General features: G+C 38.4%; 7 protein-coding genes across 8 annotated transcripts in view; 4 read left to right on the plus strand and 3 right to left on the minus strand.

Moving 5' to 3' along the window:
* The window catches only part of gpr176 (G protein-coupled receptor 176), a 6874-nt gene extending 213 nt beyond the window's left edge, over positions 1-6661 (plus strand). The window contains 4 exon segments of the mRNA XM_056765088.1: positions 1-840; positions 3670-3925; positions 5225-5576; positions 5578-6661. The exon segment at positions 1-840 is cut by the window's left edge and continues 213 nt beyond it. Of these exon segments, the coding sequence (XP_056621066.1) occupies positions 609-840; positions 3670-3925; positions 5225-5576; positions 5578-6381 (1644 nt within the window). The 5' untranslated portion in view covers positions 1-608 and the 3' untranslated portion in view covers positions 6382-6661.
* A 36374-nt stretch (positions 6662-43035) lies between these two features.
* Positions 43036-53634, minus strand: thbs1b (thrombospondin 1b). Its single transcript, XM_056764252.1, has 23 exons — positions 53448-53634; positions 53246-53323; positions 52552-53111; positions 52379-52454; positions 52009-52101; positions 51792-51892; positions 51456-51581; positions 50900-50996; positions 49664-49837; positions 49398-49574; positions 49150-49323; positions 48930-49057; positions 48464-48616; positions 48167-48385; positions 47642-47749; positions 47043-47202; positions 46835-46953; positions 45835-46069; positions 45526-45753; positions 45174-45445; positions 44993-45090; positions 44756-44895; positions 43036-44675 (listed from the first exon to the last, which is right to left on the minus strand). The coding sequence occupies exons 2-23, from the start codon at positions 53307-53309 to the stop codon at positions 44668-44670; spliced, it is 3510 nt and encodes a 1169-aa protein (XP_056620230.1). The 5' UTR covers positions 53310-53323; positions 53448-53634; the 3' UTR covers positions 43036-44667.
* Positions 53635-126679: 73045 nt separating this feature from the next.
* katnbl1 (katanin p80 subunit B-like 1) lies at positions 126680-130603 on the plus strand. Of its 2 annotated transcripts, none has more exons than XM_056764566.1 (10): positions 126680-126818; positions 127682-127809; positions 127947-127984; positions 128103-128379; positions 129048-129163; positions 129353-129403; positions 129474-129563; positions 129647-129751; positions 129872-129968; positions 130060-130603. In XM_056764566.1, the coding sequence occupies exons 2-10, from the start codon at positions 127693-127695 to the stop codon at positions 130090-130092; spliced, it is 924 nt and encodes a 307-aa protein (XP_056620544.1). In that variant the 5' UTR covers positions 126680-126818; positions 127682-127692; the 3' UTR covers positions 130093-130603. The 2 variants fall into 2 exon arrangements, with proteins under 2 accessions (XP_056620544.1, XP_056620545.1); XM_056764567.1 differs by having other exon boundaries at positions 129875-129968.
* A 659-nt stretch (positions 130604-131262) lies between these two features.
* Positions 131263-134181, plus strand: emc7b (ER membrane protein complex subunit 7b). The gene is made up of 5 exons (XM_056764536.1): positions 131263-131606; positions 131866-131985; positions 132068-132206; positions 132566-132646; positions 132765-134181. Exons 1-5 carry the CDS (start codon positions 131380-131382, stop codon positions 132909-132911), a joined length of 714 nt encoding a protein of 237 aa, XP_056620514.1. The 5' UTR covers positions 131263-131379; the 3' UTR covers positions 132912-134181.
* A 182-nt stretch (positions 134182-134363) lies between these two features.
* Positions 134364-144493, minus strand: chrm5b (cholinergic receptor, muscarinic 5b). The gene is made up of 2 exons (XM_056764503.1): positions 142420-144493; positions 134364-136368 (listed from the first exon to the last, which is right to left on the minus strand). Exon 2 carries the CDS (start codon positions 136285-136287, stop codon positions 134785-134787), a length of 1503 nt encoding a protein of 500 aa, XP_056620481.1. The 5' UTR covers positions 136288-136368; positions 142420-144493; the 3' UTR covers positions 134364-134784.
* On the plus strand, positions 137076-154694 carry aven (apoptosis, caspase activation inhibitor). Its single transcript, XM_056764504.1, has 6 exons — positions 137076-137312; positions 137997-138177; positions 152791-152861; positions 152981-153076; positions 153189-153483; positions 154343-154694. The coding sequence occupies exons 1-6, from the start codon at positions 137133-137135 to the stop codon at positions 154480-154482; spliced, it is 963 nt and encodes a 320-aa protein (XP_056620482.1). The 5' UTR covers positions 137076-137132; the 3' UTR covers positions 154483-154694.
* A 55-nt stretch (positions 154695-154749) lies between these two features.
* ryr3 (ryanodine receptor 3) lies at positions 154750-239915 on the minus strand. The gene is made up of 103 exons (XM_056764505.1): positions 239782-239915; positions 226819-226938; positions 224929-225027; positions 219607-219621; positions 219233-219307; positions 218884-218962; positions 217819-217931; positions 216892-216991; positions 216673-216766; positions 216348-216422; positions 215808-215964; positions 215170-215334; positions 213279-213400; positions 212951-213131; positions 212371-212506; positions 210236-210331; positions 209841-209959; positions 209017-209150; positions 208681-208922; positions 208409-208601; positions 207829-208045; positions 207589-207693; positions 205010-205113; positions 204580-204663; positions 204280-204439; positions 203972-204116; positions 203171-203373; positions 202036-202210; positions 201714-201922; positions 201396-201611; positions 201147-201307; positions 200875-201034; positions 200628-200714; positions 200317-200543; positions 199369-200188; positions 199093-199293; positions 196908-197010; positions 196519-196650; positions 195492-195765; positions 195143-195257; positions 186079-186211; positions 184377-184480; positions 183839-183974; positions 183498-183681; positions 183227-183338; positions 182911-183031; positions 182193-182362; positions 181541-181761; positions 180721-180811; positions 179619-179759; positions 179317-179480; positions 179149-179227; positions 178935-179024; positions 178691-178837; positions 178539-178598; positions 178378-178453; positions 178164-178287; positions 177938-178053; positions 177553-177620; positions 177356-177477; positions 177206-177255; positions 177063-177123; positions 176744-176982; positions 175695-175776; positions 175472-175602; positions 174150-174467; positions 173820-174060; positions 173518-173605; positions 173337-173429; positions 172737-172907; positions 171863-171922; positions 171652-171786; positions 171391-171503; positions 169799-169895; positions 166161-166273; positions 166007-166058; positions 165868-165921; positions 165650-165749; positions 165488-165567; positions 165329-165405; positions 165165-165238; positions 163721-163738; positions 162958-163038; positions 161953-162041; positions 161713-161841; positions 161534-161638; positions 161370-161451; positions 160003-161300; positions 159870-159913; positions 159630-159795; positions 159421-159507; positions 158635-158835; positions 158421-158551; positions 158298-158340; positions 158100-158227; positions 157572-157632; positions 157341-157487; positions 157115-157249; positions 156804-156960; positions 156605-156669; positions 156241-156341; positions 155859-155910; positions 154750-155763 (listed from the first exon to the last, which is right to left on the minus strand). Exons 1-103 carry the CDS (start codon positions 239827-239829, stop codon positions 155668-155670), a joined length of 14565 nt encoding a protein of 4854 aa, XP_056620483.1. The 5' UTR covers positions 239830-239915; the 3' UTR covers positions 154750-155667.
* Between the last annotated feature and the right edge of the window lie 3878 nt (positions 239916-243793).

Consider the following 243793-nt stretch of genomic DNA (forward strand, 5'->3'; position numbering starts at 1 on the left):
TCTCGGGAAAACAATTTTGTCTCCGAATACAAGCAATTCTGACTAAAACTATTCAGGGAAAATGGTATCATACGGGTATGTTGGTCATTTCTCTGTAATATAGTCGCTTTGGTTTATCGAACAAGCTTGTCTGTGCGTTGTTTGGCATAGTTACGCGCCGATTCCTCTCAAAATGATGAATAGTGTTTCATGTCAAGAAGTTCATTTACGCGACATGTGAATGTTTCTCAATAACATAGAGCATAGCCGTCATTGTCATATCGCTCAGCATCAATGACATGCTCTAGTCTACACAACGCGATATGTGCTGTGTAAACCTTGTGTATTACGCAATTTTGAACAGCATTTAGTGACAAGACCAACAGCGCGATGCAGATTTCAAAGCAAATATGCAGCATTCACATTTGGGACATGCGATGCGCAGGAAAGATCTTCGCTCGGCGCGTTCTCTCGTGCTCAAATGCAAACGTTTCACGCTGTCGGTAATTACGGGTAAGTGGGAAAAACTCGGGAGACGCGTGTGTTAGAAATGATGATGGACGCAACATCTTAACGCTCTGTTCGCCACGCCGCGCAAGCACTGATCTGAAGAATCATAGAAATGAACGATGATGGAAGCGGACAACGCGGAGAGCTGGGGTTCTTTCTCGGAAAACGGAAGCATACGTTTTAACGTCTCGGATCTGGGTTTCCGAAACGCGTCGTCCCCGGTGGGTCTGTGGGGTGATGCTCAAGATAAAGAGGTGAAACGACTGGAGGAGATTCTCCACGCGCAGGAGAGAGCATACAGAGATTTCACCATCACCATTCAAGTTTTCATTCTGATCGGCTCCCTTTTAGGTAAGTATGCATAGGAAATAAAAACGAAGGGGATTGTGTTGATGTGCATGGTTTTTAAAATGTCAAAGAATGACGATTTAAACGACGATTGTGAATGCGAGATCAAAATCACACGTTTGCCCATTTTACCAGATGCCACAGGGTGTATGCTCAGATTAAGTGACAGATGAGAAATTGTAAACAAAGGCTGTTCATTATTGAGCATTCATTTACGCACAGGTGCTGTCATTAGTCATGGTACAGCAAATCTTTTCCCTTTTCAATTTATATGACATCTAAATGCATTTTTGGGACTCAACTGAAAAAAGATGGAGATGTATTTACAGATTGTTTAAAGAATGTGCTTTTTGACACTGTATAAACAAAAAAAGCCTAATTTCAAATATTGCATTGACATGCATCCCAAATAAAAAAATGTGTGAATAGTACTTATTCTTCCACATTGCACAGCCATGATTATCACATCCCGAACCAAATCACTGTGTGTCAAGACAGATCCATTAGAATGGGATGCTGCCAGGACATTCATGTTTACTGGTGATGATAACTGATCACAGAGTGCTCAATCCGTATGACATATCCTTAAAGAATGTCTTTAGGGGCTGACAGCCCATCACTCTAAACAGTGATACATGGGGTAAAACATTTTTCTTTCCCTTGGTATATAGCTAAAACTGTAGAAGACAACCCACTATTGTATCTCCTCAAACACAATGTATTCAAAGCAAACCAATCAATAAAAAGTGAATGAATAGAAATAGAATATCGGCTAGTTTAAAAGTGATAAATTCATTGTTGAGAAACAAATGAGGTTAAGATTTATGTATTGATTTTAGTAGATTCTAGTGATTTCTCCGTACTATTTCTGAAGTATGAGGCAAGTTCCTTAAGACTCAAACAAATGAGCCACCACATGACCGATTAGCCAACAGAAATCTTGGAATAATACCGGTAATCTGATGACTGGCCAAATCTTTGGATCAAGGCTCAGTAGACTATTGAAACACATTCAAATGCATGTATTGAGATATTAAATATGTTTGGGACGTGGACATATCCAGTGGTATAACATTCATCATGGAGAAATGTATAAACTACCCACATAAACATAACTTAAAAAAAAAATCAAATATAAAAACATAAGATATTTGCCACATTCTTCACTTATGATAATTAGAAGATTCATGAACAGCCGCTACAATACAGTTCAATACAAATCTCTTTAATACCTTTGAAGCAAACAGGTTCCATTGGCGTTTCCTCTTTTCAACATCCAAACAGGTTAAAAGACTTGGGCGATCCACTAATGGACCCCTTTAATGTCTAAACACTACTGTTAGCCACAAAAGTACTGGAGACCTATGTGAACAACTGGACAATCGTCTAACACTGTAAGCTTGCACTCCAATGTCACCGGGGTAATAACACAAAGCCAGCAACAGATGGATGTTTCTGTGGTTTGCTATTTCATGTGCATGGTAATGGAAAAGATGAAAGCCAGACGCACCTCCTGAAATTGTGTCAGGTATAATAACGTGCTGGGTGGAGAACACCGATCCCGTAAGTTCTCTGTTCACATCAACGTCTAGGAAGAGAAACGTCTCAAATTCCATTTCAGCTCAGGCCGTGTGAATTCCATGATATCCTTGCAAAGTAAATTCTTTAATGCAAATAATTTAGTAGATTTCCACTTGGAAATGTCATGAGTCCTTTATGGTTGGCAACATGCGAAATGGTTTTGCAAGGTCTTTAGCGATTTATCTATAACATGAGGAATGTCAGCTACCTGTGGTGATGCTTTTGAAACGCTATCAATGAAAGTGGTTATAGCCATCAGCAGTGGCGTACTGAACTGACATACACTTGGACAGCCTTCATAGGGCATAGATCATTATAAAACATAATGCCAAATGCTTAAGGATGTGACTGTGAAGTAGCCAAGAAGGGTTTCAGATTTAAGCGAAATTGATTTTTTTCAGTGACTGCGTCTCACTGTGCTCTCACACTGAGACAGATCATTCAGACAAACAGCTCAATCACAACTGAACCATCAGCTATAAGTGCTGCAAGCTTGGACATCTGCTTCTTAAATTGATCACAGAGCGAAATAAAAAGCCACACGGTCATATTAGAAACTATTTCAAACAAATGGATATGCATGACCATTTATGTGTGCTTATATAACAGGATATTTGATCTAGTCAGAGAACTACAGACAACATTTCTCCAAAGTTCCAAATGAAACAATCGTTTTTTTTAGTAGCACGTAAAATAATTCAAAAACTAAAATGGTCAAAATAACAAAAAAGATGCGATTTTTGCAGATCTTGAATACAAGAAAACAAGTTCATATTCATGTTAAAACAAATCAACATTCTTGTCATTTTCACACCAACACTTTTATCCGAAACAACAGAAAAACATCACAAAAATCAGGCCAAAAACACTCAATACAACTAGATAAGACATTGATTCTCTCTATTTTTTTCCAGAACTTAATTTCTCACAGTATATGTGTGTTCATGACTTCAGCTGTCTTTTGGAGGTTGTGATTTCTTAAGCAGATCATCAAGAGATGTAAATGCTTGTTTGTCTTTCAGAATAACATGAGATTGAGGCTTCTGTGCCATTGAGAAGTCAAAGAGATTATGACTTGTGTGTTTCCCCCCTCTCACTAGCTTGCTACCCTCAGGTATCCATTGCCATGGGAACTAAGATTGAGGCTATTCTTGGCTGTCCCATTCTTAAATGTATTCATTAGTGTCCCTTTTGTTGCTTGACCCATGCTGGCGAATCTTTAACCTAATCTCTTTCTCTCCTCACCTACAGGCAATGCTGCAGTGCTGTGGTGCACCTATTACACCAACGTATTCAAGTCCGTCACAAACCTCTTCATCAAAAACCTGGCCTGCTCTGGCATATGTGCGGGGTTGGTGTGCATCCCCTTTGACATAGCTGTGAGTGCCATGAGCCCCCTGTGCTGTCTGTGGGTCCACACGCTCCTATTCTGCAAAGCTGTAAAATTCCTACACAGGCTTTTATGCTCGGTCACTGTGCTGAACTTCGCTGTCATCGCCCTGGACAGGTAAGCAGATCTTTCTAAGGAATTCATCTTTTGCTCAATGCTAATAGGGCAACGTTTTAAATTGACCTCAATCAAACGATTAGTAGTCTCAGACAAACTTTAACAGAATAAGACAGTTACTGATCGCTTAAAAAAATGGGGAAAATCCTCTTAGCGTGGTGTTCAGAACCACAGTTCTACTCAACCCCTGGGCACCAGCTGTTTCGCAAGCTACTGCTTCCATAGCAACATACGCTGCAGAACCCTTTATCAACTCATTGAATAATTTATTGTGCTTTGCACAGAAGCCGTTCTTGCCGTCAAAAATCTTCACTTGACGAACACATGCAGGCACACACTACAGGCACACATTGCTTCACATGTACAAAGAATATTAACATGATGATATTCATGTCACATACAATGGAACATTACCATGCTCCATTAACATGATATCCATACCTCACACTTTTCATTCTTTCTTTTCTGAAGTTTTCTGTTTTAAAATTAAACATTTATATATTTGTTTGTTTGTTTTTATATACGGAGAAAGGAACCTTTTTTGCTATAAAAGATTTGCTTTTAAGAAGACATCAAGGTTATGTAATTGACCAAAACCCAGAGGAAAATTTGAAAGGTTGCGTTTTGTCATAGCTCAGGAGTTTTTATCGGAGTTCTCTGTTGCGTTTCATTTTAAGTCAACTTTGTCGGTTGTTTCTCTGTAAATTGCTCAGAAGAAATAAGAATAGGAATAAATAAAAGATATTTTTTAAATAAAAGAAGATAAAAAATGTATACAACAATTAAAAAAAAATTATACTATCAACTCCTTAGAAGAAATCAAATTCCTTAGAAGAAATAAAAAAACGAATACAATATTTTATTAATATAATTTTAACAAAATAAAATAATGAAAAACTATATAGTGAAATTATAAAAAGATTGAATTAAAATGATAATTAATTAATTTAAATATTTATGAATATATGAATAAAAATACATTTTTAATAATTTATAAAATAATTACGATCATGGGCCCATAAAATAAATGTAGTTTGTACTATAGTAAAATATCTGGATTTGGTAAGTGTTGATAAGAAATGCAAATCTGAGTTCAATGTGTATGACACTACTAAGATCTTATAATAGTCTGAGAGCCTTAGGCAAAGGTTTCAATTTGCTCTCAATTTAATATTTTTTAGGCATTTAATCAAGTTTCTACTAAAGAGTCCTCATCTGATTTTTCATCTTATGGAAATGTAAACATAGCTGCATCTAATTGTACATACTAACATTACTTTCCTTCTCATCAAATTTCAGGTACTACTCTGTTTTATATCCGCTGGAGAGAAAGATATCAAATGCCAAATCCATGAATTTGGTAATCTACATCTGGGCGCATGCAGTAGTTGCCAGTGTCCCTGTATTTGCCATCAGCAACGTGGCTGATATCTATGCCACCTCTTCTTGCTCCGACAGCCAGTCGCTGGGACATCTGATTTACATGGTTACTTACAACATCACAACACTTATTTTACCACTAGCAGTGGTGTTTATAGCCATGGTCTTAATCCGACGGGCACTAAGCACCAGCCAGAAGAAGAAAGTTATCATAGCTGCGTTGCGGACCCCTCAAAACAGCATTTCTATCCCGTATGTGTCTCAGCGCGAGGGCTGAACTCCACGTCACTCTGTTGTCCATCGTGCTTGTATTTGTACTCTGTAGCGCCCCCTATGCTGCCCTGGTGGTATATCGTGCAGTTCTCGGGGCCGCAAAAACCTCATCTTGGTTACAGTTAACCGCTCTATGGCTGCCAAAGGTCTCTCTCCTCACCAACCCACTGTTTCTCCTCACTGTAAACCGCTCAGTGCGCCGCTGTCTTCTCGACATGATGGCAAGCCTCCAGCGTCGCTACAGCCGAAGGAACATGGTCAGCTCCGGGGGGCTGGGAGAAGTCGGGGTGCTGGGGGGTGAGACCGTCGCTCGCTCAGGTAGTCAGCTACTGGAGATGTTCAACATCGGCCAACAGCAGATCTTCAGGCCGAATGAGGACGAAGAAGATGAGAATGAAATCTCATCAGTGGCCAACTTTCAGCCCAAAGATGAAGTACAGACCGCAACCGGCAGGGCAGGAGGGGCGCTGGGAGAGTTACGTAAACAGCAGTCCGTGGATGGGGTTCGAGAGGAGGGTTTGACGTTACCAAAACATTCCCCTGTTCAGTCTTGTGCCTACTCCTCTTCCCAAGTCGCTCCTGCGACGCCCACAGACCCGGACGATACAACCCAGTTTGGTTTTGGCCCGTTTGAGCTGCCGCCACAGTGGCTGCCTGAAACCAGGAACAGTAAGAAAAGATTACTGCCCCCGTTGGGGAATACACCGGAGGAGCTGATCCAGACCAAGCAGCCCAGAGTGAGACCTGAAAGACGCATTAGTAGAAACAATAAAGTTAGTACCTTTCCTAATGTAGACGCATGAAAAGTACATGATTAAACATTTTTTGGGACCAAATCGTGAAAAGCCGAGAAGAAACACAGCCTCTGTTTTATACTTGAAGAGAACATTTTTAGTATTTTTGGGTACAGAGAAACAGTAGGATTTTTTTCTTGCTTTCATCTGTTTGGGTTTATTAATAGACTGCCAAACAATTTAACTGACAGATTATCAGCCCTGCACAGGAAATGCTAGAAACAACCACACAGTAGGCATGAATTATAACATTTAATATTGCAATGGTGAATAAAATTAATCCCCAGGCCATGCTGTGTTGAATGTGTTTTTAGTGAAATCATTTTTTTTATATAAAGGTAGTATGTGGGTTGAATAAATGACGCACTGTATATATTCAATTTCCTGTCAGTAGCGTAATGGACAATATTTGCGCAGTGAAAGAACATAACGCTGTTTGAAAGAACTGTATGTGTCAGTTAGGATGAAGTCTTGATTTATTTGTTTGCACGGAAGTATAAAAGTCTTTAAACCATTACATTTTAAATGGAGAGTGAAAGAGGCCATGTTGTATTTGCAAGTTGCACAAAACAGCCAGAGCGTTCTTAAATGGCAACATTACCACAGATTCACAAGCAGTTATTACATTGCGTGCATCACATTATTAATCCGATCAATCTTTAGGACCCACAACACATTAACCCAGAGTTTACAAATATACATTGGGAAACTGACATGATTACCCTGGATTAATGGATTAAATCCAGGGTAAAGAATGAAGAGTGAACATGGGACAAGATTGTGTTTACACACTGTTAAGAGTGACCTAATGTTAGAAGTTTGTGAAAGACTGTTATTCTAATGGAAGTGTAATGAGTGAGCTTTGATCCCATTCTCACTAATCTGTGATGATTAGATCGTATCCCTATCAGAAACATCACAGCTGCTATATAAAGCCTAAGATTTGCAAATTTGGATCTGGTATGTTGGGAAACAGAGTGCATTTATTATTTAACGTCTGTTTGAAAGCCCTATTTCAGTTGAATCATTTGGTCAGTTGTCTTTGAGATACTGATGTTTGCAGAAGTCTATAGCTCTCTTTGTCAGGAAACATTGAGGTCATTTGAAGAGTAGGTGTTAAATGTACATGTTGTAGATAACAGGATTTTGATTTGTTTGGGTTTTATTGTTTTATTATTTCTTTATATTACTAAGTTTTCATTATGTACTTTCTTGAAAAAAAAATAGTACTTTCTCAGTTTATTTATACATATTTTACTGGTCTCTTATAGATTTACAAGTTATTTGGAAGATGAAATTATATCTGTCCAGTGCATTTACATAAGATTAAAATGGATTTAATTACATAATATTCATGAAAAACTATATTTATAACAAAATACCTTCCAAAAATAAGAATACTCAGTCTCCATAGTGCTTCGAAAGGGAGGGGTGGAGTTAGATGCCGCTAAAATTACACAAAGGTCCTATTATAAGTATTATCCTACTTTAAATGGAAGACAAGCAAACTTTGATTACACAAAATAATTAACAACTGCATTTTTCTATGAAGTACATACATTATGAGAAGAATAAAAGTAGACTGAAAGTATACTTTTTCATTTGTTAAAGATGTATATAGCACGTCTTGAATCAACACCTTTTTTTTGTAAGGGATTCCAAAACTATTTAGTGAAATTGGTTCAATAAATCTTGTGAGTGACGTATTTTCTAAATTGAGTATATAAGTATGTCTGCCCTCACTAAATGCTTACATGAAAAAACAATGTTTTTCTGTTGAGTGTAAAGCCAAAGATTAATCTCTTGCATGTGACTACAGCTGAAGAAGAAACGTTTGTTGTTCCTAACAAGTTTTTTTTCCATATACCGGTTTTAGTTTCATTCATATAAATGTCTTGGTGGATTTTGAAATACTTCCTATTTGTTTAATGTGTTTTCCAACCTCCCTCGTCCATCTGTTTTAACAGAAAAAATATGCTTTTAATTATAAAAACAAAATGTAAGTAATACCACAGTCAAGTAATGACATTTCCACATTGCCTCTTTAAATTTGCGGTATTAACATGTTTTGATGCCCCTTGTGTCACTTGTAACAAATGTAAATTCTTTGTTATGGTCAGTGAACTTCTCGATTAAACCGCTGGAATGGATCTCTATTTCTCTACACCACAGCCGGTTTGTGAAATTACGGCTTGACAGAGTGCTTTGTGCGTGAATATAGAAAAAGGTCAAGCAAAATTTGTTTTGAATGTTATGTGGAAAATGATTTTCCTGCATTTTATTGGCACTTTTAACATTTGTTTGCTCCTTTTTTTTAAAAACATTAGTTAGTTGTCTTATACAAGCAGGGGTTCACTCTCAAGTATTAGGTAAACAAAATCCCTCAAAACTGGAGGCACAGGTTTATTTGATACAAGGGGTTGCCTAGCAACAGATAACCCAGTTGATTTAAAGCCCCTGACATGCATAAAAGCCGACTTGATTGGAAGAGTTGTTTCTGGCTTTTTGTTGCATTCAGACAAAGGGTTTCATTAACCATCTTGAATAACATTGTCTCTGATATCAACCTGATGTAAAACCTGAGCATCTCCTCAGGAGGCTGGTCAACCTTTGGTATATTCTGAGATATAATTTGTGCTTCTATTTGTGCCTACAACAGTTTCATGTATACAAACACTCAAAATGTTATTCCAATGTATGTTCTAAAATGACATGGTTACAGCTTATACCTTTGAAACTGCTTTTGTATTTTAGTTGTTCATGTGCTGGTTACTAATACCCGATTATAGCAAACCAGTTTATGCAAAGTAGTTTATATTTATATGTTTAAATATGAAAATCCCTTCCATAATGCATGGCTGGTTGCTATAATCAAGCAGCCAGCTTATCAAGGTAAAAGCTCACTTCTGACAACCATACATTTTTTGTATTAGAATGACTTTTGCATCTGTCTAGAATGTGATGAATAAAACACTGACCGGCTGTGGTCCAGCCCTGAGGATATTAGCTCTTTTCAAGAGGACTCAGAAGCTAAATTTTCCACATAAGATGGAAACACTCGGCTGCAGAAACATGGACAATCGCTTCCCGTTGAGTCAGTGAAGCCCATCTGAATTCGGACAACCCACCATATCCTTCTACATTATGAAAATGCTCTCCCTGAAAGGTAACAGCAAGCAGTGTCATCACATCTCAAGTATCTTGATCCAAAGACACAACTGCACTGAGAGACAGGGAGCTCTTATCAAACAAGCATATAAAATGAAGATCCAGTATATGTAGAATGCTAAGGAATTGGTTTAGTATGCAGTACTATTGAAATATATACCTGTATCTGCACAAACTTAAGGCATGTAATTGATTTGCTCTCATCCTGTCTGCCATATGTGTCGTCTGAGCATGCTCAAAAACTGGTCCTCGTCCTCATAATACACTTCTGTGGTGAGAGACATATGAAGCCCATTTCCTCAGTGAAGAGCTGGTGGATGGTATATCATCTGCATATTTCCAATGAGTGAAAATGTAATTGTAAACTTCCAATTTTAAGATAGAAGCAGGAGAGAATGAAGACTTCACTATAGTGTAGTGTGTCTGTTGCCATAAATACAAGCACTATTATTCTTGTGATTATAGTGTTCTGAAAAATTACCATCTCCATATAATTGCTCTTCAACCAGTCATGAATGTTAGGTAAACACTATTATCCCAGGTAAATGGATGACCCTGGATTGTGTTGTATATTGTGATCCCTCTTTCGGGCATAAATCAACAAGGCGGTTGAAATGATACACATCATGAAGCTGAAATATATCAGGTATTCAACAGTAATGGCATAATTTCCAACCTTAATGCGGTACTAGTGCAAATAGCACACATTGCACATAGCATCTGCAAACTGTACATTGTAAGAAACAATAGGTTAAACCTGTAAATAACACATCTGTTCACTCTTTCAAAAATGTATATATGTTGTTTTTATTTTCTCACTTTTTGTATATAGTGCATTATTGTTTTTAATTTAATTTATCATTTTCTACCTTAATGCATATTTGCACCTTGTGATTTCCAGTATACACATGAAAAGTTCATTGAAACTCGGTTTAGAAAAAATATGGTGCATTTCAATTCATTTCAATCAAACTCCAGCTGAGTAATAACTAAACAAAAAATATAGCTAACTAACACACGTGATAACATTCTAAAAACGTGATCTGTTTTTGCAAATAAACACTTGAAATTGATAAAATATATAAATAAAATAATTTATTGCATATATTAAATGTTGTCTGGCATTAGGCATTTTTCAAACGAATAAATGTAAAATAATAATTATAATATTGGATGTTTCAAGGAGCTTACAGATCAAAATGAATAATTATTTTTTCAAGCAACACTTCGAGATCTAGTCCCCCTGCCACTTTTCTCTTGGGAAACAAATTAGGGAATGTAGCTTTTGCTACATTGTTTTAAACTGAATAACATTTAAATAAATTAACATTTAAAATGTATTTGAGCTCTCACAAAACGCTTACACTTACATGCATTAGAGGGCAGTGTAACTTTAAAAATTGAGTCATGATTTGTTTTGATTGACATCATGCAAAATGGATTAGGACAACAACATTCCTAAGTCAAGTATTCTTTAAAACACAAATGTCTCTCTTTAAAGTCGTAAAATGGATCAATGCACCTACATAAGACTTATGCCATTGTATCTTTTAACCCACAAAAAATAATAATATGGCTTTAAAACATAACAACTATAATCAACAAATAATGGAAGCTAAACAGTAAAAATTATACAAATTAGTCTATATGAATCTGAGATATCTAAATATTTTCAACAGACATATCACTTATGAAACAATCTTAATGCATAAACAAATAGATGGCTGATCTAAACATGGTTGATGTATTTTTATTTCCACCATATCCAGAAAGGCTATGCATATCTCTTTAATTATTTTAGAGCTGACAGTTTACTATCTGGCAAGATAATACATTAAATACTGTTTGACTACTTTATACATTTATACGGCAGACACGATTCAACTGAACTTGAAAAGTGAAAACTAGTAAAATCCGCATTAGGAATGTTACTATTATTGACCATAAAATATATTGCAAAGATTTTGTTGATCAAACTGAGAAGAGACAGCTTCCTTTCTGGCTGTCATTCAGCTAGAAATCAAGAGAAGTGTTTTGGCTTCAGCTGCAGATGATATATTACCGTGTCAAATTATGTAACTCTCAAAAGTCTTACAAAATCCTTTTTAAAGGGCTTAAACAGAACTAAATGTAGGCTAAATAGTTTGAATAGTAGCCCTATTGAGATAGTATAAGCCTTTGATCTTAACATACCAAGTGCAAGAGCAGTCATTTACAGAATATTAACCGCAGTTATGAAAAAATGAACCGCAGTTGTGTTGCAATCCACACTACACAAGGCCTGGCACGTTTTAAAGGGATCATGCAAAGGATGATTAATTTTTCAAGCTTAAAACATACTAAAATAGTGACGACCCATTCCATAGGTAAAAAACTAATAAAACATTCAACATTCTGGGTTTTTAATATCAAGAACTACCTAAAAGAGGAAAAGTACAAAACACACTAAACACACTAACAAAGTGTCTCTTTGGCCAGTTTTCTTCAGTCCTTTATTGTGGTCCTCCATTCAGCCAATCAGAAGCAAAACAACATCCAATAATGTTGCCAAGATGCTGACAGATCACTAATCAGAGACATACCAAGAAACCTTATTACTATTGTCTTTTTCATACAAAATAAAAGTGTCACTAGAGGACAATGTTATCACTCTTTGTTATTTTCGTTCACAGCTCGTGAAATGTGAAGTTCTCAGTTTGATCAGCAGACTCAGCCAGCCAGTCGTATTTTTTTTAATCATTTTTATTGTTATATTATCTTTAAAAATAAATATTACATTGCTTAATGAAATAGTTGATCCTGATTGGTCAATTTAGCTGACCGGCACATGGGCAGATATTTCCAAATTAAATAACATCCGGGTAAACGGTCTCTATTTTACCGGAGCTTTTCACATGTCGACATTGTTAAAAAAGCTTTTGTTTTGGCGATTTCAAACGTCTAAACTTAAACGTTTTATATGGTGGTAATATTGTCTCGGAGTTGTTGTGGTGGAGGAGGGATGTCGCATGTTGTAGGAGTCGTCGTCACTGGAGCAATTTATTTGAGGTTTGTGCGACTTTATGCGGTGCTGCGCTGACTGACTGCATGGCGTAAAAAACATCAAAGTCCCGCGAGATCTGTACGAAAGCATGGGGAGTAGTCTGCGTTCAAATCGATCTCGCGATACTTTGTCATATCGTGTAGGGCCACTCGACCTTTTAAATAGGTTGGTACCTTCCGTTGATAAATATCTATACATTAATATTGCAGTGTTTGTCTTGTGGCTACTGTTTAGTCAGTTAATCATTGAAGAATAAGTAATACAAATTAATGACATCAAAATTTCATTGAATTTCAAAGTGTCAGAATGTCAAACTAGTTATATTGCCATATTGCTGCAGTGTTTGTCCTGTGGCTACTGTATAGTCAGATAAAACATTGTACAAGTAAGAATGTATAAGATAATATCATAATAATGGCAAATTCAAATTGAAGAAGTGTTTATTGGGTGTAATTCGTGGAATAATAACTGCAAAACATTATTGTATATTATGTAAAAGCCTGCTGCGGAAACCTGCTTCTCTTTATTCTTCCAAGATTAGTTGAGTTCCAGATGAACTTGGATACACTTTTAAATGCTATATATGGAATTTTAAAGGGGGGATGCAACGGTGTTTCATGCATCCTGACATAATTAGAATGTTTAACGTGTTGTCTTCTCATGCTTGACATGGTCAACTTGTCAAAAATCGAGTTGGACGCATGAAGTAGTATTTCTGTGCTTGATACACTCCTCCAGCGTACAAATAGGTTTCGGAAAGTTTTTTTCGAACATGAAAATCTGTTTCGTAACAAGATTTCTTAGTCCCTTATTAGGCATTTCTCTCGGAAAGCAGGCCCTTTCGGCAAGGCGAAAGAAATTGCCCGCCCACGTGTCAATCGATGAGCGAGACCCGCTTGCCATCAAGATTGGCTCCGCTACGTCAAGATTGGCTGCTCTATGGGCCTGCAGCTTGTTGCTTTTACGACAGTGAGACGTTGATGTGTTTGTTTGTTCACGGCATTTCAGTGAGGGATGTTAATTAACAGGAGAAAACGCTTTGGAGAACGTTCGTAACTGATAGATGGTGCGGTCCCAGCGCTAAAAGATGCCGGACATGAACCACACTAGGAAAGTGAAACTGAGTCATATGTCTGTGTTTTGTTGAAAATATGCTTTAGTGCGGAAATAATCGCATCTGTATCTGTGATAAATGTGATCAAGCAAAAGACTACGGATGTTTGAAGGGTGCGATACTATTCTGTAAGTACTCAAGATTAACATGAGACATGCAGAAACTGATTTATGGCCACTTTCATAATAAAAAAAATCCTGAATCCATAATAGAGTTACATTGTCTTCCAAAGGTTATTGGATGGCTGGTCTGTCACTCACCTTCTGAATCAAATTGTAAGTGTGCTTAAGCTCCCCATTCTCATTGGTGCTTATCATGGTGCATTTCAGGTCGCACAGGCTGTCATCTCTGAAGACCCGGTCGTGGAGAGTTCTTTGACTGTCTGTACTTGAACCTCTCATAAAACCCGGCTCATTTTCCTCAAGAGCTCCCACATTCCCACTCGATTACTTTGTCCACAAAGGTGAGTCACACTTTCCCTTCAGCCAACCTAGCAGTCCAATCACAAAGCCACTTTCTCCATGTGAATCCCTATAAAAAGCTTCAGGCACCTCACCACAAGTAGTACATTGCATTTACACCATATTCACTGACTTTACACACAAAATGCTCCGCAAGACCCTTAACAACCCAAAGTAGTATCAAGCCCCAACCCTGGACAGACCCGACTGAATAAACTCAGGTGAAGCTACATAAAATATTCATATTCAGCTTCCATTAGTGATGCAATAAATGTAACTGTCTTTGGGTACGCTGTTGTAAGAAAATATGAGGTTATGGCCTTGTGAATCAGTAGAGGCCTTTAAAGATGGTTTATTTTTGCACTTTAAGACACACATTTTATTCTCCACTGTTACCTAGCATCAGACCTTTCTGTAGCTCAAAACAGTCTTTGTCTCTTTCATTTTGTTCCCTTGTAAAGCTGACAACTGAACAAAGGTTCGTGAGCTGACTTAACACTTCAACAGTTTTATGAGAGTGTGTCAATTATTGTTGACTTTTTTTAGGTCAAAATGTTCTTTAACTAAGCCCTGACCATGGCAAATTCAGGACTGCAGTTCTAAATTTTATGAATTCAAATGAAAAAGATGCTATTATGTATTTATCTGGCTAAAATCATCTATGGAATTGTCAACAAGGGACAGGGCAGTCTTTAGCACTGAAACATCAGACAACTATAGGATGTCTTGTTTAAGGTCTAGAGGACACAGCTAAACATTTTATTTCCTTCAACACTTATTTTGTCTGGCCTGAGATCAGTATCTCTGTTGAGTCTGTTTAAACTCAGGCACTGGCCACTGCCATTGAACAGTTAATGTTCCTGCAGTTTTGTTCATTCTACCATATTTCCATAAACACATTATGTTCAGAGGTGCTAATTCTTACACTGTATTGTGCACCACTGCCTCACGTTTGCCTTATGAGCAGCCGTACATTTCCAGAGTTTAGACGCATGAGCGCATGGGATTGCAAGTGTCATTTTACTTGAAATTAACACAAATGGAGCTACAAAGATAAATGTTTGGTAAGCTATTTACCCAGGTTTCAATACATCTAGTTTGTGCATTGTACAACCAAACAGCTTTCCACGCACAGATGAGTCTTTCATGGAGGGGCTGGAGTTTTCTTTTAATTAGTCGACATGACTAATGGAAAAACTGAGCTCAAATAATGGATGGTGAGAGGCATTTTGTTCACTCGTGCCATTGACCTGATGGCAAACCAATTTTTTATTGCTTGTCTCGATCATAGGCTACAGTCTTACGGACAACAAAGAATAGATTTAGTGATGTTTTGTAGAATGAAGTCATGCATATGCCATACACGGAGCTAATTACTATGTTTGCTGTGAAATTACAACCTCAACTATTATTGTCTTCTGATGTCAACTGTTTTAGTCTGGTTCTTAGATTAAAGTATGGCACAAACAGTCTGTAACCCATACCATTTGTAAGCCATCTAAAATCACCTGTACTCCCTGATTTAATAATCTAAAGCAGTTTTACTGTGCTCTGGTGGTTTTACTTAAACAGTAAAGTGACAGTTCACCCAAAAAAGAAAATTCTATCATCATTTACTCACCCTCTTGTCATTTCAAACCTTTATTACTTTCTTTCCTCTGCAGAACACAAAAGAAGATATTTAAAGAAAGTTGGACCCCATTCACTTCTGTTGTATGGACACAAAACCAATGCAAGTCAATGAGATCCAGTTAACATTTTCCGAAATATCTTCTTTTGTGTTCTGCGAAAGGAAGGAAGTCATTCAGGTTTGAAATATCACTTCAATACTATCACTTTAATAACTCATCCAAAAATGATAACCAAACAACATTGGCCCCCATTGACCTCCACTGTATTGACACAAAACCACTTGAAACCACATTTCTAAAAATTGCTTCTTTTGTGTCTTGCAGTAATATAATATGGGTAAGGGTGAAAGAACAAATTTTATTTTCGAGTGAGCTGTCCCTATTCAGAGTTAAATGGAAATACTGCCATTATTTTCGTACCCTTATTTTGTTCCCAACCCTATTAGTTTGTTTCTTTATCTCAACTGGCCCTAGTTTGATTTCCATTGAATGCACACACTCATAAAATGTATTGTTTGAATGCACTGTTTAGGTAACTTTAGAGAAAAGTGTCGACCAAGTGCATGAATGTAAATGGAACACAAAAGGAGCCTTTGTCCTGTTCACTTTTATTGTGGGAATAAAATGGCAACCTCTACATTTTTAAACATTTCTACTCTTGTGTTCCATGGAAAAAGGAAAGGCACGTGGGTTTGGAGCAACATGAGGGTGAGTAAATGACAACAGATTTTCCATCTTCGAGCAAAGCACTTCTTAAAAAACAAAATCACCGGCAATAGATGTTAAAATAATAACCAGGCATAGATCTGACTTCCAGTGAGTCAGATGCCCTGAACCTGAGATCAGACGGATGATTAAAAAGCCATCAGTTCTCACAGAACAACAGTTTCTTTTTACTTTAGAATGCATACATTAGGACTCTTTAAGCATCTACTGGAGAATATTGCCTGTGTTGTGAATAAATCAGCTTTGTCTCCTAAAGTTCCCTGTCACTTCTATTATTTAAATTCACAACTAGTTGTAAAAGGTAAAGTGTTTTATACATGGGGCTCTTTTAACTGAGATGCAGCTCATGCTAAACAAGAGCCATACACGGTAAAAGCCCTGGAAGTCATTCTTGATAAAATATGCCCAAATACTAAAGTTTGTAGTTGAGTGACGATTATAAGAATCCATTTTCCTTTGCAAATGAAATATTCAATAACATAAGTTATTCTTGCTCTCACATTTGACACTTTGCATGGGTTTCACAAACAGCGGTGATTGTATCAGTGTTTTGGCTTCATGCTTCACGTTGACACAAATAACAGTCTGTGGTGTTCTCTCTCATAGTTCATTTGCACATCCGTTTCGATATGACTGAGCTGCAGCCTCTTCTTCATTAAAAGAATACCTCACAATTTCCATTGGTTCCTGGAACATTGAATCTGACAGTTTTCCTAAACTTATGCACGTGCTACCATAACCTAAGTATTAAACGTGAAGAGGAAAATCTCTGTTCGGCTCAAGTAATGACACATTCCAACCTGCTCTTAACAGCAGGAAGAATACTTTGACCAAGACTGTTCAAAGCATTTTGTCCCAGTTGAATTGGACAAGATGTACCAATGCAATGACCTGGTTCTCCTCAAGCTTTGCCTGACCTGATATTTAGGGTGAAATAAGCAGAATGTGGTCACAGTGATCTGTGTATATATATATATATATATATATATATTAGTATTTGCATCCAAAATGTTTTTACAAGTGTTATTTTTGTGTGGGTACAGTGTCAGCAGTTACTGTAGTGTAAGAACACAATATGGTATGGGGCCTGTATACACTATAGTTGACAGATGACAGCTTGTTTTCATTAGTTTTGGGGAAAATGGATTTAAGTACACGCTTTGCACCTGACAAAACATGAAGGTTTCAATCTATTTAATTGGATGGTTTATTGTGGCTGTCTTTTTGTCCTTTATGGATGTGACGCTTGAGTACAATTGTAAATTTACAGTCATGCACCTATAAGCAAGTTATTTTGACCGTCGCTTTTTTCCCAACAACCAACTGAAAGGTCCAGCCCTCCATTTAGAAGCACAAGGGTGGCTGACACAAAACTAAGATGTTGTCAAATTTTGCTTCTTTGCCGAAGGAGATAACGTATTTACGAAATGCACTCTGTAGAGCAGTTTGTCTGTTTAGGGCTACAGTTGAAACAACATGGCAAACTCCATCCAAGGGGACCTGCGGTGTATGTAGATAGATATAGCTCATTCTAAGGTAAGAAAAATATAACACTTCATTATGTAAGGTTGTCCTACAGCTCTGAATACATAGAAATATATATTACATTTCTGTCAATAGATCCTCCAAAAATTACACATCGGACCTTTAACATGTGAAAGGACATTCTGTGGTTTCGATTTAAGCTAGAAAAGCCATTTCTTTTAGACCCTGCATTCCATTCCCATAAGATGTTCAGAAATAAAAGCAGTCTTCTTTGAAGTGCCCCCCTCTAAGATCAGGTCTTTGACATCACTAACTCATTTAACGTCTAAGCAAATAACCCTCACCTTCTTGAAGTTCCAGCTCTGATCAAGTTCTTATAAAATGGATTCATGTTGATCTGGTGTTCTGACTGCATAGACCCCGCTCGGTTTTCATCTGTCGATCGAAAAAACATCTGCTGTTTTTATGAAAGACCCTTTGGCCACACGTCAGTCGCTGACGATTGACGAACAAGTTAAAAAAGGTAAAAGCTAAATTGTGATTGTGGTGAAGAAAAATGTTTAGAGAGCTTAAGATGTTGTGATAATCTCAAGATGTAGGGCAAGCTGAGCTTAAACTTGTCTAAATTAAAATCATCAAAGCTCAAAGAAATTCCAAAGAAATTGCTTGAATCTTGAATGATCCATCACTTGAGTTTTTAGTGAACAGCCACACAAGTTGAACCTGGACCAGCTCTGTGGAGGCTGCATTGAGAAACATCTGTCACTGTGGTAAAGCACTCTCTAGATCGCTATTTGCGGGTGGTTTGTTGTGCTATTTTGGATTGGGCGCTGCAACTGAGGGCCGGTCTGGCAGAGGAAAGTTTGGGGTAAAGCCACAGTGGCGTCTGTCTACTACGGCCCTCAGTTGAAGCACCCGCTGAGGACCCAACCATTACATTCAAATGGCAACTGTAATGTTGCTAAAAATGACTTCATTTGGGGTGAACTTTGATTTATTATTATATTTTGCTCTTGTACACAAAAACGTTGAAGTGTACTTTTTTATTCTCGTTTATTAGTATTTATTCAATTGATGTTATTTAATTAGTTAACTATACGTTAAACACCATTAGATATACACAATACATTTACCTTGTTTAGTTTCAGTCCTGTGAAAGTTTGATTGGCTGTTCGCTCTTTCAGTTTGTGGTTAAAATGTATTCATCCACCAATGTGGAAAACCTAAGTGTGTACTTTGACCAGTTAAACCGACTTCGCCACAGATGGCAAACTTGTTAGAGCAAATAAGAGACATCAGCTGATTTCACCGATGAGTTTCATCAGTGTCATATAAATACACTAATACTTCTTGTTAAAATCCAAAGCTGGAGACATCATCACAACATGTGGCCACTAACGGTCGTGATCAAGAGAATTATTAATGTTTTATAATTGTTATGCATTAGTTTTTGGAGCTCTGACTGTTTGCCTCTGTGGCTTTAATCGGTTATATATAAAGTGTCCTCTGATGACCACCACTAGAATCTGTACAGGGTTTCTGAAATATTATCAGTTTGTCATTTGTTTGTGTTATACGTACTGCCAACATTCACTGACAAAAAAGCAACCTGAATGAGAAGTAAACGGGGTTAGATGTACTTCGTAATTAAGTCATTAAGAACCAATAGTCCATCATTCATGTGCTTTTTTGGAGCTTTGTTAACCATTAGAAAGCAACTTTTAATTATTGCGAGTGCCCATTATGACAAATTATGTTCTTCTAACATCAGTACTGAATTTAAACCTGTGATAAGAATTAAGTGAGATGAATTCTTTGTAAATAGGTTCTGTTGACCGAGTGCAAGGTACTGAGGCGTTAAGAGGGAGCGGGTAAAAATGGGAAGCTGTTTGAAATTATATTGATTTTGGCATTTGCAATGATTTAGAGAGTCTAATTATTCAAATTAAGGTTGCAAATGTCTCTCTGTGTGAAAGGCAAAATGCCGGTGAACACTTGCAGAAACAACATGGTGAGTGACTGAAAGTGTACGGCAAGAGCTGCTTTGTCTTTGAAATGACTTCAGGAGAATCAGCAAAAAAGTTCACATTGTGTTAGCCAAGGTTAAAATTAAATAATGTCTGTCATTCTGGTTTTAAACAGTTATTACATTTGTCATAATGATGAAATTCACATGTATGTTTCAAGTTTGTCTTGTAAAGGCAGATCTTTCTTGATGAATCTAAATGTGAAGTATAATCAGATTAAAGTGCTATACAAAATCAAGTGAATCATACATACAGGGTCCAGCGTGTAATTTCCTGTAGTCTATGGATGTCATGGAAATAACTATAGGTCTAGAGGTTTTTTACAGACCTTACACAATGAAGCGTTATGTTTTTATCGCCTAGAATGAGCTATTTCTATCTTCATACACCACAGGTCCCTTACATGAAATTCAGGGTGTCGTTTCTACCGTCTGCTCTATACAGAGTGTGTTTCCTAAACGTTATCTCCTTTGGCAAAGAAGAGACAACAGTTGACATCTTAGTTCTATGTCAGCCTCTGTAGTGCTTTGAAGGGGGGAGGATGGAGTGGAGTGAGCCATTGGTTGCAATACGCATCCTCACCACTAGATGCCAGAGGAAAAGTGTGTTTCAAGAATGGATGGAATCTTAAAGGGACTATTTTGACTGTGTAACCTTAATTGTTTCTTCAAAGGGTATTATAACAGTCAACTTAAACTCAACATTTTAACAAAAAAAGTAGATTAACAGCATAATAACATTATAATCAGTTGACAGTTAAATAATTAAAGCCTGTCTTCACGAGCGACAATACTCTGATTTAAAACAAATGTTCACATTAGAATTTCAAACAAATATGTGCTGTGACCTTTCTGCTGATTCCAAGTAATCTTAAAGTCTAAGCAGCTCTTGCATCTACCATTCATCTCTAATGTCAGCAGTTTTCTTGATCTTTATTTGCTGCCTAGTCAGTGACACATGTAAGTAGGAAAGCTGTCTAAAACACTTATTTTCCAACCCGACATTTGAAAGCCCCAATAATATTCGTTCACCTGATCCAAAGGCCCGGTCACAGGTTGGTGCTTGTTTCTCCCAAATCCACGTGACCTGTTGTTCTCGTATTTGAGCTCTGTCTCTCTCGCGCAGTTCCTGGAGCATCGTGTTACATCGGGACACTTGCCTTGGTCATAAAAGCATGCAGTCATTTAGTTTGACGCATTCTCCAGATCACTTCCAAATGCTTAAATGTCATTATGAGGCAGGTCTGGCCGCTCAGCTACCGTATCTTTATTACCGTCGGTTTAATGGCTTCTGTGGGAGTGAAGTCATCTTATATACTCCTCAGTACCGTGAATGACCCCATGTGTGGCCGAGTGATGAATGTTATGCAATGGTCCTTCGCTGTTCTCTGATCTCATTTCCTCTGTTGAAGACGGCAACTCGACCATAAACAGATGCAGTAAAACTGCAAAAATGTGAGTCTGCACATAAAATCCAGCGTGAAAAGGATTCAGGTGATCACACAACGGGTCGCTTTTGGTGATTTCTCTGAACTGCTTTCCGTACATCCGTTTTGGCAGCTGTGCTCAACATTGGCAACAGTGTTTGGGATGAGTAGAAGATCAGTGGAACCAGATATTTCTTTGGATGGCTTGTTTTTTTGGTGCGCTATTATTTATGTTATGCTGGATAAGTGAGATTCCTATTTGTTCTGAAACTAAATCAATTCTGTGATGTACCAAAAGTCTAGGAGGTAAATCATTGTTATGTCACATTAATGTCTTTTTGAATGGTTATGATATTTTATCTAAAGCCAGCGATTACTGCTACATTGGATGATTTTCTGAAGGAATTATGGATATCATATGCTATTCGCTCATATGCTATGAGTGTGTCAGCAACATTGTTTCTGAGAAAAACCTTTTGGATTGAAACGGGGAAAATGTTTTTTTAAAGGACAGACCCTCAAACATTTGGTGGCAGATTATTCCATGTATTTTCTTATTGGCCTTACATTAACAGACTGACAAAAAAACTGCTCTATGAGCCCTATCCATCAAGTCAATCAGGAATGCCAAAGAACGCTGCAATTTTAATGTTTCTTAGACGGTCCTGAGCACTGTGCTTTCAGATATTTTGTGCTTTAATTCTGAGTTGAGGCGGAGGTGTGCAAACCACAAGATTGGCCGAACACTTAAGAAGCTGTCAGGCATGGGCAGTGCAGTCTGGCTCGCTCTAAGATCCAACGTTCTTAAACTCGCTTTAATACACTGCAGGCAATCTTCCGCCACGTGGCAAGCCTCATAAAGAGCAGCTTTCTTTGGGGTGCGTAGGTGAGAGTCGGCTCAGGCGGAGACAGTTTCCCCTGCGTCAGCCTGAGGTGAACCTCGGTGCTAAGCACTTTACGAAGCAAACCAGGTAAGACCACCCGTGAGAATTAAAATTCATATCACGTTTTTTAGGCCTGTAAGGGTTAGGTTTCTGTTTTTGAAACTTCAGACCCCAACGGTCACAGAAGATAAATTACATGCTTGCTCCAAAATGCTTTGAATATCAGATGACTTTAGACGGCAGGGAATTTAATGCCTACAATTTACAAACATGGTCAACCTATGGTTGGTTTTTTTAGCCTACGAAAGTGACTTATGGTCTTAATTCAAAATAAAATATTTCAATTTTTTACAACCTAATACCCTGTCTTCTCCCGTTTTACTGGCTGTTACAAATATCAAACCCCAGAGAAGCACTTAAACACAACACATCTTTGCAAGTGACCTTTGGTATAGAAACCAATTTTTCTGTCATGCTTTCATGCCATTGTCTCGCATGCATAGTTCACACACCCTCCTGCGGTCCCTATTGACCAGGGCCCAGGCATCAAACTGTAAGAGGAGAGTACAGACCAGGTGCGAACAAAATGAGAAATACTTTTAGTGGGTGGAACCGTGGGTCAATGAGGAGAGAGTTTACCTTGCCTCTTTACATTTTTATAGGCAATGAGATTTACTGTTTCCCTCTAAGGGACTGAGATTCTCCCCCACAGCATGGGATTCCTCTTTTAAAGATCATAAACATGCTGCCAGAGATTATTTTTAGTGTTTGGTGTCGTGTCAGGGAAGGGAATTTAGATTTTAGTTTATAACCGTTTAAATCATAAAAGTTTAATATGTGATGCATATCTTTGTGTTTATATGTTGTGTACGTGCACTAGTTTGGTTGAATGAGTTTATAACACCGATGAAAGTATGCACAAATTTCTCTGTGCACTTGTACTTCATTAAAATGAATGCAATAACTTTAAGCCTCATTCATTCAATTACTTTTCTTCCATAATGGGTTGGTGTTATTTTAGTGCTTCTTTCAAAAGCAAGGGGGAATTTCCTAACCTCCATAAAACTTTGTAGAAAATTCACACTTCTTCATGGCTTTTTATTTTCGTAAAATGTAATTGCACAGGATTTAGGAAAGGGATGTTTATGAGAATGACCAGATTCCCATAGAGTTAAACAGAGCAATGTCTATGCATGTCCAATCCGTCACATGTTCCATTTAAAAACCATTCTTTCTGTTTTTCTTTCTTTCTTTCAATCAGTGTCATTCTACAAGATGCCCGTTGAAACTGTTGTTGGATTCATACACTGTGTTTAAAGCAATGTTCTTCACCAAGAAGACAGTACATGGTGTTCTCTAAATGTCTCATCAGGAAAATTGCACGCAGCTTTCTCTCCGTTTATCATGTGGTCCAGTAAAGAAGATCTCTCAAAGTCATCCCTGTGTGTGGCAATGTTTCTGATGGAGACCACACCAGTGGATATGCTATAAGTTTAAAGATTCCTCCATTCTTGACTAAAGCTATTGCAGGCCTGCCACATTAAAGCAAAAAAATAATTAAAATGTCAACCACCATTCAGAAATCTTACACATTTGACATTTTCAGTATTATATGAAGTATTATCTGGGTTGTATCACGATAACATGGATTCGGTATTAAAGGGAATTTATTAGACAACTCTAGGACATCCGTTCATCTTAAAAACGCAGATTAAGATAGTTTTGATGAGGTTTGGGAACTTTCTGACACCCAACCATAGACAGCACTGCAACTGACTTGCAAAGTGCAGAATGTCAGTAACGTTGCTGTCTATGGATGGGAGTCAGAAAGCTCCTGAACCTCATCAAAACTATCTTGTGCAAAGATAAACAGATGTTCGAGGGTTGAGTGTGATTAATTCATGGCAGAATTTTCATTTTCCGGCGGAGTTCCCCTTTAAAATAGTTTGTATATGCTGATCATAAGACAGGTAAGTGGGGTATAATAGGAATGTTTATGCTTTACAAAGTTGAATCATCTTGCAAAAAATGTTACCATCATACATGATCATATATCACCAAAAATGTTTCAGGAGAGATCCGAATAAGAAACCTCTTAATTGTGCCATGAAGACAGGGAACATTTTTAAAAGTCAGTGAGGCTTAAGAAAAATAAGCAGTAAAAGGACCCCCTATAACTTACAGCAGGCAGCACAGAAGCAAAGTGGCACTCGTCCAAAGTCAAGCAATTACTCCCATTTTCAATAATACAGTGTTTCACCGAGGCAGAATTTTAAAACCATGCTTTATTTCAACTTTTTGACATTGTAGTAACTAATAGATGCATTACAGTTTGTTATTGTGGTATAGTTACGACTTCAAGTGGTGCTTTTAAGCAGAATTTGGTTTGCATGAAAATATTACAGTACTTTCCTGGTTATAAACTTCAGTATTTTCTTTGCTCTGTTTTTATCTCATGCCCAAACAAACATGAGGACTGTATGCCGACGGGGCCAGGAATGTTGCCATGGTTTTAGTAAAACATTGTACAGTATTCGCATTTATGATGAACGGTCAGGCTGGCATGAATAAGGGTGGCGTTTGTTTATTTACATGTGGATCTAAACCTTTCCGTCTAAAGCTAGTTTTGCATTAGCATCGAATTCTGGCTCTAGAGAGAGAATGCCTTGTCTCGCTTATAAAATACTGCTGGTTAAAGCCTGAAACTATTAGGCGGTTACCGGAGTGAGAAACCTGGATGGTGTAAATCAGCAGGGAGGCGGTGAGCTCCAGGAAGGTGAAACCAAAGAAACCACATTAAAAGCGTCTGCAGCGCTACCACCTGCAAAGGAGCTATTTTCCACTGTATGCTACCAAACTCTCACTTTGAAGTACAACAGAAGTAAGCGGATAACACAACAGACTGTTTGCACATGTCACAATTCTCTTGTCTGCTGTGCCTTTGGTTTTTGCAGGAGCAAATTGAACATTATGTACATTTAAAGTCCAGTGTGCTGAAAGTAGCTCATGCCAAGCTACACACTCTTTTTCAGTGTGTTTAATACACGATTTAAACTGTCTGTTCAGCAAGGTCGCACGACGGGTCAGCAAGAATCATGACGGAAGTTTCACTAAATGGAGGGAAAATTTGTGGCGAGATCCTTTTGCTTGAATCAAGTATTTATATAGAATGGTAAAGTCTGTAATCGTGGTTACCTAAATATGCCCTCAGATTAAAGAAATGGAACTATTTAGCTTCATGGCAGACGGTAAAAATAGCAAGCTGAAGAACAAGATGAAATAACAGGTTGGCTAAAGCACACCATGTTTGACTTAAATATTTTGGTCGAAGTATTTCTTTTCTATAGTTACAACAGTGGTGCTAATCACTGGTTGAAAAACCAAACCACGTGAATATAGAATATGCTATTATTTCCAAAATACACCAGAAAAAAAAATGTAATGCATATAACTGCCTCAGATACACGTGATGTTTTGGATAAATGTCTTGACTCGTTTCTTTTAAGGATTACAAGGCAACCAGATCTACATAAACAAAATAAATTAGGGGTCATTGTAAGCATTTAGTCTTAGTGAGGCTCAACCTTGATCTGAGTCGATGTGCCTCAGAGGAATTTTCCTGCCTTAAGTGTAAAAGGTCACAGGTTGGAATCTTGTAAGTCACGATCTTGTATGCATAACCCTAACTCTTTAAAATAAACAAATTTGCTTCTGTTTGTCAGGGTATTGAAAATGCTGGCGCACTTGGTTGTGACAAGCACAACTGGAAGAGGAACAAGGATAATGCTTAATGTGACCAACATTTAACTCTTATAATGAATCTAAGTGGATAATACATGTTGTAATGACATCATATACTGGCAATTCCGTGAAAATGTCAACCTTACCGCGAAAAAAGTAAGTTTTTACCAGCGGTTTTTACTATGGTAACAGCACAGATTTGAACATTTCGTGGTTCAAATACCCATGTGAGATCTCTCTTCAAATTTATAAAGCATTGATTTTTCTTAGTGAGGTAAGTGCCATTTTCAGGATTGTCACATTCATAACGCTACATATTCCTCATAAATGGACACATGAAAAACAATATTAAGTAACTATTTTATGTTCTATAAAGAGGCCTTCTCCATTCATTGGGTATTATTGCTTCAGGATTGTGCATTTTGTTTTACAGAAATCCTACAAAGTTTATCGTCTCCCAAAAAACGCATCCTTTTTTCGTCACATCCGAATGTTTATTTCCCTTTTTTTTTTTTCATTGACTGACATTTGTTTTTGATGTTTAGACTCTATCAACTAAGGTTCAGTAAAATATAAACAGATGGTTCAATATAATCGTAACAAATTCATTCTCTGAGGATTTTTATGACACGTCCGTAACGCAAAATGTCACCTCCATAAAGCTGGAATTGCCCATACCATAACTTACTGTAGAACAGCTGCTGAACATTCTGTATGTAACTTATACAAATGTTCTCAATTTTTATTATATATATCGCTTTATATATATTTCTTATATATCGCTTCTCTCCTTTTGACCTTAAATCTTCATATATTTTTTTTCATAAATCATTAGTTTTAGTCACCCTTTATGTTTGTTACTGGGTTTTGCAAATATTTAACCAATAAAAGGATTAAAGTACAGTCTTTTTTCCATTTCCTGAAAAAGAGCGAATTTGGACATTCACGGTTTCGGGAGGACACCTACGAAATATTAATGCAGAGGTGACGTTTTGGCAGTGCCAATCAATAGGAATAAGCAGACATCATCATAAAATAATTGTAGTTGCTGTAATATATATATTTTTACTTTTTTTTAGATCAGTATATTGTCACACCTCTACAGAAGATGACGGATAACATAAAAACTAAATTTTCAGGGTCTGAGGAGAAAAAAAGAGCTTGATTTTCCAATAAGTCAAACACTATTCAAATTAAAAAATCTTCTCTTTAGGTTTTAAATGATTGTTTAAGGAGAAAACAACTAAAAACATTTTCCTTAATTAAAATGTTAAGATGTTAAATGTTAAAATGTCCTGTCCATTACTTTAGCCAGATAAAAACCTACACTTTCCTTTCCTCCATTCCTGTTTGTAAATGGTGGTAGATTTCCCATTATTTCCCCACATTAACACTCAGTAGCATTTCATGGCCTTTGTGGCCAAAAAGCCCTAATTGGATGACCCACAGGTTCATTAGTCACATTCATCTGCCGTCAAATCAGTTATTCTTGTATCCACACAATATTCAGCCGACTGGGGTCCCCTGGGAGAAGCACAACCCCACCTCGCTCAGGCTTCACTCTATGACATTGAGATTGGGCACAATTGATGGCGCTTCCAAAAGGCCTGGTTGCCAAGATTCGAAATGAAGAATGTTTATAGCACAATAAGCATCTAGGGCCTGATTGTTGTGCTTATACGGACAATGGTGATTTTATTCCATTGCATATGCAGGTGGATGATGTGGAGAGTTTAAGTGTTTTGTGACCCATTTCTTCCCAAGAGCAAAACAAAGCAGCTTTCCGTGTTTTTGAGAGTCATGTTATGGTCCGGATCTAGAAGTTTATTTTCAAGGTTCATTGCCCTGAAGTATTCTTCAACGTTCTCATTTCTCATGACCCTAATTCTGCAACAAAGAAGTTGGTTGGCTCTTGAGCATGATGTAATTGTTGTTAAGACACTTATGTTGTTTAATGCTTGTAAGATCTTATTTATATTATTTGTTGTGCAAGTCCGATATGTTAAGCTTTATATCCTGTAACATCTTTGAAAGGGAGTAGTTTGTAATTGTGGTAACATGTAAGGTTAATGTAAGGGCAATATATCGCTATGTTTTTTGTCAATGAATGCCTGTGACCTTTTGCAGAATTAGAACTCATATGATGTGTTCAGCCTCAATCCGATTTTATTGTTAACACTTTGCACAACTTGACCTTTGCAATAATCTTACATTCCCAGGAAGTGTTTCTAAATCTTAAGAAGACATGCAGAAATAACACTTTGTTAGGCTCCCTCCATTGGCATTGAGTTATACCAAAAATGCTCTTTTATTGCAACAACAATTAACTTTAAATAATGTTGCCGTCTTGTTTATATCTTTGTGTTTAGGCTATGGATTGACATAAAGAATTGTTGTATCTTGCATTTTAAGCTCTACTGTTTCGTGTGTTATGCTTATTGCCTCACTGGCTTTGTTGTTGAAGTCTGGTTTGGCAGTGTTGGTCTGGTGTCTAACCAGACTGTCATTACACCGAAAGTCCAGGGCAGTGAGGGTTTCCCTCGAAGGCTCGCACATGCATTTGAGTATAAATAAGTGTGAAGGCTAGAGGAAAAAACACAGAGGCTGGACTGTGTTTAGTGGAATGGGAGCTTTCCAGTATTCTGTCTGTTTTTGCCGTTTCCTTAAATTTGGAACCACATTGATGTTCCAGAGCTGATTTCATCTGCTTCGTTTTAGAAACACATGAAAATAATGTTATGGTAAAATAATAATAGGATTAGGTGTGAGGTGTCATTTTGCAAATGTGTTTTATATATTGTGCTGGTGACTTTGTTTAGCATATTTAACAAAGCTGTGCGCAAAAGTTATTAAACCACAAAGCAAACGTGACAAAATGTTTAGAAAATAGACCTTTGTTGCTTTTAATACACCTAAGAGAGACGTTTTTCTCTTACTGTATGTTAAAAGGATTCACGACTGCACTGCTGTAAACACAAGTGCTGCAGCCTGAAATGGGTGCGGGGCTTAAAGTCCCCATGAACCAGAAGTTGCGATCGTTTTTACTTCCGTATTTTGACACATTTGAATTTATTTTTTTTCAATGAGAAAATGGAGGGCATGGCTTTCGTCTTTCTATACAATTTAATTAGATGTATAAAAACAGCCGTTGCATTTTGAATTGAGCTGGCATCAGACTGACAGTTGAAGGGGAGGAGTTATCTGATGCGCCGCCCAAGGTGTCTAACATATGTCATTTAAGATTGACATCTTTCTAGATTTTAATTGAAGATTATGATGGCACACAATTTTTATAAGAGAATGACCCACATTGATCAACTATTTACGATAAACACTGCAATATTTCATGAAAAAATAGGCATTGTAAGTTCTAATTTCACTGGGACTTTAATGCCAGATGTTTAAAGTTTCCAGACCTTCTGTTCAGTGTTGATATGAACAGGAGAAACACTCTGTATGAACATTTTTATCTTCTGGCACATAGTGCCCTATTAAATAATCACATTTCTTGTGTAATGCACTATTGCACTAGAGACCGTTTCATCAGACGCGAGCATGCGTGACCCCCAGTTAACTTCCGGTTTGTGTTTGGCTAGTGTCTAATAATTTAACTATTTCTATTTTATTTAACTAATGTTAATATGAATTCATATTAATTTTTACTGTATAAAATTTGTATTAAATAAACGATTTGTCGAAGTTTGTTGTATGTTAATTTTATTAAATAAACAATTTGTTTAATGGGTCCTGTAGTTTTGACGCTTTTTAAGAAACCATATGGTACATTGACATGAAGCGCTTGAGCTTTGTATCCGAGTTTAAATTCAAAATATTGGAGAGACAAGTTTAGCCAAGTAATGTTTCTTCTCAGTTTCTTTGGATTGCTAACAGAAATATTCTACAGGCATTCTGTTGTTTGTGAATGTGTACCGGAAGTTAAGTTGGGGGTCAGAAAAGTGTGCATCTGCAGTAACGTTTGCTTTTGTTGTTATGAAACAATCTATATACAATACAATATTCCACAGAATTTTCGTTGACCTCATATTAGTCCCTCATTTTATTTTTTCTAAGGTTTAGACTAAAGATATGTTGAACATATAGACAGAATAAACGTTGTCGTCTGACTGCAGCTCTCAAAAGCATTGCATTAATAAGGGTTTATTATGCTGCTTTAAACCCTCAAGAGAATAATTGAGTGTGTTGTGGTTGGCATTTTTTATTTATTTTAAGATGCGTGTGCAGATTATTCTTCACAAGCTATGCTGCTCACTAAACAGTGTAATTAGGGGGTGTTTATGTCATTTATAGCACTGAACCCAAAAATAGAACACATGCAAGTGTATTTTTGTGTTGACTCAAATTGCTCTTATTTCTGTTTGCATGCAGCTGCAGCGCCTGTGATTCACAGTTTTCCTATCATACGTACTTTTTCCAACCCAATTCTTAACTTGAATTCCTAACCTGAACCGAACCCTGCAATATCATTGGTTGAAATCTTGTTGATTTAGAAAGATTAGAGAAATCTCAGTATTCTTGTTGTCACATCATATAGTTAGAGCATGGTGCCTTTCATTTAGGTTGTGTAATAATATATCTTGTTTTGTAAGGGATGTCCTGCTCTGCCATAAATTATATCAGATTTTATCACAATGCTACACCTACAAATCAATTAACTGAATATACTGGACTTTGAGACCCTAATGATACTTCCGGGTTAGCCTACAAAAATACGTCATCTTTGACTGGGTTGGCCTACAAAAATACATCATCTCGGAGCCAGAGATCACATATTATTTGAAGGCCAGGTTCCCTTGACCGAAAACCTATGCACTTTTCCCATAGACTTTTGGATGATCGCAAAAAATAAGCTCTGTTATTTACAAAAGTCAATGATGTTAACATGTTTTGTTAATCAAAATAATCTTTACAAATAAAACAACATTTTTTACTTTTTAAGCCGAAATACAATTGGCAGAAGAAAAAAACGTACACGATGCTATAAATAGACTACTCTTAAGGTCGCTGAATATCAACGTCACCGCCACCAAACCTCCGACAACTTTCACAATGTATTGAAAACATGTTCCCTGGTAAGTAATTACCCCGTGAATGATAATGCCAATGTTGCATTATTTGTGAGCTTTATATGTGCGATGACATCTAACATCCCCACCAAAGGAAGTTAGTCGCTTTAAGCAACTTGTTAGCAACTGCCGTTTTTAAGACACAATAAGGCTTTAAAAAATCACAAGCAGTTTATAATTGGTGTGTTTTATGTCATAGACTAAAATGTGAAAATATGAATTGGTTTTGTTTACCTCAGACCTTATTTGGGGCGATTTACCAAAAACCCATTAAAAAAACCCATGGACTTTGTAGCGATGGAACCGGAAGTCCTAAAATGATAACTCGCTTCCTGGTTTTGCATGCAAAAAAAATACGTCATCTCCTCAGCTCCCTATAATGTTAGGGTTTGTCTGTAAAAAACTATGCTTATTTACATGGGGTTTACCCAATTAGGCTCCATTTATATCATTTTTATCAATATAAATGATTCACAAAATGTCTTTTAAGGACGTGCCTTTTTCCTGATGGCCTTATGGTGGTTCAAAGCATTTCACTGTAAATTTGTTCAGAGGGTGCTCTGGATTCCTGAACTCTGTCAGTCTTGGCCGCCTTTCTGGTTCTCTCATGCCAACACACGTTTTAAATCAGACTCGCTGCTTTCCTGGTTTGGTCCTATAATGTCACGATTGTTTACCTTAATTGAAAATTTCCGTCGTTTCTGTGACATTTTCCATTTTCTGGATTGCTCACAACAATAACAATGTTGAGTTTTTCAAATAGATGCAAATACTTGTCCTGCAATTAGCATTTATTTATTTACGATTTCTTAACTGTCGATTTTTACATTCAGTTTGAACAAATAAATTGTTGCATTAAAGAGAAATTAATTTATTTCTCACATATTTCCCCCTGGAATTGATTTTCGTGGACATAAAAAATAAAATAATAGGTCTAAAGTATAGTATGAAATAAGTATAGTGAAGTACTGTAGGGTTGAGGAAAAGGAGTCTAGTGTTGTGTAGCTGCTGCAGTAGCCCACAAGGAATGCTGATAATTATTTGTGTAATCACAAGCTTTGGAAAATCATCAAGAACCACAGCCGATGTCTGTGCGAAAGTGTTTTATCTGTGGTTTGTGGTGTTATTGTAATGTGCGATCAACATCTGTCTTCTTTCTGTTCTCATTGCCATTGCTTGACTGCAAAATAAGACCAGATTTGGCAATGAATCCAGATCTGAGTAGAAAGATCTAAACACACAAATCTGATATATTTGGATAAAGATAACAGACATACTAGTTAGCTAACAAAAATATTTTACAGTGAAAATAATAGTTGTACATGTCATGCAGGTGATGATACATTTATTAGGTAAGTTGATCTAATTTAAACAAAAACTTCAGAAATATCCTATCCCTCATTTTGCCTTATCCCCCGCAGGTGTGTGATATGAGCCTGAGCGGATGAGATCTGTGGATTGTCTGTATTTGGATAATGGTTGGGTGATTCTGGTGTCGATTTGTTGGGACGATAAGAAAATTTTTGTGCATGGCCTATTTCCGCACTAAACAGGTGAAGGTACACCAGCAGTGGACTTAAGTGAAACATTCCAAACATTCAGATTCACAAGTTATGCAATGCTTGCAGCGCATATGGGCCTCTTGTTTTGATCAGTTCGGTCCTTTCAAACACTTCCATTTGGGAGAGCGAGCTGCAGGAATGTGCGCAGATGTCTTAGATCAAGGTGTGATATTGCTTATGTGGGACCATAAGAGCACAGGCAGGAGTGATGGAGACTACTTAAAAACTTTGGTTCGATTTCAAAAGATTAATTGTTTGAGTATAACCGGAGGACACGCAGATGGAATGCAACCCACAAGTGGATACGTGGCTTGACGTTTTATCCTCCTGCGTACGGGTTTTATGAGAATGTTGTGTAACACCCTAGTTTTACAACTTTGCCAAATGAGTGAAAGAAAGTAATTTTGTTTCTGGATTTCAAATGAGAAAAAGTGACACCCTTGAAATTGATCACACAACAGTGGTAGGTCCTCATTCACATGCAAGTTTGAATAAATCCTGAGGTCTTTACAAAAAGCGTTGAATTACAGCAATAAAATGTCTGCACTTTTTTTCAGGGCACGGAACTTGAGCATTCTTAAAGCAATAGTTCACCCAAAAATAAAAAGTATTTGATCATGCACCCTCATGTCATTCCAAAGCGGTATGATTTTCTTTTGCAGAATACAGCAGAAGATATTTTGAAGAATGTAAGTATCAAAACAACTGGGTTCCATTGACTTCAGCTGTATGTACACAAAACCATAGAAGCATTCCTCAAAATATCAGGTTTTAACGACAGGAGGATGAATAAATGATGACAGAATTTTCATTTTTGGGCGAAGAATCGACAATATAGCTTAACAAAATTGATTGAAAAAGTAAATGATCATAGTTATTACCTATTGCAAATAAAAAAAAAGTATTTGTGTTCTGTTAAAACTTGGCAATCTTGAAGTTTTTCATTGTGTAGGCCTGCACAAACCAGGTGTTTCTCGAACAAAGACTTTGTTGACAGTCTCTTTAGAGCTCTCACCAGGTAGGTACAGTTCCACGGTTTGGTGGAATCAGCAGGAATTTCCCACAAACAGGACAAAGGCTGTGCTATTCTCTTTCACCGACTTTCCCTGCTAAGTGTATATGAGAACCTGGATCAATAGATGGTGTTGATTTGAGCAGCGGCTACAACAGCAACAAGTATTTGTTTCAGCCCTAGTAAAGTAGCCGTTCGGACAAAGCTCTGGTTTCATATTAAAATAGGATATAGACTTCTCCATTGAGTGACCGAATCAGATGGGCACAGCCGTCGAGCAGCAAGTGTTGGCAGTGTTGTAGGTCTAATGTTCATTGTGTAAGCGAGAGCCTGAGGAGGATTATGCGCGTGCGAGTGTGTGCGCTCCTAATCGCATGAACCCATCTCTTTTAGCGCTATGTGTCGCTGTAAGGTGTTCGCTCCAGCCTCGCTGTGTAAAGAAGCTCATTTAGCCTTCTAAAGAGAAGAGACTGGCACTCTGCAGGCTCACATTTCTGTAGGTCTTTTGTCTGGCCCCGCAGAGAGCCCTCGAGAAATAGGGATGTGCGCAACCCAATATTAGCCTTCATGTTTGTTCGCTCGCTCCTGTGTTCTTCAATATCACACACTGAAAAGGGAGGAAATGGAACAGGTCTTTGCATGTAGTGCATTTGAAATTGATTTTCAACTAACAGAAATGTTCACAAGTACAGTGAAGATTCAGAAAAATATCGAATCATTAGCTCTGTATTTAATCTTATTGTTGTCTACAAGGCACAGCCGAGATATTAAGGAGATATTAAGTGTCAGATCTCCTGCTTCTCAGATCTTTCTCCTGAGAAAAGAGCCTATTCATCTCATACTTGTCTTCTCTAGGGTTTCAGAAGAGATCTCAACAATGTAACTTAGATTGTAACAATTTACCTTACACTGCCTAGATTTGCAATGATACCAATGTCTGCGATTTCTTATCAGATTCCCCTAAATCCAGTCATGCTATCCACTTTGTACGCATTTTTTTTGTGTGTATTTTTTGAGAGACTTTTAGGAGAAATGTGTGTTGTGATCAGCAACAAAGTTATTATTTAAAGGGGCCATTTCATGAAATCGGACCTTTTCCATGTTTAAGTGCTATTATTGGGTCTCTGGTGCATCTGCAAACCTTTGAGCCTATCTCTGCAAGCCTTTGAGAAAACAAGGCATTCAGATTTAGATCCCTTTCTGACGTAGGTAGACGTTTTTATTATAATATTACAGCCCCTTTTCCTCAACGTCTCCACCCATGGCGCTGCCGCCATTTTTGTTTTTTGGCAAGCGACATTCGTGAATTAGTTTCAACATCATGGCAAAAGTAAGCAAAGCAGAGCAAAGCATGTTAACTGTACTATTGTTGGCTGAACAGACCAACATAGAACACTGTTACCAGCCTAACAGGACAGAGCAATGGGTTTATTTTGTTTCCAATGCAAATCCGCTAGACTGAACAAGGCAAAGCTGCAGATAAAGACATTGTAAGTATGCCTACCGGTATTTTTTAAGCAAGACCTCAGGGACCTGCGGCAGCTTAAAAGTAGATAAAATGTCACTGTGACACGTTTGTCCGTTAACTCATAGAAAGCAATTCTCCAACTTCCTTTGGCTGATCAGTAAGACATTGTTATATCAAGAGGGACCTAGATTTTTGTGATAAATATTCCTTGGATTACGTGAAATCAGCGGATACTAGCCCACGACAGATTAAACTGACTCTGGTAAACACAAGATCCATTTACAATGAATGTTTTATCTTAAACGATTTTTTTACATCTCATGATCTGGACTTTATATATGTGACGGAAACTTGGCTCAAAGCTGGTGAGTTGGATTCATTAGCAGACACAACTCCAGTGGATTGTGACTTTTTTAATTAGCTGAGATTAGTGGAAGCCCTTCAATCAGTTTTAACAAACGTTTTAAATGTAGAATTGACTCTGGCATTCATCAGAAGTCTACTTGACATTTGAGCTTCCTTTGTTTAGAATGATAGTATCTAGCCCTGTGACGAGTGCCCTTATTTATAGGCCACCAAAATATAACAAAGACTTGTCTAATGTAGTCCCTACAGTGGATCAATTACTGATTCTGGGTGACCTTTATAAACATGTGTGTTGCCCATCACATCATATGGTGAAGGAAATTGTGTAACTTTGTGACAACATGTTAATGGTGCTACACACACACATGTGCATATTATTGATCTTGTTTTATCTTTTTGCCTCCCTCTATGTAATATCTGCATTAAGGAAAGCGGGTTGTCTGACCATATATTTGTCATGTTTAATGTATTGATCCCATGCAAACCTCCTAGTGCGCAGAAGGTGTATTACTCTAGTGCATTAACCCCTTCAACTGCTATGGAATTTGCCAATGCCTACCCCAGTTAGATCTGTTTTGGAAGTGCCAGCATATAACCACAAAACCAAAGGTTGCTAAACTGACACCACACCCTTGGTTAAAACATCATACTCGAGCGCTCTGGCGGGATAGCTGTTAAGCAAATGGAAATTAGATACGTTGCATGTCTCCTTGGAGATTTATAAGAACTGCCTGTCTGCCTATCAAAGTGCTGCTAAAGCAGCTAAAATTGAATACATAAATCCAGAAACTCACTTATTTAATACCTTTGATAGAGTGGTCAATCCTTAGAGCTCATTATTTCCTGATGTGCACAAAAATTCTTAGGTTTCTTTAGGACTAATATTGAGTTTTTTAGCATAATTGAGTATTTATGATGCTTTTGAATCTGCCAAATTGGTGGCTGATAATACTCAGCTATCAATTTTTTTTCTTATCGATCTTAAGAATCTGATAGAATTAATCCTTACAGTAAAGCCGTCGTCTTCACCAGCGGATCTTATGCCAACTTGTCTCTTTCGAGAAATATTAAGGGCTATTGGTCTAGCAGTTTTATATATTATCGATAGTTTGTTGACCACTGGTGTGTTTCCATCTTGCTTGAAGCACTCACTGAATAGACCCCTTTTGAAAAAGCCGAATCTCGATCCGTCTGATGTTGGGAATTTTCGTCCTATTGCTACACTTCTTCTTTTAACGAAAGTGTTGGAAAGGTTGTATCTCTCCAAATGTCTGCATTTTTATCAGAATGTAATGACCTTGTCAATGGGGTCAGGTCTGTTTGGTTATAAGCATTCTTCCAAATATATTTTTCTGTGTTCATCAGAACAAAGAAATTTACATACATTTTCATTTTTGCGTGAACTATCCCTATAACTGCATGTATTTAAGCATTTAGCTCTGCTTAAAATACATTTAATGAAGAGTCTCGTATCCAGTTACATGACATTGCTTTAATTCAATTGATTTTTTTGCCGGGGTGTTTTGTATAAACAAAAACATAGACATTTTATAAACAGCATTAAAGGTTATCATTCTAATTTATTGAACTAGTAAAGCTGTGTTTGTACAGAGCACCTGCTTATCTGTGTTGGGCAATACATAACCATGAGCACACTGTGTGTTTAGGAGCTGTGAAACCTGATGGAGTTTAAAGTGATCCAGTTCACTTTGAGAGAAACATGACTGCCATTAAGTCCAATTCGGTTTTCTCTATATATGTTACCCTTGGGGTCTATTTTTAGGAAATTTGAGATTGCATATCACTGCTATGCTGATGACACGCAATTGTATGTTCCATTACATCCAGTTGATAAGTCCTGTTCCACAATTGTCGAGTGTCAGAAGTAAAATCCTGGATGGCTAAGAACTTTCTCTACTTAAATGAGACTTAAACCGAAGTTGTCACTTTTGGTCCTCTGAGTTCTTATCCCCTTATTTTTTGTCATTTGGGGTCTCTATATAGGAAGATTCATCCATATGCAAAAAACTTGGGTGTATTTTTGGACTCGTGTAACGTGTTGTATTTAGGAATGTCTCAGTCATTGGTGCATAGATTATAGGTTATATTAAGCCACCATTTTTTTTAAATGGTCTCGCACCAGCGTATCTGTCAGATATAGGTACTCACGATGTGCTGATAAATAACTGCTCCAGGTTCTGTTGTCCCGACTAAAGCAAAAAAGTGATGTGGCCTTCTCAATAGCTGGGCCTCGATTATGGAATAACCTACCACCAGCCATACGATCTGTCCCCTCTTTGCAAACATTCTTCCAAATATCATTCTTTGTGTTCATCAGAACAAATAAATGTATACAGGTTTGGAACAACTTGAGAAGAGTATATGTTGATAGAATTTACACTTTGGGGTGTAAATTGTGTTAAATGAAACAGTCTTTCACGAAGATGGAGAATCTAACTTCAATCACACAGTTTGAAGAGTGTTCAGAATTTGAGAATAATGGGCGATTCATTATCAGTTGCAAATATGGAATAAAAATGTATAGGGCAAATATTGTGTACAGATTCCTTTCTGTATGTGGTTTTCTGTACTGGCTGCTTATAGATGGCCTGCCATCAGATTTCCAAGTGCGCACTGTAGACTGGCCGGATCTTATGCAACATGGCACCTGAGTTCATCCATCTTATACAGACAGCCCCCTCTCCCCACTGCTCAAACATTTGGCTTGAGGGCTTAGATAACAGTGTTAACTGTGAAGAATCTCATTTCTGAAGTTTGCACCCAGACAGGTACTGCTGGTCATTTTCAAGTTAAATAAATTGAATGCTATTTAAACATTAACTGTTGCTTAACATTCTGATGCATTTTAGGTTAAAATGAATATCTTTGTATTAAAGAGTTTCATTTTTTAAGCTGTTACCAGAGCTGTCTTTGAACTTAAAAAAAATTATAATTTTTTTTGTGTTGCCAGGGGTATACTATCTTTGTAAAGTAATTTCTTTATATGCAAGTTATCTGTTTGGTTATAACCATTCTTCTAAATATCTTTCTATGTGTTTATCAGAACAAAGAATTTGTTTGGGTGAACGATCCCTTTAACTACATACATTTAACTGCTTAAAATACATTTAATGAAGAGTATTTCATTCAGTTTTTTTCATGGGTGTTTTTGTATAAACAAAAATGTAGAGGAATGTAAAAGGGTAGTTATATCTATAAAACTTATTTATGTAGTCAACAAAAAATAAATAAATAAACTTAATTCGACCAATTTAAATGAGTTTAACATAATAAAATTGATATTGATTGACTTAATAATTTGTTCATTAAAATCACTCAAACAAAATCTTAACAACCAAAATTTGTATCTTTTATTCCCAAGATTGTTACGTTATTTTAATTAAAAAAAAATTTAATAAAAGGAACATAATTATATGAAGTATATTTGAATCACTTAAAGATGAACATAACTGTCATAACTGTGTTCTTCATGATGTGGAAAGCAGATATATAGAGAGGTCCTCTGTTCCTCTAGACCAGCATGAATATGTCCATTTAGGACTTGCGTTACCTCTCAGACAGCAGGAGGGTCTGAGAGCGCGAGTAACATACCTGTCAAGCCAAGCGGCTGCTTCCCAGCCGTCTGACAACCCAAAAACGTTCAATCTGAGCTTGTGATAGTTTCACAGAGCGAGCAAGCATGATGTCACAAGCTCCCAACGTTTCCGGGGCTTGAAACTAAAATGGAAAAACAAACACCCGTAGGTGTAATATCTTTCTCACGCGATGTCGAGTGGGCTGTAGAAGAGCACGGCCAGTGTTGGGTTGTCTGCATACTGCAGGCCAGCCTGATATTTCACACATCTGTGAGGGCAGCTTGTGGTTGTAAATGCCCTTTGCTGAAACATTAGGGGCGATTCACATTGGACATATTTTGCGTGCGCAATTTCGTTATTTTAAAAGTAGACATATCGAGATGGAAATAGCTCAACTTTTCAGAGTCCCGTGTGCGCACCGAGGGTCACGCCGCATCGAGATGGAATAGGTCAACTTTTCTGAGTGCCTTGTGTGCACCGCGGGTCATTTGACAAGAGAAAGCGGTGCGGCTCACATTTTCCGCATGGTTTTAGAATCACCCCTTACACTCCAAAAAAGAGGTGATATATAGCACTAAAAGTGATTCTTTGCTCTTAATCATAGGGGAGCCACTTTAAGTGGTATATAGCACCATATCTTTGTGCTTCAGTGGTACTCCAGAGGTTTTTCAGAGGTTCTTTGGGGTGCCCGAGATTCTATTGCACCTTTTCCTTATAAAGAACCTGTTAAGCCCCTGTATGGGTCTTCAACGGTTCTATGTAGCACCTCAGTCATCCCAAAGAACTGCTGAAGAACCAGTGTAGCACCAAAATATGGTTCTATATAGCACTAAAAGTGATTCCTCTATGATGACAAGCCAAGAACCACTTTTAGTGCTATATAACACCATTTTTTAGATCGTATGCTTCTTTCACTGCTAAGCAACTAGTGAGTCCTAACAGCCCATCAGCCCATATGTTCAAACACTCAAAGTCATGTGTTTTTTAGATACTCTGACTTTGTGGCTTTTTAAAGTGTGGTATAATAGCCTCCAGCGTCTATGGCCGGATGGATGTCATAATACATTAAAGTTTGGATTTCAAATGATCAGAGATTCACTACGAGTAAATTTCACGTCTGCATTTTTTGTACTCCAAAAACTAAGTAACTATGTAAAAAATGATATAAAAACTAGGGAAACTATGTAAATCACGTGACAATCCAACAGATAACCTGGATATGACTGCACGGGTTACACATTGCTCAAGACACCTGATTTGACCAAAGCAATCTCACAAGAATAGGAAGTATTTTACGAGGTCGCTAATTCATGTGATTTTGTCGAAGAATCTGGCGTTTTTTTACATTTACATTGAATGAAATCTTTTGAATTAGCCATCTCGTAAAATAGTTATGAATGCCTGTGAGATCAGGTTGAATTGACTTTTGACATTGACCTGAAATGACAGGGTGTGTCTGGGCGACCACTTGGGTTTTAATACTCCTGCCTAACAGCAAAGCTTTTTTTGCGACCAGGCAAATACTATTGAATTGTGTGAATAAGGCACAATCTATAATCAGCCTAATTTGCATTGAAAGGAGACGTCTTTGTGCTGAAAAGCGTGACTATAACTTAATTTAAATGCAGAGCGGTGCGTTTAGTGTTTTTTGTTGATTTTCACTTTTAATATCCTCAAGACTTTCCACTTAATGACTACATCAGTAAAACTCTTTCATAATTCATCAAGTACATAAAGTGCTCTTTTATGTTCAAATAGAGTGCAGTTTGGTTCAGTGTTTTGACCAGTGTGTTTGATCAGTATGTTGAAACCATCAGTATTGCTGTTAGGGAAGAGACTTGGAGGCTGGACGAATTACAGGATCCACTTAACCATGGAACGGGAGTTAGCAGACATGCTCGCTCCAGGAAATTAAAAGCTAGACCTACTTCCTTCTAACCTCCCATATGGTCTCTCATCTCGTGCCAGTGCCCTAATGAATAGTAAATTATTAGTCTTTGACTTCCTTTTTTTGCCACAAATTCATAGACATTTACCTTGATTCAAACAGGTATAATAGGGTTATAAATGCTGTAATCAAATATATAGGGCGCTGTATACTGTTCATTAATGAGTCATAGTAGTTTCCTATTGGTCAAAACCTACCGACCGGGCCATAACAAGGAACTCTGGGTATCCTGGCTGTATATTTCCCTCAGAGGTTTCAGCCTTAAGAATTGACAGTGAATGCCAGGTTAACATTTATCTTTCTCTTATTGTTCATCGAGAAATTACTGAATTCTCTTTTTTATTAGATGAATTAAAATGATGACAATGACTTCAGGATTAAACTCTACTCTAGAAGATCTCGGATCTGCTTAAAGTTTTGCAGACAGTAATGTGTCGTCTGAATGCTCCTCTGCTGTTGTGCAAAGAAAGCATCTGTAGTTTATTATTGCAAACTATATGGTTTCTGTAATGCAGCATTTTACTTCGTTTGAAATATTATGTATCTTTTTATGTTGAAATATATATTGCAACACATTTCAAATGCCACAAAAACCATTTCAGCCAGGAATCTTTCCAGTTACAGGCTACATTACTGGCCAGTCTCAATTATGCTGCAAATGACCATTCTTTTATATTGTGAAGGTTAGTACATTAACTTAATTCAAACAATTCCATAGTAAAATCTGCATGATTACTGCTGAAACTGTCTTAAACACATTAAATCAACCAAGATTTATACTGTATATAACCAGACAGTACCTCATGCGTTTTGAATTTACAGCTTCTATTCATATACTGTACCAACAATGTCATTTTTTATTGCACGTTTATTTTAACCAGAAATATAAATGGGAGGCCGGACCACCATGAAGGAACATTGTGGAAAAGAACCAAAAGGCAAGATTGTATATTAGCAGCATAGAGTAAATATTTGTGCATAGAGCTATGTGAAGCAGATCAGTGTATGTGTGTTTGGTGTGTTTCCAAAATGCATTTGCTGCAGAGATTGAGAAAAAAAATCTGACTAGCCAATAACATCATTTAAACTGGATTTGTTTTTATTGTTTTTTTGTAAAAATTCCTAAGGCCCATTGTAATTTTATTCCTCATATTTTCATTTTAATAAAATGAATCTTAAAATCAACAGAAATATTAAGCATACGGTAGGTGTTGCTCCGGGGAAGCTTCCCTGTGATAATAGTTGTTCCAAGATCTTTTCTTTAGTTTATGTCTTTGGTTTAATCGCTCACATTGCGTACATCAGCAAAGGCGAAAGTATGAATCTTAAAGTTTAATATAAACCATTGTATTTCCCAATAAAGTTACCCGCCAACTGGCAAATATCTCCATAGTCTCTGGATCTCCACAGTATAACCATTCAACTCTGAGATCTGCTGTGATCCCTAGCCAGCGCAATATGAATGCATTAAACATAATATATGCGGACCTGTCAGAGAAGCAGTAAATCACCCAAGTAAACCCAGAATGCCACACTGGAGGTCAGGGAGGTTTACATTCGACAAACAGAATAGTGAAGAATTGCAAGATTAACCCTGAGGGGAGTACCTGATGCAACATTCCACACTTCTTCTGAAGATATGCGTGCCTGCCTTTAGAAGAGGCCGGACTTGTCTATTTTTGTTCTTAAACTTGGAACCAACATTGACCTTGATCTACAATTTCTATTTTGCATTACTTTTGAAAGCAGCTTTTTTAAACTATGTTGCAATTTGGTTCAAAGCACATGTATGAGCATAGTCATGCAGAAGATGTGCACAAAATACCACTGGACGGATTGTCAACTGTCATTAGACTTGAATGTAAAATCTTGTGGGACAGAACAAATAACTGAATAAACAAAAAAGCAAATAAACATCCGCTTTACAATGTCTACCATCTGTTTATTATTCTAAAGTATGTACCAAAATAATTGCTATACGTAAAAATAGCATTTTGCAAGTAAAAACTAAGTAAAAATGTTTACAGTCAAGCATCACTAATTGTACAAAAATAACAACACAACAAAGATAAAAACAATGAAGAACAGAACATCTTCACCTCAGTGTGCAAACTGTTTATACAGATGGAAATGCCTCCTCCTCAGGCTGCACTCCATGATAAATTATTTAAATAGCATTTATCTACACACACTTATGAAACAGTCTTACAAACAGAGACAACAGACAGAACAATAATTTATCAATTTAACAAAAAGTACTGGACATTTGAAGGAGTACAAAAGAATTCCTCAAAAAAAAAGTTGTCTCCCATTTCACTCGATTTTCCATTGGTGTGTGGGGCCGGGTGTTTCTTCTGTCGGGAATACTATTTACAACTTGTGCTACAGTAGCGATAAGGCAACCGATTTGTTTTCTTTAAGCAAAGGAAATAAAGTCATATGAAAAAGCGTTTTGCTTGATCAAATTACAAAACAGTCATGAGGTAATATTTGTACATCAACGTTCTTCTTTTTCTCTCTCTCTACAGAAAAGGCAGTTGAACACTGTCCAGAAGACCGTCTCCTTAAGCGCCTCACAGCCTTTCTTTTAAGGTTTTGTTTTCTTTACGTTTCAATAATTCTATTTTAGTGAGAGACAGACCTCTCTTGTGCTTCTGACTGCACAGTCTGGCCAAACAATAAGCATTTTAAGTGCTACATAGAACTCAGGTCTGAAAACTTGACCTCAACTTTCCCTTAGAGATCAGACGCTCAAATAACACTCAAATTTTATTTGAGAAGAAGACTAGATTACTTGGTAGTCTAATGTCCGTATGTGGCGAGTCATTTCCTGTAATAAAGATTTTTATGGAACATTCATCACTTTGGAGGATCTTCAAACCTTTCATTATGCCATTTCTAATGATTTGTTAAATTGGTTTAACCATCTAGCCCTGAGAAAACTATGCTCACTAAACCACGAGATGTCTCCCACCAGCCCTTTATGAATGTACATGAAACTTAAGATGAGATTCAGCAAAGCTACATTTTAGACGGATAGAAATCCAGCTCAGACTGGAAGCAAAAACAAAAGCTGTATTCTTCTGCTCATTTTTAATGTTAAGAACAAAATTGTTTTTGATAAAATACTGATTATTGTAATGAATTGCACTCTCTCTCTACATTGGCCATAAATTGCTCATAATTATTTTCTGGAATAGAGAGAGAGGAGAAAAAAATGTTTTTGTGTGAATAAAGGTTTGAAGTGCATAGCTATCTGCCGGGAGTCCTTCCCACACAGAGCTGAATGAGGTTTTTCAGAGAGTGATCTCAGTCTTCCCAAAAAAAAGCAAAGCAACAGAGACTTTTCTGCTCTACCTGCTAATGGTTGAGGGGTCCAGATTCTGAATTGGTAGCTAGCGGCAATTGCATTGAAATTGACCGCCTGCTTTCTCACTCCATCAGTGTGTGAGCAACAGCAGAAAAAGTAACATCAAATCTGTCCCTGGACTTTGCCCGGAATACATATTTTAACAAAAAGGTGCATTCTTTGATATTCTTCCTGCCTGTGCAATTACATATCTGGAAAGAACCCAGAAACACAGTTAGTCTTGTGCTAGGTGAGTACATGATTGTTAAATATCATCCGTGTTGACACTCACCTCTGCATTCATACTTGAGGTCTGAGAAGTAAACCATCTCTTGTGAGAAGACAAATAGACCCAGTCTTCCTCCTGCATATGTTTTGTCATAAATTCTACCGGAATCTGCCATGATTTTTTTGCCTTCATACATGACCACTCTGAAATGTACAGAGAAATGTTCATTTAACACAATGTTCTCAAAAACATTCATATTTAGAAGATATGCACGTCTGGTGATGCGTTCTGTAATAATACCTCATGTGTCCAGTTCTTGGTCTGTGCGTCAGGTGCCATCTGTAAGCGGTGAAATCCTTCCATCCGATATTCTTTGGGTCGTGCCACAGAGTGCGTACCTAAGAACATTTGAGTAGTTACATCAGTATTCACATAACCGTAATGTGTATCTTTATCACTATGACCAGAGGAAAAAACATACCTGTCCTGGAGTATCTCCAGTGTGCCAGAGAGCATTCCTCAGGTGCTCGCCCGGCCCGGTGGTGGAGTTAACCACTTTAATTGACAGCCCTGAGTAACCCTGTGCTTTGGTAGGAGTGTGGGACCAGTAGGTCTGTGTGATCTGCTTCCACATAACCACGTAGAAACGAGAGCTGGACTGGTATCCGAAGACAAAGCCAGCGTAATCATCATCTCTGTCTGTGTTGATGAAGAAGGTTCCGCTGAAGTCTACCGAGTTGAACTCATCAAAACCTAAAAATCAATATATTGGTAAGAATTTAATGTTGCTTATGTCAATTTAATATTATGTTCTTATAACACACAGTACGTACCGACAGCAATACCGGGGTCACAATTGACAGTCTGAACAAGTTCCTTGCCCTGGTGACGGACCACCCAGTTGGGGTCGATTTGAGAAGTGCCCTTGGGGTCCAGAGGTACCATCTGAAACTTGCGGAAGTCGGTCTCACTAATGTCAAAGTTCTCTGGGCAGACGTCATAGATATCTGGGACGCTGTCGTCGTCAAAGTCGTCTTTACAGGCATCTCCACGGCCATCGCCTATAAATGAGAGGTTACATCTGTAAGAAGAAATCTTAATGTCGAATGTTCAAGATTTACATGCAAAAGTGCATTACTGACCATCAGAATCCACTTGATCTGGATTGGGAACCAGTCTGCAGTTGTCTTTTTCATCAGGGATGCCGTCGTTGTCGTCATCGTAGTCGCAGGCGTCGCCTTTACCGTCCTTGTCGTGATCGGCCTGGTTCGCATTGGGAATGTAGGGGCAGTTGTCTAGGTTGTTTTGGTGGCCGTCTTCATCGATATCTTGATTGTTGTCACATTTGTCTCCGACACGATCAGAGTCAGAGTCGAGCTGTTGGGATAAGAGTGTAGAATTAGCAAGTATCCGAATGCTTTTGCAACACTAAATCACAAATGATTCGGTAGCTTATTGAGTGTTTTGCTTAGATCTTTTGATAGTTCTTATGGTCATCAATCTCAAACAAAATGCAACCAAAATTACTAGGACACCAATTTGCCAAGAGAAAATACTTTCTTTATTCAAATATTTTAACCAGGATGAAACTTTTTAAAAGCTGTTCTGTGCTGACTGGCCCATCTGTGCAGACTTTTTATGTTCGTGCAGCTTGGCACTACCACAGTCACATTTCAGCATCTAATGAGGAAAGGAGGGGTACATTCCATCTCTTCAGTTAAGCATGGCACAGGTGTGATCTGCAGGGATCTAGAGCTGACCGGGCATGCTTAAACCCACTGGCAAATCCACTCCTCCTTTATAACCATTCTTTACCTCCACATATCCTTTGGGTTAATTGAACACTATTGAGTCCCCTTGAAAAGCCCCCTATTGCTTTATTGTGCGGCTTGTGCTTCAAGGAAAGGGTGTGAACTCCTCTCATACATTGCTATGTGAAGACTCAGCTAACCCTCTTGGGGATTTTTAGGAACAGCTCTGAAGTTCATCTGAACATTATATAGATATACAATCTATATGTATGTGAATAACTTAGTAAAAATGAAAAAACAATCTTTTATAAGTCCATTATACTAAGTGTATACATACTGTTTATGAGATGGATAGAGGAATATACATGATTTTATTTAAAGATAAATATACCTGGTCTGGGTTGTGTTCCAGAGGGCAGTTGTCACACTGGTCACCCACTCCATCCATATCTGTGTCTTTCTGGTCTACATTGTACAGATATGGGCAGTTGTCGTTCTCATTCAAAATACCTGAAAAAATACAAAACATGCTTAAATCTGAGTGATTTACATCTATAAAAGATAAGTCTATGGATGACAAAACCAATATCAATCCATACCATCTCCATCAATGTCCACAGCACAGGCGTCTCCTTCACCATTGTTGTCAGTGTCAGTCTGATCCGGGTTGCTGTTGTACGGACAGTTATCGCAGCGATCTCCCACATCGTCGCGGTCGTAGTCATACTGTCTTGGGTTGAAGACGAGCGGGCAGTTGTCCTGTTTTAGAAAGAGACCACAATTAAGCATATGGCAAAGACACGCTACCCATTCTCCACAGGGTCCTCTCACACGAAGGTTGTTACTTTTAGATGTTAGGCTTGTAATTTGGCTGTGGCTATGTAGGTCTATTTACAGGAGTGCAGGGATAAAAGTGAGCCTTATTTCAGGACTCGGACCAAAGATAATATTGGATTAGCAAAATACACTGTGGGTCTTTCAGGCAGTACCTCGCTGGTGGAATTTGAGGTTTGTATCCAAAAATGAATGAGTTTACTTTACGCAGCACCTTTTTCCACATTTGAAACTGTAAGCTTTGTATATTTTCGGTGGCTTCGCTCTCTTCATTCATACACAACTCAAGTGTATAAATATTATTTTAGCTGACTGTAAGGAGGACTTGTGGAATGTAAAGGAAATAATAGGGCTGTTTTTTTACCCTGTCGTCAGTAATGCCATCGTCATCGTCGTCATTATCACAAGCGTCGCCGATTCCATCCTTGTCGTAGTCTTCTTGGCCAGAGTTTGGAAGATTGGGACAGTTATCCTTTTAAAAAGAATATATTTACATTTATTTGTTTAGCATAGACTTATCATCCAAAGCAACTTCAAATAAGGGAGCATAGAAAATAGTGATATTTGCTATTTATAGCAAATTAAAGTGATAGTTCACCCAAAAACTAAAATTCTGTCATCATTTACTCATGCTCTGTATGACTTGTATGACTTTCTTTCTTCTGCAGAACACAAAAGAAGATATATTGAAGAATGTTGATAACCAAACAACGGCGGTACCCATTCACTCTGGTTTTGCGTCTATATAATAGAAGTGAATTTCAAAATATCTTCTTTTGTGTTATGCAGAATAAAGAAAACCTTACAGGCTTGAAATGACAAGTAGATTAAATGTCGTAAATGATGACAGAATGTGTGAACGTGAACTAGCGCTTTTAGAAAATCCTACCTTCTTGCAGTGATAGGTGGCGTTCTCCACACACACAAGATCGGCATTAGGCCATCCGTCAAGATCCGTGTCCTCCCCACAGATGTGTCCGTTTCCAGCGAAACCAGGTCTGCATTCACAACGGTACATGGGATCTGCGAAATGGCCCAGGTAGTTGCAGCGAGCGTTCTTGTTGCACTCATGGCTGCCGTCGAGGCAGGGATTACGGGGTGTGCACACCTGCAGCAAAGACACATCGGTCATCACACGTCTGTTCGCAAGAAGGCATTCATTACCTGTCAGTGGTTTCTCATTTACCTGTTTCTTGGAAGCGGCGTCCTCCACTCCTCGTCCAAACGGCTGAGGGCCGGTGTAGCGTGTGGGGCATGGCAGGCAGTTATAGCCGGGCACTGTGTTCTCACACCTGTGGACTCCGTTGAATTCAAAGCAAGCATCAGGAACCTTTTCACACTGTAAAGGAGAGAATGAACATCTTGATGAGAATGAAAAAAAACTTGAAAAGGATAAGAATATTCAGGATAAAAAACTTAAAAAGCATTTTTAGTTTGTATGTCTTCTTTAAAAGTGAGTTTTAGGTTTAAAAACAAGTAAAAAGTAATTTTGGAACAACTATTTTCATTGCTCATTTCTTTGCTGTATAGTTTTTCTTGTGTTAAGCCTCAACCTCATTTTATATATAAATGTCTTTTTTGAGGGGATGTTTTAATATATTTACTAGAAAACAGGGTGCTTTATAACAATAAAATCTAGAAATGTACTTCACCTCATTGATGTCTTTGCAGTCAATTCCATTTCCAGTGTAACCTGTGGGACATTTTCCACACTTCCAGGATCCATCTGGGAGGCTTGTGCACTGGGATCCAGCAAAGCACGGATTCGAAAGACATCCATCTGTGTTAAATTTACAGAGATAAGTGAGCAATTTCACTACAATTTTACAACGACCAGCCTCGGCTACAGGGTTGAGAGACATTATTGCTCACCAATAGGGCAGACTTGTTTGTTGCACAGTTGGCTGCTCTTTGCATCTCCCACGCATTCTTTACCGCCATACTTGGGTGCTGGATTATTGCAAAGACGCTTACGGCTTTGGACTCCACCACCACAGGTAATGGAACAAGCATCCCAAGGTGACCATGGTCCCCAACCACCATTGACTATGAAAAACAAACCATTTAGAAACCCCAAATTGTTTTAAGGGACTTTAGCTGTGCACGGGGGTTGTACTTACTCGGACATGCCGATTTCTCACACCTCTCCGTTTGCCGGCCTTCGCCCTGGCAATCTTTGCCGTCCATCTGGGGCGTTGGAGAGTTACAAAGACGTATGCGTGTGATGACGCCGACCCCACAGGTAACAGAGCAGGATGACCATGGTGACCAATGACTCCAGCTGCCATCTTGCTTAACTATAAAATGAGAGATGCAAGAAACGTTTACTTTTCTCCTGCCCACCAACAGAAACCCTATAAAGGTGTCATCAGCGGGCGTCACTCACATCGCTTGTCGCACTCCTGAAGGTAGCAGTCTCTCGTCTGCACCGACGTGCCCTCACAGTTGTTATTGATGCGGTCACAGGAGCGCCCGCGCTGCTGAATGCCCCTTCCACAGGACACGGAACAATGGGTCCATTCAGACCAGGGGGACCAGCCATCCTCAGCGGAGTCGCTCGCTGTCGAGAGAGCAAAACGAGACAATAGGAGAGCTATTCCTACTTTCTAAAGCAGCAAAATGGAGAAAAGCTTTTAATACTGGTCCTTAATGGATTCAATTTAGCCAGGGCAGCTTGTGACAGAACACTCCAGGGTACGCTGGCATGAGCCGAACAGTTGGAATGCTGGAGGAAATGTCAGTGTACTTGACGCACAGGGATACCTTTTGACTACCTCTCCAAATGTGGAAATGAAATTCGAAAACACCCTTAATTATCTGGAATGCGTGAGGCTTTCATTTAAAAGTATGACCGACCGTTAAGACGTGTCAACGGCGCTGCTGCGTCTGCTTTGTTGACTCGCTGCCAAACAGCACCAATTTTCCATCTCTATTTAACCAATTTGGACAATTATGGCCATTTAGTGTTTCGGTGATGCACAAAGCTCTACTGTTCCATTCATTAGGAAAACTTCAGTAGAAGTCTATTGTGTGATGTAAGAATGACTGGGAATGTTTGGAAAGCAACAGCTCTTTTAACACGAAAGCTTTTATCAAACATGTCGCTGCTTGGTGAAGAGTACATTCAAGTGAACACTGCAGCCCAAAATTCAGAAAATTATTGATTCTTTTTTGGGGGGGTTATTTAGGTCCGCTCAAAAAGGGATGATACCAACATGTTTGGTTAAAGGGAAAGTCACCCCCCAAAAAAATGAATTCATCATGTTAGTGAAAAACGATGGTACTACTGTACTGTGGTAGTCAGTGGTTCCCCCAGAACTGGTTGGTTTCACATATTTTTCAAAATATCTTCTTTTGTGTTCAACAAACCAAAGAAATGATACAGGATTGAGGGTGAGTGAATGAATTTTTGGGTGAGCTATCTCTTTATATTAATCCAGAAAGAGTCCATATTTGATCCTATGGGTTGAAACAACCCAGCATAAGTTAATTTACAACCCAACGTTTGGGTTTGTCCCTTTTTGACCCAACCATGGGTTAAAAATAACCCAGCATTTTTTTAACAGTGCATGTATTTGGCAGACAATATATGAACATATACTGTATGTAGTCCAGTACTTACGGGTCCCACAGCGAGGGCAGCACTCCCCATCAGGCACGGTGGCATTTGCGCATGGAATTAGGGGACAAGAGATCTTGCGGCACACCGTTGCAGAGTTCTGCAGTCAACACAATTTCTTTTGTTAATTATTTGTTACATATCCACAACTAGTGCATTGGATTTGTGAATTAATCTCTTGCTCTCGGCTATTGTCTCTATTATTAGGAATGTGAATGTTTCTTAGTCTGATACAAAGTGCTTCAAAGAAGAATGGCATGTACAGTATATATTTAGTACCCTAAATTTAGTTTTCAAAGTTTGGTTTCACCTGCTGTTCAAGTATTCTCTTTAGTTACCTCAGTTTCCTACTTTTAATTACAGACTAGGTGCTTCAGGAAATATACTCAGCTTACGTCTACTGCAATGGACAGGAGTAACAGGGCTTAGGCTAGCACTGTCTATGTATACACGGAGACATGGCTCCCATCTCTCTAACACACAAATTAGCGGTTTAATGACAGAGTAGAGAGCTCTCAGGGTTTAACAGGTGCATGTCTGCAGAGTATTGGGTTCCTACCTGGCAAGTGCACTCCGTGCAGTCGTCTACTGTCCATTCGTCCTTGTTTTTGTGCACAATTCCGTTGTGAAGACAGACACCGTTATGAACTCCTATGCGGTTCATGAGCATGTTGTTGTTATCGGTCTAGAAATACAACAACGAGGGTTTCGTTTGTTTAATATACAACATAGTTTCACTATGCTAGTTTCATTTTGTATCGTTATTTATATCTATATACAACAAAATCTACTGCTCATTTTATTACGTTAGCCCTCTTCAGTACATTCCAGCATTTTTAGAGCAACTAACAATGCACAATTTTGTTACTTGTAAAATGATTAACTTGGTTCTTACTACTTTGCGGAGTTCATTGGACAGCTCTTGCACCACCACACCAAGACCTTTGAGTTCCTTGAACATGCTGGCCAGATCCTCACACGAAAAACCACAAATCTCTAAAAAGTTGAGATATGCATTAGCACGAGTTACACCTGCACAGCTATTCTAAGATAACACTGACATTTGTACAACATTTATTTGTATTGTGAATCAGCTACTTAAAAGATATTACCTTTTATTTTGTGTCCAGTGTAATCAGTTCTGATGGCAGGGCTGGATCCATTTATGGGATTTTCAAGGGTGATTATATTCGTCATATGTGTGGCTGTAAGTTAATAAAAGTAAAAAGTTCACTGAAAAGTTGATATAATAGCTATGGAAAAGGCTTTAGGGAGCTTAACGTATTTAATTTTCTATTGTTCATTGGCCAACTGAATAACGGCAGCGCGTCCACAGCGTTGCATTGAAAGACATGAACAGAGCCTGCATTACGCACGACCCAAACTGCACTTCGCGCGCACATTTATCATCCCCAAGTTCAAAAGCGCTCGCCCAAAGTTAATGAGTCACACATTGATGCGTGTGTTGAACATCACACTTACAGCTTTGGCATCCTTTATTCCTCAGAATCGCCTCCAGTGTCGTTCCGAAAACAAAGCGCACGTTTTGCAGCACACCCTAAAACATTTACAAATAGTTACATTTATGCAGCCACCTCGGTAAGCTGTACTTTTTGGCATGCGTATTCACAGGATACACTGAAATCCAAACTCACCATAAACCTGTCCTTCACAGCGCCCTTGCCGACCCTCAAGCTCGCCACACCCGGGATCCCCTGAGTGAGGATCGTCTGGATAGACGCGTCAAGCTCCGCCGTATTCACCTCCTCGCATCCCACGTAAAATTGAACCCTGTCTTCTTGCACGAAAAGAGTGATGTTTTTCCAGTGTCCCACAGACAAATCCGCTTCCTCAATGGACACCACCTGTTGTTTGTTCTCAGTGGAGTAAACGATGTCCAGGGTGTTCGCCTTCCCGTTGGAGACGATCTCGAATACGGGTCCGGATCCATCATTCTTCTCCACGGTCAGGATGCTTCCCCTCGTCCTCTTGAACTGTTTAAAATTGGCCAGGAACAGGAATCCCCTCTCCGCGTGAATGGAATCGATCAGGTCCCTGAAGGTGCTCTCGGGAACCGGGGGGATCAGGTCGGGGTTCAGAATCTTGTAGGCGGGACTGTAGGGGTCGTCGCCTTTTACCAGGGTGACCCCGTGGTTTTTCCGGGGCACTTGAACGAGCTCGAACAGGTCGTAAACGCTGTTGTCGTCTCTACTTTCTAGGGATTCAAAAGTTATAGCATTTCGTTAAAATGCGCTTTTTAGATGAAGCCTAGGAGACGTTTTTATAAAATGTGAAAATGTTACATTATTACACCGAAACACCATACGAGCTTTTTCTATCATCGCTCACCTGCGACTCTCGCGCTCTCGCAGGTCCAAAGCATCAATAGCAAAAAGATCGCCGTTGACTTCATTTTAGTGCTTTTACCTATAAAATAAATGTATAAAATGAATATAGCCTCAACAATATTAAAGGAGAATGAATAAAATGCAAATCTCTGAAAAAATATTTCTCTCGTCTCCACATATTTGCAAATAACGAAGAGACGCACCTTCACGCGTTCCAAACAGCAGAAATTGTATAAATCCCGGGAAAAGTGATTATTATTTCCAAGATGCGTGAATCAAAAGTTGTTTCAAAATAAAACGCTAAAGTTCTCCCCGTCAACCGAGATCTACAGCATTCGGTCTTTCTGTGCTGTAGTTACAGTGGCCAATCTAACTATTACCTTGGAGAACAAAGTTCTATTTAAATAGTTTCATGACATTCCTGATCGCGTCTCCTCCAATCAGATGCGGGAATAGAAAAGGGACGAGCTTGAGCTCTTGTCTGAGAACACGAGGTGAAAAACGCACCACATTCCAATGAGCACACTCCATAAACATACTTTTGATTTTCGTGACCACTGCTTCCGTTTTGTGGCTTTTTATTTGCCCCCGTCCTGATTATTTTTGCGTCAAGATATTATTTCTTTAGCTCATTCCCTGATTCCAGTCATTCCTTTTCATTGAATGCACTGTCTACCCAACCTGTTTAATATTGTGGCTGGGTATAATGAATGACATCTGTGTCTAATGTTCAAAATGGACGGTTTCGTCTTAGTTTATTTTTAGTTATTTAGAAAACGTTTCTGATAACCAGAACTTTAACAATCGGTCACTGCCATGTTTAAGGATGCTCTTGATAAAAGGGGATGCTGTAACATGTCTCTCCGCTAGAGGCCGTTCTGTTGTTATTGGTGTGCTTGAGTCTCCTGAATGACTTCTGTTTAAGATTTCTATAAATGTTTTAGTGTTTCTGTATAGCATTCAGCAAAACAGAATGATGGTCTAGACTCTAGACCTTTTGATCGGTATCAGACAGAACACCAGTACTATCTGTGGTGAACGTTTTTTCTTTCTTCTTTATTTACAACTTTGTGTTGTTTACGTTCTGAAAAATTGAGCACACATTTTCAACCTAAAAGTGGTTGAAAATCTGCCATACACTGTTCACAATATTAAGGAAGAGTATTGGACAAACATATGGAGCTCTCTTGTTGTGCATTTCTGCTTATGTGTTGTGACTTCAGCATCTTTGACCGACTCAGTTAAGATGAAGAAAAGAAGAAAAGAGGATCAGCCAACCATTTCCTATTCCTACTCAAAACAGATTTTATTTGAAATACCCGAGGATTTAGAATAGGAAGTATGCAGACTTGTGCTGGGTAGACGGCTACCTCAGAAGTGTTGATTATTTGAACGAAATGTCTGGAGGAATGGAGGAACTTCAATTCAATTGTATGTTCATATGGCTCCCTTAAATCTATATTCTCATCTAAAGTTTCATAAAAAATATTATGGCATATATTACATGTCAAAGCCAGATGTATCTTTTCCTACCCTAATTCCAGTTCTGTTGGCTTTAAAGGGATTGAATGAACTCACCCACAACTGGTTCCAAACCTGTATCAATTTATTTGTTTGGTTGAACACAAAGAAAGATATTTGGAAGAATGTTTGTAACCAAAAAGCTATAGACCTTTGACTAGGAAAAATTTGCATAAGGTGCCTAAGAACTTTTTTGCTTTTATACTTTTTAAGATATATTCTTTTGTGTTCAACCGAACAAAGAAATTACACAACCATTTTTCCTATTATTGTCAATGGTGCTAACATTCTTTCAAATATACTTTCTTTTGTGTTGAGCCGAATAAATTAGTGTATGGTCTGAACAAGTTGGGGATGATTCATGACAGAATTTTTATCTTTGGGTGAACTCCCCCTGTAAGGATGAAAATTCTTTATGACTGTAAAATGTTGAATATTCACTATTGTGTTTACATTTTAAACAATTTCAAGCTCGGGTGACTAATTTAGATAAGCATTATTGTTTGGGGGGGGGGGGGTCACAGTGATAAATCTCACCTTACAGGCTCGTGTAGACAGATGTTTGATGTGTAACTGCAGATTCGACAGGGTGTGCGTCAGCAGCACGGACCATCATTGCTAAGTGTTGACTCTTTGTGCCCTGCAGCCATGTTGGCCTATTGTACTCAAAAATATGGCTTCCTGTCATGAGACCCTGTCAGTCTAAGCGTCTCCCACATAACTCAGCTGATCAGCTTCCAAAGCTCTGTCATGGAAACCATCCTCTCTCTCCCAGTGACGCACATACGCTTCTCTCAGGAAACTGAGTTGACCAGTTGCAGTTGAGGTGAAAATATTCCAGTTATGAAACTGCTGTTTACATGAAGTGTGGAACATTATAGATTAGGTGAGAAAATCTTTATAAAACAAACACCTGCTTTTCATAGTTCATACATATCTTCTCATTTCTTTTCGCTTGCAATGTTTATCAGCTTAACAAGCAATATAATCAGATATCTAGCTGATGTCTTGATCTGTTACGACACGCACGTCCAGATCCAAAATTATACGATTGAGCAACTGCTAACTCACTGCCCTATAAATGCAGGAGGGGCGTACAAATGAAGTTGTTTTTTCTCATCCCAATTCCTCTCAACGTAAAATTGTGCACAGGGCACACCCACCGTTTCAGAATCCAATTGCCTCAGGGCTTATTTGTTTTAATGGTTTACATAAAGGCTTTTTAGATGCTTGCATTCATATCTTTATACCTTATTTTTTGAGAGTTTGATTTTGGTGTAAATAATAAATAAATACAGATAAAGCATTGGCCTATTTGCTTCAAAGCATATGCATCTGAGCGCACACCAGTAAATGTAGAAGATCACCTCATGAACCTTTACTTTAATATTCAGAGTAATTTGTCAATTAAAATGAATTTAAAACTAAACAAATTCCATTGTGAAGTCTAAGCATGTGTTTGTGGCTAGACAGCAGTCTTGGTTACCGTTGCAGCCCCAAACAACCTACAGTAAAAGTCAAGAACACGTTTAAATACCGTAAACAAATAACTTCTCCGTCTGGAACCAGCCAAACATTTGGATAGAGAAACTTAAGTATTTTGTTTATGTCTCCGATCCAGTCATTTAGAAGGAAATCTTTATTAAAGGGCAATATTAAATCATAAGATTGGCATGCCAATGTGAACACAACCATATGGTCATCCCTAACCTGAGGTCTCAGGCCGCACAAATTCATTAGGAGTAACAATACCAAAGAAGCAAGGAATGTTGCTTTGCATATTTCGTCATGGGCGATTTTGTTTGACTCTGAATGCAGTAATTCAGCCTTGAATTGGGCTTGAATTAGAAAGAAACAGCTGGAGCATTTCACAGGTTTAGACCGGCCTGTGGCCACCTGTGCAGCTGTTCCAGTAATCCGCTCTTCTGACCTGTAATATCAGAGTATAGAGCTCATCAGACCAGAGACGCTCGGTAAGTGTGCCAGGATCACAGGCAGTAGATCTCAGATGAAAGGACATCTGTTTCCACAGGTCCCCGTATTATTGCTAAATGTCTTTCGGTGTCAGAAAGTGTTTTCCGTGTCCGCTCCATCATCTCTCCACAAGAAGGTCACGGTGTGCCAGCTTCCTTTAATGTGTTTCCATGCACAATGTAATTTGCATTCCTGAGTCTAGTTAGCGGTAAAAAGAAACACGCTGTGCTCTGAATTATTTTGTGGTGGTTGCCTGAGAGCAATCCATTCCACTCCTGAAGATTCACACCATATTTGGCCAGTCTGGACATCAGGTTCTTGAATGTGAGGAACGTTTTGTGACAAAGTGGTCGGCATTGCACAGTAGCCTATTTGGCATATTTGATTTATGCAAGACATTTATCATTAAGATATTGGTTTGCAAACGTTTTTCTAAATTGATGTGAAATTGACACTTCGCAATGTCTTAACTATACAACCATAGATAACTTTTTCTAGGAAAGTGTTACTCATCATCATCTGCTTTCTCGATAAAATTTCGATATTTTCCCCCCACACAAAAATAGCGCACTCGACAGACATCAGGAATCCCAATTGAAACAAGATACCGTGAATTTCATTGTTTAATGTCTCGTATCTTATAGTGTTGGTGATTTTATGACCAGACGTGGTCTTACAGCCCCAGGATGTTGTAAAATTTCAGTCTTGCTAAAGTTTTTTGTGTCTCCTCCTGCAACTTAAAATTGGAACTTGACATCATTGCGCTCTGGCAAACTGATTAATCCTCTTCTGCTACTTACTTAAGGCAGATAAGTGGAAACATCTGTATTTCTTCTATGGGAGCACAACCCTGATGACCCAGGCAGCAAAAGGTCACATGCTGTCATCATTCCAGAGAGCTTTACCTGTTATTCGGCTGTTGTCTATGATCTTATCGCTACCAAACCAGTGGAAGATCAAAGAAGCGCTGATTTAGGGATGTTCTTCTCTTGACATTAACTAAGATGTATGCATCTTTCTGGTTTGGTAATGTCAATACAGTTATTCATAGGGATGTAACAATATCAAAATCTAACTACGATAATACCTCGTTGTAAAGTCCACTGTACGGTATTTATTACAATATATGACATGACAAATGACTTGGAAATGTGCCATAAGCATCCTCTTTTTTTATACTCTAATCATAACTGTTGCTTATGGGTGTGAGTTATAGTATGAGATGGGTCAAATTACCTAAAAATCCCTTAATTCCACCAGATGGACCTTGCCAAAGTTAACGTCTATAATTTTTTCTAACATCTCTATGTTACGCCAGGAAAACCTATTGTTTCACACGGTCATGTGACCACAATAATATTGAGAAAATTGTGCTATTGATATAACACAATATCGATCATATTGTTACATCCCTAGTAATTCAAGTTATTCACTGTGCATTAACTAATGTTAACAGTTACAATGTTTCATAGTAGAAATGTATCAGTAAATGCACAATTTAGATTAATAACTGCTGTATTGTTCATTGTTAGTTTATGTTAGCTAATGCATTAAATAACTCTTAGGTACAACCTTAATGTAAAGTGTTGCCCCTATATAGCAATGGACATTCTATAGACAAACCCAAGGCACCAGCTGCGATAAACATGACTCAATTCCCCATATTTGGGCATATTGGAAGTTCACCTGCCATGCTCACATTCCTGACATTATTGCACACTATAGGAAAATGATCTAGGAAACATTTACATACACTGAGTCATTCTAAACAAACAGACAGACAGACAGAACATTAGTTTTATTGAACTAATTTCACTCCTACAAAAATGAGTAGTCGGCTTGAATGGATTGTTCGGATCGTCACTCATGTTATTGGCCTATGGATACTCCGAATTGTACTGTCCTACAAACTGTTTTTTTTTAACTGGCCCAGACGTGCTTGACAACCCATGCAATTAACTAGACGTCTCCTTCATGTCTCACATAGGCTAGGCGTAAAAGGGTGTCAACGTTGTTAATCACACATACAGCAATATCATTTACACAGGTACCCGCTTGTGCTGTTTTTGAAAGATGTGTTGCTAAATTAGAGTTATCAAAACAACAAATATTCCACATTTGGTGCATGATGACTAAGTGTACAGATTTTTGACAATTGCATGTTTGAAAATACTGCTTACTATTTGCTATTGCTTTAAAAAAATCTGTCATTTATAGACAGTTAAAGTCAGTTACAGGAATAGTTCTCCTCAAAATTTAAATTTACTCACCCTTTTGTCATTTCTAACCTTTATGTCTTTCTTTCTTATGCAGAACACAAAAGATGTTTTGAAGGATGATGATAACCAAGCAATGGCGGTACCAATTGACTTGTTTTTGACTTGGTTTTGGGTACCGCCGTTCTTTGGTTAGCAACATTCTTCCAAATATCTTCTTTTGTTTCCTACAATATAACAAAAGTGACAGGCTACACTACAGGTTTGAATTTTTGGATAAACTATCCTTTAAAATATCTCTTTAAGAACTGATACCGCTTAATATTTTTCAACGAATGGAGAGACACTATTGCAAAATTGTGTATTTTAGTGGGACGAATTTGACATTTATGTTGCTGGACTGGATTAATTTGGAACTACAACATTATACGTCACTTATACATGGCAAACCTTTACCAGCAAACAAATATATCAGTTGTTGATAATGTGTGTCTTGATGTTTATGTGTTTAGCCCTAATAAAAGTTAATAGCGTCAGATCTTTAAGGATATGTATCTTACTGTGGCATACTGGTCTGTTCTCCATTCTTAATCTTGTATATGCAGTATTTTTGGAATCTACAACATAAGGTTAAGATGACCTTTTATTCAGATATCACACATAGTGAGTTGCACTGTCATTACTTTGGCATTTCAATGTTTTCTGACCGCTTTATGTAATGGAAAAAGGTTGTATTTATCTTACTTTGTTGACATAAACACTTCTCCAACCGTGGGAGTATTTATGTTGTTGCTAATGGTTACTGTGATTTTAAGATCTAACACTATGAGATCCTGGAGACCATGACAAGGTCATTAGATAAAGAAACCCAGACCGTTGTATCGTAAAATAGTTACAGAGCTTGTTACATTGTGGCTGTAATAATTTATAAAAATCACAATAAAATCAGAAAATCTACACATACTATGTAGGCATGAACTGGTATAGATAAATTATACATTAATGTATTATTCTTACGACACTATTAGTTATACAGTATGTCCGGAATAAAACTACAAAGTAATTTCAGAATAAATCAAATTTGAGCTACGAATGGACGCCATAAGAGTTACAAAGAGCTTAAACACGACCTCAATGAACTCTGAAATGTTGTACATTGTTAAGGTCTGCCCAGTTTAAAAAAGATAAACACATTTCTAAAGACTAGCACCCACCCCATGCTACATTGTATTGTCTGGCTTGTGGTTTTTCGCTGTCAAATTATCTTTTTCTCTCATTCTTCCCTTCTCTTCTGAGAGGAAATGATGAATTGTGGGGAGGGGTATACTGCTTTTAATAACGTGTGAGAAAACATTTTAAAAGCACATGTGTTGTCACGACAGGTTTTTATCAGACATTTTTCCTTTTAGAAAGTTTAATGGGTGTTGTCTGCACAACAATAGACCGATGAATCGAGGCACATTTATTCAGGTCTTCACAGACCATATAGTATTTTTTTCCCAAAGGCAGGCATGCATCCTTCAACAAGTTGATTCTTGGGGCAGCCCGGCTTTCATCACATTTATTAAAGACATTTTGATGAAAAAAAATCGTTTTGCCCTTTGAGAGCCCAAGCACAGCTGGAGCATTGTGTCAGTCCATGAAGGGTCTTCCTGAAGATTTCATTTAAAATAGGCATCGGTGGATAAGCCCTCGTGCGCGCCATCTGCATTCTATGAAAGAAAGCATGTTTGAGTTTTGCTTTGTAATTCACAAGGCACTGGGTTTCTGTATACAGTTCCAACCAAGGAAGCTGTGGTTTTGTCTGCAAACAGAGAATACCATTAGAATAGACACCAATACACATATATCAGTGAGTCCCATGCAGTGACCCTGGTGAGTGACTCCTGAGATCATTTACTTCTTGTTACTATACACCATAACGTAAAACATATCTTGCCTTTGACACACTTTCGATATTTAGGTCAGGCAAACATAAGTCACTGGGGTCATTCCTAGCTTGGCGGACTGTGAGGTCAACAAGGTCATATTCCCAAACACTAAGTTTTATAATAATTCAACATACAGTATATTATTTTCATTCGAATTACAATAGAAAAATACAGTGGTGTCTTCTAGATATTTCTGTGTGCTTCAGAACATTTTGAATTACTATAACATATTTTGAGATGAGATCAGTTCAAATCCACCCATTCATGTTTCATACTTTGGTGTTATAGTCATGCGACACTAACTCTTTGCAGCCTTTCCATCACATGGCGGCATATGAATGCATTCAGGCATTGTTGGTCTTACGGTTCATTTCCAGTGGATGTCATTAGCGGGTTTCATTGGGCGGTGTGACATAACGCTGCCTCTCTTCAGCTGTGCAGTTGGCTGTGCACTAAATTGATTTATTGTGCAGAAAACAGACATGTCTGCTGCTTTCAAAATGGTTCACAATAAGCAGATGACCTTGCACATATTTAAACGAAGTGTCACACCAAAACTCACAATACACAGCGTTAGTACTGCAATGTCAAATCTCTCTCTCTCTCTCTCTCTCTCTCTCTCTCTCTATATATATATATATATATATATATACAGTATATACAGTGTATACTGTATGTAATGGAATAGTATCCAGGAGGTGTCCATTTTATGTGTTACCTTCATTTCTAGGATACGCATCAATGGAATGCGTCTTGTTCAGGAACACAAAGCTGTAATAAATTAGAGTGTTTTTACGACTGTAATAATTCTTAAGCAAGAATGTGCCTGTAATCTGACCTTGCCAAGCACATAAACTTGGCATTTTTCCATGTCCTCATGGACATGTCACACAGTGTACTCAAGGATCCTTTATCATGCTCATCCTACTGTCCGTCCAATGCAAAATGTCTCATTTGGGGTCGTGCAGCTATGGTTTACCTGACACAGTCATTTTTGGCATTGCATGTCAGCCTCATTTTATCACTTCATTTATAAGACTCTTACCTTGAATTTTCACTGAAGCACATAGCAGTTATGCAGAGGATAATGCTTGACACAGATCATCTTATTGGTCAATAGTGCACGACTAACTTTATATTCCCAGAATGCAACCGGACATTACAGTTGCTAAGTGATTATTATGTGAACATAATCTGAATTGTAATGCAAAACATTTTGATAAAAACATCACAGAGGTTAGATAAACACGTGGATCCACATTTTAAACATTGTTTGTTGTACTTTGCTTAGCCTCCACCTCTTTATGGTTCAATGCTCTGTTGGCAAAGCACAAGATGTCAGTGCATGTGAACTATCTTTTATCTGACTGGTTTCTGATAGCTGTAAAAATACTCCTGACTCGCTTCCCTTTGAAAAAAAGCAGGAAAAAATGAACATGCTGGTTGGTAGACAACTGGAGACTCATGGTTGAAACATGATTACTTGTTTACTTAAAATACCCATATACAACAAAAGCAATGCTATATGTCAAATGAGAATTAAATATTTGAGAGTGTGATAATTTGACCAGGCAGTGTATGTTGCTCCATCAATATTCAATTTTTAATTGTTTAATTTAAAAAAATATCCATAGTTTGAACATCTCCTCGTCTTTTATTTTCTTGAGCCAGACCATTAAAACTGTTGGCAGGATTGACTGGCTGGATTTCCGGATTACATAATCCTATTATCTGTCCATAATCGCAGACTGGCTTTTTCAGTAACAAATTGGGCCCATTCCACCAAAACTCTTTAGCCACAAATTAATGATTTTTTTTGCTGTGGTAGCAAGTGGAAATATGCCAAATTACTGCTTTATATGGAAGTCTGGACCTCCATTACGAACAATAAAGGCGTCATTAATGTCCATGGGGTCCTTTTCTCCGCTCTCCCACAGTGCAGAGTCACAGAGGTTATGTTTGCTTGGGTGCTGCAGCACAAAAGCAGTCAAGGTCAGACACACAAATGTACATTTGTTTGAGCAAGACTGATATTGTTTTGAGGATTGTAATAGATAAAATATTGTTTAATAAACCTTATCAGCCTGATAACTGTTTTTATTAGCCTTCATAATAAACAAATATGCAATGAAATGGTGCCATTGCCAGTGTACAATAACAAAACAACGTGAAGCAGCGACATTGTTTTAGCATTTAGACGGAGCAACAACAAGGTTCCATTTGCTTAAAATAATGGGTAATAAACCTGTTTTAAATTAAAGTAAGAACAGATGGTAAAATAAGGAACTTTTTAAAGGTACATTTCTTGAAGTACTGTGATGTAAGTAGTATTAAGAATATCTTAGATTGAATAAAACATTTTGTTTTTATGAAAAGAACTTTGTAATATTAGGAAATATATTCTAGTAATCGCTGGATTTTGAAATTGGACTGTAAAAATAGCCATTTGTGCCTGCCTAAGCTATGCCTGCTTAGGTCTGAGAGCCGTGTTTTATGGTAACACGTAACATTCTAAATAATCTTCCATTATATGGAATTTCCTGCACGCAATAAGAATTTCCTGTTTCTTCTATACATAGAATTTGTCACTTGGCCATAAAACATGCTGGACAACTCTAGAACCTCATGTTTGTTGTATACCTTATCAAGAAACACATAACACATTCTCCTTCTGGACATATTTATGAGAAGAAAACGTGTTCCTGGTAATTTGCGTGTTCTTTTGACTTAATATGATTGTCCTCCAAGATCCACTCATTGTGGATCATTGGTTAGTCACATGGCTCCTGCATCTGGCACAGTTTACAATTGTTATCATTAAATGTAGCAGAGTATCTGTTCTATCTACCTGCTTTAGGAAAATACCACAATTACTCAATTAGCTTAGAGAATGTAAAGTCCCTTGCCGGATAGTTGCTTCACATTTGGAGCTATAAATAGTATCAGTGCGGTTTAAAACTTCTGAAATCTACAAAATGAAGATAGTAGTTCAAAGTTTATAATAGTTCAAATCCTTCTCCTATGGCAAATTTGTTGCATAATATCTGTTACAGTTTGTTTTATCTACTTTAGTTTTTTTTAAAGAAGGGTTAAATTGTGTTTTTATTGGTTCCCTTTTCTACTGTACTCTGTGTAAATGCATCAGCATGCTTTGACTTTTTATCAAAAGCGAGCTGGTCTTCGCGCAGTGCTGCGCAGTTCAATCGACGTATGACATCATGATAACGGAATATCGAATGTAAAGCCTACAGAGTAGTCTCCTCTACAATAGCTCTCGCGTTACCTTGATAGTGGAGGTATGCGCAGTACCGTATGAAGTTGAACACACCTGTAGGGAATGTGAAGCCGAAATCACGCACTATGTTGCATGTTGCTGTGGAGTCGCCATCTTGGGAGGACCATACATCGCTGCTATTGTTTGATCTGTACCGTTACTTGTTTTGTTTGATACATGGAGAAATCGAAAGTGATAGAACCAGGAGCTTTTCCTGAACTACTCTGCGTAATACTATTGCAGTTTTTCACACAGCAAGACAGACCTACGATAGCTATATTTCCTAATCAAACAAGACTAAAACACTAGTAGCAATCCTCCCAAGATGGAGACATTCAACGCGGCATGGTGTCGATTAACAAGCTCTACTAGTTAGTTAGTTCTATCAGTTTGTTATGATCTAAGGAAAGTAGTTTCAGGTTTGATATTAACTTAAATACACCATAGCGCATTTTTAAAACCCTACATTTCCTGTCAAACACGGCTGCCACAATAAATCACTCCTACTGAAGAAAGTAGAGGAAACCGCGGTAAGTTGCCAGGTTGCACAGACATTTGTCACTGCGTCACTAGGCCACAAGCTGTCGTACTGTACTGTTATGCTAACCGCTTTAGTGATTAAGGATTGTTTGCCGTTCTGCCAATGTACACATAATGCCATTAAAACTGCCATTCACACCTAAAGTAGATAAGTACTCTTACTATGCTGAAAATATGTCGCACCTCCAAGACATACAAAGCCGATTTCCGGAATCCTGTAACGTAAGTATTTCAAGCTGATGAACATTTTAAAGAAACAGTACAAACGGATTCTGTCATGTACCTGACCAGAACACGTTTACACTTCAACAATCCTATGAATGACTTTTATAATATTTGATGCTGTCATTTAAATACCTACAGTATTAGCTAGTGTGGAATAACCCAGATGAAAATTTTGTCATGACATGAGGGTCACAGTTTGTCTTTCCACCTTCACAGCAGGATTTACCGTAAATTTCTTCCTTTACAACTGATGTGAAAAGCCTGCTGGAATGCAAAGTCTGTTTAGGGGAAGACTAATATTTAGATAGTATTAACAGCCAAAATCTCTGTTTGAGCTTGTTTAGGAAGTGATTAGACACTGTAGAGTAGCTCTGATGCTGAACTGAACATGTGGTCCACATGTGTCTTTCTTTGCAAATGAGAGCTTCTATTGTTATGTGCTTTTGCATACAGATAGGCAGATGAAAGTCGATGGATGTCCCAGAAGAATGTTTTGGAGACATAGCTAAGACAAGCAAAAATAATATGGGTTACTTTGGACACCATAACAGTATCAACTGGCATAGGTAAGAATTTTAGGAATGTCTGGTATCTGAGTTTATTCGTGACTGTGTGACTAGACAAAGGCTTGAAGGTGGGTGTTTTTTGACTCTGTAAGGTTGCTGGGAATCCCCTCCATCCCACCTGCTCACCAATCACTGCCTTCTTAGACTGCAGGTGAGTCGACTGCTGGATGCTTTCGATTGAAGTCAGGTGTGTTGGGAATAACACTGAAAGGATAAACTATTAGTCAGATGGTGTAGATGCTGGCTGGGTAATGATTTACTTATTTGGTTACCATGCACACTACCTCACGTGACTTTGGCACTTCCAAGATTTTCCTTTTAAATACCATTGTTTTGAGTGCTTGTTTTTATGGTTCTTGTAAAATTATAAAGCAATTTGAATGGAAAGCTGTTAAAGAGAAGCATGGAAAGCTAAAAACTATGTTTTATGGAAAATGTTTCAAACATCTACCATTTGCACAAGTATTTACATGGATCACTGCAAAACCATGCAGAACTTTTGTGCCAGTGCATTTAAAGACTACAGTTCACCCAAACCTATTGAACCTGAATTTACATCACTTCTAATGTTTTGTATGATCATTTCTCATCAAAATACTTAAACCACTGACCCTTAACAGTGAGTATTTATCTTTTCCGTTGAGCTATTTCCTTGGTGGAAGAACTCCAGTGGGGTCAAGCCGAATTAAGCATCTTGTCAAGACTGTAGTCACCACCGGCTCTCACCTGCCTCAAATCATAAAAAGCACCTCGCAGGTTCTCAGGGTAAATCAGAAACAGGCTAATATCAGTGATGAGTGATTCGATAACTATATCAGAAAGAACTATGTAAATACATTAGTCATTCCCATCATCAACATTACAACCAGTGTGGGCAAGTCAGCTGTGACGTTTCAGTGGTTTTATAGAGCAAGTGAATCCACGCCTGAGTATGACTTCAGGGTTGTTTGCTTTACTCTGTTTGAGTTTGTGTTTTTTCCCTCAAGTTTCATTGGCTTTTGTGCTAAAATGATGCAGGAATATTCATATTTAGCTCTGTTGTTACTCTCTGCATGTGGTCGCAAGCAAGCTAACCAGATTTATTGTGAATCGTATTTGTCATTAAGTTATATAATCATGTGAAAAGAGCACAACAAAAATGAGGCAGATGGAGGTTCCCAGGTGAGAGGAGGCCATAGTGCACATCACTGGAGGGGGAACTGTGACTCAGGTATGAACCCATGTGGTGCTCAACAAGGTATTTTCATGGCCATTTGCACAGACTAAATGATTCATTTTACTATCGTTTGTCAGGAATACTCCACCGCGGGACGCATCCCAGAACACATCATGACAGCACCCCAAGGCATCCCTGATATACATTTTTGTAATATGAAGTAACGTTTGACAGAACAGATGTAAGGAGCAGCCTGTTGATGATTAATTGTTTGAAAAAGATTCAGTTGCCGAGAAGCCAGAGATATGTAATCGATCATTGACCTGGATAGATGTAAAGAACTAAATTAGATCCTGTGTTACAGAACAATTAAGAGAAATGCTAAAAAAAACAAATATTAGCAGCAGTGATCCAACCCACATTAATGACCATATGTGTGATAAGAGATGGTGTCGGCAGGTTTTCTTTCACATGAACATGATCGCACACTGACTAATCATAGTCTTCCCGGCAAAATCCTCACTTCTCACACCTGTGAGTAACTCAAGATATCCAGTATTGTACTTACATGCCATTCAAATTTCTTAAGACATGTTGGAATATGAAAAGTAAAGCATTGTTGTTTGTGGTTTATGGGTCCATATAAAGCAGTGGATCTCAGACCAGTCCGAACGATTTTAAATGGTCTGTGAGTTGATTGGTTGATAAAAAACGGCTAAACAAATGGCTACGAATTGTATAATTGACAAAATCAACAACAACTCATAACAATGTTATGTGGTGGTTTTAATTAGAATATGTCATTTCAGCTTTGGTCCAAGTTCTTAGCTAGTGAACATTCAGCCCATTTGGGTCATTAGTTAAAAGTAGAATAAGAACAAAACTTTCAAAGTTATGGATCAGTGGCTCAGAAGAATTCTTGGTTAGGACATTGAATAAGTAGACATCATTTTCCAGCCTCGAGTTGTTCCAAATCTGTATACATTTCTTTGTTCGGATGAACACAGAGAAAGATATTTGGAAGCAAACAGGAAAATGACTATGTCAAAAGTGCCCCAGAACTGTTAAATATCTTATTTTGTGTGTTCAACAGAACAAATTAATTTATAAAGTAAGTTTTCCTACTATGGCAGTCAATGGTGGCCAAGAACTTTTTGGTTACAAAAATTCTTCCAAATATCATTCTCTGTGTTCATCAGAACAAAGATATTTAAACAGACTTGAAACAACTTGAGGGTTAGTAAATGATCATTTATTATAAATGATCAAATCATTTTTCAGTCAACTGTTTCTTTAAGTGGCTACATTTTTTGCACTTGAGTAACTTAATTCAGAGGCACATGGCCAGACAGAACTGCTTTCTTACCGGTCAGATTACAGCTGTCTGCACTGTTTTCTCAAACTCAGTTCGCTATTATTCAGAAGTGATGCAGTTTCAGTAAACCTTGAGGGTATTTGTGTGTGCATGTTTAGTCTCTCTCTTTCTCCAATTCATGCGATTACAAAATCCATTACTGACATTTTGAATGAGAGAGGCTCTCTGTGGCTCAGGCTAAACAGCTCCTGATTAAAGTCTCTAAAGGCCTAATGGGAGGCTGAAACTCTGAAGAGAAAGAACGTAATGATAATCTTATCATCCATACGTGCAACATTTCGTCCCACCAATTGATGAATCATTGTTTCATATATTGTCGCTGTCCTCCTGAAGCCGTGTACCTCCATATGTTGGGATTTTTATTTTTGAAAAACTGTGAGTTTGGACAAACAAGGTTTTGAAAGGAGCGCCATGATATTATCAGAAGGCATCACTAAATTTGTGGCCACACCAAAGATTCTTTCAAAATCTTATAAGAGTTTTAAACTGTGAGAGACCACAAACATATTTCAGAATAAGTTTTGTATTATTTCACTGAAGGAAACGTATATTATATGTGTGTTCAATATAAACTTTTTATGTGATCTAAAAAATATTATTTACCATTGAGCTCAAGCAGCGTCGTCTAAAGCATTTAAGGTGGCACTGCACTAGATATTATTTTTATTGCAACTCAAATATTTTTGTATTTATGTCTTCACTGTAATTTAAGAAGAAAATTATTACCGTTTTGTAAAAAATAGCTGCTGACATTATCACCTGAAAGAGTCTGCTGGGACCTGTAACTCCACTGGACCAAAATTTTCTGTTCTACCTTAAAGCATCAGCACAATCGGACTCCTACCACTACCATCCCTTACAAGTAGGCTGTTTTTTTATTGAAATTATTCTTAATTGCAATGATAGTGTTTGTGATGCTTAGACAGAAAATTGACAGATAAAAGAACGGGTTTGGATGAAGTCATGTCTACGGTTGTCATGATTCTGTCAGCTGGCTTTCTGATTGGGTGTTGTTTTGTTCAACGTGACAATCAACAGAGTTCTTGTGCGTTTGTCCTCTGGGTTTCACCCACACATCAGGATTTCTGATCGTAAATATTCAACATATTGAATATTTACGATTCGCAATGTTCTTCCGATCAGGTTCATTCACTCTTAACACACAACACAGGGAAATCTGAGCCATTTATGATCATCAGGTCTAGTATTGTCTGAAGAGGAGAATTCGCCTGATTATCTTGAGGTGAGACCCCAGCATAAGGTGATTATTAAATTTTCCATTTATCAGATGCTTTTTTAGAAATTTACAAAGCAATTTAAAAGGATATTTTGTCCAGAAATGCAAATTATACACTGAAAAAAAGAAAAGTTATAACTTTGCCCTTAATGTACTATTAAGTGACCCAATGGAATTATACTGGTATTGAATTACAAAATGTATCTACAGCATTATGCTTAAATACTTAAATTGGTAAACAAAACCATAAAATAATAAGCAATGCGTCCTCAGGAAATGTGTGATTTCTTTACCAAACTTAATTTAATTTGTGTGTTTTAACAATGTAATTTGAGCTAGGAAAAATCTCAGTTAGCTAAAATCTTCCTATATCAATTATTCTGTATACTCTATAAATAACTAATGGATCTGTGTGACTAATATACATTGTTTCTTAATTTGTGTCCATTGTGTTTCTCCCACACTCATTGTCTGTAAAGCAACAATGCTTGTATCATTTGTCAGCATTTTTCAACATCATTAACTTCAAAAACTTGGTAGAAAGTCCCGTAGCCTCATTAGCAGTGCCGATACAGTCAAAGCTTGGTCATGGAATGTTCCAAATAACAGGAAGTCTGTAGAAATTAGCGTCTGATAATATATTTTCCATGATTTACGTCTGACACTAGAAGGTCAGCGAGGGCTCAAGGAAAGGAATGCCATTCTTAAAACACTAATCGGATGAGAGAGGATAGGTGGTTGATTGCGGTTTATTCTGAATTTCCTGACTGAGCTTTTTCCTTCAACAGACATCATAAATCTGCGTACAGATAGAACTGTTGTATCTATGCTTTAGTCAGTGCTCGATGAGCATCAAGAGATTGGTCAGGTAGGTAGTTGGAGAGCTCCAGCTGCTGCTAGTGGAGGTGGTTCTCTATTCCCTTGTTGGTCCAAGGCAGAGTAAAATGAAAATAGAGATGGTATAGACGAAGAAGCAAGAACATGTGACACGGTGTGTTTACTGTTTGTGCTCTCATCTTCTAGTCTGGCCTTCTGGAATGTTCCGCCAGAACTCAACCACACAGAAAGGAAATACGATTTGGGAGTGTGGGTGTGTAGTGCCCCAGGCTGGGGTTTGGCCTCGGCCTCATGCATAGGATGAAACTTAGTGTCATGGGGGTATTTCTGGAGACTTGGGTTTATAAGGACTGGTCTACTTTCTTTTTAGAGGTACTCATGAATGACTGTTCACTGACGTTAAGGAGTTTTTTGTATTGCAGTAGTCAAGTTCCAGAGGCCTCTTCATGCCAAGTAAAATGCATCAGTCAAGCCAACAAAGCAGCAGATGATAATTTAAGGTTGAACAAACAAAAATGTGAATATTTGGGAGTCCATGTGTGTCTGTAATGGCACTTATTTTCATCTGTGGGCATAAATAATCCCCATTGCTTTCAACTGTCTTTTTATTTTTTGTAAAGTAGCGTAATCGTGGCAAAGGTATGCGTAGAATTCCTTGTGCACCAACCATGAAAAGCGAATCCTCCTTTCTTGACCTCCAATGCTGAATAGATGTGGCCTGGAGCCAGTGGGGTTCCACAAACCAACCCTCCTCTCAGAGGCCTGTGGAAGATCACATGCGGTTTTAAAGAGCTCAGGGCTCATCCGTCGTCCCTGTGAAGATCTAAAAATGTCATAAAATGACAGATCAGTAACCCTATGAGATGATATAACAGAACGCTCTTCCAAAACATCTCATGTTAACTGTACAAACCTGAGCAGATTTATGCTCTATGAAATATTGACCTCCATCTGTTCGTGTTTTGGATGTAAAATACACAGAAGCTTTGATATTAAAGGTGGGCATCATTGCCACACATACAGACAGAGAAGTGAGAAATCTCATCTTTCTTGTTGTTTTTGGTGTTTTTGTTTGAGCACTGAATAGACTTGCGTGTTATATTTGAAACACAGGAATTCCCAATCTATATTTTGTTTAGCAATCTCGGCTTTCCACTCAATAAGAACAGTAAGACCCTCATATTAATTGAAGTTCTGAGACTTGTTGGAATGTGCAAGCAGGTGTAACACAAGCCAGGGCGGGGAAAGTACAGGTGAACCATCAGCTGGTTCTGATGAACGTTGTGTAAATCTAAGGGTCACGCACACAGCTCTCTGTATGTTGATGGTCTGATGCTGTAAGCTGCTCTCAACACTTCAAACGCTTGTTTTGACGCTAGCAAGATCCTGTGACCTTCTCTCCACTGTTCTCGGTCTGATTAAGTTCATATTTGAGACTGCAGAGGTGAGCCTTTGTTTGAAATATTGAGAGGGATTATGGAAGCCTTGCTCACTGTTCCGGCTGAGCCGCTTGGCTTGTTCCGGGATATAAAAGGGATTTAGATGAAATATGGTTTTATGCGTGTTGAAAAGTACAGTGTTGAAAATATAGCATTCCTTACGTTTGATTCCCACTTTTGTAATTTAAAAGGATGTGTTGTACAGTAAGCGATCTTAATATTATGACGGTCCAATCAGTCAGAATCTCCCAATTCCCATTTATTTCCATTTGCACAATAAACAAATTTGTATTTAAAATACTTTCTGGCACTATATATTTAGCCATCAACTGCATGCATGAATAATGAAAAGCTAGAAAACAGATAATCTGAATGAAAACATCACAGCCAACAGCCGATTGACTTCTGCAGGCCACCCACCTGTTATTGTGTCGTGCCAATCAGGACCCTCAGACGGGAGCTTGTTCAAATAAACCGAAACCTGCTGCACACAAGACCCGGCACTGTAGCAGCACAGATGTTACATAACACTTCTGGAATGGAGGAACCCTTTTTTCCAGGTTCATTTCAGTGAAAAGTGCTGGGAGGTCCACCAGATTACCCTATGTTTTTCTCCCTCAAACGGTTAAGCTGGATGTGGAACATTCATTATACTATTGGGTCATCTGCCAGGCACAACTTTTGATGATAAGATTATGCAAAGCTGATTTAGAGTTTAAACTTAATGAGTATTATGACTTTGCAGTAAGCAGTGGAGTTTGGTAAGGAGCGGATGCGTGCAGCCTTACTTTGTATGATTAGCGATGAAGAGAACAAACGCAAATCGGTTTTCTTCACTTCCTGTGAAAAGACTTAGGCCCATATAAGGAAAGTCATTTTTTATCTGTGTTGCATTGCGGCACTTGAATTCAAACACTACTGTACATCATAAATTTAGACCATTTTTTAAAATGAAACACTGGTCCAGAAGCACTTCCAGTTTTTATTTATTTAATTTTACATATATAATCTTAATAAATAAGTAAATAAAATTTGAGGTTTATTGTTTAACATTTTGATTTGGTTATACTGTACATGTATTGTTTGTTGCATTTTGTCAAAGTTCTTGTGGTGTGTTAAAAAAACGAAACAGGAAACAGGCTTTCGAAATGGTCTATACATTTTTGTACACTCCAGGTCTACACTATTTTACCAACACAATCTCACGAAAATTCGCAAATGCTTTATGTGGTGGCTAATTCGTATTTATTTGTATGTTTTAGTACAATTTCCTTTGACGCAACTGACTGTTCAGTATTGCTTTTTAATAATAACCGCACGTTTTTGTACATTTAACATAGTATGAATCAATACGAATTACCCACATGTAAAATAATCATGACTTCTTGTGGGGTCAGGTCATATTTTACACAATTTAATAATAAAGTCGTATTTACTGTAGATTATATTGAATTCTTTAAATCGGTTTGTTAAAAGTTTCTAAACATGTGCAGAATAGGCTACGTAATTAATAAAAAAATTCCTGCATAAACCTATAGGTTGAAATGAAAATGTTTTTAAGTAAAATCAGTGTGTTTACTTCATACTGGTAATCCTCAACTATTGCTAGCTCAGTGTTTAGAGCATGGCGTTACCCACATAAAGGTCATGGGTTTGATCCCAGGGATTACACATAATTAGAAGCAATTCATAGTAAAATTCAATAAAAGTCGCTTTGGATATAAGCGTCTGCTAAATGCATTAATCTATATCTAAATCTAAACATCACAAGGACTTTGACTGTAAACAACTTTTTTTAACACTACATCATAAACTCTTGCCTGTAAATTCAGAAGTCATCCATTCAACTCATCATTGGCATATTGTAACCATGATGACAGCCAGTAAGCTGCATTGGCTGCAAACCTGTGCATTATTCAAATACTTATAGCCAGGTGCTTACTTACATAATAAGGTAAAAACCAGACTGGATTCAGATACCATGCCCATTGAGACTGTTTCTGTTTCTAGTAGGGTCAGTAATGTGAGAAATTGATATTTTAATTAAGTTTTCTTGTTCTTTGACTCTCTCCCTTTCCTCCTATTTTAATCTCTTTTACAAAAACCTAAAAACCTCAGGGGGGTTATCAGGTTTCCCAATGAGCTGCATTGTCATATTCACAACTGTATTTGCTTGGTCAAAATATAAATGTGCCCTTTTGTTCATACTGAAATGAGTTAATTAATTAACATGTAACTAGATAACGATACCTTTCTACCATCACAATGAAAGAAAAAAATACAGAATATTTTTTATGATAAAATTTTATGTGGAGGTGGAGCAGTAGGCGGAGGTTGTGTACGGAGCTGCGCACGTTACTATGGGATTTCTTTATTTTGGCAAGTTGGAAAAATATTTGCCTTTTGTTGGAAGGTTAATTTCTAACCGTTTTTAATGCTGTTAACTTAAGTATGTTTCGGAAAAATCATCTAAGTGAACTTTCTAACGAATGGCATTAAACATTTTTGATTTCATGACACTTAGCACTTTTATCAATATACACAGCCATGAAATATTATCAAAATTGACAAAAAATCCAAATAATTACCCTTTTTACGGTCGATTCCTTTTTTTATTTTTAAATATATTTTTTCTTCCTCTTTTGGTTTGATTTGTAAAAAAACAAAAAGAATACACTTGTCAAAATACACTTGTTAATATATAAGTAGCAGTAGTAGTACTTATTTTAAATTCCCCTTTTTGGTCCTTAGCAGAGGTCTGTGCACGCCACTGTTGCTTGTAATTGCATCAAAAGTCTGTTGTTAAAAAGATATATTATTCACAGAAAACATTTTTAGATTGACCAATTTACACTTAAGAATAAAATTCTGTGGCAAAACTGTTGTTTATGACTGTGGTTTAGGTCAACTGTAAAACAAAATATCTAATCAGCCAGCACCACATGGGGTCCATAAACTTCAAGAAACAAGCTATGGTTCCTTTCCTGTTTTTAATATTGACTGTGAAGTTGCCAGCAAAGTCTTGTTCTAATTCAAAGGAATTTCCCGTGTCCCTGACGTTCCACACATTGTGTGCTCAAGAGAGCATTAGACAACTCCAAACACCCCTAGCCACACTTACATACACACAGTAAAGAGCCCTTGAAGCAAGCAGAAGACAGCTTTATGTTTGAATGGATAAATAAACATGACGTTCAAAGTAATTTTGTCCTAAAAAGTCTAAAAAAAAAACATGAAAAGTCTGAAAATGAACCTAAAATATTGAAATTGTTGTTTAAAAAAAATCATGACACACAATTAAAAATCATATTCATTTTATATAAAGTGGGTCATGGGTCATCTCCTGGAGGCTGCATCATGCTGCATCCACATCGCTATGGTGTATTAAACAAAAAAGTATCTTAGCTACATGTTTTGATCTGTTTTATTTTGTTCTATATAGGGTTCATATGAGGAGGATGCATTCTGTATGCTTTCTTGAAAAGAATCCCACACTAGTTCAGGTCATGGACATCACTGGCTGTACTGTACTATAAGCACTCAGCACCACACCTTTGTACACTTCTGTTGTCAGGTTGTATGTGGGGGGGTGACAGGTGAAATCTTTAGCAGCTTGTGTAGATGTGTTCAAACCTGAACACAGCAGACATTGTGACAGGATTTTAATAGAGCATGATGTTAGCCAGATACTGCCAGCACTCTTACCACACCCCAGCTATTTAGTGCACATTAGAAGATCATGATGTGGTCATGACAATGAGGTCAAGGGTCGTTGTATGAGACAACTTTGCTAAAGTGGTCAGTAATTGCCTAAAGATTTTTATTGATCCAAGGGTCTGTTTTCAAAGCCAACACATTTTGTCATGACTAATAACTAAAGACCAACATGTACACATCTTGCCATGGTCAATGCCAAGTGAAGAGAAAGGCCATGGTTTAAGCAGAGTGCATGGCACATATGGATTGTTTTAGGAGGAGAGTAGACGTTGATGTGGACATCTGGAAAAGTGGAAGTCAGAAGGTTATTTGTCTCTGTCTATTAAACAGCTCAATGCAAAACAGTTGTGCTTGGGTAATTGTCTCGACCGGTCGAATATGTGCTGGACAAATAAATACTCAACATCAACCAACGTAAACTGAACTGCGACCATCTGCTTTGATTGTCATTGGTTCGTGATCAGAAACCTGCATTACAGATGTCATCTTGAAAAGGGAATGTTTTTAAACTAGCTGTTGCATCACAGTAAAATGATTGACATGATTTCGATCGGTTGTATTTCTGCTTTCCGAACATACCTAAGCTGAGCCAGAACACTTATGTCGCTGCTTTCAGCACAGGGTTAATTAGGTCCAGATGCTATCTCACAATTGTCCCTTGAGGGCATTGAGAGGCTAAATATTTCAGTGGCAGCCTCAGCACTGATAAAGTTAATAACAGAAGGCTTTGGAGTAATCGTAGAGAGCGGCTCCTCAGTTCAACAGCAGAGAAGAGGAATGTGCTTTCAACACTGCTGGTGTGATCTGATCAAAATCAAAATGGTGACAAATATGGAAGAAGACTAATGATTTCTCCTCACGCCTCATGCCACTTGTTTTGCTGTGTAATGCAACTAATTGTTTTAAATGTGTGAACGGCATGAATGCTCTACCCCTGTCATCACTTTGTTGTATGAACAGAAAGTTCCCATCTTTTGGGTTTTTCTGCATGTTCCCACTTAAACTAAGCTACATAAAACCAACCCTGGCACATGATACTTAAGAATGTTCTATTAGAACATTCAACATCATTTTTTGCGTTAACTTTTTTCTATTCCCTCATCATTTCCAATGGCATGTTTCCAGACGTTAATGGTACTGTTGTCTTATTGACGTGCCAGGGATCTAATTAGTGATTTGGTGTTTTTTTCTTAAACAAGTAACACCCTCCCTTCTCCTGTTTTTGATAAGTTCAAGAACATCCATGGATACAGGGAAAAAAAATGATACTTTAAACTAACTTGTCCCGACGAGGACATCGGTTCCTCGTATGAGAAATATGTTATTTCTACTCAAATACTTACAAATGTTTGACGAACTTAACTGAACTGAGTAAACTTAAACAACCATGTCCAAATGTGTATTGAAAGGAAGAGGTTTACAAGTTCATCAGACGCAAAGTCTGGCCTGAAGTTCACTGGCCTGAAGGTTTTTTGCTCCAGGGGCTAATAAAATAACTATTTATATTTTATTTCATTTATAGTAATATTTCATTGTATAACTATTTTTATTTACATTTATATTTATGCATTTGGCAGACGCTTTTATCCAAAGCGACTTACATTGCAATATTCTATACATTTATATTTAGGTATGTGCAATCCCTTGGGATGGAACCCACAACCTTGCATTGTTAACGTAATGCTCATACTACTGAGCTACAGGAAAGCTTTAACAATTTGTTAAATGTTTATGTTTATTAATTTTATTAAATAAACAATTTGTTCAATAGTTTTAATATAACTTTGTCGCATATAAGTTTAGCCAAGTGGCTATACATACTTACAGTACATACAAAGCTAATTTTATTTACATGTTTCTTTTGCTTTTTATCAGAAATAATCTGCATGGACTCTATTCTTTGCGGATCTGTACCGAAAGTTAAATTCGGGCCACAAAAGCATACCTGCGCAGTACTGTTTGTTTTTGAAACAATCCAAAAGAGTCATTTGTTTGTTATTATATTTATGTTATTGTGGGTATCCAGTAGTCATTTAAACTATTAACTAACTAGTCAGTTATACAATGTTGTTGTTTTACACATCTCTAGTTCAAAGATGCCTTTCTTGCAGGGCTTTTTTCACATTTATATAAAGAGTATTTTTATTTGGAGTTAATTATTGTTTAATTCTCTTCAAAGGTCTGAGTGAAAGTCATTCTGTTGTATATAACTGCAAATTACCCAAAAATGTAAATGGTACTAATTTCGTTTTTTCGTGTTTGCTTTGGCTCTCGATAAAACTGCTACTGTATGGCTATTGATGCAAATGTTTTTTAGAGATTGGATACGGTCCAGAAGCGTCGGTTTTTTCGGTGGAAATAACATATCCGCAGTTTTCAAGTAGTTTTATTGCTAGAGCATTGCATTATCAATTCAAGTGTCATGTCTTGGATACACTTAAACAGATACTGATAAAAATAAATACATAGATTGAATCACATTGTATAATTTTCCAATAGTTTTCTTACAATCGGAGAATATTGTAGGCTGTCTGCAACAGGTGCTTGACAAGTTGTTTTCATGAAACTCCTTTCCCTACAGTACAAAGGACAGGCACAAACACATCGCTAATATTACTCGTGTCTGTCAGCAGATTGTTTGTGTCTGGATCTGTGTTATTTGTGTTCAGGCCGTGTCAGGCACGCAGATAATTAGGAAAAATGTTGTAGTGGTTCTGGGTGTTGAAATTTTAATGTTTATAGCAGTGTTCAGGAATCGCAACATCACAGTTTGTAGTTCCAAGTAAGTCTGAGCAGCGCCGTGAGCATCCACATCCTACATGCTTCCGATGGAGATGGGAATGGCTTACTTTGTGTTCTTTGGAGAGTGCTTATGTAAGTATTCAACCTGCAAGCCCCCAGACTGGCAGTTTTATTGGGTCTTTTGCTCATACAGGCAGAAATAGCATATGCTTGAAGATCTAAGCTCCAGTATGCCATTATAGACCATAAATCCATGGTGGACACTTGGGTGTGTTTACTGTAAATTCTAGTATTTCCTGGGTGGGCTGATATTTCTGAAGAAGACAATCTGACATGTTATGCAGTGACAGTTAAAGGCAGGATGGGTGATCCTGTCCAGAAACATTATTTGTCATGTTAGTTGTACATGTCTTTACATCCTGATAGCAATCAAGAAGTATAGTGGTGAAATAATATTTGTATAATTATATATTGTCTGTGAATGGGCGTAGGACCAGAAAACGTTCACCCAATCAAAACGTTCTGGCCGAACGCTGTGACAGATCATGTGTACATTTTCCGCCAACATATTTTGCATACCACTGCGCACCCTGTTTACGTAGACATCATGCGTCATCAGCGCGTTCACCACCGCTGTGTCAATGTAGGAAGAATGGCGGACAATCAGCAAAAATCTTAAATTCCTGCGGAACCAACCACAAGTAAATCCACAAAACGAAAGTCAGTTTTTCAAACAGCAGTAACCAAAAAACGTCTGGATCATGAAAGAGGAAGAGGTCGAATTAACATCGGTTCAGCTACTTCACAATGGAGACAGCTACGGCAGGACACCATGGTTGCTCTCTTTCTTTTGGACAGGTATGTACATGCTTCGAGGAAGAATTTAATGGATTTAGTTTGTAATTCGTTACGTGGATTTACAAAATACATTCATGTTTTTGAAGGGGGCGTGGCTTTGGATGGAGAATAGCATAGAGGGTGGGATTATAATCTTAGTGCTAGCATGGCTAAAGTTAGCACCTTTCCAAATCAACCACTCCACCTTTAATGCTCAGAACTCATATGCAACACATGTGCATTGTGTAGAGAACAGCAGGGCAGTGATGTTGCTCTTTGCCAGACAACTAATGATGTATTCTTATGACTAGTTAAAATGTTCTTAGTATGTTGCATTGCCAAAACAACATTTTTTGTGTTATATTCCAATACCTTTGCACATTTCTCCACATTCATCTTAATAGCAGGTATTCTTCAAAGTTAGAACAGAGTTTGGGTGGTCTTTAACACTATGGTAGTTTTCAACTAGGAACTTACTACAAACTTCTTTTTTGCAAAGCTTTTCCTATAGAAACTTTTGAACTCACCGCTCAGTGCCCCTATTTGTTCATTCACATGGTTGAAAGTGGCACCTGTCGTGTTGTAATCGCAGCCATGTGTTTGTGTTGTACATTATTACCATACCTGCCTGTCTAAACCACTGCTTGGATTTACAGCATAGAAAATGATTTACTCCACTTAGTGAAAGACAAATCCCACCCTTCTTGTTGAGGGAAAAGTTTTTATACAGTTTATGTTGTGTGTAAATGATTTATGTTATATTTATTTCGGGTTTAAAAACTCCATGGAAAAAGTTGCTTTGGTGTTTTTATCCGAATTGTGACGTATTGTAGAGTGCAACAGCTCCTGGATTGAGAAAAAATGCTTGATTTCATCATTTGGAAATTAATTGGATTGCTGATAGATGAGAGTCTGGCCATTGGACAGTAAATTTAGTCCCGCCCTCAAGCACAGACATATGGCATGCAAAGATGTTGTTTTTAAAGTGAGGGGAAGTTTCTGAATTTGATTAAAGATGGCACATGAATTTTTAAATATTGACATCACAGATTACTCATATTACATAAAAATATAAGAAATGTTCATTTTGCTTTTATGAAGACTTCAATAGGTAGCTTTTGTGGTGATAGTATAGACACTGCTTTGAGCTAGGTTTTGTCTGACATCTTGGCATTCTTTTGTGACATGACATTTTATAAGACATGTCACATCCTATTATATCCCATCTTACACATTGTCCGAGCTAACATCACAGTTCAGCTCTATTACAGTTCTTTTATATTTAAGGACCCTGTAAATATGCATGATTAGCCTGGTGTTCTTTTTTTGTGTTTTGTTTTCCCAGGAAAGAGAAACTGTAATTTTAAACCCATAAAATACATTTCGTAAACTTTTAGAAGTGCACCAGGAGAGTACTATACAATACTACAGTAATGTATAAAGAGACGCTCAACTTTCATTTTTTATATTTTGGAGTTTACCTTAGGGTAATATACAGTACATTCACTTTGAATGAAAGTTAAAGGGCAAGCAACCACTATTCTTGATATAATGCAAATTTAATGGCAATGTTGGAGAGCTCAAAATAATGATTACACCAATTTTACCCCCTGGTGAGGTTTGGTTAAGTGTGGGTCAGTCAGGCATGAGTTTTATTTGGTTTCCTGGTCCTGTTGTAAAGGTCTGAGGTTTGCATATAAACCTCTCTTACAAGGCCATATCCTTTTGCAGTAAAAGTCCTACATCTAGGTAAGCCAGCCTAAGGGGAAACCATCACGTTCCAAAGTTAAATTATTACCGTACCACCTGGTGCAGAGATACAGAGTTAAACAAAAACTATAATGATCATTTTTTTATTGAGAGGCACAGGCTGCGCAGATGGATTGCAGCAACATGAATAAGTTACCCTTTTTAATGTTTTTTTTGTTTTAAGTTTTTTATCTAGTCTGTTATATTTCTTTTGGAACAGACCCAGAACTTTTTAATGTTACCTGCTCCTATTTCCAATTAATTTTTTTCAGGCAGATCACATAAAGCATTTCTTGTCTCTACCTGTTACAGCTTCTCTAACTAGAAGTTTGTGTTTCTTTTTAAGATCATTATAGCCGCCTTTATTGAGTTAGGCCTGTGGATGCATTGTTGCCAAAGAGGTGTACCTGTCAATAATCATGGTCCTTTTTCCAGGAAACAAAAAGGTATGTGGAGCTTTTCTGTGGAACAAGCTCCCACGTTTTCTTCAGAAGAGATTGTCATGTCCTTCGTGTAATGTCATTAGATACCTGAAGTAAAATAAGTTAAAACTTGTCTTTTTATAGCATTCAAACTATTGGATCTGTATTGATAAATAAAAATAAAGAAAAGAATAAAGGTAAAAAATAGGATAAAATTACCATTTCGTTTCTACTAACAAAATTGTTTCAAAACTTTAAGGAGGTAGGCTTTGGCTGTTTTTTGGTGTTTAACAATGGATGTTCATGTTTGAAGTTTAAAAACCAGGTCTGTCGCGATTGGTTCCCCGCTTAGAGCGTGTGTGAAGATGTCCCATCCATACCATATTAGCGAGATCCGCTCCTCAAGCTGTTGTGATTGGTCGGTTCCCCTCGCATTGCACGTGAATTCATAAGCTTTGGCTTTCAGCCATAAACAGTAATAATGGCGTCAAATGCACTCCATCAGTTAAAAACATACGGATAGATCGAAGTGTTACGGTGGTCTGCTAGTGCATACGCAAACGTCAATCTTTGTTAGAGATTGCGTTTTTTTCTACTATGGCTAGGGAAATTACGCCCGAATGGCGTCAGACCGGCTATATTATCAAAAATAACAGAAGCGTTAGTTTTCCCTTTTTATATTGGATCCAATTTGGATAATAAAACAAGCAGATTGACTAGGAGACTGCAAGCAGACTTCATAGGACGTTTTATAGAAGTGTTTTAGAGGTATGCGCGCACACACAACATCAGTGTATTACACACAACAGTTTTCACAGCCGATGTTAAAGTCATGGAAGCTGTTATTTGACTGTTGGTTATCTCAGAATGTGTGTAGCTGAATTCTTATTACTAGCTGTAGGACTGTGATGAAATTGAAAGTAGTTTAGCGCGTAGCTCAGTCAAATGGTTAAGATCTCTGATAACCGAACATTACCAAGCCCCATTCTTGGCGTATTCCTTCGGGCGGAGGTTTTTAAAAGCAATCGGAATGGTGACATCATGTACCCGGGAAGTAGAGGGCTGTAGTCCAATCCAGCCGTTATCTGTAGTCCTTGAAAAGCAAATTCTGTTAAAGACAATATCTCTCTTGTCACTGAACTTTGAGCTTTATCATTTTGCAAGTATTATTTATGCTCTAACAGCAACATTACACACTAACTAAAGGTTGAAAAATGGGATCGCGGGGAATGTGCTCTTTAAATAAAAATATTTTTTTTATTTGCAAAATAAGAAAAAAGATTCTCTGTATTTCAGACTTCAAATACTGCAAATAAGGTTCATAACAAGTCCACACAAAGATAAACAAGTTCATATTCACTTTTAAGCAATACAAAAGTTAAATTTGTACATGTCTTTAGGAAAAGTGCTAAAATACATTTTAATGGAATAACCTTAATTTCTATCACAGTTTTCATGTGTCTGGTCATGCTTTTAGTCTTTCAAATTGCTGTTGGATGACTTTGGACAGGAATGGCCACAATATATCTAGAATTTGTAATAGTCTCTTTACTTAATTTTTTCTGCGGCTGCTTTTGCTTTTCATGAAACGGTTTGTGTATATCAGTGGTTGTATTTCAGGCATAGGGCTGTATTTTGTGACATTTATATTGTAATGTTACTGAAATGGAGAGTGGGGAGTGAATTGTGGGATACAGGCATAGTACCATATACGACGTTGTGTCTACCCGGGACCGACAAGGTATTTTTGGGCAAGTATAGAGACAAATCAGATGTATTAGATCAACAACAAAAAAAATTATGGAATAAATTGACAACCCAACTATCAATATTTATTTATTTTTCATTTCTAATCAAAGGGGCCGAAAAGTTGTTTAACCAATTTTGTGCTTTTACAAGCCTATATAAATTGATTAATGACATAAAATACGAAGGTTGCCAATACTGCTGTTCCCTTCGGCATCATCCTCACACCCGAACCAGTGATCTAATGCTGAAAAGGTGAACACGGGTTTCACATCTTTCCTTTGAACTTCAGGTGCTAATGAAATGTTGGCATTTGTTTTGTATGTATGTCTCTGAGAGATAGAATGAGTGTGGGTCTGATACTCATGGGAAAGGTTGAGAGGATGGGTGCAGACAAACCGGCGCTGTTTTTGTCCTGGTGACTCCATGACAGAAGTTGAGAGCTCACCAAGACCTTCGTCTGGGACGCAAGCCAAAAAATAGCCAGGATGAGATAGACTGTCAGCACCACATCCGTGAATTCTGCACTCCCCCAGCAATAAAATCTCCCATCTTCCTTGCCTTAGAATTCGAAAACACTTATATATATGATGCATTTGATTGGAAAAATGTGTTCCACTTTCCATTAGTTGCGCAAGTTGTCATTTTTGTTTAGACTCACTTGTGTCCATTAAGGGCAAAATGGAAAAGAAAACATTGCATCTTTCTAATTGGAGTTAATGATTTGTAATTTGGCATGGTTTACCCTGTTTTTCTGTTCTTGCTCCCCCTTGCTGTGCAGACCGGGAGAGCTTCAGCATACCAGTTCTCACAACTCTGTTACTCAAGCAACAAACACTTCACAAGCTTCTTAGTCAGAAACACTGAAGTCAAACCAGGCTGACACATGCCTTTGTCATACATGAAGGACCCCTTTTCCTTGTCAATGTAAGGCAGTGGTGCGTCATGGTGCAGGTAAGCCGTTCAATAAATTCTGGGATGGAAGTGAACAGTTTTAAGCATTTTTGTTTTATTACAAGATGTGCTGAATTATCTTGTCAATCACACGAGTAAGATAAGGCATCTGTTTATGCTTCATGGGCCTCATTGAAAAAACACATGCTTGATCATATGGAGAGTCTCAGAGATGATGTGTTTTTGTAGACTTACCTGCTATAAGTGCCGCGCTGGTTCCCTCGACCGAAAGCCTATGCACTTTTCCCGTAGTCTTTTGGATGATCGCAAAAAATAAGCTCTGTGATTAACAAGGGTTTATGATGTTTACCTGTTTCGTCTATCAAGATAATCTTTACAAATTAGCAAAACATTTGTTACTTTTGAATCCGAAACACAATCGGCAGAAGCAAAAAGCTAAACAGACTAGACTTAAGGTCGCTCGATATCAACTTCACCACCATCAAGCCTCTGACAACTCTTGGTAAGTAGTTACTCCATGAAAGAAATCGCATCTATATTTTAAGAGATTTAAGCCCATGTTGCATTATTTGTGAGATTTATGCGCAATGACCTCTGACGTCTCATCCAAAGGAAGTAGTCGCATTTAGCAACTTGTTAGCAACCACTGTTTTTAAGACGCAGTAAGGCTTCATAATTTGTGTGTTTTATGTCATAGAATAAAACTTGAAAATATTTAGAAGTATTGTTTACCACAGACATCTGCCATCTGCCCTGTACAGTGATAACCTGAGAACACCTCTCCAAAGTGCCACATGCAATTGAATGGGAGCATTTGCCACTCAAGTTGGATTGAAGACTGTAGTGGAGTAGGCGGGGCGAGACCGTGGTTCGATCACGTAGGAGATCGGGATCACGTAGGAGATCGGGAGCATATAATAGAACAGGCGACCGGACTGTCGAAGAGAGAGGACCGGGCCTGAACATATTTGTATTTATTGTTTTTTTCGCCGGCGGTCGGCCGTGAGGGGCCGCAATCCTGTTATTACTTTATTAAATGTTTGAATGTCTTCCGGTTCCCGTCTCCTTCCTTCCTTTTCTTGAACCTTGTTACATTGTCTCGAACGTCTCAAATCACGGTCTCGCGCCGCCTACTCCACTACAACGACAAACTACAGTCAGATGAGCATGCAGATAAGCTTCCCTAAGACGGTTTCGGACAGTTTGTGCAGAAATTCTTTGGTTATGCAAACCGATTTTTGCAGCAGCTGTCCAGGTATCCGGTCTCAGAAGATCTTGGAGGTGAAGGAGTTTATATTGCATTATGGATGTTTATGGGCATGGTGTAGGAGTTAGACGTGTGCACGGGCTTTAAGCCCGAACCCGACCCCGGAGTGCGTTTAACAGCAAGCCTTGTTGAAATATGCCGCATTTTATGATTGGTTATTAAAACAATGATTTGGTAATTAAACAAATAGCTACATGTAAGCAAACACAGTTTAATCAAGGCACGGCAGCTCCCTCAGCAGTGAACACACCAGAAATAGCAAAGAAACAGACTTACCAATAACTAACTTTGCTGTGGGTTAATAGGTGTACAAGACAACGAGGACAAGCGAAGCGACAAGTTTATGCGAAAAACTGTTTTGTGTTTGTTTTCGCTCGTGTTTTTGTGGTCACAACCCAGCAAACATGCAAGCACACGCCACGGCACACAAACTTTGTATTAAGCCTATATATATTTTTCGCCACAAACCCGACCTGAGGCTATTCATGTCCTTCTGATTAGACGTTAAACCGAGGTCCTGACTCCCTGTGGTCATTTAAAATCCCATGGCACTTCTCGTAAAAGAGTAGGGGTGTAACCCCGGTGTCCTGGCCAGATTCCCTGCAATGGCAATCATGGCCTTCTAATATCCCCCACCCTCTGAATTAGCTCTATCTCTCTCTCTCCTCTCCACTGATAGCTGGTGTGTGGTGAGTGCACTGGGGCTGTTGTACTGTGGCAAATGTCGCATCATCAAAGTGGATGCTGCACACTGGTGGTGGGTGAGGAGAGACCCCCCTCATATGATTTTATGGGCTTTGGTTGTACAGCAATACACATTAAAGCGCTATATAAATTAATTAATTCATTCATTCATTAAACATATACCCGTACCAGCCCCGAAACCCACAGGATTCAACAATGCCTGATTTTAAGATGATTTTCGAAAAAAATTTGTCACACTGACCAAACATATGTTTTTATAAATTGTTAAAAGGAACTGTAAATGTATGAAATTACCATGCATTACAAGTATTTTCTTATTTCCTTCATACCTAGAACTCAGGCCCTGAATTAACGTCTCCACTCTGACACGCAAATGTCTACACACCGTCCCTAATGTTTAATCTTAAACAAAACGTTAAGGCGCGTGCAGTTGTCTATTATTACTGGGAACTCGGGGCTGTGCTTAATGGTGTGGCAGATATTAAATAAGGAAGGAATGCTTAGCTCTATTAGATAAGTCTTGAGCTGACATGCTTCCTGAACCTGTCATGCTGCCTCCTCTGAACTTCACACACATGTCGTTCTTATCTGCTGTGACGTTTAAGCTTTTAGATGATTAAAAAGCTTAAGTTGTCGTCCGAAGGAAGCACACATAGTTTGTAGGACATGAACGATGTTATTCTGGCTAATAGTGTTTACGTCTAATTTTCTCATAATATTCTTCAGTAAATTAACATCTTTTAGGTTTTCAAATAATATTTTCATCGTAGTGTATTTCATCTAATGTCAAGTCGTTTAGGTAGCAATGTCTTGTGTAGAGACACAGAGGAACTTATTTCATGATCCAAAGGCCTACATTGTGTCTGTGAATCTGAAAGAAGTTCCTCATAGTCTCATTTTGCTGTTTTCATATTTGATGCTGGGAAATGAATAAGAATTGACCTAAGGCCTGAGTGTCAGAAATTGTTCTCCAAACTATCTACCCCACCCCTCTGCATTCACCACCCCAACTATTATGTTATTCGATATATAACTGTTAAACTTTTGTAGGGTTATCATTAAGATAATACTATAATAGGTGCAGGAGTTTTGGTTGTCTGGGAAAGTAATGATTGATGAGCAGGGAATGGGAAATGTATATCTGCATCTTTTTATCTTTTGTGTCACTTAACTACAGCCTAATCCACTGTTATATAAAATGTCCCAGTATATCATGTTAGCAGTTATTAAGAATGCCTTTCCTAGCACTACATTTTAGATGACTCAAATTTTAGACATCAGAGAGAAATTATACGTGTTTGGACATAAAGACATCTTTCCTATGTCAGCCCACACAAAACTAGCACCTGGTTTCAGAAGAGTTAAAATGTCTGTCATTCATTTGCTTACAGAGATATCCTGTTTAAACTCATTTTGCCATATTTAAATCTGTTCAGCAAAATTTTCTTAAAAATATTATCATAAAATGTGTAGATATTGTATTAGTTCAGGGATTTTCTTCATTTCAGTGCGCCAAATGACTTGTACGCCTTTTGCTTGCAATTATGTAAAGAAATAGCTGAAATGACCTAATCCTACATGAGTTCACTGGTCAATTGCTTAATAAGGTGAAGGAAAAAAGCTAATTAGTTGCAATCCACTATAATCTTTTCTGACTGATGGCACCTTCTGAGGCTAACCATATGATAGGACTCATATGTGCACACTTACATTTTCTGCTTAACTCAATATTCCTTAAGGGCAAGTTATGGTCGTAGGTAGGACCTGCGCTGCAGCCTCTATGGCGTAGGCAATGCGCTGATTTTCCTTTATACTTGTGCGTCAATGTCCAAGTCGACATGGAATGACCACTAGGCTGCAGTGTCCAGTGTACAGCTTGAGATGTGAAATACAGATAATTTACTCAGTTAATTCATTAGAGAAACATGACGCTATTGAAGAGTTTTTTGACCTGCGGGGTTCAAACAGACCAATCACAGCGCTTGTGGTCCGTGTAGGGAAGCGTTGAGTTGATGCGTTGTTACATTTTTGGAGAGGTGCATGTCAGGCTACGCAGAGCTACGCAGAGCCTACGGTGTAGGTCCTACGCACTACCATAAATTACGATTAAGTCTTTAACAGAGCACAATCCTTAGGTTGCTGTAATGTCCTTTATTTAGTCTAGCCGAACATGTTTGTTGAGTAAGGACAATGCGTTTGAAATGAGACAAATTTTATGACGATATATTTTCTTAATGCATTTCTTTTATAAGAAATTACTTTGGAATTGGACGGGGTGATTTCTGCCAGGGTTTGTACAATGTGCTTGAATTTGCCCTTGAAAAACCCTTGAACACTCAAACTCATATTTACGAAGAGGTACTCTTCATTCATTTCATTATTTCAGTCATTCAGTTATTTGAAATAATTAAATTACTAATGAATATGTAAACTAATTGTGTATCTTATGTATAACTGTAGTTATAGAAAATAAGATTAAAATGTGTATGAAAAGCCCTGAATGTTTATATATCAGGTTGCAATTGGTATTATGCCCTGTATTCTACCTGTCTCTGTGTTCCTTCCAAACTTTGTCGGAATCTATACTTAACAAAAAGCAGAATTGCATGAATTTGCATTGCAGAATACTAAAGTCTTGGCTTTGACTTAACATTATTAGAAGGAGGGCCAAAGCTCGTTCCTATGTAAATAGGGTTGCTGTATTATTCCATGGAGATTTGTGGAAAATCAGTATGCTGTTTAGACAATAACGTGAACATTTTGTCTTCACTTTAGTGTAACATGTAGGAACCTGGTAGGAAAATGAAGCATTATCATGAATCACTGTATGGGTATTCTTTTAAAATAGACAAAACTCATTTTAATCTTGTTTGGGACAAAAAATGTTCTTCGGATCCAATAAAAAAAGGAAAGTGATCAACACAAAAGAAAAGGTTTTAGGACCATAAATGGTTCTTTAAAAAATCTTTTACTTATTGTTTTTGGGGAAACCAAAAAGTTCTTCTATGGCATTTGCTGTGAAGAATCTTTTGTAGCACAGCCTACCTGTTTTAATATATTCACAAAAATATTTTCACTACGTGCAGAACTCTGCAGTTATTTATCTCTTTTTTAATCAAATGAACAGAAAACAAATTCCTCTTGGGTACCACGGCACATTGTGTATCTTTTATTCAAACAGAGACATTCTAGACTTGTCAGCGCTATCAAAATACATCCCACGAGACATCTGATCTCATTTTTGGGGTAAATACAAATCATGGGCGAATCGTTCAGTGTGCCGGCACATCTGCCTATGGTGAATAAACCCATGCAGAAGCTGTTTGGCACGGCCATGAGATTCTTTGTGGCTTTTCAGTCTGAAAGGTATGACAAAACAGTCTAAGCTTCAAACAAAATCAGAGCCACAGTCACAGTGTTTTCGGGATTCTGTGGCATGTGTTTAGCAATTATGTCTATTGCTCTGCCTTAAATATGGAGTGACAGGTTTGATTTTCCTTCACACAAATATTATATAAGAGTCTTATTTTGACTATGAAAGAGCAACTGTGCTATGACATCATGATCTTTTATTCCTAATGTTTGTATTTGCGGTTGTCTCTTAAAAGAATGATTGATTATTGTTATGCTTCGAATTTAACATTTGCTGTAAACCTACTCCGTGTTTATGTATTAGATTAATTTGTAGACGTAAGAATGAAAGAAAAATAGCTTCTTTTAGATACTGTATGTCTGTGTTTATGGCTGGGCTTACAATGGAGGTAACATAGTTCTGGGCACTGTTAAAGGGGTCATTTGACGTGGCTAAAACAAATATTATTGTTTTTTTTTAGATGTAATTCACTGTGTATTCACGATTTAAGGTTAAAAAACGCTGTATTTTCCACATACCGTGCATGTTTGTATCTCCTCTTTGCTCTGTCTCTCTGAAACGCGCTGATATTTTACAAAGCTCATCGCTCTGAAAAGCGAGGTGTGCTATGATTGGCCAGTTCACTAGTGCGTAGTGATTGGCCGAATACTGCACGGAAATGTAACGTCTCTTACCATATTCGGAACATCAGGCTGCGCCGGTGACGGTACAATGTGATTTATAAGACCGCCCACATTAGTTGTGTGTAGATTTGTGCGTTCTTAGTCAAATCGTGTTACGAAATGACGTAGATTCGCCGGGGTGTAGTAACACGAGGTGTATAAAATACATCTCTTGCTCCGACACTTTTATGCGTCTAATACATGCATGGGCAACTTTTCCGGCGAATCACCCCTTTAAAAAATGAAGGGCACAATGAAGGGGACTGCACTTTCATGACATACATTCTGGTGATATTAAGATTTAAGCTTTTTTTTTTTAAACTTAGGGATTTTATAGTACTCTAGTTGTGTATTGCTCTGGTCACCTTACCTTTTTAAAAACACTTAAACTAACAAAAAATGTTGTTGAGAGGGTTTTGTAAATTTGTGACATTTTTGTATGATCCAAAATGTCTGATTTATACCATAAATAAATACTTTTAAACCTGATATATGTTACTCTGATTCCAAGTTTAATATGTTATATTATCCTTAGTGTGTTAAAAATGTTAAAGCAGACCTCAACCAGACATTTTGTTTGTTGTTATGACATCGCACTTATTTATTTGCCAGCCACCTTCAGATGTTACAAAAAATATTACATTCTGAGGTGAGGGAATGTGTTCTGAAACATCACACCACCACATCAGTCTTTCTCTTTCTTAGGTGAAAGCCATAAATAGATCTTCACAGACCGCACAGAACTATAACCGTCCTCGTCCTGTCCCAGGAATTAATCCTTGTCAGACCAAGTCTGTGTAGTGTGATGGTGGGTGGTAGGGGGAGATCATTGCCTCTCTGAAGTTGAGACGGACTAATTTAAAGTTTTACACCTCAGCCAAATAAACCTTGCGGGAAATCTTTTTAGTTTTATCAAAACAGATTAGTAATGTTTCTGTACATCTACAGAGCGAGTGTCTAAACTCAAAGAGCTGAGTTTAGAGGATGATCTCTGGTCACATTAAATTTGTTTATTGATGGAGTTAAACTGTGAGTTAAGGGAAACTGTGCACGTTAATCGATTAGATTACGGACGTCTTCAAATAGACCCCGACTTCTGTCCCGACTAGCACTGTGTTCACTTGCATTTGGCTGGCAGCCATTGAGACAGATTAGAACGATGATGTCATGTTTTAATTCTTCCTATGCTTATTATAATATGTCCTGTGGTTGAATGAGAAGTAAAACTGATACAAAATCTGTGGGGTGTCAAGAAATACAAAACAGTGAATTGCAGTTTTTATCATTACTTTCTGTTTTATGCTTTTAGAAGAAATACTTTATATTACTTTATGTGAGCTTGGAGAGTCAAGTCTTTCTGTTATATAGTATTGTCACTGTGTACTTAAAATGATGAATCATAATTATAAACTATAGGTCCACACTAATACATATTGTCAATTTCAATGATACATGTTTAAGAGAAGCCACCATTATGTGGTCGCATTTTTCAAGATTAATGTCTATATTTTGTTAAAATGGCATCTGCAGCAAAAGTGTGAAAACATGTTGTCATTGCATTCCTCATATTTCTGTTTGGTGGTTTAATGTGTGGACTATTCCATTTATCGAAAACGATAATGATTCCATTTATCATTTGTCGAAACACTGAGTTTGGCAGGAGAAGAAAACTGGACCGCCAAGATACATTTCTGGTGGTTCATTTTTCCACTCAAGTTAAAAGTATTAGATGACATTAACTTCGCTACAGATGTTTTCTTCAGAAGACGGTTTGTATGTCTTCTGTTTGTAATTTGAATCACGCATGTCACACATTCACTGCGGGTCAGAGTATTTTTCCTTTATTGTTTTGAACTTTCTTTATTTTCGTATAATACCACGATCGCTGATAATGTTCTGGATAGTTGCTTGGAAATAACACGAGGCACTCCTGAATGTTTTTAATTTAGATAAAAATGACACTTAAACTGAAACAGAATCTTTAGAAATAAGAAATAGAATACTGAAGACCACCCATTTCCTTCTTCAAAAGATCGCTTCTGACTAAATAATGCTCTCTATGTTCCTGCACATAGTAAAAGCCAGCCGGCCTACGCAAACCACCCAAACAGCCCGATAACAGTGACATCTGAACTTGCGAGGTACATTAAGCAGCCACAGGAAAGCAATTGTTACATTTATTTAGTGAATTTTCAGGAGGACTTTGAGGTATTACGTAGCTAGTTGGTCATTTACACACAAGTGAGTTGTGTGCCCAAAGGCGGAGTGATGTCATTGATTCCTCTGATAATCAGCAGCCATGTGGTCCGCTGTCTAGGAAGTTTTTCCAGGCTTGGACCACCAGTCAAAATGATGTCATGACCTTTGATAGGAAAACTAACGTGTGACCAATAAAAGCATGGTACTTGCGTGACTGTTTGTGTACTTCTTTGTCTTTGTTTTTGTTCTTGTAAATAAAGAAATGATTTAATTAGCATGAGTTTAAAATAAGAATTTTTCAGGTTTGTCATGATGTTTCTTCGGTCTCACTCATTTGTCTTTACGCTTCTACGATCCTCTGAGAAGGAGTCTAGTACTAGTTGCTAGCACATAATTGATCTAATGCAACGACATGTCATATTTTTATGTTCAAATCCTTTTTAGGCCGCTGTTCTATTGAAAGCGATCAGAGTAACTTTCATATCACATCATAAAAATTCAACATCGCTTGATTTCTTGAGTATGAAAAAGGACCAAGCACTCTCCTAAATACAAATTTCCAATGTCAACAGTCTGCATAATGTCATTTCAACAGATTCTAAACCCTCGAGCCAATGATGCGTTTCATCTAATGGCATATTGCTGCATTTCAGCCTGTGGTATTTCTGTCTATGCTATTTTTTCCCCTATCCTGCACATTTGTTTCATATATCATGGTTAAATTGCTTTCTTGATATAATTCCTCAGAATTAACCAATATATCACGCTTTTACAAAGATGGCTGTGGTAAAAGAGCCACGTCACTGTGTCCACAATGAATAATTCTATATACTAATCCTTTAATCCTAATGTCTCTTGTTAAAGATGACCAGGGTTGTGATTTGTGTCTTGCTGTCATTACCTGTTCCAGTGCTGCTGCTTGCACAACCCATTGCCCCAAAACAAAAACAAATTGTTGGGTGTGACTGTTAACATGTGACTGTGCATGTTTGTAGGGGGTCAATGGATAAATGAATAATGGAACAATAACTGCTCTGTTTGCTCTCAGTTGGACGGATTCCATCTGGTTCCTATGGCGACCCCCCGGATCGGGAGATTGAGGACATTCCAAACATTCTGTTGCAGGACATAGGTGAGGAGCCCAGTGGCATGGAACAGTGGCTACTCTTTCTCTCTGCAATTTATGAGCTCATTGTGTAATTACTGTTCTGCTTACATCACTCCTGTGAGGGGATAATAGCGGCTCTTAGCTTTAAAAAGACTGCTTGTTCAGGAGTGATGCTCAACAATTCCACAAAGGTATAAAGTTCTCGACTAGAACAGAGTCCTCTGAACAGAGAGGACTAGAACAGAGAGAAGGCCTCATGCTCACTTTGTTCACACTCTTGCTAACTTACTGTATCTGTTGTGCTTGCCTTCTATTTACAACTTTTTGCACAACCTCATAATTATAATCTGAAATAAAAAAATGAATTTTAAATGATGAGATCCTTTATGAAGTTTCTTTTTCAAAGATTTCATGAAATGTTTTGTTCATTTCCAACCAGCAACTGTTTAAACATGTTTCCTCCTGCATGTGATTGTTTCATCTCTATTGCAAATCTTTCCTGAAAATTAATCCTTAGGCTAAGTTATCTGAGATGAGGAATCGTGCTGTTTTGCAGGTTTCTCTTCAATGGAAAACAAATGTTTTTTTTTCCCTGAATTGCTTTATGAAGCCCCATTCAGTTGTGTCTGTAAACATTTCAGTGTTAAATATGTTGATAGTCTCTGGCAGCTGTGCAGGGTGTCTGTCACACTGTTACTAATTCTGTGATAAATGTATATTTCTCTGATAATAATTAAACTTTAACCAAAGCTACAACATCTGGTTTCACAGACAAAGGCTTGTCCCAGACTAAAATGAATGTTTGAGCTGTCTTAACTGAAAATATCTTCTTTCTAAAGCATTTTTATAAAAGTGACGTTTATATGTAAAATATTGATGCTACATATTCAAGTTTATGACTTTGTATATCAGTATTGATGTTTTTACTAGCTGTGCAATATATGCATCACCATAAAGAGTGTAAAGACGTTAATTTACGCATATTATTATTAGATAGGCTTAAAACTGCAATCTGTAACTTTTTTTTAATATGCAAAAATCAGTTATTAAGCAAGTACATAAACAATCAGTGTTAAAAACTGTGGTAACACTTTCCTTGAAGCATGTATGTATAATGCATTATAAAGAGTTATTTGAGGGTAAAATGCATCATAATTCTTCATAATGTGTGTTGAAATGCATTATATGTAGTTGTATAGAATTATAACCAATTTAAAATGTGTAGTGTAACATATAATTGCTAAGTGTTATAAAGTATTAACTGTAATAACAACTATTTATAAGACATTACAATGCATTAAAATATGCATTACAATGCTTTAATACTACTGTTATAATGCTTCAAGAAAAGTGTTACAAAAACTGTCTTTACTTTAGCAAGAATCACAACAGTAAGCTTACAATAATGATTTATAATATGATCTGTCAGGTGTGTTCTCAAAGAACAATTAAGTTTGATATCATTTTATTTGAACCTATGTATATATAAGGATGTAGTTTAATCTGCAATTTTATGTTTCAAACCGAAATGACAATAAACTGGCAAAGGCAACAGATTAAAAATTCAATTCCAAACTAGATTTTAAACAAAAGCGAACTAATCCGCTTTAATTTCTTTTCTTACAAAAGGGCCTTTGGAATGAAACAGGTTTGCTAAAAATATTATATATACATGTATCAATACACTCCCCTCTGACTGTACATATAACCTCAGAAGCTGCTCTCCATGCTGTGTCCTCCAAACTTGTACACGGGCCGTGGTTGGCACGTACCCGTCATTCATTAATGCTATCTCCTTTTTCACTTTCCATCTCCCGCTGCCACACTTCCAGTAACTCTCCCGTCCTCCGTACATTATTATGTGTTTTATTGGAATGTTTGAGCTTCCTCTGGGCACCTTCCCTTATAGACTCTGTTACATTCCTGTGAAACTGTATTCTAAATAAAAGCATCCCACATCACCTTAAGGCTCTTGTGAATATATAGTTCGTGGGCGTATTAAACAAAACTTTAGACATACCATGGGGTTTGTAAAACTGCAGTCGCCCCGATTAGCCAAAAATATAAAATGTTTAAGTATGGGAAACTATGCAGTGTATATTTGTGTATAAGAAACGCTGTGCTTGTGTAAGTATAGACAGAACTTTATATAGATATTTACATATTGTGTCAAGTATTTAAGTTTAACAGGAATAGAATAAACACTTTTTTGTTTGTGTATTCAATTTTAGGGTGCCGAGTGAAATTTGGATGAGAAGTAGTCTAAATTAGGTGATATCTGTGTGTCACCTAAACAACACCATGTATTTTAAACGTATTGTTTACGTGTTTTAGATTTAAAGAAGAGTATAGCATGCAGGATGTCATATTCAGCCATCAAAAATCGATTTCACAGTATTTATTTGAGAGAGCTTTCTAAACCCTAATACACCAGGATCATTTCATTCTGAACATCTGTTTGAGCAGCATGTTCCCATGATTCTCAAACTGTTATTTGCTGATTGCATCCCCTCCCTTTTTTCTAATTAGTAATTATGTTTTATAAGGATCTTATTATGTTTTATTATTTAGCGCACGGACCCAGCTAGACTGATCATCATTTTAATTGGGAGTCATAGATTTACAATGACATAAAAGGTTTTAATAGAGTAAGGTAATGCCCAAACCAGCCAAGGACTTCATATTCACCCAAAATTTATCGACCAGTCATGATGAAATACATCTGGTTCTCCAGAACGAGCGTTCCTATGTCTCTATATGGTGTCTGTCCTTGCAAACGGCAGGTTTTAAGCATTCTCAAATTATATTAGTGTCACCACAGTCTTTAAGAGCGAGTGCCATTAAATGTCAAGGTGGTCATTAATTTAATCTGACTTCACTCAACCTAAGAGATTTGTTTCATGCTTTTCTCCAAAAGCTACATAGTTGGTCATGATGGAGATCCAGATTTCTTAATTCATGGAATAGTGTCGTTAATTCGACATGAAATAATATCCCACCAGGCCTTAAAGTCATAAGCCAGAGTGTGGCATTGCGTTATATTCATTTATTAATGTCACGTTATTAAATGTTGTTTGAGCTCAATTTACATAAGATGTGACAGAAGTTAACTTTCTGTAAGATGACTGATGCCAAAAGCTGAGTTTTTATGCCGGTGGAGGAATGACATCAGCATTTTCAACCTACGGTTACATAGGAAGTTCTGTGTTGCCTTGTTCCTTAAAGCCACTGGTATGTGCCACATAAAGGGCCACATTATATTCCACCTTGTGCTGCTGTATATCCTTCCATAGCCACACCCTTCCTAAGAACCCAGGGTCAGTACGTTTTCACTCTCAAAGCTGTTTGTGAAGAAACTTTCGGTACATTTTTGCTTTTACTAAAAGGTCAAGCTGGATCAAAGCCGATTTTATGTCTTTGAAATATTAAAGGAACAGTTCACCAGAAGATGAAAATTCTGTCTTCATTTATTAATTCCAAATCTGTATAAATTTCTTTGTTCTGATGAAAACAGAGAAAGATATTTGGAAGAATGCTTGTTCTTGGCCACCATTGATAGTAGGAAAATGTTTTGAAAAAATATAAATTCATTTTATTCATTTAAAGTTATTGCTTCTTTTTAACGTTTAAAATATAGAAATGGCTTGACTTGGTAACTGTCCAACCTTGAAAGTTTCAGATATCAACAAAGCATACAATGTGTACGAATTTGGTTAAATTCTGTTGGTTAAACAACCCCACAGTTTTATTTGCTTATGGTGTAGCATATGATAAAAGTTATCCATTTGTTCCCTGATGCTGTAATTACAGTCAATGTTAATCTGATGAATTGAATCCACATGCTAAATTAAATCTTCCTAGTCCTCCAGTCACACGCTGTTCTTGTCTTTTCGTGACCACTATTAGTTTGTCATATTTGGGCTCATTTTCATGCGCTGTCTGTGGTGTTATGTCTCAGGGGGAACGATAGGGCTGGATTCAAGTTTGGTTTTTGGAACCGCTATAAAGCTAATTCCTTCACTATTTGTCATTCCCAAATGTCATGTATTTTCTAATCAGCCTGCATCTTTCTGACATTGTACACGAGGAGTAGTAAACTCTGTTCTCGGGTCTGTGCTGTGCTGGATGGGGCTTGGAATCACATTATGTTCCCTCAGTTAGTCGTACAATTTAGTATTAGCCACGTATCTAAGGTCAAAGTTAAAAAACTACGAAATGATGTACAATAAGGCAATACTTTGTTTATGGCTGGATTAACACAATATGAAGTTAGCATCCAGGACTGTTGTTTTGACACAGGTGACCTCTTTTACCTGTTTGCCCATTACCGCCTGTATCTGTTCTCTTGAGAATTTATTGGCACTGTGGTGGATTAAAAGATTACCTAGCAACAAAGCTGAGAAAACATCTTTATTTTTCTGAACCACCGTTGAGAATTTGAGGCTTTGCTTGGACAAGATGCTGTGAAGTCACGATACAAATATGTGACAGTGCCTATTAGGTTCGCGCTGAATTGATGCTCAGCGGGCAGTCCTTCTGCACGTGCTTCCAATGTTCATCTCCTCTGACCACAGGATCTGATTGATTTCGACGGACCAGAACCAGTCTCTGATATCTCAAGGAAATTCTGAAGAAGTTTCCTTAAAAGTTTTTTAAGCCCTTGTTTGCATGATTTTAGGGGAGAATGTGTGATCTCTTGTGTGATGTTTGACAAATGTTCCTCACACATTCATGTCATATGTGACATACATTAGTGGCCAAAAGGGATTTCAGGGGAGGCGTGTTTGTACAATAGTTTTTAGAATAATCTTAAAGGAGTAGTTCACTTTCGAAATACATCTTCATGATAATTTACTCACCCCCATGTCATCCAAGTTGAATATGTTTTTTTTTTCTTCAGTTGAAAAGAAATTAAGGTTTTTGATGAAAACATTCCAGGACTTTTCTCCATATAGTGGACTTCAATAGACTCCAAATGGTTAAAGGTCAAAATTTCAGTTTCAGTGCAGCTTCAAAGGGCTTTAAATGATACCAGATGATGAATAAAGGTCTTATCTAGCAACACGATCTGCCATTTTATAAAAAATATATATATGTTTTACAAACACAAATGCTCGCCTTGCTCTGTTCTGCGATGCGCGTTCATGACTTCACGTAATATGTTACTACGTTGAAATCTTACACGTTCAACGTGTAAACACTGACTCTGTCCTTGCGCCATTCGTTAAGCGTGACATTTTCAACGTAATTATGTATTTTGTGAAGTCATAAACACGCTTCGCAAAACAGAGCAAGGCGAGCATTTCTGTTTATAGAGCATATACTTTTATATATAAGTCCCTTATTCATCGTCTGGTCAGGTGTTTCATATTGGGAGAGATCTAAAAGATTTCGGTCATGGGTGCCACATAAGAATGGGTTGGGAAACACTGGATTAAACTGCTAAAATATGGACTAAATGGACAAACACTTAACTTTTAGGGTATTTATTGGACAGAATGATTTGATCAGCATTTTGGAATATTTTCAATAAAAATGCAAAGAAAAATAAAATCTCTCACAGGAAATAATGGACATTAACTATTTTATCTGTTATTAATATTTGTAAACCTTCTCTTGTGGTAATATTTTGTAGTCATTCTCCTCAACTGTATTTGTAAATACAATTTCCCAAGCTTCCTTAAATTCTTCTCAAAGCTAAGCTTCAGTTTACTCTCCAAATACCCCAATGCAACATACAACCCTTCCAATGCATAGTAAATATAAAAAACAGAGCAAAGATGTCATCTGTCAAAAGTTTGACTTTTTGGCCATGGACAGGGAAATATATACTTAACAATAAACAAGGACACTGACTTACTTATCTAAAACTAAGAAACTAACACTTGAAACAAACACTAAACTGACACTTACTATACAGGGGAACAGGAACAAGGTAACAAGACTTTATGGACAAACTCTGAAGGGCAGGAACATCAACAGGTAAGACGTAAAGGAACAACTTACAATGCACGAGCAACGAGACAAAGAAACATGAGGACTCTTTATAGGGAAGGTAATTAACACTAACTAGGAAACAGGAGGGTAGGGCAATGACGCGACTTGAGGAGAGTATGGAAGACCGCAAGGGTCAAAAATATCTCTCCTCACATGAAACAGAAGATTCTGTATGATTCCACCTCTAAACCAAGAAATACCTGACAAGGAGAGGTGGAACCATGACAGAACCCCCGCCTTAAGGAGCAGCACCCTGATGCTCCTCAAAGTCACGAACAAGACAAGGCAGACTGGGACAAAGACAAGACCAAACAAAACATGGAGAACAAGACTAGGGGCAGACAGGCAAGAACAATCAGGGGATTAGGGTGACTCAATAAAAATAATAAACAAGGGAGGGGGGGTGGGGGCAAACAAGAAAACATGGGAGGAAGTCCAAAAGGGGTAGGGCTGGGTGGGGAAGTTCCAGCCCTTGGGGACGCGCCAGGGCGCGGAGCCCCAGGGGGCTTGACAGGGGTAGTCCTGGGGGGAACTGTTCTTGTCCCCTGCAGGACTGCTGGGCTGGACGGCGGCTGGGCAGCCGGGCTGGACGGCGGCGGCTGGGCAGCCGGGCTGGACGGCGGCGGCTGGGCAGCCGGGCTGGACGGCGGCGGCTGGGCAGCCGGGCTGGACGGCGGCGGCTGGGCAGCCGGGCTGGACGGCGGCGGCTGGGCAGCCGGGCTGGACGGCGGCGGCTGGGCAGCCGGGCTGGACGGCGGCGGCTGGGCAGCCGGGCTTGACGGCGGCGGCTGGGCAGCCGGGCTTGACGGCGGCGGCTGGGCAGCCGGGCTTGTTTCCGGCTCCTGGACCGGGCTTGTTTCCGGCTCCTGGGAGGAATCTGCGGCCGGGCTGGACGCTCGGACCGTCCCCTCCCCACGGCGCCCCCCCAAAAAATATTTGGGGTTTGACACCACCGGACTCGGGACCACCGGACTCGGGACCACCGGACTCGGGACCACCGGACTCGGGACCACCGGACTCGGGACCACCGGACTCGGGACCACCGGACTCGGGACCACCGGACTCGGGACCACCGGACTCGGGACCACCGGACTCGGGACCACCGGACTCGAGGCAGTCCTCCGTTGCCTCTTCTTTCTCCCCCGCTTGCCAACAGAGCTGGTTGGCGGTGGAGTGGCTACAGGAGGCGAGGAGAGACCTAAGAAACCGATTTGCAGGGCACGACCCTCAGGAATCGAGGCTAGCCCAGATGGAGAATCCAGTCTGGACCACTCACGATCCAGAAGGGTCTGGACTGTGTCCGCGAAGCCCTTGGACTTCAACTGGCGCATTTCAGCGGGTCCTAGGGGCTCATCGAGGCAACTATTAAAAATAGCTTTTAAATCCGCCTCGTTGAACCCCGAAGACCGCGCCGCGGCCAGGAAGTCAAAGGCAAAGTCCTTCACGAACCTTCCCCGCTGCCGGAGGCCAAACAAAACGTGGGCTTGGTGGCCTCTTGTGGCAGCGATCTCCCGTTCCTCCATTCTGCCTGCTGGGTTCAGATCTGGCTCGTGCATTCTGTCACGGTTTGGGGGAGGTAGAACCCAATTGCAGGCAGACACAGGACGAAATGAGATGGTAGGGGTTAACAGGGATTTTATTAAACAATAAACAAGACTAAACAAACAGGCAAAACAAAAACCCACGATGGGGGAAAACCATACAGGGAAATATATACTTAACAATAAACAAGGACACTGACTTACTTATCTAAAACTAAGAAACTAACACTTGAAACAAACACTAAACTGACACTTACTATACAGGGGAACAGGAACAATGGCCATGGCTGTATAGTGTACTTTTATGACATTCGTTATTTTTCAGCTTCATGTAGTTCTTAATAACTTTCCTGACATGGAAAAGAGTGGCTATGATGTTCTTTGAAAATTTGTGTTGTGTTCTTTGGACAGCAGAGAGTCATGCAGGTTACAAAGTACTTCAGGATGAGTAAATGAGGAAGAAATTGTACTTCTTTAGTGTTTTGCTTTAGTGTTTCTTTAGTGTCATGAAAGTGTTTTGCTCCGCCGTCCGAAAGACCAAAGACGTTTTTATTAAAGTTTCATTTAATGTAAGGTTCTGAAAGTATACAATACAATGCTCTAACGCTGTCTGAAAGTAGTGTGGCTGTGTACTTTTCCCTTCACGTGAGATCGTTCTCTCCGCACGTGTTTCGTGGAGTGTTTTCCCTCATTTGAGAGTTTCTATGACTCCAGTCATTATTTTATTATTATGGTCTTCCCTCAAAAATGAAGGGTGATGATGTTGTTGGAAAAGCTCCTTAAAAGTTAACGGAAAAGTACAAATTGAATCTGATTTGAGAGGTATCATCGGTCGAGTTTATCTGAAGAGCAGGTTTTTAGGTCTGTCATGAACGAGAACCACAAGATTGTTCTTGAACCTTGTGTCAAAACATCAGCTGGGTTTTGTCTTGAGTAGATGTGACCGCTCTACAACCCACCAGCTCATGTTGTTTGCAATAAGGATTTCAGAGAAACCATGAACATACGGACCTTTATGATGCATGGATCAATAGTTTCCTTATAGATATGTGAGTTTTTCGTTCCACAAACCTCATGTGAGGTCTCCCAATCTTTATCCGGATCTCCCTAAACCAGTTGGCATCAACAAAACTGAAAGACTGGAATATTACAGCCCCCGATTTTTGATCCAAGACCCTCAACAGTGTTGAGGTGTCTACTAGCCTGTGTTGTTGCCAAGATCCTCATCGGTATTCAGTAGTGGATTAATGTCTAGGCTGCCAGGAGTTAAACGCTACTATCATTGCAATTTGTTCCACTTTACATAAATAAAGCAATTGAAAGCTTTAAAAGCTACAGAAAGTGATGTTCTTAGGCAATTGTTTAAATTATATACAATAGTTTTGGTTACCTTGTTTTCTATAAATCTGATTGATGGGTATTTTCAATAGTGCTACAAGTAGATTGATTTGATTAGAAAATTTATCTGATTGTGGCATATACAAGTGGTTTAATGTTTTAGCATTAAAGACATTTTATATTGTTTATTACGGTTTATTCTTTAAAAGTGGCGTTTTTTCATGTTTTTAAGAGTATATTATAGATCTGTCGTCATTTGATTTTCTTCTGCAGAACACAAAAGAAGATATTTGGAAGAATGTTGGTATCCAAACCAGGGCGTTACTCATTGACTCATTATTGGTTTTGTGTTCTTACAATAGAAGTGAATGGGTTGCGCCAGTGTTCGGAAACCAACATGTTTCAAAATATCTTCTTTTGTGCTTTACAGAAGAAAGAAACTACTACAGGTTTGAAATGACAAGAGGGTAAGTAAATGACAAAGAGCATTTAACAAAATGTCTAACAGGATGTTAAAGCAAAGATGATATACCATTTTTGTGTCTTAAATATACATGTTTTTTAAATGGAACAAAAAATCTAGATCCAATAGAGTTGGTCAATATCCATGTAAAAGACTAAATTTCTTGGGAATATCTATTGGAATAATCAGTTGTTGTTTGTGTTTTCCCTTCTATTTTCTTTTTTTCCAAGTAAAAAAATCCACGTGCTTTGGTGGAATCTTTTTTGCTTTCCCGCCTCATGAACTGCCCTTGTGTTTTCTAGCCACGAGGAGTGATTGGCTCAATAAACAGTTTCCTATGCGCAGTGATCAGCCAAACACGGACACTCTGTGGCTGCGTGTTTATCTGCATCTCTCAGCGTATTTCCACTGACACACCGTGTGTGTCTTTGCAGGTGCGCATCGGTGTTTGAAGGGCATAAAGAAGTGTCTGTGACGATACTCCCCACCCCAGCCTCCGCCCCCAAACTTCTCTCCCACCTTCATCATTAAAGTCTGCTGATGAAAAAATAAGCGACGAGGGCTTCTAGATTTAGACATTTTCTGAAGCACCTTTCATACGCTGTGGCCTCCACCTTCTTTAATGTAACACTTTGCTGTCTGTCCGCACCAGTGGTTTCTCTGCACTGGCCTCTTTCCCAGAGCCTGGAACCATCCGCAGGATCATCTGTCTGAACTTTACTCTTGTACACATCGGCGTTTCCTTTCGTCTATATTTGTCCATCTCTAAAAGTGAGCTGTATTCTTCTTTTAAAATCTTCAAAAGGAGTTCATGTTATTTCGAACCCTCAAACCTTAAACTTAACTTAAACTATTATTAGTATTAAACACATCACACCATAAAAAAATTATAAACATAGGGTACATATTTGTTGCAATAATTGTTAGCAACTCAGTCTGGTTCACTTTGAATCAGTCCAGCGATAAACAACTTAAATGTTGGTTTTCTCTTAACACCGAATTATGAATTATATACAGTAAACTTGATTCTTTAATGGTGCATTTATAGTTTTTTAAGCTTTAAGTGTACTTTCATGCATTGTAATAGCATCAAAATTTCAAGAATTTCTCCTTTCGGTTTCCACAGAACACAAACGTGTTTTACGTGTTTGGAACAACATGAGGATGAATGATTCTGTACATGATTATGGATATTGTAAATTTTGGCTGAACTATCCCCTTTAAGTTGAACCCAGTTCCCTGATCCCTTTTCAGAAAGCACATTGCCATTGGTTGTGCCAAAATTAATTTCCTTCTAAATTAGTGTTTTTGAGCGAAAGGAAAATGCCCCCAGCAAGATTAACTGAGGAGATGTGGAAATATTTACATGTCCACCGTCTTATACCTTACATGGATATTCCTGAATCTCCTCCTTACTCTAAAAATGAGACTTTTGTACAGTTGTAGTTAACCAGCATCTCCCCACACACCAGCCACTGAAACTCCATCAAATGACTTCAGCTGGTCAGGCTAGCATCACCAGAATAAACAGCGGCTATTCCGCTGGGAATCACACCCATTTGTGGCAACACCACAGTAGCTTTTTGGTCTTTTGGTCTCGTGTGAAGTATTGTAGTTTGTTTTTTATTTTAATTAAATGTGTCATAAAGTGATGGGGACAGAGATCTTTTAACAATTATAGCTGTAACACATTATTTTAGTTATATTGCAGCAGCATTTACGTTGTTTTAAAAAAGTTTTCGCTGAGGTATGAGGAATTTTTTGTTAGTTCTAAATTTGCCTCTTTTTATATCCTGACTGTAATTTTGGTCACCTCCACAGCTAAAGAAACTAAAATTTTACCTTTTAGTAGTGTCAAAGACACCACGCTATGAGAAAACACTTCAGAACTATGAAATTCTTTTAAAGCCTGTATTTATTCAGAAATATATATATATATAACTTTTGTATTTTAATGCACGACTAAGTTTCGGCCAAATGTGGACTTGATGATTTATATGTGTCATCTAAATGTGGGCAGTTTATACACATTTACGGCCATATTACACTGGAAAGGAAATAGTCCAAAGCCCATCACTGACAGACAACTCTATATTCAAGGAAAGTACAGTATTGACAATATTTTGAAGCACTCAGTGCTGTCTAGGGTTGCATAACATTTGGGCTTCTGCAGGTGCCATAAAATCCCTGAGAATGGAGCTGGCAAGTTATTTAATTATTTTTCTTAACACATGCTGGTGGCAAAATAACGTAATTTTCCAAACTTCTAATGGGAGTTCTGGATGTTCGTGGTGGTGTTGATTGTTGGATAATATCAATGTCAACCTTCAAAGGAAGCTTGTTCCACACACAGTATGTTCAACCTCACTATTCCTAAAGTCTTAGGACACTTGAAAATTCGATAAAATTGAGTGAGGTTAGCCTTTCATTATTTTGCTGTGTGTGTTACAATATTTCAGTGAATAAAAACAATTTTATTCTGGGAAAGAATGTTCTCTCAGTAAGTCTGAAAATGTTAACTTGACATCTGTTGCTACTCCAGAAGTTGAGTAATTATGAGTTGGATTTTGATACACTTGATGTTGTTTTCCAGCGCTCCCCAGGTCCATTATAAACATCATTTTTAATCACAATCTTCAACCAGAATCAGAAATTCTTTACTTTTTGAGATGTGAACAGCTCCATGATTTGTGGCTTTGCTATTTCAAACTATATTTCAAATATTTTTGCCAAATAACATTTCATCACTATAATAAAAACTTTTGCGCCTTCGCATATTTTCTTTTGAACATACTTTACCTTATAGCTCTTCACACACACTCTCTTTGCTGCATAAAGGTATCTTTGTCATTGCATGAAGTTGTGTAAGGTGTCCAGGAGCTGCAGCTGTGTTCCTCTCCTTTACTGGTGTGGTTTTTAAGACCCTCCAACACCGCAGACAACCAAGTTATGCAAACACATCTATCAAAAGACTCCTGCCACTGTGAGGAAGGTTGAAAAACAGAGTGCTTTTAAAAGCCATGTTATCACTTCCCAAAGACCTTCGAGTAATCACAATAAGGAAATACCTATAGGAATAATGTATGTTTTGGGTTCTTTAATTCTAGAGTAATATGAAAGCAACACTAAGGTCATGAGTTTGATCCCAGGGTCTCCACGGACTAATAAAATGTGTTCCTTGAACGCACTTGTACATTATGTTGCTTTAAACAAAAGTGTCGCTTAATGCTTACATGCACTGTGCTTTTGCATTGCAAAGCTTATTAATTTCAGATTATTTTGTCAACTACATTTTAAGGCAACTGGTACGTATAGGCACTTAAAAAAAATCTATAATTTTTGATAGCATTGCTGAGCTAATATGTAATATGCCAGTTCATTCATGCTGCCATTTCTTGGTATTTTCTTAGAAATGCATTCAGCAAGTTGCCAGTGGACCAAACCCATTATTATCTCATTCTTTGCATAATTCTCTGTGGGAGTGTCTATGAATGCCCAGCAGTCACTAACTCCTGGGCAATAATGGGTTAATATCCAAGACACTGAGCGTGCACAGCCAAACATAGTTATTGGATTACAGAGATCTGTGGTTTTGAATTATTTTAGTGATTAGTGTGGGAATTCAGTCAGGGAGTTTTGTTTTTATATCGGCATCCGGATTTCACCCTCAATCTTTAGTATTTGTTCATTCTTCAGTGACAGCAGTCCTTGTTTCCATAGCACTGGTCTGAAAATCCGGTTGACCCTGTGAGTGTCTCTCTTGATTCGTTCTAAGACCCAATCGCCCAAAGAACGCTTTTCATCTAATTGTAGTCAACAAGGAGGGAGGAATGTTTCTCCACTTTTTGAAGCCTTGCTTCAAAAGCTCCTAGGATCTGCAGGGGTGAACATAGAGCATCACTTTAGCCACCATAATCTGTCATTTTAAGACGTAGGGGAGAGGGCATTCCAGAAATCTTCCCTAGTGACAATGATCCTAGGATTAAGATTTTTTGTGCAGGCACACAATGTTCAGGGTGTCATTGATATTCTTGTGTAATCCTGCATGAAATGGCTGAACTAAATCCCATCTGCTATCTGTAAGCGATAGCTTCTTTGGTGGGTGTGACTGTTTCGATAGCTTGTAATGCCAGGAAGGAAGTAGTGTGTTCTAAAAAGCCTACCAGTTTATAATGCAAAGCACAAACTCATGCCTTAACATTTTACATCATACAGATGAAAACGTTAATGCAGACCTGTAAATATTAGATGTCTTTGAGTTATTTTAACCTCTAAAAGAAGCCCCAATCTTAAAGGGCCGCTAATCCAGGGTTTTTCTACAATGTAATAATAGTCAGTGGTATCCCCAGAATGTCTCTGTAAAGTTTCAGCTCAAAATACAACACATATATTTCATAACAAAATGTTGACATGGCCATTTGTGGCTGTTTTTGTGTGTGTCTCTTTAAATGCAAATGAGTGCGCTTACACATGTGCTTTGGATGACATCAAGACAAGCAATATGGCTTATATGGTCTGTTAAGCCTTGCCCAACCAAAACCATAAACTAACTGCAATAAAAATCACCTTAATGCCTTGTTCATAAATACAAATTAAATGGAAAATACAAATACATAGATAGAACAACATATGCTGACCATTTGCTGTATTAAATGTTGGCCATTGATGATTTATCATGTGCATGCATACTACTAACAGAAATAAATACGGATATAGGCATAAACATCCATTTGGAGAACTTGTTTATGACAGACAGGTATGTAAAGATCAGCAACCAGGTATTATTATGTTGGCGAGTAGCAATTACTGCGTAACCTCATTTTCTTACAAATGCGAACTCTGTTTCTATCCCCTCTAAGTGTTCGAATACCCCTACAGAGTTGTTGGTTTGTCGATCCGAAAAAAGTAAATTCTTCCCAAACGCTAAGTCATCATCGTCCCACCTGGGACTTTCTATGGTTATAACTCTGGCCTGTGAGGTTGCAGTGGGACGAACCTGGGCTCTTCGGAAAGTTCTCCTCCCGGCCTACTTTTTTGTTCCATTTTACAACCAACAACAACACACATTTATTGTTTCTTAGACATTTTTGTCGCTGGCTAGTGGCTACATCTGCTCTTGCCTGAACATGGCTGACAGCGTGTCTCTGGCGGAAGGTGGAACTACGCGCACATAAGGCGGAGTCAGTGAGCAGTCATGGGCGGGCGTAAACAATGTGGTATCAGATTGTTAGGGGATAGCCGACAGCCTTGTGGTTTAAAGGAGATTACTAAAAGAAGAATAAATGGATTTGTATAATTACAGAGTGTTCAAGCACACACGCTGGAGACTCAATTTCTGGTAGATAAACATTTAAAAGTGCATTTTCTGGGATTGTGGCACTTTAATGCCACAAATGTACTTGATGAACTAGAACAGGGCTATTCAAATCTTACCCTGGAGGGCCGGAGCACTGCAGAGTTTAGATCCAACCCTGATCAAACTTGCACACCTGTGATTTTCTAGCGATACTGAACAGCTTGATTAGCTTGCTCAGGTGTGTTTGATCAGGGCTGGAGCAAAACTCTGCAGTGCTCCGGCCCTCCAGGGTAAGATTTGAATAGCCCTGAACTAGAAACTGCACAAATGCTTAAATATTGGAGATACATTTTATATAATTTTTTCCCAAATTTTTTCCCATTTTATTCACATTATATAAATAAATAATAAGTCAGTATTAGTTATACCATGGTTTGTTTGAATACTTGATTCTGATCACAAATACACTTTTTCACATAAAGTATACAATCACATTTTAACAATCCATCTCTCTATATTTCAATCACACTGCACAAATTAAAAAGTTTGTGCAACTGGCCCCAGGTGTTTAACTAAATTTTGGGCTTTCGCTGGAATGTACCAGTTCAACTCCATCACACCAACACAAATTACAAGCATTCTCAGACTTTTGGACCCCACTACATTGCAATAATTCTGCATGTTTGCAAAACAGTCAATTTTCTACTGAATGGGTTTTTTGTTTAGATTCCAACAACTGCAGATTTACATTTCTGTGAGGATCTGTGAGGAGCATGTCTTTACCGTCGGTCAAGGTTCTGCTCAGCAGTGACTTATAACCTTCATTTATGTCTTTGATTTCACCCATCCGTCACTCTCTCCTGCTGTGTGTGAGAGCATATGCTTAAAAGCTAATCAGCCAGCAGGTTTCAGGTCAAAGTGTGGAAGGGAACAAGTCTCCCCATTGTGCTTGACTGCAGCTTCGGACAGTCTCAGATTCAGACTCAGATTAGGCAGACAGTGCCAAAGCGGAACGAGTGCCAGTCGTCCTGACCCATCTGGCTGATAAAAGTGATGACCGCATGCCAAGCAGGACTTCCAAACATGGTATTAATGGGAATCATTGGCACTGAAGGGCTCTAGCACGACCCCAAAATGTAGGCACAGAGAGACACCATAAAGCGCAAAGGCAGTTTATAAAACGCATCATTAAAGCCCTCTGAGATGTTTTATACATGCATACAAATAAAAATAAAGCGAAAAGGGGAAAGCACAAAATGATATCATGATCTTTCCATGACCTCACTGTTGGATGTTTTACTTAAAGTATGGAGACCTCCACAATGACACAATGAAGGGCCCTGATTACATCACTTCCTTGTAAGGGACCGTCTGCAATTCATAAATCTTTATTTTATTTATAAAAAACAGTAAAACAGACTGATGGCCTGTCAGTCCAGACTTCATGGTTTTTCAGGGAACTCTTACATAATTATCTCATGTTGGCTTCAGTATATCAGTATGTCCAACGTGGTTACGATTTCCTTTGTGGTAATGATACAGCTACATAAAGTCTATTAACAGCTTTTTGACTATTTACGTTGGTATGTGGCATGATGTTTACGAGCAGCGTGTGCTTTCACATAGAGTCCTTTACTTTTTGGTGTTGGCCACTCCCATTCTACTGCTGAATGACGTGTTAATGCCGCAGCTGATCCGATCCGACCAGGGATCTTCTGGCTGTTGGTTTGACGATCCTCAGGCTCTCCGTGGCGGTGACATTTTTATGTTCTGTAGGATTTCATGTGTCACACACTTAAGTAACACCTTTTCAGAACCAAGCCGCATCATGTGCAATAATTCAATTTTCTGTACTCAATGAGAAATGTGTGAATACTGTGTGTATTTGTACGTCTCTCTTTGAGTACAGCAAATTGGATTATGTAGCGTTTAAATTGTACAAGTTTTTGCTGCTTACTAGAACTGCACTAAACCTTTTTTCCTTTTCAGAGGTAAATTGGATTTACTGATGGCTTTTTGACTAATATTAGTGGGAAAAAAAGCGAAATGTTAAATGTAAATGTTCCTGTAGCTCAGTGGTGAGAGCATTGTGTTAACAACGCAAGGTTGTGGATTTGATCCCAGGGGCAGATACCTATGTATAAATGTATAGGATAGTGCAATGTAAGTCGCTTTAGATAAAAGCGTCTGCCAAATGCATAAATGTAAATTAATGGTATTTTTATAATGCTGTACTTGCTGTACCAAAAGACACCTGAATAGGGACTCTCTTTATAATATTTTTAAGCCTCTAACAAAATCATTAGTTTCATTACTGCTAGCAGTTTGTATGCAGTTAGATACCACCATCCTCCATGTTTTGTCATTTATCAGTTGAATGATGTGCTTCATGGATCTTTTATAATACTTTTATAATAAAACTCAATCTGTGATGTCGTAATTGTAGGTTGGTCCGAATCTTCTGGATTATTTGTCTAGATTAGATTGGAGTTACGAACTTCAATCTATCCGTGCAGCACCTTGCATATTTTACGATCTTACAAATCCACAGTTGCATGTGTGAGGGCAACAGAGGAAAGGAAAAAAATGTAGTACCTAAGTGTGAGTTCTCAAAATGGAAGCACTCTGACTTGTTTTGTCTGAGGTCAAACTCTCAGTGTTGGTTTACACATTACTTACTGTCATGCATGGTATGGCTCACACAGCCTAAATCTTATTAGTACCAAACACTTTATTTATTAATGTAAACCGCTGTATTTAACTAGCATGTTACACACTGAATGTGCACAATTATGTCAAGAAAGGTCCATGAAGAAATGCATAAGAAGATGGAATAGTACATCCAAGTTCATCTGTTGCTACACCCATCTGTATATGCGTAGTTGACAAATAAATGTGTAAATGTAATGGTGTGACAGCAAATTTTAGGAGAAAAAGGTTTATATTATAAATATAAATAATATAAAATAATATGTGACCCTGGATCACAAAACCAGTCTTAAGTAGCAGGGGAACATTTTAAGTTAAAGCCAAAAATACATTGCATGGGTCAAATTCTCGATTTTTCTTTTATTGCAAAAATCATTAGGATATTAAGTCAAGAGCATGTTCCATGAAGTTTTTTTGTGAATTTATTGCCCTAAATATATCACAACTTTATTTTTATGAGTGGATGACCAGTAACAGTGCCTCTTATTAACAACTTCAAAGGCAATTTTCTCAATATTTTGATTATTTTGCACCCTCAGACTCCTTAGATTTAAACAGTTATATACCCGGCAGATATTATCATATCCTAACAACTCATACATCAATAGAAAGCTAAATTATTCAGCTTTCAAATGATATAAAAATATATATTTCAAAAAATGTACCCATAAGACTGGTTTTGTTGTCCGCGGTCACATATATTATTAACAGGTTTTTGCTTTTTGCAATCTTTGCTGTCACACCATAGGACACATGTACGGTGTATCTGTCAACTACCCATGTACAGCCATGTGACCTGTATCTGAGAGGAGATTTACATTTGGTGAATCCCAAATCCGTACCTGCTAGTTTAAGGCATTGTGGTTCATTTTATTTGTAACCAGTGGAGATAAATATGAGCATTTATTTCAAACTAACAAAGAAAAGCCATAGATCTGTGAGATTGTCTTATGTCAAATCGGCCCTCTTTCAGTGTTTTACCTTAAGGTAGTGTAAACGAAAACTCAAGAATTCCAGAGACAAATGTTTCCATCTCAAGGAGCCCTTTAAAATACTGATAAGCATTCAAGAATGAGACAGATTGCAGAATGTTATTGGTTAGATACCGCCTCAAGACGAGAGAGAGAGTGGAAGAGAGAGAGAGAGAGAGAGAGAGAGAGAGATGTTTAAAGTGATGCCCTGTGAAAGCTGTGGCAAACTGAAACCACAAGCAAATTGTCTGTTATATAACTGTGGGCTGAATTGATGCACACTATGAGTCTCATCGTGCTTCTCTGTACACCATGAACCCCTAGAAACCAACCGAGCCATCTGCATTTGCTTAGTCAAACACATTTCCATGCTGCTCAATCTAAAAAGCGAGATTAATGTGAACCAAGCCCCAAGTTCAAACATTTCACCTCGGAGTGGAATCAGATGCTACCCTACGCAAATCGTTTGAGGTGGGTATTAATGCTACGATATTATTCCTCACAGCTAACACGTTACGTTAGTATGATAGTCGAGGGGTTCTTACTGAGACTCACATCATTGACACAAGGGCACTTACTGTAGGGTAACAAGTTTAGCTCGGCCACAAAAGTCAACCAGCAGCTAAAATAATACTGCCTACTGTTGCGCATTCAGGTTTCGGCCCCGTGGGTCCCTCTGTTCTTATGCTCACTCTTGGAGATCAATTGATCCACCTGGCTGGCAGTAAAGGTGATATGTTTAAATTTTAAATTTATTAGCGGAGGAGGTCAGTGGTGTATCAGTGGACCTGTGTCGTGCCGAAAGAAATTCCAAGAAAAACATATAGCAACTCAGGATGGGCCCCAGTGCATATCTGCTTAACACGGCTTGTTTTTGGAGAGTTGGGGCCAACAGAGAGAGCTATTGTGCAGGGAATCCTAGCCAGTCTAAGCAGAGAGCTCAACAAATTACGCTTCCCAACACCCTATTCCTTCATGCCTGATCAAACATGAGAAAAAGTGTAATATTGTGTTACTGTTTCAAAACTGTATTGAAATGATAATACTGGATAAAAAATGATTATTGTTCATTTTGAGGGATTCATATTTTGAGTGGTGAACCTCTGTTTCATGGTTTGTTCCTTCGGCACATTATAAACTGGCACTCGCTCTATTGTTTTTGTCTTGGATTTATGATAAAGGTCAATGTTTTCGCAGTGGTCATCCCGATATTCCATTGCCCTCACAGCCGGTGGGACTATTGAACCGAGAACTCATGCAACGGAATTACTGAGAAGCTCCATAGATGCCCGCAGATACTCTTTGTAGTGGAATGTCCTCGGCGCTCACACAAGAGGGCCACGATGAAGAGTTCATAGATTGATGGGATTCCAAAGCAACTTGAAAGAGAACAATGACTTCAAGCGACACGTTTCCTTTTTAAGGAAGCCAACTCATTAAGACTGCCCGAGCTTCCAGGAAGAACAAGTTTATGGAAGACTGTTTGCTTCTCAATATAGTTTCCTTGATCCCGCGCTTTACCAAACAACACGCATTTCTGGCATCTCAGGGGAGTTTTCCAGCTGGTGAGAATTCAGAGTTTCGGACGTGTGGTGAAAGATAAGTACGATTATAAACAGTGTGGGTTTGACGTGTAGATCTTTCCTACTGTCTATGAAGTGAAGCTCTGGAATTTCTTTTGATGACATTGTTGTTTCTGGCCAAAAATTTGAGTAGAGGTGTTTATGTTTTCCGAGACGACCAAATACACACGTCTCTCTCATCTCCAAGGAACATATGTTATCAGTTTTTTTTATTCACACGGAGGAATCCTATTTGAAACTGTTATTTTGTTGCCATGGCCTGTATTGTTTGTGTTTCAATGTGCTGTGTGTTATTTTTTAGAATCTTTAATGTCTTCAAAGGTGTATAAAGACATGTTTTATTACCTCAGAATGAGCTATTTCTATCTACATACCTTGCATGGAATCACCATGTTGTTTTTACAGTAACCCTAAACAGACAAACTGCTCTACAGAGCACGTTTTGTAAAAACATGTTCTCCTTCGGCAAAGAAGCGAAAATGTGCCGACATCTTTGTCCTGTGTCAGCCACCTTAGTGCTTCCAAAAGGAGTGGGGGACTGAGCCGTTGGTTGCAATTCGCAACCTCACTGCTAGATGGCGGTAAATTTAATTCACTCTACCTTTAAAGCCTTTGTGACCAATGTTTTTCCTATGATGAAGAGTTTTCTTTTATTTTTAGACCAAATTCTGTGATATTTCACAAGATTAATGTTTGTGTGCAAACCTTGCTTACATTTAAAAAATATATAATTTATTATGAATTGAATGTAAAATAAATACTCATAATTTATTATATAGGATAACGTTGTTTCTTTCCAAATGTATTTTGTTCCTTTATAATAAAAAATAAATGGAAAGAAAAACATTTAAAATCAAAGATGCGACAGGTGTTTTTTAGCAACACCTCATTAACAACAAACATCAGACCCCATTCCTTCTACGTTAGCAATATTACACATTAAGATTTATATACTAGCATGAAATATTTTACTCCCGGCCATTAAAGTGTTGTTTGATTGTCTTGAAAGATCTCAAGCTTCTAATCCAAGGAAAATGATGTAGTTATGTTTACAAATTTGTTCTTTGAGTCTTTTCCATTTATCAGGGGGTCTAACCTAACCACCCTTCCCAGTGACCTCATCTGCTAAAGGCCTCTCAATCTCACAAGCAAAATGAAACAAACAAGGAGTTTAAATTCAGTCTGTTCCAGACAGGGGAGATGACATATTCAGATGTTAAAGAGTGGGTAGTGATGATCCACAGGAAAATTTACCTCAGAGCTATGGGACTGTTATTCTTTCTCAGAGAATTGATTTACCTGTCAAACATTTTATCTGCAATATTCCAGCAAGAACAGTATATAAATCTATGATGTTTGAGAGGACCTCTGGACAACGCAACTGAAGTAAAGAGTAAAATATAGATATTGCCAATATAATGTGTTTCGAAGCTTAAATAATGTATTTTTTAGTATTCTTAGATATTTAGAAATAATTTTAAGAAGCGATTGATCGTTCAGCGTATATGTTTTTTATCTTGTTCAACTTCATGGCAGGTAGATTAACGTGGAAGGAAACAAAACAAATAAAAAATGTAAATTACCTGAAGTTATACTTTTTTTATTACAGTACAATTACATTTCCAAGAAAATTAGTCTAAACTATTGAAGGCCATAGCTGCATAAAACACATTCTGTCCATGTAATGATACAAAAGTCGTAGCACTTATTGTGCTTTTGTGTGTAGTGATCTGCTTGAATCATTGCAATGCAGGGAGTGGGGGGTGAGACGTTTGCTTCAGGAGGAATTTGGAATCTGACCTTCATAAAGGTGAACTAGATACTGCTTCAGACTGTTTGTACTTGTTTTTACCTTTGTGTCTCTATAAAAGCCCCTGGAAGGCTAGTTTGGCCAGAGCTTTAGAAATTCAAGTATGCCTCTTATACACAAATCCTAAACTAAAATTCAGATGTAATTATTTGTATAAAAGACTGTGTCAACAAAATGTTCATACACTGGTTTTGTATTGTTAAATGACTGAATGTACCAACTTTCTATCAAACCTGATACTTAATTGTTCTTTTGGCAAGCTTGTCATCGGACACACGTATTACTGCCAGGAACCCTCATTCTGGCCACCAAGATGAATCCCTCCATTCCAATCGTGTTTTGAATGTTTTTATAATTACTAATGTTAATGAATAGAGACTGCAGGAAAGGGTCAAAGGTCAAGGATTTTGCCAGTCTTGTAGTAATAGAAAAACTTGGGCTTTGCTGCTTATAAGACACAAGCAGTGCATGTGGCATGCAGCTATGGAATAAGAAGCTTTTCTCAATATGTGACATGGCAAAAAAGTGCAAAAAGTATTTATTGGTTAATGTCCTTAAATTGTGAATTGTATATTGTATGCATTTTGCTCTTATGCAAATGGACTACAATGTATTCAGTAATACAATACACTGTTTTTTTCAAGATATCTTTTCTTTGGTAATCAAACCCGTGGCCTTTCCACTGCTACTGCAATACTCGACAAGCTACACTTTTCTGGATTTGTTCAATCATTGTTTAAATGTATTGTATAATATTTGTGGAAAAAACTCATCAACCCTCTAAGTTTTTGTGATGTGATCTGGGAAAACCCGTCGGATGTCGCACTGGAACGTTTTCAGGAATATCAATAAAAAAGTATTTTTTTCAAAATTGGGTTTTCGTTAAATTATTATTCTATAATGTCATGTCTGTAAACATGCATCTTGGCTAAAATCGCTTGTTTATTTCTGAATGAAGGTGTATCAATTCACATTTCCTGCTTGTGTTGTGAAAACCACGGCCTCGCCGTGAAATAAAGCTCGCCACCTGAAGCAGCGGGAGTTTCCCCCATTGGACTCACGTGAGCCCCAACGGAACGCGATCGCGACATTTAGGCTACATGGGATGATTAAAAGTTTAGAGACCATCCTAAAAGTTATCCTCCTCGTGTAGTGATGCAGTGCTTTTAGCACACCTGACAGAGCTCTCATTCTTTAAGTGAACCCCCCATTTTCATATTGACATTATGCATTATTTTAATTCTATTTTAATGGTTTTCATATGGTGTGTTTTACATTTTTCAATACAAGGGAATGCTTTTATATTAATTGTTAATAGAGTGTTACTTTTACTTGTGTTAGGCCTAATTGACTGTTGTGCTTTTATTTTCATTGCTTTTTTTATCGCCAACTTTAAACCGTTTTTTCTCTAATTAGGTTTCTGAAAATCACAGCGGTTCGCCGACTTCGGATAACCCTAACTTTTGTTGCATACAAGGCATGAACAAAATAAAAACAGTTTGGGAAATCTGAAATATGTACAATTTCACCATGTGTTGAGTTTTCCCAGGTCGCATCACATTTACAGTATATTCACAGCAATACTTTTATCTGCATATTAATACCAGCTACATCTAATGTCTTTGCTTTATGTAAGTAAATGGTTTCTTTCATTCTAATAGCTCGCTCTACATTTTCCACATTAGATGGCTGCAACTCCCCAGGGGTTTGTGGCCGTGCCGAACTGTTATGGGAAACAAAAATGCCTTTGAGGTTCAGGCCATCAGGACGTAGCGTGCGGCAATCATTCCCATCATTCTTCATACACAACTGTGTTTGTGTTTAGGTCTACTTGACACTGTTCCATGTCATTAAGGGCCCTTCATTTTGATTGACAGATGTAAACTCTGTTCACGCCAACTTCTTACGTCAATTTAGGTTGCATTAATGATGACCTCATAGCTCATACGTAGTTAGTAAATTAAATTTATATAAACTGCTGTATAGTGTAGATGTTAAACTTGGCAGATTATACGTGACTATAACAAAAATCTCACTGCTATGGTTTAGCACAGAAATCTGCCAAATTTCTAATAACATGCTTATTTCAAATTGCTCTAAATAATAAACAGTTGATCACAAACCCATTATCTTTATTGTTTTTTTAAAGGAAAATGAACCCAGACGAGTAAGCAGGTCTTATTTTTGCATCCATTTGGATGTGTATTATCCTGCTAATTACATGCCACATTCATAAATAATTGGACAATAATTATTGATTTTAAATATTTTTCTAGCTCATTCATCATAACCGGCGAGAGTCATACATTGCTCATATACAGTATGCAATACCAGTAAATGTGACTTGCGGGACCCGGATGAGCCGTGTGTTCTCCGTTTTAGTGGATGATTTCGGAACATAAATTACCTCTGAATGTCACATAACTGACCAATCAATATTAAAAAGTTATCCAGAGAGCCATGTAATTATATGAATATAAATATGCTCTTGAAGTCTAGATCAAAACTACGCCTGTTAGCAGTAGCATCTGTTTTGATATTATACAGATTGCAAGACTGCAATCTGTCAAAACAAAACCTGTTCTGTGTAAAACAACAATATAAGTCAACCCTGCAGTCTATGGTTGTACTATAAACAACCCTTCTTTTATCTCCTCTCTTTAGCATCCCACTCTGAGCATATTTGTCAGATCTCAACGATGGATGCGATGGATGTGCAGGTGAATGAGAGGCTCAAGATGGAACCAGTGTAACGGAGCGTGTGAGAGTTCAAGTTTATAGTAGAATGTAATCATAATGAACACGGCCGGCAGTCCGTAGCTTCCTTTTGGCCCTGTCAGCGTGTGTGAAAGTGTGTGGGAGCTCTGTGTTTGTCAATATTTGTCCCAGTCTATGACGTTACTTACGTTGCTGTGTTTACATTGCCAAAGTAGCCTCAGACTTCTTGTTATTATAGCATTTTGTCCGTCTATCCTCCTCCATCACATTAACCTCAATGACAGACATAAAGGAAAAATGCCTTGATTGGACCACTATTGAATCATAGGTTGAAGATAATTTGCGGTTTAATGAAGATTCGTCTCAGTGCTAGGTGGAGGCTGGACCTCTAACATATCTTTGAGCATATCTGGACTGTAAGCAGGGGAAACATTTGCAATGGCAGATTTTGTTGCTGTTTTCTGATGAATCGGTTGAGAATATTCCAGCGAGGAGACCTACGTGAGCAACAATTCATCCACTCATCCACACTCGACTGAATCTTTCATGGAAAGTCAAGTAACCAGCAGAAACAGTAGCTCTTCATCTGTCAAACAATCAAGTTGCTAGGTCTGTGTTCTTGTTTGACCTTCACAGTAGTGTGGAATTTCTCACAGAACATGTGACGGGTTAAAGAACAGAGTAAAGGTAGTTCACACAAGTCAAACTGATTGAGCTTGTTTGCATTTAGGATGTAGTATTAAGGTCCAATTCGTTATTTTTTGGAGGATCTATTAACAGAAATTCAATATAATATACATGACTATGTGATTTCATTCTGCTGTATATAACACATACTGTACATGTATGTAGCACATACCTTTTACAACAGTCTATTCTTATTTTTTACTTGTACATATTTACATACACACATAGCTTCACTCTCTATAGCTTTTCTCTTATGTTTATTGTATTGTATTTCTTAATTTTTCAACCCATATGCCCTTATTTAAACCATCTGTGTACTGGTTTTTATTGTTTGATGGTCTCTGTGTACTGGATGCTCCTGTCACCAAAACAAATTTCTTGTATGTGCAAACATACTTGGCAATAAAGCCAATTCTGATTCTCATGTCTTCAGAGAATGTCTTACATTATATTGAGTTATGTTTTTATTACTGTGTTTCGTAAATATCTCATTCGGCAAAGAGGCTGCGTCAGCCACCGTAGTGATTCGAAAGGAAGGGGGAGGGGGGCTAAGCCGTTGGTTGCAATTCTCACCTTCACTGCAAGATGCCAAAAATGTCATACAATGGACCTTTAACTGGCAGATCAATAAAGTCAGTAATTAAAATGAGCAAAGGCAACATAATTCTTAAACATCTGGGTTTGTTTTTCCATTTGATTTGAGACCACATACATAATGTTCTTAAATTTGTTTAAGGACAATATTTTTGATAATCAACATCATATCCACATCAAAGAAGCATAGGCGGTGCACATGGTCTGGAATATCACATGGTGGTGCATGTGTGGAGGTCACCAAAACAGAGGTGGGGTCTTTTATATTTATATTGCATCCAGCAGAAATGAAAGTCTGTGCAAGAAGACTACAGCAAATGTGTTTGAACTAATTATTTTATTGCATGGGAAAATGTATGTATTTTTTATACCATTTATACCATGCAAACAAATGTATTTAACTAATCAACAAGACTGTATTTTGACCAGCTAACTTCCAAAATATTTTCAGAATTGGGATGATCAAGTGATAAATCTCATGCTTGAAATATTCGCTGTTTCTCAGATAGCATGACACATAAAATTTTCATAGTTTGTCTACCAAACGAGAACTTTGAAAGAAAGTGAAAAGCTGTGACTCTAAACCTCTGGATCTGTTGGAGGTATAAACATTGTTGGAGGATTTCTTTCCTCTCCGTCAGTTGATTTATATGTGAAATATGACAGCTATATCACTGTCTCCCATTATTTATAAGCATTGTGCCAAAGAATGAATCAGAACGTGGATCCTCATATGAGAACGAATTGATGATGCATTAGGGTTAAATTCTCATTCCTTAGCCTGTGGCCTCGGGATTTGTTGACATTTTGGTGGACCTTTATAAATCTGCTGTGGATTTATTGGTCTGAGTGTGTATGGAATTCCTAAAGAATGATCCTTTTTAGATGAGTGTGTGTCTGTCAAAAATTCCTAAAGACATGTGGTGAAGGTTTGTGTGCGTTTAACCACCTGACATGGATTATTGAAAGTGTTGCATCAGTAGGCTTTTAGTATTATCAATCATGTTTTCAATCATATCTTGACAAAATGGCTGGTAACACATTGAACTAGCGCTTTTGCAACTATATAATAAGTAAAATAAAAAGTTTTTCTTTTATTTGCATACATTTTCTCGAATTCTTGTAGGTTGTTTTGGATAAAATGCAAGGATCTAAAGCATTTGAAAAGATAAGCATTCTTCCCTCATCTGATATCACACTGCTATGGAATCGTCTGAAAAACAACAAGTCAAAGGGTGCAATGAAAAAATGTACATGGAAACTATTTTCCCTAAGTTTGTGGTAAATGCAATTTGTTATGAAAAAGCGCACTCTTGCTTGGCCTCATGAAAACGCCAAGCTGTTTGATGTCAGAACGCTCAGAGGAATTTTGCCAGCGTCAGGAAGTGTTTAACCCATCTTGTGTAAATCTACAGTACATTATCGATTCAATACACAGGGGAAACCGTACATAAAACAGGATAGCTTGCATAAAAGACATGCACATGTGCGCGGGATTGAAAGTGCTGACATATGTGCCGTATGGCTGGACTCCATTGTTTAGATTGGTGAAATAAATGTATGTGTAGAAGGCGTCTTTTGTATTTTTGCTGCCGTTTAGAGTGCTATGTGTTGAGAGACACTGAAACAGAGCAGGACCAATTTTTATATAATGACTTAAAGAAGGTGAGTAAAAAATATTAACACATTGGACTGTGAAATATAAGTGATAGTTCACCCAAAAATAAAAATTCTGTCATCATTTATTGACCCTCTTGCCATTTCAAACCTTCAACACAAATAAAGATATTTTTAAAGAACGTTGTTAACTGGCCCCCATTCACTTGCATTGATTTTGTGAATGTGAATGGGAGCAAGGATTGTTCAGTTACCAACTTTCTTTTAAATCACTTCTTTTGTGTTCTGTGGAGGAACAAAAAAGTCATAAAGGTTTGAAATGACAAGAGTAAAGAGTAAACGTTTAAGAGTAAATGATGACAGAATTTGAATTTTTTGGGTGAACTATATCTTTAATTTCACTGACGTGTCATAATATGAAACCACTGTTTTAATATTTTTAATTTAATACCAGACGCTTTTATTCAAAGCAACTTATTTTTTCTTAATATTAACAATAATGTAAATCTGCAGATTTTCATCCACGGCCACCACGATGAATACATAATTTTCCCAAATTTATGTTGGCAGAAGAGTGCTAAATTTGATGTCCGGTCTCACACACTAGCTATCATCTTACCTGTAAAGAGGAGAGAGTCCAGCCAGCCTGTCAGGATGTGGAATCTCAACCTTGTCATTTTTCTCATGCTATTTTACTCAGAGTAAATACTGGCTGAAACACACAACAACTGAGTGTTTTTCTAACTTCAGCGCTGTTTTTCCACCACTTCCTCTTTTAATTTCATTACACAGAGTTGTATTGTCCAGCTGTAACCACTATATATTTGGGGAGGAAACACGTGTAGAATGTATTTATTCAAACATGCAGTGAGTTGCATGGTTTTGGAGAGAACAGTGATTTCCATTTAGAATTCCGCGCTTTGGCTTTCAAACTGATTTTCAGACTACATTCTTCATAATAAATCAAAATAAATAACATGCCATGGATAATACATCTGAAAGCTTTTGTTCCTTAATGACTTTGTTTTACCTCCTAAATATTTAAATAGACAATCCATCTATGATTCAATAAGCATACTCATTTCTTAAACCAAATCAAATGTTTTCAAACAAATTTAATGAAATCAGTCACATGCAATGAAAATTGTCACAACATGCAATGTGACATTTATTAAGACTTCCTTGAACACTTTGGTCAACTCAAATGTCTGGAAATAAAGTTGTAAGTTGTGCTGTTGTCAAAATTTTAAATGATGATAACTTTAAACCCCCATTTTCAAAACTGAGCATATAAACTTGCTGCTGTATTTCTGAAGGCTTGTATCTCCATATTTTGTGATTTTAAATTTTTGTCATAATTCAATATTATTAGCCACCCTTTTTCACTGGGTTTTGCGAATATCTAACTAATAAAAAAGTATTAAAGAGTTAGTTACATTGGATTTTTAAGGTCCTACTTTGGTCTATGGAGTGTCAAACAACAAATTTATGTGTAAAAACACTATTATGTCGTAATAAAAGGAAGTTAATCTTACCTTAGTTTTTGACTGACTCTCAAATGATTCGTTCCGCCATTCATCGGTCTAATCCCCTCCTTTCCACTAGCCTAGTGTCATGTGATTGCTCAGATGGTGTAGTCTGTTGTGATTGGTCAAACTCCTTCAGCATGTGCCGCAAACGGACCACTTATCAACATTATGGGAGTCTGCTGTGATTGGTCAAACGCGTTCATCATGTGTCGCAAATGGAACGCCTACCATCATTACTGGATTACGGTTTACAGCTGGTTGGATATTATATACAGTGTATAGATAGAAATGGCATGGATATTACCCTTAGCAGTGTTAGCCTGAGTCTGACGAAGAAACATCCGAAGACGACAGTAGATAATAGATATATATGTAATAGATTGAACACTTAAATTAGCCGAGTTCATAGCTAGATAAACAAACTGTAACACCCCAGAAATAACGCTACATGTTAACGTTAGCGTTGTATGCATTAGCTAAACACAGACATAAGGTAGACAAATATTTCTTGAAGTTCAGACAAAAAAATACACACACTTACAGGTTTTGATTCGGTGGAGCTAACAAGTCCAAAAAAGTTGGTATTTCCCCCTCTTTCAAGGATAGTCTTTTACCATATCCTGCAGTGAACGCGCCAAGATTCTTGAAGCAATCTTCAGTGAAATGATGCGCGCAGTAAAACCCTGGGGTTATACTCCTTTGGTGTCATTTGAGAATGAGTTGTAACCATTGTTTCCTCAGAAGTTCTTCCTTTGGATGGACTTAGTTTCACACGAGGAACACAGGTTCTAGACAGGATGCACACGCATCATGAACGCGAGACAGTGTTTGGGGGAGGAGAGTGAAGTTTTCGCGGAAGTCCAAGCCAAATTTAGGTGGGGACTATTCCTCGTGACGTTGATACGCCGCGGTTAGAGATTCGGAGTACATCACGTCTCTTTTGCGCGATTCAGAGTAGACTCCCTTTTTACAAGCCAATAACTTTGTTATTCATTCACCTTCAGACTTACAACTCAGGACTACTTACTATTAAACAAAGGCAGCATAATACACTGCATGATATGAAATTTTCTTATGTTACTTACTCTTTAAAAAGTACAGAGTTTTGTCCATTTCCAGAAAAAGTGAACTGGACATCTGATGTTTCGGAAAGATATCAAAGATTAATTTTACAGTATACCTAAATATTGTTAAGTACTCTAAAATGTGTGTTTTGTCTAGTTTCTTACTCTGTCTATGTGTGTTCCTGTCTGGAAACCTGAGGTCTAAAGGTGCTCCAGGCTATAGGGATATACAGTACATTAGATAACCCATGCAATTGCCCCTCTGGACTGATATGCACTGAATAAACTCTTCATAAATCCTGTATTCATATGAACATCCAAAGAAAACGACTGCATCAAGGGGTCTACCAGAGATTAAAAACTGAGCCAGACAGGATGCCAGCTGAAGTCAATATTGCCGTTTCCACTCCAATATGTGGTTGATATATGAACACCAAAGTGTCAGAAATACATTCAATGTTTACATTTATGCATTTGGCAGACAGTTTATCAAAAGTAACATACTTTTAATTCAAGGTATACTGTATGTGTGTTCATGGACCCTGGGAATGAAACCCATGACCTTGGTGTTGCTAGCGTCATGATCTATCCATTATGTCACAGGAATACTGTATGATTGTGATTTTTTTGTTAGTTGTGAGGTTCAGTTGAGGTTGAGAAATGACCATAATCTCACAAGTGCATTCATTCTAAGTCAGATGTCAGGTTAACCAAACAAGGTTACTAAGTTCAGAGGTCAAAGTGTATTTTGGGGTTAGGAACATACAATAGTATATTCAGAGGGTTTCCTGAGAAAAAAATGACAGGTTGTACCTAGTTCATGCTAAAATTCATGTCTCTTAGACAGGATTTTTACAGGTGGACCCTCTAAAAATCCTTATATGCACAATACTGAGATCAACAGGGACATCATGCCCCTTTAAAGATGGCCCCTTTAAACATATATATCCTACAGGTAAATATTATTACTCTGCAGAACAATTTTACAGATTATTCATTCAACGTTGTTTGATGGTAGGCTTCAGTGCCTTAATACACTTTCTCCTTACGCAGCTTTACATCGCCATCCAGTGGTTACAGGGCATGTGATGTTCTGAAAACTGTCCAAGATTTAAAATGATGATCCTAAATCAGCTTTTGTCAGTTGTCTGTGCTGTCCAGAACAATATACTTCCCACGGCGAAAAGAAAAAAGGCAGTTGATAGATGTACTGATATTTTTGTCTTGTATGTTAAAAATAGATGTCTTGTGTTTTATTCATTCAGATTAATCACTTCGAAGGACCTCTTTGTTGTCCCCCAAGACATAATAAGTGTTACCTTTTTATTTGCTTTTCCTGGCTTTAGTTGGTTTCCTGTAAATGTATGATAAAAAGTTATGGTGCAGCCTCTCTTTTATCATTGGAATATATATCACAGGATAAGTAGGCCCTTGTGCCTGATTTCAGGTTTTGTCATCAGAAGCAAATTGATAGCCATCATAGCAAAACCTCAGTGATCTCAGCAGTCTTCTGAAGAGGAGAGCAGATGAATAAGAGGAAAAGACGGATTCAGAAGCACAGATGGTAACCTTGTGTATCAAACACGTTCACTTTTTTACTACTTATTGTGCTCAGATGTTACATCATATATGGACGGCTGCCTGGTCATGCTATTAAGTTTTCATAGGGTTACTTTTTGCCCATTGCAAGCCTGAATAGATGATATATCAAATGTAGGTTCAATTTTAACTTGCTAGGTTTTCAACTTGCCACAAACTTTGAAAAAAGAAAAAGACTGCAAATGTTATAGCATTCTTCAAAGATTTCAACAATACATTGTGTCATCATCTGCAAATGTAATGAGTGGCTGACATCTGTTAAAGGTTTAAAAACATCTCAAAAGGCAGAAGTCTGTATCAGTGTTTACAAAGTATCCGATTTCAGGCACATGTGTTTGCATATGTGTTAGAAATCAATAAATAGATTAACATGGACAGGAAATATTAAATTAAAAACATATAGCCCCAAAAACTAAGATAATGTCTAAACCATTTAACTTGAATTAACTGGATACAAGGATATTTTATCAGTGGACATAGAAGAATCATGTCAGACTTTAAATAAAGCTAAAAGTTGTAAAGGTCGTAAAAATGTAGGCCTCCCTCACAAATCTGTGGTGCTATAAACAATCGGGACATCAAATTAATTTCATGTGCTTCAGTCTCCCAAATGCTATTTTCACATATGTTTTGCAGTAAAGGATGTATTTATAATGTATAAAGGATGTATTTATAATGTATAAAGGATGTATTTCAGTTTCTCAGTGTCTGCATTCCAGTGAAAACTGAGCAAGTTGAGTATATTTACCTTTAGATTTTTTCTTGGTGAGACTATTTTTATACATCTCGCATAGAGTAACTATTATAATTTGTATTATTATCAAATGTCTGAGTAACCCAAATGACTGGTGGAAATGGTTTGTAAATTTTTGTGGCTGTCTGAAAATGATGTCTAATGTCAGATATTTTATTCAATTTCCTCGTCAGTTTGCAGCTTTGTATTATTTGAACTGTGGTTACGTTTGACTCTTATGAAGTGGTATTGATTTTTTATTTAACATAGAAATTGTTGTAGAACACAGACAAACACTGATTTCGTTTTTCATCAAATATGCAAGCATTTCCTTTTTTTCTTGTCACAGAGTAAGTGGATAATTCTTTCTATACAAGTAGTTCCACATATTGTGCAATCAAACCACAAAACCACATTTGCTGATAAGTGATTATTTGCTAGGGCTTTGTTTTGTCCAAACGGAAGAGTAGAGACTGATGTCTTTGTCAGGAACATGGAAAGAGTATAGTACTGTCCAAGATAGCCCCCTTGTGGTTGTGCTGTAAATGATGTAATCATTAAAATAAAACAAACAACTTCATTACCCTCACATACTCTAATGAAAGACCACATTTCTTCTTCAGCATTTATATTGCAGCCTAGGTTAAAAGAAAAACTTGTGTAATTGACAATCTTTTAATGAACTTTAGGTTGCTTTTATCTATAGGGAATAGTTATTCAAAGGTATATTATAAATCTACAAAACAATTTACCAAAGAAGAATGGTTTAATGTGGAATGATTACATCAGCACTATTTGTAAATGTGTAATGTGTGTGTAGGGTAAGAATGTATCTAAATTGCAAAAATTCCGATTACAAAGTGAATCTAGTTTCTAAAAACGCAGCAAACTTACATGTCTGTGGTGTTTTCACCTTTTGAACACGTCTTAAAATGTTTAACTATATGATCAAGGCCGTTTTTTTATTTGCTTATCATTAGTTTGGACATTTGACTGAATGCAAGTTTGTTATCTTGTATTATTTCATTTGCTGCTCGTGTTTGTTCGACATTAGCAGATTAATATAATATATATTTTGGCCATGCATTTGCTATTTTTCAGATGTATAGAAAAATAAACTAAATGAAAAAATCAATTGTTTATTTGCCTACTATTGCCTGAGGTTGAAGAGTTAAAAAGAATCGATCAAAAATTAGTCCTACCCAGCACATTTGGGAACTGTAGAATTGCTACACAACATACCGTGGTGGATATATATAGCTGTTATTTAAAGCGAAAAAATACACAAGAAATCCAAAATGCGAGATGTGTCTCAAATTTGTGTCTCAAATTTGACTATAACGTTTACGGTGCAAACAAGCGTTTTATCTCTAGATGAATGAAGAATGCAGTTCCAATATTAGCCACCGGGTGTCGCTCAATCCAATAGCGCTTCATCAATCCCGCTGTGTCCCTGCATTTCAACTTTGTATTTGTTTGAATGGTCCTTCCTTCCATCTGAAACCCACTCAGATTCCATTTCTTCCTGGTTTGGAAAACGTTGGATATATAACGTGCCATAGGATGCGTAGACAACTTCACAAAATGCTATGGTACGTGCTTTAAAAACACTCGAGATGTACGACGCTGGCATAAATGATATTTTGTTCGTGCTAATTCTATGTTTGCTAGCAGGTGATTAGCCTAACTTGTTTGCATCTAGCTATCTCGTGTCTGTTTATCACCTGGGTTGATACGTAAGGGCCGGTTGAACTGAAGGCTAATCTCTAGACTTGGCTTTTGCAATTTAGTCAAAGATCAGTTATTGATTGTTTGCAAACGTGTAGTTTTACTTCATTAGCTCGCGAGTGCTAACAGAGCCGAACCCTAACCGCAACGTCACATCATTGGAGGCCTAAAGCTCCGCATGACAGATGTCGGGACATTTGATCAAATATTAGCAAAGTTAGTTTATTACTTGGGTTTTTATTCAAACGATTTATACGTGCTTTTCCTGACTCGGCGTGACGTGTTTTGCGGTAAGATGTCTGTTTGATATTTGCAATGCTCTTTGTGTGTTGCTGCATTGTGTGTCTGGGGAGTGCATGTTTGTCTTTTTTATATGATAATGTACACCGACATGAAGTGCCTCAAGTTATTAATAACAAGTACTGTAGAAAGATCTAAAATGTCACCGGTTGGTAACGACGAAACCAGGTTTTTGAGGTATGAATAAGTACACGTGTAACATAATCTATTTATTTATTTATAACATCTTTCTTCACGATTCAGTCGTATCATTGCCAGAAACCTGAAATATTTCAAAGTTTTCCCGAAGATCAGTTAACTCAAGAATTTGTGTAGAAGATATATAAGCAACACAATCATTGTATTGATCAAACGAGAGAGCCTTGCTGTTTGCTTTAAGATGAGCTCATCCTGTGTCAGCTAATGTTTGTTTGCTGTTGTTTTCTAGATTCTCTTACTATGGCCACTGGAAGTCATGTTGGAAGTAATGCAGAAATCCACAGGCTCAAACAGGCCAAGCCTCATGATTTTTTCAAACATATGGTTTATTCTGGAGATGAGAAGAACATGAGGGAGGTGAGTGGGGTGAAAGTCCATGATGAGAGGAGGCTATTTAAACCCTTTATATTGTCATGTGTATGCTTGGGGATGGTGTGATCAAATCAAAACATAATTGTTTAATATTTTATGAATGAATTTTATGTTTTGTTTAGGTGGATTATTTACTTAAGGACGAAACTGATCAAGAGAGGTATGAACACGATATTAGATGGTATTGCAATCCTATTGACAAGACATATGGTGTATCATGCTCATCCTGGGAAAACATTTTTTTTATATTCCAACATTTGTCACCCTCCATTCTACAGATTTCCAGTGGGCCGTTGTGTTCACAAATACAGTAAAGCGAGACGAGTGGTGGTTAGCAAAAAGAAAACACGTCACTGCGGGGTGGGATTGGGAGCATGTCGGAGATCACCCACCACGGGCAGGACGTCTGACATGGCAAACAAAGAGAATGAACTGACCTGCTCTAGTGACGTGCAGGCTATTCTTTACAGTGATAACTGTGGGTTCACTGTGAACTCAACAGAGACCTCAAAAATGGCAGGAGCTGGCTCCAAATACAGTGATTGTTTTACTGAGGTGAGTTGACGGAAAGGAACAGTTCACCCAAAAATAAAAGTTCTGTCATGAATTACTCGCCCTCAAGTTGTTCCAAACCTGTTTACATTTCTTTATTTAGCTGAACACAAAGAAACATATTTGGAAGAATGTTAGCAACTGAGATATCTGAGACGCTATTGACTGGCAATTAAATGGCTGTCAAAGGTGCCCCAGAACTGTTTGTCTTCCTAAGTTCTTTAAAAATATTTTCTTTTCTGTTCAACAGAACAAAAAATAAATGTTCTTTTTACTATGGTGGTCAATGGTGCCCCAGAAATCTCATGTGCAAACATTACTCCAAATATCGTTCTTTGTGTTCAACCAAACAAAGACATTTATCAAGGTTGTGGGTTCGATCCCAGGGGATTGCAAATGCCTATGTAAAATGTATAGGATAAAGCAATGTAAGTCACTTTTGATAAAAGCGTCTGCCAAATGCCTAAATGTAATGTAAATGTAAGTATTGGAAGAATTTGAGGGCGAGTAATTCATGATAGAATTTTCATTTTTGGCTAAACTACATCTTGAAGTGGAAGCACAACTGTGAGAATTTAAAGCATGTACTATAAAATCCCTGATATGACCAATGAAATCTTACAGAAAATAGCTATTGTCTAATGTACACTTTTGTTAAATTTCTTGGACAGTTATCAAAGGACCATGAAGCAATGACTCATGTACTCTTTGGAAGGAATCTCAGACTTAATGTTGCTTTGACTCTTTGGCGAAAAAATGCAAGTGAACTTGTGGCATACTTGAACAGGTTAGACTTTTATTAAGACCTGTATTTTTTTGTTTAAAAGGCCTGTTAATAGTTCATGTGTTTGTATCTATACAAATGTAGCCTGTTTTGTCTTACAATGTGAACATATTAAAGCCTTTGTATGTAAATGGTGTAGTTACACAAAATAGGTATAAATTGTAATTTATTGTTTAACACACTTTTTTCCAGAATACAAGACATGGGTGTGCTTGTTGACTGTTTGCCTGTACTTACTAAAAGGTAAGATGTGTTTTCCATAAACGGTCAAATGTGTTTACCATAAACATAAAATTGATTTCCTGCTTTGTAGTCTTCAGGAAGAGAAGTCGTGCATTTCTATTGGCTGTTGTGTTGACCTATTACCACAAGTGAAAATGATTCTCAACACTCAATATGAAGAGTAAGTAGTTTGTCCAGTTTTTCTTTTCTATTTCTTTTCTACTTATTGTAATAGGTTTATGTAATCTTTTAAACCTTTTGCAGACACCTCATTGTTGCTTTACACTGGGTTCAATCTGTCATTAAAAAGTGGTGGCCTGAGCTCTCCACAAAAAACAAAAGCGTGCATGATGGCAATTCAAATGACAGGTACGTTTTTTCTTTCCAGGCTTAATATTAGAACAAATTCTTATTTGTGTTGACAGCTTTACATCATGTTGTCTGTTAACTGTATCTTAAAATATTTGCTGGAAAATATTTTGTATTCAGCAGGAATGTTCAGGCGATGAAAGCATTGCTTGTTGAACTGTGGGTGGGAAAGAATCACTTAAGATCGGTCCCTGGAACAGTAGGAGAAACAGCAAAGGTGGGCTTATTTTTGTTTTCTTCCATCCCAGATGCTTTTAAAATTCAGTTTTACTGTATCTTAAATTTTTTCCTATGTTTTTTCTTCCCAGGTCATAGAATCACACCTGTCACAAATGCGCTGATGTATCAGTGTAGCACTCTAAGGAGATAACCACTACAAACTCTTGGTGCATTCTTTTATGCTGTTCTTCTGAGCAGCATGGCTAGTGGATGTGAAATGCAGTAGGCTGTGTTGTAGGCCTAAATTGGGGATAGATGAACTGAACAATTCAGACACTCCTGATCTCAGCACTGGAGGAGGACGTCTTCCTGCAGGGCATTAATCACTGCTTCATATTGAAGTGGACTTGCTTAGGGGCACATAATCAACTCCATGAGACTCTGGAATCAGGCAACTCACTAAAGTGCCAAGCAGAGCTTTTAGCTGTTGCACTTGTTGTGTCATGGTGTGGATGTGATTGCGTATGTGTTCCTTTTTCAGATGTTATTCCAGTTATGCACTTGAATTGCAGGAGTTTTAAGTTATTAGTATTGTGTTGTCCATTGCCTGATCATGAATGCGATATTTGAGTGTAATGTACATAGTGATTTGTTTCTTTTAATCAACTTTCAAATAAATTTACATAATCGCCATCTGTCGTCCTCTCTTAACTTTATGTATGTACAAGTATGCATGTCATAATTTTCTATTTTATCTCTTAACGCAAAAAGGCACATGCACACACATCATCAATGAAAAGTAATAATCGCTTTTTTCAATTTTGACACTTAGTAATACTTGAAAGGATAGTGCACCCAAAAATGAAGAGTCTTTCATCATTTACCCACCTCGTCATTTTAAACTTTTATGATTTACTTTCTTCTGAAGAACACATAAGAAGATATTTTGAAGAAAGTTTGTAACTGAACATCACTAGACCCCATTGACTTTCATTGTATGGACACAAAACCAATGCATGTGAATGGGGCCCAGTGCTGTTCGGTTACCAACTTCAAAATATCTTCTTTTGTGTTCTGTGGAAGAAAGAAAGTCATACTGGTTTGTAAAATAAATGACGACATAATTTAAATTTTTGGGAGAACTATCCCTTTAAGTATAACTCAGTCTCGCAATAGAAAAAGCGACTGTTATATCCCTAACCCTTTAAGTACAGCTGTTTACAGAGACGTTTACTCAAAATTATATGGAAACATTTTGCTTATAAAGTGCAATGTTCAAAAATTCACTATACAAACCCCCCTCCCACAGAAAATCGCCGCGTCACGTGGAGCATCTGATGGTATTCCGGTTCCTGCCGTCGACTTCCGGTTTTCATTTACTCAGCTGTGTTGTATTTCTATGGTGAAGATTGACGCCTAGAGATATTTTGTGCACCTTTAACGTCATATATATCGTGTGGCAAAGCACGATGTGGTACCTTAACCGTTTATTAGACGTATATGTGGCGTTACAGGCAGTGTTTGCGCTGTCGTGGTGTTTTTCCGATTCGGACTCGGGGCCTGTGGTAGCCTCTCAATCTAATGGAGACCGGTTTAAAATCGAAGGACGGGCGATTGTCCCCGGTTTTAAAACGCAGGACTGGATATCCACAGCCCGGGTCCTGGTGGAAGGGGAGGATTACGTTGGCTTTCTGAAGTGAGTTGTTTTTATAACATCCCCACACCAGTCCGTTGTAGGGTTGATCGCCAATGATAGCTGATTTAAATGTCACTATGTATGTATGCGTCAGTGCGTAGACTATATAAAATGGCCGTAACGATGCACTGGTTTTGTTGTTTACATTTTGCCCTCTTTAATGTCATCTTTAGGTTTCATTGTAGGTCAATGTTAATACCTCATTTTGGATGGTCAAGGTTATAAACCCTTTCGTAACATGTTGCCATTTTCTCCGTAGGATCGATGGGAGCTTTGCTGTGAACGATGTTCCCTCTGGATCTTACGTGGTTGAAGTGGTTTCACCATCCTTTAGATTTGATCCTGTTCGAGTAGATATCACGTCAAAGGGAAAAATGAGGTAACCAATGTTTCGAAGTTCTTAATGCATTTTTTTCGTATGTGTATAAGTTATATAAACATGATGTCTTATTGTAACGCAGGGCACGCTTGGTGAATTACATCAAAACCTCAGAAGTTGTTCGACAGTCATATCCTCTTCAGATCAGAGCAAATGGTCCACACACATACTTCATGAAACGGGAGACCTGGGGGTGGACTGACTTTCTGATGAATCCAATGGTAAGATCATTTCTGCTGTCTAATATTTCTATGTACGCGTAGGATCCAATCTTTTGTTTCTGCATTGTTTTCTTATTATGTTTGTTTGTTCTTCATGTTTTTGTTAGTTCAAATGTAATCAACTACAATCAAATTAAATATTAGAAATTCATAGTTTAGTTGACTTGCATGAGAAGCCTTTCACTGGCACAATAAGAACGTTGTGCAACTGTCCGACAACAGAAAAAACTTTCTTTTTATTTAGCATGCTTGTACAACAACAAAGCATGTCACAAAATGTTGTTTGTTCAGTCTGATTCATTCACAAAACGTTATGTCTTGATAATGGTATTAAAACACTGTAATCTCCCTGTTTTTAGGTCATGATGATGGTTCTTCCTTTACTTATCATCGTCCTGCTACCAAAGGTTCTTAATACTAATGACCCTGAAATGAGAAAGGTAAAACAAAACACATCAGGTCATATTATCAATTATTATCAATCATATATGTTTACATGTAGCTTCATCCACTGGACTAAACTTGATGCAATTTCATGTTTGTTTCTCTTATTTTCAGGAAATGGAGCAATCTATGAATATGTTGAATCCTAACCCAGAATTGCCAGATGTATCTGAATTCATGACAAAATTGTTCTCCAAGGGCTCAAGTAAAACTGGGGCAAGTAACAAAGGTAGCAGAAGTGTTGCCCTCAAAAGGAGGTAGTCCTTAAGATCTGACAGTTTTCTATAAACACTGTTTTACTGGTTTTCATTTTTTATATGAATGGTTTCTTTTTCAACCGATACGCTTGACAAAGCAGAACTGTGTTTGCACTGTCCTATTTTTCCATGCTTATTTGTCATGTGTGGATGCATTTTGATAGTCAGATTGTTTTGCTCATTATAATGATACACTGAAAACTGTACACCAATGCAAAATAATGGTTAGGAAAATTACAGTATGAATTCATGATCTTTTTTAATTAGAATTTACATGGTTGTTTTAACTTGAAAAGTAGAATAAGTGGTAAGTAAATTACTAATGTAACCCTTGTTTGGTCAAGAATCCCATTCCAAGTGGGGACCGTTAGATGGATTTTCAGTTTTGCTAAACATTTCAATATCATAGTATGCGGTTAACATTATGATGGAAGTCTATGCTTTTACTGCTGCTGTAAAATTCATCGAACAGATATATGATTCCTTCCCAGAATTGAGGTCAATGCAGTTTCAACTCCACTTAAGTATAGGCAACAATGGAAGCGCTAATAAGAGAATATTGGAAATATAAACATACGGGGTACATTGATGCTGTTGTTTGATTTTTTTTTAGAGACCTATGGTTCGATGCAATACCTGCAATATGTGTAGTTTTGTGCTCAGGCGTTCTTGGATTTTTCAAATCAAGCTCACTGAAGAATGGGTCATAAAAATGTATAATAAGGGGCCATCTTCACTATGATGCCATGTGTATTGTCAGATTAACTCAAAGTGACATTGACTCCAATTCTGTTTCACCATTACTTGAAACAAAGCTTCTAGGTTAAATATTTACTATATCATGTTTGTACAAGACTGTGAATGAAGATAAATACATAAGATTTAAGCTATGAAGTATACTCTTTATTTAACTGAATGAAAATAAATTGTGGTGGGCTGTATCATTAATGTCTTGTTTGTCTGTTGTTCTTGGCGTCACGACTATATTGCGAGATTGTAGAGATAAACATTTGAGACATTTAATATAATAATATGCCAATGAAGGAGTATGCAGTGGCTGTGGTTTGACAGGAGACATTAGTTAAAACAATAATTTTAGTACACATCTGTTTTAAGTGGAACCCTTGCCAAATACAAACCAACTTGTTTTTTTGTAGCTGGGATACGTTCATCCTTTCACTTTTATTTTGCAACAGTCTAAAAAATATGTTTTCACTGCTCAATTAAGATTTTTAATTCATCAATGTGAACAATAAACAGCAAGGTGATATTTGTGTAATTCGTTTGTTTATGGTCAAGTAATTGAGATATCATTTTAATTTGTGGCACCGAGCTAGTATAAATTGGTTTATTTTTAACATGAACATGACACTCGGTATTACATAATATTAATATTCACTACACATTGGTTTAAGTCTGAAATCTTTCATTTAATGGATATTACACTCAGACTGGAGGTACAATGAAACACATTTGACATGTTTTTTTACAAAAGTGATGATTTTAAATAATTAAGTGATAATAATAATAAAAACCTGTGATCCTAAGTGGAAGAAACATCAGTTTATTTTTATGCAAGCAGTGTAGGAAATCATTACATGTATCTTCAAGCAAAACCAACTAATATTTTTTATAACCTCATATTTTGGCACCTCACAATTAATTTCAGTTTAAATTACTAAGTTTTACAATGTTTCAAACAGGCAACATGAACAATACATGCACCGTAGCTAAACAAGTATAGCCTGGAATATGAAGAGGAATATTCTAAGAGCTTCTCTTTTACATACATAGCTAAAATTAAATATTGATATAAAAACAATTGTATCACATCTTGAACTGGTTTAACATTCAGCCATTATTACATTCATATGTATTTAATGGCTTTGATAGTATAGCTTTTCATCTCCTCTGTTCCTTTTCCATTTGCAGAGGATGAGCATCCAAAATGTCTTCTGGAAGGTCTTGTTGCATAGGGCGTAGCACATAGGGTTGATTGTGCTGTTGACGTAGCAGAGCCAGTAGCCCAGATGCCAGAGAGAGACGGGGATGCAGTTAGAACAGAAGGTGGAAATGAGAACCATGATGTTGTATGGGGTCCACGTGAGGATAAAAGCTAGGAGAATCGCACTGAGAGTCTGAGCCGCCTTTTTCTCCTTGACAAGAACCATTCTTTTCCGTTTTGTCATCTGGATTTTCAAGGTTGGAACTTCTGGTTGGGTTGATGTGGATGATGGAACCTGTGTCTCTGATGTGTATCGGTGATCTGCGTTTGGTCTCTCAGACTGATTGTTGGATTGAAAAGTGGTAATATTGCTGAGGATTGGCTTGAACTTGTATGCCAAACATTTTTTACTGTTTGTTTGTGAGCACTGCTTTGCAGGGTCACTTATGTTGTCTTCATCACAATCCAGCTGTCCATTCTTATTTCCTATAGATTCTTGGTTCTTCAAAGATTCTCGTGGAGTTGCATCCGAGACTGAGCGCTCATCCTCTGATGATGTATAACTGTTTAAGCTGGTCACCTGGTGTGACTTTGTCCACAGATCCTCGGATTGCATGGTTGTCCTTGTAACATAACTCTGGTTGGATGAAGACCACGATGCTTGAGTCCCATCCCTGTTGTTTTTAAAGCTGAAGCATCGTAGTATTGGCTTCCGTTCTTTAGGTCCTTCGTGACTGTCTAAAGATGGGTATCCTTGCAGTTCTGCCAAATTCTTTGTGCGCTTCTCTGTTTCTTTGTAGATTTTGCAATACAAAATTGTCATGATGGATACCGGGATGTAAAAAGCTGCTATAGCCGTCCCGAATGTAATTATGGGTTCTGAGAAGAACTGTATTTCGCATTGGTCGGGAGAAACGGTTCTCTTGCCGACAAAATACTGCCAGCACAGAATAGGTGGCGCCCACAATATGAAAGATATCAACCATGCCAAGCCAATCATGATGCCTGCACGTTTCGGGGTCCGTTTAGCCCTATAGGTGAGCGGTCTTGTTATTGAGAAGTACCTATCAAAGCTGATGACAAGCAAGTTCATCACCGATGCGTTACTTGCAACGTAATCAAGTGCCAACCAAAGATCGCATGCTATGTTGCCCAAAGACCAGTATCCCATGAGAATGTAGCATGTGTACAGGTTCATGGAGAAAACGCCAATGATGAGGTCTGCAAAAGCTAAACTTAGTAGATAATAGTTGTTTACGGTCTTAAGTTGGCTGTTCACCTTGAAAGAGAGCATCACTAAAACATTGCCCACTATTGTAATGAGGCTCACTACAGCAGATACGGTTGCAATAGTAATGACCTCCAGCAGGCTGTACGGGGCAGGCAGCATAGCTGAAACATTTCCACCTGCAGTTGAATTTACAATATTATCCATCCTGTCAGTGTGAACCCATTAGTAGCAAACTCTGGATGAAAGTTTCACTGTGTTCTTCATGATCAGTTGATATAGGATACTCTGAAAAGAAAGAATAAAATAATTGACACATCATAAATGAGATAAAGGCAACTGTATACATTTGTTTAACTGGATAAAAGCATCTGGTAAACAAATAAATGTAAACATGTATGTGACATGTAAACCAAGCATTAAAACATTGCCAATTTTTACCACTGTTAAATGGTTTATAGTCGGCAGCATCTCTTCACTTATAAGAATCGCAATGGTAATCCGCAATCGGCCAGTGGCCATAGTTTAACTATTGTATTTGTAGCAAAATAACCACAAATTTACCATTGTCTATAGTTAAATTGGTAGTAAAACATCGACATCGAGCAGTCAAAAATAAATAAACAAGCATGACTTCCATGTTTTAACTATAATAAATAAAACCAAGGTAATCTTTCTTAAGACTTGTTTATGCTATTTAACATTTTTTTATTAATGTGAATTCTAACAATTCTAACAATACATCTGTGGTAATTTTGGTGAGATCATCACAAAAAAAAGGGGGTTATTAATAAAAAATATATTTTCAAGATGGACTATTAAAACACTTGTAAATCACAAATAGTTTAAAGGTTTTTAATCTTTTTGTACATTTATTAAAAACGTGTTGCAATTATTTAGGGTTACTGATCCCTTCATTGCGATCAGCTTACACCACAGGCGGAACTTTACTGTCCTGTTTCTCCGTACGGCGAGGCAGATTATGATGTAACACTCATAGTGGTGTTACACTATAATGCTCTCGACTTTAGTTATTAATTTGATATTCAGCTATGGACAACAGACCCAGTCGGGGACGCGGTGGACATTGGAAAAGAGGAGGAGGTGGAGGTGATGCCGGCAGCTCGGGAGAACAGAGGGGACGCGGGAGAGGTGGCCATCATCGCGGAAGGGGCAAGAGAGACCACAGAGGCAGAGGGCAGTATCATGGTCCTCCTGCAGACTTCAGACGGGTGAGTGATGATGACTTGCTGTGGTTTCACTAAAGTCACATTTACATGTGCCTTACCAGACTAACAATAGTTTCCAGCTAAATACTTAGTAACCACAGCCACCGTCCCTAGATACATTAAAGCTGTAGTTACCACTGCTGTTATAGCAAAATTATTTTAAGTAAATCGAGTGAATTAAAACCGTCCAAATGAAATGATGGTCACACTTTATTTTAAGGTCCAATTCTCGGTACTAATAAACCATTAACTATGACTTTTGCCTCAGTAAACTATTCATTTGTTGCTTATTAATAGAGAATAAAGTAGTTGTTATGTTTAGGTATTAGGTAGGATTAGGGAAGTAGAATATGGTCATGTTGAATATGTGCTTTATACGTACTAATAAAAAGCTAATATGTTAAAGATAAGTAAGCAACTAGTTAATAGTGAGAATATACTAAAGTGTTACAGAAATGATCTATAGCAATCTTGAGTTTAACATTATAACAAAGCGGTAGTGAGTGATGGTATTTTAGTTGAAACCTATTATAAGATTTCGATGTTAGGATTTGCTCCTTTAACTTCTGGAAAATATAGAAGATGATATAAAATATGTTATAACAATTATTTGCGGAGCATTAATATATGCATATGAGTCCGTGCGGTATTAGTCTCATTGTTTTTATGTTATTGTTTGGTCTTCAGAATCAAGATGAAGATCATGCTGACGAAAACAAGCCTGCGGAAGAGGAGAGCGACCCAATCTTCCCTAGGAGAAAGCTTGAGTCCAATTGGGTCCGTTATGAGGAATCAGAGAGGAAAGAAACAAATGAAGATGTTCCCACACAGAGAGGAACAGACTATCATGTCTTGCTCAGTTCAGCCGGTAAGATTTTACACATTACTGCCCGCTCTGAAACTGTGTCATATTCCCCCACTGTCCCTTTGATACAGCTCAGGCAGGAGACCCAAACCAGAATTAAGGAAGGAAGATGACTGTGTTGTTGACTAGCATTCCTGCTGTGAGCTATTGGAATACAAAGGGCGAAGTAAATGGCAGTGCTCAGTTTCTGAAGCACCGTTGGATCTGATTTATGGGGCACTCATCTTTTCAGAGATGTATTTTTATAAACTTGTTGTTAATATTACAAAATAGTTATGCATTTTTTGTAAAAGTGCTTTGAAACGACAAGCAATGGTCTGTAGAAAGGCACTATAAAAATAATTGGGAATGGGAATTTTTACAATGTTTACAAATGGCACAAATACCACCACCAAGTCTTAAGGATTATCAAGTTCCTTGAATGTAAATGATACATTTAGATTTTATTGAAAACTTTACCATACCCAGGGTTTCCGCGACGTCTTAAATACCAAAATCTAAATTTTTGGCCTGAAAAAGTCTTAAATTCACTGAAGGGTTATGTTCTAGGTCTTAAATAATTTTAATCAGGTCTTAATTTTCCAATGGCCATGTAACGCTTATGCTACCTCTAATGCTTATTGAAATACAAACATTTTTGAAGCTAGTGCTTCATATGCCAGAAAGAAATAGATCTGGGAATGTTGGGTGTGAGGTCTTTTATGTTGTGTTAAAGGTCTTAAAATTGTATTCATAATGGTGTAAAATCTTAAAAAGTCTTAAATTTGAATTTGTGAAACCTGGAGAAACCCATACTGGATAAAATTCCCGACTATTATATAGATTTTTCTTAAGTTTTAGTACATTCAATTAAGTTAAATCACTACTGTGAATTGTGTGGTCTATGCGAGTGAAGTTAGGGCATATCATAGAAAATGTAGTTATTCTTTGTACGGCCCAATTCTTATGTTTATGTCGGTGAATGAATGCAGAAAGTGTATAAATTGTTCATGGGTGGGTCCATAACACAACCTCCTTATTAATCAAAATAAACCATTACAAAGGTATTTGTTAATAGAATTTAATAAGCCTAAATTCTATGTAACTGTAAAGTAAGGTTTCGTTACGCTTTTCTCTTGAGGGTTTTTCTTTGCCTAATTTGCCTCTCATTTTCCTAATCTGTTTCCTCAAAAGCTGCAATGATATTCCTGAGATCTATTTGTGTCATCTAATTTTATGTCTGTGAAGTAGAGTAGAGTTATGCTGCCTCTTGTGGTGCATTGCCAAACCTTTATGTGTATTTGGGGGCATTAGTGAAATATTTGTATTTATTAATATTTAAATATAAAAAGCATATACAAATTACTCTGCTAACGTATTTACCGGATGATCCCATGTAAATATGTTTTTGTTGTTATGGATACGGTGTACACCAAACAAAATGGTGCCTAAATTGTTTTGTTTTTTTGCTCTCTATTATTTTATTTTTCTATTTTGTTCCCCACACATTTATTATTAGTCATCAGGTTTGCACTCTCTGACCCCTGTAAATGTGGGTGTAATTTGTATCGGTGCTCCAGAGCATTCATTGAATCCATGAGTTCAGGAATTGTGTATGACAGCTTTTCCATCAAAAACATAGTTTGCTACACTAAGCTAACATCAAAAGGCGGCTGGGGGTTATTAATGGACGTTGTTATATTTTGGCGTAACATGAATTTTATCAGCACCAGCAGCTGACTGCAATTTTAAAAATGAGAAATGATCTTCACATGTTTTGTTTGATTTGGCAGGAAGTTAGTAATTTAGTTTAAAGGTCATCTAAATAAGTCCCTTTTTTTTGCCTCAGTGTCTTTCAGAGTTGCATGACCTCCCCTCTGTCACCCAGCACTCTGTCCTTTATCTCATTAGGATTCGGCCAGCAGACGGTGATTAACGCGTGTTGTGTTAACACACTGATGAGAGTCATTCAGCTTTCACCAGGGAGTGAAACAAAGTGGAGTTACACCCTTCTCTTACCCTTGAGCTTTCTCACCCTGACCAAAACCACAACTTCAACGGCATTCCTTCACATCGATGTTGCATACTAATTTCAGCCCTATTAACCTTTTCAATCCTTCAGTAACCTTATCCACAGTTTGGGATCCTGTATCTTGCAGTAACACCTGCATATTGATGATCTCATACAAGTGACAAGAGGAAGAGGTGCATAAACCGATGAGCTGTCTTCAGCATAGCAGGTGCTCGCACCTGTTTGCCGCCCTCAGGGTAGACTAGATTTGATGTGTTCTCAATATATCCGTGTTTGATTGAAGAAGTCCTCATTAGTTCATTGCAAACTCATTTGTTTTCTGGATGTCTCTTTCTCTGCATGTCTCTCGCACACCCACATAATCCATTGTGGAGTTGTTGTTCATTGATATTTAGTAGCAACGGTATATGAGAACGATTTCTGTTAAACTCTCCTTCTCTTTTGGCTAGCAATATTTAATGCATAAAATTGTAGCAATGCTAGGGCCAGTGACATATACCATAATAAGAGTGGTGTGAACAGAAAATTATGTTAAACACACATTATTTTGAAAACTCGTCGTTGATGTTATGATCTCATGTTAAGGTAATAATGATCTTTGAAGGTAGTGTGATGGATACTTGTAATATCACTTGAAAGTGCATATTTAAGCAATAAGCCCCGCGAAGCAGTGCGTTACAGTGCATTTTATAACAGCTAAGGGCGAAACGGAGTGCCTAAAACCCCGTAGCTGGTATAAAATTCACTTTAACCCACTTATTGCTTTTATTAAAAGGTTATTCCATATGCTTATCAAGGTTTCATAAAATACAGTAAATAAAATGATGTTTAGGCTATGTGGTGCGGTCAGCTGTTATTTATCGAGGTATTTAATAACGGCTTGGAACTCCGCTCAGCCAATCAGAATCAAGGACCAGAACTGACCGTTTTATAAAGTTATTCAGTTAAAGGGACAGTTCAGCCCAAAATAATTTCAATTTGTTTATAGAGCGCGATTAAACACAACTATCATTGACCAATGTGCTGTACAAAGTAAAAACCCTTAACAAAATTAGAAGTCCCAGATAAAACTAGAGAACATTAAGACAGGACAACTCCGTCAACAATCATGTTCTATAAGAAATATCTATTAAAAGGTTTTAACCTAGATTTAAAAATAGTCAGTTTGTTGGTAGACTGTTACAAAGACTTTAAGCAGCTATGGAAAGTGCTCGATCTCCTCGAGTCTTGAGGCTAGATCTAGGAGACCCTAAGAGCTTCAGATTGGCGTACCTAAGAGCTCTTGCAGGTTGATGGACTGTCAACAGATCAGAATGGTAAGACGGTGGTAACCTATTTAACGTCTTAAAAACTAATAAAAGGACTTGAAAATGTACCCAATAACGCACAGGTATGGCAGCAGAATTCTGAACCATCTGACGGCGATTTATGGAAGAATGATTAATCCCCAAATAGAGAGAGTTGCAATAATCAAGCCTTGTGCTAAAACCCTGGATTCTTTTTTCAAAATTTGTAAATGAAAGAAAGGACTTTTTTCCAGGGTTCGCAGCCGTTAAAAGCTTGACTTAACAACTTTGTTAACTGCCTATCAAGCTTTAGGAAACTATCCAACACCATGCCAATTTTACACATGTGGTTTAACATAAATATTCTGTCTTCATTTACTCACCTTTGAGCTGTTTCAAAATTGTATACGTTTCTTTGTTCCGATGAACACAGGGAAAGATATTTGGAAGAATGCTTGAACCAAACAGTTCTTGGGCACCATTAACTACTATGTTTATTTTTGGGTGAACTGTCCCTTTAAGATGGTTGAGTATTTGAACAGTTTCAAACAAAACCACATTAGCTTTGCATTTCGGTTGTAGGTTTAGTATTGAAAATAATCCACAACATTTAATTGGCAAGAAAATAAATAGCAGTGCATGTATGTGTCGTATCTAAAATAATAATGATATTAATCTTCAGTGTTTTAATGAGATTTTTTTCTGGTTTACTTGATAACTAAATTATCATCTTTATCATTCAATGCTGCTATTTACTTTTAACACAAATAACTTCAACATAATTAATATCTGGTTTTTATTTTAGTGTTTCATTTTTACCGTTTAAATAGAAACAAGCTGTTCCGTACAGTAACAAATCATTATAGAACATCTGGTTAGTAATGGTGTTTTTCCTAAAAATGTTGAGCATGTATTTAACTAAATCACCGTTAGCAATTACCTAATTACCTTAGATAGATGCAATCCTCACAGTTTTCCTCACCCAGCCTTGAACTCCATCCAAATCCGCCTTTGTCAGACTGTCTCTGAACACATCCCAAACCTTCTTGTCTAGGAAACTGTCACCATCCCCAGTCACGAGTCTATTCATCTTAAATTATGTAATCCTTAAGGTAAACACTCTTTCCGCTGTTATTAGATGGTTGTCTAGGACTCTAGACAAGCTCTGTCTCTAGTTGTAAATCGAAAGTCCAGAACATTTGTCGTGATATCTTAGATTGTCCTGTGGAGGACCAACAGATAACATCTCTTTTGTAGAAGTCGGTGTTCCTCAGCAGTAGTGGAGGATAATGGGAGATGATGCTGAATATCTCTCTCTCTCTCTATCCTTTACTCTTTCTCTCTGGATGAATGTGTGCTCCTGCGTGTGGAGTCTCTGACAGTCACAGATGTGAGTGGCTGGGAGGAGGTCATTCCCACTGGGCTGGGATGATCGTCATGATTTGGGGCAGTGAACAGACAGACGTTTAGAATGGGAGGAGAAAGAGGAGCCAAAGCAGAAATGAAGGGGTGAAGGTAAATCATGCTGTAGTCAGTTGAGGGGGGGGAGCGGTATGATGTTACTGAAGTATAATGGAGGCTTTAATAACTGTCTTTTGACACAGGTCAACTGTGAATAAATTTAACTCATGGTTAAATAGGTTATGTGTTTTGTTATTGGTGTACTGCAGAGAACAATTTGGAGATTTGGTTAGAAATTTAAGTAATTACGATTTAGCGAGGATGCTGGTGAATAATTTTACTATTCTTATAAAGATATGGGTAAAGCACTCAGTTTCTGCCAATCTCATATTAATCTTCCGTACCTATACAGTAGTATTGCATACGTCATATCTTCGAAGAGTATTTAGTTTGATCAAATTTATAAAAGAGAGCTGTACGATTATTTCTGTAAACACAAGCTGCTAGAGGTGGGACTAGGGGGGACAGTGGGATGGAACTACAGCACGAACAAGCAACACCATCACATTTATCCCTTCGTGTTTTGTACATTTTGCATGTTCACGCCGATTGGCAATAATACACAGACATATGACTTAGTTTCACTTACCGCGTGCAGTTCATGCCCGGCATCTTTTTGAACTGGGATTGGGCCATCTATGTTTCAAACGATCTTCAAATCCAGCATTTTATATATCTATTATATAACATCTATCAGTGAAATACTGTGAACACCTAAACTTTATTATCGCAAGAGTAAAGTGCATCAGCACAGCCAATCTTGACGCAGCGCAGACAATCTTGATGGCAAGCGGATCTCGCTCGTCGGTTGGCGCATGGGTGGGCTCTTTGCGGGAGAATTGTCCTATAAAAGGAATAGTATCCCTGTTGCGAAATAGGGATCCAGGCTTTTTCAAAAAACTTTTGAGTGTATCAAGCACAGAAATACTACATCCATCTCGTTTTTTTACAAGTTTAGCATGTTAAGCATGGGAAGCAAGCATGTTCAACAGTCAGAATGCATGACATAGGATGTTACCTCCACTATAATGTGGGTATCAGAATAAATATTAGGCTCTGTAACATCTTGGTTATTCACATTAGATGAAGGTTAACTTTATCAACTTTTTTTGCAGTATTCTTTTACAGTATTTTCAGGTATTTGAAAATGTGTTAACATGTTAAATTTCAGAAATAAAGAAATAAACATTAAGGACAGTAAAATAAAGAATCTAACCTTTTTTGTGTAATTTCTGTGATGTTCCAACAAACAGAATAGCAAAATAATTGCCAAAAATGACTCCCATCACTCTCAGGAGTTCCTAATATTTAGGTACTTAAGGTTAGGTATTTAACAAAATTATTGTGCAATTTTGTATACATTTGGTACCAATATGTACCTTTAATTTACCAAACACACTCTTTAGGTGCAAAAGTGTACTTTTTAAAATAGTTTAGTCCCAGTTACAGCTTTTCTACCTTTCTTTTGGGAGTGTAACAGGTAACCCCGTCCTAAACTCTGAGGTCAATGGTTGAGCTAATGTTGATTTATCAGACCAACCATGTTTACAATTATTGACAAAATCTTCCTAGATGCTTTTTAAATATCTGTGTGCACATATCGTTCGGATATGAGAAAACATATCTCGGTACCACTGACAAAATGACACACTTTAAACAGCCTTTATCATGCTCTAGGCAATTTTGCACTTACTCTAGCTTGAGATAGACTGGAGGACACACTTCATTTTCATATGAAGAAGTTTGGACGATCTCCACCAAAGTGTGGTTCGATTATTCTCATTCTGCGCTCACAGCTGCGTCACCGTAATTACAGGCCATCAAAGAGGAAGCCTGAATGATCCGTGAAAAGAAACTCATTCAATGCACACAGATTTAATTGACAGCACAAACATAAAAGTGCATTGACGCAGTCTTGAGCTATACCACGACACTATCAAACCTGTTTTTCTGTTTCTAGTGTCCAGGTGTGTTTGTGACCTTCTGAAATGCTCACAGCGGAGATTGAATATAGACTACTCTAGGTCATTTTTCTTCACACTTTCCCCCTTAAGTCACTGGTCACCTGGTTGTAGACCAAATCATGTTCATGTTAAACCGACAGATGTTCTGGAAAGGTCTTATTTAAGCATTTCCCATGTTGGGAGAGATTTCCAGGCCTCTAAGTTTATTGATCATAATGAGATCATAACTGAGGATATGAGCCATATAACCATGTACCCTGGAGGACCAATAACCAAGGGCATCGATATAGAGTGACAGCTCTGCGGTGTTGGACTACATCTGTGCGTCTGACCTAACACAGTATGTCTCCTCCGGGTCTCAGATGACCAGCAGACACAGACTTGGATCAGACTTGTATCTACATACTCGGGTTACTGTTCAATGTGAGAGCAGTGAATTAAAACTAAATTATGTTTAGCTGTTGGCAGGACTTTGGAGCTTCTCTGCTCATGCACAGATGGAAACGTGCTGTAATTCATTATGAATGACATTGCACCTGTAGGGCACTTCTCATTCCGCACACCAGTTCCGTGATTCTTCACCTGTGGTCCTGGCACTTTTACCAGCTGGACACTTTTCCAAAATAACTGCGCCCTGGTGGCCACATACCCCTGCAAGTATCTTGTCAAAATATGTCATGGACTTTAATTACTTAAGTATGTTAATTAGATATTTGTGAAATTGCTAAACCGCTTGCATTCAATTGATGATTCTTCTCTGCACATTTCACAGAGATAAAGGAAACACTGTTTTTGTATGATTTTTAAAGGGTTCTTCCATAAATAACATTTTGTCATCGTTTATTCGCCCATGTTGTTCAAAACCTGTATATGATTTTTTCTTCTATGGAACAGAAAAGAAGATATTTTTAATACATGTCTCTTTGGTTTTGTGTCCATATAATGGAAGTCAATGGGGGCCAGTATTGTTTGGACATTCTTCAAAATATCCTCTTTTGCGTTCTGCAGGTATAAGTCATACAGGTTTTGAACAACATGAGGGTTAATAGTTCATGAAATATTTTTTCATTTTTGCTTGCACCAATCCTTTCTTATAATTTAGTGAATATAGAAATTGAGTCTTACCAAAGGAAAGTTGACTTGGAGCTCCTGAATCAGATGTGTTTTGTGGGTGATTTTAGAAGAACAATCTTGTGTATAAACGCTCACCATCTGCTGTATTGGTTTGTTTTGTGATCGTGAACATATACTGTGTATGTGTTGAAGTGATTCCTGCATGAAAGGCAGACAATAATTATGATGCGGGGGTGGTATGTTGCTTCACCCACACACAGTGTCGCAATGTCATCTCTGAATCTCTGTTATAATGTGTTCGAGAAACAACTGCGGTGTTAATTACCGCACGCATGTCTACGCTCTCACGCTCTCCTTTACACTCCGCTTTTGTTACCGCAAACACCTGTGCGATTTGCATGCGGCTGTTTTTAATGTTGTGCACTTTTAAAAATGTAACAATAGGGAATAACAAACTCGACTTGAGCTTGTTTTATTGAGTTTTATATCGCCTTTCTGTAGAATTTTCTACCCTAACTAACTGCATAACTAACTTCTTCTGAGTTTCGTAAGGGAGATTTTATTTTTTACTTTTGTTCTATATGTATTACAGTTTTGTGGTTCGAGTGCCTCATTTTTATAAAAAGGTTGTATACCTTTTAATTATGGTTAGTGTGAATAATGTAATGCGTTTTATAATGCTGCCAGAAATGGACTCTGATGGGTCTGTTGAGCTCACTCGTGCCCAGAGATGCATTATTTGGGGCAGTGTTGAAATTCAGGGCATGTCCTTTGGTATTTGCTTGGAAATTGATGTATTTTTTTCTGTGTATGTATGGGCATTAAATACTGAAATGAATTCAGAGCTGTTAATTTCTCTGTGAGATTGGGAAGCCTGCCTTTTAAGTTAAAAGGGAGATGATCTTTAAACTCTTTTAACATCAGTAAGGGTTGGTTTTGGGTAGTTTTAGCTCTTTTTGTGCATGTCATTGGGCTTTTTAAGCTCATACAGAAGTTTAATTTAGAAGTCTGCATACGGTCTTAACACATTATTCCAGTGCTATCAACAGCTTGAATTTGTTTTTTGTTACTGCAGTTCTGTTCCTGAAAATTCATATTTTCATAGTGGTGGATATAGAGGAAGAATGTATTATTTGACAGATCTTCCATACAGTTTTGGCTTGTCATGTCTGAATTTAAAACCAATTCAATATTAATGTAACATCTTTTAACATCATAGCATGTACTATTACATCACAGGCATTTATCAAACTTAAAATTTGTATAATTGGTTTTCCTCCTCCTTTTGTAAATGTTGACATGCTTTTCCCCATAGTTGTCTGTGTGTACACTCCTCCCTGAAATGTGTTACTTTAGTGTTTATCATTGGCCAGCCGTCTCCCTCTGATGAATAGTAGGACATTGAGTTGTTCCTTCATCTCTATGGAAATAAATGACTCGTCTAAATCACTTATTAAGATTCGCCACAGCTGTATGTTAACATGAGGATCAGTTCAGCTCAGCATCTCAACTGCAGTGCACTGCAGCACAGATAAGAGACATGTCACATTTTTCTCCTTGATTAAGACTTTCATATCTTCAATCTGAAAAGAAACAGCTGGGTTTGTCCTGCCACCCCGCCTTATTTACTGAACTGGGCTATAAAACATTCTGAGAATGCTAAAAGTTTGGCTAACTGTAACATTTATATATATATGCTGTATATGAAGAGTTTGGTTCCAAAATGAGATAAAGATAAATACATTTTTACAAAAAAACATGTTTTTATTTTGTTATCAAGTTTTTATTGTGTTAGTTAGCTGTATTGTTTGGGTTATTATGGCTGAAATCAAAACAAACCAACTGCAGTTTCATACAGGTTGAAAACATGATATTTTTCTCCAAAATCATGTTTTTTTTTGTGCATTCCAATTGATAACTGTACATACATGATAACATGTATGTACAGTGAGGGAAATAAGTATTTGATCCACTGCTGAGTTTGTAAGTTTGCCTGCTTACAAAGAAATAAGGGTCTATCATTCTTGTGGAAGAAAATTTTATATAAACGTTATAAATTGATTTGCATTTCAGTCAGTGAAATAAGTATTTGATCCCTGAGCAAAACATAACTTTGTACTTGGTTGAGAAACCCTTGTTGACAAGCACAGAGGTAAAAAATTCAAATAGTTGGTCACCAGGTTTGCACGTGTTTCAGGATACATTTTTGTCCACTCCTCTGTACATCTTTAATGTTTCTTGGCTGTCGCTCAGCAAATTGGAGTTTTAGCCTCCTTCATAGATTTTCTATATCCTTTAAAACCTATTTGGTCTGGACCATGCTGGTGGAGAGGTTGAAATGAAAGATACAGATTCTGTCAAATACTGATTTCCCTCACTGTATTAGTTTTCATCCAGCTGATCGGTTGTCAATCTCTGGATGTCCTCGATTTCTTCTTGTCCAGGGGCACAGATTCTGATGGCTCACCTAAGGGTCGTCATGGCTTGTTGTACCACCTGCAGGTCTTTTGCAGTGGGGCGTGCTCCCGATTTCACCATAGCATTGAGAAACAACATCATTCTTCTGCTCTCGCAGGCAGTAATAATGGGTGTAAGGCAGTAAAGAGTTTGTTTAGAGTCAAGAAAACAGCAACATAACAGAACTAATGGACACACGTTAGGATCTCATAAACTATGTCTAATGATAATTGTTGATTTAACGTGAAGGCTGTAGCGATTCGTCTGAGTGGTTTATCAGAACGCAGCAAACACTTGTTTATCTCACCCATCCTTTAATTGAAATTTCTTTCCCTTTTTTAAACATCGAAAGAAAAACATTGACACATGTACATTTAGGAGATAATACAGTGGGTTTACCACATCATTCACAGTTTTTAAAGCATGTTTTCAAGGCTAGATAGCAAACTAGAGAGAGAGAGAGAGCAAAGCTTTTATTTCATTTTGATGAAATTCATAGATATAGTTTTCTTCAGTTCATGATTCATTTAAACAGAAACAATGCGTTTTTCTTAATTTCTGTTTTTTGTATTTCTCATGTTTGTTTACTATCTTGCAAACGTTAGACTTTGAATGACCTGCTGTGCTGACAGACCTTCTTGTTTTTTTTTACATATCTACTCGCAGATAGAAAACAACTTTTCAAAATGCCTTTTGAAATGTACTTTCTGAAATGCACAAAGTGGTCCTTCTCAAGTCCAGATGTTAATTGGGAAACTGTTGTCATGCCCTGTGGCAGCTGCTTTGGGTGCTTGTATTTATTCTTACTGATTAATGTGCTTATTGTTTTGAACGTTTGGCTTGAAATGTTTAATTGCAGACATCACCGGCTGATTTATTTTGATGGTTCGGTTCGCTACAGTTTCTTTGTGATAATTGGCTCAAGAGCCGTGACAAAAATCAGCAACGTTTTCCAAAGGGCTGTAACATCCATGAAAAAAAGTGCAATTAAATGAGACTGAATGACTTTTGCTCTGTTTAATGATGTTGGACTTGGAAGTTTGCAACATACATCAGTGCTTCGTAGGGCCTCTTAAAAAGCAAAGAACTGTGGGCACTTGAGTTTCTCAGGTGAGTAGAGGAGTGAATGACCTCAGTCGTTGAGAGAACAGGTCAAATGATGCAGCCTGCAGAGAGAAAGAGACACATCTGCCACATTCCCATATTGTGCCAGCAGCACTGCAACAGAATGACACTGAACTGCTGCTTGGATAGTTCACAGAAAAATGCAAATTTACTCACCCTCATATCATTCCAAACATGTATGACTTCGTTGAACACAAAAGAAGATATTTTAAAGAATGTTGAAACCAATCAACATTGGCCTTCATTGACTTCCATTGTATGGGCACAAAACCACTGCAACAATTCTCAAAATATCTTCTTTTGTGTTCCACAGAAGAAAGAGTCATATACAGGTTTTGAAAGTCTAAATGGTGACAGAACTTAAGGTGAATTCATTTTTAGTAATTGTGCTTATTTGTTACACTTATTTAAAGGGATACTTCACCCAAAAATGAAAATTATTTCGTCAGTTACTCTGATTGCTCCAAACCTGTATACATTTCTTTGTTTTTCTGAACACACAGGAAGAAATTTGGTAAAAATTCAGATCTCGGGAGTCAATGGGGGGCGAGATCTGACATTCTTCTAAATATATTCACCAGTGTTCAGCAAAACAAAGAAGTGTATACAGGTTTGGAACAATCTGAGGGCGAGTAAATATATTAACAAACATTTACATACATACTTTTATGCATTTGGCAGACGCTTTTATCCAAAGCGACTTACATTACTTTATCCTATACATTTTACGTAGGTATTTGCAATCCCCTGGGATGGAACCCACAACCTTGTGTTGTTAACGCTATGCTCTTACCACTGAGCTTCAGGAAAGCTTTATGACAGAATATTCATTTTTGGGTGAAGTATCCCTTTAAGTTCTGTAAACTGTAACTGTTTGTTATTCTCATTGTCATTAAAGCATTGAGTGATCACTATCAGTTCTCTGGAATTCTGAGTTGTCAAGATGGCTTTCTGTGGTCAGTTTTTTGCATAGTCGCTGCCAAACTGTATGATAATAAATACTAAATAAACTCTATAAATACATTGTGTATATAAAGCCAGTGATTTTAAGGTGAAGTGTGCTTATGAATGGTTTCAATTTCTAGCTCTTGTGGTGAAACTGCTAAGAAAAAAAATATTTGACATGCACTTTTGCTGATTTTTTAAGTCATTTATTTTAGTATAAATTCGTTTTGTAATGATTACAAAATTCAAGCAGTTGTATGACAATTTCCGTTCTTTTGTTCTATTTTGTAGCCTTAGCAAACTCCTGATGCTTTTGTTCTAATTCATTTTGCACTGTTTATAATAATAAACATCCTCTTTCTCCATTCACTTATCTATGTACTGTTCTATATCGTAATTGGAACAACACAATGCAGCATGCACCTGGTTTCTTATATTAGCATCTCTACTAGCTCTATAATGCAGTGCTGGTTCTTGCCTCAGATGCTGACAGGACCTTCTCTCATTGTTATGGCAGCTGTTTCCATGGCACTGTCACTGCCTGTGAAGGAAACATGATCGAATTGGTTTGATGGCATCTCCTGTCCACAGCCCACTCATGACAGTGTTTTCCACACTGATGACATCAGCCGTTGTGTACTTGGCGGTCTGTTCAGTCTTAAGAGCAATCTTATTTCATGTAGTGTGATGTCATTTCATTTATCATCCAGTGGGCAGGTCATCTTAGTTTATAGACCAAACAAATAACTACAGCGAATAAAATGTAGATTTTACATATTGAAGTGGCTCTGGTTTTTTTTAAGAAAAAGTGAACCCCAAAAATGAAACATTGCGTCATATTGCTTCGGATCCATATAATAAAATATATAATTTTCAGACACATAAAGTCAAAAACAGGTGATTTAGTCTTAATATATTACTTTCATATTTAGGTGAGCTGTTCCTCCTTCAATACACTTTACATATTCGTCATCAAAGCCGAAATCATTTTCATATCCTCCTGTTTGAAGACAGATCCATCCACTTGACCTTGTGACCCTGCCCTATATAATCAGAGGCAATGTGGCCAACTGCAGTTGGCAAGTTTGTCTCGAGTTGAAAGAGGTTTAATGATTTTGAGGGCAGCGAGTATGAGGCCTCACGCTGGCTTGATCAGCTGTGCGTGACAGAGCCACACTTGCTTTTTTCAGCTGTCTGAACTCGCTGCTGTCGCCACAGAATTCACTCTGATATCAGCGCCAATGAGAAACAACTTCAAACACACGATCAGCTGCTGCCATTGAGGTGTGCCAAGAGCTTCAAGATCATGTAGTTTCTTGCCAATATGTTCCACTGCACAAAGTGTAAAGAATAAATATAATGTAAAGTCACTTAACATTTGTTATATGTACAGTCATGACCCTCTTACAGCAATACAGGGACTGGAATAATAGCCAAATATGTATACAGAATTATACAATATGACATTTTTACATACATTTTTTAATTTATACTGTTCTAGCAATATACAACAATCTCGGATAAGCTTATATTATGCAACTTTTTTTGCATAATATAAACATTTGTTAATTTCTTTGAAATGTAATCATATAGCAACATCTGATAATATTGCAGTGTTCTTTCCAAAGATTGCTAAGCGTTGTTGTAGTCTTTTTTTATTTATTTGCCTAATTTTTATTTTTATACATATTTTATTTTTGTTATTTTTTGACTTTTAAAGTCTCTTATTTAACACAAATATGATAAAAATGTTTATATACTATTTTATTTTCATATTATTTATTGCTTGTGTTGTAAAGTGTCTTTATTTATTTAACCAATTCAATTTTTTTAGGTATACTATTAAATTTCAATATTATTTATTGCTATATTTAATCTAATATTTTATTTTCTTATTCTTACTTATTAGTCCAAGTTTTTGTGATATTGGGAATTTGAAGCTCATCATTTTAAAACTCCCCATTGGCTTTAGTTTTAAAAATGTTTGGAAGATGTATGAACTCGTACACTGTAAACCCTATAGGTAAAAATAGTTAAGTGACTTTGCTAAAAATGGCACACATCTATGATTTTCACTGTAACAGGTTTTCACACCAAGCAAACATCGTGGAAATCATTTTATTTCTTGTACTACAGTTCATTTAGTCAATTAATAATTAGCATTGTGTACCACTCTGTGAAAACTGGTTTCTAGAATACAACAGTGTTTGGTGATTTAGAGTCCGTACTCCGTTTCAGCTCTGGGTGAGTTATCTATTCTCTATTAAATCTACAATCTTGCTATCTGTTTTAGGCGACTCTTACACACAGTTCAGGTTCTCTGATGAGAAGGACTGGGAGATGGACTCGCTGGCAATAAACCAGGTACATCATCAGTCATTTCACAAGTGAGCGCTCAAGTGTAGACCCCTTTAAGCCGAATAGTGACTTATTAGAGGAAATCTCTGCCACTGATGGATTCTCATGATTGATTCTGACTTCAGATTCCAGGTCTGTTTATAGATCTGCCGGCTCTGTCGCAGAAGCTCGAAATGCTTCCATTGCACACACGACTGAACCTGGAGGCCGAGGTGGTTCAGGTAGTTAATTTGGAGTTTTCTTAACTTTTTGGTCACTGAGGGTTTTTTGACACGCGTGCGTATGTAGATAAGTGATTCGCTTGTGCTATGAGCAAGTTTTTTAATGTTTCAGGCGACTCCTGTTCAACTTCCATCTATGAAAATGCCTCACAGAACAGACACGGCACCAGAAGGTAGACTGAAGACTCCTCAGGTGGGCGGCTTCTCAGGACTGGACATTAACTGCACCGTAAAGTCTCTTTCAGTTACAACACCGTCTCCCACAGTCTCGACAACAATCCAGCCTCCAAAAGATGATGTCGACAGGGAGCTCGACCTGCTCCTCAGTTTACAGAATCCTATTACAGAACTTGCTTCAGTTGAATCCAAAACTGTGATGGATGAGACTCCAAACAACCCGGGGACAGGTACTAGCATACATTATAAATGTGCTCATAAAACTCTGTCCTTTCTCTCATACATAATGTTAGGAAGAGTCATGTAAGATAATGGGTTAATTCACACCAATCAGATTAGGATTCATTAATACTTGCGACACTTATTTATAAATATTAAATATTTCATTTAGTGTCTCCTCTTAGAAAGACAGAAAGGTTTTATTTCTATATAAATGTTTAGTTTGATCTAAGTCCGTTTAGGGAAGTTGTGCCACTCGGTGGCCATGTTTGCAACATGGCTCCGAGCAGTTATTACGTAATTCAAACGCAAGACATTAATGGTGAATACTGATATTTCTAAAATCCCAATTAAACGACATATTTAAAGTCACGTAAGCTTTACCGCAACATTTGTTGCCTATGATCAGATTGCGCTTAAAAAACATAATTTTTCATGTTGCTTTAGATACTACGCATGGGCAAAGCTTCGCTAGGGCGGCCACATTGAGCTTAATTTAAAATTGTAAAATTAAAAAATGAAGTTTGTTACAAAATTTAATATTCTCTGATAGTTACAAAGTATATTGTATTATTGAAGAGTTTGCAAAAATAATAATAAATGGTAATTTAAATCAAGTAGCAGTTAGTTCATTTTGATTTAGTAACAAGTAGAAAAATACAGCTGACTAACAATAAAAAATAAACAGTTTTTGAAAAGATAATCTATAAAAAATTGATTTTATATAAAATATATAAAATGTTATGTCTGTTTAAGTAGCATAGGTGTTGTTATTTGTATGTGCTATGTAAGTAGCTTGTAGTGTAGGTTTTTAAAAAGATATCTTGTTTAGTTGATTAAGTAATTTCATCTCTTATCTTTTATCAACAGTTTCAGTAAAGGAAGAGAAAAAGGAAGAAACAGTTGACGGGAAGGACACAAAGCCAGAAGCGGAGAAAGAAACTAATTCCGCAAGACCGGAATTGACAGAGAAAGATCTGGAGGACTGGTTGGACAGCATGATCTCCTGACTTGTCTTGTTCCAGTGATGTAAATTGACGCGTCTATCATTGCTGACTGACATTGTCGTGGATAAAACAAGCAGATGTGCTAATGCTGACATAACGCTGACGTGTCATTAAACCATGTAAATAAATGTTTACATCATGTTACATAATGGATAATGACACAAGACTATATCAGCCATCTGGAATAATAAACGTTTCTTTTTTGTGTTGGCCTACATGTGGATGTGCAAGTTTTCATAGCAACCGTATAAAGGACCCATCGTATGCAGATGCAGTCATCATCTGATTTATTTGCAGTCAGATTAAATGCTGTTAACAGCTGGGATTTATTGCATTGGCTTTATTTTCTTCCCCCTGACAAACAAATGCAATCACCAAAGCTTCTACATACATAAAAATGGCCATACAATAGCAGTTTACAGACTTGTTCAATTCTTTTTTCCCCTTTTTGTTTAATAATTGTGCTGCACATAGGATCAGGCAGACGTGAGTTCAAAGTTATTTAACTTTAACTAAACATTAATGTTCTTCTTAAAAGTTAACTAATTAAAATGAGCAACTAAATGCTTAATAACAAAACATACAAGCCGGAGGAAATGTTTGCATAGTTTCTTGTCATAAGGCACTTTTATGTATGAGAAACATCTAGTGGGCTCTAGTAGATGATCTATAATATTTCTCATTCCACCAGTCAGATAACCATCTGTGAAGGCGTTGCACATTCATTATAGTCTTCTTTTTTTTCTTGAGATCAAACAGGCATAAATCTTGTTTGGCACTCATTGAACACTAAGAAGGTATTCTTGTGCATATTCATAAGACGTTCATTCAACTCGTCAAAAACATATGGCAACATCTCATCTCACAACTTGTGCATCTGTGAGAGTGAAGCATGTGAGGCAACAACGTCGATTTAAGGATAAACATGATGTGTTCCAATTTGGCAATGTGTCAACACAGTTGTTTGTGTAATTTCTGTTCATGTTTTTTGGCTTGATCGCAATGAGTTGCTGTCATGTCTGGTGTTAGAAGCAGCTGAGGTTTTGATTGATCAGATAAATTGTGAAAGCAGCATTTGATGAGAGCTAGTTGAGGATGTTGTGTCCAACCAACACACGATCTTAAAATGATGTGGATATTGTGCCGGTTGTAATTCCTCTCATATAAGGACTGAGGGCATCATGTCCTCTAGCCCAGCTGGTCCTCATATTGCTTACGGAAACAGTCTCCGGCTGGGAAGAAATCCCAGCATCTTTCCTGATACATCTTCCAAACGTACGATTCCTAAAATACAAAGGAGGATATATGCGAAAATTCAAAAGCCTTTTCACACACAAAACTCTTTTTTGAATCATCTTTTAAATAGTTTAGTGGATTACCTGACCAGTGTGTTCAGTCTCATCTTTGTTGATCAGATACATCAAGAAAAATCTGTTAAATAGTATTGGAACATTCAGAATTGTAGTTGAGTTCTCGAAGGAAACATTCTATGACATTCAAAGAATGTTATCATTTATAAGTTTAAGACCTGTTTACACTATAGTTTAAAAAATATTTTCTTAATTTAAGAGAGTGACCACATCATCGCTATAACAACAGCGATAACAAACAAAATTAATGAATGAAAAACTTTGACCACCAAACTAAATCAAACATGCTGATATATTAATCTTTATCTTAAATTGTTATATTTTTATGTGTAAACAGGCCCTAAAGCCCCATGTTAGATGCTTATATCAGTACTGTGGTGTGTATACTCACAGGTAGTTGGCCAGATTGTGCTCTTGTAAGGTGTGGGTCTCAAAGCCATGCGGAGTTCTGTCGAAGTAGTCATTTCCGATTCCACAGATGAAGCATTTTGTCTAGACAAAAAAAATGAATTACGTCTTGCTTTAATGTATTTTTTAGGATCACCAAATCTAATAAGTGTTAAACAGATTTCTCAAAACACTTTTCACCCTCATTCAAATTTGGTTGAGCCAGTTGCCATGTCACAACACCCAAACAAACAGCGATGTTTTGACAATGTTTACACTTCTGGAGGACATCAACCTATAATTTACATCTTATAGTTGTATTTACAGTAGCGTGTTATTAAGCAGAACATGTTGCTACACACGCTCACCTCCATGTCTTCGTTCACCTGCTCCTGCTGGTCTCTCAACTCTCCGAAGGCGTCAATGATCAAACCTGGTTGCGAATCAAAGCATTCATGAGAACATTGATGAAAGCAATTTATCTGACCATTATGATCGCTGTGTTTTGAATGAAGAAGCTTTTTGCAATGAGATATGAGTTTTATTGGCTATGATAAATCTCAGTACCCTGAATGATGGCCAGCAGGATGACGATGACGAAGAAAAAGAAAGTAATGTCGAACAGAATGCGGTAGAGCTCGTAGGGGTCACCGGCCGGATCTACGATCTCATCACCGATGCCTCCACCTGCTCTCACACCAACATACATGTGGAACAGGTAACACTGGAAAACACATGGAATACTTTTTTAGTATTTATGTTTTATACTGAATAGCTTACAAAACATTTTTGAAAAAGCGACATAAACATGTCACAGCCCCATGAACGGTACGTGGTCCCTTTAAAAACCCAACCCAGAAAAAAGAAGCTAAACTCACAGTCATCATATCATCACACTTCATGTCAGGCTGGTCCTCATCCTCGCTCTTATTGTAGAACTTGCGGAAGAAATTGAAGGCCACCACGGTGTACAGATAGACCACGACCGCCAGAAGCCCCACAGTCAACACCAACTGTTCAAAGGTAGAATTCCATTCAAATGAAATGCCAAAATGCTTAGTGGTAAAACTGAACTACAGTTGCCCTCTGGTGGATGAGACATGCCTGTTTGCCATTGTGAGTCACGGAAGACAAAATAGTCCTTAAGGTCTTGAAGCCCATGGCGATGTCCAGCAAATGAGCGGCGAAGAAGAAGTTATTGTAATGTCCCAGAATAGACATGGTGGTGTACCAGATCAGATAGAGGAAAGACTGGACATGAAAGCACAAAATGAGTCAAACACATCATTGTGATGTACGACAATCTTCGTAAATTCACATCGTCATAATACTCACATTGTCAGTTAGCACTACTCCCATCTTCCAGATGTGATACTTGGTATCAATAGAGCTCAACCTGTAATTGAAAGCAATACAGTCATGTCCGCAATGATCCGGTTCTATAGTTTGAAGGTGATTTTACATTCTTTTAAGCCTTTAATTGTAAGTGTTCATTAAATCAACGTATCAAAATGAAAAATTTGTGATATACTTTTTGATGACATGGTTGATAATTTTACTGTTGATTTTCCTTTGACATAGAAAACTACTTGAGTTGTCCAAGGTCATGTAATTTTAACGTGTCGATTAGAAAGACATTTTAATGCTATTAATGATATTCCCACAAATATCCATTTTTTCCCAAACTAAACCAAGGTAACAGTGTTGACATTTTAAGCTGCCCATTATCTGTAGTTGTAAAAATGTGTGTAAGACAAACATTTTATGTTGAAAAAAACTTGTCAGTAAACTGTTTCTTGAAAGGGTGTTTTGTATTATAACAATTTTAATATATTCAGGCTCTTTGATGTGACAATAGCTCACCAGGACAGTAGAGATGCCTCCTTCACCACAGCCTCTTCAGTGGGGTCGAAGTCTAGTGCGCTCTTATCCAAACCCAGAAGTTCAGCTATGCGCTCGGCTCCGTACAAGTCACCATATTTATTGATAACCTAAAGAGAGCCCAATGAAAAGATGCACCATCACTTCATACCATGTCATGTTTACTGTGCCTTCACTTACCTTTCTCTTAACAAACTTGTCCCAGTAATTGTTAGGGAATGACCTGAAACACAGTTTGCGTCAAAAAGTGCAATTACATGAATACAATAGAAATAGAAAAAGAATGTCTGGAGGGTTTCTTACGGAGTCGCAATAACCAAACGATCCCACTGTCCTTTGATATCATCATCAGACGGCTGCTCGGTGATATACAAACCATCAAACTCCAGCTTTCTGGCGATCTCTTTCTCACGCTTAAAAACAACTAAAGGAACCTACAGCGAGCAGAGAAGAAAGTTAAATGCACATTCACAGCTTTAAATTATACATACAAACTACAGGTGTAATGGGTGTTAACCTTTAGGTAATAATAACCAATGAGGCAAAGCAAGGAGATGACTGAGTGAAACACAGCCAAGAAAGTCAAAGTGGGCGCCATATAACCAGTGCTCTCCTGAAGAATGAAGTATTCCGATCCTTCATCATCTTCATCACCTTCATCTTCTGCTCCACTCCAGGATCCTTCATCATCATCATCATCATCAAAGTCTCCAGTCACCTTAAAAAAGCAAAAGAAACTAGTCAGAGGAGTGTTGACTTGTTATTGAGGTTTTTACAGTATAGTTTGCTAAAACATAAGCTATTAAAACATTTCTGTTAATTGAACTCAAAAAAGATCAGCCTAAATATTATTTAAAAAACAAAATGTTAGCAATGAACTTATTAACCAAATATAAAAACTAAACTTAAAGTAGAATAAAAATAAATTAAACATATTGGGGCGGTTTCCCAGACAGAGCTCAAGCCTAGTCCCAGACTAACTTAAACGGTAGAGGGTTTTTTATCGAAAACAACTTGCACTGACACTTCTTCAAATATATCAGTGCGATTGTTTTGTCTCAAGTGATGGTTTTCGTAAAGTATGTTTTAAAAAAAAAATATATTCAAATTTTACCAAGGCTTGGTTTAAGATAATCCCTGTACGGGAAACTGCCCCATAACAAAATAACAAAATAATAATTAATAAATTAAAATATTAATAAACCAGAATAAAACAAATCCTGCTTTTGAATAAATAATTATTTTTAAATGAAATCCCTGTTAATTAAAATTGATATATTTTTGAGTATATTTATATAGAGACCTTATAGAAGAGCAGGATGAAGTTGATGGCAAAGGCCACAAAAAGAGCCAGAAAACGTAGGTTGTAGAAGTTACGAGCCAGGTAATTCTACAAAGAAAAACAAACACACGTTAGGAGTTAAAAACAACTTTTTACCATTTAAACAAATTGAATTTTCCTGCAGGACGAACTGTAACCAAGTGCGAACATCAAAAGTTTAAGTATTGTACCAGCATTTTGGTTTTGTAGATTTCAAGCCCTGCAATAAAGCTGGCCATGAAGGCTGGAGATTCATCTTTTTTTGAGCCACGTTTGGCTCTTGGAGTTGGTTTGGCAGATGCTTTTTCCTCTGTTGTTTCCTCTTTAGCCTTGTCCTCTTTCTCTTGGTTCTCAGTGCTAAAAACATCTCAATGTCAAAATCTAGACATGATCAAAGACAATATCTCAAAACAATTGAAGGTGAAACCTACTCTGCTTTCTCTGGTTCAGATTCAGGCTTGTTCGCAGCTACCTTCTGTGTAATAAAAACACCAAAGTTGATGAAATAATTTGCATTTTTCCTCAGAACTCCAAAGTTATAGTGTTTTAAGAATAGATACAAACCTGAGTTTTCATGACAGGAGCACTAGCCTCAGAAAGTATCTCACAGACATCACCCAGACCATGTTCTGCTCCATGTTTCCCCTCTTTCTTTCCTGACGGATTGAGGAGATCCATGATCACATCGGGCTCCAGCTTCTCCCCACCAGTGCCTGTCATCTGTACCATATCTGCCGACACCACCAGCTCATGGCTTTCGATCTTCTCTGCTTCCAAAACATCACCATGGATTCCAAACTGTGTAGGATCAGGCATGTTACCCAAGATATCAGTCACTTTCATGTTTTTAGCCCCCTCTACAAGCCCCCCTCCAAACATGGACGACCAAATAATATGGAAGAACCCGAAGACAACTCCAAAAATGCCTTTAAAGAACCCAGTGAAGAGCATCCAGAAGAAAGAGAAGAAGCCTGTAATCATCTCTCGGATGGTCAGCTTCTTGAATTTCTTGAACTGTTTGCGCATAGTCTTTAAAGTCAGCATTTGACGGAAATTAGACACGCTTTTCTTCACAGACACACATGCGGCGGTGAAGGCGGAGGCAGACTCAAGCGAGGCATCGTCCTCCTCAGATAACCCGTCGAGAAGACTGTGCAACTCCTCTTCTTCATCCTCCTCGGGACGCTCGGCAGCATCCGGCTCGGAAATCTGAGACGCCAACTGCATCTCAAAGATGGTGTCCTCACAGAAGTTTACGAAGAGCTCCATCTTCTCGCTCTCACCGCCTTCATTCACCACGTCGAAGATGAACTGTCGTTTAGACTCTTTGACCTGAGGCTTCTCCCACTGGGTTCTGCTGGACTCACTGATCTCAAAGTAAACCCTTTCAATCCTTTTGGCGCCACCCATGATCTCGATACGGCCAAGGTAGGGCTCAAAGTAGCTAAGCACACTTTCAGCCAGGTCTAAGAAGGTGGACAGGCGTGAGTCGTGAGGCATGTGCTCGGAAAGATTTGTGAGCAGCACGGCCACATTAAAGCCGATGTCCTTGGCTGGTTCGTGGAAACGTTCCACAAACTCTTCGTAGTGGAACATGTCATTCTCATCCGCCTCCACGCAGGACAGTAGGAACTCGATCTCCGACTGCGTGTATTGCTTTTGGCTTTCCATCGATTTATGGAACTCCCTTTTGGATATGACGCCTTTGCAGTCTGGGTCGTACTCCTTGAAGTTATCTGATGTGGTTAGGTCCTTCAGTTTGAGGAACATGTCGAAGAATTTCAGGATCATTTCCACGTTGCTGGAGGACTCCACTAAAGTGTCGACCATCTGCTTGCCGATTGTTCCGTTGACCACATTACCTGTGAAATGAAACCCTGATGAATCTACTGTTCTTCTGCTGAGAAGTGAAGAAGATCAAAAACACTTACCTTCAAGAAGAGATAACAACATGACCACCATATCCTTCTGCAAATCCATCAGCTCCTTTAGTAGCTCGATTTGACTAGAATCCTACGTGAAGAAAAGTGAACGGACTATGGGCACATGATGCATTTTATAGCCTTTAATATCTCAAAATTCATTACGTTGTTACCTGCGATAGTTTCATTTGCATATTGGCGAAAACATGCAAGAATCCCACCACTGCATCCCACAGCCTGCTGTTTGCCAAACTCTGCTGATTCCCAATACATGGGCCCTGAAAATAAACCAAGTATTATAAAAGTCTAATGCACAGTACAGCAGGAGCGTAGAGCACATGTATGAACTTACCTGGATGTACTCGGTGAGTGAGTTAAAGATCTGTTTGGCAACTGCCAACGCTTTAGAGAAGTTATGTTGTCCAGCCTCGTCCATGACATCTTTCCCAGAGTAATACCAGTAGAAATCGCTTATGGATTCCTGGTGATGAAAACAAATTACATTTACCTCCGACTGAAGTAAACTCATAATTCAATATTTTGGTTTATTCCACATAAATACATCCACATATATGTTTAGCGCATGTGTTACTTGTAGACGTAAGAGGTAGTCCACAGTGCTAATGATGATGTTGACTGTAGTAGTATTTCCTGTTTGGGTCCGGAGGAAGTTTTGGAAATCTGTTGAGGCCATTTAAATATTAAATATTAAACGATAAGAGAAGACAATCAAGTGCAAAGAACTAAAATGGTGGTAAAAGGGTTGTAAAATGATGTTTTTTTATTCAGTGTTAATATTGTAGATTTAAAGAAATATTACAGGACACTTTAGAAAAAAATGCTGCCTTCTTTTTTTAAGAACAATCAGTCCTTTTTTTCAATTAAAATAAGTTGAAATTGCTTTGTAAATTTGGATGACTTGAAGTAAAAACATGTTTTATATAACATAAAATACATGTTGAAATTACTTGCAAATCCCATGTTATTGTAGTTAAAACTTTTTTTTACAGCATATAAGTGATGATTTATTGTTTACATGTATTTGAAGAGTTTGGCTCCAATATGAGTGAACTCTGTTTTTAAATCATGTTTTTTATTATATTATTATGTTTTTATTGTGTTAATTAGTTTTAGTTAGCGGTATTTATTTTAGTTATTGTGGCCTAAATCAAAACAACCCAACTGAAGTTTGATTGATATTAATTGGAAAACAAAATAAACATTTTTTATTTTATTTTAAATACCAAGCACCAAACTCTTCATTTATAACACATACAGTATATGCATTGGTCAGATACTGTGCATTCACGTTACACACCCTTGACTTTGGCTTTCCAAGTGTAATGTTCTACCAGTCGAGCTACTACATACTGTAACACATGTGTAAAATAAAAATAGAAGAAATCATTTAAATGAAGTGAAACCAAGTAAAAGTGAATATGAATTTATGAGGCATTTACACAGCGCTTTATTGTGTATTGCTGTACACCCAAAGCGCATTACAATCATATATGTGGGGTCTCTCCTCCCCCACAACCAGGATACACTGGGTTCTGTGTTTAATTGAACTAAAAAAGCACAATGTTAAAAGTCTCACCATTATTGTGGCCCTCGCAAAGGAGTTGCAAAAACCTGAATAGATCCTTTGTAAACTCATCATTTTGTAGCACTTTGGAACCTTAAAACAAGACCGAGAAATGTAGTTACTCTCTTTAAAACTGAAGAACTTCAACAGATCTTCATCAGTCTCAAGCAAGCGTTTGACTAGCACGTATTTTGGGAGATTGATTGACTTAGGATGAGGAGCTTTAGAATGCACGCTCGCAACCGCATCCCAAGAGCTGACTGGAAAAGAAAAGCTTGTACATTAATCCACAGAAATGACAGAAATTTCATGAAGCTGGGTTAGCAAAGTAACTTTCACAAGGATTGTGTGCTGGAGATACGATGTAGACTAGTGCCATTTGAATCATTTAATACCAAAAGTAATAAAAAGTGAGAGAGATCTGTTGTACACAACGTCACGCATGTGAAAGTTAGTCATGTAAGGGACCAGCCTTGTGAAATAGCCCCAGATCCAGAGCATAGCTTATTTTGTAGCTGTGTTTTGATCTTTAGCTGGACGTACAGTAGCCTACACATAAACATGTATTTCACATGGATGACAAAAAGATTTAGTTTAGTAATGAGCCTGGCTTAGTTCTGTCTTTCTTTTGTGTTTTAGCATGCAGTTCTGTGTCTCTACAAGCCAGCACCAGTGAACAGTGCATTGATAGTAGCAGGGGAACGGGCAGTTTTCAGGAACGGAAACATGCCAGTGGATAGCGTTACGAATCGACGGGTAGCTAAACTGTATTTACCCCGCTCACTCGAGTTGACTGCAATCCAGTATAAATTGATGGAGGACAAACAAAGAGAGCAAACAAAAGCAAATGGAGAGAGAGATTGAATTTGAGAAAGAATTAAAAGTCATTCAGCTTTAAGTGAGAGGACATGCGGCTACAAGTGTTTACATATAGACACACATGTTTTTATGGAATGTAAGTATTGTGTTTTAATAAGGTTTAATAATAAGTTGCAATCTACTGTATAAATGTAAATATCTGATGCTGAGAAGCATACCGTGAAGGGCAAATATAGCATATTATTCATCAAGACTGGACTTTACTTTTGTAGTTGTGAGTATAAAGTCATCCTGTAATGTCAGTGTTTCACATGCAGTGTTTCTAATCATGATCTGTATCACATTTATCACATCAATGTGTCCCTTTATTTTATTTGTAAAATAAAAGTAACACATTTTATAGTAGTAAAACATTAAGATTATATTAAGATTTTTTACAACTTTTGACAATATCTTCATAATGAAGCACCCCCCTCCGTTACTCTAAAATATGATATATGCAGTGTTGGGTGAATTACTCTGAAAAAGTATTTAATTACTTATTACTAATTCCTTTTCATATCTAAATAACTTCATAAATTATTCTTATTAACCGACTTAAGTATATAAATGTGAGAAGGATACTCTAAGCATACATTTTAAAGTTAGACTTATAATTTTGAGGTCATTTCCACTATTAAATATATTACACGGTATTTAGTTCAATTATATCAGAAGTAACTGTTATTAAATTTTAAAAGAATAATCCCTTACTTTCAAGGGAAAAGTAATTAAATTACAGTAACGTATTACTTAGTAACAAATTGTCCCCAACACTGGATATATGTAGTATGAATATAAAGTAAAAAATATATTTGTAATGCTAATTTTAATAATAAACATCGTAGGGTTTTGCAGATGATTCAACATTTTTAAGCTGTCATATATGAAATAGCTTTAACACACACACTACATTCACATATCCTAGCACATTTTATTTAAATCATTTATATTTATCAAAAAAATGATGTTTATTGTTGGAAATCACACTAAACGTTTCATTATTTTCTTGGCATAGCATCATTGTATTGCTGTGGCCACCTGATTTCACCTTTTAAGATGAAGTTCTTTAATGACTGGATGATAAAACAAAATGTTACAGACATCACATTGAAAACAGACAGAATGATGTGATGATTCTGCATTATGGGAATACTGTAACTTCTACTGTCAGAATGAAATAAAGTAACATTAAATGCATCTCAAAACATTACCATGGGACAGCTTTTCATTTTTTTTATGAACATAATCCCAGGGAAAATGTATTGCAGATATATTTTATAAACACACTGTATAAACCATAAAAAATTACATATCATCATTAAAACAAACAGAAGATACAGAATAAACGTTTTGCTTACCTGAGCCCTCTTCAGTAACCATTCCAAGACTCTCTGCTTTATTTTGCCTTTCAAACGCATTCAAATCCAGCACACTGCCAGAGACACAGAGAAATAGACATAATTATATTAAAAAAAATGTTGGGCAATATAGATCATTGGACCAGAATTGTGATAACACTCACCTGCAAGACTGCATCAATCCAGATAAACTTTTAAAGAATCCAGCATCTCGCTTTTCTTTCAAATAATTCAGCATTTTCTTATGAAATACAAACATTCATGTAAGTCAGTATCTTCCATGAAACACAACAGACATGTCGAGCTCCGGTCAAGTTCTTTACCTGCTGTACAAGAACGTTGCCTCCATTCAGAATAGAAATGCCCAGTTTAAGAGTACCAGTCACCATGGGACCAAGTCGACCTTCAATCAAAAAAAATCTAGCTATGCTCCACCCACAATGTTTAACAAGCCAATCAAAACTTTAAAAAGAGCTGACATGTACATTTACTAGCACTGATCATCTGTAGGACCATTTCCGCAGCACCACGCGCGTGAAGTCTGGCCTGCTGGTACAAAATCTTCTGCTTCTCCATTTCCTTTTCCTGTGAAAGAGGATAACACCAGCGTTAAAATACAGTAGCAACTGGTGGATATTTTTAGTCTTCATTTGATGCATAACCTCAACACACCTGATACTTAAATGTAGAGCTACAGTCATACCTCAAACGTTTTTTCTTTCCCCTCTTCTTCCTCTTCTTCATTCTCGGCACAGCTCTGTAATGTAAAACATGCCATTTTGCAATTTGTGACTATTTGTGAGTACCTTTACAATACAAGATTTGGTAAATACCACACTGACCTTTGCCATCATATCAGCGTAAGCAATATACAGAGGGTCCTCCTCTAGGAAACTACAGCAATACACATGTAATAAAACAGTCAGTCTATATCATAAAATGAACAAAGATGTGTTTCTATGCACTTTACAGCAGATGTGTGTGAATATATCTCACCTCCTCTCAGTCAGAGCATTGTGACTGAAGTGAAGGATGAGCTGATGGAGAGGATCAGGGTGAACTTCAGCCACCTCTTCCTCCTCTTCCTCTACCACAATCATGGGAGTTTTCTGTAGGAAGAGCCACAGAAGTTATAAATACAGCAAATGTTACAAAAGACCCCCAGTTTACTCTCTGTTTCTGCCATGACCAAAAGGTATTTACTCTGTATTTACATTTTTTATGTGCAAACACACTTTGATTGACAAACCCATGCTCACGGACCTTATTACCTCCATAGGGCGAAATTCAGAATGTAAGAACTGACTTGAATTTCATGAATTGGAATTTGAATTGAATTTGGTGAGGCCAACAGGATGTTGCATTTGGATTGGGAAGAATAAAGCATTTTCAAACAAGGTGCTTCACCCTTCAAACCATCAAAATGGCCGAGAACTTGGTGGTTGACAAATAAACCGTACATGTATCCTAGGGTGAGACAGCAAACATTAAGAAATCTGTTAATAATGTTTTTTTATTTTAATAAAATAGTATCAGGGAGCTATCTTCATAGTTAGTTTTTTTCTAAATGTGTGCTGTAGGTCACATTTAATACTACCCATATTATTTATATTTAAGGTTTCTATTTTTAAAGCCTTTTTCACGGTTTTTGGTTCTATTATTTGAGATACGTTAGGGTATTTAAGCAAAAAAAGTTAAATATTATAAAAAAATATTGCCTTTCAAAGGCTAAAAAAACTATTATATATTTGTGAATAATGTAAGGTAAGGAGATGGTTTTGAACACTGATTACGAAAAAAATTCGAATTGCATCTTTAATAGGATCTGATGTTTAAAAATATCGATATGATAACATGCTTACGGATAATTCAGAATACAACATGAAAAAAAATGTAAAAAAAAAATTTTTTTAATTTGAATCCATTTTTGTACTGATTCCATAAATTTGAACTGTAACACCATGTCAACACCCCGCATCCAGTGAGGACTAAGTTTTAAGCATTAGGGTGCGTCCAGCTGACAGCCCTGCCCGCACAACTATCTCATTCAATGTAAGTTCTGCACCTCATGAATATTAATCGCCAAACATGGGTAAGGAAATGCTATTTACATTTGATTACATATGTTTAGATTCTGAAATTATAGCATAGCGTCCGGTGAGGCATCACTAAAGTCATGAAAACAGGACGCATCTCTCTTTGTGCACTCTTCAGCTGCAGCACGAGAGGGTGCGTGGACAGAAAAAAACTGTTCTGATTGGCTGTGTTTTGTGATTGATTGTCGCGTCCCGCCTCTTTTTCCCGTTCGGTATGGACTGACTAAAACCGCGGTCACACTTGACTTTTCCGCTTCATTCGCTCCAGCAAACACAAGCCCCTCCAAAGATATTTCGCATTTCACTGCGTAGCAAAGTTCAAGTTTGGTGAACTCTGACCTGCAAATTCGCATCACGTGAGTGCGTGAGATCAATAGAAGATCAAAACCTCAAAGCGTGACCTCTCCCTACAGCAATTTAAAAGTGAAGGAATCGCTCCTGTCCATTTTCGTACGACTGTCCAAAGGAATTTCACATGCTCAAAGTCAAGTCTGACCTCGATATAAATAGCTTATCGCAGGAATCGCATCGCATCACGTTTGGTTAGGCTGCGGTTTAATTCAGCACCCTGTTTGCAACCTCAATGGAAATTCAATTCAAATTCAAGAATTGACTAAAAACATTCTTAACTAAATTCTGAATAGTGCACAGCCCTTTACAGAGTCACAAACCAAGACATTACACTCATCACATAACCTTGCTTTTCTTCACGCTGTTATATAATTAACATGACACTATGCAGAATCATATCATTCCAGTCATTTAGCATTATACTCCAATACTTATTGAAACAAGGAGCTCCACATTTACATCAGACATGCACGTTTTTCACAGGAAGATGTACCCAAGGTCAGTGTCTCTCTGTTCAGGTACTGTGAAACCACTTTTAAAAATTGACTTGTACAGAAGAAAACTATTGCACTCTGACTTAGCTCAAGCAAGAGTCATTTGTTCGAATCCCATCACGTACTGATTATTTAGATTTTAAGTGGTTTTGAATAAAAGCATAAATTGAAATGTTGAAAGAGAAAGTTGGATCCTTTATCTCCACTGAGCCTGAGCTGAGAAACACTTGGTTGAATGTTCTGAGCATGGTCACTGGGATCTGGTGTGATGTATTACACACATGAGATGTTTAGGGACCAATGACCAGCTCAGGGTCAACATGCAAATTTACATGGAGAAACAGCAATGTATATGGCTTAGTAGCAGTGCGAGTAGATTGTTGAATAGTAACGCAAATGATTAAAGATGGGGTAACACACGCAGTCTCCGCCAATCTCATATTAATCTTGAGTACCTATACAGTAGTATTGCATTCGTTATATCTTCGAAGAGTGTTTATTTTGATCAAATTTATTCAAAAAAAGATACAGCTGTACGATTATGTACAACACATAACCGCATTAATCCCTTCGTGTTTTTTACATTATGCACGTAGACGTCGATTGTCAACAAAACACAGACATATGACTTAGTTTGACATACCGTGTGCAATCTTTTAGTGTTGGGACCGCTCCATCTATCAGTATCAAGCGATCTCCAAATCCAGCGTTATATTAATATAACATTCATCACTGAAATGCCGTGAACAAACAAACACAAAACTTCTCTCCTATCGCAAGAATAGCGAACTGCAGGCCCACAGCGCAGCCAATCTTGATAAGCGGATCGTTCATTGGTCGGCGCGTGGGCGGGATATTTCTTTCGCCTTGCTGTGAGCATGCTTTTACGGGAGGATTGTCCTATAAAAGGAATAGGCTTATAAAAGGCTTATAAAAACTTTCCGAAACAAGTTGGAGCACAGAAATACCAAGTCATACGTCCAGCTCGGTTTTTAACAAGTAGACCACGATAAGCATGAGAAAACAGCACGTTTAACAGTGATTGTTTAAGTCAGAATGCATGAAATAGCATGTTACCCCATCTTTAAATGATATAAATGTCAGTCGAAGTGTGATCACGTGGTTTTTACGATGAGCGCCCAATTATTAACCAATAATTATCAGTTACTCTACATTTTTATGTCAAAATTAGTGTCTGCTTAGATATCTGGCTGGTACTAAAAATATTTCCGCCTCATATGGATTGATTAAAAATAAGTCTCTCTTAGTTCACATACCAGCCGCTCGACATAAAGCTACACCGAGACATGATCTTTAGATGAGGTGAACATGCCACCGACTTTCACAACGTACGAGACTTATGAAAAGAGACGACACCCAAAGAAAAAAGCGGAGCGTCGCAGGGAACGTCCGCCCCTCTTACCACACTGAAACGGAGCGCTTTTCTAGAGTGACGACGAGGACTGAGGCTCAGCCGAAACTCATGCATGCCTTGGCTGCCGCGCCTCGGTCTGTAGCGCGCCACGCAACCGGCGGAGCTGAACACAGGCCACGATGAGTACATGAGACGGGCAGAGACGTGCTCCCGCCCTTGAGCGGGCACGGTGCTGGCCGCAGAGCATTCGGCTGCCGAAAGGGCACCAGCGGGCACACACAGCACACGGGGCAACGCTGATGCCAGCCCGGTACTTACTGCCAGGTCCTGCACTAGCTTCTCCTCAAAAGAGTACTCTTCTGTCTCTATCCAAAGTCTCTGATAGCCATTGAGGAAGAGATTAATTGAGCGATGCCTGAGGAGTGGGGGGAGAGGGAGGTTAAGAGGAGAGGAGGGAGAGGAGGTAGATGAGGGAAGGAGGAGCATTCTGTGGAGTGACAGGAAGATGTACAGTCCAGGCCCTTGTCTGACTGGTCACCTTAATGAGGAACAATCTAGAAGAGGATGTTTTGATGACCAGATTCTCAACACCCTACATTCATCTTACCTTACAATGTGCTCAATGTACAGTACAACCGTCACAAAAAGTATTTTGGACACTCAAATTTAAATATATTGAATAACAAACCATCAAACCAAGTAGCAAATGCTACAACATTCTTTTGTGAAACTTGCATGACAATCAGAAAGTGTTTTTTTAACCTTTTTTTTAATGTATCTTCACATTCAGTTGTGGCCAAAAGTGATATCCAACTTTAATAATATACAAACAAAAAAGATAAGTTTTATAAAGATGCACCTGGACATCACTTTTGGTCAACAATGTACTAAAAACAACTAACAAACTTCTGTTAATGTGTTGCAATGTTATTATTGTTTGGTCAAACTACAATAATTAAAAAATTCTGCTAATTGAAATTCAATGAAACATCAGTGTAAATGTTATTTGAAAAACTTGAAAAAAAAACTGAAAATTAAACTGAAAAACTACTAAAACTATAAACTGAAAATATATATATTTTTTTGAATAAAACAATAAAACTTAGCAAAAATACACAAATAAATAATAAAACGACAAAAGCACATAACAAAATTACAAGAAAATTAACACCACAACTAAAAAGCTAACCTAAAATATTCATAAAGGTATAATAAAACAAAAAAAAACAATTTTGTTAAATAATTTAAAGAAATCCATATACCATAAAGTGTGGCTTAAGGTTCCAAATACTTTTTGGGGCCACTGTACTGGTGATAAACGTTTTCCGCTCACCCTGAAACTCCTTAAAGTGAAGAGACCCAGTGATAACGGAAGGTGACCATTCAGAATGGCGGCACTACGGTATGCTTATGCTCAGCTTATAGCTTGGAGAATGAAGGAGGAGGTTTGGAACATGACTTCTCTTAGTCTCACATTACCGTTAGCATGGAGAACAGTCGATCAAAGCTGGAGGTATGGTACACCTTTTCCAGCCAAACGTAGCGATAGCCATTCAGGAAGTAATTATTATTTTTGTATCTGAAGTGTGTTATGGAGACAACAAAAAGGGAAAGGTTTTAGGAGGAAGAAGAAAGGAGCACGGAAAAACCAGGTTGATATTCCAAATAAAAATCAATAAGCAAACTTTGAGTTAAATATAAACATATTGACACTACAGGGAACAGAGTAAAGAATGCACTGAGCTGCGTTTGGAAGAAGAAAGACTAGAAAAGAGAATTTCAGGTATATGTGGGTAAGTACAGGAAGCGTGTGAAGGTGTTGGTAACCAAACCAAATGTCCTTAAAGAAAGTAAAAGTTAAAGCTAAATATTGCAAATGTAACACAATACAATGGCTTCTAAGGACGTACCTGGGTAAATTGTAAAGTGGTGCCATGCGGAAACAAGCCACGACGGCACGCTTGCGTTGCTTTGACAGTAGCTTTTGAAACACCATTTTCTTGTTCCTCAGGGGCAGCTCCACCTGCCAGTAAAATAAATGTGCTAAGTGGGGGTGATTGAGCAGTTTAAATGCAAGATTTAAACATGTTCTGCTTAAGACAATGAGATCCAAACAGCATCCTGGACAAGTGTACACAGATGAGTAATATTATAAAAGCGCCTTGTTTGACCTGATCGAGGTGGTAGACGGCAGCAGAGATGGATTGAATTCTATCCACAGGTTGCTGTACTTCTGGATGTCCCTCGTTCTTCACCACAATATCTTTGTAAAGGTTTAACTGCCACTGCACCGCTGGATCTTCCGACTGTGATGCCACGAGAAACACCATTGAGTTAATGTTAATATCTCAGCATGTTTGTTAGATTATGGTTGGTTCAGACCTTCTCTAGAAGATGGAGGTGCTTTGTCAGGTGATCTTTGACCTCCTCATCTGTGTCTTTCTGTTGAAGAGAGAAGCTTATTAGAGATAATTTCTAGAGTGTTTATGAGTGCGTTTACATGCACAGTCTTATTCCGATTATGCTTAATAAGCTGATTACAAGTAGGTCGTGTAAATGCGTTAAACGGTTTTCTTTTATCAGGGAAAGCAAATAAACGTCGTAAGCAAGACCCGCTGGGCAGAGGTTGTTTTTTGCCCATTACTCCAATTTTGCGCTGCATGTAAACGCCTTTACTGGTTTTCTCTCAGTTTTATGTAGGTGCGTATGTCTGACAGCGCAATAGTAAATGTCCCATATGGAAGTAACGCAAAAATAACGCATAAAGGTCCTCTCTAGAATCATGCAGTTGATGTAGAAACGGCAAAATGAAAACTATTGTTGCATGTGCAGGTACTGCTGACATGACAAGGACAAAATATACAGCTTCTGACCCATTTCCCGTGGCATTTACCAAAGGGACTATCATGGTGATGTCAGTACACCCGAGAAACTTGACAAGTCTCAAATTTCTATGTAAACGCGGTTTTCTGAGTAACCGGTTTATTGATATGCATGTAAACATATGAAAAAGTTTTCTTTTATGATCTAATTCTTTACAGATATTTTGTGCATGTAAACACAGTTTTTGACAAAATGAAAGTTAATAGTGACCATGTCTCTTTTTTTATTGACATTCTGCTATTTAAGATATTTACACCGCTGAAAAATGTTTTAAAGGTTTAAAATAGCATGGGGGTAAATGAGAGATTACATGATGCTTAATTTTTCATTTTAGGGTAAACTATCCTTTTAAAAGAACAAGAAAGGTACTCACCAGACTGTAACGGATCTTGGCGAGGGAAATGAGCTCCTGGTCTCCCGGAGTGCACATGTTCAGGCCAATAGGCAGCATCTTCTTGTGAGCCGCTACAATGAGGGAAGTCTGGATGGAGTATAACTCTCCTTTTCTCCTTTTTCCTCTTCTTTCTTGGTCCTGACCTCCAGACTGGTTTAATACAGAAATAGATCTTTAAAACATGTATGCCCTGTTTCACAAAAACAGTGAGTCCCAGACTAAAATGCAAATTTGAGCTGTTTTAACTGAAAATAACGTGCAATGTCAGTGCTATTGTTTGTCTCAAGATTTACAAGACTTTTACTAATGCATTTTTATATTTAAATATACTACTTTAACTAAGGCCAGGTCCTGGCTTAAGCTATGCCCTGTCTGTGAATCCGGCCATAGAAACGTTGTGTAACACCGATTCTCTATTTATGAATAAGAGGAGAAATAATCCAGCAAAATCAGGAGACAGATGGGTCATGACATGTGGTTCAAACCCCAGAGGATTAACTTCCTGGCTGGCATCATTGGGTAACAAGTGTGTCTGGGTATAATTTAGAACGGCTGGGGATTCTTGAATGGTGCCATTACCTTTGACATCTTAGACTTGCTGTCCGAAGTGAGAAACGCCAGGTTGTTGATTTCATTTTGCACCACAAAATTTTGCTCTTCCCTTTTAAAGTTCTGTGAACAAACACACAGATAACTTTAGGAAATCCTGAAGGATTTTGGAATACGCCTTGAGAGGATTTTTTAAATGTTAAAAACGTACATGTGATTTACACCAAAGGATGAAAATCTCGGACACCATTTTGAAAAGTTCAGTTGAATCGGAATCCGGTTTCTTCAGCCATTTGGATCTAGATCAGGAAAAGGAAGATGTGATGAGAAAGACAGCTGTGGTGGAAATGTTCTGATGTTTCTCTTCTGTTCTGATGTTTATATGTGATTTCCAGGAAATTTCTAATAAGCATTTCTAACTGTTTCCGTGCTAAAAAAGAAATGCATCACTGTAACCTTGTAACTGCTTAGATGTTACTTCAAAAAAGTCTCTGAAATTGTTAACAGCAATACCTGTTGTTGTCCACGTATCTAATGAGCATAGGATAGAAAGCGTACAGATCCCTGCAGAGAACAGCAAACTCATCCAGAATCTGTAGTTCAGCTTCCTGTGTCTCTGCTCTGCTTTCAGCCCGAAGAAGCTCTTCCTCAGCCACCACTTTTACAGTCTTTTTCTTCAGCTTCTCAAGCGTCGGCAGGAAGTGTGCCCTCAGGAGATCGGCACCAGCCTTGCTAATGATAGGCTGGGTGTAAACTACATGCAGGCAGAATGTAAAGAGATATGAGATCATATCATTCACTCTGTGTTCAAGAACTTAATTCATTACCAGAAAACAGCCTCACCTGCGAGTCTTTTCATCCAGGGAGCGTTATCGATTCCTAAATTGTTGTTTAGAATCTTGAGGATGTTGCCAAGGATGAGGCTGAGATGCTCAGATGTGACTGTCGTGCAGCATGGAACATCATCCGGGGTGTTATCCGGCCCCTTTGACCACCAGTATGACAGGTAGTTGCACAGCATGGGTAGGATGACCTCGATGACATGTGGCATCTCAGTGTATCGTGCACCCGATTCTGATATCTCACCCATGTCCTTCATTAGGCCGTCCAGCTCGGGCATCTCAGGACACATCTCCTCCACAGTATCTGGCATGCTTAAAACTGCAAATCATCCAATATTAAGATAGCAAATCAATTTTCAGAAAGTGAACCATTTAATTATATTAAAGGTCCAGTATGTCATTTTTTGGAGGATGTAAGAAATGCTTTATAATATACACAGCCCGTCACAACCTGGATTTTACTAAGAAAATAGGTAAGAGCCTCCAATTGGATTGGAGGTCTAGGTTAAGCAACGTTGTGTGCCCAAAGAATGAGGTCAGGGGACTACCTAAATATACTGAATGACAAGGTTATTCCATCAATGGGTTCTTTCTTCCCTGACATATTCCAAGATGACAATGCCAGGATTCATCAGGCTCAAATTGTGAAAGAGTGGTTCAGGGAGGATAAGACATCATTTTCACAAATGGATTGGCCACAACAGTGTCCAGACCTTAACCCCATTGAGAATCTTTGGGATGTGCTGGAGAAGACCTTGCGCAGCGGTCTCACTTTCCCATCATCAATATCAATCTTGCCGAAAAATGAGTGCAACTCTGGACGGGAAAAATTGACATTCTGGACATTGCAGAAGCTTATTGAAATTATGCTGCAGTGAATGCGTGCCGTAATTAAAGCTAAAGGCGGTCCAACGAATTATTAGAGTTTGTAACTTATTTTGGGGATGGGCATTGTACATGACTATGTCTTCAGAGGTGTATAAACAACTTACATAATGAAGCGTTATGTTTTTATTACCTTAGAATGAGCTATTTCTATCTACATACACCCCGGGTCCCCTTGCGTGGAATTCGTCATGTCGTTTCGGCAGTAGCCCTGAATGGAAATACTGCTCTACAGAATGTGTTTCGTAAATACATCGCCTTCGGCAAAGCAGCGAAAACGTGAAGATATCTTAGTTTTGTGGTTCGAAAGGGAGAGGTGGAGTAAAACGTTGGTTGCAATTGGCTACCTCATTGCTAGATGCTGCTATATTTCATACACTGGACCTTTCATTTCTGAAGATTTGTGAATGGTCTCATATTCTGAAAAAATACACTCACTTGCTCTTTCTCTTGGTGTTTTGGAGTTGAAAACAGATTGGGGGTTGTGCATATTCAATTGAGGTTCCAGGAAGGCCACAGGCATGGCTCCAACTAAAGTAGACAAACATTCACCTAGCACTGGAAGCTGTCTGTGAAAAGGCAGAATAGCAATCTTTGTTCAAAATGAACAGGCACAATGTCAGACAAACAAAAAAGATTTTCTAGTAATATAGTGCTTTACTTCTCCACATAAATGTTTTTGCCGGTGCCCAGAGAGTAGAGGCTGGTCAAGATCCGATAACAGGATAGCTGAATGTCATCCACTGAAACATACGTACAATTGCATTTAATTCATTAATTAAAAAGTCTCAAGAAAACATCAAGGCATCAATAAATGTAACATTTAAGCCTATAGGCTTGGTGACAGTGTATAGTGAATATTCAGAATATATTCACAGTAAGTTTCCTGCCCTTTGAACTAAGCAAAATTGTGAATTTCAAAATGTCTTTAATTGACATTATTGCTTATTGTAATGTCATCTAATAAACATCAAATTGAGTAAATATTAAAGAGTTTATTTGGTGAAAGCGGTATGAAAGAAATGCCATGATTATTTTTGTAAGAATTATTTTTCAATTGTGATATCCCCCCAAAAAACATGCTGATGGATTACTAAGCCGCATGTCATTCCAATATACGTTGATCATAAAACAACACTGGCCCCTTTTTACTTCCACTATATGGACAAAGAACCATTGAGACATTTTTCAAAATTTCTTCTATTGCGTTCCACAAGAAAAAAGAATGATAAGAGGTTGAGGGTGTATAAATGATGACAGATTTTTTTGGGGGGTGAACTTTGCTTTCTTTGCTACTCTATCACCCAGGTATAGTCTAAACCAGGGGTTCCCAAACTTTTCAGACCACGACCCCCAATATTAGACTGGTGACGACCCGCGCGAGTTCTATCAGCGCATCTTCCATATCTGACGCCAGATTATTTTCCGTGGTTACATTAAATGGTGACCTTATCCAGTCATATTGGTCGGGAAGTTTTATTTCCAGTTTATTTTAATTATCCTAAATTTATACTCGCATCATTACAACCTTTTTTAACATATACACATTTTTTTTTTTTAATTAAGTTTCTGTAAATCACTTCTCCCCCCACTACGGGGGTCGCAACCCCCACTTTGGGAACCACTGGTCTAAACAACACTTTTGATAGCTATGATATGATTTTTAAGTCTTGTTGACTTCAGCTGAACCAAAGCAGGCAGCTCACTCACACAGCAGTTCGGCTCCAAACTGATGCTGGGTGATATGCTGGAAGAGAACCGTCAGGATGGGCAGCAGAGCCACTGACGTGTAGTTGATGATCTGACTGACGCCCTTCATCTGAGTGCGGGACTGTCCCATCTTCCCCAGCTTCAGGTTCTCCAGAGTCTTCTCCAGGTCCTCTGCTGCGTTCTCAAAGAATGTCCTGACACCAGCCTTCACCAGCTCGGAGCCGGACTTCATCACAGTCCTACCGTTGCAACAACACATTTTTTGCTGAACTGTTCTTTAAAAAACCCAATGACTCTGGCTGAGATTTCCCACAGTTACCTGAAGTCCAATGAGCGGGACAGTATGTGTAAGCAGCTCACCATGGTGGAAGAGTCACTTCCTGTAAAATTTGAGATAATTATGTCAGTGAGCCGAGCTGCCCCGCAGGCAAATTGAATCTAAATACTCAAAGAAATTCTCACCAAAAAGTGAAATCCTGTGTCTGACAAGAGCTGCCAGTTTACAGAATAGACTAAGAATAGATAGGTCAAGTTAGAATGACATGTACAAATAAAAATTAAGCATAGCACAAGCAAAACAAAGTGACGTGTGGATTTCAATAAAGGCAGCACCTCGTGATCATCTCCTTCTCTTTGTTGGAGGCATAACCACTGCTGCTCAGGTTGATGCTGGGGGATGACATGAGGTACAAGCAGTGGTTCTTGAAGTACTGGTCTATGAGGGGCAGCAGAATCTATGGTGAAAGAGATCAGACCTTTAATAACTATATCACATGAAATCTAATGTCTCTACTTTAACTCAATTTTACCTTTGCAAAGAACTTGATCTCTTGATCGTGGGGAGATTTGTCAGTCTTTCCACTGCTGGCCATAGCCTCTGTTATGTTATGCAAATATGGCACAAAATTTGTCAACTTGATAATTTAAAGGGGACTTTCATTATTTATTACTTCTTAATCCTTCTTAGTCCTTTTATTAAGACCAGCAGCCAGAATGCATGTAAGATTTTGTCTCAGTATGATGTCATCAGTCTACAGAAGCCAAGTACTTCTACAGTACGTCTCTGTGGCACCGCACACCGATTTGGACATCAGTGAAGATTAAAACACAAATTTACAAGGAATGCAATTCATGGCATATCGACCGTTTTAAGAAACACATATGTAATTGTTTCCATAAAAACGTCCCACCCACCAAGATGAGCAATGAACTCCTGTGCAGAATCAACATAGCTCAGGAGCCTCTTAAGGAACTTGTAGGCAATCCTCTTCTCCATAGACGATGAATCTTGCTCCATGTCCTTCAGACCTCTGCACGACAGAAAACATCATAAATACTGATCACAAACTGCCTGCATGTCTATAGAGCAATAGGTAGTAGTTTTGAGGGAGTGAGCTACAGTATGAAATGAGTTGGAGACCTGCTGATGGCATATCCATTGATCTGAAGGAACCTGAAGAGTTCCTGGGCTTTCTCTCTATCTCTGTACTTCTCCTTAGCAGTCAGAGTGTCATAAGGTACTAACAGTGGATGACTTCCACCTCCTGTCAAAGAAAACACACTTTGGTCTTACGCCCATGCTTCTTGTAAAAAAAGATTGGGCTAACAGACATTTTCTATGAGGTAAGTGTCACCTTTACTGTCAAGTTCAACTTTCTTTTTCTTCGCCCAAATGTTGTGGTAATTTTCTGCGACTGTTTCGACCATCGCCTGTTGAAAGGTTTGCAAAGAGAAAAGACCTTAGGAGACAACAAATGAGATACACACAATACGTCAGGATTTAATTCACACTTGCCTGCAGTTCTCTTGACAGAATGACATTCTCCAGATCCTGTGGGGTTGGTTTAAATTCACCCTGTTAAAAGGAAAAGGCGACACTGTGCTAAATAAATCGAAATTGAGTTCTGGTCTACTTTGACCCAAACTTCCAAACTAGATATATCTTACCTGGGAAGACTCTGATATCTTGCGTTGTTTTTCGGTTTCTCTTTGCTGAAACATTGCTTCCCCTTCTTTGGTCCTCTCAACGTTCCATCCCATCGCTAACATGCTCTTCAGAGTCTCTTTCACTGGATAGCGATATGTTTCCCGTTCCTATATAAAGTGACAGATTTATATTCATTACATTTCAACCGCTAAGTCTTGGATACGTGTAAAAGAGAAATGAGCGAATGTGTATAAAAAACGTTACCTTTTCACTCAGTGCTTTGTAAGGTTTTAAAAGCGGGTGAGTTTTAGCTTTGTCGTCTACTCTATCTCCCGCGGTCCAGCCAAGAGCGATCTATCACCACACAAGATAAAACAAGCAGTCACCCTTTGTCTTTTTCAACAGAAGAAGAGTTGGAAATGTTGAACTCTAGTACCACTATAAAAGATTAATGAGAGGAGCTTTAACATCTTCCAACCTTCTCAGAGGACCATTTCTCATGGGAATGCGCTGCGTACTTGTTTGCTATATAATCTAATTTTTCAGCCAGGGAGATGCTGAAAAAAAATCACAGCAGTATATCATGAGCTCCATTTAACAGATGTCACACTAAAGGGACGTAAGTTTACTTGCTAGTGGTACTTACTTAGACGTGTTAATTGGCTGGGGGTCAAAGTTGCCTTGGGCATCAACAGAGGCTTGTTTAACCAACGTAGAACCTGAGCTGGAATCTACGTAGTCGGGGGGAATGGCCCCAGATATGGCGCTCAAACACGGCATGGCCATTTTGAAAAGCTCACCATCGTATTTCTGCAAAATAGACGACAGAGTCAAACAGCGAAGTTCCCAGAAAGAATATTCTGGACCGGTAAAGAATTAATAATAATACTTGAGTCTATTAATTACAGTATATTCGGGATTCTACAGTATTTATGACCTCTGTTTTACCTTCTGAGAAAGAGCGTCAAAAAGTCCCCAGAAGAGTTTCTTAGTAAGGTGAAGTTCCTCCTCTGATGCCATACCAGAGCTGCCCAGGCCTGTTGGCAGACAGTAGTACTTCCAATTCTGCTCGTAGTGATTGGTCAAAAGCTGCAAGAATAAACAAGCACGCTAATACATCCAAACTAGGAATTCATTCTGCATCTCCACGAAAGTGGTTATTATGATACTTAGATAGTGTTAGATTTGATTTTGGTACTTTCCATGGTTGTCTAAGACATCTCACAGTTACACGTCTGATAAATATTTCAAAAGTGTGCATGGCCTGCCAAGCCGTCCGCTGATTGACCTGCTCTAGACTGATTGTGATAGAGTGAGACAGCTGTCAGCAGGGAGACAGGGTGCTGAAAGCGTGAAGAAGGTATGATTTGCCTACACGTGTACCATTGACCCATGGTGAATGTTGCATCACGTAATGTGTAAGCCAGATGCTTTGTGTGTGTTTTGTGCATGTGTGTGTAGGCTGTGTAAAGCTGGCAAAATACACTACGGATGTTAGATAAATTGTTGAGGGTCTTTTAAAAATGCATAACCTAAGGGTAAACAAATATATAAACTTACATTTACCACTAAATATCATTATACATTACATTATAAACAAGACAAATGTGTGCGAAACACAAACAAAAGAACCCCATCTGCTTTCTGCATTAAGTTATGGCATAAAAGCTGTCCATAAAAATGTTTAAAAATAAAAATCTGTCTTTACATAATATAAATGTTTGTGTGATGTGCATATTAATTTTGTATTTATAAACACATACACGTACACGTACAGATACAGATATATACATTTAGAGAATATTCACATGTATTTATTTATATAATTTATATGATATTTAACATTTATTGTTTTTTTATATTTTTCTTAAATACTGTATACATGTACACGATGTCTTTATAAATAAAAAATTATATTCACCGTAGACAGACATATTATGTAAACTTTTAATTGTTGCACAACACTACCATGTGCATGTGTATTTGATGTTCATTCTGGTGCCGAACATCTTCTATTATGATGATGATGTCACGCTTCCAGTTTACACACCTTAATGGGCATCTGGCAGTACTCTGTAAGCTGTGGGACATCAAACACGAGACGACGCAACAGCTGCTGTAGCATTGATGGCCTCAGATGCCTACACAAAACGCAAATGACTTCAGATGATATCTTACCTTAATAACAGCATACTCTAACCAAGTATTATCTGTATTAGGGCTGTTAAACTATTAATCCAGAATCCAGAATAAAAGTTTGTGTTTACATAATACATGTCTGTGCACTGTGCATATTTATTTTGCATTTATAAACACATACACGTACACATACAAGTATATATGAAAAGTTTGATTCCAAAATGTGATAACTACGTTTTTACAAATCCTGTTTTTTTATAGTGCCTTCCAATTGATATAAAAAGCTGCATAACACAATAAAACACCATAAAAACATAATAAAGTAATAAAAAACATGATTTTTTAAATTGGGTAAAAACTGTGTTGTCTCATTTTGGAACCAAATTATTCATATTTAGTAAATGTATATAATCATATTTATATATAATTACAATTATATATAAACGTTTATTGATTTTAATATTTTTCTTAAATATATAAAAGTGCTTGTATGTTTTTATAAATACAAATGTAATATGCACAGTACAGTACAGAGGAACAAATATATAATATATACATATGGTGTTTACATACTGTATATTATGTAAATGAAATGTTTATTCTAGGAACAATTAATCACGATTAACCGTTTAACAGCCCTCATCTAAAGCATAAAATTGTGAAGTCTGAGTTGTCATCCATCTTAAACATTTAAATCCAGGTTTTCAAAGGTGGACATTGGTGGTTCTTACTCGCAGATGGCCAGCAGACATTCCTCAATAGCATCTCTCTGGGCCTTGGTGAGCGAGCGGCCCTTGGAGAGACGATAGATGGTGTGCAGCGTAGAGTCAATAAGAGGTGCGTAGTGCTCTGTGTGAGCGAACAGATGAGCACAGCGCGTTAAAAGAGGAAGCACTGCGGAGCCTATGTATCTATTCATGGCCAGCGCCGTTTCTGTGGTTCTGAGCACCTCCTGGTGGACACAAAAACATGACAAAATATGAATTGATAATCGATTATTTTCAATAAAAGATGTTAAATGAGTTCATTTTGATATTGATAAAGATGGTTATTTTTGCTGTGTGTGCTTTTGTAAGAATACAGTTTGCAAGAATTCTCATTAAATAAATTTAAAATTATCATATGGCATGAAATGTATTCATTTCGTTACCAAAATGTTATGGTTTATTGCATGAATTATTATTTTTATATATTTTTTGCTTATAAAAACGCTCACACTACATTAACAAGTTAAAATTTACAGACATATGGTTATAGTACAAATCTGGGGGAATCTTGGAGAAACCTTCCTCCTAGATGACAATTGCAATACTCTCAAATATCAAAACAAAGCCTAATTGACATTGTAAAATGTCTGGGATTTTGCTCTGCAGTGCCCCCTACCGAGTCCAAGGAGGCTGATGCTCGCAGGTCTGGCAGGAAGCCCACCTCCAGCAGGTGCAGCAAGAAGCTTTGGTCATCAATACCATAGACACGGTCCAGGAAAAGCACCATGGGTCCCTTGTGCTCTGGACAGAAGCTAGCATTCATGTCCGGCTCAGTTACGCTGCCGTCTAATTGGACGAAAGAGTTAAACCAAAAGAAAAAAAGAACAAAAGGGCAAGAAGATTAGATGTCTGCTGTATGATAAAGATGACACTGAACTGACTAGGTGAACAAAGTCTTTGTGTTTATACGATGTACAGTATGATCACTTTAAAATTACGCTATGTACATAGTTTGTGAATAAAGTTTGTCAGTAGTTAGTTGTTTCGGTTCTATTAAAGGGATTGTTCACTCAAAATTGAAAATTCGATCGTCATTTACTTTGTCATTTATTGTAAATATCTTTGTTCTGCTAAACACATATGAAGATATTTGAAAGAATGTCAGTAACCAAACAGATCTGAATCCCCCATTTACTGCCATAGTAGGGAAAATAAATACTATGGGAGTCAAGGGGGGATGAGAATTGTTTGGTTACTGACATTTCTTCCTTAGTGTTTAGTATAACAAATACATTTAAACAAGTTTGGAACAATCCCGGGTGAGTGAGTTCTCAATTTTGGGTGAATCTAACCTTTTAAGACTGCTTTAAAGAGATCAAGTACAAAGCACAAACCTTTATTCACGACTGGTATTTTGAGGGGAATACTGATGATTCCGACCAAATCTTTAATGGGCACCAAAGAACGCAGAATGGCACGGATACGCAATGCTTCACCTTTGCCTTTGTTAATAAGCTGTAAATAAGCACCCATAAACATAAAAACAAGTCATTTCAATGAGTTATATACAAACAATGTACAACACCACCCTGCTGAAAATAGTTTTGCTGTTTTATCAGTAGGCTATAACTCAAAGAAGCAGTAAGTTTGACTTCAGCTTTGTCACAGTTTTTGTAAATCGATCAAATCCAGCAGTAAAGTAGCACTCACATGCATCTCAGGTGCACAGCGGCCCAGAAGATCAATAAGGGCTGAATAGAAGGACATAATAGAGTTGCCCATATGTGGGACCTCCTCCTCCTCCTCTTCATCTTGCCCTACCCTGTCAAAACAAAACAAACAGAGCACTCGTGTATTCAAATCATGCTCGCTCATTCATGAGGTCACAGCACAGTGTGGCAGGACATTTCCATATTTAGGGTTCTTGCTAACTTTTCAAATGAACTAACAAAACCTAAGATACTGGATAGTTTGGTCTTACGTGGGTGTGACCCCCTGAGGTAATTTGGGCAGGTCTAAGGCAGGATCTTCTGAGATTTTAATGGCTTCCTTCATGGCAGCAAGCAAGCCTTGTCCTCCCTCTCCTCTAAGAGCAGGTCCAAAGCACTCCGGGCGTCTGATTAACAGCTTCACAACTACGTTAGCGTTCTCCTCAACACTTTCACCTGAGACGTTCAGAGCGTGTACAAACAAAGAGATACAGCAGTTATCATCTGAAGTCTTTGAATAATGGCAGATGAAACCATTCCAAAGCAATAAGACACCAAGGGAATAAATGAGCTATCAAAAAAGCGTTATTGCAAAAATTGTGCTTCCACCAACCATTGACAAAGACAGCAAAGCGGAGGAAAGACAAATAGCGTTCTCCCTCTATTGGGTTCCAGCCAATGTCTGGGTATCCTCTGGCTATGAGCATCGGGCAATTCTGCAGCCCACAGCCAGCTAGATATGTCACCACCTGACAATATGCACATGGGAAAACAGATCTTAGAAACAATTTAAACAAAAAGTGTTTGGGTGTTTGACAATTTTACACTAATCCTGTTTTTCAGATTCATTTTTTTCATTGATGGAACATTTCACCCAAAAATTAAAATTCTCTCATCATCATTTACTCACCCAAGAAGTTACAGATCTGTATACCTTTGATTTTTTATGAACACAAAGAAAGATATTTGGAAGAGTGTTTGTAACCAACCAGTTCTGGGGAACTATTGATGCAATAGTAGGAACAATATTATGGAAACTAAGGTGCCCCACAACTATTTAGTTTGAGGGTAATAAAATGACAGAATTTTGGGGTAGACTATCCCTTTAACTCTATCATGTCATTATATTCATTTTTAACATGAAATGTAACCTTTTCAAGATCAGGTTCTTCTAGTGCCAAAGCAAGGCTGTTATTGTCCATCACAGAGGAAGCGGCCACATCCAATGGTGTGGAGCCTCTCATGGTCGGGCAGGCTGGTGAGATATAAGGAAAAATGATATCACTTAGATATGCTGTATGCCAAAAGAGACATACAATCACCATCAGATGGCAGTGTTTCCACAACCAGTAAAGTATATAGGGAAACACTTAACAATTAGGTTCTATTTGTGAACATTATTAAATGCATTATCTACACTCACTAACGAGTGTAGATATAGTTTTCAACATTTAATGTCAACACAATTGTTTGTGTTAGTTTATTGTGCATTAAAGGGATAGTTCACCCAAAAATGACAATTCTGTCATCATTTACTCAACCTCTTGTCATTTCAAACCTGTACAAATTTCTTTGTTCTGGTAGACACAAAGGGAGATATTTGGAAGAATGTAAGTAACCAAACAGATCAAATCCCCCATTGGCTCCCACAGTATTTATTTTCCCTACTATGGCAGTAAATGGGGGATGAGATCTGTTTGGTCACTCACATTGTTTCAAATATCTTCCTTTGCGTTTAGTAGTAATTTATACAGGTTTGGAACTACATGAGGGTGAGCAAACGATGACAAAGTTTAACATTTTGTGTGAACTATCCCATTAACTAATGTTAACAACTTAGTCTGTACTTAGTTTTGACAAGTATCAGTAATTGGTCAAATTAACATGTGGATTGATAAATCTTAGTCAAATTATGTATCAATGCTGAATATTTATTTATATTATTATAGATTAATAAATGCGGTACAAGTATTGTGCATTGTTAGTTCATGTTAGCTTTGTGTAAGCTTCATTAAATCCGAGCTCATTGTAAAGTATTACTTAACACATTCTACTAAAGTAAGCATATTTAAAAGGACAGTTCACCCCAAAATTCTGTCTTCATTTACTTTCTCTCGAATTGTCCGAAATCTGTATAAATCTTTTTGTTTCCGATGAATACAGATAAAGAAATTTGGAAGAATGCTTATAACCAAACAGTATTTGGCCACCATTGACTATAGTAGAAAAGATTACAATGGTGGTCAAGTGTGTCCCTGAACTGTTTGCCTTCCCTGTGTTCATCAGAACAAAGACATTTATACAGATTTAGAACAACTTAAGGTTGAGAAAATGATGACAGAATTTTCATTTTTGGTGAACTGTTCCTTTAAGAGCAGATAGATTTGATTTTCATTATTTTTTTTCTAAATATTTAAAACCTCATTTGGACATTTATTTATATGTATTATTGCTAACATTGCCCATATGACTTTGATCAAATTATATTTAATCTATATGCGGCATGTACTATAAATGATTATGCCTTTACCTGCTTACAACAGCAAATTTAGCAAATGTGCTGCATATTTTTCATTTAAAACTTAACAGCTGTGAAATTGCTGCTTTATACTAAGGTCTTATCCTCATCTGTCATTGATCTGAGGTTGATATCTATAAAGGGATAAGAAGGCTCTCTGTTGTTCATTAATGACGTCTCATGCGGCGTCAGGTGCTTTTAGCTGTGTGGGCTATTATTCACAGTCAAAACAGCTTCCTGTAATTCAGCTCTGCCTGACCTGCATTCCTGAAGAACACTGAGTGTGTGTGCGCGTGTTTGTGTGTTTATGTGTGCATGCATGTGTGTGTGGTTACCCAGTCCCACGCTGCTGTTCTCAAGTAGGTAGCTCAAGTGGTCAAACATAGCCTTCTGATTCTGACGGCTGATGCGACAGAAGTAGCAGAGGAAACGGCAACAGCTGGCCACCATTTTGGGAAAGGCGATCTCCTGAGATTTAAAAACAGCCTTCATTTCACCTCCGGGAGCAGATGGAGATCAATTCCTTCACACTGCAAATGAATCTTTTTGCTTGTGTGTCCTGCATGTCGGCTAAATGTACACATGTCGTGTACCACACTTGAGACATCAAAACATCACACCAGACGGCTAATCCAGGCTGAAATGTGAGATGCTAGACTCTATCGCAAATAAAAGCAAATATGTTTTGTACTTCATTTAAACGGGACAAATGACCCGGGGGGTATCTGGTCGCCATAAATGTCTGGGACCACTGTCCCCTGACGCGAGAGCTTCATAATGAGGCTGCCAAGCAGAAATGAGAGACGCTGTGCTGTACCCTGGGATATCCCCCCCTTCACCCCACCATCTGAACGTTCGTGTTTGGCGTAGTCAGTGGTATTAGTTCACGGTCCAGACTCCTTACAAACCCCAAAAAGGACTGGCATGAGAAGCAACACGTTCCACATCTTCTTGTCTTAGCTTTGGCCTTATTGCCACCCCGGTGGAATAAGGAGGTATTAAGCTGTTAGACGTGCGAACCCTCAAACTAAATCTGCACCCGCAGAATTATCCAGAAAGCTCTGCAGGTGTCCGCAGAATTCGGACGCACGTCATTTGCAATGTTGCAGACATTTCCACATCATGTGTGCTCATTTTTTTAAATCATGCTACCAGTTAGCATTGCAGTGAGATCGTCTTGGTTACGTATGTAACCTCAGTTCCCTGATGGAGGGAACGAGACGTTGTGTCGAGAACGACAGATGGGGTTCGCCCTTGAGAACCAATCAACTCTGACTACTATAGAAAAGGCCAATGAAATTTGGCGAATGCAATTTGCATGCCGGGCTCCGCCCCCGGAAATCCGGTATAAAAGGAGGCCGGCGTGCAGCATTCACTTACCTTTGTTATGAAGAGCCTGAGACCTCTCAAACTGCAGCAGAATACGATACGTGTTCGTGGCATAAGGGACACAACGTCTCGTTCCCTCCATCAGGGAACTGAGGTTACATACGTAACCAAGACGTTCCCTTTCTGTCGGTCTCTCGACGTTGTGTCGAGAACGACAGATGGGGTTGCCTATGGAAAACGCCACAACGCTGTATCGCGTCACAATCTCTAGCGAAGCGACGGTAACAAGCCTGGGCGTGTCATCTCGAAGCTTTCGTGAGACTGTAACCTTCCAGTGTGGTGGACGGGGGGTTCCAGAGCTTTCTTGGAGAAAGATGGGTACAGCCCTGACCGGTAACTTTCACGGACGGGGCCTTAGCTCTCTATAGGCGAGAGGCCGTCCAGATCAGTTTACACCGGGTAAGCGCGACTTAATCAGGGAAGCGCTACAGAGGCCACCTCCTACCCGTGGGGAGTAATATGGTGGATATAGGTATGGTCTCGTCCTTGGAGGAGAACGCATGGAACGTGCGGACTGAGTAGTTAACCGCGAGGTGGAGGCCCACCTGGGGAAGCTCATGGGTTACCAGGAGTGGGAACCATTCTCATGAGGATACATCAGACGGAACAGCCCACGGAGGGGGTGTTACAGACGTCCGGTAGCACTAGGTCCGGTTAGAGCTATCTGTGATAGCTCACATGGTATCCCGGCCTAAGGGGGAAGGCTGCTCTGCCCAGCCAGCCCCCAGGGGGTGCTTGTTTGGTGATGGATGGAATGCCTATTCTTAACCAGTGTCTGGGTAAGAAGGGAGGCTGGTGAGGTACCAGTTTCTTAGCGATGTGTTCGGGTAAGAAGAAAAGGTAAATAGCACACTGACCCAACCTGTTAGAGGGTGGAAAGGTGCTTTCGCTGGCATACGCCCCCCCGGATGCCAGTCCTACATGTCGCCACGCAGGACGTGGGCTGACACCGGGTTTACGCGAAGGTTGTTAACCCTTGCGAAGGTGTTTGGGCATAGCCCAACCCGCAGCTCTACAGATGTCTGCTAGAGAGGCGCTTCTACCAGTGTCCAGGAGGTGGCTAAACTCCGTGTGGAGTGAGCCCTCACTGCCAATGGGCATGGGAGATTCTGAGATCGGAATGCCGTCGTAACGGCGTCCACGACCCAGTGCGCCAGCCTCTGTTTGGAGACAGCCTTCCCCTTCTGCTGTCCTCCAACAGACACGGAGCTGGTCAGAGCTTCAGAGCTCTGCGTGCGGTCCAGTACGTACTGGACACAACACTAGTCGGGTTGGGTCTTCCTCCCCTATGGGGAGCGCCTGCAAGTTCACCACTTGGCCCCGGAGGGAGTAGTGGGAACTTCTTGGGCACGCATCCGGGCCTGGGTCTCAAGATAACGTGAGAGTTTCCAGGGCCGAGTTTAAGGCAATCCAGGGACACGGAGGATGCTCGGTGGTCCCCTACCCTCTTGAAGGAAGTGAGCGCCGTCAGGAGGGCCGTCTTACTCTATGAGGAAGATCGGAACCTCCGAGGGGCTCTTTGGGGGGCCCTGAGGCTCCCCAGGACCACTTAGGGTCCCAAGAGGGTATGGAGCGGAGATGAGGCGGATTCCACCCTCTCGCTGCTTAGGAACCTGGTGACCAGGTCGTGTTGCCCTAGAAACTTTCCACCGACTGAGTCGTGATGAGTGGCAATAGCGACTACATACACTTTCAGTGTGGAAGGGAGATGTTAGTCTCCAGTCTCGTGAGAAGGGGAACACAATCCTGATCAAGCACCTCAGTGGGTCTTTCTCGCTGAGAAAGACACCAGGACGAGAAGAGGCACCGTCTAGAGGCGTGTAACCGCCTAGTAGATGGGGCCCTAGCCTGGGTGATGGTCTCAGCCGTATAGGGGGAGTAGCCATCTTAGGATCTTCTCGTCCCGTCTAGAGACCAGACATGGGTGTTCCAGAGGTCTGATCTGGGATGCCAGAACGTGTCCTTCCCCTGAGAGAGCAGGTCCTCTGTCAGGGGAATGGTTCAGGGGGAGTCGCTGTCCAGAGCATCGGCTCTGAGGCCAAGTGCGGTTAGACCGGTGTGGTGTAACCAATAACACTTGGTGCTCCTGCTCCCTGACCTTGCACAGAGTCTGTACAAGAAGGCTCCTGGGGGGGGGAAGGTGTGCTTCCGCCCATCCCGCGGCCAGCTGTGCGCAAGGATATCCGTGCCGAGGGCAGGGACTATCAAGCGGGCAAATGGTGGTGTTACGGGAGGTGAACAGGTTTTACCTGGGCCTACCCGAACAGCCTCCAAATGAGCTGGACTGCACGGGGGTGGAGTCGCCACTATCCACGAGGCATAAACTGGCGAGAAAGCACGTCGGCTGTCTAGTTCAGTTTGCCCGGGGTGTGTGGCCTGCAGGGAACGAGTCACCTGTTGACTCCACCGGAGGAGGCGTCGAGCAAGTTGTGTTTAGCTGCTGTGTGCGAACGCCACCCTGACGATCTGTATTCGCTACAGCTATAGTGCTGTCCTCGGAACAGCACGTGCATGTCTCGCACGAGAGGCCGTAGCCTGCTCAGTGCAAGTAGCATAGCCCACAACTCTTGGCAATTGATATGCCAGCGCAGGCGGGGGTTCGTCCAACACCCCACCTGCGTGACCGTTGCACACTACACCGCACCCCTGCAGGGAGACTTCAGTCGTCACCACGACCTGCCTCATAACCTGCTCAGAGGGACCTGAGTCCGTCGAAAAAGTCATAAAGACTAGGGGTTATGGTGCGTCGGCAGCAGGGCGGCATCACCATGCGCCTGCTGCCGGTGTGCCACGCTCTCCACGGAACTCGACTCTGAAACCAGTGTTGGAGCGGTGTCATGTGCATCAACTCGAGGGTTATTAACCCGCGAGGACGCCATGTGTCCCAGGAGCCTCTGAATTGTTTCAGGGGGACCGCTGTCTGCCTAAAATGTTCATTTCAGACAGTTCAACACTGGTTGGGCACAACTGCGGACAGGTGTGCCGACATGGTGACAGAGTTGAGTTCCATACCGAGAAAGAGGATGCTCTGCACTGGGGAGAGCTTGCCCCTCTCTTGGTTGACCTGGAGTCCCAATCGACCTAGGTGCCGGAGCACCAGGTCCCTTTGTGTACATTACAGATCTCGCGAGTGTGCCAAGATAGGCCAGTCGCTGAGATAGTTTAGTACCCGCTCGCCTTCCTCCTCTCAGGGAGAAAGGGCGGTCAGGGACAGACCGAAAGGGAGGACTCTGTACTGATATGCCCGCCTCTCGCACGCGAACCGTGGGAACGGCCGGTGTCGAGGAGGATCGAGACATGAAAGTAAGCGTCCTTCAGGTCGATTGCCACGAACCAATCCTGACACCTCATAGATGTCAGGACGCGCCTCTGTGTGAGCACCCTGAATGGCAGCTTGTGAAGGTGCTCTGTTCAGGGTACGCAGCCTTTGGGGGCAACCCGCCGTCTTTCTTGGGAACGATGAAGTGTGGGTGGTGACCCACTGAACATCTTGGTTTTGAGGGACGAACTCGATGCCTGTTTTGCCAGAAGGGTGGTGACCTCTACCCGAAGTACGGATGCGTCCCTGCCTCTGACAGAGGGAGAGATGATGCCCCGAAACTTGGGTGAGTCTCTGGCGAACTGGATCGAGTAACCAAGACGGACCGCCCTCATTAGCCAGCGAGACAGTGTGGGCAGCTCTCGAGCTCCCAGGGACTGTGACAGGGTGACCAAGGGGACGGTCTGCTTCATCATTCCCACGGGGGGTGGTTCGTCGGCTGGCGGAGCTAACCATGTCGTGGGGAGTCCCCGGAGGGAAGGTTTGCTCCGCCTACTTACCTGCCTGGCGGGACAACGGCACGCACTGTCGGTTTGAGAGTGGTGACGGCTGTCGTATGTGTACGACCTTACGCCTCGCCAGGGTGTGAGGTCGGTTCGCCGAGCACAGTCCAGTGGAGTGTGCGATCGGCTGCAAGTAAACCCGTGGAGAACAGAAAACTCAGTGAGTAAGTGGGCGCCAAGCCCTAACAAGGGCCCGGCTTTGGTGACGAGGCAGGAGTCGTCCCGTACCGACCGATCAGAGCCGTGGCTGTGAAGGTTCGGGCCCGATGTTGTTCTCCCTGGGGTCTTCCCGTCAGTGTCCCTTCTCGCGAGGAGGTTGCTGACGGGGTGGAGGTTTCCCCCTCGACCTCTGCTTCCGGGGTGCCGCCTGTGGGGGCACAGGAACCGGAGCCGATGTCGAAAGGGTCCTGGGTTGCAGGGAAGCAGACGTCACGTGAGATCTCGGAGGCCTGTAGGCGGCCGAGTCGCGGCGTGAAAAAAATGTGGTTAATTGCCACTGTCTGCTTCGCCGTCAAAAAACTGCTGAGCGCAGTCCTCGACGGTGTTACCAACAACCCACCCTGCGAGATGAGTGCATCAAGAAAGCGGACTTCCTTGCTGTCACTCTTCTGCACAAGGTATAGCCGGGGGTGTCTCTCCTGGACCACTACCGTGGACATCGTCCGACCCAGGGCCCGTGCCGCCGCCTTAGTCGCCCGTAGAGCGCTGTCAGCGGTGGCACGGAGATCCTGCATTATACCCGGGTCGGCCTTACCCTCGTGGAGCCCTCTCAACGCCCTGGCCTGGCGGACCTGCAGGATGGCCAAGGCATAGAGAGAGGAGGCAGCCTGGCCCGCAACATCGCAAGCTTTCGACACCAGTGATGCCGAAGTCTTACGTGCTTTGGACGGTAGGAGTGGTCGATCCCCCCCAGGCGGTAGCCGTCCGCGGCACAGGTGCACCGCAGGCGGACGTTCCACCCGGGGGATCTCGACGCAGTCCTTGGCTGCCTCACCATCGAGGGAAGTAAGGGAGCCAGAGCTGGTTTCACTGGAACGGTCCGTGAGTGGAGCGTTCCAAGTTTTACACAGCTCCTCATGCACCTCCGGGAAAAACATGGCACCCGGGGTGGGCGCGGTTTGCACCGCGCACCGACCTCGGGAACCACGTATCCCCGGGTTAGCACGGATGACATCACTTCTGCTTCCTCCTGAACTCGACCGCTGGGGGTGGAGTTTGGATTCGGCAGAGTCGGATGCCAGTCTCCCTCCGATGCTGCGAGCGACATCTCATCTACGTCACACATCGTTTCCGAGTGTGTGCGTGAGGATCCGGACGGTATGCCACCGCCGGTTGGGGAACGTTCAGAAGAGCGAATCGGGGTGCGATCGGCCCGTGAGCACTTGGCTGGCGGGTTTACGTTCGCAGAGTTCCCCATATCACTAACGCTGCTAACGTGGGTGGTCATCGGGGCCGTAGCCACAGATGTCACAGCCCGGGTAGCAGACGAAATGGTGGCTGGTTCCCATAGGAAGACAGCCACCCGTGACCGCAACTTCTGAATGACAATCTGCCCGCAGTGCAGGCAGATGTGTCAACGAACGCTGCTTCAGTGTGCTGGACGCCCAGACACCTAATGCAGCGATCGTGTCCATCCCCCTCCTCGATGAGGGTGCCGCACCCAAGAGAACAGCGGGACATGCCGCGCTGGAGAATGCTCAGTCAGTCCTGAAAAGGACTTTTAGAAAAAATCTCTAACACCTCCGGAACCCCCGAGACGCCCAGGGGAAGGTCGCTGCAGGAAGGGACGATCCGCTGTAACACGTCGTAGCACCAGCGTGTAGTTGTAGAGGATTGAATCCTGAGTTGTACTCATGAGCGATGGCTCTGAAGAACAAAAGGTAAGTGAATGCTGCACGCCGGCCTCCTTTTATACCGGATTTCCGGGGGCGGAACCCGGCATGCAAATTGCATTCGCCAAATTTCATTGGCCTTTTCTATAGTAGTCAGAGTTGATTGGTTCTCAAGGGCGAACCCCATCTGTCGTTCTCGACACAACGTCGAGAGACCGACAGAAAGGGAAATCCTGTTTCTTTAAGGCGATCTGGTCAGGGTTTCCCGAAAACTTCTTAACGTCACGTCATTCTAAAGTTATACCTTAAGAGTGGTAGCGATATATTCTTAAACATCTGGGACTCTTCGTCTAGGGGTCACACTTGGGTCCTTCGAGGTCAAAGGTGACCGAGGCCTTAAAATTTAACTTCTTTTTTTTGGAAAATCAATTCATTTTTGTTTAATTTTTTTTCTCTTTTTTTGTGCATTTTTAGAGAATTTGATGGTACTAATTAATTATCATCCAGTAATTGTTTAAAAAAATTACCCACTGAAAACAATAAAACAATTAAAAAATATATATTTGAAAGTATTTTACAATTAATGGATTATTTAAGTTAAAACAGAGACCAGGCTATTAAAATCTTTATTTATTTAGTTTTTATTAGAAACTTCTTGTTAAATAAAAAAAAAAACATGTGTTTGTACATGTGTAATGGAGTAACTACTAGGTTCCAGAATAGCCCTTTATAGAATAGTTTGTGAATTCCCTAGCTGTTCAGATATGATTTTGGATTCGTGGATTTTTATGTACATTTAGACAAAGTTTTATTTTAACGTTTTATAATTTTTTTGTCAACTTTTAGATATTTTAGGTTTGACAAGGTTTCAGTTTATGATTATGAGCATCATTTAGCTGAGAAAAAGTAACGCAAGAGTTACACAGAATTACTTTCAGTTACTTTCCACAAAAAGTACCCAAGTAAAGTATTTAGTTTTTTTTAAAAGAGTAACTCAATATTGTCACTAGTTTCTTTTAAAAGTAACTTTCCCGAACACTGGTGATAAATCAAAAACTTTATACAAATATTTTGCAATTAATTGTTATTTCATTCACTTTATTGGGCCTCTTCATTTAGGGGTCACATTTGGCTCGTTGGCGGTCACACTTGGCTTTTTTCAAGAAAATTAATGTAGTATATTTTTGTTCAAAATATTTCTTAATTTTAGAGAATTGTATGGTGCTTATTGATATTTATACTATAATTATTATAAATGTTGTGTCAAATACCTTTAAATATATTTTTTCAATAAATGCATTATTTCATGCTAAAACAGATACCAGGCAGTTCAAATCCAATCTTTGAAAAGCAGATTAGTGCCATCTACTGCCGTAAAAAAAGAAAAACATGATGTAAATTCTAGGTTCCTGTGTGTGGGTGTGTGTGTCATAGAAAGAGAGATAGAGAGATAGAAAGAGAGAGCCTCTTTTGAATTTTTATTTTATTTTATGACTTTATTTGACATATTTTCCAAATTTCTCTGTTGCAGCCTTACAAGTTCATTTTTTTGAGTGTGTGCGTCCGTAGGTAGGGGTCTATCTTGCACTCTTGATGTTCCAATAATATTTTTTTCCATTTATATAGCGTTTTTTCTAGACACTAAAAGCGCTTTACATGGAAAGGGGAATCTCCTCAACAACCAACAATGTGCAGCATTCACCTGGATGCTGCGACGGCAGCCATATTGCGCCAAAACGCCCACCAAACACCAGCTTATTGGTGGAGAAGAGACAGAGTTACGAAGCCAATTAGCACTTTTAGAGCGTCACCCCTTGATTGCTGTGTACTTTCTTTCTGCAAAGTGGCTAATTTGTACCACCAAAAGCTTAGTTTTCTTATTTTTTCATATTTCCCATTCCCTTCCTATGTCGGTCATTTTGACCGCGATGAAGCGAAGTGTGACAAATGTTTTGTGACTCTTTGACATATAAAATCATATCCAAAAAATGTTTGTGGTCACACAGCTTAAATGACAAAAGTATTCAAATGTCATCTCATCCCGATGAAGCTACGATTTTAAATGTTTCAAAATGCAGAAGAAGTACCATCACATAAGTTGTAGTTCCAGGAAAGGCCTATAGCATCTTAATCGCTGTTCTTCAAGCCTCCTCAGGAATTTTTATGACAATAAAGTGTATTTATGATGATGATTTTTGACGGGTGTTGTTTTTTTAAATGTACATTATGTTGTTGTCATCGACCAGTATTTCCTACCGATCACAGAGCCGAATACCTTTTTCAAAATTTTGAGTTCATAATGATTTATCGTGCAGCCCTAGATGCAGGATGACATTTTGTCCTGATGACAACATACCTTATTCTTGTCTCCTCCCAGCACATTGACCATGACCTCCATCACGGTCTCGTGCATGCCCAGAACACGCATCAAATTTGGATGCTGGTAAAACACTTTGTTGTTCATGATGTCCCTGGGTGACAGAGTCAGAGTGAATTAAATTATACCATATACTATGTAGAATGAAGGCCATAAGAAAAGACCTAAAACTGAGTTAATTAAAAACAGATACAAAAACAACAAATATAAACAACCAGCATAAACCATCCTACTGTAGACCACCGTGACAATCCATTTCCAGCAGAACAGGAAATTAGGATGAAGAATAAAAGTATGACTCTTGAACTTCATTGAGACGGTGATTTACCCCAGGCCGTCAATCATGAGCTGGCCCTCCTCTTCCCCCATGCGGACACTGAGCAGCGACCGAATCTGGCCCAGAGAGGCCAGCAGGTTGATGGCGTCCCCTACAGACATGGTACTGATGGTGTAGCTCTTCCTCAAAGCCCTAAGCAGCTCTCCAACCCCATCGTACTGTCTCCTCAAAAGACTGAACATGCTGCGAACCAGCACTGGGTCTTGGATTTTGCATTCCTGTGCCCAGCTGACCATGGTCTGAGATATCAGCTCCTTCAGATTTGCTGCAAAAGACCGAAAATGTGGCAGCATAAGATATAGAGCTGTCTGTTTGATCTGAGGCTGAGATTATTACCATATTATAAATCCATCAGAACGATCCCAGACATGGGTTCTAAAATAGATAACTCATCTTACATGGAGTCATATAAAAGCTATACTGTAGTCTGTGCTCAGTATGTTAAAAACATTAGCGTCTATTAATATTTTCTGTTCACATATTGCTCCTGCCTGCGGTTCTCAGAATAGCAGCTCTAATCACATACTCCTCTCATCAGGCAAGAGCACCCGCCGCATTGCCACTTTTAACCAACATCTGCAAATTACATTCATTTTAATGTGTACCTGCCCACCCATCACTGCTAATGTAATGTCCTATGGTAATATCCCCGGCATGCTGAAGATATTACCTTTAAAAACTGGTTTACACTTAGTTTTAGCTGCATTTAGAAGCATAAAAACACACAGTATATAGAAAATAATAGTTTTACTAATAAGATTTGTTGTAAGGACAACTGAATAGGCAACTTTAAATTTCTACATCATGTGTGGCTTAAGAAATGCAATAAAACTTGTTTGAACGACTTATTTCTGAATGCAGCTCTGAAATCCATCTTTAAGAAAATTCTCAAATTATTCTAGTTGACTAAGAATATTTTTTTTTGCAGAAACTGCTTTCTTACTAGCAATATAGACATGAAGGAGCAATACGTCTCGAAGAAAATGATTCAAGCACGTGGTGCTGCGAAGAGTCTTACTTGGAGCAGCTTGTTCTTTCTCGGTTGGTTCTTCTGTTTTTTGAGGAGGACCCTTGATCTTGTATATGATGGCCATCAGACGGCCTTTAAGAGATGTGTCCTGCTCTTCCTCCTCTTCTTCCATAGGGATGCCTGCACTCACACAAACACACAACGATGAAAACCGTTGATCTGCCTCTTCCATTTATTTGTGCTGCCACTGGCATTCTTTTGTGTGAACCAATCGAGTTTGTGCACCATTCAGAATTGAATTGAAAAGCTTTTTACAATCTGATTGAAATTCTGAATCTGAACAGGATGTTGTTGAAATAAACACAATGTCAGTGTGGATTTGTAATAATACATTTTTTTCTCAGTATGAAGGGAGTGGCAAGGATGGATAAGTGTACCACAATGTAGCCGCAGATCATCATGAAAGCCTTGAAGCTCATCTTGCAGCTCCTCGGGACAGGTGCAGTCATCTCCAGCACTGAAGTTTAGCAGCATGTTTATCTGCAGGGACAAAGTCAATGTGTTTTAATTAAAAAAGAAAGAGAGAATCTGGAATCTAAGAGTGCAAAAAAATCTAAATACTGAGAAAATCGACTTTAAAGTTATTCATTAGAGACGCTTTAGCAGGCCGCTGCTAAGAAGAAACCTGTTTGTTTTAACACTCTCTGTTGGCTTACCGCTGTTATAATGTTGTTGAGAGTATATGAACCCAAAAGTGGAAATACTAAGCTTTACATAGATACCAAACTTGAGTGGGTAATTCCCAAAGAGCGTGCATCAGCCGGCGATGTTTGTAGGCGTCTTTCTGGGTATATTTGTTCACAGTTTTGCTCCATCAACTCACCAAAATAACGTTTTTATATGTTTATGGTGCGAAATTGACAAATATCTTCATTGAACATGTTGTTTAATTATTATTTTAATCATTATTGGCATAAAAGAAAAATCAATAATTTTGACATATTTTTGGTATTTGCTAAAAGTATAAGTATAAGCTTATGTATACATGTGCTCCTTATGACTGGTTTTGTGGTCCAGGGTCACAAATGACTAAACATGAAATATAGATTTCAAAAGCCTAACCTTCTACTGGACTTATGCAACATTCTAATGGAAATTTGGTGTATCTATAAGAGACCTTTCTGTTGCCCTGGTTACAGAGAGAGCCAAGTTCACCATCAGCTCACAATGAGCACATATGCTAAAGCTTTTTTTCTTCGTGTGATTTGGTATGCATTTTAAACAGCATGGAAGATTTTGACAAGTGGCTCAGAGAATAATTGAGTGGGCACAGAAGATTCATCTTCTCACACACTGAAGGAGAAGTGTAATTAAAAAAGTAGACATGAAGAATTCTGGGTAAAGTCGGGTATGACTCAGTGTTGCAGCCGCACTAAGCACTAATCAGATTACAGCAAAGACCCTTTAAAGCAAGTCAGACCACTCTGCATCAATGTTGGTAAAACCCTTGGGCAACTGTTTTATTTGATGAAAAGTGGCATTCAGTATCTTGAAAAGACGTTTGCTAATGGGATTTGGGAAATAATGAAGTCACAAAAATTGTTGGGTGAGCTTATGTTTCACAAACATTTTTGTAGTTACCAATAATTCTGGCAATGCTATTATATATTAAATCTTCATTTTATTTAACACTAAATAAAATATTTTAAAGACTGGTCCAGAATAGAGAGTGAGATATTTCTATCAAAAAAGTAGCTATTTTTTTTAACCGCAAAAAGTATATTTAAAAATGTAGTGTGTGGGTTAGTGTGAAAAACATTTCTGAAGTTTTTATTTTGTCATTTACTGTTTCATTCTAATAAACATGTGTGTAGGTTTTTTTTTTTTTTCTCTGTGAATTACTAACAAAGTTTCTCCCAAATGTCAAATGAAAATATTGTTTCTATTTGCATTTATTTTCAGAAAATGAAAACTGGAGAAAAAGGATAAAATATCAGAAAAGATGCACTGTATTTTTTCAGACCTCAAATACTGCAAAGTAAACAAGTTCCTTTTCACTTTTAAGCAATATAACAGTACATGTGTTTAGGAAAACGTTAAAAAAACATTTTTTTTTTATGTTTTAAGTTCGATTGCGATTACGACTACGATTTTTATTACAGTTTTCATGCTGTCCGTCTTTCACATTGATGTTGGATGACTTTATGTCACTCCTGAGGTTTCAACAAATTTGAAATTCAACAAACACTGGACTGGGCTGGAATGGCCACAATACATCTAGAAATGAAAATTTTGGAACGGTATCTTAATTATTTCCAGAGATGTATCTGAAAATGTAAAATTGACTGAGTAAATCCACAGAAGTGACAGAATTTTTTTTTGTGGCGTCAATAAAATAATTAGTTTTGATTTAAATTCATTTATTTTTGTATTCCAGACTGTGTGTGGAAATCATATAATGTATCATGTACAGCAACGAACAGTATTTTTCTTTTTTTGCTTATGACTACTTTAATACTTTGATTACATTTTTATCACATTTTAGCCTGGATTTCACAGACAGGGTCACAAATGCAAAGAAGCATTAGTCAAAGGTCTTTTTCTGGACGTAAGAAGGTTTACCTGTTCTTGAGGGGGTGATCGGAACTCTCTAGTCTTCTTGGCAGTGACAGCAGCCGACATGTTGAGGGCTAGCATCAGCTCATTGTAGCGAAACTTTTGATTGTACTGCAACTTGGACACAAAATCATCTGAGAAGGCCACGATAGCCTCAATGCGCTGCTTCAACTCACAGTCGCAGAAAAAGTGGAGTAGCTCACACATCTGTACAACAGAAAACAATTATACATAATAACTCAAGCTAAACTATCTTTGCCAAACTTGGAGAGCATCACTCACCTGCTGCTTGACTGGTTCAGGCAAGCTCTTCTCCAGAAGACCTTTGGGGAGCTGTTTCGATTCCTTACCCTCCTCTTCTCCGGCCTCCACGGCCTTCTCTTCATTACTGCTGGCTTCCTCTTTTTCAGCTCCCTGCTCCGCCAGCGCCAAATGTTCCTCCTCCTCCTTCCTGTCTCCGAACACACTGGGGTCGATGAGGAGCAGGACGGTCCTCACCTCCTCACTGGTCATGGCATCCATGATAAGCAGAGTGCCAATCACCTTCAGAATCGGAACGAACTGATACTTAACGCTTCCGCCCACGGGATCCCGTATGTGGTTACCACCGCCCTGCACTGCTTCCGTGAGCATAGTGATGGCTTTCTCTTTTAGGATACCCAGAGGGATCTGTGGGCTGAAGAGAGGCTGCTCACGTTTGGTGTTAATGAAGCACGGAGGGGTAAAGTTGAGGCGAGGAGTGATCGAGGTGCTCAGACCCACTCCTGGGAGAGAGTGGCACTTGGATTCGTCAGAGAAAAGACGAATGCTGCGCGTCTCCTCCGTCACGGGGATGATAAACTCATTCTTCATCATGAGATGGGACTCTTTAGCTGTCTCCAAGTGAATACTGATCAGGACGTCGTAGAAGCCTTCACGGAGCTGACCGGTCAGGTACTGGTTGTCAATGGTGTACAGGAGCTGCGATTGGTCGAGATGGCTGCAGAGGGCGTGAGCTACACGGGTGTTGCCCAGGGCGCACAGGGCGCAGAATAGCTTTAATGTGTGATAGTGGAACTGGCGGAGATCCTCGTTTTCTGACAACTCCATGATGTCTATACACCTAGCATGAGAAATGGAAAACGTTTTATGAGGGTTTTCATTTGAGAGAAAGGTCACACTCACTGTATTGTTAAATTCTCAGTCATTGTATACATGCAATCATCTGTTTTTATGAGTAGTGAGCATCACCTGTTCTCCTCTGGGATATGAACGGCCATCATCTGTAGAGTTTCCAGACACTGCACCACCCAGCCGTGCCTCTCGCTCACCCGCGCGGTCTCCACCGACAGGAAGGTGTTGGGCATCCTGCTCCACAGCACAGACATGATGGTCTGCACATTCAGCCGTGGGGGACACTGGGGTTCTGGGTTCCTCTTTAAACTCTTAAAGATGGCTGAAGACAGCGGCATGGCTTCCTGTTCGTGTATTAATGTGGATCACCGTCAGTGGAATAAACTGTACATACTTCAATACATTAGATTTGAATTGTGTTGACTTACTGGGATTTTGGGAAAATCAAACTGGAAGAGATTGGGACTTGTGGGTTGAACAAACACAGCGGGGAATAGTTTTGAGTTAGGTTCGACCTAAAAGAAAGGGGCAAGATAAAGCGCACAAACTTTAAGTCTATGAAGCTTAGTCTATTGTATTCTGATTCTGGACAGTGCTTATTAATGTTTTAGACCAAACTAGGATTATCCGAAAGATAAAATATAAAAAGTTAAAATATTTGTTTTGTTTTGTTACCTGGTATGCAGTAGGTAACTCTCTGCCATTAGCGAAAAATAAAACCAGTCCTGAGGCCAGATCTATGAAGCATCCGATTTCCAGATCAGTGTTACTACGGCCTGTGGAGCCGGTGGCAACATCACCAGCACACACCATGTAACAATTACTTCTCCTCACACTTAATGAGGTGAAACAAAAAGAGACGAGAAATTGAAAGAACAAAGATTAAAAAAATAAAAAGAAAAGTTGATTAAGAAAATTGAACAATGTTTAAATGTCGAAATATGTACCTCTCGTGAACACGTCCACGTTCGTCGCCCAGTGTGACGGTGACAGTTCGAACTTTACTGAGGTTAAAGTTTTTGCTGTAGTAATGATAGTCCGGTGTTACCCAGCCCACCCACACTGATGCTGGGTCCTGTCCGGCAAATATTTTCACAGAGTAGAAGTACTACAACACAAACAAGGACAAAAAACACTGGTCAGAGTTTTCAAGGTCACTCAAGTACTTCAATACTGTCATTTTTCTTTTCTTATACCTTCGTAATGATGCCATTATCGATCTTTCCTCCATCGTCCTTTGGTCTTTGCTCGATCACCTCATTGATATCCATTTTCCGAGGACCAGGATGGAACTCAACGGGCATGCTCAGACGGCAGAAGATCATGTCGTCGTTGCTGGTCTGGGTGCCAAATGTCTTGTGGGTCACTTTTAGACATGGAGGAGAGTCCACAGTGCCATCTATTCTAGTAACCTGAACACAATTCAGGTTAAAAAATTTTTTTGCTGGAATTCCTGTTGCGTACAAAAGGCTGTGATAAACTGGAAAAATACCATCTGCAACACTAAACTATACCTCAATATGAGGATGGTCCTCTGGCACATTAACAAACGTAGGCAGGCGTTTGCTGAACCACATGGTGACATCTCGTTTCATGTTGACGGCGAAGGGTTCAAAGCCCTCCTGAAGGCCACACATGGTGTAATACTTAAAAGTACTAGCATCCTTTCCCAAGTTCATGCGTCCAATTTGGGAAAGACCTAGGCTGCATACTGGGATGAACCCTATGGAGAATAAAAGTAAGTTCGTAACAGTATTCAAAGCCATGAAAGGTCAGATTTACTTTTTTTATCATGTCTATTTTACAGATCATCATGTTTCTTTATTGTGTCTTTACCTTCTTCGGTTTCAAAATCAGCAAAGCAGAGCTCAGAACCCTTGTTGGTAATCACGATCTCTCCATTTAGCGTGAATATCATGGACTTGTCCTCCATATTGATCATACACCCCACCACATCTCCTCTACTCCATGTCCTACCAAAGAAATGACTGCCCATATGCACTCGACGACCCTGGAAGCCATTAGAACAAAATCAATAAAATGATGCACCTTTCTTTTACAGGTCATATGCTACTAGTAAATAAGGGTTCTGTTTTATTGGCAGACTTTATTCAATCATAAAATGAACTATTTTGGTTGGGTCCAAAAGCTGTAACATTGAACATCTGGGATTTTATTTTATTTAAAACTACAAATCTGGGTCATGATGAATAAGATCTTCTAAAAACATGACGTTAAAATGTCTCGGTTACGACTGTATCCTTTCTTCCCTGATGGAGGGAATGAGACGTTGTGTTGAGAGACAGACTGGGGTTTGATCTTGAGAACCTATCATCTCCGAGAGGAATTTAAAAACGCCAATTAACATTTTGGGTTGAGGAACCTGAGAGACATCTCCTGGGCGCTGCAGCGGGACAGCGAAGCGTTTGCCGGAAATCACAATGTCTCGTTCCCTAAATCGTTCCCCATATACACTTTCAGATTGGACGGGGAGAGTTTACTCTCGAGTCTTTCTTAGGAAGGACAACACTGACCCGATCAGGCATCTCCATGGGTCTTCATCTCAGGAAGAACACCAGGATGAGAAGAGGTGCCACTTAAGGCGTATAAACGCCTAGTGGAGGGGCTCTAGCCTGCAGGACGGTGTCAATGACCACTCATGCTCTCCACTTCGCATCCAGGGGCCAGACATGGAGATTCCAGAGGTCTGGCCTGGGGTGACACACTGTGGCCTTCCCCTGCGACAGAGGGTCCTTCGTCAAGGGAGTCGGCCAGGGAGGGATTGTTGTCAGAGCCACCAGGTCTGATAACCAAGTCCGGTTGGGCTAGGAATGCGCAACTAACAGCACTTGATGTCCCTCTTTCCTGACGTACGTATGTAATAATTTTAGTAGGTTCTCAAGATCAAGCCCCAGTCTGTCTCTCAACACAACGTCAAGAGACCAACTGAAAGGGAACAGCAAATAATCACCCTGTAGCCATCAAAGACAAATGCCTGGTCATCTATTCCCAGTTCCACATCAGGTCTGCAGCCAGGCCGGGCCCATCCCACTCTCATGTCACCTCCAGTCAAAGCCTCAAACTCAAAATACCACTTTCCTGTCTTCACGGCATACGTCTTCTCCACGCGGAACAGACGGATGGACTCAATGCCAACCTCTGATTTGTGTGCTGCTAAAAATATTTAGATTTAAGATTAAAAGAGGATCAAGTCATTTTATAAGTAGATTTTTTTTGGACATTTTACAAGCAAACGATTTAACTGGCATGATAGAAATCATTGAAATATTAAAGATAAATGCATCATACAGAGATGATCTTAAAGTCCCCGTGAACTGGAAAAATAGTGGACGTGGCTTTCGTCTTTCTCTGCGATTTGATTGGATGAATAAAAACAGCCGTTGCATTTTGAAATGAAACTGGCAGCAGAAAGACAGTTGAAGGGGAGGAGTTAACGGATGCTCTAAGAACGGATGTTTTCTAAGATAGATAGTCATTACATGACGGATGTGCATTTTCAGATTTTAAAGAATGAGCCACATTGATAAACAATTTACAATAAACGCTGCAATATTTCATCAAAGAATTGGCATTATCATTTGAATTTCACTGGGACTTTAAGTCTGCTGAGAAATTGTAATGATGGTATTTAAGATTATGTATTTGTTACAGTGACTTCTGCTGGAAATCGAAAATAAAATGCTGATTATTAATAATACATTATATACCGTACGTATGTAATCATTTTTGTTTTTTACTGTGTATAACTCACTCTCTTGATCTGGTGGGTCTATGTAATATCCGTATCCAATCAGAGTTCGGATGGCCTCCCGAAGACTATCTCTGTTCGATTTCTTAGTACGTTCATCTAATAAAGCATATGGCACCAGCCGTGGATTACGCCGATTTTTTAAATCCTTTTAAGGCAAAAGAAAAAAGGCTAGAACAGGTTAGAAAATTGATGTTCAAAAGGTCACTGTAGTTCAATCTTAATATTTAAGCATACATTTACATTATCGTGCCTCAGGAAAACAGACATATCCAATATGATTTAATGAATGATGAACAGGACATTGTTACCTGCTGGATACCATAGGTCCAACCTTGTTTGATGCGATCTTTAGCCCAAACATTATGAGCATTTTCAGCCAGTTTATCAACTAGAATCTCCTGATCAGGTGTCAGTCTCACATCAGAAAGACCCAGTGGTGCAGGTTTATATCCATTTGTCATCATGTAGCTATAATGATTAATGATTGAATAATAAATTATGACAATAACTCATATTGCCTGAATATCTTACTATGTAAAAATGCTGTCATAAAATAGGCTCATCTAAACAGACACACTATGATATTCAACATGAACATTTGGTTTTACTTCTTAGGGAGCTTGAGTCTTTTTAAATCTTCTTCAGCATTTAAGTTGACTTGGGCAACATGACAGCCCAATGTAAGCAGAGTCCTGAAAAAGAGACAAAACAACATATCAAACCAATAAAAGCTATACATTTTTAAAGACGCAAATAAAAGTCTCAAGAATAAATAATGCAGCACAAGATTTATCAAAAACGAAATCTGTTCAACATGTCAGTACGGCCGTATATAGTTTCTGATCTATATACACTTGTACTGCTGAGTGTAGAGACTGTGAAATAAAAATTAATTTACAGCCACAGTATATCAAGATTTCCAGCCACACACTCACTTATCGTAAACATTTTAATAAGCAAGGACTGAACTACAGCTTGTACACAATTAAAATGCAGCTCTACACCTAGGAGCTTCAACCAGAATGTAATAAAACTTACTTCAACGTTTCTGTTGACATTTGCAGGTTATAATTCTTTTCGGTTTCTGGTAATTTGGAAAAGTCAACAAGGCAAGGGTGCTGCCTCTTGTTGTCATCTCGAACCTTAAAAACACAAAATCAGTGTAGATTTAACATTTAACAATAAAATCTAAAACTCTGTATAGAAAGAGTTGTTTACATTTATACTTTAATATATCATTTATATTTTACAATAGAATATTATATGCACTGAGTGACATTCTGCCATTACTATTTTCCCTGCTTATAACATTCCTCTGTTGTCTGATATCGATCACAAAATAAGACAAAATTATATCTAAACAGATTAAACAAATGAAGTTTCCTAAATCACAACTAATAAGCTCTCCCTATTTTTCATAAATATTTACTCAGCAACTATTAATCAAAGTCACTGAGTACAGCTGTGACACGTCAGAGGACCTGGCCTGTTTTTTTTCTTCATTTATTTATCATTTGAGTTTGGGTTCCTTGCCACAGAGCCTGTTTCACAGGCTTGCTCACCGGGAGACTGCTTTTATTAGATATTATTTATTCGAATGTTCTTACTTGTTCTATAAACACCTTGCACTGTGCTGTGTTTTGTCTCTTCTGTGTTTTTCAGTTTTTCTTATTTTCTCTTGTAAAGCTGCTTTGGAACAATGCACATTATGAAAAGCGCTATATAGATCAAATTGAATTGAATATTTAATATTTTGAAAATTCATCAAATTCATATCTTGTCAATATCTGCTCATCAATGAATTTTTCAAACAAGTTCTTATTTATTTAATCTGACTGGCTAACTTCAATCTCTTTGTTTGTATGGGCACAAGGGGTTTTAATGAGTCTATTTCGAATCAAAGTCATGCTTACAAGTTAAAGGGATGATTCACCAGAAATACGTGTTTTTCTTTGTCTTTGGCGTGTTATAAGTTACCCATGCATGTATTAGACACGTAAAATGGCAAAAATGTAATTGTCGGAAACAAAAGATGTATTTTATCTAGAAGCGAATGCTCACCCAGACCTGCCTGAAAAACTTTGTGTAACCGGCGAATTCCATGCAAGGGGACCCGCAATGTATTCAGATAGAAATAGTTCATTCTAAGGTAGTAAATAGAACGCTTCATTATGTAAGGCCTTTATACACCTATAAAGACATAGTCACCATATGTATATTATATTGTATTTCAGTCAACAGATCCTCCAAAAAAATTACACACAGCACCAAAAGAGTTAAATAATGACATATTACATCAACATTACATTGTTTTAAATGTCTCTTCCTGTCTAAGCGGTCCTTTCTGGGCCAGAACAATCTGCAAAATATGAATCTTATCCCAATTAGTCATAGATCTGGCTACGCGACACCAGCTCTTGTTCTGCAAGCCCACCCTGCTCGCTAAACGGCACAACCGAGCCAACAAAGTTATTAAAATCAGATTAATCTGTGAACAGCTGAACCTGTGAAATATTTATCCGTAATAAATTATAAGAACTGGCCTCTAGAGTAATGGCTGCACTGAACCATAATTAATTTAGCCTGTCGGGCTCTTGGATGACACGCTGCTCATTGATATTGTACTTTAATACTGCAAAGCTTGGACACCGTGTGCTTTTCCACCATGCTCTGCAATACTGGAGTCGCTCTCCCGCGGTGAACATTGAAGGGACTGAAATCCGATTTTTTTTAAACCACCCTCTACCCTCTTCTATTATTTGCATATCATGTCCTCGGATGCTGAAAAATTAATTCAAACTGCAGGCAAGGATTCTTAATTTAGGTTGACATTTTCAATTATCCTCCTTCTGGTTCCTCGCGTGGTTAAAGGGGATGTGCAACGGTGTTTCATGCATTCTGATTTCTTTACAATGATAAACGTGCTGTCTTCTCATGCTTGACATGGTGAACTTGTCCAAAAATCAGCCGAGCTCCTGCCATTTTCAGCCGCGTAAATGTGCCTCGGTGGACACAGCCCCTTAGTCCCTTAATGGACAATTCTCCCAGAAAAGCACGCCGACGCATAAACCAGCCAGAGTAAGATGAAAGTGCACGCCCATGCGTCAACGAAGGAGAATAGGAGAAGGAGCATGCATACGTCACTTTCATTTGTGTGCAGGAGAGAAAGAGCAATACGTTTGAGAAGTTCAGCTGTGTTTGTTTGTTCACTTCATTTGGATGATGAATGTTTTATAAACTGATGGATGGCGTGGTCCCGGTGCTAAAAGATGCCGGACCTGTTTTGTTAGCAATGGGTGGCTTTAGTTCCGCCTAAACCACCACCCGTCCCCCCAACCCCTGTGCGTCTTATGTTTTTGGAAATAATCGTACAGCTGCATCTGTCTTTTGTAAATGTGATCAAACAAAAGACTATATGATACTGCTCTGTAAGTATTCAAGGTAATCATGAGATATGCAGGAGTAACGGTCACTTGAACCTTAGAAGGCAGAAATCATACTGAAATCAGAGTGTATGCAACACATCCTAAAGAGATGACCTTGCATTGACTGAGGAATTCTGATAATTTACGATTATTAAATTTTCCAAAGGGACATCTGCTTAAAGGTTTATTTACCTTGCCGTATGTCCATCCAAGCTCTATTTTGTTCATCCCCCACAGCTCGTGGATGTTCTCAGCTAACTTGTCCCTCACGTTTTCGAGATGTGGAGGCAGGACGATCTTGATAACACAGAAACAACATTTATGCACCATTTACAAAGTAAAGTTTTCAGGATTAATCAAGTACATTGCAGAACTAGATGAAGGATGGATAACGGATAAGAATGTAGACACATTCAAGTCATAGGATCTCACCTGACTGGTGTCAACAGGAACAGGAATGAACGAAGCCTGAGAGAGGAACTCTGTAGTGCCCAAAAGATCTCTCACTCCTTCAAGATCTCTTTTATACTCCTTGACAGGCTCCACGCGCATCGTTTCTTTAGGGAGTAGGGCTTCGTAACATGGTGCGTATCCTGCTGGAGGCAGGAACTTGAAGTCTCCGTGGCGACCACCCAACAGGAAGCGAACCCTATAAGGACAACATGAAGTAGGCATTTAACCGCACAATCGATTTCTTGATTGACCTGATAAGCACCACTGAGTTGTCTAAAGTGTCCTAAATCTACTGAATTTGCATGGAGTTGGTTGAGTGGCCAAGTGAGTAATGGCCTGTCTTTGTTGATTGAACAAAAAGTGCATTGGGGTGGATATAAAGAAAAGGTGCCAGCAACGTAACATTACCTCTAATACATTTCCAAATACAAAATGATGAAGATTGGAAATCCTTCTATGTTTTTATGATTTGTATATTTCAAGTCAAATTATTCTTGCTTGCTCTTTATGTTAAACTGTGCCTCTGCCTGACTGCAATGTGAAGTATTGAGAAACTCACTTGACCCCTGCAGAAAAACTGACGACAGGAAAGAAGAAGCCATCTACGTTGAAGTCTTCAAACATGCCTTGCACCGGCTGGCCGTTAATTCGGAAAGACATACTGGGGGCTCCGAGATCCAGACAGCAGCTCACCACATCGTCTGAGTTCAGCAGGTGCTGGTTTACAGAGGCCACGGCTCGTGGGATTCGTCCTATCAGGAATGCAATTAACAACATTATAGTTTTAAACTGTGCAAACTACTACTTAGGTGAGAGCGCCAGCTAGCGTACCTGACCAAAGATAAAGCCCATCAAAACTGTAGGAGTAAAGGTCATCACCCACACCATTTCCTCCCCAACCCTCTCCACCCCCAGGATAGGGGGCGTAGCCTTTGGTGGTGGCCCAGCCGACGCGAAGGTGGGTGGGCTCACTGGTCACATAGTGGTCTACTTGATCAATGATCAGCTCAAAGTACCACTTCTTATACTGGGCTGAGCCCTCACTCATGCCCAGAAAGATGTTAGGTCTCATACTGTAAAGCAAGATAAAGATACAAACAAGTTATTGACTCAAATACGAACAAGTCCACTCAGGATATTTCAAAGTGATACAGTGGGTTCGTCTACCTTTGAACATCGTTGACCAATCGCGTTTGGAGCAGCAGGTCTCTTCTGGGAAGCAGGTGGTCACAGATGAAATTCTGATTGGCTCTCACAGCCACACCGTTGCAGACGCAAAGGGAACAAAGAACATCTAGAATCTGCAAAGGATTATGGGATACCATCAACATTTTCACGGATACTTTCTATTAATTGCACATTCACCCATGCTGAAATGTACACACTTCTGCCCGCATATGCTCTAGTGCATGCTTAGCATGCTGTGCATCCCCAAATATGTGTTTACGAGTTTACATGACCCACATTTTATAAGACAGAGGAATTCTCAAGTCAGTAGCATGAGTCTAAGAACCGCATGCATGCACCTTGTTAACATATCTGAACGTCACCAGTTGTTGCACCTATGGTTGCATTTATACTTGTTCGCTTCATTTTATAGTTTCACAATCTTTAAGATCCCCAAATGTGAATGATGCCTTCGAGATATAGTAGCAATCCTATTACTCAAACAGGAGGTGGTTTGAGACTTATTCAAGACATGACATCGCTTGCGGAGACGCATACTGTATACATGCATTGCATTACATATACATTAATATTTACAGATATTTGCAGATTCAAGATGTTTTATACATGGAACTGAAAAACCTGCGTTCATATTTATTTACACTATTTGTGACTGCAGGTCTTTGTTCTCCTGCTGAGGAAGCTAATGTGCGGCTTCAGATGGCATTAGCACTATAAAGTGGTTTATATTCCATATTCATCTGTGCGTGTGTGTGTGTGTGTGTGTGTGTGTGTGTGTGTTTGTGAGCACCGCGAATGTTGACCTTGTGGTTGCGCCCATGCTTGTACAGAAGGGAGATGATGGATTTGATGTGGGCCTTCTGGATGATGTTAAGAGATTCTGGACTCTCGATGAGGATACAATGAAGTACCTCCAAAATACCTGTGAAGGAATGGTAAGCCCATACCATAATCAGATAACACAAAAGAAGGTGTACGAGCAAATTGCTATTGACTTTACAATGAAAGTTATTTACATCCAGCTATGAACTTTATAGCATATAACGCTGTTATGTGGATCTTCTGAAATCACTGATCTAGGCAGATGCTGATTGGAGGTTACAGAGTTTATGGCTATGCAAGACTTACTGGTTAATGTATATCCTCTCTGTAATTAATGCTAATGTACATGTCCCGTTTGACAAATAGCAGTGTTTACCTGATGAGGACTCCAATCGCTCCAGCTTGCTGACTAGCCAATCCAGCTTGCGAGAGAGCTGTGTGCAGTTGGTCCTGTTTCCTCGGATCAGAGCAGCTAATAGACGAAAATCAATTTCAACAAATTGTTTTTATATAATAAAGCACTTTTATTCCTTATACACAACAGTCTAATACTGCAAATTCCCTTTTTACCTTCATACAGCAATAACGCACTAATTTATCTTTTTTTTAATTATTAGTAACATTACAGTATACGTCTTATTAATTATTATTATTAATAATAATTATTATTATTAATAATAATCAATTATTATTCATAAAAGATACTTATTTTAACTCAAAATACAACTTAAGTAGGTGTGAACAAGAACTAGTTCCAATAGCTAAAAAAAGGAAAATTTAAAATGGTGACTTTAAACCATAAACCATAAGAATTTAACACAAGAAAGTATAGATAAGACTAGACAATAGTGCAAACACCACAATAATTCGTAATACACTTTAAAAAAAGGCTTTCTGGCAGCAGGGACACCAGAAAAATCACATAAAATAAAAACACGTAAATATAACGTTTCTCTTTTAAATTTGCAGTCTCATCCTGTAATTTGATGTTTTTACCACATTTCAAAAACACATGATATAACTGTGAAAAATGGAAAATTCAGAAAAATTTCTTTTTTTTACTGTGTACATACCAACAGTCATCATTTACAACCCTTTGCTTGGCAGGGGCAACAAACTTGACATGCCTCCAAATACATTATCCAGATGAACAGCTATGATCTTTGCAGAACTCAAAACTACTAATTACTATTATTAACACAGTAAATAATTAAAGCCAATTTGTATGGCAAGATAAACAACAAATAAAATGGGAAGAGAGCAAAATTACTTGACCAAATGAATTTATCCTGACCTGAATCTTTAGTGTGAATAAAATACTAAACAGGAATAATCTCAAACGAACCTTTTTTATCTCAGAAAGCAATTTATCAAATCCAGCCTGAGAGGTAAAGGTGCTTTAAAAGGAGATTAGAGACACTCCTGTGATTGTCTGCGGGGTTTTGAAGCCCAAACCCTCTGAGCAAAGATGCTTCCTGAGGCATTAAATGAATCCGTATGGAGCCATAAAAGTGTCTGTTGTCACCAGCCTAATGTATCATGCATACTGTTCTGCAGAAAATGACCTCAGTGACTCGGCTTGAGCAAAAATTCTAAGCAAGTCTTGATAGCGCCTCTGATAAATGTCGAGTCAGTAAAGGTGAAATGAGGAAAACCTTCACAGCCACGGGAACCTTACATGGTGTTAAATTAACAAAAAATAATAATAAACCAAATAAAACTTTAACTGATCTACTATATGAATTATGGTAACCCACAAGTAATGATTCAAGTGTTACTAGACTCTTCTAAAGGAATTAATAATGATTTGGATCTTTAGAAGAGTGTAGTAACACTTAAATCAATACTTGTGGGTTACCATAATTCATATAGTAGATCATGTAAAGTTAGTTATAAAAAGGTAATCTTAAAGTGTTGAGTCTTCTAGCCATTCACAAGATATTCACATATATAGGCTAGGAGACATACAAAAAATATTATTTGACAGTTAGGTTAAATAATAAAATCAAAATATCTATGTCATTCTGATGTGTGATTACTTGATATGTTCCAGAAGTCTATAAGAATTATAACCAATTTAAAATGTGTAGTGTAACAATAAACTGCTAAGTGTTATAATGTATTAACTGTAATCACAATTATTTATGACATTACAATGCATTAAAAGGTGCATTACAATGCTTTAAAACTACTTTTTAAAACATTATACATACATGCTTCAAGAAAAGTGTTACAAAAACTTGTTATCTCTTTGTATTCCACAAAAACAAATCTGGAACAAAATGATGTTGAGTAAGCCAAGACAAAATCTGTGTTGTTGGGTAATTTATTCAAACAAGGTTCTCCATCCCTAAGCATAAATTGGTCCCCCATAAATCAAATTGAGAGTCCACAAAACGATGACAAAAGAGAAATGAATTCTTATTTAACTGCCACTAATAACTATCATGTCTCTCCGTCACAGTCAAGGACCGTCAGCTGAAGGTTAAGGACGTATGATAAAGCTCTTACCCAGAAGCTCATAAAGGAGGTTGAGAATGTCTTTCCATGCCTCTCCAGCCTCCTCGCCTGCTAACTCCTCAAACTCAGCAGCACTGTTGTACAGGTTTAGCCGATCAATGCAGATTGAGATCAGAGTTAGCATTCCCTAAAATAATAGTATTAACGGTCAAACGAGGAAGAGTATAGTTTAAAACATTATTATTAGATCAAGTTGGTGGTGGTGGGTGAAGGGAGACTCTCCTCATATGATTGTAAACCTCTTTGGGTGTGCAGCAATACACAATAAAGCGCTTTATAAATACCTCATTCATTGATTCATTCATTAAAGTTAATGATAAACAATAACCAGAAGATTAAAGTGACTTGTATCATCCTACTACATGTATGTTTTGTGATTTAGCCCCATTTGCCCTCTTCCCAGAATGCACTTGTTTTGTAATGTCTCCATTCAGTACACAATGTACTGATGTCATGGAAAATGTAAAGACAAGTACAATGTATGTCTATTTTTTTTCTCATTTATAATCACCAGTCCAACAAGACAAGCAGTATATTAAATGCAAGTGGTATTCAATCTGCATTAGTTCACCTCCTCTTTAAAAAGATCTTGTCGCTTGATGATGGATCTGAGCTGCCTCTGTTTCTCCTCGTGCTCCAGCTCAGAATCCGGCTGCTGGAAGTAAACGATGAGGTCATTGAGCGTCTGCAGGACTTCCACCACCGGCAGATTCACCTCTGAGGCCTTTTCTCCAGTCAAATAATCCAGACCCCTGAGAGCACCATAACATTTCAATATTTTAAAATGATTTAAAATATTAAACACAATAATGCACTCATTATATTTGATTTCTGCAGCACTCAGAGTTGTGAGGAGAGGCTTCACTGCGTTTGAGCCTGAGAGTAAGAGGCAGCCGTACCTGATGAACTGAGTGAAGAGATGAGTGGTGTTCCGAATGATGCGAGCCGCCCGGGACTCCTCATGCTGACAGAGCTGCAGAATAAGCCCATCATCCATATGACCCTCCAGAGAGAGGACGGCCTGCGCACACGGCGGAAGCAACAAAAATGGCTGCAATGTTTACATACTGTATATATATATACACATACTTGTAAACTAATGGTACTGTTAAGCGTGTTGACAAAATGTTTTTATTCTCTCCTATTTTGGATAAAAGCATCTGCCGAATGAATAAATGTAATTATCTATTAGGTTTTTTTGCGATAGTCCATGTCACCGGTAATACAAGGTGTCCACCCGCCTACCGATTACATCACTTGTCCACCGAGGCATTTATTTATTTAACATAAACGTTTTTCATTTCGTATTCCTTTCTTATTCGTTTGTTATTTATTCACATAAACTTTTTGTTCATTAATCCCTTCTAATTCGTTTCTCATTTATTGAATTATTTGTTACTGTGTGTCGTGATAGCTTGTTTTGTTTACTAATGTAATTGTTTTGTATTTTCGCTTATTATTTATTTTTTGCTTGATGTGTGCTGTCACGTCCGGACGGACAGAACCAAAACGCAGACAGTAGTGATGGGGTTAAACAATATTTATTAAGACACAAAACAATAAACCCACGATGGGGCAAAACAGAAACTAAATAATAAGTCCAAACACGAAGGGAAACAGGAACAAGGTAATCCAGAAGGTGGAGACACGAAGAAGCCAGTAACATCGACAATAGACAATATAAATTAGACAATGAACCGACAAACAGTAAGGGAATGAGGGACATTAAATAAGGGGAAACTAATGAGGAGAGATGACAGAGGGATCGGGACGAGCAGGTGACAAGACTTAACAATGAGTGCAACTAGCGGGAAGAGGCAAGGACAGGTGAGGGAGATAAAACACTAATGTGACGCTAGACAGAGAGACAAGGGGGCGGAGCTACACGGTAGACACGCGGCGAAATGTCATAACAAACCGCCATGTGTCCACACAAGACGAAACACACACACAAGACATGATATTGTCACGGCTCTGTCCCCAATGCCCGAATACTCATGACAGGAAGGACAGGACCGTGACATGTGCTGTGATAATTCGTTTTGTAAGGTCTGTGTTTAATATAAGGAAATGTCATTATACTTTTTATAGTTTTGTTTGTTTTTATTAAGAAAGATATTGAACCTACCATTAATTCAAGCATTTGCCATGTAACTGCTGATAATATAAAACTGAAAGTAAAATGCATCATATGCAGGGCCGCATCTTCGACCAGCCCACAGCAAACCCCCCACCCCCTGTGTCACAGGTACAAGTGTTTTTACAATTCAAGTAAGAGTTTTCTTCAACCTTGCATCCATGTCCTCACAGGAAAAGGGCAGAGAGGATGAACCTGTCCAGCCGATTAAGTGCACTTCAATATTCTCCATGTACAAATCGAACAAAGTGTAATCATATCTAAGGCCATGTCCGTTTGAGCTGTGTGTAAAGGTGGCTTTGCTTTATTTGGCCTTAAGCCCAGAGTTCAGCTGCATACTAGAGAACTGTGTTATCCTGACCACTCCCACCAAACACACTGTCACCATGCCCCCCTCATTATCACATTTAAAGCACGGCCTCGTATATCCTACACTCCATACGACAGCCACCGCGGTTAAGCCTGGGCCCATCCTCTGAGCCCCACAATCTTTAACGGTATCATAACCGATGTCAAATGATGTCTACAAAGATATGGCTGTTATTTGAAGTTGAATGATTAAGTGTGACCTGGAGGGGAAGCTTAGTAATTTCAGCCTTGTAAAACAGCATGAGCGCGAGTGTGGTTTCGCTAGAAAAAAACATAAGGCTCACCCTTCTCTTCAGCGGTCCCAGACGAGAGGATTTAGCATCAGGTGCCTGGTAGGAGAGCCACAGTCCCGTGGACACGTGCATGACGAAACAGGAGGAATCGCCGTATTTGATCTCGGCAACTCCCATGCCGTCAATATCACGCTTTGGACCAGACTCAACCTTTTCCTGCCAAGGGAAGACAAATTTGTGAGTCATGAGATTTCTGTGCCAACTCATTGTCATCCGTTCTGTCGGGACAGTCGATCATTTTGGGGGCTGTTTAAGCTTTATTGAGATAAAATAGACAGTCGGGCAGTGGGTTTAGTGACCTCTTTGTAAAGCGCTTGTTACAGCACAGCAGGGATAGTAAAACTTCAATATACAGTAATGATAAGTTCATGCAGTGAGAATGCCGTGAGAATTAGCTTCCATGCTCTGTGAATTTGCAATTCTTGTTTGTGTGATGACATGTCTCTTATAGATTTAATGGAAGCTATAAACTGTGATTTGTTACTTGCTCTTAATTAGAAGGCTATAGTATACTGGTTGCCTGCTAGCTATAGCTTCCTGCTTTAAAGATCATTGATCTGACTTATTCGTTTCACTTTAAATTGCAACACAACATTAATCAATAGACAACTTTAAAATGTGAATCAGACCTTGCTTGGCCTAAAGCAGAAGGCAGTGGCAGCTGTGTCAGACTTCTTTGTGTCCAGTAATATCAGTCCGTGATCTTCTGTCTGACCCAGGTAGTGACCGGTGGAGAGATGGCGTAGACGGAAGGGCTGACCCCATCTAATGTGGCTCCCGCTCCAACTGCAATTCAAAGAAAAGCCCAGTTTCCCCTATGAGTCTTTGAGGCTTATATTGAGATAAAGTATAGCTCTGTCATTTAGCAAATATATAAGTAAGTGTTAACCATATTATTGATTCCTTATTTGATAGCTTTCTTCACAAAAAAGAAAAAATTAAATCTTGATATCCACATTTCAGGATAAGACATGCTCCATACTGACTGGACTTCCACCTACCCCGTTGGGGCTAATTGAAAAAGACAGCTGAGGAACAACAAGTCTGGTTCATTTAAAATGTATCGCCATTTCGACACAGATTACATGTTTGTGTGCTCTTTTCTCAGGAAAGAGAAGTGTGAGGGTATGCAGGTAAGTGTGTGTATGTGTGTGTGCGTGTTATTTCACCTTATCCGAAGAGGCTCCAGTCTCCATAAAGACCTGGCCTTGGACCCCCCTTTTCCAGTTTCATAGTTTACCACTCTGTGGAAACAAATGATAATAGAAAGTTGTTCTCACACAGGATAGATCTGAATTTGCTATTTATAGGTATGTGTTAAGGTAAAATGATCATTTTTGTATCCTTCTTTGAACCGCTAACAATATGTATCCCAAATTTCAATCTTAACAATATTTTCTATTCACATTTATTTGCAGAATATTGAAACTGGAGAAATAACAGAATAACAGAAAAGATGCTCTTAATTTTTCCCGCGGCTATAGATAGACAGACCTCTGTTGCTCTGCACTTTGGTCAGATCCTGGTATAGTGAGACTCTCATCGTGCCCATGAAACAGACGCATAACTTGTCCACCAAGCAGATACCCTAGAGAGGGAATGAAATAGTGAGGTAAACAGTAATTGTGTTTTTATAGCCAGTACTCCAAGATAAATAAAACAGCCACACGTTACTGAAAAACACAGTATTAGAGGTACTAAGTGTGAACTCACCCACTGCTATGTTAGCTCTGGAGCAGGTAGGCTGAACATTCCACAGTGTTTGCATGAAAGAAGCATCCACCTGAATGCTTCCGTTAGACATGGAGAGGTGCTACAGAAGAGAGAAAACTGTATTTATTAATGATATGTGCTTGCATCAGCTTGAAGAATTGAAAGGGAGAAAGAGAATAAAAGAGAGGGAGAAAGAAACATTGATATGGAGCAAAAGAGCAGGAAAAGAGCAATAACTGCCTGGCACAGCCTTGAATCTGCCAGCCTGTCTGTGTTGTCTGCAAGCGGAGTTACAAATATGTTTTTAAAAGATTACCGTCTAGAAAACTCAAACAGCCACTGCCTTCTCTTGACTTCAAACACTAACTTTTCTGGTAGGTTCCTGACCAGTTTCAGGACAAAACAGCGCAACTGAGCTGATCAAAGATGTGATATTATCCTGGTCAGAACAAAAGAGCGATACTGTAATCCTCAAATTAGATGAGGATTGATCATAAAAACCTTTCTTGCCCTTTCTCTCCATCTGAGTCTTCCATTTTCCCCTGCACATCTACAGTAAGAGAACTCTGACTTCCACCGGCATGCCGAGCACGTCACCATGACAACTTTCTTGATCGAACCTGATAGTCTCTCTCTGTTCGAAAGAGTTATATTAACTGTCAGCACATCTGGCAAAACCATCTCGCCAGACACAAATTAAACTATAATGAGAAACTATGGTAATAGGAACTTTTTCAGACCATCAATCTATCTATCACATTTTGAACTGCCTACAGTTCAAAAGTTTATCTGGGAATATTAAATATGAGTTTTCGTGCAAGTCTGTCAAAGAATATAAAGAATATGAATTAAAGTAGAGCGAGATTAGAGTTCAGAAAGGATAATGTAGGTGTATTAATCTTAACCTCAAATACATCAGGTACTCACCAGGTACCTCTCTGAGGACACACTGACCAAGATGAGGTCATCCCCAATGCGGACCTTCTCACCTTCTGACCTCTGCTTGGATGCGGGGTGAATTGTCCACCAACAAGCCTCACCTGTGCTTACACAAATGATCAGTCAGTAAAAGGATACTGCCAGGTTGGAAAAAAAAGAGACAGCTCATTAATTTCCTACGAATGTAAATAAATCAATGGGATAGTTCACCAAAAATGAAAATTCCCTTGTGAATTTCTCACTCCCTAGTTGTTCTAAACCTGCATACATTTCTTTGTTTGGTTGAACACAGAGAAAGATATTTGGACGAAGGCTTGTAACCAAACAATTCTTGGACCCTATTGACTACCATAATAGGAAAAATTTAAATGGTAGTCAAACATGCCGAAGAACCGTTTGCTGTCCTCAACAGAACAAAAAAACGTATTATAAAGTAATTTTTCCTACTATGGCAGTCAATGGGGTCTAAGAACTGTTTGCTTATAAGCATTTTTCCAAATATCTTTCTCTGTGTTCATCTGAACAAAATAAATGTATACAAATTTGGAACAACTCAAGGGTGAGTAAATGATGACAGAATTAAATTTTTGGGTGAACTATCCCTTTAAATCAACCCTTGATGAACTAAAATACATGCTATAAAGAAATAATTCCTAAACCTAGTGAAAATGTATCTCGTTAATTCTTCTTATTAATCGCCAAAGCCATTTTTAAGCTGTAAGAAACAGCCTATAGGATTTTGTAGGTTTCTGCTAACTCAGATATTCCATCCATTTTCTACCGCTTATCCGAACTACCTCGGGTCACGGGGTAACTCAGATATTGATTCAGATATTTATGTTCCTCTAAACTGGGTGGCACAATACACAAAAATAGTAAGATATCTATGTTTCATTTTGGATCTCATGGGAAGCAGTCCCAGCACTGCATCTGTTATTTGTGGTTCAGATGTCAATCACAGCCACCAGAAAGAGCCCTTCATATCGGAACAGCCCTGAAGGATAAATTATACTGCAGGCTATGTATTTTAAGTGAGGCTCCGTTCATCCTTACCAGTTGAAACTTCTCGTAGGCCAACATCAAAAGACAGCTTGTCTGTTAAAGACCTGGAAGTCTTCAGACACGTCAGAAACTACGGGCAAACAGAAACAGGTGTAATTTCCTTGCACTGCATTATGGGTAAATGCCTATTAAGGGTCAGTTCAGCAAACCCCAAACTTAAACATGTAAATTATCCTGCTAAAACATGAGCCATGTTGTCGTTCATGATGTTGAAGAATTTTCACTTCATCTGTTCACAACTTACTCATTGATCACAGAATTGATGTGTGTTAGCTGTAGGCAGTGACAGGCTGTCTAATCCCTCTACCCATTGGTTTCAATTTGTGTGGTGCATTCTCACCATTCCACTGAAGGAATGCCTGAGGAGGATGGCGTGACCGTACAGCAGTGTCCGATGTCCGCCTCCCTGGGCTGCCTACAGAGGAAGATGGCAGTATGGTGTTAGCAAACTTAAGGCAGGACTTTAGAGACGCTAGGGGGAAAGGTCTCTGTTCAGTTTACTATTAAAAATAACTTTAAAAAAAAAAACATAGAGGATGGCAAGATCAGAGTGCATGCTGGACGGATGTTATAAGAAGTTTTTCGTTCCAATGTTTGAACTCGAACAAAATTTCGTTGTTGTACCGTAGATGAGGAAATGTAGAGGGTTAAGGAAAAAAACTGACAAAAATCAAGGGCGATGAAACACAAAAGAGAATAGAGGAAAATACTTACCCGTCTTATAAACCTCTGAGAGCGTTGGGAAAAGATTATAAATATGAAATGCATGATGTAGAACCTCAAAGTTTCAGCTATGTTTTTTTACTAAGCTACAATTTGTGTTCATTTAGCAGTTGCATTTAGCAATAGACCAACCTGGTATAACGCCAAACCGTGCAACAGACACGCCGATTCACTCGAAACTGCGTTTCAGTGTCACGCTTTGACTCCTCTAGGCGTGAACATGACACGCTCAGTTCTTGCACTTGTAAAACTGAAACGTCTTTGAAAAAAAGATATTGTTATTTTATATAAAATAATAGATATTTTAGAGCACTTAACCCCACTCCTACCCTAAACCTAGCCATCTCCCAACGATTAAAAAAACAAGCAACATGCAATAGAAGTCAGCCATTGGCATTTATTAAAACACGCAGCAAAAACAGTATAAAAACATTACTAACAGGTCTCGTTGCATTACGAGTCTTATAGCCGTTGTGTGAGCACAGCAGGTTTTAATCACAGAAGACCGAGCTCCAGGAAGGAATGCACGCAGTGACGCATACACTCTAGTGTTGTGTGTGACACAATCGGAGCAGGACAGCCAATGGCGTTTCACAACGTAAGTGAATGTAATGACACAACGAGTCACGAGACACACGAGAGTCAATGCTGCCGGCAATTTTTTAAATTCTGCGCAACCGGAACCGTTTTCTACGGTGGACACAGAAGAAAACGCTGTTCTTTGACCTTGGAACGCTTGGAAAATTTGCACATTTTGATTAAATAGCATCTGTGGTCATATCTGCCTGCTATGTCTTGTGTTTTATATCATAATATACAAACTGTTAACTTTAGGTGTTGGGGTGGGGTTGGGTTATGTGCTAAAATGCGTCTAAAGTGTGCGCACAAAGTAATAAACGTACGCAAAATACCATGTACACCCAGTACACGTCATGAATGATAAAAACAACTTCATACATGCGTGTCATGTTCACGCCTAGAGAAGTCAAAGAGGGAGACTGACTCCCATTTTTGAGTGGACCGGTGTGTCTGTTACACGCTTTGGCGTGATACTGTGTTGAGTAGACTGAAATATCGCCAACATTTTAGAAAATGTAAAGGGGCAACAATAAGTGCAATTTTGTTTGGGCCCTAAATTTTCCATCAAATTCTTTAGAACACCCTTTAAATCAACACGTTAGAACTTTTGCTCACAGCTCCCCCTTCTGGTTGATAAGCGTAATTGTCTGTTACCAGTGTCAAAAATATTGTCAGTGTAAGATTCACCGAGGGCAGTGCAATACAGGTGAATTTATTTACTAAGCTGATGAAAGGCTAATGCAGCTACTGGGTTGTTTGGAAACCACGGTGCACTCTTCCGCAGGCAGGGGATGGGCGGGGCAGTGTGTACCGACCCGAATACAGAATTTACAGAGTGTGCTTGTGGCCGCTATGAGTGTGCACAGGTAAAAGCGGCAGTAGAATTCGTCCAGTTAAGAGTTGTTCTATCTCTGAAATAATTTTAGAGACATTATTTCAGGGCCGAAAAACTACAAAGTGTTGCTTTAAACCATCAATAGCGGTCTAAAATGAGTTATACAAAAACACAAGATGAAACTTGTTTCCATCTGTTGCTGTGAGAGTATTTCTACTGTCTTAGTTGATGATACTTTATATTTCACATTTAGCTCTGCATGTTACAGAACCTGAACCTTTAAAACAGTTTCTGATAGTTTTTTCCTCTCTGGCACGTTACCAAATATCTCTGTTCAGTATCGGACTAATGCGGATTTCACTAAGGATGCAGAATGGGTTGCGCTGGCCGCTGGGTTCAACTTAGCCCTTCAATTTGCGCTGCGCTGGCCAGAACAAAGTTGGAGAAGTTTTCAAAATAGCGTAAGTTCTATATATTTTCTAAGGCAAAATAACTTTATTTCAAAGTAGTGGAAGAGGCTAGAGGAGGGGGAAAAAAATCATGCTGCCGCTGGCCGTGTCCATTTCACACGCATATTGCCTACCTACAACAAGCTACCTGACTTAAAACACACCTGACATGCCAGCTTAAATTGACAATTTTCAAACTCAAATTTGTATTGTGCAGTTCCGAAAATTCCAACTCACACACAGTACCAGTTCATCCATTTTGTTTTCCGCGCTTGGATGCTTTGTTTCTATTGACAGCGCGGGTAATCGTTACAGGGCGCAGTGACAAAAGTTGAACTATTTTGAACTTTGACCCCGGCGTGCTTGCAAGCTCGACAGCGGTGCAAAAAAAACGGCCTTGTGCGAAGCAAGCCATTGAAATGAATGGGTTTCATAGGGCAGCGCATTCCGCATCCTTTATATATAAGGCCATATAAGGTGACAAAATCTCTGGTCTGAAGCCGAAAAGGTCAAGATGTCATCTTGATGTAAAAAGGGAGTTTTGCAGTGGACAAAACTTGAGAGAACACGTTTTGAGCATTTGTTCTGAACAACAAGCTAGCAGAGGCAAAGAAAAAAGAAAGAAAAGACACTGTAAGAAAAAAAGGAAGACACATGATTCAAGAAACAGTCATTCTGGAATCAGCATTCCAGATCATTTCCTCGTCACTGGTACCCCTGAAATTTGATGTTAGAAGTGCAAGAAGACACACACATATCACATGACAATCAACAAAATAAGAACATTAAAGAGGTTGGTCAGACAGAAAGCGTTTTTGCTGTTAGAAACGCCTCTTTTGAATTGTTTTCAGTTGGCAGAGTGCGTTTAGCGCACTGCTTATGCGCACCGGGCTCCTCTCACCTCATGTTTTTGACGGAGCGTTCTTAGCACCTGAACTTGAAAAGAATCAACTCCGAGCAGAAAAGTGGTTAACGTCATGTAATTTTTTTCCATTGTCCAATCGAATGAATGGAGAGGCGGGGCTTCCGTTGTGGTGACGGAACTTTACACTTGCTTGAAACGTCCAGAGACTTGTGTTGGCTGTCGGGGGTTAACTGACCCTCTGCTTGTACCTGTTTTAAATGTTCTGCTAATATGACAGTCAACAGCAACTTGAGAGCTTGCGCTATATTCCTTGACTGGCTGTACAGCTGTTTTGGTTGTTGCCTATTAACATAAAAATAAAGTGGCGTGGTGCTCTTTTCGAAAAAGCCAACCGAAAAAGACGTCTTTTTAAACAGAAAAGGCGCATCCTGTGTGATCGCCTACTAACTACAACTGTTCTTTGTTATGAACTATCAAACACTGCATTCATGAAATGTACAGCACTCATTTAATGTACCCCACAAATCTATATGAATGGCATCTTTATAGTGATATATGTACAAGATCTGCATAATGCTTCTCCTAGACAGTAATGTTAGCACAACAGCCACATAGCAGCGAGCCAATCCAATTTATGCTGACAATCTCATTTCAAAAAGCTGCAGTTAAAAAAATAAACAGGAAATATCTTGCATGCTGAGAGGAAAGTAAACAAACCGTTATAATGGCTCAATGCACAACATGAGCTGGTAAACTTTATTTTTGGATTTGTTTCATTTGCGGCTAAAAATGGGCACGAATTTCTAACTTTGACAAGTTCATTTATCTTCTGTGGGGTACAGAGACATTTTTACGCCCTGAAAATGCATGGGGGAGACTAGTCTAAACATGACGGTTAGATTTGTTAAATATAACCTTAGATGGGTTACATCAGGACAGGAGTAAAAATCACACTTTAGTTAATCCCAAATAAATGAAAACCATTAACGTTAACAGGAGATTACACAACAGATGTAACTCGTTTATTTTTTTATAGTTTGTCTTCATGCATACTTGTTGGTGAACAAATTGTAAACGTACCCTTAGATCATGTTCAGGATTCTTGCAACGATGAACAAAAATACAGATAAGATTAAAGAATGCAGTTCGAACAGCCTCGCCACTTCAGCACAGTCAGTTCATTATGTTTCCTGGCGTACCGATGTCAAATTATGCAGAAGCGCGCTATTTTTATAATGCACACATTAAACAGTCTTGCTTTTAATAAGAGTGGGTTTAAAATATCCCCCATGTTCGTTCTGGAAATAAATGCTGAACATGAATCTGTAGCTTTCCTGTAGCTCAGTGGTAAGAGCATGGCACTAGCAATGCAAAGGATATGGGTTCGAGCCCAGAGATTGCACATACTCCGAAACAAATCTTAAGTATAATGCAATGTCAGACGCTTCGGTTAAATGCGTCTGAAAAATGCATACATGTAAATATAAATGTACCTTTGTAGAGCCAAGAAAACAATGAACTGAGTAATGTCAAAGGATGAGGCAGCCCATGAGCAAATATAAACAGTATTTGTGTATTAAACACTTGAACATTACAAAACAAACAAAAATATAACTTTTAAGCATAAGTGACATGGAGCAATGTATCTAGTCTATGCAAAGCCACAGGTACAATCATAAGCAATGACGATAATGGTTTTATATTAATGGCCTGTATTTCATTAGTAAATACATATTTAGATGAGATCATGTATTTGCATTTAAGGGATAGCTCACTCAAAAAGAAATGTTCTGTGATCATTTATTTATCGCCATGTCATGCAAAACCTGTATATGACTTTCTTCTGCATAACAAAAGAAGATATCTCTCTGAAGTGTCTCTGTGGTTTTGTGTCCATGCAATGGAAATACGCGGGAGCCGGTTACCAACACTCTAGTATTCCAACAGTATATTTTTGTTCCGCAGAGCAAAGAAAGTCACACAGGTTTGAATTGACATGAGTGAGAGTAAGTAATGACAGAACTTTTTTTATCCCTCTACAACTCTATGAGTGTGAATTTGAGTGGAGATTAACAGTTCATGGGATGAATGATCTGTAGTCAATATTTTTCTATGTCACGAACTTACCCCGAAAGCCATACAGAATCCAGAGGAGCTACAGCTGATTGGATAGAATTGCAATATATCTTTCCAGCTACACAGTGTAGACGTGAGTTGGATACTGCCAGAGAGCAGCTCATGCAAGTGCATTGAAAAACAATTTGGTCTCTGCCAAGAATAGTTTTTTCCATTCATGTACATAAATTGTAGTGTCGTAAATTCATTTAGATTCATTCTCCCATTAGACAATATGGTGATAAGGCACTAACATAGAGCATTACCCTGAATTAAGGATTCGCTAATAAATGTTAAAAAGACCCTGACAAAAAATGCTTATATAAACATCTTGAATCCTTTTTAACACCATTATATTTTTCTACTGACGAGGATTGTGACTACGAACACACCAAAAAATATACCCACGGATAAAGGCAGAGATATATTGAGTATAAACACCCTGTAATCGCAGTGATGTATGAACTTACCTCTTCACCGCTCTGCCCTGCTAGCATCTCCTGCAAAGCCCTTACCGAGAGCGATTGCGCCAGCACAAAGTTACAGATGCATAAGTCAGGAGGAAAATACTGAGGAGGGAGAGAAAAAATATATCTTTTTGGTTATCTTTTTATTACAGATAAAAGCATGTAACTGGTCGTGGTATTTAACCATCTTTCATTTGGACTAATAGATGTTTCTTCTATTTGTATTCATTAGGATTAGTTTGGAGGGCCAGCGAGGATTAGCATGTGCAAGTGGTGAGCTCCACCCATGGTCTTGAGAAGTCATTTCCCACCCCGCATCTGTTTATCAGTGCACTATTTAAAGCCCCTTGACTGTCTGGTTCAGCTATCCAGAAAAAGTGAACATTCTATCACCTTCTAATTACTAGCACTCACTAGAATCACTCTCACAGAGTTTAACAGAGTATGCTTCATATGCCACTTTCTTGGTAAGATCTTCCTCTTAGTGGAAAAATTTGTGGTGAGTTACTGTGACCTTTCACCTCTGAGGTCAATGTGAAATGCGAGTGGGAAAAATGTGCTAACCAGAGTGACAGATGCCTCGGAGTGAAAGTCTTCTGTAGCCTTTTAAAATAAAGACAACACTCTGTGTAGGTGTTATGAGTTACAGCTCTCTGTTAGGTTGTGTGATGACAGTTTATAAACACATAAAAACGCTCTTATTCGACAATCAAGCAGTGTAACAGTGCATATGCTACATGCCCTGCATTCAGAATTTTTCAGATTATATTTCAGTTATATTATATTCATATATTGTCCTTGAGAAAATATACATTTGAAATTATTTAAAAAATCTTAAAAGTACACCTTTGAAAAAGTGATGTCATTATCATTTACACACCCTCTTGTCATTTCAAACCTGTATGACTTTCTCTCATCTGCGGAACACAAAAGGAGATATTTTTGAGAATATAAGTATTCAATCAACAGCAGTATCCGTTGAATTACATTGGTTTTGGGTCTATTCAATAGAAGTGAATGGTTGCTGCCATTGTTTGGTTACCAATATTCCTCAAAATATCTTCTTTGGTGTTGTTTACAAGAAAGAAACTCATAAAGGTTTGGAATGACAAGAGGGTAAGAAAATCATGATAGAATTGTCATTTTTGTGTGAACTGTCACTTTAAGTCTAGTTCTGTTTTAATGTTTTTTTTACATCTTATCTAATGACCACTGAGACTTACACAAATGAGTGTGAAAACTTAATGTCCTTGAATATCTATTATCCATTATCTTTTTTGATGATTTTCATAATTCATGTGCTTCCATTTTCAGTTTTACATTCAAACTTGAGTGGTCAGAGTGATGGTAATGACAATTTCTATCCATTACATATATGCATCGTAAGTGAATCCATAAGCATTAATATACTGACATATATCATTTTAATATGAAAATAATAAGTTGTCTGCTGTCCAAAAATACAGTATGTCCTCCTTTTTACATGGTCCAGCAGATACAATGTATCTAACCACAGAGATGCCCACACATCATCTTCTGCCTTGCCTCTTGTGCATAGAAAATATGGTTCAGAAAACAAAGATAAATTGCAGTTGCCATGGTTTTATGACTACATGACTCTATTCCCATTAACTTTATTGAATTTCTAGAGTCTGACATATCAATGGCAAATATCTTCTTGACTATACCTCCCCAACTCTATGTGTATATTTAACCATAATATTTTCTTTTCATAAAAAGGTGATCTACTTGCCAAACATGCTGCGTTTTTTAATCTCTAATTCACATCTACTACAATACAGCTGTTTCTCACAAATCGCTTCAATCGACATTGTGGTTCTTGTGGGGGTTCAGGTACATTAAAGCTGTGATTAGATTCCCGTGGAGTATTACCTTCGCCTCTGATGTGGGCTCCAGATAACACAGGCGGTTGCCGAGTCCTTCTGCTGAGAGGCAGAATTTGCGATTCTCTTTCTGGATGGCGGCGACACACTGCAGCACCACTTCATCATCCTGAAGCACAAAAACAAGGATTTGATTTTATAAGCAAAGCAAAAGCACTACAGCAGCTGGATTTATGACTCGATGTGTACACTCAATGTTGTGTGAAGAGCTTATAACTAAAACAGTTACAAACATATCTGTTAAAATGGTAATATTAGCATCATTAAACCTAACAATGTTCAAAGTTCTTTCAAAGAAAGATTGGATCACATTTACAGTATATTATACACACATATAAAACAGATTGCAGAGGCTGATGTCACCAGAATCCAGAATGAATCTCTGTAAATTCTGTGACATCTCTCTCTCTCTCCTCTCTCAGGAGAATTATATTGATTTCTGTCTCATCCGTGTTTCCTGATCAGTCCTCTTCTTGTTTGCTAGATCACGTATTGCATTCATCATAACTGATGGTTGCCATGGTTCTAAAGTACATGGCTATAAGAGAAATAGCAGTACTTTACCACGTGTGGAAATTGGAGTTAATAAAATGAGAGCTTTCTGGATACATTCTGAATGCATTATAATCTGTAAATATTTGTATTTTTGGCCTCAAATTACACTATTGAGTTGTCAGACTCAACAACAGGAGTGTTGCTAACAAATAATGTAGTGCTGTGACAATGAGTAAATTATAGTGATAGTAATATTATAATAAAATTCATCCTCATGTCATTTCAAACCTAAATGACTTTCTTCCTTCTGGAGAACACAAAATACATTTAGCAGACTGTGAACTGGCACCCATTCACGTCCATTTGTTTTGTGTCCATACAATAAAAGGGAAAGGGTGCCGAAACTGCTCCGTAAACAACTTTCTTCTCAAAAAAATTACATATTTTTCATTTTTAGGTGAACTTTTACTGTAATGCAGCTGCCAAATCAGCATCAGATGCATGTCTTACTACTTTTAAACCTACTATATTTGATAATAACCTAAGAGGTTAGGGTTCGGCTGAATGGCAAGGTTCAGTAACTCTTTTTGGAGTGCTAATCACGTGAAAGGGATGTTTTTCTCAGTGTGCTGGCCTTTGACGTCACAGCTCAGAAGGGCTTGTGCACCCTGTTGTGGTGCCAACAGTCCAACAGTGGTCTAAAGATTGGCTCAAAACCGGATACAAAGATTTTTCGAATAGCATATCAGGGCTGAATGTCGCACATGCTATGAAAAAATCTGTCTGTGCTAAGACTAAATTTACCAGTGTAGCACGAGTGTGATACAGTTTTGCACGTGATTAAACAGAGCCGCTTGTTTGTGTGAAGTGTGTTTTTTCGGGGTGCTTGTTTGTGTGTGGTGTGTGGATCCATGGTGCACCGCTATTTTAGTTGTTTTGCGTTAAAAAGTTGTTTTCCTTATCCATATGATTTCAGAGCCCTGTGATTTCCGAGATGTGGCTTTTTAAATATGTCATCTGCTTGTTTTGTGAATGAGCGGCACAGTTTAACATATAACTACACACTTGTTATGCTTGTGCATTTGTCCGCGTCTCTGTATGAGGACAAGAACACATCAACTCCATCTCCAGAGCCAATCTAAGAGTTTATTTCACTGTTAGAGAAAAGATATCGTCAACCACATTCTCTTTGGGATGACTCGTCAAAATAAATGTCTGGTGTACTTGAACATCCAGATTAAAAACAATTTATTGTATTATAATATGTACTATAATAAATTGACACTATTTAGGAGTAAATTAAACTATAAACACTAGAGTATACTTATATTTACTAAACTAATATTTAATATATAAATAGTATAAAATAATATATTAAAAACACCATTGTATCTGCAAAAGGAGTCATTTCACCGCAGTTTACTGTGGTGTATATTATTGTTAATAATATAATAGTTTACTACGGTATGTGGACAAATATATAATTATTGTATAGTTAAAGAATGAAAAACACAGAAAAATTTAAACGGAAAAAAGTAACTTGGGAAAAACTAAATTATTTGGCCCCATTATCCCCAACTGTAACATAAGGGGCTGTGTTTTTGCCAGCCAATGGCGTGTTTTTTCAACTGTTTTCAATTAATACGGCACGTTTGTTTCCGCCCTCAGCGCTGGTTTAATGCATTTTCCCACGATCAGCGCCGTCTGGAGTGGGCATTTTCTGCCGACGTCCTGGCATTTTCAGCCGCGTATAAAAGCGCCTCAGTGGATACAGCACTTTTATGTCCTTCATTTGTTACCCACCTATTTATGTAATAAACTACACATATTTCTTTTTATGTGTATATTGTTTCCAATATAACAGACGTTTTATACTTGGGCTAGAACCGTTTGGCCTGTGTACAGAACTTTAAAGTCCCATTGAAATAAAAAATGACAATTCTTATTTTTTCATGAAATGTTGCAGCGTTTATGGTAAATAGATTATCCATTTGGCCGTGGGTCATTTTCTTTTTAAATTCAAGTACCCTCATTATCTTAATATCTGAAAATGCACTTCTGCCCTGAAATGACTATCCATCTCAAATGACGTAAACTAGACGGCTTGGTCAGAGCACCCGTTAGCTCCTCCCCTTCAACTGTCAGTCTGCTGCCAGTTTCATTTTAAAATCAATGCAACAGCTGTTTTTACATATCCAATTAATTCACTTGCAAAACGCAAGCCATGCCCACTAATTTTCTCCTTCAAAAATTCATTTTCACTCGCAAACGTGTCCGAATACGGAAGTAAAAAAGATCGCAACTTCCGGTTCACAGGGACTTTAAACCTCTGTAGCACCAGAGCTACGTGCAAAAAAAGTTAACGTCCAGCCCTGCATATTGTAATCTTTCAAATGCTTGTTGCGATGACAATTTGAAGATGTTTTGTATTCAACTATTAAAAAATAACTCTAATATACAGCTGCTGTCCTTTCAAAACCTTGGATGTCCAAATTTGCTGTTTTTCAGCAACTTTTGAAATGATTCAACACTGTGTTGACAAAGTTGACAAGCACTTTTTTATACTTTTTATTGTTTAAATCTTTGAAAAACCCAGTGACAAACATAAAATGTGACTAAATACAATGATTTATGGCAAAAAAAATATATATGGAGATACAGGGTTTCAGAAGGACATCTGCGATAAGAAGGTATAAATGACTTTCAGTTTATCAACGGATCTTTCCTTTTTTTGTAAGCCAAACTACTAATGTTGGCTTTGATTCAACCACACAACACCCCTCTAGATATCAGTGTTGCTGTTATGTTTCTAAAAAATGTATAAAACCTATGAGTCAGATAAAAATGTTGTTGCTATCTCTGAAAAAAATCTTATGGTTAGCTGTTAAGACTTGCATACTTTGAGACTTTGAAATGGATATTGGTTTTCTACTAAACAACAGAATCTGAAAAGTAAATCATGTGTCTGTCTTTAAGTACCAACACAGTGCATAGACATATAATGCATCTATCTCAGTACAGCTTTATCCACTAAATGCAGCAAAGTAGTGTTTATCTAAAAGAAAAGATCTTCCCTTTCTCCACTCGCTAGGTCCCACCTAGATCCCCTGCCAAGGAATCTGGTGAATCTGCAGCAAAGTGATCCAGGGAAGAGCAGCAGTGCCATCTGCAAAACAGCTAAGGGGCAGAATCACAGTCTATCTATAGGGGAGTTGCGTATGCAAGGACGGGGGGGTGGGGTGGGTCTGCTCCAAATCTCAAGGGCAAGAACCAAGCGAAAATTGCAAAATCTGTCCATATTGCTGATTTAAGACCGCCTGACGTTCTGCCAACCCGACCTGCTGCACGCGGGCAGACCAGACCTACACACTCCCTAAATCTATCATCCATGCGGGTTCAAACACAGGTGCAACAGAGCAAAAAGAGGGTTCTGGTGCCCTCTCCTTCTCCATGCTCTGTGTCTTTCTTTAAGGACATGAACAGGTGTGGGTGTGCAGCCTGAAGCCTCCAGAAGGTGTAACTCGAGAGGTCCTGATGTGCTCTGGTGCCAAATAAATGCTCACAACTCACCCGGCCCTGCCACTTACGTGAACTTGAGAGGTGGAAAGGTGAATATACCAAACCGCCCCTCCCAGAATGCTATTTTGAAATGTACGCACATGATCCATTTAAATCCAGTCGAATTGTTTAATCATTTGAAAATGATGTTTCTGTACTTCCAAACAACATCTTCTTAGTACTGTGTGTCACATAACTAGACTGGTAATATTTATTGGACAAACTTAATTTGCACAGAAAATGGCGTTGGTAATTATTTGCAACAATCTGCACATGTGGTACCCGAATATGTGTTTTAATAAATTTTGCGTAAATTGACACCAATACAGCTACCAAAAAGTGTAGGCATTAGGGGTGTGAAGAAACACATATCCCACGAGACACAAGACTGGGTTCACGAGTCGAGACGAGATTTTTAGACTTTTTTAAAGAAATACACAATAATGAAATATATAGGGAAAAATAGTTTTGTATTCACCTTAAAACAAAAATCAACTTGTACTTAATGAAACAAATGAAACTTCTATTTTAATTAATTATATTATGCAGTAATAAACAATATGTAAATACTGCAATATGTTTTTTCACAAACTCAACTGACAGGCAGTAATTGCACAAAAAAAATGCTTTGTTTTCTTAACAGGTGCAGCTTTTCGTAAAGACCTGTGGCAGTTTTCTCTATATGCTTTTGCATAGTGCTGAACTAACTGAACCCTCGGAGCCTACAGAGAAAATGTTCAAAGTAAATAAACACGTCATGTTTTGTGCTAACATTGCACATAAGAGACAGATTATCTGTTTTTGAAGAGGTTTGCATGTGAATGTATTTAAAATAACTTAATGTGAACTTGCAACCGCAATACTGTCCTTGTGGTCCCAAAAACACTGTTAGCAGCGCGAACCGCCTTAAACATTTGTGCTTATCCACGAGGTGCACGCAATCATTTAAATCCGTCCATCTAGTGTGTGTTTAAATAAAATAAAAAAACGTGGGAAAGTAGTGCTGTGGGATGGAAAATCACTGTAGCTCACAGTACGCACATACATTGTGCAGTTATTAGCGTGCTGGTACAGTAATAAAAACATTTAACAACAAAATGTGCACTCGCACAAACGCTCCCAAATATATTTTGAGGTCACACAAGTAAAATATAGGGAGCATATGCGATTAAAATGCTTGCAATTTCAAGCCCAACACCCCATCATGTCAATTGCGTGAGGATATTGTGTTCTCCCGAGATCAGTCGGATCTCGCTAGACGCATTGGATCTCATCACACTCAAATGAGAAGATTTCATGGTTGTGCACAGAACCCAGACAGTTAAGGGTTTTAAGAAGGGGAATACTTACGAAAGAATGATTACATCGGGCAGGTGATGGGTATCAACACAAAGGGATAGATTACCAGAAACAAGAGGGCGGGGGCTAAGAGACGTGGCGCAAGAAATAACAAAGGCCACTTGTCTCCACACAGAACACAAAAAGCACCAAAGACATGGTACTGTCATGACTCTGTCCACACAGGAAGAATACACATGACAAGGTGGACAGAATCATGACAGCAGATTCAACTTGTTCCTGAACATAAGTGCTACTTAGTTTTTTAGCTTTTGTTCTGCTCATCAATGCTGACAAATATTGCTCATTAAAGGATAGTTCAGCAAAAAAATATATTGATATCATAACTGATTTACCCTCATGTTATATAAAACCAATAAGTGACCTTGGTATCTGTGAAACACGACAGAAGATATTTTGAGCTATGTCTCATTTGTGTACACCTACAAATGGCAGTGAATGGGGGCAATCTTGTTTGCTTACAAACATTCTTCAAAATATCTTCTTTGTGTTCTGCAGAAAGAAAGTCATATAGGTTTGGAATGACATGAGGGTGAAAAAATGATTAAATATTTTCATTATGGGGTGAACTATCCTTTTAAGATCAGTATGAAAACAAAACATAGTTTTGAACAAATCAGAGCATTTTAGTAGGTCAAGGGTCCTTTCTTCATCTTAGTTGAACCTTTATTCTCTAAAAGTGATAGTTCACACAAAAATAAAATTCTGTCATCAATTACTCACCCTCGTGTCATTTCAAACCTGTACTTCAAAAGAAGATTTCTCGAAGAATGTTGTTAACTGGCTCCCATTCACTTGCATTGATTTTGTATCCATACAATAGAAGTAAATGGGGTACAGGGCTGTTCGGTTACTAACTTTCTTCAAAATATCTTCTTTTCTGCGGAAGAGCAATAGCTAAACAGGTTTGAAATGACGGAGGGTAAGAAAATGATGAAAGAATTTTAATTTTTGGGTGAAATATCACTTTTATACATCAAATTTCCTAGCAGTTCCTGCCCTTCACAGAACAGGTGGCTCATATCCCTGTATCTAACACCATAATGATACGTCTGAATGCTCTGAGCTCTCATCTTTATCACCTCTATATCAGCATTTGGTTAATCAGCAGGTTCCTTAAATGTATAATGTTTTGTAGGACAAATATGTTCTCCTTGAACTTGCAGCTGAGGTTTCATAAAGCAGCATTTCCAGAACTAGACCAAGGACCCTATTCATGAGCCAAAACCGTTGACCCCATCAGTTCAAGCCTCTTCAAAGATACAAATTTTTAAATTCCAAACAAGTGAACTACCCAGACCACAAAGTAGGCGTTGACAGGCATGCAATAGAGAAAATATATGGGGGTGCAGGGCTGTACAGTGTCGCACATGCTAAGAAAAAAACGGTCTGTGCTAAGACTAAATTTAATAGTGTAGTAGACGTGCGATAAAGTTTGGCAGGTGCATTAGACAGAGCTGCCTGTTTGTGTGAATTGCGTTTGTTGTTGTGCTTGTTAGTGAGTGATGTTAACTAATCGCGCACCACTATTTATTTTTCGTGTTTTTTTGCAATTAAAACTTGTTTTTCCGTCTGCATAGAGTCCATTAGATTTCAGTCCAATGAACTGTGCTATGTGGGAAAACACAGAAGGAATCAAGAAAGCGAAATTCTACTATTTTAATGTCCACTGCTTGTTCTGCATGTCTATGAGTGAATGAGTTGCACACTTTAACATGTTACGACATCCCGTCAAAATAAAAGTCTGGTTAATTTCAACCAGAATATTTATTTGTAGTAAATTCATAATCTGTGGTAAACACTATTGTATACTTTAATATTTACTATAGTAAGGTTCAAATATACTATAGTACACAAGAATTTTACTGCAGTTTTAGTATGATACATTATTTTTATGGACAAATGTATTTATTACTGTATATTAAAGCATTGAAAATGCTGAACATTTAAAATAAAAAATGAAGTTGTGAAAAACTAAAATTTATATGGCTTTATCCATTTGTATTTATCCATTTGTATTTATCCATTTGTATAAAGTTAATGTCCCTTTTCAGTTACCTGTCTATTTATGTGATGACCTGCACTTGTTTAGATATTTACAGATGTATACTACAGACTGCTACAACTGTTTGGCATGTGCTACAAAACTTTAAACCTCTGTAGCACCGGTGCTATGTCCGAAAAAGTAAACGTACGTACAGCCCTGGGGTGGGTGGGTTGCTACGGACAGCTGCTGAGGTAAGAGTGGCACGTATTAAAAACACTGTGATTTTTGTTCACAATTCAGCAATTTTAATCAAACCTCCAGGCTATTTAAGATCTCCAGGGCTACACAAACCTCAGAAATGCAGATGTAGATGTACAGAGCTTGAGGCATTCTTTAAATTACTTAGACTTTTATATAGAACAGTTTATGAATGTCTCACTAGGATGAATGATTAGGATTTAACTAGACTTTAAACAAATTTCTTTAAAGAGACATGTTTAAAAAGGGTATTCATTCATTAAAACAAGAGTGTTTCTTGCTCCACTGTCTGTGGATGAGCAATTATAACATATTTTGATTTAACATTTATTACATATTACACTCCCAAAGGCTACAACTGTAAGTGACTCTCGTCATTGAGCTCCAGCTGATATTGACCATCTTTGTTGGTTGTGTGTAGGGTTGATAAAGATGCAACATTGTTCATACAAGATAATTCCACAGAACTCATATAATACAATAAGACATCGGGAGGAAATGTATTAAAAATGCAAAAGTCATTTCACCTGTGCTGTCAAGCAACCTTACAGGGATGTGTCACTATCGAGTCCTTGAATGACACAACAGAAGCAATGCTGTGATGTTTTAAAAGGAATGATGCTTAAAATGAGTTTGGGTCAGGAAATAAGCTTATGGCTGTGAGTGTGTGTGAGAGAGAGAGAGCTTTACAGATAGCTATAGTACTGTGCTTTCCACTATAGGCTTCATCCAAATGACAAATTGTATTACTCTGCAGTATAGACTTACTTTGAACACATTCTGCTACAAAAAATGGCCTCCCGCAAGAAAATAGTCAGCATGTATGCCTGACTGACCTCCATTTACAGTGAAAGAGGAATACAGATTCTCCCGGAAGAATGAATATGAATAAAATACTGATGAGTTTCGGTATGCACTCCGACCTTCACCATCTTGTGGTGTTCAAAGAACAATGGGAGAGACCCAGTTTATCCTCATAGCTCATACTGAGGGTCCTGTTCGGACCAACGCCTGTGTGCCCTTGACAGAGCTGTCAGCTCCAGGGCCCCTCTTAGCCATCTTGGTCCCAGGAGGCCTTATGCATTTCAGACATACAAAAACTATGTGGTAAAGTTCTAAGACGAGGATTAGCTTATTGCTTGTGAATTATCTAGCAGCTAATGAGCCCCAACATATATGCCACTCTAATGTAATCCTGTCAATAAATTATACACTAAACATACTTTACAAACGTTAGTGCCGTAAACACCTCCACAAACACACTCGGGTCTGAGCAGTTGTGCTGTCATTCACCACAGATGGCTTATATCCCGTCGGGACAAACCAATGCTGGAGGGCAGCGAGAGCAGAGACATCAGTCTCGGTTTAATTAATCTGTTGGAAGCTCTTTGAGCTAAACCGGACACATGAAGCCCACGGAGGACAGACCATCACTCATCAGCAGTTCAATCGATTTATGTACCGACATTCTCGGCTCCGGCCCAAAGCTCTGTGGTTTACCTTTTTACCTGGGAGCCTCGCATTACTTATTGCCTGGAGCTATCAACACTCGGCATAGTCCCTGTGATGGAACGGCAACAGCGGATGAACACAAAACGCTTTAAAATATCCACTGTCTCCACCTCAATTGCGGATCACAGTTACAGACCCCTAAGAGCTGTCAAAACAAACAGGTGGGCTGCAAATATACTGTACTAGTGTAAATTGAAGGCTGTTTGAGGAATTTAAATAAATGATTTCATTCTTATAGAGTAAAAGCACCATAAAGTTTAAATCCGGCCTCCAAAAATATGCATAGTCATAAATCTCCTGATCTGATACAAAGTTCAAAGTTATAACAAAATAACTTCTCTGTTGCATTGGTCTACAATTCAGTGTGGTTCTGTAAGAACAACTTTATCTATCCAACAATAATGTGATATGCAAGATGCATCTTAAATAACAATATTCTAATTGCTTTATTGCTGTTTTTTTTGGAGACCAATCTAACAGGAAGGCTTACAGTTTTGATAATATATAATATATAATGCAGCATTTCAATTTTCCTATCATTTTGGGAGATGTTGTGAAAAGTTTGTTAAATTTAAGCATAAATATTAAAACTCTAAAATATAAAGCATAACAGCCGAGCTAATCACTTTACTTTCACTCTAAACTCTCACTTTGCAATGTTTCAAAATATATTGCTGCTCTCTTTTGAACTTACATAATTTGACATTTGTATTATTTGCCATAGATCATTATTATTAGTCATCCTTTATGTCGCTGGGTTTTGAAATGTCTAACCGATGAAAAGTTTAAAAAAGTGCTTGTCAACTTTGATAAAGAATTTAAACATTGAAAAAGTAGTGTTTTATCAATTTCATGAAGAAGTGAGTTTGGACATCCAAGGTTTTGCAAGGATAGCGATGATTTGTGCAAGCTCCTATCTGTATAACCCTTTAGTAAAGGATTCAATTCTCACTATATACAAGTTGCTTATAAGCATGCATATTTGTAGAATATTGGCTGTTTATTACTACTTATAAAGCCCATATTCTGCATGACCATATTCTACATCCCTAATCCTACCCAATATTTAAACCTAACAACTACCATACTAACTATTCATAAGTTAATTGAAGCAAAATTCGTAGTTAAGGGTTTGATAATAGTGAGAATTGGACCTTAAAATAAAATGTGACCGGAAATATTATTATTACATGGAAGCAATGGCTACTACAGTAACTACTGATTACACATTTACAGCTGAGACATGATGTCTGTACGGACTCATAAATTGATGACCTAAATCTGCCGCAGTAATATCTCGGAGCAGTATCTAATCAATGTATGGTCAGCATAGTTTTAATGACCAATATCATGACATGCTGCTTCCTGTAATGTAGTTTCTCAGTAAGAAATTTAAGATGTATGTCGAACTGTGATATGTCAGCATACAGCTCCTACTACCATCGTGTCTTACACTTCAGTACAGATAAACAGCAGACCATTTTAGTCTGCTTTAAATTTAGATGAGCCAAATTATGTGATTATGTGTTCTTGCTGTTTCTTTCTCTCCTTTGCTTACTCCAGCGTTAATCCTCCGAGTAGCATAGCCTTGTAAACTAATGGTACTGTTAAGCATGTTGACAAAATGTTTATGTGCTCTCCTACTTGTCAGTCGCTTTGGATAAAAGCTTCTGTCAAATGAATAAGTGTAAATGTCAATAAACTTCTTTTAAATGAGAAATGATAGGCTCCAATAAGTGTACTCATATGATATATGATGTACTGTATACAGTAGCAAAGAACTTTTTCCTTAAACAAATTTTTAAAAGACAAAATTCATCTGATAATAATAAAGGAGGTTGAATATTTTATAGTAACGTGTAAAAAGAATTAAAAACAGTACGGACGAATATAATTAACGAACAATGTCATACGTGCTATTAAGCTCTCACACAGCATGTCTTCCATAAATCTAATGATAATCAAGGCCAGGATATGTTATACTAATCCATGTAATCTCTTATTTCTTTTATGTCTTAGCACGTTGTTGTCGTTGTTGACTTTAAAATATGATACTGTGCAAATAAAATTGGTGTTGAAACATCAGTGGTCTGGCTTGTTAAACTAGCTGACGCAATAAAGTATGGAGCCGGTGCTTGAGACCCGTGTGTGCTTGTGTGGTGGATGTATTAACTTTTAAGAGGCTAAATTTAAACCTTGGAATGCAGAAGGCTTCCAGAAAAACATAAACTCCAAAATACTGGTGACTCTACATCTGGATTTAGAGAAATTTGGACAAACAACACTTTCAAGATCCACTTGATCAATAATTACGACGTAAATCACAGAAGCTCCTGCTTAAATTTACAAGGGTATTTGAGTTCGGGTGTGTCACAGCCGAAACTGGTTAGATGTTTTGTTGTTGTCGCTTACCAGTGACTGTTAATCACATTTTTATTGCCTTATGTCTCTATAATCACCCTCCACTTATTTTGTAAATCATTATTAGATTTTATGCTTCCATTACTGATGTCCTACCCAGCATATCACGGTCACCTAATTAAATTAAATGAATTGAATCATTTATTCATGTTAATTAACAAGAAAGTATTTCCTACAACATGAGCAAACCAGAACCTCAGGCAGTTGCATAAAGAGGTACTGACGGAGAGAGAGACATTGGACTGCTGTATTTTTGTGTGCGGTGAGCAACAGCAAGGACTGAATTAGGGCACCTTCCACACAAAAGGTGTGGTGGAGTCTGCAGGGCACTGCTATTCCATCAGACTGTAACCTTCACTGCCAAAGTTGTCAGTCTAACGCTTTAACAGCAAAGCCACACACCTGTCTCATGTAAGATCCTATAACAAATCACAAATTATAAACCGTTGATTCTCAATCTATTAAGAGCTTGGCAATACAACAAAAAATACAAAATTTTACACAACTGCTAATACATAAATGTGTCAAATAAAATGCATCCAATAAAATGTGGACCATTCCCATGGCTCAGAGAATCTTACTGGCTGTGTGCCACCCAGTCGGGGCGACATTATCAGAGTTATGATTATAAACGATTACAGAAAAATAACGCAAGCAATACATACAACAGTTCGTCTCAATTTCCCTAACTAACCTAACTGTGACGGTAATTCACACCGCGGTATCCTGTCATATCGTTTACACAGGTAACTGCCATGCGCCACTGCATGTAACCAATCTGCGTCGAACCACAGAAATAGAAAAGTCCTTAAGAAGGTGAGAGGATCGTATCAGATGTAATCGCATCTGCCAGGATATTACGAACATACACAGAGGGCACTTCTGTGTGCATTGAAACACAGCGAATTCTGTTGAAAAATAGCGCACGAGCGCAAACTGTGATCCATGAAGCAGTCGCGTGCTCGGGCAATCCCAACAATGCATTAAACATGTTTTACATCAACTAGACAAGCCATACACATACAACTCTCATCAGTGAAAGATACATAAATTACACCTGCATCCTGACGTGGCTGTTAGCTCTTTCACGAGCTTTGACCACAGGTGCGCAAACTCGCACCTGAGGCAACTTCCAAATAAGGAAATAATATTCTTAATAGCGAAACATACGCAATCATAATGCAAATAAACAACAATGACCGCTATGAGAAATAAATCGTTGCTTTAAAACAGGCACTCAAGGCAACATTTTTGATGTCTCAGCATAGTCTTCAATGTGATTGAAATTTTAATTACCCCTTAAGAATGCGCAAAAAGACCCGAAAGATTTTCTTTGCAGTAAAAAAGGCTGTTTATACTTACAGTTCGTAAGAACTGAATCTCATCTTCCCCTTCACCACCTTCGGCCATGGCTGTAGAAGAGCCTGCCTAGTCTCCGAAAGCCACCACTGACAGCGAGCAGCGGAGAGGCGCTTCTGCTGTCCTGCCGATATTAGCATAGAGCTCCATCCAAAGCCATATAGGGGAGCGCGGGCAAGCCCACTGTTGCGCGCCTGTCACTCAGTGTCACAAGCGCGCTCACGCTCTTCTTATTCCCTATGCAGTCGGGATGACGATCTTATCTGCATCACCTCGCACGCTGTAAGATGCTAAAACAAATAAATAAATGTGTAAATAAAGGGTTAAAGCTGTTCAACAAGCATTCTGCGCAGTCGGTTAGAAATGGTTAGAAATCATGATATTATATATGTTTATTAACAAACCCTTTAGTACAGGAGTTCGACAAACAGTAAAATTGCATTTTACCTGTCTAAAGGTGGTCTAGAAGTTGCAGACCCAGGAGCTTTGATTTATTAATGTTAGTTATTAAAAATACAATGTAAAACACAGGAAACTTTCGTTTAATTCGTAAATTTAATATAAAACGTTGAGTTCTAGTTACATATCACTTGACAGGGCAAAAGTGTCCCGACTTGGCTCATAGTGGGAGGCACTCGTTTAAACCTTGTGGCAATAGCGTCATCTGGCGTCCAAGCATTTACATTTACGCATTTGGCAGACGCTTTCATCCAAAACGACTTAAATTTCATTATTCAATACATTTATACTTAGGTATGTGCAGTCGTCTGTGTCCGAACCCGCAACCTTGCGTTGATAACGCAAAGCTCTTACCGCTGAGCCACAGGAATAGCAGTCACACAAGTTCATTATTTGCCAGTCCTGGCATGCTGTTATGATCATTAATTCCTCTTGTCTCCAAGCACATAGATAAAATATGAATATACTTTTTAAAAAATTACCTCACCTAAGAAGCAATCCGTCGCCATCCCTTGAGATTTTAAGATTCATAAATGGGTGATGTAAGATTTGGACATTCGTATCTTTCTGTGTTGGGATTATCCTTCAATATTCAGTAGCCAATTACAGTTGAATGTTGTGGGAGATGTCTTCAGCAGAGCTCTTGGAGCATTTATTTCTTAACAGTGAACGGTTTATAGAGGAGAACATGGCGTTTCTGAAAACGCCTCAATTAATCAACCGGTTAGGGTATATTCATTTGAATGCCAAATAAGAGCACTGTGCAAAGAACTGTATTAGACAAAAAGGGGCTTAATTTATACTTAGGGGGTTTCAACCATGTCCATTGTTCGTTAGGGTGGGGAACACATTTCTCTTGAGGGGCCTCACCCACGTCTACTGCCCAAACAATCCTACAGTTGCCCATTAAACCCCAAAGGTTTCACTTGTCCATTGGTCAGTGGGGTGGGGAACAATACAATCTCACAGGTGACATGGGTCATTCAGGATCCTCCATATACTATATACACGGATGTAGAGTTGCAGTGTTGTCTCCCAATTCTAATAATTTCATACCTGTTCTCTTATAAAGTTTCAGAACTGTAATGTGTTTTGGAGGAGAGCCAGTGCTGAGTAAATGTTTATCGCAGTCAGCAGAAGAAAAATAACAAACAAATAGAAACATAAGACCGGTTGACAAGTAACAGTTGAATCTTGGTAAGAATTCAACTCTAACTTTAATTCAAATTAATGAGGTTGTTATTCAGAAAATATATTTTTCTATAAGCATGTATCTATGTCATGCTATCGAAATTTATAGTGTCGGCTTGCTTTATTTTGCAGCCTGTTAATGTACTTAAGTTTCATTTAAATATATTGTAACAATTCATGCCCATATACAGTATAGGTAAAATAATACAATTACTATTGTTATTCTTATATAACTAATGTTATTTTTCTCAAATTGAATAAGTAACTAGGCTGTCATGAGCATTTTCTTTAGCTATACAAACTAGTCAGAGGGGAAAACATTTCTTTCCTAACCATTAATAGTCTTGGGTCCACCCAAATGTATTGATTGGCTGTTGCATTAGAGAGGTGGGACCATCATAGATGAGAGTGAGGGTCTTGATAAGACAAATGAAGCAACAAAACAAGGCTTTTTGAGATCCATTCACAAAAGTATTGCCAGGCCAGGCCATGATGGGAAATCAACAGAAGAACAAGAATTTAGATTTTCTCAACAACTGGGATTAAAAGAGTAAAAATCCGAGTGGAGAGGATAGGATCTGTGCTGCTCCTGCAGTCGGACTTCAAGACTTCACGAAATTCAGAGGATGATCAAGACTCATCAAGTGAGCTTTCAGATTATAACTATTGATATGACCTAAGAGATGCTGGAATCAGTTTAAATGGGATTCAAAATGATCTACAGGACCCGATAAAGACCACTAAACATATTCTTCAAGAAAATCCAGAAATAAGAAACCTGGTTCCATCATATCAGCGTGGGCTTGGGTTTATGGAACATCAGGAAGCTTTATCCATAGTGAGAGCCAAGAGAGTCAAGGTAGAGAACATCCATCAAGTTATTGCTGCCAGTTCAGACGGTTAGAGAGATAATATTCAATCACCACTGGAAGACTCAACCAGTGGTGGGTTTTTGCATACAGAAAATTACTTTCCCACACAGGAAAATATACAAGATGAGGTTTTCCCTTTGGAATTCTGTGCATTATATGAAGAACAAAATGTGCAGAGTTGCCCATTTGAAAAAAACAAGTGTATCAGTAGCTTTTGTCCTGTACTGTGTGACAGAAAACATAGAATTCAGGTCACATTTTCAAGATGAAAGCACACAAGAACATTACCTGTCTGGGCATAAACAGAACGATATCTGTTCAGCCAGCCAAACAAATGTTAAATCAGGGAGGAAAGACATCTCTGCTTCTTTAGATGCTGGCTGTACATTTCTACCAAGAGCCATAAGGCTAAGCAGTGTGTCTCATCCATTATCCCATTTATCATGCACCTCCAGGCCTCTGCCGCAGTATTGTATACAGCTGTTGCCTAAAGAGGTTGCAGAAGACTACAACAAAACAACACAGGAGGGAAAATATCTTTCGGGCAGCACAGACGAAAGCAATTGTAATGGATCTGTATCAATTCGCAATGAGCTGAGATTCAGATGGAGCCCTAAAGGTGTGTGACCCGTCTCATTCTGCTTACTGATTTTACCCAAAGTTAAAGCGGCCCTTACACACAAGGTTTCTGCCAATCTCATATTAATCTTGAGTACCTATAGTGTAGTATTGCATACGTCATATCTTCGAAGAGTACTTAGTTTGATCACATTTATAAAAGATAGATACAGCTCTACGATTTCTTCCGAAATCATACGGCGCATGCGGGGGGAGGGGTAGCCTGAACCAAAGCACATTGTCAACAAAACACAGACATCAGTTTCACTCACCGCATGCGGTTCATGTACTGCATCCTTTAGCGCTGGGACCGCTCAATATATATAATATGTTTCAAACCATCTCCAAATCCAGGTTATATCCACCGTTTACCCAAAAAGCAGTGAACAAACAAACACCTGAACTTCTCAAACATATGCTCTCTCTCTCTCTCCTGTACAGAAGGTGAAGTGACGTCTGCGCATGCTCCTTCTCCTGCTCTCCAGGCTCCAGCGTGCTTTTCAAGGAGAATTGCCCTATACAGGGCTAAGAAAAAAATTGTTACAACAGTTTTATGTTCAAAAAAAACTTTCAGAAACCTGTACGATCACTGGAGGAGTGTATGGAGCAAAGAAATACTACGCAATACACCCAACTCGTTTTTTGACAAGTTGAGCATGCATGAGAAGACAGCACGTTTAATATTGTAAAGAAGTCAGAATGCAAGACACTTCGCTGCAGCGCCCCTTAACACTTGCGAGCCCAATAAATTCAAAATAGTTTGAAAAACTGTTTAAAACATTTGTTATTATTTAGTTTTATATTTAAGTGTATGTTGGCTATGAAATGTTTGTTTTTCACATTGCAAAAGATAGAAATTAACAAGGAAAACACTT

Source organism: Triplophysa dalaica, chromosome 13 (assembly GCF_015846415.1).
Source record: "Triplophysa dalaica isolate WHDGS20190420 chromosome 13, ASM1584641v1, whole genome shotgun sequence".
Taxonomy (NCBI): Eukaryota; Metazoa; Chordata; class Actinopteri; order Cypriniformes; family Nemacheilidae; genus Triplophysa; species Triplophysa dalaica.

Bases quoted from the DNA above. Each gene is read 5' to 3' on its own strand.
- aven (XM_056764504.1), top strand. From the start codon at position 137,133: ATGGACAACAGACCCAGTCGGGGACGCGGTGGACATTGGAAAAGAGGA. The intron at 138,178-152,790 runs GTAAGATTTTAC...TATCTGTTTTAG, and splicing joins TGTCTTGCTCAGTTCAGCCG to GCGACTCTTACACACAGTTC. The intron at 153,484-154,342 runs GTACTAGCATAC...TTTTATCAACAG, and splicing joins TCCAAACAACCCGGGGACAG to TTTCAGTAAAGGAAGAGAAA.
- thbs1b (XM_056764252.1), bottom strand. From the start codon at position 53,309: ATGAAGTCAACGGCGATCTTTTTGCTATTGATGCTTTGGACCTGCGAG. The intron at 50,997-51,455 runs GTAGGAACCCAA...TGTTGACTGCAG, and splicing joins GCACGGAGTGCACTTGCCAG to AACTCTGCAACGGTGTGCCG. The intron at 47,203-47,641 runs GTAAAAAAACAG...TTTCTAAAACAG, and splicing joins ATGGCATTACTGACGACAGG to GACAACTGCCCGCTCGTCTT.
- katnbl1 (XM_056764566.1), top strand. From the start codon at position 127,693: ATGGCCACTGGAAGTCATGTTGGAAGTAATGCAGAAATCCACAGGCTC. The intron at 128,380-129,047 runs GTGAGTTGACGG...TTTCTTGGACAG, and splicing joins ACAGTGATTGTTTTACTGAG to TTATCAAAGGACCATGAAGC. The intron at 129,404-129,473 runs GTAAGATGTGTT...CCTGCTTTGTAG, and splicing joins TTGCCTGTACTTACTAAAAG to TCTTCAGGAAGAGAAGTCGT.
- ryr3 (XM_056764505.1), bottom strand. From the start codon at position 239,829: ATGGCCGAAGGTGGTGAAGGGGAAGATGAGATTCAGTTCTTACGAACT. The intron at 199,294-199,368 runs GTGAGTGATGCT...TCTGTTGTACAG, and splicing joins CTGAACCAGTCAAGCAGCAG to ATGTGTGAGCTACTCCACTT. The intron at 165,568-165,649 runs GTACATGTCAGC...TTTTGATTGAAG, and splicing joins GATGATCAGTGCTAGTAAAT to GTCGACTTGGTCCCATGGTG.
- chrm5b (XM_056764503.1), bottom strand. From the start codon at position 136,287: ATGGATAATATTGTAAATTCAACTGCAGGTGGAAATGTTTCAGCTATG.
- emc7b (XM_056764536.1), top strand. From the start codon at position 131,380: ATGTGGTACCTTAACCGTTTATTAGACGTATATGTGGCGTTACAGGCA. The intron at 131,607-131,865 runs GTGAGTTGTTTT...TTTTCTCCGTAG, and splicing joins GATTACGTTGGCTTTCTGAA to GATCGATGGGAGCTTTGCTG. The intron at 131,986-132,067 runs GTAACCAATGTT...ATTGTAACGCAG, and splicing joins ACGTCAAAGGGAAAAATGAG to GGCACGCTTGGTGAATTACA.